The sequence below is a fragment of the Cimex lectularius genome, unplaced genomic scaffold (assembly GCF_000648675.2).
Source record: "Cimex lectularius strain Harlan isolate CLEC.00 unplaced genomic scaffold, Clec_2.1 scaffold56, whole genome shotgun sequence".
Classification (NCBI taxonomy): Eukaryota; Metazoa; Arthropoda; class Insecta; order Hemiptera; family Cimicidae; genus Cimex; species Cimex lectularius.
The window spans coordinates 422,092-643,628 of record NW_019394202.1 but is presented as its reverse complement, the minus strand read 5'-3'; the positions used below and the strand labels follow the sequence as shown (position 1 = coordinate 643,628).

The following is a 221,537-nucleotide window of genomic DNA, read 5'->3' as shown; positions in this document are numbered from 1 at the left end:
AACTTGCAAGCAGTTATTCAGAGCTGCTTCTTTGCCTTCCTATCCACTTCCTCATTCTCTGCCGTTCCGATGTGACATCACTCACTCAAGGCATGAATAATTTCTTGAAGAAGGGAAATATCATCGAGGACTCACTGGATTAATAAATATTTACCTCATCTGCAATAGAAGGAAAGGAACTTTAATTAGAGTTTGATATCATCACTAAAAATATTAAAAAGAAGTAGTCCTAAATGAGAGCCCTGCAGAACTCCCAAAGGGACCATTTCTTTCGATTAGTAGGATTTCACTTTTTAACTATTTGATATCTATATATATAATATATATAATTTATGAAATCATTTCACATGCTTACATATCCAACATGAAGTGGTGGTGTTTTTAAAGAATTACTCCTTTTTTCATGAATACTTCCACCAGTTTTTAATTTAAAAAAACTTTTGGACGAACACTCAGCCCGTCTTCAGTCTTTTATTGGAGGTCTTAACATTACTCCAATAGAAAGAAAAGTATAAGAAATAATTATTGGGTTAAATAAGAAGAAACTCGTACAGTCGTACTCCTGAATGGTCGTAATTGAAACAAACTGTACTCCTATCAACTTGGTGCTTGAGAGTAGAGTACCTTTAGGATAGTATATCATAACACGTAATTTCATGTTTAAATTATTTTATTCAATTTATCGCTCTGCTCTACCACAGCGATTACATTTAATTATTTGTTTATTTTACTGATTTTCCTGCCAACCATCTAACCCTATACTCCCCCAAAACAGAGCAATCAGATAAATAATTAAATGTTTTCAACTACCCTATTATTACACATACTACAAAGATAAAGTCGAGGTGATATTATAATTTTAAAAAGTTAAGCTCTAGAATCTAGCCCGTTATACGATGCTTGATAAATTGCATTTTGTACTTCAACAAGTAAGTTACTTTTTTCAATTCTGCCCACATAAGCACTTGTGTATATACATGTGACCTATGACTTCTCATGGCAAGCCAAGAAAACCTCCCATTTCGGTGACCCGGGGTCGTACCTTGGTCTTACCTGTACCACTGCTGAAGTTAGGCTCAAGGGGCTATCAACAAGTTCTTTTCAGCCTCCAACACATGCGGTTTTAACCTAAACACTCTATCATTTATTTTAAAAAAATGTTCCCTCTCACATCTTTCCCTCAAGTACCCCCTGGAGTACTGGATATTCCTCCATCAATCTTTATCATCCTTATGAACTTACAATATCTAGTCTAATTGAGGGTCGATGAGGTACTTCATATTCAACATCAACACTCTTGTACTACATACACATTCAAACATATAAATATTCTTTCGCAAAATAGTTAAAACACCACTAAATATACATATATATACTATATCAATAGTAATGATGGTAATATAAGGTCAATACATAAAACCAACTTAACAAACATGGTACTAAATTTAAAAAAAACTTACTGTGAACATCTTTTTAAAAGGATTGAACACCACACTCACTCCACCATTTATCATTTCTATTTATTTTGGACTGTTTGTATAATTTTAATATTGATTTTTTGGTACAACCCCATAGGTGAATACCATATGTCCACATTTAGGGCTTGTTTGTATATTTTATTTTGTAGAGTAAGGTTGGAGCCGTCCTATCAACCACTATAGTTGCCTATACCTTAAACCAATTTCTATCCTTTTTTGCTTCATGTGTTCTTACAATCTCAGCTTGGCATCTAATGACATTCCCAAATATTTAGCTGTATGGTATAATAGTTCCATTGATTGTGCAAGACAGAACATGGTCCTCTTTTTTGTTTGTTTATATGAACTAGTTATGCTGATTGATTCTACTTTTTTTTGTCCATTTGTTAATCTTATTACAAGCTTTTTGACAAAAACCAAAGTATTTTGGTTGAATGGTTGATGGTCAATGCTAGGCAATGAAATGACATTTATGGCAGCTAAAGAAGTTGCCTTGAATCCTGAAATTCAAATAACCTGTACACCAGCAACCAAAGTGGAAATGAAAATTACAAACTAACCCAGGTTATCAATGGCCATGTCTGTGGGTGAATATTTTTCAAGCTTTTGGATAAATATAAACACATGCTGCACCTGAGAGTCAGCCATTGCAGACATGAGATCATGTATTATACGACTGTCCTTTACATGAAACAACTTTATAGCTTAGTTTATTGTAATAGTAACTCCAACAAATGACAAGTGGCCATCATCACAACACATTCTAGTAAAAAAGTATATTACCGAGTTTAATAAATTCATTTTAAGTATACCATATTTGTGATGAAATATATTAGTGAAATAGATAGATGATAATAATTACTGTCATAAAAGTTCACTGCATGAACAATAACAATTAAAATTATTATGAAAACAAACAATGTAAATGTAAACAAATGAAATATTGAAATGTTCAATAATTAAAAAAGAAGTAGATAATTAAAACTCAGCAAAATTGAAATTTGTGTATTATAAAATTTAGTTCAGGGTAACAAAATTGTGAAAAAAAACCTCTTGTCCTATGTCTGGGGACACAGACAACCACCATCGTTTTGCCGACACACTCCAGTTCAGAACATCTTTCCAACAAGAGCATGAGGAGAAGGTCTTTAGAAGAATATGAACTGTAGTTAAGAAATTTAGCAAGAGGCTAAAGAGTGGCAAATTTTCCCCACACTGATAAATAAATAAATAAAAGATTAAATTACTTACCTGCAAAAAATTTTGTGTAATATCTTTTTTTATAAGAATATTTAACATCAAAATAGTGGGAATAATTTTGCCGTAGGGTATTAATATATGTAACTTTAAAAGTGGGAAATGGATCATAATATTCATAATATCTTCACAGATCCAAACTACATACAAAACGTTTTGAACTAAATTTCATACAGATATTTTCCAGGGATTATCACTACGAATAAATTACTTAATAATTAAACCACAATTCAGTTGTTTGGTCAAGTGAAAGATTATATTTATTTAGGTAAATATTTAATTTGAGGTAATGAGGTAAACTTTCTCAAACTGTACTCTTGAACTGTTTATTCATATTTACATTTAATTACATAAAATGTGCATACATGTTAAATTTAACAAAAGAAATTGTACATCACACTTTGGAGAAGGGTGGTTAAATTGTATAAGTCTTTGATCCAAGTATCATTATAAAAATAAAATCTGTATTCATTTCTTTAGAGTGCACATTTTCAAAAATTTCCAAAATCCCATTAAAAACAAAACAAAAAAGATACATTCCGGAGATTATGTTGTAAAGAATAATTCCAAACTTTAGATAATAAATAATGGTAACAATCTGTTCAAACAGGTAATAACAAACAAACATGATAAACAAGATGAGAAATAAAATATTTATCATGGAAAAAATGCTTGTTTTTAATTGTAACACCACTTATACAGGGTATTTTTCATCACAATATTTTTGGAATGCTTCCAAGTTCTTTCCACAAAGAATTTTACTACAATCTGAAAAAAACAAAAAAAACATAATAATAATAATTTATATTAGATTAGCAAAAATGACATAGAAATATGAACCTCTGAAAACATCTCTAAAATATGGATCTTCTGCAGGGAACAATACAGCTAGTTTACTAATTAATTCATCCAAATTATGATCTTTATGAAAATTCCTTATCACCATATCAAACTGAGCATAACTTTCTTCTTCTAAAGTATTTTTCATCTATAAAAAAATCAATGTTTTAAGTTTTAACAGTGTAGATTGCTAATCCTTAAAATCAAATTATATTTTGAATACTTTAGAAACGAAACAAGAGGAAAAAACATGAAATTAACTCCTGATAGTTGAAATAAACAAACAAAGATATTAAGGTGCCATAATTTATAAAGGATTTAAAAGACGGGCATAACTAGTACTGAATTGCATCACAAAATAATGTAACCATCTTCTTGCTAAAGCAAATCATCATTAGGCTTTAGTTTTCAGTACATCTCATTTTGTCCAAGTTAACAACTTTTTTTAAAACTCAAAATATGTTGACTTCTGTGCCAATGAAAGGCAATTTGTGGGAAGCTTTATTTTTATGCTTTCATTTGGGGAAAAAAAGCAGCTGAAAGAAACCATGCTCCATTCCATCAATTTCAGTTGTGAGTACTGGTTTAGACGGTTCAAAGTGATTTTGATATTGAGGATAAAGAACATGAAGGAATGCCAAAAACGTCTTAAAGATGCCGAATTGGAGGTATTATTGGCAGTAGTTTGATCACTTATCCTGTTCTTCTTACCCTCACTGCTTTAGTTTGTCAAGACTCGTATCGACATTTGGCTATTTTCAGTAATTGGTCAGTTAGTTTATTTAGTCGGCTGTTGTAAAAGTCCAAAGAAGTATAGATATTATGCAGTATATGTGGCAAACCAGGGTTTTGACATTCTGATCATACTATGACTGTAAATTTAAATCAGACATGAGTCAACAATGTTAAGCAGCTGACAAATTTTCAACATATCGATCACCCAACAGGACAGAACATTTAATTTACAACAATTATTCATTTTGTCAATGAACAGGTATTTATATAACATTTAGATAAATTATTAAAAATATTACCTCCAAAATGAAATTTTTTGCATAATTTATCTTTTTTACTTTTTCTTTTACAACAGGATCGCAGCTATCAGCTCGAATATCTCCAACCATGAGAGGCGCTACAGCGATCTTTCTTCGTTTTGCTGGCTGTTTGATTTCTCTATTAAATTCCCCAATTAAATGTAAACTTCTAGGGGTCTGTAATTTACGTGCATTTGCCTGAAAAATTGTTAAAACAATAACCTCATGAAAACTTAAAATATATTCTTCTTAAAAAGATTACCCATTATAGGCTAAAAGACGGGAAAAAAAACGGACACTTGTATATTGTTGTTTATGTCAAACTTTATGTATTTTTATCGTTATATTAATTGCTATATACTTGATTTAATGTAAACCAAATTAAACAAAATCAGAAATTCATGAGTTATATAAAAAAGTATTAACTATTATGGTTTCAAAGAAAATTCACTAAAACATCAGAAAAACATTAAGTGATAATAAACAAATTATTTTCTAGTTTTGCTTTTAATAATGCGCATTACCTCCTCTGGCCTCACAGAGGGCCTCAAGTCTCCTAGACTTTGAGTAAATAAGTAATTGGATTTCGTCTTGCGAAATAGAATCCCATTCTTCAACAAGAATATTTTGAAGCTGTTCAAAGCTTGTTTGAAGTGGTGGTCCATGTCTAACCCATCTCTTTATCATGTCCAATATGACACGAATTTGTCTCCGAGCGAATTACCACAGTTTCGAGAAGAACTTCCTCCTGCCAAAGAAGTTTGGTACGGGCATGGACGTTGATTCTATCCCATACCATGACTGTCTTTGAAAAAAGCTGTGACACATGTATAGCAAAGTGCTCTCCACGTCTTCCAGTAGTAGAGAACCTAATGAGAGACGTCTAAAGGCTAGGCTATTCGCACAAAGCCTTCTAATGACTGGTTTAGAGTTCACCCTATAACAATATTTTTAAAAACATGGAGCTTATCTCAAAGGATAAGCTAATCCCCTACCGCAGGCTCGGGCAGTGCGAGCTGAGCTACGAAAGGACAAGGAAGGACTCTCTCAATTTTGCTTGAAGGCACCTGCTCTTTTTCATGTAAATGGCAAGGAGAGTGCATGTGTTATAGATCACATATTTTTACTTTTATTTTTTCAAAATCTAAATACATTTATTTTTTTGAAGGCTTTGTTATAATTTATTTGGATCAGGTCCCAATTTTTGTCTTTTCCGTTTAATTTAATTGAGTTTGTGGCACAAATATTTTTTCTTATTTTTATTTTACACTCGCAAGGAAACGAATTTGCTTCGTGTGAAGGGGATTCACGCTAACACGTAATAACCCATACATTATGGAATGTTTGGACTCGACTACCTCTCAAGCAAGTCATTAAATAATAGTTTTATAGTGCAGTAAGGGCAATAAAATGATAGATGACTAGCCATTGTATATCACGGTCAACCACTACCTTCTCTTCAATCGAGACTGCCTGTGACCTTAAACCGCTGTAGACCATCATGGATGGTAGAGTGCGGCACACCCAGGACTTCGGCTATGTAAAATACAACATGTTTGTTGTTGGCCAAGGCAGTCTGTGTGCGATCTTTCTTACTTAAAACCATGCTTTTATGAAAAAAAATTTACAAAAATTTATTGTTTCATGAAAGAAAACAATTTAAAAAACTAATGAACTCTCTCAACAAGTTGGCTCTGGAAAGGATGAAACCGAACTGATTTTCTTTATTTTTAATCTAAAGAGTGTAAAAGGATAAACACTATAATGGTAGCCAACAAGTTATTAATATTCTATTTATGTTTTAAGTCAACTATTAATCTTACCTAGTTATTATGTTAAATAAACAAATAAATATAAGTGTCCGCTTTTTTGTCTTTGATCGATTATAGATATTAGAGTAAACATATTATGTATATTATTATGCAGATTTTACAATTAATTAAGGTTTTCAGTTGAGATAAAAAATTCAATGGCACGAGCGGGATACGAACCCACGATCTTCAGCTAGATACGCCGCTGCTCTACCACTTGAGTTATCGTGACCTCGATCCACTCGGACACCAACCTCCCATCACAACCACACCTTTTGATTTTTCCCTCCTTTTTGCCATTTTTCAAATGTAGTGTAATCAAATTGATTCTCACCGACAAATGAAATGGCCACGGAGAGCTTTAGTGAAGTATACTTCATTTTAAACTTATTAAATTCACAAGTTTCGTTGTCCGCTTGCGTGGGAGCGGGATCCCGCTTGTGCCATTGACTTTTTTATCTCAACTAAAAACCTTAATTAATTGTAAGATATTAATTGGACAAGCGGACCACGAAACTAGTGAATTTAATAAGTTTAAAATAAAGTATACTTCAATAAAGCTCTCCGTGGCCATTTCGTTTGTCGCCGAGAATCAAATTGATTACATGACATTTGAAAAATGGCAAAAAGGAGGGAAAATTCAAAAGGTGTGGTTGTGATGGGAGGTTGGTGTCCGAGTGGATCGAGGTCATGGTAGCTCAAGTGGTAGAGCAGCGGCGTATCAAGCCGAAGATCATGGGTTCGAATCGCGCTCTTGCCTTTGACTTTTTTATCTCAACTGAAAACCTTAATTAATTGTAACATATTAATTGGTCAAGCAGACCACGAAACTAGTGCATTTAATTACGCAGATTGTTTCTTATGAATTGTTTTTACATGGATGACTACAAAACTATCTACTGGTNAAACTTATGTACACACCCATACATTCTTGAATAAACCAGTTAATTTCTACTTCTTACTTCTGCATTATTGCAGTTATTCAGCTAATCCGAACAGGGCTTGGCCCCAATCAGTTAATACTATTTAGATTGTACTTACTTCTTGTAGTGGTAATGGATTTGACGAAGTGTTACTGCTGCTCTGTGTATAGCTAGTGTAAGGAGTAACATTAAACATTTGGCTTGTAGTTGGCTGGCATCTACGGTCCTTAAACATCATCATTAAAAAGAGTCAATACCTCTAGAAGATATCTTTCTTTAATACCAGTTGAATCCAAACAAGTTGTTGGGAGAAAAATGTCAGTTTGCAAAATATAATTTTTTTTCCAGTTAAATTTAAATGATATTAACAGATGAATGTTGTGGTCACTGCCAATTTTTCGCGACATTTTCACCCTTAAATTGTGAGGTCTGCATGGTGTTAACCCTTTCTTAATGTTTTAGTCCGTCAGGCAGAATTTAACTTGTCACCACCTTCAATTCTGAGTTTTAACTACACTGTTAAAAACTGAAGATGGCGAGATGTCAAAACAATGAGGATAGGCATATCAGAGATTAGACTTAACTACATAATTTTATTAGAAGATTATTTTTCAAAGTAGACATGTGTATATAACCTGATCCGGTATGTTTACATCACATGTGTGCATAAGTTTTTTAGGTTTTCAGAAAAAAAGCCAACATTCAAAATGTAAACGTAATTTTTAATCCAAAACATAATTTCCTTTGTTTTCTATAACATAAGAAGCAAAAAAGAAGAAAGAAAGGTTAAATCTTCAGAGTGTTTTTGTTGAAAAAACAGAATGGGCAAGGTATGGAGAGCATGTTGGAAGAGACACCTGCCATCATTGTATTATGCAGGGTGGGCGACCAAGACCTGAGGGGTTAAATGCCTGGGTAGAATTGTACCCCACCTGTCAGCATTTCTCGGCGATATTACTCTGAGTGCAGCTATGTGAGGCCTGACACTGTGAGGAACATTTTTCCTTCAACACTGACCCAAAACACTCTAGCATGGCACAGTATAGCTCGATTTACCATAGGGATCAGATCCTAATAAATTATTCCTCGAATATACCACCAACAGAGAATAGGGTCTTAAAAGGGAGGAATTCTGCTCTTGACGTCAACATGGATGTTTCACTTTTCTTGACTTCACACACTTTCACTTATTGTGCGATGTACCTGGGACTCTGATACAGTTAATTTGTCCTCATCCTCCAATGATACGTCGGTCTTAAGTTCATTAGACCTTCTACAACGAGGATTGTCTTTGATTCATCTCTCTCCATTACAAATACGTTGGAACCACTGTTCACTCACATATTCAGTTAATACGTTATCACCAAGAAATTCCACATAAATTTTGACAAGCATCCACCTCTCTATGCCCAAAATGAAACTCATATAGTAAACAATGTCTAAAATGTATTTCATGTATTTCCATGTCATAAGCCTCACAGTTTATTCTGAACTGGATTTTGGGATAAACTAGTCTTTTCTTAACAATCTCTTTTCCATCATAGAGCTAACGGGGTCAGGTAATAATGGATCACGTGTATAACAATGAAATTCAAAATTTGAAAAAATGAAAAAACTTATGTACACACCCATACATTCTTGAATAAACCAGTTAATTTCTACTTCTTACTTCTGCATTATTGCAGTTATTCAGCTAATCCGAACAGGGCTTGGCCTCAATCAGTTAATACTATTTAGATTGTACTTACTTCCTTGTAACGGCTTAAATCAGGATAATTGTGTTGACAAAAATAATTGCCAAAGCTTTGTGAGCAGCCGGGAATATTATTCTGTTGTATTTGAGTTTGGATTGTCGTCATCTAAAATTTTAACAAAATTGTCTTTAACAGGATTATTTTAAATAATTTCAATAGCATAATTTGCCCATACTTACCCGTGAAACGTTATGTTTAAAAAATTGTCTGACGATTCTTATAGAATCTCCGAAGGTATGTGCTGTGGATATTAACGGCACCATCCATTTTGATAAATTATTAATTATGTTTGGGCGAGTGAACTTAATATCGCATAATACGACAACTCCGAAATCGTTAATATGTCTGATTACCCGTCCTATAGCCTGATTAACAGCTCTGGTAGCTTCTAATTGATACCACATGTCTCCTGTCAATTCCTACATACAAAAATAATAAAGATTATTCACTTCTAAGATTAAAAAATGAACCAAGTTTTATAGAAAGTAACAAATATCTCTCATGAATTGTATTTATTACTAAGATATTTAAAGGGAAAGAGAAATTTTATACAAGAATGGTTACCAAGTCTACCAAATCAAGACAGTATACAACCTCAGTATATATTGCCTGACTTTATATGACCAACATGGTATGACTAAAAATATTGCTGTTTGATACATTTTTATCCTTAGGAGGAAATTTCACAACATAACAGTCCTTGTATATTGATTTATAAATTACGATTTCTTAGCACTGACGATTCTTTCTCTTATCTGAACTGTTGGATCCCTTTTGATATTTTCAGTTTGTGAATATTTTTCGTGAGAGACTTTGGTCAAATTCTTACTGTGATTGCTCTATTGGAGCTCAGATATTGTTTCTTTAATGTCACTTTTGGATCATACACTGGTGGATAAGGGAGTCCAAAAATAAAAACGGCACGCCCATAGTTATCACTAAAGTCCATTCCTTCTGCCAGTTTCCCACGGCATACGCCAATTAAAACAGCACCCTTTCCATTATTAACTGAACTTTTAAATTCTTCCATTAAAGAATTAAATGTTCCTTTACCAGCTTCCTCCACAAAAATAGGCTGAAATTGAAAAAAATAGTGTCAATACCTTGGATTTTTAGTGTTTTTATCATATATATTATTTTAATAGGTGAGCTGACCTTTGTAAGAACCAATCTTCCCCATAGGCCGGATGATTTCCAATTATCAACCGCTTTTTTTAGAGCTGAATATGATGGGAAAAAAACTAGGACACCATCGGGTATAATCCGCAAAAAGTTTTGTAGCGTTAGACCAATTGAAGTCCAATACTCTTGATTATCCCTAAAAAAATTTGTTCATTTACATTATAAGCAATTATTAGTAGATAAATAATATATTTACTCTTAATAATTTTTAATCTACAGTTTGTATTTCTATTGTAAGCCAGTCCCATGTTAGTATAAGATAGGAATAGTTGTTAAAATAAGTTTAAAATAGTTGAAAGGAATGTCAAACATATGTTATTAATAAGTTCATAGATCTGAAAGGCCATCCATCTGGTAAAGAGCAAAGAGAGGTTTCCTCCAACCTGGAAATCAAAGGAAGACTATAGAGTAATAGTCTTAGTCTAGTGTGGGAAGGTTGTCGCAGGCACAGTCCATACAGCTGTGGGACACCATAAACTATAAATGTGTGGTGATTAGTGACCGTTAATTGATAATTATTCAGAAGTTGAGAGATGCGGTCTGGTGTGATGTAAGTTTCAGAAAAACATTTTCTTTATCGTGCCAACGTTTCGATCTTTATTGAGATCATCTTCAGGGCCTGGGATTTACATTGTTTACATATAACAATTACATTTAGGATGTGGAAAAGTGAATTTATACAATGCAAAATATATTTTTTATATTCAATCGAAGTATTTCTACTCTCTCAAAGTGTTTATCTTCTGTGTAATTGTGCCATTCTCAACACGACACGCAAGAATGGCACAATTGCACAGAAGACAAACACTTTGAGTGAGTAGAAATACTTTGATTGAATATAAAAAATATATTTTGCATTGTATAAATTCACTTTTCCACATCCTAAATGTATTTGTTAAATGTAAACAATGTTTGTAAATCCCAGGCCCTGAAGATGATCTCAATAAAGATCGAAACGTTGGCACGATAAAGAAAATGTTTTTCTGAAACCTACATCACACCAACCGCATCTCACGACTTCTGAGTAATAAACTATAAATTTGGGGCCACATCAACTGGGTGGGCGTTCTACAATCTTCGCCGGATGTTCATAGATATGGAGTAGGAGGCTGCGTAATGGAAAATCGTACAATTAATTATGAGTTATTGCACAACGAACCCTTGGAAGAAGAAATTTGACCATCTGGCTCAGCTGTTTTTGCTTTTCCTTTCCTACCCTGCTCTGCTTGGGAAACCGGTATAAAAGGGGATGATGTGAAAAGGCAATCAACTTGACTACTCATCCCAGTCAAGTCGGGGGCTCAGTAAGATCAGTCAAGCAACCACACTCCATCTGGGACTCAGCCAGCAAGGACCAGCCATTGCGACAATGCAACAAGTGAAAGAGTTAACTGTCTGGGACCCAGGAAGCTGAAGGAAAAAGAACCTGGAAGACATGGAAGTTGGTATTAGTGAGAATCATTTGGGTAAAGTCGTCTTGTTAGCTCATCTCAGAGTTAGTGTTAAGTCTGACTTGCCATGATTGTTTGAATTTTTGTTTATTTTTATTTTTATTAAGACGAGCAAGTGTTATGATAAAATAAATGTTTACGAATGTACCTATCTGGTTTATTGTGTTTTGGAACCCTACCTTTCCCCTGCACAAAAAGTAGTTAAACGCATACGCTAAATGTTCTCTTATTATTTAGTTTAAGCACATAGAGCATCAGCATCCATTTACACTATATCAAATAATTTTGGGCAACATAATAAAAATTTGGTAGAAAGATTGTAATGAAAACACAATCACATGCATTTAATTGGGAGATAAAAATCTATCAAAACGAGATAATTATTTTTATATTTTGAAATGTAAAAACTTTTTTGCCAATCAACCCTTTGAAGAAATGTTGCAATGATCTCTTACAATTGCCTTGTCTGTACAGACTTATTTAATGACAAATGTTTTCTCCTTAATATAGAAAAACAGACAGTGTATTTTATAATAATGCTTCAAGTTCACAAAGGTCATGTGCCGATGTCTAGTTCCTCCTGGCAGAGCTGGCATGTTTCCGTCCCAGTTTTGCCCATCTTCTTTAGGTGGTAGTTAAGAGGGCAGTGGCCAGAAAGAGGGCCTATAATTCTCCTCAAATCCTGCCTGATTTATAATCTCTTAAGGTGGCCATTCGCGATCACTCCAAATGGAACCGCGCCAAGCCGTACAGCTCCATTTGGAGTGCCTGAAATTTGAGGGGGCATTCACGACCGCTCCACAGCCAGTCGCTCCGAACATCAACCAGTGAATTACCTTCTCAAAATGGATGACGATCTCTGTGCTACGCTTCTGTTTATTTATATATTAAAAACAAAAAATCGAAAAGGAAATGGTGTAAGAAGTGGCTCCTGAACAGAAGCCACAATACCCACATCAATTTGATGAAAGAACTTTCCCTTGAACCCGCTGATTGGAGGAACTATTTAAGGATGGATGAAACGTCTTATTTATTTATTATATTTAGTGTTCTATTGACGAAATTACTTCTTTCAATTAATTAATATTTTTTGTAAGATTTTGGTTGAAATGAAAAAGCTAGTGCCATGAGCGGGATCTGAATCCATGGCCTTCAGATAAATACGCCGCTGCTCTACCACTTGAGCTATCGTGACTTCGATCCTCTCCGACACCAAAAAATGGCAAAAAGAGGGAAAATTCGAAAGGTTGTAGGTTGAGATGGGGAGTTGGTGTCCGAGTGGATCGAACTATCGAAGTCATGATAGCTCAAGTGGTTAGAGCAGCGGCGTATTTAACCGAATGTCGTGAATTCGAATCCCCTCGACACTATTTTTTTCATTTCAACCAAAACTTTACAAAAAAAAATGTTTGTCTTATTTATATTTACTCCAGCTTGTTATCCCCTTGATTAGAAAACAAAAGACAGTTTTGAGAGAAATCATTACTACATGAAAGGTTGGCAACCACATTACGATTTCTCGCTACAGGGATGAACTACAAAGAATTTAAGTTCTCTACTACGATTTCTGATCAGCGTTAGGGGTTATCAATACCGCATCTCTCATTGCATTTGTATCATTTGTTTTGAAAACGTCGACCAACTGGTTGAGGACCAAATTTCTTTTATTTCTATCGTGGTAATCATTGTCCACCACTTTCCATAAACATGGTAAACTTTCATACAATTCAATCACTCAACAATAAAATCTCGATTGGATGTCATTACCAATAAAGAATAAATGTTTTTGACTTTTTGAGAATGTACGACGGAGATGTTTGCTCAGTGACAGAAAAACGGAGACTGCGCCAAAAAAAAACGCGGGTTTTCCGATTCACGACCAAGCCAGCGCTCCAATATTCCACCGTTCACGCCAGGTTTTCCCATTCACGAACACGCCATGCCATCATCGCACCGTAGATATTTGGAGTGGCGCGATGGAGTTTGGACCGGTTGAATATTCGGCACAGCCGGGCACGCCAGTTCAGTTTTGCCATTGACGTGGTTTTTGGAACGGCGTCGCTCCGTTTGGACTGCTAGGAGCGATCGTGAATGGCAACCTTTAGATTGCCTCACACCTAGAGTGTTTGTCCAGTGCTTGAGTTTTTCTTTCTCAAGCCATTTTTCCAGTTCCAACTTAAGCACACACTCCGGTGGACCAAGTTGTGGTTCTGGTCGCATGGGTGAGAGGGCTGCCCCTTTTTTTGCTAGTTGGTCAGCCTATTCATTTCCTTCTATACCTTCATATTTGGGAAACCACTTTTATGATAGTCTTTTTGTATTTTTCTAGAGCCAATAGGCAATTCAAGCACTCCCAGACAAGTTTGAAGTTGAAAGCATACTGGCCTGACTGTCTGAGAGTATGCAAATCTGTGCACCTTTCAAATTTTTCTTTGTTAACTCCCATGTACAGAAGTGTCTTGCATGGATCTCTGCTTGAAAATTGTTAGGATTAATCCAAGGGGCTTTGCTAGGGTTTAGTTTAGCCCTTTTACCTCTACATCTACACCCTTACCATATTCGATCCATCTGTGTTCCATCCCCTTCCTGAAACATGGGGCTACCTATCTTCCAAAGGTCTCTAATATCTATGATGAGAAAGGGTCCATCATAGTTGAGTTTTTACTCATTTTGTCAGGCATCTCATTTAGTTTAATTATCAACAAAATTGTTGTGATGACTCCTTAGATCTGACTATTTCCTTGTATCTCAGGAGTCTGTTTACACTATCAAAGCCGACTTTTGTACATAAATATGGGTGGAAGGTCGAGTGCAGTTTCCATTGCTATAGTAGGGCAGGTAAGCATTGCCCCTTTTATACTAAGACATTAAGAACTTTAAAAAGCAGATTATTAATCTTCAAATAAGATGCATTTTGAAAAAAATTATTATAAAAAATAATAAGATATCACCTGTTAGCATAGGAGCTGCGTAATTCAAAATTATTTGGTCCTTTCGTAAGCACAGAAACTGAGACCTAAATCGTTAAACATCTGTTTGTTAAATGAATTTAAACTTTGCTATTACTTAGCAAATATCAATATTTTAATTAATAATAAATAATTAATTTAGACATTGGCAATCATACTAACCTGACTCTCATCGATGACATGAGGTGATTCTAAAATAATTGCATTTTCCAACCCAAGCTCTTGCACTGTAGCAGATACTGGTGCAAGTGTCCCACTTGTTATTATTAGACTGTATACTCCAAGAGCAAGAAGGTTTTTAATACTACAAAAAATGATTGGACGTTAAAAAAAAATCTAATTAACAACAATAACCTCTAAAAAATAAAAAGTAAAACATATATACAAAGTTTTCTGATTAAAAATATGTATGAAAAGCAAAATAACTTTTTAACATTTAAAACAAATCTGTAAAATTCAGCAGATATTGAGACTTAAGTTGTGTTATCACTAAAATGAGCAAAGTTGACAGAAAATGGAACAGAATAAAATAGAAAGTGGTTGGTGAAAACACTGTCTGATAGTGACTGAAAGTATTTACTAATTAATTTTTATTATGCATCTAAATATTATTTCTGAAATACTGGACAAACAGTGTGAACAAATCCATGCAAAGAACTTAAAACTTTTTTTATATGAAGGTTCACAACAGCAGAGGTCTCTGTAGGGCAGCTGGATTCAAACCCAGGGCCTTTACTTGAGTTGTGAGCTCTGTGTCAATGCCTTAACCATTGCGACAGCCAACACTCCCTTTTTGGTTATTATATGCAGAAAATAACACGAAATATTTGTATGAGTATACAACATATGCAAATTACTTACGCAAAACCTGGATGAAAACACCAAAAATTAATTTTCTTTGCATTTGGATTTTTGACCTTAATTGTTGACCAGGAAGGTCGATCTGTCTCTTGGGGTTTCTCTCGCTCAATGTACGTCTTAAAATATTGAGTTTATTGTGAAACAAAAGTTATAAAAAAAGTTAATATTAAACAATTCAAATACCTTAAAATATAAATTAATATTATGTTCTTTCACTGAAAACAACAACTCCAATGTCTCAGCTATTTTTCTCAAGGCGTTTCCTCTATTAGAGGTACTTGCCTCTTTATATTGAAGGACTTCTTGTAGGGACTTAAGTAATGAAATGTAATAATTTGATGTTTCATAATTTATCTAGAATAAGACAGTAAAAATTATGACGTGAAATTTTAAAATAATTTTTTAAAACATTACCTGTGCCTTTGATAATAATGTGTACATGCAGCTACCAGGATATGTATTCTGAGATTCAATAGGTTTCAAAGGAAAAGAATCAAATTGCTCTTCCAAATTCAGCAAAGTCTGTTTTACATTACACAAGTCATCATTGGAATATTTTTTTTCAATAGGGATATCATTTCCTGAACTCTCCTCATATATGTCATTCATTTCCTGTTATGTATAAACAGCAAATATTATGTATAGTATAATCAATAAATGAAGAAATATTGAGCATACTTTTGTTAAATCTTCAAGAGCCACAGCTAAATCACTACTGGTTAATGTTATGGATGAAGATTCCTCACATACTTTATCTACATTATGACCTTCATCAAGAATGACAATAGTGCTCTAAAGAAAAAAAAATGTATGTAAGTACACATGTATCAAGAAGAAAAACAACATAACAAATGCATACATTTAGGTTAATATTTAGTTTATTTCTTATTTGAGGCTCCAACAGATAATTGTATGGCATAAAAATGATGTCTGCGTTTCCCTGAAGGTCTCTAGCTAAATAATATGGACAACATGATTTTTTCTTTCCAAATTTAATCAAATCTTCTATATCAACAACGCCATTTATTAGAGCTGGATCTTTAATAGCTGCATCCACTTGGTTGTTGTAGTGGCATGATTTTGCCTTCACGTGCATAGCACACAAAGCATTCTGTAAAAATGGACCGAATTAAACAAAACTAATAAAAATAATACTAATGTTTATTTAACAAAATAAAAAGGAATTTACACTAAGCAAAGTACATGAACATTAAACAGCATGGTAAATACCATCTGACGGAGATTGAAGCCACATATCTACTCAAACAAAATAAGAATGAAGAAATTGGAAAGAAAAAGGTAGAAAATTTTTAAGAATACATTAAAAAAATAATAACTTCTGATATATCCACATGAAAAAATGAAATTCCTTAATTAGTTCAAAATTGTCCTGTATGGGGAATCTAAATTCAGAGAGGACACACAGCCAAGGAATGAATCCTCCTTCTCCCTGAGGTTACACAGAGCATAGATTGAAAAACCAACTTAACTCATTGGCTGAAAGTTCAATATTATGGGCAAAAAAATAAATAAATAAAAAACTGAAAAACTGACTGATGAGCTGACTGCACTGACCACATACACGGATACACTATTCCCTATAACATTCATCTATCTTATGACATATGACAATTAACTGAGCACTCCACTTGTCCCAATCTTCCAAGTTAGAATCGAAATCACATGAGTATCTCTTCACCAAATTAATCAAGTGTTTGAAGCAAAATGTTTTTCTTTTAACAACTTCCAAGGTTAGAATTCAAGAAAAGCGTTGAGTAGGCAAATTTAGAATTTTAACACAATATCACATGATGGCCCAAGGTGAAAAGTCAAGGTCTCAATTGATAACTTTGATTTGGGGGCTAGCCAAAGCAACTTCTTAATAAATAAAAAGTATCCTGGCCAGGATCATACCAACGACCGATATTCCCATCACACGCTGATACAAACATCACAATTATAATTCAACGGTGATCAAAAGTTACAATAAAAAATAAAAATAATAAAAAAATATTTAACAAATGCAGAAACCCTCAACAATGAGCACCACAGCAGACAACTGATTGAGAAACAGCTTTAAAAAAATAATTTTTAGTGGAAGGAGAGACATTTCTATTGCTAATAAAGTCATTCTACAACTATTGATATCAAATTTAGCCATTGCTATTCTCTCTGTTAAATAACAAGTCATGGGCAAGATTGGTAGAGGGTTATACCCAGAATATTTGTACTGATTAACAAAAATTAAATAAAAGTACAATAAATCAATTGTTATTAATAAGCATATGTTTGCTCGTAACTATTACAACAATTAACTGTAAACATTTGTTGCCTACAACAACACTTTCCCAGAAGTTTCAGAAAAAACGAAAGATTGCCAGGTCTGGAAAGCTAAATCTTATCAATCAAAAGACACGAGGTGTTGGCAGGCAATAGCCACGGTGGCTGGCCAGCAAGGAAAAAACTACTGGAATAGGTGTTTCTCAAAAGACGTATAATTCTGAATAAGCTTGAAATAATAAAACTTTGATTAAATTTAATATTAAAAAAAAAAAAAATCATAAAATATACCTTAACAGAAAGAGAACTTTCTTTTGACACAACAGGATGGATGCACAGCTGATCCCGAGATCCTAAAATTGTGGCCTTAACATTTTTATAAGGTGTAGCTTGAAGTTCCTGCATTGCCTTTTGCAACTGAGAATGTGTTCGAGAGCAGTAAATAACTCTTTTCCTACAAGGTTGGGCTGAAATAAATCATCCATGTTAATAAACATAATGATATAATTGTTTTTAGTATTAGAAGTATCGACCACTTTCCACATTCACAAACATTCTGGATCAAGTGACCGACTCAGTCCTAACATTGCCAAGGACTGTTGTTAGGAATGAGTGGTCTTCAAGGAAGTTTGAGATCTGTAAAAACATAAATATGTCAGTCTGTAGACGTATTTAAGATTGTTTTGCCCTGATGATGACCTTAAATAGGTCAAAAGCTTGGCAATAACAATTCAATTTGCTTTATTCTTCAAGATCATGCCTTGATCCAGAGTGTTCATGATACAATTGAGTTCAGTAAAATCACAGTATTTAATGGAAATAATTTATTTACCTCCCCAAACTGTCACTAATGCTTCTTCAGGGTCATCAATATAATTAGGCTGCGATGGCATATTTGAGATAGAAGCTGTTTTCATGTTTTCATTTCTAACCCATGCTAAAGTACTGCACAACAAACTGGCGGTCTTCCCAGTACCTGTTGGGCTTTCTAAAACTGCATGTATGCCCTACAAATTATCTTATTTTAGGAAATAAATCTGAAACCGATATTATACTAATACTGAAAAAATGAAAGATAATTTTCTTGAATGGTTAAATGGTGAGATCTTAGGGCAAATACAATTATTAACCATAACACAATCATCATGGACTTGTATTTCATTATCATCAATCTCTTCTACAGTCAATCGATGTGAGGTTCCCTTCTTATACATCTATCTCCATCCTTCTCTATTCTTCATCAATAAGCTTCGGTTACTCCACGTTTACTTACTTCTTACACCATCCTCCAACGTCCTCCACGGACTGCCTCTACCTCTCTGTCCTTCAACCATGCCTCACTGACCATCTAGCCACCCTATCGGAGCCCATTAGTAGGAAATGCCCAAACCAACATAACCTTTTTTCTTTATGCTGGTTGTACTACTTATTGTAGTATTACATACCCTATCTTTTCTGGTTTTTCTCTTGACCTTTGATGTATCACATTTCAGTAGCCTGTAGCTGACTTATGTTTCTTACTTTTTGTCCAGGACTCCGATGGGTAAGTGAGTATTGGGTGAAACATAGACTTATATAGTGGAGACCTCCCTGTCGTTGAGGAAGCCCCGACTGCAGTGAACAACCTACTAGCAGCACTTATCCTCTCTCTCACCTCTATATCTACCAACCTGTTTACTCTCAGGTGCATTCCTGTACTCCTTAATATACCCAAATCTCTACCTTTTCCCCTCTTATCCTAACAACTTTCATAGCCCTGTGCGGCATTTTATTTGTACTAATTATGATTGTCTTTTCCTTGCTAATTGAATTATTAACCTTCTCCAACTCCATTTATAAAATGTTTAGACTATAAGGTCTCTGTCATTACTGACCGATACCAGCAGCTAACTTGGCAGCTTTCATATCTTTATCCTTCAGGATCACAAGACTGCACCCCTGACGGATTTCATTACTTTGTACTTCATATTAATTAAATTAACTACATCTTAAAAGTTGATTCAATATTGATCCATTATATAATTAAAAAGTTTAATGAATTACCTTTCTCAGAGCTTCAATCACCTTTTCCATAAAAGCTGTTTGAACTGGATATGGTTGAAATGGGAATTCCACATTGATATTTCCGATCTGAACTGGAATCATTTTCTATAGCAAAAAAAAAAAAAAAATAGTAATAATAAATAACATCAACACAACACACAATAATGACACATTTACACAGAAAACAAACACTTTGAATGAGTACAAATACTTGAGTCGATTGAGTCTAAAATTCATAGAATTGTATAAATTCATTTTTTCGCATCCTACATGTATTTGAATAAACGTTGGCATGATAAAGAAAATGTTTTTCTAAACCTACGTCACACCAGACCGCACCAGACAGCCTCCATATAATAATAAATTGAAACAAAAATCTCAACATTTCAATATTCGGATATAGGAACAAAAAATGTGCTTATAATGTATACATTTGCTGTGTAGTGTTTATATGAAATTAAAAATGAATGTTTCAATTGATATGACTTACTCTATAGAGGGAGGCGTGTAGCATGAAAACTTTATTGTGTTATTTTTATACCTGCTTTATTCAACACAATGACAACCAACAGCACACCTTCATAAAAGTATTTTTTACTGATTTACATTAATCAATTTCGGGGTGCTGCTATGAAACTGGGCATTTCTAAAGTCAAAACTTAATTAAATTTCATTGATTTATATCTTGTTAGCAGAACAGTAAATTCTTAGGGCTCTTGCACACTGCCTGGAAGGGCCGGATTGGCAAAGGTCGCACATATTAGGTTGCCTCCGGACAACCTAACCTTAGAAGAAGGGTTATCCTCACCCGATTAAGGATAGGCCATGCCAGGTTGACACATTTACTTTCGGAGAAATTTGCTCGGTGTGTCCTACTTAATCGAAGGATGTCATTCCTTGTCCCAAATACTGATATTTTTGTGTCCAGTAGTGAGTGTTGAGTGAATGTATTTATTGGTGTGAGTGTGTAATGAACAAGGGTTGATGGCAGAATATTGAATACCCCATTGAAACAAAATTAGGTTTGTTAAATGGTGATGGAGGAATACCGATGTAATCATATGTAAATAGGAAAGAATGTATATAAGAGTGAGTGAAAGTGTGAATGGGAGACGTTGGTGACTGAAATTACCCAGCTATTGATAGCCCCTGGAGCCCAACCCCGGTGGCTGTAGGGATAAGATCGGGGCTGACCCCTGGACTGTCAACACTCAGGGTGGTGATTCTCAAGGCCTACCAGTAATTTATTGTAAATGACAAAAGCTAGAATTTCCAGTGGACTATGAGAAGTGACAGGCTCAACTCTGTACATGTGTGCATATTTGAGCTTATGTAAATCTGTAATCAGTAATCAATATACTGCCTGCTAACAATGCGATGCAATATCGCAAAGCAAAGAGTGTCATTTTAGATGATTTTAGATGTAGATGATTAGGCGGGGTGTATTTTATACAGCACCCTTTAAGAGCTGTTGTATCCCCTGTTCTGTGCCTGTAGCACACCGGTGAGTCTATTTCATCAAGGATTTTGATTAGTAGGCCCAGTTTCAGTGGTTGAATTTCTTCTACGGTCACATTGTACATCCCAAAGCACTTCCTCCTATGGGCAAGTGCAAGTAGCAAGTAGTTAATAGTTGTGTCGGTGTCTCCTGAATCTTCTTTGCAGTCTGGGTTATACCAATCTTCTTTAAATGTCAATTTATTTGCAGTGTCCTATTAAGAATCCTGTTAGAACTCACAGTTTTTCCTGTTTCTTCTGATACATTCTATTACCTCTTTCCTTCCAAAATTCCAGAATAGGAGGTTGTTGGATTGTTTGTCCAATGAGAGAGTTCCATTGTTCCCTCATTTTCTTTTTATCCTTCTGTCTGGGGTACTCATTGATAGTTCCTACACCACAGAAGGGTTCGGGTCCTATCAGCAGTGTAGCAGCCCCTTTTCTTGTTGGGGTATCCACTTTCTTATTGCCTTCTACTTCCATATGTCTTGGAACCCAGCAGAGGCTGCCTTTGTTCTGCGAATGTAATATGTTTAATTTGTTTTTTCAGTTCAACACCATCTTTGAACTAATGATGTTTGAACTTAGTGCATTGAAGAGTGTTTGGTTATCTGACATTAGTCAATGACTTTAAATGGACCAGTTTGCAACCTGTTTACATTGTGGGCGGAGCTGAACGATGATGTACAATGAGCTTGCTGAACGCAAACTGTTTTCGGTTTTACACAATCTGGACAAGCTCTTTTTAATCTTTTCTCTACAAAATGGATATTAAAGCACTAATCCTTGATGACTTGGATCCCTAAATTCTCAAATTATATTTACACATACTTCGATTATGAAGAAATAAATGTATTTATTTTTACAAATAAAACTAATTTCTTACATATTGTGCTGTATATACTACCAATAAATTAGATCACAATAGGTCTACTCAGGTCGAGGTGCAGAAAGCCTTGTGGGCTGCCCTTTTTATCCTTATCAATAAATTAACAAATTGTTACCAATGATCTCTAGTAAATTTAATCTAGTAACGTGTCAATTGGAATATTTCAAATAAGACACGGATGTCCGTCGGTAGAAACGAGACGGGGCGAATGAACACCATGAAAATCGTTCTGCTTCATTCGAAATTGATGCAAAACCCACTTACTTCGTGAAGCCGGATGGACGGAAAATACAATTACGAGACGTTTGTTTCACGATGGAATGTCATTGGCGGTCAATTTACATCAAAATTTAAATTGTTAAATCCCACAACAACAACAAAAACGATCAACATTTAACAAGCAACCGCTACTGTCCGACATCAGAAAGTCATTTTGCCGCCACTTGAAAACAAGACATGCACGAGTTGAACCTTCTCGGAAGGTTGTAAAATTTGAATAGAGTGAAAAATGTTCAACTTTGAAAAAAGTTTTACATTTGGTTGGCCAAAATATATTTCAGTTCAAATTGATTTACAAAAATGAACATATAGAATCCGGGTAGGAAAAAGTTCAATTTAGACTAAAAAAGTGGAAAAGTTCATTTTCATTAGGGAAAAAGTACAGACTAGAAAAAAGTCTAATTTGATTGGAAAAAGTACATTTAAACTAAAAGACGGAGAAACCTTCAATTTCAATAGAAAAAGTTGAATTAGTCTTTTAAAAAATCTTTTTTTTTTTTTGTCGCGAGAGTACGAAATCACATTGGCCATGTATAGCAATTTTATTTTTTTTAAATAGTTCAAATAGACTTGAAAAACGTGGAAAAGATTATTAATTTTGTTGGGAAAAAGTTCAACTGATCTTGAAAAAATTTCCATTTGATATGGAAATAGTTTAGTTCCATTAAATTTAAATTTCAATCAATCTTGGAAAAGTTGAATTTGAATTGGAAAAAGGTAAATTTGGTGAGGGAACATCTAATTTGATTGAAAGAAGTTCAATTAAACTTGAAAAAAGTTAATAAGATCTGGGGGAAAGTTCAATTAGACTTTAAAAATGTGGAAAATTAATTTTGATTGGGAAGTTCAATTAATCTTGGAAAAAAAATCAATTTGGAATGGAAAAGGTTCAATTATACTAGAATAAAGTGGTAAAGTTCAATTTGTTTTGTAAAAAGTTTATTTAGATGTGAAAATAGTTCACTTTAAATTGAAAGAAAAGTTTAATTAGACTTGAATAAAATGGTAAAGTTCAATTTGTGGAAAACATTAATTTAGTTGAGAAATTCAATGAATATTTTAAAAAAAAGTAAATTTGGATAGTAAAAATTTCAATTAGATTTTTAAAAAAATTCAATATGATTCGGACAAAGTATATTTATTTCCTTTGTAGTTTTATCTAGCTTGTTTTCCCCTATTCTCGTTTTTTTCCCATTCTCTACTTCGTATTTTATCCCCTTGTCTGGTAGCTATGTTGAGACATTTGTCAGTTGATCGCACGTGACCGTCCTGGTCCGCTTTATCTCGCTGTATCTGGTTATCCGCTGAACGACGAAACGTGATCAACCGACAGAACGAAGCGAGAACGGGCGGACCCGGATGGCAAACGTTTAAATAAATCCTTCCGACTTTCGCTTTTTAAATTGTATCCCCTTCCCGGTCGGATCCTGGACGAAAAATGGCGGGCGGTCTACACTTTTTTCGTAAGTGTTGTGATTTGGCGTTACCTCCCCAGTGGTTACATGGGTCGAAGGTTATGTCACTCGTCTTATCAACTGGACTGTAAAAACTGCTCCAAAGTCGTGAATAGACAGATCTATTTTTAATTTAGTGATGTGATCCATCCGCATCTTTCCACTCCCTTTAACAATAAATGCCACGGAGAAAAACAATAATTAATGTCTAGTCCGATATTAGGCAGACCGATAAAATGGTATCTCTTCTGAAAAATCAGATATTTAAACACTTATCCAGGTAAAGTTGGTTTTTTAAAATTTTATTTAACTTTCCTCGTTTATCGCTCTTTATAGACTGACACGCTTTTCCCACCTGTAGACTCTGTGTAAACCCTAACAAGAAGTCAAATTTTGACACTTGACGTTCAAGAGCTTCCATTATTCTATTTATTTATTTATTTTAAAGGTAAAAGGGGGCTTTAAGCCCTCTTAAATATACATACATTAGAAATAAATTTAGCTTGACAAACATAGTCAAATAACAATAATAAGTTATCTTGAAATATACAAAACAATAATGACAATAATATATACTTTAAAATATTATTTATAATCGAATAATGAAACCACATTACGAAAGAAAAATGCAAAGAGAAAAAAGATAAAAGGAAATTGAAAAAAAAGAAAAGGAACAGGGAAGAAAAGGAAATAGTTTAAGTTGATTGTAAATACTCAGGCTGCATGTACCTGAAATAAGCCATTGAATAGTCTTAACACTGCAGTTCTGAAGGATTTTGCGATTGGATAAGGAATGAGGGAAAAAGTTGATATATATTGAGGACATTTATTTGATTTAATTGTACATATTATAAATAATAAATATATAAATATAAATTTCTCTTAAACCAATGAAGCTATTTAAAAAAATATGTATGTTTGTGTGTGTTTTAATATTTTTCAGTCTAGTTTCAAATTTTTACCTTTTTTGGAGAAAAATTATACAGGGTACCTCAGGCCCAGTTCAACTACAAAATTTCAAATACATGTACATCCTGACACATCATTTCAAAGGATTTTTTAATGCAAAAAACAGTGGTACAGTCGGATTTTAAATTGGTCAAAAAATGACAAAGATATGGCAGAAAGTAAAAAAAAAGTCTTTGGCTTGCTATTTATTAATCATGTTTAATGATCGATCTGCCTGCCCAGATGAAAAGATTTGCTCTTTTTAACCACCAGTGCTCAGAGCGATAGAGTCAGGGAGATTGATTGACAAGCAGTTTCTATCCTTTGCCGCAGTTCTTCAACTGGTTTGCTGGGTTATGATTGGCATAGACACTGCTTTTTAAATGGCCCCACCGAAAATTGTCAAGCGGAATAAAATTGGGTGACCAAAGAGGCCAACAGATTGGCCCATGTGGTGGCCTATCCTGGAAGTGACAATTGCAGGGCATTCATCTCAAGCTCTTTGTTGTTGTTGCAGAGGAACATAATTTAATAGTGTTGGTAAAACCTCCATCAAAAAATTGAGGAACTGAGGACCATTTAAATTATTTTTGTAGAAATAAGGCTCAATTAATTTAATTCTGAAAAGTCCACACTAAACGTTGATACTGTGAACCACTTGATGGTGATGAGAGTACAAAATTTTTTTTCCTCTGTTTTTCCTCTGTCCACGTTTGAAGATTCCAACCGTTTATATGCAATTAGAGGTGAATTTGGATTCATTAGTCCATAGGATGTATGGAGGAACGTTAGACGCCTGTCATAATCAGAGTCCCAAAGTCCCTGGATAAGATGAGAACACAGATTAAAATTGTAAATCCGGAGTACGTCTCTGATTTTATTTTTTTACAGTAAAACATTCAGCTCCTTGTCGAAATTATGCGGCTGGTTTCTTAGTGATGGTACAGCAACTGATCCGTATCTCCTCATATTTTGAGCAACACGAATTTTGTGGTTTACTCTGGGGCGATCAGGAAATTTATGGGAGTACATGACTGCATGACGCGCAATACCACCACTATCAATAAAGCAGTTGTAAATATCAACTCACTGTTGATTGGAAAAATGTGCTCTTCGGTTCATTTTGAATGGAATACTAAATGTAATGAATAGGCACTATTGTAAAATTTATTTATTTCGGGGAATTAAGATTTGCTCTCATAATGCGAGTTTCGACAAACAATGACAGATTGTAAGCAATAAAGGCAATTAATGTTTACTTCAGTGAAGAAGCAAATTATTGGAATTAACAACGAAACAAATGAAATGTGTTGTTTTTTTTCAAACTTTTTGCCATAACTTTGTCATTTTTTGACCAATTTAAAATCCAATTGCACCATAGTTTTCAACATAAACATCCTTTAAAATGTTGTGCCAGAATATGTAGGGTCTTATTACTATATTAAAACTCTAAGTTTATCAGTGCTTAGAATGTTAAGGTTGCTGATGACATTAATTTAGGAAGAAATATGACCCCTTGGTTTAAGATCATAATAGTATCTGATGTTGGAATGATAAGCAATCTGTAAGCGATGAGCAGATTGAGAGTCTAAGGAAAGAGAAAAAATAGCGCTACAGTAAGAGAATAAAGGAATTATTAGGGATTGAATAAGAACTAGTTTTCTGTGGAGTAAAAAAGCCAAGGCGTTGAAGAGAAAAAAGGCCAGAATGGTGTTGAAAATAATACACAGATATTTTAACTATACGATAAAAATTAATAGGGGAGCTGTAGATTATTATGTTTGTTGTTAGTATGTTATTTCAGGGGTTTTTTCTGTCTAAAAAGAGTGTTGCAAAAGTCAAAATACTTTTATCACAATCCCTTTCTGGTTTTCCATAGTTGCACATTGTATGTAGTTATACAATCAAGCCATGGATGGTTTATTTTTACATGATTTCACTCGCCCATTTATAGTGATGGTATAATATTTGATATTAGCTGAAATAAAATCTGGTATAAAAAATCTATGTTAATCTCGTAAATATTTGCCAATAATTGGATTGAACCCAGTTTATTCTAAGGTTTCACCGCCCAGGTGACTCTAAACAACAACTATTCAGCCTGATTTTTATTATTTTTCATGGGTGTAATTTGCAATTTTTATCAGTCTTTTGTAACACCCATAAATTATGTAAACTAGTTATTATTTTAGTTTTATTGCATCTGATCATGCTGGCCTCCTCTCGCTGGCTTTGTCATCTACACTGATGGATAAAATTAATGCACTACCCTTAAATTTTAATATATTTAGGTTTATTCATATTTTGCATACAAAAAATAGGGTTGGTTGTAAAATTAAGACATTTAAAAGAAAATGTTTATACCAAATTCTAAAAAAACAATATCCATCAATCTTATTGAGTAAAGAAAAAAAATTCATTCCTTGAAAAGATTTCTGATAAAATGGTGAAGAATTCTTTCCTATCCTCAAGAACAGCTGTTTCCAACTCTTCTAGGGTGTTAGGATCTTCCCCCTAAAGATAGGGTTTTGCCGTCATACTCATCGCTTAAGTTCGTCCCAAATGTGTTTGATTGGGTTTTAATTTGGGCTTCGAGCTGGACATACCAAGTACTCAATTCCAACCTCATTCAGGTAGTCATCCACAATACGTGCTCTATGTGGCCTTGCATTAGCAAGAATCTCACACCGATGTTGGGGACAAATAGCACTAACACCCGAGGTGGGTGATTTTTGAGACCCACCGGTAATTTATTATAAATTACAAAAGCTGGAATTGCCAGTGGACCGCAAGAAGTGATAGGTTACTCTGTACGCAGTATACATTAAGCAGATTTGACATTATATAAATCCAAATTCCAATATAATATTTATTATTATTTAATCAAACTGTAATGTATATAATATACAAATGTATAAGTGTTTAATAATAAACACTGTTCAAGTTTGTGTTTAATGATTTTCCATTTTATATTCATTTACTACATATTCCATATTTATTCAGATATCGTGAGATGTGGTCGGGTGTGATGTAGGTTTCAGAAAAGAAAATGTTTTTCTGAAACCTACATCACACCCGACCGCATCTCACGATATCTGAATAACTATCGATTAACGGTCACTAATCTCTACACATATTCCATATTGTACATTTGTATGATTATATATTTATAATAATAATCATATTAAATTATTGCACTATACATTAATAATAAACCTTAATAATTTTATTGTTTCAGATATACGAAAAATCTATCTCCAGACAAAATTAATCTTAGCACATTTAAAGGAGAAGGGGAACTCACGTGTTTGGAATTGGATGAAATAGTTTTAACAGATTTATTAGAGTTACCATCATGGGTTCGCCTAACTAGCGCTTGTTGCAACAAAGTTGAATTCAGGATACAATGGACACGTTTAAAATACGAACCAATACGATTTGTAAGCTGGTTTTTTGTGTTACTATAAAAATATTTTTTTAACTCTATAATGTGTTATCTTTCCTGCAGGCTTTGGATGAGGTTAGAGTAGAAATAGAAACATGTGAAGAACTAAGGTCACTTTCAGCCCAACAAGGGCTCTCTGCATATGCAGGAACAGAATATAGTTTTGCCAACAAAGTGGTCGATGGTATGACAATCTCCGTTAATGAAGTTAAAGTAACGTTCAAAACTCCTGCGTTTAATGCAGCAGTACAAGTAAGTCTAGACAGTTGAAATAACTGATATGAACACAATGTAAAATTTCGGTGTTTAGTTACAGATTATGAGGATATTAGTGGAGTCTAAATCACCAGACTGGAAAAAAGTAGAACTTACAAAAACAAGAAAGAAAGACAAAAGTAAAAAACACATTTTAATTTTTAAAACTATTGAGTGGCAGACACTTAGGCTTGAAGCAAATTCTACAAAAGAAAAAGGGCTGGATTCATTAAGGCTTTTTACTAATATGGCAAAATGCAGATTGACAATTAAGAAACGGACGTCAGGTAATTCACTTTACCATAATAATATTTACAATAGCACTCATAACTATGACTATTATAACTATTTAACTGAAATGTTTTTATTGGTGTATTTTGTTTTCCTTGTTGCAGATTGCTTTGTGATGGGGTGCAAACTGTTATTGATATTAGAAGAGTTTGTGTGGGTACTGACTGATTCTCAGCTTAAAGCTGTACTTCATTTTGTAGAGTCACTCTCAGGGTTAGTGCAAAAGGCAAATGAAATAACACGAATTAAAAAAGCTGCAAGAAAGTTAGAGGTAATAAGCACATATATCTTTCATGAGGTTAGAGTTTAGTTGGATACTTAGTTGTAGTTTTAATAAAAAATTATATTTTTTTATATATCACTTTATATTTATAGCAATATATAGTAACCAATAGCATTTTTTTACCATCATCCAGTCCTCCAGAAAGTTGTTATCCTTATTTTTGGAAGTCTGGAGATGGATGCTTTGTTAGTTTTTAACGTTTTTCCATCTAAGGCTATTGTCAAGAGCTCTGAAAAAATGGTAATCTGTTAGCGACGGGCCTGAAGAGTACAGAGGATGTGGTAAAGTTTCCCATCCTGGGTCCATTCAATTTTTCTTTATAATTGTTGTGATATGAGGGTGAGTGTTATTCTGAAGGAGAATGGGCCATTTAGTTTAACTAAACCTATTCCAAATTAAGTTCTGAATGACACCAATCCAGAATGGCACAGTATCTCTTGAGATGGTTTGACTTGGAAACAAAAATCTCATAGGGCATAATACCTATGGCAGTCATAAATAATGAATCAAATGATTAAGGAAATTTCCTTGGTACTTAATCGAATAAAGGATATGACTGCCTAAAATGATGGTACAGGACCCATTTTTCATCGCAAGTGATGATTCTCAAAAAATGTATGTTTTCGGGAGGGAAGCTAAGCAATAGGCTCTAGGTAAACAAACAATCTTATAGGTGTCTGGTACATTGTGTCGTGCTTTCTTACTTTTCCAATTTGATAAAGGAATTCCAGGCAGTTGAGCCAGAGATTTGGAATTAGGTTGTTATCTCTGGTTTAGTGGAGATCTAATTCAATTAGATTACAATTATTAGATTACCTCTTAGTTGTTACTTATCAATAATCTTTGATTGTGAAATTTTTGGTTTGAACACATCTAAGACTGGATTAGAGTTTAATAACATTTCCAAAAAGAGTAAAAATTGGTTGTTATTCTAAAAAAACCTATAAGGTTCAAACCAATAACAGAAACACTGAGGCCAAAACAAGATGAATTAAAAAAAGACCGGATTTTTGAAGGACCTACTACATTTTATATATATTGTGTATAGTATTTATTTATAACTACAGGCCAAAGTTTAGTAAAATGTTTATAACAAATATGAGCAAAAATGGAATGATAGACCAAACTGGATTGCATAACATAAAAACCTAGATAGTAAGGAAACATTGACAGCAGATCAAACACCTGTCATACAGATATAAATCGTGCTTCGTGCTCACATATTTTATCCATTATCCAGAAAATCAGTGAATTATGGATTCATAATTTACCCTAATACTAACCTAACTCTAACCCCAACCCTAACTAATCTAAACTAATTTATACTTAATCATAATTGTCATCATACCTCATCCCCAATCTACCTTTTGGAAAGAAAAAAATATATTTAAACTGAGAAGGCTGATCAATCACCAAAGAAAATATTAATCAACAGCGGGGTGCTTCATCGATGTTATATAGTCCTGATGAAGGCGATATATTCTGCCGAAAGCTCTACAAGAAAATAAATGTTGTTTCTGTCTTCCTGGCCTCATCCCCAATCTACCTTTTGGAAAGAAAAAAATATACTTAATCATAACACTAACCCTATCTAACCTAACCTAATTCGTCCTTTATAACCTAACTTTAACCCTACCCTAATTCATCCTTAACCCTAACACTAACCTAACTCAAATACTAGCTAGCCTTACCTAATCTAACTCTAACCTTAACTAGCCTAACCTAACTTGTCCTTAACCCAAATCATAGCCCCCACCTAACCTAACCTAATCTAACACATGCACATGAAAAGCATTTTCTGTTTTCTCTGACAATTAAATTAATTTAAGTCTAACTTTAAAAATGTTAAGATGTTGGTTAGCAGAAAATAGGATTTGTTAAGTTGGTAGTAAAACTATTTAAAAAAAACTTTTTCACTGTTGTGAATCAACAAGAATATTATTGATGATTTAACTTTCTTTATCCAGTTATAGTGTTTTTATTTTTTTCTCAATATTTTAGTTGCTTCCTGAATACCATGCCCAAGTTGCTCAACAAGAAAGAAGTGGTGATACAACAGAAAAGGAACAGTCTTTCGCTCTTTGCGATGTAGTTGAAACGTCATACCATTTATGGGCACAAAAAATTGATTTACATTTAGTTGATGATCCTGGAGGTAAGATAAATTACAATTGTTTTAGTTGAACCTCTGTACTTATTTCTTTTTCAGTTATTCTTTGTTTAATTCAAATTTATGTTTTTTTGATAAAAAAAATTCTTATTTCAATATTTAAATTTTTTATCACAGTTATTATGCATCAAATCTGATAGCTGTGTGCATATAATCTTTCTATCTACTTGTTTGTACTTAAACTCTAAAATAATTAATAAATTATTACAATAGGTTTCTAATTATGCTGTGGGTTCATAAGACTTCTAATGAACTAAATTTAACTTAAAAATAGAAGTTAAATAATAAAATATAGAAGAGTGACAAATAGTGATGTTTTCAGCTGGACGTTCTATTTACCCTTTACTTAAAAATGGGCATACACTGCGTTTACTCATTAACAATCTCCAAGTTGATTACTATCCATACCATTTAGCAGCTGCTGACAGGGCTCATTGGGCAAGGTAAATTTTTATTTATTCTCATTAAAAAATAAATCTGACAACTTTATTGGTGCCAAACAAGTAGATAATAATTGGGTTTTCTTTTCTTTTGAGATTTTGTTTTACAAGAAAGTATTTATTGATATACACTTTTCAAGTTTTGCATGTATTTTTGTTAATAGGTTAGGGAAATCTAAAATTGAAATCTATTAATTTTAAACCATCTTTAAATTAAATCCCATTTGTTTTAATTTTAAATGATTTTTCTGAAATTTTAGTATTACTAGGGCTTACAAGTATTTACTATATAGTTGTTGTACCATAATTATAATTAACTATTAAATTATTTTATTGGATACAATTCTTTTCCTTATATTTTCAATTGTAGGTACAATCAAGCAAGTTCCCCTCACGCTGAGTGGCTTTCAGCAGCTCAAAGTCAATTTAAAAATTCTCTCCTTCAGCTGATAGACCAAAGAGGAAGGAATCCTAGTTTTAGAGGATCGAATAGCAATGATGTGTGTAAGCATAAAATAGGCAAAAATGTTTTAATTATTAATTGTGTGGAACTTTGTAGGAAGATGAAGATAGAAAAAGTAGCGAATCTTCCCCAAGCCAAAATAATGTGAAAAAGTATGTTATTGCCAATTTGGCAAAAGTAATGACTTCATGCATTGTCCTTAGAGTGCAAGATTTTACAGTTTATGCTATTTTACCAAACAATAAACACTTACAAAAGGAATTTATTAAAGGTATATTAAACAATTAATATTCTTCTTTTATAGTTATTGTGCTGTATATACTAGTTATTCATAAATTATGCAAAATATTAATTTTAATAAGTTGTACTTGTAATCTTACCATCTATATTTTAACAAATTAGGACATTTGAATTTAATAATATAGTCAAATTACATTAGTTTTCAAAAAGCTAATACACCAATCACTTTCTATTTCTGCTCATGCTTTCATAACTTATAAACTGATAATAATTTCTTGAAATTAAAGGGCAGCACAGGAGAAGAGAGAGCCTAGCACAAGGTATAGGTGATTTTAATTAGTGATGCACGAATTTAAATTAACCAATTATAAAATAGTATTTTGGAATATTTGTGTGTTGTTTATTGGGTTGGAACATACAAACTGACTGTTATCTATGCTGTAATCTATGGATTTATGTACTTTTATTCTTCTTTTACAAGCACCAGTGCACACACACACACAGAGTAACTCACCCTATTTTTATTGCTTAAATGTAGAAAGATTGGGAATAATATGAGTCTCGTATAATGTTTTATATTTTTATGTTAAATTTTTATGAAAACAAGCAAGTAAACAAGCTAAATGTAAACAAAAGGTTGGATATTGTATGTTCCAATTTAAGTGTAGTCTAAGTTAGCTGTGTTTTTGGTAGCTGCTTATAACAGTAGTAGTAAAGATTGTGTTGAAGCTGAGTGTTGGTCGGCGAGTAGTTGAAATCATGAACTGGCATTGGGTCCTCTTCACTTGCGGGTTTGTTAAACTACTCAAACACTTTTCGGCATGGTGCCGTCATCAAAGTGTCTGTCACTTTGTCGAAGTGGGGCTTTTATGTCATTGGGTCAGTCAGTTGTCGCTAGGGGTGTTCGAGGTAGGGGGCATGGTCATGGTGTTCATAGGTTGATCGTTCTGTTGATTTATTATTTGTGCATTGTTAGTTTTTGTTGTATTGGTTTCGATGTTATTTTTTCTGAACATTTGTGTTTTTTATTATGTAGTGTTTTTAGTGGTATGAAAGTAGTGTGTGAAAGTGAGTATGTTTGTCATTTATAAGTTTTAAATTTGTAAATATTATTTGTTTGTATATCTCTAAGTTCTACAATGTGTTGTTTTGTGCATTGTGTATTAAAATGCTGTTTCTATTGTGTTCGGCTTGTGATTGTGATGTATTAAGTGTGTGGCATAATTTGATTTCCCTTCATTGTCTCTGAAGGATCTGAGATGTTCTTTGAATTGATCTCTTAATTTCCTTCCAGTCTATTCAATGCATCTGTCTCCACGATGATATGTGATGCTATAAACACCGTTATTGCCTAGCAGGTCGATTGTGTCTAAGTTTCTTTTAGTAGTTTACCTACTACTACCAAACTACTACTGTGTTATTATTGGTCCTTAGTGCTGTTTTTAGTCCGAGTTTGTTGAACAAGTCGTCTGTAGGCTTCTTTTCCTGTGTATGTGAATATTGTCCATGGTTGATGTTGTGTTTAGTTTATTTATTTATTTTTTTAGAACTAGAAACACTAACTTTTTCATCTCAACCAAGACCTTACATAAAAAGAATAATTAATTGAATTTCATATATTTAATTTATTGTAATTTTCATATTATTTAAAAAAGTACTTAAGAAACTTCTTAAATTCATCTTAAACTTAGCTTTACATGAATGATGTAATGATTTAACATTATTGTTCCCCTGGGGTTTTATTACAGAGAAGTTTAGCCATTTGCTCCTAATTTTCATTCCATTAAAGAACAATTAAGTTTTTCTTCTATTTTGTCTACATTAAATGTCTACCTTTGTGGACATTTAATTTAATTTTTGTCTACGATTTTGTTAAAAATCTGCACATGGATCTACCAACCTTTGAATGCATATATTTAAAGGTGACAATCCCAGGTCACTTCCTTAGCCGACCACGAGGATCTCTGGAGCTAACAAAAAGCCTATTTGACAAGTAAAAATTGAACAAATTTGTTGTTGGGCCAAGAGGAGGCCAAGGCCTCCGCATGCCAAATGTGAATCCATTGCCCTCAGGGAAGCTCTCATCCACGCTTTATTTCTGACATTTACTTTGGAATTGCCATTCCCTTTGTTACAGTGTATCAGGATAAGAATAAAAGCCATTTAAGAAGCTTAATAATATAACTGTAGAAAAGTACCCAACCCCCATATCCCGGGGGTCAAGCTGCCCAATGCATTTGGAGAGACCCCTCCCCCCGCCCACCAAACGAACCCCTGGGCCCATCTCAGAGACTCAACGTTAAAAGAGACACAGCTCAATATCAGTCTTCCAAGAAGGCATAAATCAATTTATACTCCTCTTCTATTCCAGACACAAGGAGACTCAGCATAGACTCCCTCAATGGTACAACCTACCAAAAAATGACTTTGTTTACATTCTTTGTACTCCGGGCAATCAAAGATTATGTTTAATTTCAATTAATTAAGGTTTTTAGTTGAGATAAAAAGTCAGTGTCATGAGCGGGATTCGATTCGAACCCACGATCTTCGGCTAGATAGCCGCTGCTCTACCACTTGAGCTATCGCTACCTCGATCCACTCGGACACTAACTTCCCATCTCAACCCCACCTTTTGAATTTTCCCTCCTTTTTGCCATTTTTTTGAAATGCAAATTTGCAAAATGGCAAAAAGGAGGGAAAATTCAAAAGGTGGGGTTGAGATGGGAAGTTAGTGTCCGAGTGGATCGAGGTCACGATAGCTCAAGTGGTAGAGCAGCGGCTATCTAGCCGAAGATCGTGGGTTCGAATCCCGCTCGTGACACTGACTTTTTTATCTCAACTAAAAACCTTAATTAATTGAAATACATTAATTGGTCAAGCGGACCACTAAAACTAGTGAATTATGTTTAATGTTCTCCGACTCATCACACATCTCACAATTCGCACAAGCTATAAGGTTTATTCTGTGCAAGTTTGTTTCACAGATGTAGTGATTCATTTGGATCCTTTTTTTTATTAATTAATGTAATAAAATTAATTGTTTTATTTTTAATATGCAAGGCACTTATTACATTGCTGCATGATATTTTATTATTATTTTCATTATTAGCCATTTAAAGGACTTGGACATTTGACAGACTCAGCAATAATTTTGACAGTGTGTTATTGACCATGCTGACCAAAAGGTCCATTGACAATGCTTTTTTGAATTTGAATTTATGGCACAGTTTATATTCAACTGCTGTCATGAGTTATTTTCCTAAATGTTTGTGCCAGTTTTCTTTTGTTCGTATGTATGACTATTATTTGTATAACCAGTGGGCTTCTCTAGCCCAGAAATCCTCATGCCCCTGGCAAAACTCCGGTGTTCGGGAGAATCTCTCGGACCTTTTAGTGCTTCCTTACAAAATAAACGAAGTTCATCGGGAAGAAGCTGTGATAAGGCGAAAAGCACAGAGAGGTTCTACTTGTATAAGGAACTTTTCAATGAACACCTACTGTCATATAAACCGAGCCTTTCTCAGGTCTAGGTAATAGGTAATAAGTCTAGGTAATATTAGAGATTCTTGTTGGCTATTCAAACTAAGAGGAGAATTGCTATATTTGAAATTCAAACCCTGGGTTTTGAATGATCCTCACAATGAAACTTGTCCACTTTGTAACAGCCACGCCAGGGAAGATGATATCACTTTTTGGGAGTCTGCTCTCTTCCCTCAGAATTGCGGGTATCTTACTTTGGAAAGACAGTCATCTCCAGAATTGAAATACTGGAATATCTTTCTAACCAAGTATCCCCTTTACCGCTAATTTCCTTTGCTCGGCACGCCTGGAGAGTGAGATACGAGAGGCTTTCAGATATGCAATAATTGTCATCCTTGTACATATACTTTTACTGCTTTGTTTTTTAGTACTCTATCAGTTCTCAAGAGGTAATTTGTACTTATATAATTATTTTTGTTTTATTATTTTTCTCATATTTCCATTTATTTTAATTCATACACCTGCTATATGTAAATTTTCTTTTAGAATTTCTTTTGTTTTAATATTTCTGTATTTGTAAGCTTTATTATGCAGTAAACTCAGCAGACGGCTACTAGCTATGCTTATTATACTTTGTATCAGTGTTTCTATTTTTTGTTTGTATCAATTCTAATAAAGTATTGTGTATTGTATTGTATGTCTATTATGTAATACTTATTATATTATGATTATAAGAATTATAAGTTATTATATATTATATTTTTCTAGGTGATAAAGAACGCAATATGCCTTCTGATGTAACAGTACATGCAGAATTTACTTATTATTATTATCCTGGAAACATTGCATTCCCTTGTAAGTATAGAACAGATGGATGTTTATTTTAACAAATAACTTTTTTAACTGAACTGTTCTTTATTACAGTACCAGTTCCCAAGTTTTATGTACAAATAAATCCTGTTATAATGAATTTCGATGTGAATACTATTCTTTGGTTGAATTCATTTGCTTTAAATCTTCATCAGTCATTACAAGAGATTAAACAAAACTCAACCAATAACTTGAATTATGTTGATGTTAAAATAGAAGCAATAATGCCTCGAGTAAGTATTATGTTTTCTATAGTCTTAAGATATATATTTAAATCAATTGAGAAAGGTGATAATGATTGATATAAAATACTGAATTGTCAAGGCCCCATATACATTTAGTTTATTTATCAGTTTGCATGAACGAAAATCTAGAAATTGAACAATTGACTGGACTAACCATGTGTAGACACAGTTCAGTTTGCCGTCCAGTTTCTCCAGTGTTTGCTACAGTTGTGTCAGTTTCCATGATGTAGCACTGGTATGTGGCTTATATGACACAACTCTTAAGGAGGAGAAAAATAAAAATCAGTGAAAAGAAAATTACAAAATTTTCCATTCCACTGACAGAAATGAATGATTACCTGAACGAACTGTCAGTTTATCAAAGGGAACTAAGGTCCCAGGGCTTATACTAGATACCACCAGTTATTTCCCTGGATAGAACTGTGCAGCTTTGTTTCACTTCAAATTAAAATTCAAGGGGGGGGCCTCGGTGGCCACAACGGTTTAGGCATTAACACGGCGCTCATCACTGTAAGGTAAAGGTCCCGGGTTTGATTCCAGCCGCCCTGCATTCGAATCCGACATACCTACAAATGGGCTTTTTTTTCAAAAACACCGGCACTTCGAGGGTTGATATAACCTCTACTGTTGCGAACCCTCGTTTAAAAAAAAAAATTTAAATTCATTGATTTGAGTGTTTAAATAACCCTAAATTTAACTGAAGAAATATCACATTTAAGTTAAGTATATGTATGTAAATTACTGACATGAAATTTTGTTGTTTACATATTAATTTTAACCCATAAGTACGGGCATCAGGTGCACTCAGTGCACCATTGGGCAAAACTTGCCTATGGTACTGGAGGGCCTGTCTGTACAGTTATCCTTTCAGTATGCTATTTGGATTGTGGTGGACAATTTCATAGATTTATCAACTTTTGCTGTGAATCAGTTTTTGTTGATTTTCAATTGGTGCACTTTGTAGGAAATCTTATATTTGGACAAAGAATTAAAAAATTTAAAAAGAATAGATATATAAAAATCAGGGTTTTATGAAAAAAGGGAAAGTTAGATCATGCATAAAGTGCACCAGCGCGCGGGCATATTTTAACCAACAAGATGCACATGTTAAAACACAATTTCTAAAGAACAAATAAAAATAAAAATACAATCTCTCCCTAACATTGACCCTAATATAATCCCTCCCTAACACTAACCCCAGCATTAACGTAACACCTCATGCAAACATTCCATCTCTAACTCTAACCCATCCCTAATCTAATCTAGCCTATCCCCAACCCTAACACCTAACCCAGCCTATCCTAGTCATTCCTAACCTAATGCATGTGCACTCTCTTGTAGCATGAAAAATTTGTATATGCAACCTTTTACAAGTATACTTTTAAATATACATTATATAAAAAAATAATACAGAATATATAAAAGATAATACCGAACATTGAAAATTAAGTACAATCAACTCTTGTTAATTTGAAACTTCAATATAATTCAAATTTATTGATAATAGAAACTTCCCAGCAGGTGACTTGGGTAAATTTAAACAATTCTGTGCATACACTCAGTAATACAAAATATTTTTTGTAACAGGGGGAGAGAGAGCATTCTATAAATTAAAATGGAGCCTCTTTATAATTTGAACTTTTTTCTTTCCATGTATAGTTTACTTCCTTGCACCCTAAAGTTCCCTTGAATTTTCTCTAGCTTTTTATGTTCGTCGGTCAGTGTTTTGTCAATGTATTCTTATCATTGGTCACTTTCGAAAATTATTTAAACAAAGGACTCCAAATCATATTGAAACAAAACTGCTTCATAATTTTTTTAAATAATGCATAACAATGTTCAAATTTACAGTTGATCTATTTACAGTTTTCATTATTTTTAACTATGTTTTATGTATGTACAATTTAAATTTGAACTTTTAAAAATACATATCAAATCTTAATAATTTGATTTTTTTGTTCCTCTTGATAATTGGAACAATTTGATAATTCGAATTATTTTTTTGGTCCCGTGGGTTTTTGAATTGTCAAGAGTTGACTTCATCTAGTAATTTTTTATTATTAAGTGAATTTACCTTTGGTCAGTGTTAAATATTAATATTAGTAATAATACATATATATATTTAGTAGTCATAATTGACAGTAATAATTATTTCAATTAATTATACTTTTTATCCAAGTTCTTAAATCAAAATCATGGAGAAAAATATTAAATCATGGAGATATAACCTAACCCTAACTCTGCCTGACCTAACCATTTTCAACCTAACCTAACTATTTCTAACCTAACCTAACCTACCCCATTCACTCCCTGGTAATGTGAAATTGATGTGAAAATGATTTCACAGTAATAAAATATATCTAAACCATGTTTTAATGATTTTATGAGTTTGTTTGCTAAACTCATGTTTAAGCAATAATGTTTATTTTAGCATGCGCTGAAGATTGAGAAATAGTAGTGTAACTTGAAATTATTGCACGAGTATCAAAGTGTGTTAATTGTATCTAGGCAAGTGCAAGAAGAGTTTTTTCTATTAGTTTTTATTACAGCAATCACCAATCCATTTTGAAAAGTAGATTATTGTACAAATACAATTTATTCTTGTACAATTTAGATAAGAACTTTTAAAAATGCATTATAACTCTTAATGTGTGTTTCTTAGTGACCTGTGGTTTCATAATTTGATTTTTTTTTTTTGAAAATTCAAATTATTTTTTGGCCCCTTGGGTTTTGAATTATTAAGAGTTGACTTCATCTAGTAATTTTTTATTATCAAGTGAATTTACCTTTATTCAGGGTTAAATATTAATATTAGCAATAATCCATAGATGTATTTAGTAGCCCTAATTGACATCACGACTTTCGGCTCAGTACGCCACTGCTCAACCACTTGTGTGACGATAGCTGAAATGGGGGGGGCGTATTGAGCCAAAGGTCGTGGGTTCGAATCCCGCTCATGACACGAGCTTTTTCATCTCATCCAAGATCTTTGAAAAAGTATAATTAATTGAAATAATTAGTGATAATTTATAAAGCGTGTATTCCTTCCAGGTAATTTTTGAGAGCAATGTTGAAATCCAGTGTGGACAACGTGATAGACCAAAAGCCCTTCACATTCAAGTCAGTAGGGCATTGATAAGCAATGTTAGAAGTTCTGATGGTTGTAGTCGAGCCGATTTGGCCAAATGTGTTAATGCATTGCAATTAGGTTCCTTATTCTTTGGTAATGAATTCCCAGTCAAAGAAGGTGATTTTGCTGTGATACCAGATAAATTTATCGACCATATCCAATGTATGTATTTGTCGATTGCATGCTCGTGTTTTGATATTTTGTGTAATAACCAAATTAACTTTATATTATCAGTTAAAGATAACATTCGTACACCTTTGGAGGAACTTCCCACGAACACAGTATCTGAGCTAGTCAGCTATTTCAGAAAAACGCTATTGTGGACAGAGTCTAGAGATGTTTGGTAAATATCTATTTTTGAAACACAGTAAAACATATGTAATTATTATTATTTGATTTTGTAATATTCTAATTTTAGGTGTATTAACTTCGAACCAATTTGGGGTGAATTTTATGGTGCAAGGGGTGTGGCTCATAATAAACCTGTGGCATTTATTGATTCTTTTCCATTAAAAATTTGGGTTTATCTTAAAACTGAAAGCAGTACAAGAAAAGATTTTTCAAAACCGGAACTATACGCACTAGCTTACATTTCCAATTTAGTTTCAGTCCAAATAAATCATTATCAACTATTATTTCTTTTACGGTTGGCTGATGATTTTGCTGAGGTAATACTTTTAAATAATTTGTTTAACTTCCTTTTATAAAAGTAATTTTGTTATTTTCATCAAGTTGTTGACTATTCTTGAAATGGATTCTCGACGGATTATGAAAAGAGGAAGTAGTGGAGTGGTAGTTGGTGCAGTTGTTCCTCAGCTTGAAGTCACTCTTGTTATGCCTTCTCAAACACCTGGCAAAGAGTCCTCAGGAGCAGATCTTGAATCTGTCATTCCTGATACCTCAAGCCTTGCAGATGACATTGTTACAAATCCAAGCATTCAGTGGAATGCAGTATTAACAACTGATTTGCAGGTAAACTTTGAATACTATTTCTACCTTTTTTTAAACTTGAAATACACGACATTGTATAGACTTTTTTTTAAATATCAGGATGGAGGAGTTTATAAACGAGAAAATACGGTACCAGCGATGTCTCCTCCAAGTAATCAGCTTTCTCTTGATGTGACACCAACCTTCTTGGAATCGAAACAATTAAATTCATTTATGGGGCTTTCTTCAATGAAGAAAGGGTTTACTAATTTTACAAATTTATTGGATTCTAAACTTAAGTTTTCACCAAATGATGCAAGTGATTCATTTTCAACTAGGTTAGTAATAGCAACGATTGATATTTGATGAGAATAAAGTATACTCTATAAGTTAGATAAAACAAACATTTCATCTTAATATTCTTAATTCCTTACGTTTATAGTAATAAATATAACAATTTATTGATAGTTGTATTAAAAATGAACAAAGTTATAGTAGTAGTGAACTTTAAAGCTAGAAAATTCTTGATCAACAGTACTAGGCCTAGTTTTACTAATATTAATATTGTTTTTAGATCTGATGGAACTTCTGATAGTGAAAACTATGTACTTAACGGCCAAGTTGATTCAATGTTCAATATAGATACTTGTGATGAACCTATAGAATATGGCAGTGAAGCACTCGAAGAGTTCGATGACCATTCTGGTGCTACAATTAGTGTTACAACTCCAAGTGAAAATCCATCAAATGCAAGTTCTTATAAAAGAAAAGATTTGGTTAGTATTTTCTTAATTATTGTACCCAGTAGACTCTTGTTATCCGTGGGGGATCTGTACCAAGCATCACCGTGGATGACGAGAACCATGGATAATAGGAAGTACCTCAAATTTTGGGCTTCAAAGCATTTTCTTCTACTGGCATACAAATCAGATATTTTTTATATTGCGTCTGCCTATCATTAATGCTATGTATACACTTATGTACACACGAAGACAGTATGACAAAGGTTGCAACATGTTAGGGTTTTTTCTGTGATTCACCTCATTCCCACTGTCTTCTAAAACGCAACACGATGAACGAAAGTGCGGATAAAAAGAGTCAACTGTATATCTATATATAGTCACTGTTAAACATTGTTAATGTAAGGGGGAAAAGTAATGCTTATTTTCAATAATAATAAAATTATTTTTTTAGATTTCTGTGGCCACATTTAAATTAGGCCAGGTAGAAATAATACAGCAGTCCCAAGGGCTCACATCCACCATTAAAGCTCAGGTATCAAACATTGCAATAGAAGAATGTCCAGCTATTCCATGGGATGAATTTCAGGTACTTTTATTAATTCAATATGCAATCTGAGGTATATATTAATATGCTAATGCTACATTCTAACATAATTCATTCAATTGGTCAAGCGGACCACGAAAACTAGTGAATTTAATAATTAATATGAGACTATTTTGAGAGCTTGTCTGTGTGCATTTATATATTATGGGATGTGTTTTCATGCATATACATTTTTACATTACATACACTGTATTTTTTGGACCAAGTTTATCTATAATTTTTGATAGTCAAGTTGGGAAACAAGGTAGGTTTTTTATTGACAATCTGGCTTCCAGCTTGCAGTTTCTTTTGCCAGGTTTGCCATGTGTAATTACTATTAAAAATAAATTTCTTTTTGGCAGAATAATGCTGAAGATTTGCAAAAATTATTACTTTATTCTCAATACATTCTGTCCTTGCTGTACTGATGTTGGAACATTTAAGTTTTGTTGTTTTATCATCTTTACTGCTTACTTTTAATTCACTATTCATATGTTCATAATAGTTTCATTGGTATTATTTTTAAATTAACAAAACAGGCCATTGCCAGCTTTTTTTAAATTATATTTCATTTGATCTCTTCCTTTTTTTAATTTACTCTGCTCTTTTCTTTCTTGTATGTTATGCTAAATGTTTCATTTTACCTACAAGTCATGTACAATATTTTCAGTTGTGAGTTATAGTTTTATATTATTTATTTTATTACTAGCCTTTTTTTTCTTCTTGCCACTCGTGCTAAAATTGTAACACAACAGGTTACATTTATAACTTGCTTACTGCTTCAGAAACAAGGCGTTTTGTATATCTATTAAATTGTAGCCGGATAATTATATCGTAACCGCATCCTCTGCATACTAAGTCTTTCAGCCCAGTATAAAGCCTCACTCTCGAACCAGAACATTTTAATGCTATATTTTAAATACACTTTATATTTTTTAGATTTATTCTTTAGAGATAAATTAATATAAAATTAATTTAATAAGTAGATATTAGAGATTCTGGCTCTGCTGTCTTGTATCCTCGATAAACAGGGGTTGTGGCTCTTTTATATTTTTCAAGCAGGTTGTTTAACCCTGCAGCAGACATGTAATTAGGACTAGTTAAATACTTATTTAAACAAATAACATCTCAATTCTTGTTGATTTGTCATCTATTGTCCAAAAATCTATTATTACTAAAACAGCTTTCAAAATTAGCAGACCGGAGCCATATAGTGTGCAAAAGAGCCATTATCTCATTTTTCTATGAAGTTGTTTATTTATACACTTTTGTTTTATTGACATCAGTATTGTTAGTAAAATGATCAGATCATCCAAGCATTGTCGAAGGACCTCCGAGATTTTTTCAGATTTGTTATACAAATTTTCAGACCTAAAAAGTTTTAAAAAAATTTACAAAAATCCAATAAAATTAAAATCATAGCTATAACCAAAGAAAGATTAAACTATGATCATCTAACCCAAAATAATTAAGATTAGTATACTTACATTAGGAGGCGCGAGAGGTACGCAGTTCTGAAGGCACAAGTTTTCTCTTTAACTGCTCTGTAGCGAATGAAATAAAGAAAACTAAAAAATGGCACTTGTTGCTCCCAGTTCATGAAAAAATAGAGAACAAATACTAGCCAATCGGAACAAAGATTCAAACTAAAAATACAACAAGAAAGAAATTGCAGCACACACCACTGATACGCACCTGCTAGAGGGTTAATATTGGAGTTGGAGTTTGAAATTTTATAGATATGTAATGACTGTTGGTAAAATTCAGTTGGACAGTCATGTCAATATATATATTTTTTTAATGCCTTATTGATGAAATATTTTTCTCATTTAACAAATGTCACATTACATACAAAGTTTCATGTTTTTTACTCACATGTCTTATTTTGTGTCATTGTTGTATTGTCTTATGTGTGTCAGGGTTTTCACTTATAATACATAGTTGGTTTTGTATTTGTAAAGTGTCTGTTCAGTGCAATTGAATACCTCCCTGAAGGGCCATGAACTTCTAGGTTAAGATTAGTATACTTTTTTAGTATAAATTAAAATTAGTATACTTTAGGTCATTTCAACTCCTAATGCTTACAAATGATAAACTAAATATACATCTTCCATCCCTTAGTACAAATCATTTGCTCCAGCAAGCTGAGGGATTACTTCATCCCTTCATATCCCTACTTAATAATATTCCATAATTGCTTCTCACACTGCTAATAAATGCATTCATGCATTCTTAAAAATCCATTTAATATTAAGAAGCTATATATAATAGAATGCCCACATTTAACAGGGAAATAATTATTGTATCAGATTGGCACTTGTTATATACTTAGCTTTGTATGCTACGCCCTACATGAGGAATATGTATGTGGGCACTGGCCCAAAAGTATGGCCTATTATGAGTTTTATGAGATGGATTTCTCTTCCTTGACTCAGATCCTTTGTGGGCCAACCACTAATTACACCTTTTGTCCAAAAACTCTGCCGATCCTGTTTAAGGATGCTGCCTTCTTTCCTTTATCCTTTTTTCTTGGCATTTTAAGTGGCTGAATTGCAGTGGCATGTCCAGAGGTTGGGATATCTCAATAGCTGTTTATTTCATATGTTGTTAATAAACATTGCCACTATTAAATTATCTTCATAACCAACACATTTAGTTCAACTAATGGAATTATTTTCATTTTTACCTGAGACACTGATTAACTGTAGCATTATTCATCCAATTGTTTAAATTAAAATTAGACCCTTTTATACCCAACTTTTTATTTAGTGTTGCAGGTAGGTAATCTAAATAAGGATCGATTCCCCCCCCCCAATCTGTATGTAGAATTATATCTCTCCTATTGTATTTTTCTAAACAATTTTTTAATTGAATGGTTTCTAATATGCTTCTGTGTCATATCACCTAATGAATAGAAAGCAGTTTGTTTAAAAAAATATATCAATTGGCTTAATGTGGTGGCATCAACTGCCACTGCTTATATATTGGGTAATATAAATTACTAATACTGCTAATGTATTTTAATGAAATGGTATTTGTTTACATTTTTTGACATACCAAATTGTTTTAATTAAACCAAATAATTTTAAACAAAAAATTAAATAATTTTCTATCGTTTTATACATTCATGGTAAAGTACTTGTCATCAATTCCATTTTTGCTCTTGTATAACTCTAATTATATTATGTACATAATAATTCAGTTTTATTGCTATTATTTACATGACATTTGTGTATTTTGTGTGTGACTTTATTCCCTTAAAAATACTTTGAACATGTTGCCTTTTTTTTATTTCATGTGTATTTGCTTGACATGATCAGGTTATATATTTCGACATAAAGCCTTATTTTAATTTTATATTTAATATTATTGCTGAATATTCAATTAGTTTTTTTTATTTTCTTACATTTACCATTATTATTTTTTGCCGTTCTTTTAATATGTTTTGTATGTTTTGCATGCACACTATTTATCTCTTTCTCTCTGTCACTGTGGCATCATATGGTGAATGTTATATTCAGAAAGAAGAAAAGGTACTACCTATATTTCATATTAAGCTTTCTGCTATGACTGCACCTCTGCTTACTGGCTTCATAGATTAGTTCATTAGTTATATTATAAGATTTTGACAATGTAAGATTGTTTCATTTTAAAACTTATAAAGTAAAATAATAACAAACATTAAAAAAAATATTGCGTTAACTGCTAACTGTAAATTTTCAGAATATTTAATATAGATGTTACAATCATTGTAGTTCTGAATATTGTTTATTAGCCGAATAGTAATCGCCTTAAGTTTTAAGTAATAAATTATATAAAGTTTGAAATTTCAATGGCATAAGTGGTTTAATATGTTTTTCTTTTCAAGTTTAAAATTTTATTTGAATTAAGTAGTTTCATGGAGCAAAAAGATAATGTTTATTTATGTTATTCATTTCAGTGGATTAAAACACACAATATAAATTTTAATGATGTGAAGGCACAGTGCTCAGCATATAAATTTTATATGTATTACTACACAAATACAATTGTATATTTACTTACTCAGAACTACATTTTTTTACTGCAAGTCATTGTTTATAAAATTGTGTACAATATTATTTAGAAAAGGTTGCATGGAGTATAATCATACGTAACAATTTGCATGCTTAAATAATATAACATGTAAAAGTATTAAATCATGGAGATGTAACCTAACTTAAACCTAATCCTACCTTTCCTGACCTGACCATTTCTAACAAAACCTAACCTAACCTAACTCTAACTCTGCCTAACCTAACCATTTCTAATCTAACCTAACCATTTCTAACCTAACTTAACTTAGTCCATGTTCACTTCCTGGTAATGTGAAATTGATGTGAAAATAAATATTCAATAAAAAAATTGTGTATTGTTGTTAATAAAAAAAATATATCTAAACCATGTTTTAATGATTTTATGAGTTTGTTTGCTAAACTCATGTTTAAGCAATAATGTTTATTTTAGCATGCGCTGAAGATTGAGAAATAGTAGTGTAACTTGAAATTATTGCACGAGTATCAAAGTGTGTTAATTGTATCTAGGCAAGTGCAAGAAGAGTTTTTTCTATTAGTTTTTATTACAACAATCACCAATCCTTTAAGGAAAAGAGAATTTTGTACAAATACTATTTATTCTTGTAAACATTGAGAAATTGCGACAAAATTAAATCATTCAAATTTTCTACCCATATTAAAAACCATTCGAAAAGTTAAAAATTATATAGTTTTTTAGTTAAGTTGTACAGTAAGTTAAAATCATGATATTTGTTTTTAACTCCCTTCATCCCTTTCTATAAATTATTTTCATTTAAAAAATGTTAAATTGAAATATGAAGACAACTTTTATTAGAAGTTATACTACTTACCAGCTTTTGTTATAATTTTAATTAACGAATTGAGATTGATATTTTAACATTACGTTTATATTAATGTTTGACATCAATTACATCTGTATTTTAACTGATAGATTAGTAACTTCTATCAGATTTACTTATTTGTTTCCTAAATGAGTAGACAAAAATTTTTAAGAAAGGCAATTCAAACAAAAGTAATTAGCACACAGAAAACTGCATCTCTCAAATGATGCGGCAAATGTTTGAAAATCGTCTATCATCAAATAATTTGTATTTATCAAACTTACTTGTATGAAGGAACATAGTTTATTTTGATTTGTCCTTTAATAGACTCAAAGCAAGTCCTTAAGTGGTAATTCGAATCAATGCAAAAAAAGCTAAGTAAATTAGAAATTAGTGAAAGAGAAAGAAAGAAAACCGGTGTCAGTTCCCATCCTATTCTTAGAACTTTTGGTTTACAATTGATTTCGTTGGAAGATCCTATTGGTAGTGTAAAACATACGCTTTGAGACATTGTTTAATATGTTATTAATGCTCAATGCAATATTTTTCTCTTGTGTTACACGTATATATTAAAATCCTGGACTTAATTGTATTCCATCTGAAGGTCTTCATACCTATGTAAATATCTTGGGTCTGTCCAGAGGAATTTTAGTTGTTCATTAGGCTTATAATGTTCATTAGTATAAAAGTAGTATCATTTTGAATTATTTTCAATTTAATTTGATTAACATATTATCTATTTGAGGTAATCATGTAAAATAAAACAGACCAAGAATAAACATGATATCAATTCTCAATTAATAATAATACGTTCTACCATTTAATACCGTTTTGATAATTCTGAAGCTGCAGTTTTCATAATTTTAGCATGTAGATTAATTTAAATATAGTATTGTGTGCTGATTGTAGGATCAACTGGAAATCCCTCATTCCTCAAAGCATGACATTAATGTTTTAAAACACATACAACATTAACTTAGAAATGATTTGGAGATATTGATAAGTTTAAAATGTAACGCAGTGGATCGCATGAAATATTCATAGGGTATTTAAAAAAAAAAGTTATTGTAAAAATTGTTGCTGTTAGATTTGTGTACACATTTGTGGGGAAGGTGAAATAATTTTGATTTGTTTATCTGGAAATTTAAAAAAAATTGCAAGCATGAAATGTTTTAATTTTTAATTGAATTTTTCTTTTCAAACTTTTCTATGCATTTTATTGAATTGTTTAATACTAGTGATTTATTTGTTGTCATTTTATAATTTCCAGCTAATCAAGTTACAATTATTTTACTTTTGCCTTACACGTAGTTTTATACTTCAATCTCTTATGAAATATAAACCTTTGACTCTTTTTCAACCGTAACATAGTTTTAACAATGGTGATATTAGTTCACATGTGAAGTTATTTGATGTTAAAGACAACTTATAACTAACTACAGTCATATTTATTTGTATACAAAGTTTTTCTTGTTTGACCTTACCCCTTTTTTGTTTTATTCTCAGAACAAGTTTAACACCAGATCTCGTGGATGGACTGAAGTGTGTGATAAACCTACTGTTAAACCAGGAGTCCGGATAAGAAAAGAGCACACGGTTCAGTATGGCGATTTGAATCTTTGGCCTACCCAAAAGATTAGTTCGTGGTTCAACGATTTGGTCACAGTCGCATTATCCGATATATGCATCACACTGAATGCTTCGACAGTTTCATCCATCGCAGAATTTTTTGAAGATGATATCGAATCGCCATCAATTCCAATCAAGGTAATTATTTTTAGTTTAGTTTTAGAAAAGAATAGAAACTAGGGGGTTCAGTTTTACGAAGATTTAAGGAAAATAAGTCCTGGGGTCCAAATGTTCCGCTTGAAGGTTAAAAAAGGATCATTTTGACTAGTCTTAGTGATTTCTTTGTTTAAGTATGAGGTTTTGAATGTAAAGTTACAATTAGTTGCCTAAGAGGTTGCCATTTTTTATGTTTACATATATGTATATTTCAGACAAAAAGAAATTCATATGTAACAACTCTATTGATGTGATTTGTGTGATCACATTTTACCCATACTTTTATCATTATTATTTGACTTTAAAATTTCATTTTTTCATTATTTAATCTTTATACTTAAATGGTGCTAAAATTAATTTGCCATGTCTTGGATTTAGATAAGCATGGAGAATATGGACTTAAATATTATTGAAGAGAAGAACTCGATGGCAGCAGGTGGAACACCTATAAACGTTTCAATATCACGTTTGCATATATCAAGAGATAAAGATAAAGTGATACTTATTGAGCCAACAATTGCTGAAAAGCCTAGTACATACACCCAAGAGATTTATGACCTGAAAAATGAAAATGAACAATTACGTCGCAGGCTTGCTGCTATGGAAAGGTTGAATGAAGAAAATCACCGTCTTAGAAAGTGTGAAGAAGAGTCTCATGAACTGAGGTATGATTTGTACAATTTCTCTATTAAGAAATTGTTTAAAGACAACAATTATACAACACAAATATTTGCATTGTGCTACGCTATCAGAGCTTTAATCTGTAACACTACAGGTGTAGGCCAACTCAATCCCAATTATTCAGTGTTTACTAATTTTTCAACACTCAATTGTATAAATGCATTTAAACAATGTTAATGGGTGGTGGTGAATTACATGATTATTTAATTAAACAGATGGAAAGTTAGTGGGCTTCAAATTTCTTCTTAATGGGACAAGTGTTCCATCAACTGTGCTTGGTTTACAAGATACATATAAACATTGGCTGTTTTTTCGCATGATTTGGTGTCTGGTGAATGCATATTATTTGAAATACTGAGTCTCACTTTTAAGAAATAAACAACTTACAAATGAGAAACAGAAGCTTGAGGAAAAACACCGTCATGATGACCTAGATATACTGCCTGATGTGGACATATGACTAGTGTGCAACCAAAAGCTATGAAATATTCTGTATGTTGGTGTTAGGGTCAATTGGAGATTTTTTAATAATATGTATGAATGTTATTTAGATTTTAATAAAAAGCTCACAGCCTAAGAATTATAGAATTATCTAGTTACAAACATTAGTTTCTCCAATTTTTATTTACATTTCATATATTCTTCATTGTTCAACATTTATTTGAAAAATATGAAAGTTTACTAACTGATAAATATTAAGTTGCTTTTACATATATACTACTGTTATATTAACAATAATCCATAACACTCATTTCTAAAAATTTTAGGTCATTTTTGCATAGTGCACAAGACCATCTTCAAGCTGTGCTTGAGGAGAATGAGAGGCTGTCTGAGATGTTGAGGAATTTTCAGAGGGGAGACAAGCAACAATCGTCAGGAAAAAGATAGCAGCAGTGCTGCTGCTTCAAGTGTTCTTGTACACACAAGAAAAACAGCTAGAAAGCAGAACATTAGAAGAAGTAGTATAAAATAGAACTAGTATGAAACCAATTTTGTTTATATTTAAAAAAAAATCGTGGAAAAAAGTAAAATTCTTTTGGTTCTTTTTATGTTTATTAAATATTGAGGGTACAATAGTTCGTAATTTTTCCCTTAAATTGAATTGTTTCTATCCTTCTTAAGCCCTGATTTACAATTTTACATGCTAATTTTTATCTTCTACAAATCATTCGACCATTTAGAGAAATTGCTGTAATATTTTCATACATATCATAATTACAATTTATATTATTTAATAAAAATCATAAGTGGAATAGCAATTATTAGGGGTTGTCTGTTCACCAGACAGAAAACAATTCTCTCCATAATGATTAAATTACACAAAACAGGATTTTCTATACGTATTTGATGTAGTAAAATTTTAATTTGCAAAACACAATATAATATACCTATACTATGAACCAACATAACTACTATCAAACCTCATGCTATATTATTATTGTTATTAGCTCTGTATGGTAGCAAAGTTTTTTCCCTATGTAAAAATATATATTTCTATATGTATAATTTGACTATATGTGAGAAATAGGGTAAAATTAGATGACTGGTGAAGATTTTTTTTTTGTGCTTTATCTTATATCCTTTAATTGCTATTGCACTAATAAAGAGTTGATTCTATACACTACATAAAATTTGAATTGGAAATGTATAAAAGATTTCCAAAATACAGAAATTGTGTCTTGGCGTTTTTCTTCTTCAAGTAATTTTGTGTTCCTAATTGCATTTTACATTCTTTTGTACATTATATATGGGAAAAAAGTGCTGTGCTTAGATATATATTGCTTATTGTTTTTCCAGTGTGATAAGTTGTGGTTTAAAAAGAAAAAAAAATGTTATTTTGTCTTCCATTGTGAATTATATAATAATTTTTCGTAAAAAGTAAATGCTAAATTGTATATATTTACTTTGAATAATAATACAGTTGATAATGAATGTTGGTTTGCGAATCAGTGAACTCATACTAAACTGGCATAGTGTTACTTATTATTATCATTACACCTTCTTCGGTGAGGAATGCGAGTGAAGACTGAATAAGTTACCCTATGCCGGTTTGGCATAAATAATAGTAAACAATTTATGTTTCTTAGTAGCAATAAATATGGCAGTATGAAATTATAGTAATTTCATTTTTAAATTATATCAATTAATTTAGTTTCTAATAACAATAAGTTTACTAATTAATTGATTTAATATTAAGTAATATTTTTCTTGAAATTATACCAAAAATACTTGACTGTATGGATCAGAGTTGTGGTCTTTTTGTTTTCATTGTTTATCCAATCTTTTTTCAGAGCTTTCAATAATTAGACCACATCCCTAAGCAATACATTCAAAAGATTAACTAAAGTCGGTCATCATTAAATCTACACATACCTGTAATGCCATATCAATATATTTCTAATTGAACAAATTTATACTATGCCCATACCTTAGTTTGTTTTCAATCAATAAATTTAAATCAGTAAAAGGTACTAATTTGCATTACCTTCTTCTAAGACTGAAAATATTTTATGGTAAATTTTATACTCACATCATTCAGTTGTTAATCGATAAATTAAGCATTTTACATTTATGACATTAAAAGTTAATTGATTATTATTTTAACGATCAATGTTTTGTTAAACTGTTTTCTTTGATTTTGCATTCCATTATGTGAGATTGACGATTTAAATAGCTGAAATGTCGGTAAAAACAACGTTGGTTGTATCTTATTTTTACTTTTTTAATACTGCATATTTGTAATGAAAACTTACTCTGTTTTAACATTGCAAGCTGTGGTTTATTTTATATTTACAGAGGTCAACCTCTTTATAGGGGCGTCAGTGGTTACAACAGTTAAGGCGATAACATAACACTAATCACTGTACAGTAAAGGTCCAAAGATTTAAAAAATCTAGTGGCCCTGCATTCTAACCTGGCATACTTACGAATGGGCTTTTCTCTTTTTCAAAAACACTGGCACCCCAAGGGTTCGTATTACCTCTTAACTTCATAACAGAAAAAGAAAAAAGAGGTTATCCTTTTTTTAAGCCTAAAATGTCTTAAAAATTTCTTAATTTATTTTTAGATAAAACTATAACAGTAATTATATTTTTTAACTTTTACCATTTGCACTTATATCATGTGTTATTAATTGTGAATATGCGATAGTTTTATTGTTGTAATTATATGAAATAACTGAAACATTTATAATATAGAAGATAATTCCATACTTCCTTGCACTTGATCAATTCCAAAATTTGACTTGAATCATTTTTCGTTATGTCTAATTCATTTCAAGATAATGTTATTTGTATTGTTTTTCACTTTGAAAATACGAATTGTTATGAATAAGGGAGTAATTAATAAGAGCGGTATAATAATGGTGATTGAATGATTTACTATAATTATTATTGTATATTATTATTACATTGTTTTTAATATTTTTATATGTTGAAAGGACATAAGAACCTGGTGTGTGTGTGTTTTTTTTAAATTTATGTTATACATTAATATAATCCTTTATTTAAATTATACTGGGAATTTAACAACAGAAAACTGAATTACATATCCATTTTTAAAGTGCCTTAATCAACTGGAGTACTCTCATTTCGCAATTTCATTATTATAACCTCAAAGTAAAATGGTTGTTTAGATTTTGTTAACCAGAGCAATTTCTCTATGTGGTAAAATTTAAACAAAAAAGTTTTCAATTTAGATTATTGTTTGCCTTTTCAAGAGATTTATTTGTTAATTTATGTCTTAATTTACAAATTTAATGGCTGTGCGAACTACGCCAAGCAATTTAGCTTTTAATTGTCTGTATAATTTATGAATTATATAAAGAAAGATCTATTTGCTTTTGTCTGGACGGTAAATTTGTAAAAAATCATATTAAATGGACTTTTCTATACCAAGAGAAAGTTACAGCAAATATAATATTTGTACGTCAATGATTGCCAGATCTGGCCTACCTAATTAAGGTTTAACTGTAAAATTGATATGATTCAATTTATTGTATAATAATTATATATGTCATGCTTTTTATGTATTTTAACTTTTACTGATGACGGAAAATTATATTTTATTTGTCTAGTCCGGTTGCTAGTAATTTTGAATGTACTCTCAATTAATATTTCAACATTAATATAATTGAAATAAACACCAAATATTTATAATTTTAAAAAAATCATTTTAAGGGAACAGTTGTATAAAGTAAACAGTATAATAATTATATATGATTTAAAATATGTAATATGTATATTACACATCAGATTTTAATTTTCAAATGCTGACAACTTTTCTTATAGTAAAACCTGTCTTTTCTATATAAAGGCATATGTTGCAACAAAGTGTTAACAATTGTGATTTATAAAAGCTGAATTTTACCTTTTTTATATATTAATTTTGTACTGTGTAATGTGAATTATTTTTTCATAATTTAACAATTTTAAAATATGAAAAAATACTTTTAGTGTTATGTGCTGCTGTAATTTAAAAATAGTACTATTTCATTACTTCAAAACTATTCAGTTTGTCTGATATAAATCCTTAGCGTGTACCAAAAAGTGTAGAATTAATTGTTGTGAAGTTTTTAGCAAATAGTGCGAATTAATTTGTACTTTAAAAGCTGATTTCTTCTTAATGTGACTACTCATTTTTTTCATCTGTTTTATCTAAATATTGATTTTAAGTCCAATTAGCTTAAACAATCATACATGTTATGTTTAAATTAAATTGTGATTGTATGTTGGTTGTACACCATGAAGACATTCCATACAAAGAAAAAAACGTTTACTATTTGTTATTCTTTGATTTATGCGAGATTACATGTATGTATTTTTTATGTACAGTTTTCTTAATACATTATTACTCAATTGTCAGTTGGTACTTTACTGATTTCAAATTATATTTAAACATTAGATTTCTCTGATTGTAGAATAATACGGGTCTAGTTATTGTATCATTTAAAAATGTTTATGAATTATACTACCTTGTTCCCTTTGTCTTTCATTGTACTGTAAGTAATTGGTATATAACTTGTTGCTTTATTTTTTTAATATACTGTGTCTGTCCAGTTGAACATTTTCTTTTATTCTGCTTCCATTCTTATTTTATTTTATTTATGCGTTTATTTGTTGTCTTTCCTTATCAAAACCAAGCCATTTCTAATGGTATAATAAGCTTAATTTTAACACCCCCAGAGGCAGTGAATTATGAGCCAAATTTCTCAGATGGTATGAAACAAAATCAAATATTATTCTTGAAAAACATATTAAAAACCTGTCAAAGATCTTTATCTTTACTGAAATCGTGGTAGGTATATAGAACTATTATGTGAAGTGTAAATGGTATGGTATGGTATGGTATGGTGGAAGGGATGCCGGGAAGCGGGGCTTGTGTTCCCCAGGCACTGCAGCCTTCTGGCTTATTGTACCTTCCCAGTTCCCTAGTTTAGTCAATAGACTCAATCCTTCTTCTCAAAAGTATCAGGTCATTGACTGTTATTGCTGCAATTTGGTTCCCTGAGTCTTTTTCGTACGTTAGGTTAAACCTCCATTGAGCTGTTGCTTCGCATTCAAAGATGATATGAGTGGCTGTTTCCTCCTCCTCATTACATAATCTGCAAATGGGGTCATCGCTGTATATACCCATATTGTGTAGATGTTTTCTCAGATACCAGTGACCGGTTAGTAGTCCCACCACTCCTTTGAGTTTTGCCCTCTCCAATTGCAGCAGTGTTTTTGCCAATTTTGGTGAGGGTTGTTTCAGCATAAGTTTACTATGTCTAGCACCGCTAGAGTTTATCCACTTCTATTTTTGTTTTGCTTGGATCCATTCTGCGATGGAGGATTCTATGTTTGTTTTTGTTATCCCAAGGATAGGTTCGGGGCCTATGTATGGTCTTGCAGATCCTCTTCTGGCCAGTTTGTCCGCCTCTTCGTTACCCAGAATTCCGTCTGTTCCTGGAGATTTGAATGGGCTAAAGTCAAAGCTAAGGTTAAAAACCTGTCAAAGATCTTTATCTTTACTGAAATCATGGTAGGTATATAGAACTATTATGTGAAGTGTAAATAGAAAAAGTTATACAAATTACAGATTGATGCACAACACGGGGCATTGCAAGTGACCAAGTAGTAAATGCCTCTTGTGTATACTATATTTTTGTATATTAAAAAAAGTTCATTACCTATCACAAAACTATTCATTCACCTCACTAGGGAGGAAATTGGGAAATCATTGGCATTTTAGGTTTCTTAAATGATTGTTGCGAAGGATTCATGATGAAAGGTATTGGGATGAGGGTCCTTAGTTTTATGGATTTCGTCCATATCAACTTTTTGCAATCAAGGACAAACAGGATTTCAAGGTTTGTGTAGATTTCGTTGGATATGAAGTAGGGGGCCTGGGCGATGGTTGAAGGATTTTGGACTGGATTGGCTTTGGAGGTTTAATCACTTGGTTGAACCACAATTTTGTTTTTATCAATTAGAATTGATAAAAGAATTAAATAACATCAATATACCCAACAACTGTATTTTAGTGTCATTTGACATTACTAATTTATTCACAAATATCCTACCGTCGCTACCAGCAAGCAGTTCCCCTCGTGGTAGTAACCAATGGAGTAGAAAAATAACATGTAACATTTGCCAATTGATAACAATAAATAAAACATAATAAAAAAGAGGGCACTTAGATATCAAGTGGTAGCCTTGAAAAAGATTTAAAATTAAATCGAACATCGTCCAAGATTTGAAGTTGTTTTCTTTATGCCAACAACCATCGACCGATAATCCCATCACCACCGATACAAACATCACATAAAACATACATACCTTATAATAATAAACATACCTTTTAATAAAAATTTATATATATATATTTATTTATTTATATTTTTTTGTTACTGTAAAATGTCTTTTTATATTGATTTTGATCTGTAAATATATAAATAAATGTATTCATGACTTATTTATGATTACCTATAATGCATAAAGTAAATGGAAATAATAATGAAGTACATTATATACTAAAAGTGAGAATAGTAATGTACAATTTAAGTTATTGCTGTAGAAAAGAGGGAAGGAAAACTGATGGGAAGAATTTGTCCCTCATAAGATTCGATTCCATGGGATCGACTCTTCGTGAGTCCAGGATTCGTTCAACAGTGACACTAGGGAAGGCAATCTTTAATTTATATATTGGAAAACCAATATGTTGAAAACTTTATTGTGAAAAATATATCGATATATTTAATTTAGGTACATTTCGACTATTTTCTAATATCCATATGAGCTAGCACAACTGGAAGAAAAGAACGATGTTAGTAACGGTAAAAATATCCTCATGGTCATGAATAATTATTTAATCCTTATTAAGTAGTAATAAAAAGATATAAAATAGATTAAGGTTATAAAAATTAAGGTTTTTTAGCCTTTCGAGCATGTTTTAGAATTAGCCACTTGTTTTCCTTTTTTCGGTGCTTTAAAATATTAACAAACATTTTTTTTACTTTTTCCCGGGGAAGGTGTCATCATAAAAACGTATTTGAAAATTGTGCGCAGAAACGGACCACGGTTTAGACACAATTAAAATTGTATTCGTATATCGATGCCTCATACCAGACGGCAGTCTCTAATCCAATTTGGCGCATTGACAGTAATATTTTTTTAATTATTTATCCAATAATAAATAAGAAAATATAAGAATAGTCAAGTTTTTGTAAATTAATTTTTTCGTAAATAAAAAAGAACGAATATATCGATATATTTCAAGTATTTACATAATACATCGATATATATGATATATCGATGCCATTCCTAACAGTGACAACAATTTCACTTTTATGCTCAGTACAATCGGAGCCGGCGTCCGGCTGGGTTCGAGTCTCGTCCGGCCTGTTGATGGCATTTCTCCATTCGTACGTTTCGGGTTGTCTTTCGTCCGAATCCTTGCCGACCGAACGCATCGCGTGGTTTAATTTATTCTAATGGGTTACGTCGGCAACGACGGGAAGAGCAACCCTTTCGTCTATCTCGACGTGAAAATCGGCCAGGAAGACAGTGAGTACACCGTTAGGTTATTATTACAAATTGTTTTTATTTTCTTACATTGAATTGCCGTCATCGAGTTTAGTGAAATTCGGTGGAAAGGTTCGTCAGAGAAGACACGAGCGAGTCTCTTCTCAGACGAAACCCATCGCTCAGTTACACCCCAACCCGGCTCTAACTCTTTCATACCGTCGAGATCCGTTCATCGATTGTTTATTTCAAAATAATAATGTCAATCGGAAGGAACAATAATAATAAGGTTGTTTGTATTATTATATTTGTGGTATTTCATGGAGACATAGATTTAGTACTCTGTCCTTTCCCGGTGTAACTGTCACAAAAAAATAAATAAAAAAATAACAATCCGATCGTTTATTTTCCAGTGCGCAAACGGAAAACTAAAATAAGGGCACGTAAACAAATGTAATAATACAATTTAATAGTATAAAGAATTGAATGATAATTGCATTGCATAACTGATAAGCATTAGTGGAGCCTTATCACGACAGAAAAATAAACAAATCAAATTGTCAAGCTCTGGTCACGATTGGCGTTTTCTATGTAAATTGTTAAAATGAGTTCAAATTGTTAACATTGCGTTAGAAAATTTGTACCCGTTTGACGTACTAACTAACAATGGGACGACCGGGTAGGTGTGTCCTTTGTAATTGTATTGTAAAGCACGTTGATCAGCAAAACTCTACAGCATATTCTCAACAAAATTCGAATTCATTAATTTTGAAACAGGATGGTTAGAGGATTAAGGTTAAAAAAGGCGGTCACAAGGCCTTTTGCACCTCGCCCTGAGTAGATCTATTGGGTTCCCATACTCACTGGCTAGCTTCAGGTCAGCTTCAACTTCCATAGTCTTGCTAGTGCTCTTTAGTTTAGGATCTTGCTTGCGGTTTTTCCTCTCCTAGTTGCAAGAACCTGCACCTACATAGACGTTCACAGAAACATAAAATGTGTTCTGCGGTCTCCTCTTCCTGGGGGTACCTGCACCTACATAGTCGTTCTCAGAAACGTAAAATGTGTTCTGCGGTTTCCTCCTCTTCCTGGCAATGTCTTGTTTCTCTTGTCTGTACTCCTATCTGGTGCATGTGTTTCTTAAGTGGCAATGCCATGTCAGGAGTCCAACCAGAATACTGGTTCGGGTGCGGTTGCCTTCCAGTAATTCCTTTGTTGCGGATGGCCCTTCTATGATTCTCTTCTCGTGCCTCATGCCTGCGGTATTGTTCCACCAGATTTTTGTCCTCATTAAGGATCCATTTTAAGATGTATCCTCTTTTGTGGCAGGTTGCTAAGCCACAGTAGGGTTCAGGACCTAGAGATTCCATGTTGGCTCCCTCTTTGGCCAACATGTCAACGTTTTCGTTGCTTCTATGCCTCGAGTGCCCAGGGACCCATGCCAGGGGTCGGGTAACTTACGACAAGGCTTCCATGCAGTTCCAAACACTCTTTGCCTTCACCTCGCATGAGGCTAGGGCCTTTATTGCTGCCTGAGTGTCAGAGAAGAGCTATCTTCCGGGAATTTATTCCTAGCCTTGTTATTTCTCTGGTGCAGTGGTCAAACGCTATGATTTCAGACTGGAAAACTGTAGCATATTTGCCTGGGTTTACCGTCAGTTCGGTCTTTTGACTCATCCCGAAAACTCCAGCTCCCGTAGGTTTTAGAGCCGTCAGTATACCAGTAGGAATTTGCCTAGCGGTGTTCCTTTGGCCCATTCTTCCGGTAATGGTATCAGTACCTTGTACTTTTTAGTAAAATTTTATTTTGGGAGTACTGGCATCGATGAAACAGTAGGGACCAAATATAATTCTGGTTGTACGAATTTATTTATATTGTACAAATTAAAATATTAATAAAATTATAAGTACAAAGTAAATTTAATTAAATGAGTATACATCGTTATTTATAGAATATATATTATTTTTAGTGTAATAATTTCATTGTTGGTTAACGTAAAAACAAAAATGTTCTACGACGCGAAATATTCTAATTTGGTATCATTTAAAAAGATAACTGAACAAAATACTGCTTTTTTGCATATTTTAGCAAACATTCTGTAAGCAAAGTAGATCAGAAATTGGTCAAAACTTGGATTTGACCTCATTGTCGTGATTCTAGCGTTTTAAAACCCTTAGATAAAGACTTTCGTGGAAATGTAAATTACATTTTTGACTGATAATTTCTACGACGTTCTGCCTGGCTCACATTCCTAGTGCAAGCTCAAAATTATTTTTCTCAAAAGCTAGTGCACCGATTTTCACTTAATTGGTTTTAAAGAAATTGTCAAGTGCGTTTAAACTGTATAAAACATTAAAATTGGACTATTATTTGTATTTAAAAATGCGAAGTTAATTTTTGACAAATAATTTTCTTATTTTGATTATTTTCTTATAGAAATCGTTTATGTATTTTTATTGTACTTACCTCGTTGAAAAGCTAAGTTCCTCTTCTATCAAATGGTCTGTTTGACGTTAAAATCATTGTAGCCGTTTTTGAATTATATCAATTAGATATTCCAAGAACAACTTCTTAAAAATTGGTAACAATTTAGGGTTCAAAAATTCAGTAAATTTAAATTAAATGTTAGTTTCAAATTGAAATATTAAGATAAAAAATTATTATTTTTGAAAAATTATCAAATTGAAATATTAAGATAAAAAATTATTATTTTTCATTGTTAGTTAACATAAAAAAAAAATTGTTCTACGACGCAGAATATTCTAATTTGGTATCATTTAAAAAGATAAATCAATATAAATAAGATTTATAAAAGATAATAAATAAACAAAATGCTGCTTTTTTTGGATATTTTAACAAGCAAAGTAGGTCAAAAAATGGCCAAAACTTGGATATGACCTCATTGACGTGATTATAGCGTCATAAAACCCTTAGATACTGGCTTTCCTAGAAATGTAAATTAATTTTTTGACTGATAATATCGACGACCTAATGCGTGACTGACATTCCTATTGCACGCTCTACAATTATTTTTCTCAAAAGCTAGTGCACCGATTTTCATGGTTGATAATTGGTTTTAAAGAAATAATCGGAAAAATTTAAGGGTACAAAATCGATAAATTTAACTTCAAACAAAAATTTATATTTAGGGGTATATAATGGTGCTAAAACGAAATTTCATATTAGTTTTAAGAAAATAAAAAAACTTTATGACCTAGTTTACTTGAAAACTGTTTTTTGAAATTTGTTGGTTATTGATAAACATCGACAGCTTTTACTATATTTTTATTAATCTACATAAAAAATGCTGTAAAATGATACACATATTCAAATTGTTGATTTGAGGAAGTAGAACGCGAAATAAAAGTATTAACAAAAAAGAAAATTTCAACTTTCAAAATTTTTTTGGCGAAATCAGGGCCTATTCACAAGAAGTGACGTATACGTGTCCGATATTTTGGAGTGTAAAATCACCAAAACAAGTTTGGTCCAAATCCGTGGCACGCCAACCTGGGGGCTGTTTTATAAAACAACCGTTTCAAGTTTACAATTCTACAGGTACAATACAAGTACCTGTAATGTGCAGTGTGAAAGTACAAGTGTTTCACCACAAAAGTTTACAATTGTAAAAAAAAGTTATTCTCCAGGTACTTACAGGTACAAGTACCTGTAATGTGCAGTGTGAAAGTACAAGTATTTCACCACAAACAGTTTACAGTTGTAAAAAAGTTACAATTCTACAGGTACAAGTAGCTGTAACGTGCAGTGTGAAAGTACAATTGTATCACCATAAAAAGTTTACAGTTGTAAAAAAATTACAATTCTACAAGTACCTGTAACGCGCAGTGTGAAAGAACAAAAGTGTTTCATCACAAAAAGTTTACAGTTGTAAAAAAATTACATTCTACAGGTTCTTACAGGAACAAGTGCTTATGATGTGCAGTGTGAAAGCACAGTGTTTCACGATAAAAAGTTTACAGTTGTAAAAATAATTACAATTCTACAAGTATCTGTAATGGGCAGTGTGAAAGTGCAATTGTTTGACCATAAAAAGTTTACAGTTTAAAAAAAAATACAATTTTGCATGAAAATGTTACAAGTGCCGGTGTCAAACCATGATATAACACTTGATAGGTTAGCATTGTTAAGGTACTCATGTAGTGTTGTCCTTTTGTCCCTGGCTTTTACAATGAGTGGGAGAAAAAATGAAACATTAACATCTATTTTAAAATCAAAAGCAGTATTGATGGGAGCATTTAGCAATATCAGAGTGGATAAAGTTAAAGCCTGGAAAGAAGTCCGTATTCTAGCGTTGTAGTTGGGGGTTGTGCCAGAAAATAAAGACTACTCATACACTCGGGATATTTTTTTGGCAGAACATTAGAAAACACACAATAGTAAGTTATCTCACTTAATTCTTTTTATCAATATGATTGTTTTATTTACTATTCATTGCAATATGATAATTGGCGGCATTGACTACAAACCATTGAGTTTCAAATTGAAAAAGATATTTTTAAAAACAAGATTCTAGCGATCAAGCACCCCCTATCCAGACCCGATTGACCTCTATGTTTATTTGCATTTCAAAAAATTATTACAATATGGAGGTATTGTTCAATTGTTGGCTAGTAATGCGTTCAATTAATTCAATTATTTCATGTTGTAAAAGAAGTTAAACAATCGCAAGAAAACCGGTAGTGCAGGAAGGGCTGATTGCAAGCTTACAGATATAAACAATTTGGTTTGTGATATAATTGTTTGTGATGTTAAAAGTTCTCCCGGTTTGCGAATCATGGGATGAACCATTAACATCAGATCACACACAAAATTTGGATGATGACATGGACGTGGCTAGACAAAAGGTCAATAGTAACAATAATGTTGCTACCTCCCGCTATAACAAAACGATATTGCACTCGTTCTAGCTAGCAAAGCTCGCATCAGTGGACAGGAAGTTGAGGAGGAATTGCATTTAATAAAAACTGAAACTTTCAGTAGAAATTAGGGAGCGTGAGAAATATTTAAAAGAATTGCAAACCTTACAACTAGAACAGGCATTGCTTTTGCCAAATTCGAGATTCACGTCACATCTGACAAAAGTGTATGATAATGAGGAGGCACAGGGAGGAGAGCAGTAGGACTTTCGGCAGCATCAACTGCCAATATCAGTATAATAATTATGTAACTTGAATCAGCTTGTTTGTCGAGTGAAGGTTAATATGACAAGCTGATGAAAGTTACATAATGCTGTTACATAGAATTTATTGTCAATAGTTCCACTAACTGCTCCCCTTAAAATTATTATTAATGCTTCTTGTTGTTTTGTTCTAGTTATTTTATACATTTTGTTTATTTACTATTTAAATTGTTTATAACCTCGTAAATATCGTTGTAAATTTCTAGCTTCAAAAATGAGCACACACTTGCAATTTATTAAAAAACTTAAAATGTAATGTCTGTAATGAAGAGTTGGTCAATATATATTATCCTTCCTTCCAAACTAATATGACCTACGCATTAATGGTCTGGGGCCACTAGTCATTCTAAGCTTACTTTTAAGAAGAAGAAGATTACCTATAGGGGACAAAACGGTGCCGACCGATGAGACCTTTAATGTTAAAAAGGAAATGAAGTTTTTAGGGATAATGTTGGACAAAACACTGAATTGGAAAAGACACATTGATCACGTGGGTAAGGAAGCAGAAAGATATCTAAACGTCCTTTAAATGATCACCCACAATAGCTGGGGGACGGACCCTTCTGTGGCGTTATTGTTTTTTAGAGAAACTATACGAGCAATAAAGGATTATGGTTGTTTCTCGTATGGCAACGCTGTAGTTTCACAACTCCAAAAATTGAATGTTAACCAACAATAAATGCATTCGTCAATGTTTGGGCTTCTTGAAATTAACACCTATCGACATTTTAATAACAGAATCTTCTGAACTCCCATTAGACTTGTAAAGGCAATATCTATCCGATAAGTTTAATTTAAAAATAATGGCTTTTGAATCCCAATTGTATACAAAATTAAGTCTAATGTGTACCAAAACATTTAAATATTGTGCAAGAAAATTTTTTCCCTTACTAGTGACTAATTTTCTCAACGTATGTGTTAAGGGGCAAAAGTGAAAAGCAGAAATAAGATTTATTATTAACTTTAATTGTACATCAATATTACAAGTTACATACACTTAAAGACCGGGCACACACTAATTCACTAGTCGTAACCATTCCAAACAATGGGGAGAGAATTGTATCAGCTGGTGTAACATCACCAACTTCAACACCCTCTCAGTCGAATCTCCATTATTTAATTAATTATCCTTTTAATTCCAAATTCTTCGCAACAAAAATCGTGTTTCTTCTTTGGAAGTCCTTTGGTCATTATATCTGCTGGCATGGCTCCTCTCGGTGGGCAGGTAGTCAATCTTATCTTCCCATCTTTAATGGCTTGTCGAATGTAGTGGTGTCTTATGTCGATGTGCTTCGTACGTGAATGGTAGATAGGATTTCTTGCTAATCGTATCGCACCTTGGCTATCACATTTTATAATGATTGGAGATACATTTTCCAACACGTTATTCAGGAGTGAATTGAAATGAGCAGCCTCCCTTACTGCCTCTGTCAATGACATGTATTCGGCCTCAACACTTGATAGTGCAACCGTCCGTTGCTTCCTGGCTTTACATGAAATCGCTGCTCCTCCTTATTTGAATATGAGTCCTGTGTATGACTTTCTATCAGTCAGTGAGTTGCCCCAGTCCGCGTCACAACATGCAATAGGTTTGCCAGTCTTCTTATAACTTAAACCAAAATCTAGTGTGCCTTTCAGGTAGCGTACACGCGCTTCGCGGCTTTCCAATGCTCCTCATTATAATAGTTATTGAATTGGTTGAGATAGTTCACCGTATAGGCTATATCAGGTCTTGTAGTGACAGCTATGTACACGAGGGATCCTATTGATGATTGAACTGGTAACGTCTTCTTCCGACGGCTTCTTCAATACATTGCAAACCTCTAAAGGTGTATTCAATTGTTTAGAGTATTTCATCCCATATTTGTTAAGGATGTCGAGCAGATATCGTTTTTTGATAGAAATATCTCTTTGAATTCTTTCCATGTTTAAATTCGATACTCAGACAGTAGTTGATGATTCCGTAGCCCTTCATCCTGAATTTGTTCATTAGGCTGGTCTTCATACTTTGCAACCATTCGTCATCAGTTGAGGCCGTAAATGTCGTCTATGTAAATGCCAACAAAAGAAAGTTCTTATTTTTCTTCTTGAAATAGAGACAAGGATCAGCATCTGTTGGTGTGAGTCGCAAATCTGTTAAATTGTTATCCAGTTTCTTGAACCATTGCCTGCCGGATTGTTTAAGTCCTTCTTCAAGCTGCACACCATCTTGAATTTGTTGAATCATCTTTTGAGTTCGTTTCTAATTACTTTGTCATCGGACTTTGTCAGGTCTTGTAATGAGTCCTTCAGGTCATTTGGTATTTCCATGACGAAATCTATGCCGGGGCGTTGACCGTACCCTTTCGTGACTAATCTTGCTTTTCTCACCTTAGTTTTTCCGTCCGGCGAACTTTTATTTCTTAGTACCATTCGACAGTTGATCACTTCTCGATCTTTGGGTCTGTCCCATATAGTACATGCCTTGTTTCAAATCAGGGATGTATACTCTTTAATTATAGCTTTTTTTCCAAGCCTATGATTCAGGGCCACTTATAGAATCTTTGTTATGCACTTCGCAGTTGTTGGCAACGTCGATCGGTTCTTCATTTTCTTCTCTGTCCTCTTTTTCTTCTTCGATGTTTTTATCTTCGTCTATCACTTCTGTTCCTTTTTCATTAACAATCGTTGTATATCCTTGCGTGGTCTTCCGGGCTTTCCAGTTCTTATGGTTTTTGGTTTTCCCCTTCCTCTCGTGTTTATTGATTCATTTGGTTCGATTTCTTTACTTTCCTGTTATGTATCTCTGATGTCAGTAATTAATGGTTTTACATTGTAAGGTGACAACAATAATATTTCCTTTGATGTCATTTGTTGTCGTTTGTTTCTTCATGTTCAACGATTGAATTGCTTCTAACTCGTTTAAGAATTTCAAGTCTCGTGTGATTCGGATTTTCCAGTCTTCAGTAGACCATACGCGATAGGCCTTACTTTCGTTCGAAAGCCTGTGAAGATGCATGGGTGAGATCGATGTTCAAACTTTGTTTTGTTTTGGTTTTTGTTCAAAAAGTATGCCTTGCATCCGAATTTTCCAAAATGAGGTACAGTAGTGCGCTTTCCAGTCCAAATTTTGCGAGGGTTTTCTCCATCTAAATTAGTTGGTCATCTGTTTCTGATGTAACAAGCTGAAGATATGGCTTCTGCTCAAAATTTTTCGGGTAGTCCAGAATCTATAAGCAAGCAACTTCTGGATATGTTCGATTAATACGTTCTGCGACGCCATTTTGTTGTGGTGTATTGGCAATGGTTAATCATCTTTTAATGCCGTATTACTTCAGAAAATCATTAAATTTGTTTGAGATATATTCTCCTCTATTGTCGGTTTGTAAACACCTTATTTTGCAACCTTTCTTGCTTTTCAATCATGTTCTTGTAGGTATTGAATGTCTCCAAAGTGTCACTCTTTTTCTTTATGAAATACACTTCAGTTCATCTGGAGGTATAATCCATGAGCGTAATACGTATTTTGTCAGCCACGGCTATGTTATTTACGTTAAAAATCGGAGATTAATGCTTTATTTTTATTATTTAGTAAAAGTAACTTTATACCCGTTATCAGTAATTTTTCAGACTGACATTAAGTTTGTACGCAGTTCAGGGACATAAGGTTTTGTTTGGGGCAAGAGTTTTATTGGATTTTCCGTCATTAATGTTTATTTTAACCTCTCCTTTACCTGTTACTTCGGTTAATAATCGATCAGCTAAGCATACGATTTCTTCTTTTGATTTTTCAATATAGGCAAAACTTTCAATTTCCGAACACATATGTGATGAACATCCGCTATCTAAACACCAACGATCTTTATTTGAGTTATCTTTAGCATACATGGATAACACTTGTTTAATCCAACTTCTTGATTTAATCAAACTTGGTTAGCTTTTGATGACGATCTACAATCGACTGCTTTATGGGCAAATCTTTGGAATTTATTAAATTTTTTATTGCTGTTGTTTGTGTTTATATTTCGTTTTGCGATCATAGCATTATTTTCACATTTTCCTTGATTATGTCTAGAGTTAGTTTCCTCGATTATTTTAATGCGTAATATATCAGGATCTGAAAGCTCACGAGATTCAATAGCACATCTTCAATTTTCATATTCGTCCGGAAGGCTGTATAAGGTACAAGGTGGCCAAAAGTTCTTTATTTATTTCTATTTCCATATCTTTTAGTTGGTATATGAAATCGAAAAAAATATTTACGTACTCTCTTATATTGTCTTTACTTTGCATTCCATTTAGGGCGAATTACTTTAGCAGACTAGCTTGACGAGCAGGCCCTTTCGATTGATAAATAGAAAGTAGGTTTTCCAACTCTCTAGAAGTTTTACATTCCTTAATTTGTTTAATTTCAGTTGTGCTTATAGATAAAATTATGTCTGACCTGGCTTTTCTGTCCATTTGTTCCCAAATTCCAGCTCGTTTTGGATCAGCTTGTTTTTCTTCTGTTCCGTCCACGTGTCCGTAAATCATTTTTAACCAGAATGGCTTCATTTGTATCTTCCAAGTGTCAAAATTGTCTCTCCTCAACGGGTCGATACATGTAGAGGTTAAGCATGTCATTTGCAACTTATCTTACTTCCTTTTCTTTTTCGCAAAACTAGAGAACTTCACACTTTGATCACTTTTTAAACATCTGGTCCCATAACCGATGTTAAGGGGCAAAAGTTAAAAGCAGAAATAAGATTTATTGTTAACTTTAATTGTACATCAATATTACAAGTTACATACACTTAAAGACCGGACACACACTAATTCACTAGTCGTAACTATTTCCAACAATGGGGACAGAATTGTATCAGCTGGTGTAACGTCACCAACTTCAACAGTATGTCAGGTCGCCAATACAATCGGACGTTCGGAAATATTGCCTATATTCCAAACGCAATATGCCTCTCTCTATGAGGAAATAGAAATTTTTTTCTTCAGATTATCAAGATGTGGATCAACATGTAGCAAACACCTTTTTCCGGGAAGAACGCAATGAGAAATGGCCAGGATACCATACGGTTTATACCGACGGCTCTAAAATGAATTTTGGTACTGGTTGTGCCTTCTACGATCAAATCAATAACTATGAGTGCTTGATAAAATTTCCCAGGGAGGAGCCGAACTGTACGCTATTTCAAACGTTCTCAGTTATCTTGGCCCAACTGCTAGTAAAAAATGCCAATTAATTAGTCTAAATTCCAAGTCAAGATTAAAACAAAGACATTTCATGGCCAAGGATAATTTTAAATAATTTTTAAAATTTTAAAGAAGGTACATTATCTTAAATTGAACAATAAGGTTATTAAATTCCCTTAGATCAGAGCTCATGCTGGTATCAAATTCAATAAAAAGGTGGACAAATTGGCAAAACAAGATATCTACAGAGGGAGTGATTCAGTGTTTGAAACACCATATACAGAATTTATAAACGCCTTTAAGGTACAACAAATCAAGAAATGGCAACAAAGGTACCAAATAACTAAGAAAGGGTTATTTTTTTTTACAAAACTTTCCAACCAAAATTAGCTGGTTCCAAAAAGTTACAATTAATAAAGAAATGGGCAAAACAATAAATAGGTTACATTCCAATCATGTGCTGCGCAAACAACTTTAGTTTATCTGCGAAAACTGCACTGCTATAGGATCAATGGAGCATATAATTACGATGTGCCCTAAATTCAGTAAAGAAAGAAAACTATTATTGGATTCCTTAGGTAAATACTTGGAACTCCCGTTCAATTACCAAACAACCAAACAATTCTTGCATCAAGAAACATTAATATATACCGGTTAATTTTCTCCTACTTAGAGTAAATTAAACATGTTTTAAAAAAAATACTAAAAATAAAACTAAAGTAAACAGATTTAAAAAAAATAATAACAATAAATGGATAAGTAAAGATTATAAATAACTTTTCTTTTTATGTAAGGTCTTGGTTGAAATGAAAAAGTTAGTATCACGAGCGGGATTCGAACCCACGACCTTCGGCTGAATACGCCCCTGCTCTAACCACTTGGGCTATCGTGACTTCGATCCTCTCGGACACCAGCTCGCCATCTGAACGTGCAACCTTTCGAATTTTCCCTCCTTTTTGCCATTTTTCAATGGTGGGGTGGTTGGTTCAATGGGAGGCCCGCTCGTGACACTAACTTTTCCATTTGAACCAAGACCTTACATAAAAAGAATAATTAATTGAAAGAAGTAATTTGGTTAATAGACAACTAAGCATAATGGATTATAAATAATTATTTTTAAAAAATAAATAGAAATCATAAGACAGCAACAGTTTTCAATATTAGTAAAAGTTTCATTTAAATACGATTTAAGCACAGCCGTAGGCGAGGAGATTTTTCCTCCTCCCATTTACTACACATTTAGCGGGCCATGATTGCAAAATTAATGTAAAAAAGCTTGTTTTCAATCAGCAGCGAAAATCCTTGAGAATTTAAGGAAATGTAAATTTTTTAGATTGCTGCAAATAATATTTTATGAGGTTTAAAATTTTAACACTACCTTGTTTGGGCATATTGAAGTGTGTGATGTATAGCTTAAAATTAAGATACACTCGTAAAGCCTCGTTCCCACGGCGTGAGGTATGACAAACATCTGACCAAGTTCGACAAACCCCACGCCGAATTAGGTATGTAGAAATCAGGTAAGAAATGGTCGGAAATTTAGGTAAATGTATTAAAAAATTTAAGATTAGAAGTGCTGATGAGATTACAATAATCGCACTAAATTTTCTTTAAAAATGTGACGTCTTCGAAGAATTAAAAAAAGTTCGAGCGGAATTAAAAAGTTTGGTGTAAAACTGACAAAATATTGGGGGGGGGGCAGAAAAGTTGAAGCTATGAAAATGGCTTGATTAAAATTAGGCAGCAAATGAGTAGTAATAGTGATAGAAAATTCAGTAAAATATTAGAATATCATGGTCAAGAATTAGAAAACGAAAAAGAAACAAGTTAATAAGACTAAATTTCTAAGATTAAATTTAAGATTCTGTGTAAAACTAACAAAGTATTGTGAAAAAGTCAAAGCTATGAAAATGAGTTGGTAAAGGAGTTAGGTAACAAATGAGTAGTGAATCGAAATGACTGGGATAAAAATTAAGACCAGTCTGTAAAATGAACATCATTGTAGTGTGGTATGCTCAAATAAAAAATTGAGAGATGGTGGGTCGAGGTTTCCAGGAACGATAGACAAAGATTTTATAATAAAATAGTCAAAGTGGGAGTGTAGAAAATTTAGTTAAATAAAATATTAAAAGTTTTGATAAGTCAAGTAATCACACTAACACCTATTAAAAGTGAGATTTAGATGAAGAGAGTTTAAATAAAATAAAAAGAAAGCTAGAGTCCAATAGAACAAAAAGATTCTTTGTGAAAATGACCGAGGAAAACGTCAAACGCTGTGAAAATGACTTAATAAAAAAGTTAGGTAACAAGAGAGTGATGAAAATCGATAGAATTGTCTGGTATCATTAATATTAAAGATTGAGAAATGGCTAGTCGAGGACAGCTAACAGCAAAAAAAGCTTGATTTAAAAAGTTGGATATTAAATAATTTACAAAATTGCACGTATTTTTATACGTGTGAAAAAAGAACCAAGAAAACAAAACATTTTGGGGTTATGATAAACAAAGATTTTATGATAAAATAGTCAAATTGTTGGCAATTTAAGTAAAAGTCTAAAAAAAGAAGATTGAAAGTGCTGATTAGAATGTGTGCTATCAATAGCACAAAATTGTAGAAAAATGTGATTCGTCTTGGAAGAATTAAAAAACAAGTTTGAACAGTAATCAAAAGGTTTGGTGTAAAACTCACAAAATGTTGGAAAAAAGTCAAATCGATGAAAATGATTTGATTAAAATTAGGTAACAAAAGAGTAGTGGATCAAAATGACTGTAATAAAAGTTAAGTAAGTCTGTAAAATTGGCAAAATTGTAGCCTGGTATCGCCAAAATAAGGAATGTGAGATAAATAGTCGAAGATGAGTAACAGAAGGAGAAATACTCGATTAAAATAATAAAAACAAGCTATACAAAACGAACCAAAAAAAGAAAAAGTTTCCAGTTACGATAGACAAATATTTTAGGATAAAATAGTCACAGTTGGATTGTAGAAACTTTAGGTAATTAAAATATTAAAAGTTCTGATAAGTCAAGTAATTACACTAAAACTCTTTTTGAAGTGAGATTCGTAGTTTAAAATATAAAATAAAACGAAAGATAGAATATAGTATGTATAACCAAAAAAAAAAAAAAAAGATGTAAAAATGAAAATATTATAAGATAAACATGAAAAGCTGTGAAAATGACGTAAAAACAAGTTAGGTAACAGAAGAGTGGTGAAGTTGACAGAATTGTAGTCTGGTATCATGAAAATCAAGAACTGAGAGATGAAAGAAAATACCTGGTTGGAATGGTACGAATGGGAACTATACCTCTATAATAGCCTCTGATACTCAACTCTGTCTTTCCACCTTTACGAAGCTTATGCGGGTTTACCCTGTTAATCAAACAGACGGAAAGGGGGACAAGGACAAGGAGCCGGACTTGTCAATGTCTAAACCCCACACTTACCTCGCTTCCTACCTCAATCCCAATCCAACCCCAGTTTAAGGTGTTATATGACCCCTGCCGATGCAAGGATGGTACAGAGGAAACTGTACCAATAATAGAACATCGAGGGTACCAGGTGACCCCCTTGATTCATCAACCTTACACCGGAGAGAGGGGTGCGGACCTTTAGATCCCTCATACTCGTAGGAATCATATGGATAAACAAAAGAAAAAAACGGGGAAACCTGCAAAGGAAGACCCCAAAAACCAACTTAGGAAAATTGAACAGGGCTCTGAACCCTCTACAACTTTAAACTAAGAATTAGAGGACAAAAAAATGTAATAAATCAAAAGATTAGGTGTCAAATTGAACTATTTGCGGAAAAAATCATTAAAATATCATACCTATGAGAGTGATATAACAGAAGAATTCCGTAAAAAGACATGCAAAAAAGGATCCTCAGAATAAGGACGAAGAGAACGGTTGTCGAAACAAACAAAATAAGAAATCTCTGTTTAAAAGTGTCGAATATGAAAAAATTGTATACAAAGTAAGAAAGAAAGACAGAAAAAAATCTCGTATAGGTAACAGAAGCCGGAGTAAAAACCAATTCGGTCAGAAGTTTTGGTGGATCGAAAAAAAAAACGAAAAAATTTGAGATAACACTAAGATTTTATGTAAAATTAACAAAATAGTAGAGAGATATCTTAATTATTAGAAACGTCATATATAAATATGCGCCAATAAAAAGAATCGAGATAAAATTACGAAGAGTCCGGCAATAAAAATACACAATCGCTGTGGAAGGCTTCAAAAATAAACTAATAAAAATCATGAGAGATGGTTAGTTAAACAAAGCTAGGTTTGCAAATAGTAGTTTAGAAACACCATAGTCAGTTTTTCAATTTGGAAAAAAAAATTATGATTCAAAGTTCTGGCTACTAAAACGGTAATTTCACCAACGTTTACAACTTTAGTATTGATCACATCTTATTGGAAATTTAACACAGTTTTCAATGGTATCAACAAATTTGTCCAAAACCTTTTAGTTTTGGAGTTATCATTGTTTATTTGAAGCAAGGTCGTGAAATCCTTAAAAAATCAGAAAAAAGTGGCATAACTCCGAAACTGTTGAGATTCGGACCATAGTTAATTTAGTACTTTTTGGTTCCATTTTGAATGTAGAATCTACTGACAGAGTTTGTAACACAAGTAGCCGAGAACACCCTGTATAATAACTGCATGCATTCGCGACAAAGGCAGAAAACTATATTTTAAAGAAGATTATGTAATCATGTTTTTCCTCGTCTCCTAGAGCCCATTGGCAAGACGTTCGGACAAGTATCTAGTATTTTGAGATCTAGTATCACCCAAAAACGTTTCATTGAAATCGTGATCTCCCGTCAAGTAGCCTCCCCTTGGAAGTATTTAACGGAAACATACCTTTACTAGCGAGTGGATTGTGGCTTACATTTATCCATGGTATGCTTTTCTGGTTAGCACAATCATTTTTTTTTTTTTACGTTTTACAAGAAAATAAAGCATGATGATCAAAGCACTAAGCACACAGTTCAAATGGCCACATTCGTTAAGCAGGGTTTTCATGATCTTTTTAATTACTCATTTCATTTTTTAAAAAAAAGCGCCTAAATAGTGTTTTAACGTATGATTTAAAATTTAAATAAAGTTTGTTTAAAACAGGCAGTTCAAATTATTAAAAAATATATTATTAATTCTTGCATTTAACCTTTATTGATTTTTAATTAAAAAAACGCATTTATTTTCCTTCTCAGTCTTGTAAAATATATGATTTAAATTTCAGTTACTAACTCGATTCATCCTTCACCAATGTTTAAATTGATTTCTCTTTTTTGTTTTTCCTTGTGCAACACTTCAGCGTGATTCTCGTAAAATTAATTGTTTCTGGTTAGACCAATTGGCCGATTGCAATTTAAATAGCTTTATTGCTTGTTCAAAAGTTGAAATTAACCTTGGGACATGAATAAAATGAAGATGGCATGTCTTTGAGTTTGTTTGAAAGAAAGTGTGTTATTCACTTTATAACTTGCTTATAATATAATTATATTAAATATAATAATAATGTGAGAAGTTTAGGGGCCGACAAACAGAAGAGGTCATCGCCGGGTTTTACTTCTTTTTTTGGACTTTCACACGTATTTTTCAACCTGCAGTCATTTGAGCGGCTCGATCTGTTGCTGACTCCCTGCTTGTCTATGTCGCCACACACTCACCCCAGAGTACTCGATATTCCTCGGGCGGGATTAAGCGACCCCCTTCCTTTCACGCTAATAAATTATATTCCTCCATTAAACTAACATAAACACAACATAGACAGAAAACAGAAACACACACAAACACTATTTACATTTAAAAATCTCTTGCCCTGAGGTACCGGAACAGTGATATGTGCTCACCGCCGTGCCCCAAGACTTCTATGTTAAATATAATAATTAAATTAGTAACGTTTTCTTTTACGTTAAGGTGGAAATTCGTCAGAGAATTTTCAATCATTCTACTATAAGTTGACATAAGTTTTATTGTAATTTGGTCATTATGGATCATTAGTCCAAAACTGATGATCGGTAACTACAGTGCAGATTCATCACCCCGCAGATGCCAAGGAGAAAGGTTTTACTATCAATGGAATCAATGGGCATTGTGAATAAATAGCATAACATAATAAAATAAATCGTGCTCTTGTTGGATGTGCATAACGACGAACCGGAGCGTCTCAGCAAACGGTGTTGTTTTCTGGGTACCCAGAAACATTGGTCTGGAGGATAATGAAAAGAAAGGCAGACGAGGCGGCTAAGGCCGGGAGATCCCAACCACCAGACTCAACCATTGCGAACCAGCACTCTGCTGCTAAAAATACAATAAAAAACCTGATTAAATAGTAGTGTCGTGGGCCGGATCGGCAGAGAAGCTTTCACGTATCAAGAGCACTGTCGATGGGTGGCCCTCGGAAGATCTGACTCGTAGAAGAGGAGTCATCCTCGTCCGATGAAGAATAGGCCAGGTTGACACGGACACTTATTTTTAGGCCAAAGCCCGCGTATGTGTCTGGCATCTAGAGAAAGGTTGCTCGATGATTCCCACCTAATTGGAAGGTGCAACTCCTTGACTCTGTATAAAGAGCGTGTATATAAGATATAAGAATCGTGCTTGAGCACGGCAATGAATATCTGGGTCTCCAGTTCCGATTTTTGTAGGAAACAGGGTTGTTTTATTGTATACAGTAATGATAGTTTTGTGTCCCTGGCGTGGGTTCAGAGAGAGACCACCCGCACGTTCTTTCATTTAGTGGTTATTTATCTCCAGGCCTTTTAAATATTCTTACCAGAGATGGCATTAACACTTCCTGACCTTTCAGTATAGAGTATAACCCATCCACACCTCGGGATTTATATGGGAGAAACCCCTTAATCGTCCACCTGATTTGTTCAGGCTTGGCTATGATAGCCGCTTCCTAGTCCTCTTTGGAGGGCCTGTATCACCAATTCTACTAACTAGTTTACTGTGCCTCTCCGGGTATTATCATTGAGCCTGGAAAATGTTTACCAATTAAAATTAAAATGGACAGTTTCTTCTGTTGACTCTGCAAAAGTTCCGTCCAGTCTTGGAATGAAACCTAATGTCCTCCAGTATCGTACTTGGTAAATACTCCATGGATTCTAGCTCAGTGGCTTTTCCAACCTCCTGACAGACTTTTTTATTTCCTTATTGTACTGGGTAAATGCTTGTTTATATGTGCCCCTAGTTTGGTAGAGCTTGGTTTTATTGAAGCGCCTTCCTCTCATTTTTTCAGGTTCTTGTTCCACCTGGTTTTTGTTCTGTTATTCCTTGTCTTTTCAAGGCAATTGCTTTCAAAAGCTGGCAGTAATCCATCTTTTACCTCCTGAACTACTAAATCAAGGTCCTTCCTAACCCTAATTTTTAGGTGAGTTGTAAGGAGCGGCCATGATCGAGACTCTCGTCATGATGGGGTAGGGTGTTGCATTTGACAGAGTAAAAGCAAGTGTTGAAACAGGATTTTGAGCTTTCACAACGCTGATGTCGAGGAAGCCTCGCTGTTGTTTTTGGGAAACCGAGATATTTTCTTGCAGCTATTTTTGAATTGAATAATCTCCAATCTAATCTGAATTATAATCTGACCCATTATACCGTGGGATAGGAAAACGAGCTATTAAAGGAACTTTAAGGATAGAAGATAAGGTGGTAAGAGATGAAAGTAACTTAATGGATAATCCGATAATAAACAAACCCACCACTGAATACCGTTAAATGCCGAAACGCGTCTGACAAACCAAAACGAGGATAAGCTGATAATCGGAAAAGACCCGCTACAAATTCAATATCTAGCAAGATTGGGAGAAAAAAATGCACTGGAGTCCGGATAATGCTATGTCCGTTTAATCCGCTGCACTTTAAACCCTTAAATTATGAAATCTGCGTTTTGATTCCCCTGTAGTTGATCGTTTCCGAACGTTTTAGTCTGTCAGACGTGTTTCGGCTTCTCGCCAATTTCAGTTTTTAATAATAATTTAGCTCCTACAGATCAAAACAACATGCATAGGCAGATCAAAATTATCATAAAGCGACCGAACTGTCAACCATTTTCCTGCTTTTTTCAAACTTCCTGCTTATTTTAGAAAGTAAACGTGTGTATACTACTTGATCCCGAAGTTTTTTTGTTCATTCCTTAACAAACCAGCAGATCAGTTTGGCTAGTTGCTCCTGCATTATTGCAGTTATACGACTTTTTCACAATTTTAGACTGTTTAAGAGGATACAGGAAGAAAAGTTTCAGGATTTGAAAAAGATTTCTTGACAGGTCACCGCAGAAGAATGGCCAACTGGCAAGAATCAGCTTCAGACTCTGCAAAGAAGCACAGACATATCAGATACACTATCAGACATGGGTACTCCTCTGAAACAAAAGAAAGATTTTTGTAAAGAAGCAGTAAAATCCATTGCTGATTTAAGCTATAGTTATAGTGGATGCAAGTTCTAACAAATTCTACAGAACTATCAAAGTACCTATGATATCTGTTATGCTGCAGTTATAGTGAATGCGAGTTCCAACAAATTCTACAGAACTATTGAAGTACCTAGAATATCTGTTATTATGATGATTATGATGTCATGATACAACCAATCAGTGAGGAAGCTCGTCTATATGGGGAAACAAGTTATGAATGCAGTGTCTACTGAATAGGCAGAAGCTGTGTTACAAGCTTTCATCATGATCAGAAGTCCCATGAGGTTATCGTTTCTTTCAAGGTAAACTTCTCTGTACAACATACATGTCCTCACCTCTAACCGATTTACCAATTTCAACACATTTCTAAATTGGAGTACTCTTTCATGATAACCTGTCGATGATCCTCTGTGCCAGCTTCGGGTAGCTGGTACGTCTGAAAATCTTAATAATTCTGCATCTTGCCCTTTATGAATGGGAGATTCGCTTTTTCTAATTTCGCCCTCAACTTCTTGGTATGGACTGAGGCATCTCTGAAACCCAAACAGAATCCCATCCTCCTTCCAGCCAGAATGATTCTTGTCTGATTCACAACCTTTTTTACCTCTGTAGTGTGAGGAACCATTAGTTCATTTGTTGTGTGATCTTTTTGGACTGCCTATCCTCACTGTGTCAAACAGACCACCACTGAAGATGGCGAGAAGCCAAATGCATCTAACATACACAATGATCGAAAACGACCAAACCACAAGTAATAACTTTAACATTGATGTGGTTGTTGTTCTGTGAGTCGTTGAACAAATAACTTTAATAACTAACTTTAGATGGAATAACAACCATCATTGGCTTACAATTCTGTTGGGAGACTTGCTGAAATTCAGATTCACACAAATTGTAGCAACTATGACAATTATGACCTATTTATTTAGATTCTGTCGGAACTTGCTTCCACCTAATTTGTCACCTGTAAGGACTGTACATATTGTAAGTAGAGAAGAATGGTGTAGATGTAAAAGTTGGGTTAATCTGACATTCTGCTTCCTATTAGAATTATTCTATGCCTACAACTTGACATTGATCGAGGAATTTGATTATTGATTATGATTTGATTAGGTCCAGTTTTAGTGGTTTTATTTCTTCTACGGTTACATTGTATATCCCAAAGCATTTCCTCCTGTGGATAAGTGTAGCACCATAGTATTTTTGTTATGCTTTGCTCTATGCTCTCTTGCAAAATCTGCATGTTTTGAGCATTTCCTCTAATGACTGACCATTCAGTCCGCAATGCCCCATTAGGAATCCTGTTTATTTGGAGTCTCTTTCTGCTTACTTTGATGCATTCTTTTATCTCTTTCTTTCCAAATCTCACAAGGTTTTTGGATTGTTTGTTACCAGTGAGTGAATTCCAGTTTCTTCATTTTCACCATGTCTTCTTTCTAAGATGCTCATTGATAGTGTACATTGTACCACAAATGAGTTCAGGGCCTACCTGCAGTGTAGCAGCCACTTTTCTTGCAAGGGCATCTGTTTCTTCGTTTTCCTCTTCTCCTGTTTATTCTCCAGGGACCCTGTACCCCCAAGTGTAACTTTGTTTAGTTTTGCAATTCAGCAAATATCCTTGAGCTAATGATGTTTGAGCTTGGCTCTCTAACATCAAATTTAATTACGTCTCTCAATTGAGTGGATACCAGCTTGAAAAATACTGGTGTACTTAACAAAGGACTACGAATATTTGGTTTTCAGTACATTCTTGCATCCTCCCTGATTGGATTTGATCAATGGATGTTGAATGGATTGGCAGAACCCCACCTGGTATGTCCAAAGTTGCCCCACTAAAATCTTCATAAGACAGATTTCGAAGTCTTCGTTAAGTTGTTATCCTCTTATGTCTTGTGAGGTCCATGTACGTCTGCTGTCTAGGTATAGTCCTAAGTATTTAACTTGAATGGAAATCGGTATCTCGGTAGAATGATGTGGATGGAAGCAGAATTGGTGAGAAGGAATACTTTTATGTGTGTCTAGAATTGGTGTTAACCGCTTGAAAAAGAATCTTGCAAGGATTTTGGATGTTGTAAAAAGGCTGATGGGTCTGTATGAGATTATCTGGTTGGGAGCTTTAGGAATGAGAATAACGATGGAATATACCTGGGTGCCAGACCCTATCAAAATACTGTGCTACATCTAGGAATGTACCCAAGCAATATTCTATCTCTAGAGCAGAGGAGATAGTGTCAACAACTCTGAAACCTAGTCAGATCGTGGAATGATGAGGACAAAAGCCTAATTTGTGAGAAGGAATGATTTTATGAGTATCCAGAATGGGTATTAACCGCTTTAAAAAGAATCTTGCAAGGATTTTGGATGTGGTAAAAAGGCTGATGGGTCTGTATGAGAATATCTGGTTGGGAGCTTTAGGAATGAGAATAACGATGGAATAAAATTAAATTAAAAATAACATTCTATCGTTATCGAACTAAATTTAAACACGAATGCATCACTTTAGAAGTTGAATTTAATATTTTCTTTTGAACAGAATAGCAATGTACTTTGTAAATAATTTTAAAAAATGTATATTTTAAAGAAGCATTAATGTTTAAAATTAGACATTTGATATATCTTTTTATTTAAGGCTTAACGTTAGTTTAAATAAAAGTAAATCTTATTTATAATATATACTTCTCTGAGTCCCTTAACCACCATCTCCGCTTTAGGCCTTATGTGTAATTTGTAAATGAACTTTAATTCCTTGCTATATTTTTTAAGAAACAGCCCACATTGTTTCTTTCTGAAAAAAAGAAAAGCACGAATCTCTACTAGTTACTATATCAGAAACATCAGATTATAATAGTGAATGTCCTGACATTGAAATGCCCAAGCAGCCCAGCATGTATTCTCAATTTATTGACACCCCACCCACATTCCCATAAAATCCTACTAGCATGAAGTTTCCTTTTTACAGCCATGTTCATAATTGATTCTCCATGGACTGCCATAACTGCATTCTTAAAGGATGTAGTGTGATATTTGTTCACTATCAACAGATTGGATAATTGCTTATCGTACATTTCCACTTATTTCTAGGCGATGAAAAATTCTATTACAAATTATCTAAAAAATGAGAATAACGATGGAATAAAATAAATAAATAGTAAAATTCCTTTTCTATCGAGCTAGAATTAATCATGAATGCATCAATTTAGAAATGGAATTTAATATTTTCGTTTGAGCAGAATAGCAACTCTTATATTACTTTTTAAATAATTAAAAAACGTATAATTAAAGCAGCATTATTTACTTTAGCTCACAAACCTGCCAACCACATATCCTCGTATAGACCTATCAGACTTCTTCTTTCAACACCCAAAATCCTTGAAAGATTCCTTGTAAAGCGCTTAATACCCATTCTGGATACTCATAAAATCATTCCTTCTCACAAATTTGTCCTCCAACGATCCGACTAGGTTTCAGAGTTGTTGACACTATCTCCTAGTGTATTGCTTGGGTGCATTCCTAGACGTAGCACAGTATTTTGATAGAATCTGGCACCCGGGAATGCTTTTCCCAACTATATGCAAGGTCTAATCCTAGTTTAGTAAGTCTCAAGGCCATCTCCTCTCCAGTTGACTGGTGGGATTATAAGGGTGGTTTCTATTGGATTAGGATTGGGCAACTCGATTGGGGTGAGAGAAGAGTTTATTGTGGAAAGTGGAAAATGTTTTGGGGATTATTTTTTGCACCAGAGGGGATTTTGTGGTCTTGTGAAGGGTGGAAGAAGTAGTAAAGAGCATTGATTATGATTCTGAGGACTGTATTGTAAGGACTGTCTTCTTTGGATGTTGGAAGGTTTAGCTAGCAGGACCCCACAGTTCTGGATTGGTTTTAGTATTGTTTTGTAGACTGTCAGTTTGTTTTTTGTTGAAAAGTTATATTTGTGTGACAGTAGTCTGTAGAGGTACTCCTACGTGAATAGGCCAATACTTGGTAGACTCTGAAGAATTTGAATGTTTAATTTTGAGTGCTGAGTTTTGCACTTAAACTTTCATACAATGTGTTTGACTCTGTTAATGGTTTTCTTGGAAAACGTAAGTTCTTTAATAAAGCACATAATTCTTCTAAGGGGTGTGGTAACAAGGTCTTCATCATTGCTCAGGAATAAATGGATAGAACTGCTAGCATGGCAGTTGGATGCTCTAACCCCTCGATTACTGTGGTCCCCTATGCAAAATATATCTGTATGTACTGAAAAAAACGAAAATGATTGGGCACAACTAAACATCCCCTGCAGCCTCCAAGAGGAAATCTCCAATGTAATCCTAATTCTACTGAACCTAGCCCGTCCCTAACCATAACCTTAAATTACCTAACCCTACCTAAGTTAACATAACTCCCAGCCTAGCCTAGTCCGTCCCTAATCATAGCATTAAATTACCTAACCCCACCTAAGTTAACATAACCTTACTAAACCTAGCCTAAACCAACCCAACCGATATACTCTCCCAAGGTAAAAAATAAATTTCTTGTTTTTTGCAACAAAAATATAGGAATAAAGCAAACATCAATTTTATCAAAATGAATTTTTTGTTTTTTAATTAAAAATTAGTTATATTTACAGGTTCATAAGTTAAGTGAGTTTTGAGTTTTAGTTGATTTTGTATTTAATATTGGCTAACATTGACTTATCATAATTGTCCATGTTGTATATTTTTTCTGATGCTGTTCAGGCTTACGTTTTTCAACTTTTTTCAAACTTTTCACTATAGTAACATATAAACATCAATAAACAAAATTTTAGCATATATCACTTAAAATGTTGTGCAAAGTTTTGAAAATCAATTCAAGCTGGCAATGATAGCCAATTGAACACACTCGCTAAGCGTTAAATAAGTTATTACCAAGGTGAAAAGAACTATTACCATTTATATAGAATTATTACATAGTGTCAGTTTGCTTTATGCAAATTATATTTAAAAAAAATATGATGTACAAATGCTGGTTGTATTTCCTTGTATAAACAAAGAGGGGTAGTTGATAGTTTGTACCGATGAAAATTATTATAAAAAATAGTTGAATATTGATATGATATTTAGCTTGAATATTACAAAAAGAGAAAAGTAAAATTGCTTTATATCAAGGTTGATTTAGCGTTAAGATTAATGGTTGATGTATTATTTTCTGATTTTATTTTATTAATATGTTACCTTTTTTTTTGGTGTATTTTAACGTCTCACTTTCTATCTATTTCAGTTGGAAGAGTTGTTATTGAACTATTCAAGGATATTGTTCCGAAAACAGTTGAAAACTTCAGATGTCTCTGTACAGGGGAAAAGGGGATTGGCATTTTAGGGAAGCCTCTCCACTACAAGGGTACCAAATTTCACAAAGGTAATTGCTTTGGCTTAATTTCATTGTACGAAATTAAAGTGATTCTTTGACTTAATTTCATTGAAAGAAATTTGCCAACAAATTAACTCAATAAATAATTCCAAATAATATGAAAATCGTTAGGGTGTTGTTTAATTTTTGATAATTGGAAAAATCAATTTGGATGGTTTGATTTTTTTCCAGCTATGCCTGCATTCATGATTCAAGGTGGGGATATAAGTGAAAATGGTTGTGGTGGAGAATCCATTTACGGTTTGACATTTGAAGATGAAAATTTCACCATTAAGGCAAGTACAGCTAAAATAAATATTCCATTTTAATGCATTCTTTAATTTTAGTTGATTTAATTATCTATATTCAGTGTATGTTGTGTTTTTGTATTTTTTTTTTTTTTTAGTTTTCTGGCTGTTTATTGTAGTCTGAATGAGGTGTATTAAAATAACATCCTTGATGAACTCTGGAAAAAAACAGTTAAACCCTCAGAGTTCATAGAGACAAATTGCTTTAAACAGTACCCTTACGATCCAATAATATTATTAATACGAGTATTAATATCATCGTTATTGATCATATTAACCAATATTTTGGTCTTGATCTTTGTTGATGATGTACATTGGAGGACAAAACTGTGTTCTCAATGTGAACGTACACTAAGTACATTTTTCTTCATTCATTCTTGTCCTCCACTTTTGCATCAGTCTTCAATAAGCAGTGTACTTGGATTTTGGTAGTAGCTTGGATTCGAGATAGAGTGCAAAATTACGGTTTCATCCACTTACGGTAATGGTAGTAGGTGGTAGTATTAGGTGTATAGGTAGATCAGCAGTGTATAAATTATATAAAGGATAGGACCGAGAATACTCCCTCATGGGAAGCCGGTTTGTATCTGTTGTTGCTGCAACCTTACTCTGATACAGTGGTTGGTTAGATAGGATTTCAGGATAAGGTAATATGAGTGAGTACTTAACTAAGGTAAGTAGTTAGTCCCAGTGGTACTATTTTTATTAGCTTGCCACTAATATAATTTATCGCAAACTGATGTTTTGTTTATTCCCTAGACATTATAGTATTTATTAAATTTTTAGCATGAACATGATGGCATGGTCAGTATGGCTAATTGCGGAAAACCGAACACAAACAGCTCACAATTTTTTATAACAACAGTACCATGTCCGCACTTGGATGGCAATAATGTAGTCTTTGGACGTGTTCGTTTCGGTTTGGGAGTAGTGAAGGAAGTTGGTAAAACTTCGACTGTCAATGAAGTTCCACAAGTGGTAAGTTAATTTTTTTTTAAATCAGGTGTATTCATAACCTTTGGTGTATTATTACACAAATTATTTTTGAGTCAGAAATAGATTTTTATTGAGTTCACTAATGGAAATTATGTAAATAATATGACTCTTGTGAATGTGAACAATAGTGCATTAAACGACTCTTAATTATGTTCCTGTATGAAGTGAATGGTAAGTTTACGATTCAAATTGAATGCTATTTGATATTCAAATTCTTTCAAATTATGTCATTAAATTGATTATATTTTATTCTTTGACCTGAAATAAAATACCAATGATTAGTTGATATAACGTCTACCGTTTCAAATTTCACACATTATTTCAATGATTATTTTTTATTATTTCCCAAGTTTTTGAAAGTAAAATTTATTACTTATAAAACTAGAATCCGTCCTTTCAGAGGGGGTCATACTCACCCGATTAGGAATAGGCTATGTGAGTTTGAGTGGGACACTTACTTTTGGGCCAAAGCCTGCCTATGTGTCCGGCATGCAGAGAAAAGTTGCTTGATGTGTTTCACCTAAGTGATGGATTTAATTCTTTGGTTCCATATAGAGAGGGCATAGGTATGTGAGTATTTTTGTCCCCTGTTCAGATTCTCGGAGGAAACTGGGTTGTTTTATTGTATATAGTTTTGTGCCCCTAGTGTGTGTGTGACGAAAGTGAATGTATTTATTGGCATAAGTGTGTAGTGTGAGAAGGGCAATATCAGAATATTGAATACCCCAGTCTCTCAGTTAGTTGTATAGTAGGTATAAAGGGTGATGGAAGAGTATTGAGTACTCACTCCTCCACCCTGAGTTAATGGTATGTAAATGTATTTAAGTGTGATGAGGTTGGATTTAGGAACTGATTGTATTGGGGGCTGAAATTACCTAGCTGTTAATAGCCTCTAGGGCTCAACCTCGGTGGCTGGATGGAAAAACCGAAGTCGTACCCCATACTGCCAACACCCAGGGTGGGTAATTCTTGAGGCCACGTAATTTATTGTAAATTACCAAACCGGCAGGATGTGAGGCTCAACACTGTACACATGTGTATGTACATGCATGTGAAGTTTGAGCTTATATAAATCTGTAATCAGTAATTATTTATGCCAAGGGACTTAAAACATTTCTTCTAATGAGCATTTCAATTTGGTTTATAATGTACAGCCCTGCGTAATAAGTGACTGTGGTGAACTTAATAATGATAACTGGGGAGTTAATGAACGTGATGGGACTGAAGATGTTTACCCACCGTTCCCTGAAGACTGGATACAACCAGAGAAGTTTGCAGAGGTAAATAGAATTTCTGTTTTAACAAATTTGTGAGATTTCTCTGTGTGGTCTGTTGGTTGTTAAACATGTTGGTCGTTATCGATCGTTTGGACTGCCTATCCTCACTGGGTTGGTCTGTCATCTTCAGACTAAACACTAAAATGAAGATAGGCAGTCCAAAATGTTCAATAGCGTCCAAATTATAAATAAATTTAAATGTATTAATGTAAGTTAATTTAAAAAAATTGCATTAATAGATTATCTTAGATTTTGGATATCATGGAAAGTTTACCATGACAGATTACAGGTAACAGATCAAAAATATAAATGTAAATGTAAAATGAACTAATGATTGGTTTTGGTTGATTTGGTTTGCCTGAAATTATTCTTGTCTTCAACAAATCTTTCAATGTTGTATGTAATATTCAATTCATTAGTTTCGTGGTCCGCTTGACCAATTAATATTAGCCAATTAATTAAGGTTTTCAGTTGAGATAAAAAAGTCAATGGCACGAGCGGGATTCGAACCCACGATCTTCGGCTTGATACACCGCTGCTGTACCACTTGATACACTTTCTCACAATAGCTCAAGTGGTAGAGCAGCAGCGTATCAAGCCAAAGATCGTGGATTCGAATCCCGCTCGTGCCATTGACTTTTTTATCTCAACTGAAAACCTTAATTAGTTGTATGTAATTGTATTACCTCTCTTTGTCATACCTGTTGTTTAAAAAAGAATGGGATATTATTTTTTAGAATGGAAGTATGGAAAATGTTATATGTAAAATTAAAGATTCTGGGAATAAATATTTCAAAGAGGAGAGTTTCATGCATGCATGTAGAAAATACAAAAAGGCTCTTCGATACATTGATTGGTAAGTAACACATTTTATAAATTTTAATTTGGTATTTAGTTGGATGTTAGTGTTCAAATGCATGGGAATTTAAATGTTTGCCAAGTAATTAACATGTAATTTGATGTTTAAAGACTTCGTTTATTATATAGACGTTATTGGCATTATTAACATGCAATATGAGTTGAAATAGTGAGCTATTTCAACCAAATATTGAACCACTGATCGCTAAACACCGGACATTTTAACATGCAATATAGATTTGGGATGTTTTAATTTGATATCGTATTGACTGTGAAAATGTAAAAAGACATACCAACCAATAAATACACAAAGTAATATGTAATGCTCTTTCCCTAATCTGAACTTCGGTACTCCAAACATTCCAGTAATCCAAATTGTAAAAAATTTAGAAATGAGAATGTTAAAGGAAACAAAATAAACATTATATGGGGAGGAAGGGAGATAGAGAGAAATAGAGACAGAGAGAAATAGAGAGAGAAAGAGAGTGAGTGAATGAGGGAGTGTGTAAGAGAGAAAAAGCAGATTTTGATTTTATCATTTTATTTTTACTCATAAAAGGACCTTTCTTACATTTAATGAGATACATTGAAATTATATCACGTTATGGTGTACATCATCTTCACAAATAATTGGTACAAATCAAAAGTAAAATTCTTTAAATAATTATGTCTTCTTAGTTAAGAATAAATATTTGAAGAATTTTGAATTGGCAATGGTAGCTCTCTAATTAAATTAAACTCGATCTTACAAAAGAGATAGATAGAGTGTGTGTGTGTGTGTGTGAGAGAGAGAGAGAGAGAGAGAGAGAGAGGAAGAGAGAGAAAGAGAGATAGAGAGAGAGAGAGATATGAAATCACTTAAGAAAACGTTAAATAATGTTTAGGGATGGTTAGGGTCAAATAATGTTAAATGTTAAAAAAACTGACAGTAGATATGTATTCTAATAGGTTTAATGTTTTGTGTAATGCAAAAATAATAAAGTGTGTTAATTTTTTTAATAGATATTTAAGCATTTTTTTAACACCTGTTTCCAATCTCCCCTGCAATGAATAGTTCAGATAATGAGAGTACTTCACTTTCGTTTTTACATTTTTTGTGCATTTTCAGGGCTGTGAATCAAGATGATCACTGTAAAACAAAGGAGTCTTTCATAGATCTAAAAACAGTTTGCATGCTCAATTCAGCAGCAGTATACTTAAAATTAAACGATCACAAAAAGGTTATCTCTTTCTGCAATGACGTAAGTTTTTATGTTTTAATTGGAAATTTAATTTAACCACCGGACAACTTCATATTAAACACTGATTTTATAGGCATTGATGATTGACAGAAAAAATACCAAAGCTCTGTTCAGAAGAGCACAGGCGAATAAATATTTGAAGAATTTTGAATTGGCAATGGTAGATCTCCAAACTGCACATAAGTACGAACCTCAGAACCTCGTTATTGCCACAGAGATAAAAGTGGTGAAAAAATTCATAATGGACTATAAGCAAACTGAAAAAGAAAGATGTACAAAAATGCTTAAAGTATAATCAGAAAATTGTATAATTCAAATTGATGTACAGAACCGTGTATAGATCAGTTTGCAAATAATTCATCAGAGTCTGGAGACTGAAAAATATTTTAATTTGAACGATTTGATAACTTGACTGACAGCAAACAATTTATTCGACTGTCAAGAGAGATAAACTATGTTATTAACGACTTATCGTTAATCCCTCAGGTATTTTCTTCATTTTGTGAAGGGAACAGAATATAATTTTTTTTCTTTGAAACCTTGAGAGCCTACTGGTTAGATAAATACCCAGGTTGAATCAATAGATCTAGGTAACACAACCCAGTCTATGCAAGGTTTCAGTTATTTTTTAATCCTCCATTACTACTAGGTTTGGGTTTCCTCAATCCTCATATTCTAAATATGGTACTGCCTGACTTAACCCTGCCTAGCTGACTTCTTTGCTTAAGAATTCTTCTTAAATAGTAAATAAATATATAAAACTAATATTTCGTATTGTACTTTGGCAAAATGTAAATACACTTACAATTTAATGAAACCAATTGCTAAATTCAAGATGTATTTATAACTTAATATGCTAAAAATAGGTAATAGGAAAGAAAATTGTGTCATTTTTGTTACAACAGTCTCCAAACTCTGTGCCTATGAGAAATTCCTTAGTGTTAATAAAATTTTAAAAATGTAGTAACTGCCATAATTTTTAAAAACTATGGCATACCAATAGTAGATATACTATTAAATGTTAATAAATACGTAAATATTTTATTCCAGTTCTAACTCAATGTTTGTATTTGGGTTAGATTTACAAGGGAATGACATCAATGAACAAGGATTTAGTGAATTAATTAAAAAAAAGTGTGTAACATATGTGCACACATATTATAGTGTCAAAAAAGACAAATTTTGAACTGCTTGAAGGATTTTTAAAACAAAAAATAATTTTATGAATATGAGATTGTTTAAATATATTTTATTGTCAACTCATGACCAATATGACAGAATTTAAATATACTATGTACATTGCTATACATAGGATAATAATAGAACATAATACTAAAAATTATCCTAGTGTGTATGTAAATATTGTGTTGTATGTTTAGTTAAAGTATGATGGGTAATATATAGACAATAGTGTAAAGATAGATAATAGTATAAACCACACGCTTTGGGACAAATCATTTTTCAAGTTGGTTTATTTTAATTTTTTAATTAATATTCGAAAGCTATGGTCGTGCAATCACCGAATTCAGTTAAACTTTTCTTGGTGATATTAGGTGGAAAGTTATAAAATTCGAGACCAAGTGTTCTTCCCAATGAACCTACAAGCTGAGAAATTTTGTTTTTAGTAATTTAATTTTTTTATTTTAAATATGGTTTCCTGCCGTGCATTAACTTTATCGTGTAAGGGAAGCCAACACTTCAACTGGAAACAATCAGTACGGACCTGGTAGCTCCCCAGTCTTACACCATTTATAAATATATCATGTGTTTACATCTTGCATTGTGTACCATATAGATGTGGATAAAACCGTGTAGAACAAAAACCATTTACAACAAATACACCACGGGAAAAATCCACATATTCTAGGGGTACTCTTGATGTCCCAACTAGCAGGAGCACACCGATCCACCACCCCAGATGGAAGCCCTGTTTTCTGCCTTTGTTGGGCATGTTTGAGGTTATTATATATTCATTTATTTTTTTTATGTATGTAGGATAATAAAGACTACCAAGAAAAGTAGGGAAAAAATGTTTTCTTGAAAAAATCATTTAGGTTAGTTTTAACATCCAATCTAAAGACCTCAAATGCGGATTTTTATATCAATAACTTTTGTTTTTATGTTATGTTCATAACTGTCATGCTGACAATCGTAGGAGATCCTCCAAATCCGTACAATATAAAGAACTTGTTTCTAATTATAACTTCTTTAATATGTCTGACAATATTAAAATTGCCTCTTTTCCTTTTGCTCATCTATTTTTAAAAATTATATATGAATTGTTCCCCTTAATTACAACCCTACAAAAGATAAGCACTCCAACCTATGTTCCAACAAACATGCTAGAGAAGACACATTTCATTTTTTTTCATAATGTCCAATTTTATATGGATTCAGAACAAGACATTTAAGTTCATCTACTTCTGTGTTTTGGTGACCCGGGGTCAGACCTTGGTCTAACTTGTACCACCGTCATGGTCATTTCAGCTCCTTCTGTTGTAACCTAAACACACTCACTCTACCACTCATTCTTAATTATTCTGATTTAAATACTTTTTGCTCAAGTAGAGTGATGGAGTACTAGATATTGCTCCATCACCCTTTATCACGCTATAAACAACTATACTTACAATACCTAGTCTAATTGATGAGGTACGTAATATTACACCATCAATATTTTTTGTACTAAATGCACATTCACACATATAAGTCTTACGAAACAGTTAAAGCATCTATCACCCAAGTTAGCATATATACAAAAGTAGGATTACCTGCGATAAACAAAATAGCTATATATATTTCCCCAGTTTCCTCCAGAAATGGGGAATAGGGGACCCAAAGATTTGCTTGTGTTGTGGTGGAGCACAATTCTTATAATGGGCGGCATTCGTACTATACTATGGAGCTAAGGAATCACACCTTTCAATCACATTGAACCTTTCATGCCAGGAACATACTTTGGCCCAAAAAGTAAGCGTCCGTGATTCAACCGAGTATGACTACTTCCTCAGTCAGGTTAGAATTCTTCTTCTGTGGTTTAGATTCCTCAGAGCTACTTACCAATCATGTTCTTGAAGCACAACAGCTTCTCAGGCGACCTAGACCTTTGACGCTTTTTTAACCATATTATTTATTGCTTGTAGTCAGATCATCGTTTTGTTTGTTGTCAAACGTCTGTTGAGACACTAATTGAGCGTAAATCTGTATTTCTCAAAAGTACTAAGTGATTAGCTAATCCAATTAAGTTAAGCCATTGTATAATAAAATAAATATAATAATATAAATAATTAATAAACAAAGTTAATAACATGATCCCTGAAGTAAACTTCAATTCTGTATAAAATACTAAATTTTATTTGTTTTGTTGAATACTTATTGCTCCTTCTCTGGCAGATAGTTGTAAACCATAACCATAGTGTGCTTTTTTATATTATAATTATATTGCAAAATATTATTCTTATATTCATCAAATAAAGTACCTTTTCATTCATTTGTTCATTTATACTTGGACAAAAAAGGTAGAAAACCATGTTTAAAAAAAAATTAAATTATATACTTTTTCTGGCTCCCCCATTGACAAGAATGCTCAGACATATATCTAATATTTTCCGACCTTCACCAAAAATAGTTTCATTGAAAACAGTGATCCCAGTCTGCCTTTGTAGGTTAACTATGAATTGTGTTGTATTATTTATGTAATTCATATTGCAATATCCATGTACGATACATATATCTACAAATAATTTGTAACCATATTTTAAGAAACGCTTAACTGCCATAATTTTAATAAATAACTTTAAAAAATATAAATCTTCGTGTCACTCTTGCTAAAAATAGTTAATTTATAATTATGATTTAACAGATATCGGTCCCAAAGCTTATCATTATAGTTTAAACTATGTATAAATATGATGCCTATTTTTTAATTTGATTGGATGTTATATCAATGGAGAAAAAACTGATGTATTCTGAATATTGATGAACAATTTAGAAATTTTATGATTCAAAATTTCTATTCATAACTATATCAACAAAAATTTGATTATTTTTAAAATATATTTTCATACTGGGCAGAATTTGTATATATTATATCAAGAGATATGGGATGAGATCTCAACAATTTGTCATGGAAAAATGATTAATTAAACCAAAATCAATAACTGTAAATACATAACACGTGGTACTAATGGCTTGTAATTTAAATTGTTTAAAAATGTAATTTATTGATAGTCAAAAGGCTTAAATATGCCATGAAGTCAACAGTTATGTGATCTATTGTAAATAAAGTTTCTGACATTTACATTAAAAAAAGAAAGGTATTAATAATTTTGTACCACCATATTATTTGTGTGATTGCATAGTCTAATTAAATTCAATTTATATCATAATTTATTTTTGTACAAGTTATTTGGCAGCGGTTGTAATATAAATTAATGAAGTGATATATTTGAGTGATTTTATTGAATAGCTTAAGTTAACAAATAGGTACACAATATGATTTATTTAAACTTAAAATTTCCATTGGATATTCCAGTATTTTTGACAAATGTAGTGAGGGTGCTACAATTTTATGTTATCTAATTGTTTTCTTCTTTTTTTTAATATTAAGTATATGACTGAAAATTGTACCTGTACATTTTTTTCTGATTTCTTCTTATCATTATTTTGTGTATATTTGGTTTGGAATTTGATGTGAATCTAAATATCAATTTTTATTTTATTAATTTTTGTTTTCTTTCTGTTCTTCTTTCACTGACTCCCACTTTATCCTAATTAGTATAATTTTGGCTGCTTAATTTTTTGTCAGTATGTCGCATTATGTTAGACTGCGAACAAAATATAACTACAGCCTGGCAATATAAGTTGTTACCATATCCATCTCTGTAAACCAATACAAAATCTGTGAGCATTGTGGAATTTATATTTTTGCAAAGTATTCCATTAAAAAAACAAAAACAAACAAATTCTTTTTCCCATCCCATAACCTCAATTAAGTTTTTATTTTATTGGATTGTTGTTCATGAAAAGAAAATTACAAAAGTGTAAAAAAAAAAAGAAAAAAGAAATGGTTCCAAAAGAGAAATAAACAGTCCCCCACAAACTTATAAAGGGATTAGACATTTAACCAAAATGCTTACACAATTTCTAGAGGATGGATAAAGAAACACTTTCATCTGCTTCAATTGGCCACTCCACTGATTACAAAAAAAAGATACAGCGATGAGACCAACTGTTTCTCCATATGACAAACTCATTGTGGCATTGAGGTTTTTGGATGATACTGGTGAATTTTCCCTTGGGTTTCGAGTATTTATTTCCAGGACTGAATACTGTTGCCGTTGTAACTTCTTGTGTTCTATATCTGCCTGTGTACCAATAGATGGTGCTGTTCCTAAAAGTGTTTTTCTCTCCCATTCTTTTTTGTTACCTACGTTTATTCGTAAGTTTTGATAAAATTCAAACATCCTGTCCATGTCGTCTCTTGAAGCCATGAATATTGGGTAGTCTTTCATTATGTTGTTGTAATCTCTCCATTATAGTTTTATTCCTGTTAGAGGTTTCTCTTTAATAATGGTTTTCTGTGCTGTCCTCATTATCATGTGGTATAGGGGGATTATTCCCAATATCTTCTCCATACCACCTGTTGGATATGTTCTCATCCTTCCTGCAGATGCATGCAAATCTCTGTATTTTTGTGAGTTTTCTTCGTTTTGTTATTTGTTCTGCTTTATTGGCTCGGGCTATGGCTCTGTATGTAAGAATAGGTCTTACCTTCATGGTGTACATCCTAAACAGGTTTTCCGGTCTGCATCCCCAGTTTTTTCCCACTATTCTTCTGCACACCATTAAAGCTCGTATCGCCTTCTTGGCTGATATGTTCCTTAAATGACAGTGTTTTATCTAGTGTGACACCCAGATATTTGGCCTGTGTTTTTTTAAAATTTCTATCACAGTATTATTGAGTGTTATCTGCTTCATGCGATTCAATTTTCTTTTCCGTGTAAAAAGACTAGTTGTTTTATTAGGGTTGATTCTTAAGCCAGAAGTTTTACACCATTCTTCTGCAATTTTTAGCCCTTCTTGGATTATGTCACAGAATTTTCTCCTGGCTTATCAGGACTTTGACATCCACACCTCTGCAAGTGGGTTATTTTACATTTTCTGATTTTTTGAGATTTCACAACCTTGCTTCAAATAAACAATGATAATTCCTAAACTAAAAGGTTTTCAACAAATCCGTTCGGACAATTGAAAAGTACGTTAAATTTCCAATAAGATGTGATCAACATTCAATTTTTTTTTTCAAAGTTGAAAAACACTAAGGTGTTTCTAAACTATTTCCAAACCTAGAGACTAGCCAATTTCAGAAAACGTACTCCATTTAATATCCTTTTTAGTGGTAACCCATTCAAAATTTCCTTAAGTTTTTTTGTTTGTTTTGTTAATTTCCACCTTCAACCACGTTTTTTTTTTCTTTTCCTTGATCAATTTCTTTATACTTGAAAAAGTAACTAAAAAAGAAATTACACCAATAAAAAGGATGTTAAATGGAGTATATTTTCTGAAATTTGGTGTCCCTATGTTTGTAAATAGTAGTTTAGAAACACCATAGTAAGTTTTTCAACTAAAAAAACAAACTATTTTTCAAAGTTCTGGCTACTAAACCGCTTATTTCACCTACGTTTACAAGTCTAGTATTTATCACATCTTATTTGACATTTAACGTAGTTTTCAATGGTATCGACAAATTTGTCCAAAACCTTTTAGTTTTGGAGTCACCACTGTTTATTTGAAGCAAGGCCGTGAAATCTTAAAAAAATCAGAAAAAGGGGAATAACTCTGAAGTTGTTGAGATTGGGACCATAGCTAATTAGGACTTTTTGGTTTCATTTTGAATGTACAATCTACTGGCAAAGTTTGTAACACGAGTAGCTGAACACCCTGTTCTAAGAGACAGAACCTCTGAGGCCCTCCTTGGACAGTGCTCTTGATACTTGAGTGTTTTTATCTGTCCTACCACCAAAGTTGGACTCCATAGGATATTAACAACTATGTCATTTCAGCCCCCAACACATGCAGTTTTTAATATAGATACACACACACTTACTTCCCCCCCCTTTTTTTTAATGAGGGTTCGCAACAGCAGATTTCATATAAACCCTCAGTGTGCCGGTGTTTTTTGAAAAGTATGTCTGGTCACTGTAAGTATGTCAGGTTTGAATGCAGGGCCGCTGGATTCGAACCTGGAACTTTACCGTACAGTGATGAGCGCCTTGTCAACGCCTAAACCATTGCGGCCATCAACGCCCTGCCATACTATTTATATCTAAGCAATCAAAGCGTCTATATGGTATAATAATACATTCAGCCGTATACACAAAATGGTATATCTATCAGTAATATATACAATAAAACAGCTGCTTTCTCTAAAAATTGGACAGACAAACCAAATACTTGCTGCCTTGCTCAAGCACAATTCTATTAGGTGGCATTCCTACAAGTTCTCTATGTGGAGCCAAAACTATTTCCAAACCTAGAGACCAGCAAATTTTGGAAAACGTACTCCATTTAATATCTTTTTCTTTATTTTCCACCTTAGCAATCCTTCAACCACGGTTGAACCTTGATCAATTTCTTCATCTTGGAAAAAAGTAATGAAAAAAGCAATTGCACCATTAAAAAGGATATTAAATGAAGTACTTTTTCTTAAATTTGCTGGTCTCTGGGTTTGGAAATATTTTAGAATCACCATAGTAAGTTTTCAACTCTTGAAAAATTTTTTTTTCAAAGTTCTCGTTACTAAAATGCTTATTTCACTAACGTTTACAAGTTTAATATCGATCACATCTTATTGGAAATTTAACGTACTTTTCAATGGTCTCAACGGATTTGTTCAAAACCTTTTAGTTTTGGAATTATCATTGTTTAATTGAAGCACGGTCGTGAAATCTTAAAAAATCAGAAAACGTGAAATAACTCCGAAACTGTTGAGATTCGGACCATAGTTATTTTTCAAGTTCTTAACACGAGTAGCCGTACACCCTGTATAAAAGACTGGATATGCACATAATACATACAAAAAAATGTGAAATTGAGATGGAAAAAAAAACGTTGCCAGACTGTGGAACAAGAGAAATAACAGTTGTTTGAGAAAGACGTCCTTTGCCTCTGGTGGTGACGTTTGTGAAACGTTTGACGTCCGAGTCTGGCTCAAACGTCAATTTTTGTATTCTAGCGGAGAAGGTAACGAGTTCCTCCCGATCGTCAATAATTTGTGTATGTTCAAATTCTAGAAGATTGGCATTTGAGTAAAAGGGGGCATTTTTATGATGTCCTTTTAGTCGTCAGTGAGCCGTTTTAGGGCCACGGCACTTAAACGTCGGACGAGGCGACAACAGACTGTCTCCTCTCAAATCTATGCGTAAGTGATAATTCGTCTCAATTAAGAAATTTTTTCTCAAAAAAATAAATAAATAAAAATTTAAAAAAATCTGGGAGACGAACTGTAAAAATTAATAACGGTTTTTATTTTTTTATAACTTTTAAGAAAAAATAAATAAAGACTGTCGAAAATAATAACCATAAGGTCCAGCAACTAGTGCAAAAACAGATGACAATTAGCTGTCACGTTCCATTAAAAAATAAATAAACTAAAATAAAAAGCACGGTTGTTCGAAAAAGTAAACTTTTTGAAAAATATAACGGTTTAATTTCTTCATATCCCTGAAATAATAGAGTAAGTAAATCTTTGAATACCTGTAATTCTTGGCATCAGTATAAATAAACCATAATAATTAAACCGAAAAGTAATTGCCTGTATTATTGCAGAACTGAATTTATTTTTGTATAAAATAATAATATTTTTATGTAGAAGAAGTTTCATCCTGATCCGATTAAGGATAGGCAATGCGTGGTTGACACACGGTCACTTTTGGAGGAAGGTTGTTCAAGTGTCGCCCTTAATTGAAAGGTGTCACTCCTTGGCTCTGTATAAAGGGCGTGTAGGAATGCCACCCGATATGGAAATTGTGTTTGAGTATATCAGCAATAATTTGGTTACCCTGTTCCGATTCTTGAAGGAAACGGAGTTATTTTATGTAAGGTCTTGGTTGAGATGAAAAATTAGTGTCATGAGCGGGATTTGAACCCACGACCTTCGGTTCAATTCGCCGCTGCTCTAACAACGTGAGCTGTTGTGACTTCGATCCACTCGGACACCAACTCCCCATCTCAACCTACAACTGTCTGACTTTTCCTTTTTTTTGCCATTTTTCAAATGTCGTGTAATCAGGATTCGATTCTCAGGGACTTATGAAGTGGCCGCGGGGAGCTGTTAGTTAAGTAATTACTTCTTTACTTATTATATATTAATCCATTTAAGTTTAGTGGTTTAATTGATCATATTAATTATTTGAATTACTTATTCCTTTTTTGTAAGGTCTTGGTTGACTTCGATCCACTCTGACACCAACTCCTCATCTCAATCAAGACCTTACATAAAAAGATTGATTAATTGAAATGTTTAATATGGTCAATTAGACCACTAAACATAAATGGGTTATTTTTTGTATTTTTTTGTATACACTGATGGACAAATTTAAAGCACCACTCAATTTACTTAGTTTAAAATTAAATCCATTGTTTTTGTACATTAGTTATAAGAAATTAGGGGCTATTTTAGTCAAAATAAATAGTAAATAATGCTTTATTTACTTTTGTACTGATTATTCCCATTTGCACAAAAAGTAGCTATTATTCTGCTACATATAAAGATCGCTTTCAGTTAATCTTTTTTCTTCATTGATATCATTTGATATTATTCTTATTCTTAAACCTTTTTAATTGCTCCAGTCAAGCATTTGAGTTGGTATGATAGTATCAGGGTTTAATATTTTTAGTGAAAGGATACTTAAGGATAAGGAACGAGGAGAATGAGTGTAAATCACTCTATAATAGGAAGGGTTCTTTGACGCTTCAGAGAAACAGGGTTTTGCAATAGAAGTCTAGGACAGGGTCGACCTAGGTGTACAGACGAGAGAGAAGATAGATTCATCTGTCATCATGCTCTACAAAACTGCAGCATTATGTGAAATGAGATAAGAAATCTGATAAGACAAGTCGATTTCCTCCAGGACTGTAAGAAGAAGGCTCAATGAAAATAACCTTAAGGCCCAGCACCCGCTCGTGGACCTCTTCTTTTCACAGCTCAGAAAATGGCTAGGCGCAAGGGAACATGTGAATTGGACATTGAAAGATTGGGGACGAGTTCACTTTACAGAAGGTCAGAGTTGGTCCGAAATCTTCAGATGGGCAATTTTAAATGGAGACGCTCGGGAGAAAGGTACGCCCTATGCTGCATGGTTCCACAATTGGCATTCCACGGTGAGTCATTGATGTTCTGGGGTGGCATTTCCTTGGACGCTTGCACTGAATTGGTTGTTGTGTGAGGAAGATCTCTAATTTTACAGAGGTACTTACAAGACATAATAAAAAAACATGTAGTACATTTGCCCCCACATTGGTGAGAGATTCTTGCTAATGCAGGATAATGTCAGGCCCCATAGAGCTTGAATTGTGGATGACTACCTGAATGAGATTGGAAATGTGTTTGTTGTGGCCAGCTCGAAGTCCAGATTTAAACCCAATTGAACACATTTGGGGTCAACTTAAGCGATGAGTATGATCGCAAAACCCAGGTCCTACCACCTTAGAAGAGTTGGAAACGGATGTTCTTGATGAATCGGAATGAATTCCTCAGGATTTTACCAGAAATCTTTTTCCAAGGAATACAAAGGTGTTAATAGATGTGTTCCTGCCAGAGGTGGAAATAATATGTGTTAAAGGGGACAAAAAAAATTTTGTTCACATTTTTTCTTTACTCAATTTTTTTAAGAATGAGTTAATAAACATTTTCTTTTTAAATGTCTTATTTTTACAATCAAATCTATTTTTGGTATGTAAAATACGAATAAACCTAAATGCATTAAAATTTAAGGATGGTGCATTAATTTTGTCCATCAGTGTGTATACAGGGTGTTCAGCTACTCGTGTTACAAACTTTGCCAGTAGATTCTACATTCAAAACAGAACCAAAAAGTCCTAATTTATTATGGACTGAGTCTCATCAGTTTCGGAGTGCTTCAATTCAATGATAATTCCAAAACTGAAAGGTTTTGGACAAATCCGTTGAGACAATTAAAAAGTACGTTAAATTTCCAATAAGATGTGATCAATATTAAACTTGTAAACGTTATTGAAATAAGCATTTTAGTAGCGGGTATTTTGAAAAATATATTTTTTTTTCAAGAGTTGAAAAACTTACTATGGTGATTCTAAACTATTTCCAAACCTAGAGACCAGGAAATTTCAAAAAATGTACTCCATTTAATATCCTTTTTAGTGGTGCAATTGCTTTTTAATGACTTTTTTCAAAGATAAGGAATTAATCAAGGAAAAGAAAAAAAACGTGGTTGAAGGATTGGTAAGGTGGAAAATTAAAAAAAAAGGATATTAAATGGAGTACGTTTTTTGAAGTTTAATGGTCTCTAGGTTTGGAAATAGTTTAGAATCACCATAGTAAGTTTTTCAACTTTAAAAAAAAATTTTTTTTTCAAAGATCTCGCTACTAAAGTGCTTATTTCACTAACATTTACAAGTTTAATATTGTTCACATCTTATTGGAAATTTAACATCCTTTTAATGGTATCAACAGATTTGTCCAAAACCTTTCAGTTGTGGAGTTATTGTTTATTTGAAATTTTTAAAAATCATTAAAAGTAAAATAACTCCGAAACTGTTGAGATTCGGACCATAGTTAATTAGGACTTTTTGATTCCATTTTGAATGTAGAATCTACTATCTATCTAACTGAGAGTCTATATGGTATAATAGTACACTACACATTCACGCAAATAAATACATTCAGTATTTATTATTGTATATCTATCAGTAATATATACAATAAAACAGCCCTGTTTTCTCTAAAAATTGGACAGACAAGCCAAATACTTGCTGCCTTGCTCAAGCACAATTCCATTAGGTGGCATTCCTACAAGTTCTCTATGTGGAGCCAAGGAATGGAACCCTTCAATCAACTGGGACACATCGAACAACTTTTCTCTGCATGCCTATTCTAAAAGTAAATGTCTGTATGTTAACCTCACGTGGCTTATTCTTATTCGGATGATGATGATGATCTGTCATCTATGAGTCAGATCCTCTTAGGGTCACCTATTGACAGTGCTCTTGATAAGTGAGAGCTTCTCTGCCAATCCAGCCCAAAGCAGATAATAGAGATAACAGATTTCAATACAATTTTCAATAGTATATAAAAATGAAAATATTCTGTAAGTAATAATGTAAATAATTTAAACGTGTGTACGTATTGTGTGAATTTTTACTTGTAATATTCAATTATTGGATTTCAGTTTGTGTTACCATCTTCAGTGGTTATCAACTCTCCTTTTTTTGTCCCAACTTGGCAAATTTTCAATTATTTTACATTGTACAAATAACACTTTAAGTTTGTTGTAATAACACACATGCCTCACAGGCCTGGAGAATGCGAGAAGTTGAAATGCATCTGACAGACCAGAACAGCCAACAGGCAGACCAAACTGATCATAAACAACCAAATTATAATTTCATTATTTGGTCGTTACTGATCATTTTGATCTATACGTCTATTGATCATTTAATCTATACGGTCATTTGATATACATTTGTGTACATGTATGTACAGAACTGAGTCTGTGACTTCACCCATTTGGTGTTTTAGTGGCCTGAAGTCAGACATTAGGCCTCCCCTAGATATTCCTCAATCACACTTTAACACATTTATAATATGTATATAAGTTAACTATAATTATAATTTAGATCGATGGGGTACTTGATATTCCTCCATTGACAGTAACCTCACTATCCACAGCAAGCACAGCATTCCTTTTATCAGTGAACTGATCCTTTCCCGATTCTAAAAGTTTCACGCCATCTTCTTGATCCATCCTAACCCTACTACCCTGCCACGTCGCCTTTAATCGATGATGGCCTCAAGACCTCGTTGCCCCTTAATCCCTCACACTGAGTGCTAGCATTGGCTGGCTTCTCATGGCATATGCCCTCTGGTGTGAAAAAGAAACATACTGTCATCACATTTGTAATATGTACAAATATGTATAGGCTACAAATATTAATTTTTAAAAAAGTGAGTGACAGAGTGAATGGGTTTGGATCTAAGAACTGCATGTGCTAGGTGCTACAATGATCTAGCTGTTGATAGCACCTGGAGCCCAACCTTGGCGGCTGGACAAATAACACAGACGTCTGACCCTGTTCTGCCAACACTCGAGGTGGGTAATTCTCAAGGCTTGCCAGTAACTTATTGTAAATTACAAAAGCTGGAATTGCTGGTAGACTGCAAAGAGTGACTCACAATTACATGTGTATGTATGTAATGCATTTATATCACCTGTCTTGGATGTAACCATGGCATTAGAAAAGAGTAGTGATTGAATCATTTTCGTTATTTATAAATATTAGAACAAACTATTAAAAAAACAAAAACATTTTCATTAGTATCATACTAAATCATTAGTAACGTTCTTGTTTTTTCAAAGATCATTGGACAATTACAATTGTAAGTAATAATTTAAAAGAATACTGATAATATTGTATAGAGATTACCATTAAGAAGACATTAAAAATTCTGAAACATTAATGTCCCTCATCGAATAAACAATATTTAATGTAATGATAATGAAATAGTGACATTTCCTTCAGTGGTATTCGCGATAACAAGTCATTTTGGTCTGCCTATCCTCACTGGGCGGGTGTGGGTAAACTGTCTGATAAAGACAGACCAGAATGACCAGTAACAACTAAATAATGAAATTATAGTTTGGTCGTTTACGATCATTTTGGTCCTTCACTTGCTGCGGACTCATTCAACTTCTCGCCTTCTCCAGAGGCGAGGCCTGTGTGCTATTACAACAAACTTAAAATGTTATTAATTTGTATAACGTAAAATAATTCCAAATTTTCAATTTTTGAAAAAAAAAGGTGCTTTAACACCGCTGAAGACGGTTACATGTGTCATAAAGGCTTGTATGCAAAACAATTTGGCTCCCCTGTTTTATTTTTTGGAAAAAACCGGTCTGTTTTATTGTAAACATACTTGGAAAAAAAGAGACTCGTATTTTGTTGTTTATTTCAAACTATATGTATGTACTTTTATTGTTACTTTAATTACAACATGTAATTAAAATTTAGCTGACAATTTATTTAATCACTAAATGATTTTCTGGCGTTTTGGTCAATTTTTTTCAAATCATCAGAATTAAAGATTTTTTTATTAAAAATCATGAAATAAGTATGTTGTAATTAATATAATGACAAAAATACGTATAGTTTGAAATAAACAACAAAATACAAGTGTCTGATTTTTTATCTTTGTTTCTAGTACTGATAAGTATCTCATTTTGTGTATATTGAGTCTGAATGTATTTATTAGCATGAATGAGTAGTGTGAGAGGAATATTGAGTACTGAGTGATTTGTGAGTGTGAGATGGTTTGGATTTAGAAAGTGAAAGTCTAGCTGTTGATAGCCCCTGAAGGACTGGACTCATTTACAAAGTCATTGTATTTTGCTTTTTACTACAAATCAAAAAATAGTTTAATCATCCTGGTCCATGATAAATGGAGACAGTTAAACTCAGGTTTATTCACTTCACAGACCTCAAGAAAATACCTCACAAGGATAGTATTTTTAATAAATAAAACTTCACTGCTTTTCTAATTTTAAATTTACCTGACAACAATAATTATTAATTATAATTCAACAATATTTAATTTATTAAAAGAAGAACTGAAAAAATGGTTTTGACTACATTATTGTGTTGTAGGCATCATCGCCCCCTTGTTTGAGTTTAAGGAATGCTATGCCTGAATATTTTTTGATGTCGTGTGAGCACTTGATTAAGTATGGCATGATAAAAAGATTAAAACCCCTTCAGGGAAAAAGCACTTTCAGGTAGTCACCCCTTGTGATTATAATTATAGTCTGGATGATGACCATCGTAACATAGACTGCTACACCGATGGATCACTTATCAAAGGAAGAGGGAGTGGTGCAGGAATCTACATACCAAAATTAGGAATCAGCAACTCCTCCCCTCTTGGCAATAACACCTCCGTTTTTCAGGCGGAAATCTGGGCCATCAATGTGTGTTGTAGAACACTTATGGAAAATAAAATTAAGGGAAAAGATATTAAAATCTTTTCTGACAGTCAGGCTAGTCTTAGGGCATTACAAAAAGATTTGTCAACGTCACGACTGGTGGAGGAAACTATAGATCTTATCAATAGGATCTCTTTCAGGTTTGAGAATAAGATGACCCTTATTTGGATACCAGCACACAAAGGACACCATGGCAATGAAAAGGCGGATGGCCTAGCCAAAGAAGGTTCTAATACTGCGTTTGTTGGGCCACAACCGGTATTACCTCACTCTATGAGCACAGCGAGGGAGAGTATCAATAGCTGGGGCATGAAACAATTCCTTATGGAGTGGAATTTATCCCCCGGACACAGGCAATCGAAAGTTTGTTAAGGCGATCAAACCAGCAGAATCGAAATGGCTATCTCAAGGAAGGGAATTAGGAGGCTGATAGGTATTCTGACGGGCCACTGCCCACTGAGAAGACACCTCTTTGTAATGGGTATCCTACCAGATCCCTTTTGCTGCTTCTGCGAAATAAAAGAAGAAACGGCAAGGCACTCCCTCGCAGAGTGTGATAGGTATGCTAGGTCTAGATTTGAAATCTTTGAAGGAGAGGACATCACCAAATCACTCCCCGAGATAAAATGGTCCAAAATCTTGGGGTTTGTGAACGAGTGCAAGAGGTTTATGCAGGACATGTGAGCCGACCAAGTCCTGGACCTTTTAGGGATGGGGTACGAGTCTACCCAGGCATTTAACCCCCCGGGTCTTGGTCGCCCACCCTGCATAATATATATACCTGATCCTTGAGCTATACCATGGAATAAAATACACAATACAAATTTCAGACCAACNATATAAGAACTGAAAAAATGGTTTTGACTACATTATTGTGTTGTAGGCATCATCGCCTCCTTGTTTGAGTTTAAGGAATGCTGTTCCTGAATATTTTTTGATGTCGTGTGAGCACTTGATAAAGTATGGCATGACTGCTATTTAAAAGCCCAAGGGCATCCATTCCGAAACCTACTATCTTATCCTAAAATCTCTTTCCAACAGATATTTTCATGCAAGAACTACGCACTCTCTCCTTTTCCTACTTCATACTGGTATTATCCTACATTTCCAATAGTAACATCTCACAGATGATATAACTATCACCCATTGAACGACCCCACATAAACTTTGAAACCTACATTTTTTGCTGGAGGAGTGGTACAAAAAGTTGAAGATTTAAGATATACTTTGACAAATCACACTATATTCTCTCTACATGAACATCATTCTTCCCTACGATGATACTGTACATTACCTTAGACTATTTCTGAACAGATGAATGATTTTGAACCCCCGTAGATTAAAAAGACCTAACAACAATTCTTACTACCTGCCAACATACAACTCATATATCATACTGTACTTAAGGGCATTAGAACTTTAGGGTTAAATGTTTAATGAAACCAGGCCTAACAATCCATGATTCTCTGAAAAATAGTCCATGTTTCTTTCCACTATCCACACCATCCTTTCATTCATGACCTGGCAAGAACCAGATTCTTAATATCAATGATTGGTGTCTTTTAATTATTAATTTAATTTTTAGATACAGTTTGGCTGTTTAGCAAAAATTGAAATGGGTGCTTATCAGAGTAGTCAATCAGAATGGAGCAAAAACAAGTATTTGCTTATGATGATAGATTCTAAATCGCAGATACCAAAAACAGATCCTTTTTGGGATGAACTCCTTTCCTACAATCCTAGAGTGACCTTAGAGTAAGTTCATACTTATTCAACATTTGTCATGATTTAATTGAACATCTCTAAAACTGGCTATTTTCCCTCCATTTAGAAATCATGGGAAAGATGTGTACAATTATTCATATGAACTTGCTAAAAAATGGAATACGACCAACAAGAATAACGAAAACGTTAGCGTTTTACTCCAGATTTTCTTAGAAAGTGCTGACAAATTACCTTACAACGAGGAAGCTGATTTTGATTCACAGTAAGTTTTTTTAAATTATTAATTATTATTGAAAGTGATCGATAAAATTGATAAATATTATATTTCAGTGAAGTCGATTGCTTACGGCCTTACAATGCATTGTTCATTCTAAGAGTGTTCTTACATTATGTTGTTCAAATGCACGAGACACTCATGTTGAAACAACTGACGCAAGTGCGAGCATCAGGTGAATTTTTTTCTTCACTTTTAAAATATATCATAAAAACGTATCATTCTAGCTTGACCAAAACTTATTATACCTGTATCAATTATAACAAATTTTGGATTTATTTTGGGACATAAAAACACAACTATCTTATGATTTTCCAACTTGTAAAATAAATGTTTAACTCCCCCCCCCAGCATTGGAATGTATTGGGTAATCCTAGAGAGAGAGGCCAGGGAAAAGAAGCAGCCTAGTTAAGTTAGAACAAGGTTGGTTATACATAAATGAGGGTTGGTTTCGTACAAGAAAATGTTAACCTAAAAATAAAATATATATTAAAAAAAAGAGAATAGAGAAAAAGTTGTAGAGTGTTGGTGGAAAGAAGAAGTGAATGAGAGAAGAACGTTGTCAGGACAACAACTGGAGACAAGTTGAGTCCGGCAGACTTGAGGAGATTGATTGGGAATTGGCGTAGGCATTTCATCGGATTTTCCTCCTTGTGTGCAGCTGATTACATCCTTGGTTCGAGTGGGTCCCAGAAGGGGATTTGTGGCTACCACAAGGAGAACGATTTTCCCACCATCTGAAGTGGATCAGGAGGCGAACAGTCCGCGAGGCCTGAGACAATGGAAGGAGAAAGAATGTTGGCAGTGCGTCAGGTTTTCCTCCTTCTGTGAAGCTGAAGACATCCAGGAGGAAAGAATCAAGAAAAATACTTGGAAGGGGATTTGGGGCTACAGTAATGTCAATTTTCCCACTGTCAGGACAAGGAAGAAGGCTCTAAAAAAAAACTCTCAAATGAACACCGAGCATGGCCACTGGAAGATGTTCTCTGTTTTTGGCTTGGACAAGGCTTTATACATTCTTTTTTCTGTTGTTAAATTTTTAAGCGGTTTTATAATTCTTTTTGTATATTTTGTTGGTTTACCACAGTCATTTATTTCATTAGTTATTAAGAGAATATGCTAATTTTTTCGTTAGTTCCTAAATGAAGTTATTTGATTTATTATGATTTGTGAGAATTTTATTGAACACAAAGCAAACCCTTGTGGGGGGGTATACAGGGGTTTAGGATAATTTGAGATAATTAAATTTTGGTTTTTCTCTCTTCCAGTGCTGGGGAGTTTTATTATTATTATTTTTAATTATCCATCTTCGTTTCTCTTTATTTTTGTAGTTCTATTTTTAACAAATAGAACAACTGGTGCCCAAGCTTATTTATTTCTTCATTTATGTTCCACAGATATATATTCATTTTTTTAATAATTTTTTCCCTCTCCGTCTCCACTGAGTGACAGGCGTATTATTGTCAGCAATTTTGGGCTGTAACAAACTGAAAGGCGGTTTTGATCATTTAAAACCATACAATATAATTTTAAGTTAATAAAATTCTTTGTAAATCTTTCAGCCTCTCCTCAGGAAGAGGACACTACAGAATTGATTGACGTGCTTTTACACATTGTTATAGATTTACCAGTAAGGTATGTTCAGTTGTTTTTCATCTGTACATAAATGGAAATTAAATCATTATATTAATTTTTTTTTTATTAACTATCTTGTCATTCAGGGAGAAAACATACCTACTTCATCTTGAGTGTATGAACATGCTGTTGGTTTTGTTGTCAACAGAATTTTATAGGAGAGGATGTACTATCGAAGTTTATGATATGATTTTTGAGCATAAAAGAGGTGATGAGCTGAGTAAAATATTACTCAAGAGGTTTACTCAACAACATAAAATGCCACACCCTGACAAATTATACTCTTCGTCAGGAGGAAGCATTATATTAGACATAGCAGGTATTTTTTGTGATGTACAAAGAATAAGAACTGATGACTGAACTCTACATGATAAAGCTTTAAATGGGTTTTAGCTGACATTATTGGATATTTTATGCCTCATGAAAATGAAGACGCACCTTTGGCCAGAACTGCTTTGCTATTACTCAACGTGCTCATCAATCACCAGGATGATTGGCAGGTGAATAGGTACAGCCTTTACCTCCATTCTCTTTCTGGTAAGAATATTTTGATATACCTCCCATATTTCCTCTCTTGTACTTTCCGTCGTTATATTGATTAAATTGTACAACGTTCTTTATGTTAATAATTGGTTATTTACATTTTAATGTTTAAGTTTAAACATTGATAGAATCAGCAAAAAAAGATTCTTTTCTTTTATAAATAAACGGGTGAGTAAAAAAAAATTGTATTAATGTATTCTAACTCATATTCTTCTAAGTGATTTGACAATCATTGGTTGGGTCGTTGTTCGTCAAAAATCTGACGGTATTGATGGTATTTTCTGGTAGTAGTCTCTCGCTTGGTGGCCACTTGTTTACTGAAATTCATACACATTTTTATTTATTTTACTTTTCATAATTTCCAGCTTTTTGTCTGTAATAAGCTTCTTCTTTTATTTTCAGATGGTTTGGAAGATATTTGTAAAACAATTTTTTCAGTTATGGACAAAGAGGAAACTAGTCTTTTGTTATATAATTTATTGGAAAGGAACAGTAGTTTTAAACCCCTTATGGTGGCACAAAATGACATTGAATCTTGGGTATTTTTATACAATGCGATTGCTCCTATCAGTTTGCATCAGTGATGATTCTTATTTATTTTTTTACAGATGCTGCCAATGTTACAAACTATTTATAAAGCTTCGGATGCAAGTGGCCACCATGTTTATATGTCGTTAATAATATTGCTGATTCTGAGTGAAGATAGGGAATTCAATAAAAAAATCCATACAACTGTAAGTGTATTGCTTTCTTACTTTTTCTATGAACAGAAATGAGATTGCAACAATGTTCCAGATGACAAAAAATGTAACCTGGTTTGTAGACCGCCATCTCGGTGAAATTTCATTGGGAGGCTTAACTATATTAGTGACAGCAAGGACTGTGCAATATAATTTACTGAAAATGAGAGTGAGCGGTTTTTAATTATTTGTAATTTTAAACTTTTTTAAAACGAGTGAAATTTTGCTTAGGACGAATACCTTCATTCCAACTGCCTTGCTGCTCTCTCCAATATGTCTTCCCATTTTTCCAACCTCCATCCTTACGTATGCCAAAGACTTGTCGGCCTGTTTGAAGTCCTGGCAAAAACATACAACCGGACCAAACATGAGGTAAAAAAAAAAAAATCGCTGGGTATAAAATTAAAATTAATAAAACCTTTTCTAGTTGCTACCCATAGAGAGAGCTCTTAGAATTATTTTGGAAGTCCTAAATTCTTGTCTCTCAAATCAATTGGCTTCTAATCCCAATTTGATATATACTTTGTTGTATAAAAAGGGTATTTTCGAGCCCTTCAGGAACAATCCTGCATTTAATGATATCATCAATAACCTTGATCAGGTATTTTATTATATTGTTTATTTTTTTAAGTCATGGGTTGTAAGTTCTTTTTGTAATAACCAAAAATAATAATTTCATTTTTAAGGTGTTGGAATATTTTACTTCAACGCTCGAAAAAACAAATGACCCCTGTAATGATGTAAATGTAGTTCTGAAGATAATTATCGAAGCGTCGGCCAAATGGCCATCCCATAGACTGCAAGTATGTGGTGTCTGTTGGTAGCCGTATTTATTCAATGCAAATTTACAAAATATTTTTCTCTCTATTTCAGAAATTTCCAGAACTAAGGTTCAGATACATTGAAGAAGATTCTACAGGGGAGTTTTTTATACCGTATGTGTGGAAATTAGTCTCGCAGTACTCGTATGTACACGGTACTATTAAAGACGACTGAAAAGATTATATAAACTTGGGAGAATGGTCATTCTTGTCACTGTGTATGTTTCTACAATGATGTGGGTTTTCAACTTTTGAAACCTGCTAGGAATACAATTTATTTTCCTAGCATTGTTATCCGTTTATTAAACTAATATAATAAATGTTTATATTTTATATAATATAAGTGAATATTAAATTATTTACCTTTTTAAATAAATTTTTATTATATGGTTGTGTTATTAAATAAGATTCAGGCCTGTCATACTGTTGTCTTGAAAGCAGTTGGGCTGATTACACAGGGGGCCTCTACTTTACTCAGGCAATGACTTCTTGAGCGTGTTATTGACTGTTCATTGCTCGTTTCCTTAAAAGTCTCTGGTGAAGTTCTAACACTCCTGGAGTCTTCTCTCCTAAAATTCTTCTTAGAAAGTACTCCCTGTATTGTAACAAGGGTAAGTCTCCCATGAGATGTGTGCATATCCTGCCAGCCTTCCACACCACTCCTGGAACCTGGTACATATGGCTATATCACCGTGACAAGCTCCCCTAGAATGTATTATTGAAACATCTTTATAAAACTCCTACCTTACCAATTGCCACCAAGCTGTCTCCCTTCCCAATGGCCTTACCTCCTCCTTCCTTCCTCTAAAATCTGGGGTGCCCCAAGGCTCTAGCATCTCTCCTATCCTTTTTTCCATTTATATCAGTGATCTGCCTGACTCCATCCAGTCCTGTAACTATCACCTATATGCTGATGACTCCCAAATACACATCCTTCCACCCTTCCGATCTTCACTCGGCCACTCTCAAGATCCAAAAAGACCTGAATTTCATCAACGAATGGGCCCATAAAAATTCCCTAGTCCTCACTCCGTCCAAATCCACCGCCATAATTATCGGGTCCAGGCAACTCCTCAATTCCCTCCCCAGCATCCTCTCATGCTAAATAACCATCCCATCCCCTTCTGCTCTTCGGTTAAAATCCTAGGAGTAGTCTGACCAAAACCTTTCCTGGCATTCTCACATTTCCCAAATTTCAGCCATTCCATTGCTTCCCTCAGCCTGTTTCGGCGGTCCTGGCTTCTCTTACCTTTCTCCACTCGCAAACTCCTTGTATCTTCCCTTCTTCGATTATAGCTGTTTGGCATACGGTGGTCTCTCGGAGGGGGAGAATGCGCGATTGAAGCGTATTATGAATTGTTGCGTAAGATTTGTGTACCCGGGTGTCGGGGTTCCTCGCTATTCCCCTCCTTCCGTGCACAGTATTTCCTAGGTTGCTTTCTTTTCCAGTCCATCCACACTCGTCGTCCTCTTTACATCATCCAATCCCTCCAATTCAACTCCTCACATCACACTCATAAGACCTGATCATCCCCATCGACCTTATCCTTCCGCAACATACAACCCATACCTTCGAAAGATCCTTTCTGATCCGAGCCCCTAAACTCTGGAACTCCCTTCCCCTTTCTATTCGTCACGCTGCCTCCTTTTCCTCCTTTAAATCCCACATGTATAATCACCTCCTCTCCTTCCAAGCAGAGACGTCATGTTAACATTTGTTATTTTTGTTTAATATTCTCGTAATTTTTTCTTCTGTCCTGCCTTATTGGTATACAGTGTGCCAAGATTTCTATCTTTTTTTTTTTTTACTTTTAACTTCATAGAAGGAACTTCCTTTGTTTATTTCATGTAAATTATTCTTAGGGGACACCAGACCCAGAATAAAGTTATTTTTCTTCTTCTTCTAAAACAGTAGCAGTTGCCCAGTTTCTAAGATAGATTTTGGAGGAGGTAGATCGCTGGAACTTCCTGCTGACGAACTTTTTGATGGGACTAAACCTCCGAACGTAGACTACCGACTCGGATCGCCAACTTGAACTTAGTACTTTGGAAACAGAACTGCATTGAATATAGAACCTCAACTCTTTAAGACTGTGTATCTGACTCACAATCTCTGGTACAGGCCAGTTTTATACCATGGCTCAGTCAAGAGCGGATCAGGTTGCAAAACTTGTATGGTGAGACCTCAGAAGACCTTGCTGACAAGGTTGGTTATAACCTTGGATGAAGCGGCAGTTTACGAAGGCATAGACCCTGAGCACTAGATGACTTGAGTGTGCTGCATGACAGTATAGAATATCAAAGGCAGAATGTTTATCATCTTGACAACCTTATGCAATTTGTGTATTGGAATGGAGCTGTATCGACTATCCTATTGCCTTACTGTAGTGTTTAAAAATTGATGAGAGAATGGTGATTGAGATGATTGATTTATATTCTGCCCAAAATTGACTGAAACGGTGTAGGTTTTTGATACCCCCTGATCTCTAACTTTTGGAGTACAAAGACAGTTGTCTCAGTCTTGTGATCAGCATCTAACTTAGGACTGCCAAGAACACTCGAAGCACTTCTCATGACTCAATGAAAAATCTAATGTTAGATAAAGTATTCTATTTTTTTTCTTGTATCGCGCTGATAAGCCAAGTTTAAAATCAGTCTGAGAAGACTGGAGTCTGTAGTCCCAAATTTCATCTATAGAAAGTACATGCTGCATTGTAGCTAGGATAGGTCTCCCATGAGATATGTACATATCCTGCCATCCTTCCACACCACTTCTGGATCCTGGGACATATGGCTATACAAGCCGAAAAGCTCCCCTTTAACGAGAGAGGGAGAGAAAGTGTGTGAATGAGACAGACATAGAATAAGAAAGAGAGACAGTGAATGTAAAGAGAGCCAGAGAAGAGATAGAAAAAAAAGAGAAAGAGAGAATGATAATAGGTTGACAGATAGATGGAGAAAATAAGAGAGAGTGCTCTCTCTCTCTCTCTCACTTCTCTGGCCTTCTTCACATTCACAATGTCTCATTCTCACTCTTTCTCTGTCTCTCTCTTTCTCTATCATCTATCTATCTTTCTCTTTTTTTCTAACTATACAGGGTGAATTGCTACTCGTGCTACAAACTTCTCCAGTAGATTCTTCACCCTAAAATGAACAAAAAAGTTCATATTGTCCATGGTCCGATTCTCAACCATTTCAGAGTAATTTCGCTTTTTATCGATTTTGAAAGATATCACGTCCTGGCGTCGGAAAATCGTGATATCTTTTAATCTAAACATTTCTCTTAAAATCTATAAGCACCGTTGAAATCCCCGTTAATTTTTAGAGAGAATCAAAATCATAATTCCATTGAAATTTTTTAATTTAATTTAATGCCCATTTAGTATGTAATGCTTAAGAAGTTTACAAACAGCTAGAAGGTCAAGGAAGAAAGACCCAAACGTTTTGCCACCTTCATCTTCTTATTGAAAAATTAACGGGGATTTCAACGGTGCTTATAGATTTTAAGAGAAATGTTTAGATTAAAAGATATCACGATTTTCCGACGCCAGGACGTGATATCTTTCAAAATCGATAAAAAGCGAAATTACTCTGAAATGGTTGAGAATCGGACCATGGTCAATATGAACTTTTTTGTTCATTTTAGGGTCAAGAATCTACTGGTGAAGTTTGTAGCACGAGTAGCAAGTCACTCTCAAACATTAGCAATCCTTGAACCACCATTTTTTCTCTTTTTGTCATCAACATCTTGGTCTCACAACCACTAAATAAGAAAATGACGAGTGCGTTGGAAGCGTTATTAAATCAGGTAGTTTTCCTCAAATTTGCTGCCTTCTGAGACTAAAATTAGAAACTCTGGATTACTTTATACACTTTCCGATTTACACAATTTTCCACTCTTTTTGTAGTTCTGGCTGAAATAAAACACAAAAAATTAGCCCAAACATTTTGCCACCGTCATCTTCTTATTGAAAAATTAACGGGAATTTCAACGGTGCTATTAGATTTTCAGAGAAATGTTTAGATTAAAAGATATCACGATTTTCCGACGCCAGGACGTGATATCTTTCAAAATCGATAAAAAGCGAAATTACTCTGAAATGGTTGAGAATCGGACCATGGACAATATGAACTTTTTTGTTCATTTTAGGGTGAAGAATCTACTGGAGAAGTTTGTAGCACGAGTAGCAATTCACCCTGTATATATCTTCTCTACCCATTTCGCATGTCTCTCTTTCTCTCTCTACATCTGTCTCTTTCCCTCTCTCTCTATCAACTGTCTATCGATCTCTCTTTCTCTTTTTTATCTCATCATTGTATCATTCACATGTTTCTCTTTCTCTCTCTATGTCTGTCTCTTTATCATCTATCTATCCATCTACCTTTTTGTTTCTTATCTAAATATCTCTTCTGTGGTTCACTTTATATTCACAAGTCTCTCTTTCTCTCCCTATGTCTTTCATTCTCTATCTATGATAGAGAGCTATTCTTAATGATCTTTAGATAAACAGATGCTGATTAACAATCGACTATGCTAACATTCAAAAATATTTATCATCACACCTCTCAACTAGATGAATTTTGTAGCCATTTTGGAGATTATGTCTCACCTTGTTTAGTTATGTCAAACAAGGCCTTCAAATGTTATAATTTGATCCTTACCTATCATCTTGGTCTATTATCCTCGCTGGGTTGCTCTGTCAAATTCACTTTGCCTTCTCTCAATATCTTCAGTGTTTAGTCTGAATATATCGGGTTGTCCGGAAAATAATGCAGGATTTTAAGTTTTCATTAAAAAAAATCTATATAAAATATTCTGTTTACGTTTACAGGATTACTCATTTGTATGAATGTCAACACTTATTAATCCTCTTCCAAATGATATTGTTTGTTTACCTCTGTAGCATTCCGCTACTTGGAAATAATTCAGTCATCCTTATAATGTCAAAGCGAGAATTTCGTACGATTTTCTTTTACGAGTTTAAACTCGGCCGAAGCGGAGCCCAAACGGCTAGAAACATTAACCAAGTCTGGGGCGAGGGTTGTGTTAATGAGTGCACTGTGCAAAGGTGGTTTAAAAAATTTCGGGAGGGAGATTTCAGCCTTGAAGATGAAGAAGGTCGTGGAAGGCCTTCCTCTCTTAATGATGATGTTCTGCGATCAGTGGTGGAAGAAAACCCCAAAACAACTGTTCGAGAACTTGCAGAGCAACTCAAAGTCAGTAAAACGACCGTCGCTGACCACCTCAAGGCGATTGGAAAAGTGAAAAAACTCGAAAATTGGGTTCCACACTCATTAAACGATCGCCAAAAAAATCAGCGCTTTGATGTTTGTGCATCACTTCTTTGTCGAAACAAAAATGACCCATTTCTGGCCAGAATTGTTACATGTGACGAAAAGTGGATTCTCTACGATAACACTAGACGTTCTGGACAGTGGCTCGACAAAGGAGAAGCTCCAATACATTTTCCAAAGCCCCCAACTCATCAAAAAAAGGTAATGGTTACGGTATGGTGGGCTTCATTTGGTTTAATACACTACAGCTTCTTAAATCCTGGCGAAACCATCAATGCTGAATCATACTGTAACCAAATTAATACCATGCATCAGAAATTGGCAGTAATGAAGCCCTCTTTGGTCAATCGGAAAGGGCCCATTTTGTTGCATGACAACGTTCGACCACATGTGTCACGTGTAACGTCACAAAAATTATTGGAGCTTGGCTATGAAACTTTGCCTCACCCACCCTACTCTCCGGACCTCTCGCCTACTGACTACCATTTTTTTAGACACCTGGACCACTACTTACAACACATAATATTCAAAAATCAAACGGAACTGGAAAATGCATTTATTGACTTTATCAATTCTAAAAATTCTGAATTCTACTCAGACGGAATTAATAAGTTACCAACACGTTGGGAGAAATGTATTGAGAGTATGGGAAATTATTTTGATTAAAGAACATTGCTTTAAAGTAACTAGTTTCTTTTTTTTTGTTTAATACCAAAATCCTGCATTATTTTCCGGACAACCCAATAGTAGATCCAACGCGGAAAATGACAAGATGCCTGAAATGGATGACTGAAAGGGAGGAAAACTCACAATTTAAAATTTTGTTTATACTACAAGGGGAGGAGGAAATTTCAAAAAGTAGACAATTTAAACTTCAGTAGCTCTAAAAAAGTTTGTATTGTTTTTATATGATTTTATGATGGAAGAAAATTATGACAACAGGCTACAAATATTTAAAATATTTGGAGATTGAAATGTAAACAAAACTCTTATAAATACTAATACTGACGAATTTATAAAAATACAAGATCACAGAAATAAACGATTATAAGAATGTTTTTTTGTGGGTTAAAAAAAGTTGTTTCTTCACAACATTTGAGCCAATTCAACTGGTGATGCCTTTTTACTTATGTACAGATTGTCTTTGATGTAATACCTTAACGGTTTTGTCATCCATTCGCCATAAATGGAGTTCAGACCGATTCTGGAACAATTGATTATGTCTTTGTTATCTACATCTAAATTGTTTTCGACCCATAAATTTGTCGAAATGCTTAAATCCTCTGTGTTCAACTTTTTGTCAATATCAAGCGCCATACACAATTTCGATGGGCCGTTACAAATTTCTCTAATGCACAGAGATCTGTGATCTTTTTTTAAATTGAAGCTGGATTTCTTTTTCACTTTTGCATTTACAGCCTTGTTGTCACGCATGTCGTTGATTCCATAAATAGGTTCTATTGCTCTGAGTAAAACGGCTGCACCTTCACCTGGAAAAAAACATAAAACAAAAATGTTACCAATTTCACTTTGTACCTAAAATTTCTTTCCTTCAAAAAATTTAACTGTTTATTATAAAAAAGGTGAACATAATTGGATTGCCTAATTAATTTGTACTTTTAAGAAACATGAATTTCGCTGAGTCTCTCAGCATGCAGTGCAGCAATCTGACTACAAGCAATAAAGAATATGGTAAAGAAAAGTGGCAGTATCAGCGGACTGGATTACCCAAGAAGCACTGGCATATTAAGAGAACAATAGGTGGCAAGAGGTCAATAGGTGGCCACCAGTTAATCTAATTCAAAGAGGAAAGATCATTCTAACCATTATTTTTTATTGGCCATACGAGGTTGAATCTCCTACTATTCTTTCTTATTTACATACCATTCCCACAATAGAGTGGTTGAGTACTCGATTTTCCTTCTCTGCCTTCTCACACTACACATTCATGCTAATAAATATATTCAATCTCTATCAGTACTACATACAATAAAACAGCCCTGTTTCCTACAAAAATCAGAATAGGGGGCCCCAAAATACTTGCTGTCGTGTTCAAGCGCAATTCTCATATTGGGTGGCATTCCTACACACACACACACACACACACTCTCTCTCTCTCTCTCTCTCTCTCTCTCTGAAGCCAAGGAGTGACACTTTTCAATTATATGGGACACTTTGAGCAATCTTTTATCTACATGCCAGACACATACATGGGCTTTGCCCCCAAAATAAGTTTTCATGGCCTTTTCTTAATTTGGTGAGAATAATTTATTTTCTTTGATGCCAAATGCAATAAAAAAAATTTTATCTAAAAAACATAAATGAATTAATGAAATAATACAATATCTGACTAGATCGGCAGCTTCTAAGCATCAAGAACATGAATGATAGGTTGCCTTCAAAGGATGTGAATCATTGAAGAAGTAACATCCTCACCCAATTAAGAATAGGCCATACAAGATTGACGCATGGGTATTTATTTTTGGGCCAAAACCTGTGTATCTGTATGGCAAGTACAGGAAGGTTGCACGATCTGTAATTGAAGGGTGTCCCTCAGCTCCATATAGAGAATGTGGAGGAATGCTACCCATTATGAAAAATGTGCTAGAGTAGAAAGCGAATCTTGGGGTTCCCTGTTGCAATTTTTAATGATATTGGGATGTTTTTGTAAATATATGCTTATTAATTGTATTTTTTTAAAATTATTTTATTTGTAGCCTATTAGAACATCACAAACGTTTTTTCACATGGTGTCAGCACAAACAATAATGCCAGCGCTGCACCTAGAGGCATGAGAAACTAGACAGCACTCAGTCAGGGAGGTCTCGAAGCCATCGTGGTTCTCGGAATGAGAATGTGTACAAATGAGAATGTGTACAGAGCACTCAGGTAGTAGGGTTGGGATGGATCGAGAAGTTGGTGTGGAACATTTATAATCAGGAACGGATAAGTTTGTAGACAAAACTGATCTTTGACGATTTGTCTGAGGACTTTTGATTAGTGGGATATTGGATGGCCTTGTGGAACTCTGCAATCCCACTCTATGTTCAAAGTGGTTGCAGTTAAGTGTTGTATGAGGTTAGTTTAATATTGAAACTATAAGTCTTTGTAGTTGTCCAAGTCTTGTGTTAAGTAGTTGTCTCTTAAGTCTTGTGAGGGGATCTGTCAGTTGCTGTCTAGGTATAGTCCTAAGTATTTGACTTGAGTGGAAGTTGGTATCTCCTTGGTGTTGATGTACAATGCAGGGAAGACTGTTTTTTTCAATGTGAACACCTGAGTATATTTTTCTTCGTTCTGTCTTATCCTCCACTTTTTGCACCATTTTTTGATAAGCTCAAGGTGTTCTTAGATGTTGGAGGTAGCTTGGATAGGATTTGAGTTGGAGGTCAAAACTGCAGTAGCATCCGTGTAGGTCGTGATGATATTTGGGTGTGTAGGTAGGTCAGCAGTATAAATGATATAAAAGGATGCTACCAAGAATGCTCCCTTGTGAGACGCGGGCATATATCTGTCTGACCTCTGAGAACTAGTTGCCATTATTGTAGTTAATGTTATTATTGGGTATATCAAATGTTTGGTGATAGATGTATGTGTTAACTGTTTTGTGAGAATGTGTTTATATGCGTGAATGTGTAATGTAAGAGTGTCGATGGCAGAATATTGAGTACCCTCCTCGACTCTCAATTAGGCTAGTTAATGTATGTTGTTTAGAATAGAATATCGAGTACTTCAACCTATTTGAGTGAATGGTATTTAAATAAAAATGAGTGAGAGTGTTCTAGGTTAAAAACTACTTTCCTAAAGGCTGGAATTATCACGTTCTGGATAGCCATTATTTTATAATATATATTTAGTGACTTTACTAATCAGGATACATGTACTTTTGCATTATTAAGTAAAGTAAAATAAAGCAATTCCTGTCATACATGAGGGCTTAACATCCAACTGCCCAAGGGTGTCAGGGGTCAGACCTCTCATATAGAAATATTAATTACAAACAATATTAATAAAAGAGTAATACAAGCAGGTAAAAACAACCATATACTGTCTTTTAAACTGATTTATCCTGAATTTTACAATTACCCTGACTAGATATGTTGAAACAGTGATACATGCCGTATGTAATGTAAACATAGGCAGTGCCCGGCTTCATAAACATAGGAGCATTGCGTTTTGTTTTCTTCCCTTTGTAAGAATGTGAAGCTTTGTCAAGACCGCCGATGTAAGCCTCTGTCTCAACTATAATGCCTTTCATTTCTTCTCCGCCCTCCTTCCTCCGCACGAGTACTTTCCCCAAGAGGAATTTGGCCAGTTCTGTTGCTGGTCTGTCATAGTCAGAAGTCGTCAGACGTCTTTCTCCATGCTTCAATTCATCTCTCGTACCTCCACAGGTGCATTTCATGACTTCATCAATATCATTGGCTGTAACCTATATAGAAACCCAATAATTGATCAGAAAAATTAAATAACTCCTTGTTATACATAATTTATATAATCATATTTTTTAAAGAGAGAAAACACTGCCATTGCCAGGGGACAACTAGTTTAAGTAACAACTTTTCAGGATTGCGATTTTAAAGGAGAATTATCAAATTGTTTTCAGGTGTTCTTCCCATCTCTACCTCACCTCTCGAATTTTCCCTCCTTTTTGCCATCCCGCTCGTGGCACTGACTTTTTATCTCGACCAATACCTTTCATAAATATTAATTAATTGAAAAATGTTAATTGTTGAATCGGACCACAAACTGTAATGTATTTATATAACCTACACTCATCAAGCCTATACATTGGAGTTACTATTCTTGTGGTGTCATATTGGTGTTGTGTTCAATAAATCACTGTCAAGCCTCGAGAATCACCCACCTTGGGTGTTGGCAGTCCGGGGTCAGACCTCGGTCTTATCCATCTAGCCACCGAGGTCAGGCTCTGATATCAACAGCTAGGTCATATCAGTCCCAAACACAATCAATTTCCAGATCCAAACCTATTCACCCTCGCATTCCAACTTAAATACATTCTTTCCGATCTACATACCATTCAGTCAGGGTCGTACATTATATTCCTCCATCACCTTACACATTTTACGTAACTAATCTAATTGAGGTTCAATGGGACAATATTCCTCCATCGTCCATCTCACACTATATATTCACCCTAATAAATACCTTCAGTCTCAATATACATAAAGAAACAAAAAATATATAAAGTATTATAATTAACAGTCCTGTTTTCTTTAAAAATCGGTACAGGGGCTCCAAATACTCGCAGCCGTGCTTTAGCACAATTCTCATATTGGTTGGCAATCCTACACAGTCCCTATATAGAGCCAAAAACTAGCACCCTTCAATCAAGTGAGGCATCGGACAACCTTTCTCTCCATGCCTATTTTAAAAGTAAGTGCCCATCAGTCAACCTCGCATAACCTATTCTTAATCTGGTGAGGATGACCCTTCTTCTACGACTCAGATACTCCGAGGGCCATCTGACGACAATGGTCTTGATACTTGAGAGCTTCTCTGGCATCCCACCGATGCTGCCACTTTCTTTTAATCATGTTTTTTAACGCATTTTTAGTGTCAGAGGGCTGGAAAGAAGTCTCGAAAAAAGCATTCTCATCGTCTCAGATAATCCTGGTCTTTGTATGAAAATGAAGCAATGAAATGTCCAGTATATATATCCATACTGGATATATACAGTATATGTCCGTACATATCTAGTATATGTCAGTAATTGGCTGACCGGGAGATAAGAGATGATCAACCTTTAAGTTTGTCACATCACAGAACTTAATGCAACTCTGTAACATCTAATTCCCTTTTAATAAATATCAATCAGAATAATAGGGAGATAAAAAATATTCAGGGATTATTACTATATTGAAAATATGAGTAGAAATAAGCAATTTGATTGTCATAGCTTCACCTTCAATTGAAATCAAGGAATTGCCTAAAATTGCAATTGTTTACTATCTTCACAACTAACAACACTAGCTTATAAATTACATTATTAACAAGCCCTGTGTATAGTAACGTTCTATTATACGATAAAAATTAAACATAATTATAAATTATATTGTTAAAAACAACATACTCGTTTGTTGCGGATTTTGAAAATTAGGATCTTGGCGTCCGAGGGAGGTTTCAATTTTCAAACTTTTGAATAAGGATTGAGGATTAAAATGTCGTTCCTGAATGAACGAGTGAACGATTCAGACAAAAGAACCGTCACAAATTTCTATTTCATACATGGCGAACAGTCAATATAACATTTATTAATTGTTTTGGATTGGTTTTATTTTTTATTGAACTTTACAGCGTTTAATTAAGGTTTTTAGTTGAGATGAAAACCTCAATTAATTGTCATGTATTAATTGGTCAAGCGGACCACGAAAGTAGTGAATTTACAGCGTTTTTTTACGTTTTCTTTATTATTATAAAAATGGAACAGTTTTGTGACAGTAGGTAAAGGGTAAACAGGATGAAAAAAAAAATTAAAGCTTCAATTCAAACTGAAAAATAATATTTATGACGCTGATTTTCAAGGATAAATGATGTTAATACACTGTTACGTTTATATAAGGCTTTTGAGCTGAAGAGGACACGTGGTGAGGTGTCGAAACGAAAAAAAACAATAACAAGCTGGTAGTAGTTTCAAAAAAATAAAATACAAATATCTCCTAATATTTATTGATACTCAGCAACAACAAAGAAGAAAGAATACGATTTAGTGTTCCTACAGGATATGCATCTAGCGACCTAATTTCAACTAAATGTCTTTATGAATAATTAGGACGTAGCTTATATCCTGAAGTATACACGCTATACATTTTTTTTTGCGTTGAGGGGAGCAATTAATCAATTTTATTATCTCAATGCACTTGGGAAATTAAAGCTTAGGGAGCAACTCAGACAACGTTCTAGGGATGTATGTAGATGGCTCTAAGACCGTGTATGGGAAATAAACCGACCTTTCATACTATGGCTCTTGAACACTGTGCCAAGAAGGCGTATTTTCAACAAAAGAATTGCTATCTACTCGTACTAAAGGCAACTCTCGGTAGTAAAGCCCAGAGCCGTTTGTGAATGAATCAAGGCTCTGTCAGACATTGGAGACTTCAAAAAAATTTCTCTTATCTTGGTACCAGGACATAGAAGGTAGAGGAGGACGATATATTGGCCAATGTGACACCTATCGGCCCTGAACTCTTTTGCAGTACCAAATTGTCAAACATGTAGATCCATCAGACAATGGGTTATGAATAAGTCCACCGTTCAATGAGGGTGCATTCCAAGATAAAGAGACATGCGAAAAAGTTCGTTAATGGACTAGAAACTAACGGCAGAACAATTAAACCTGGGCTACGTTAGAACTAGAATGACAGGACTGCAGAAACCCGGAGTCATATATAGGCTGATATAGCTAGGAAGAAGAAGAAACAGCGTAACATATCGTCTGTTTGTGAGAAGGCCTATGCAGGCTGAGGGGACACTTGGGAGAGGAAAAGCTCAGACCCGAAGGATATTCACGAGAATCTTTGACAAAGCTTTGGGGTCTGATAAAAAGCCGATTACTCTACATAATAATGGAGATTGAACAATCAACCAACATCAGTCGCGGTGCAGGCCGCCATAAAGAGGGCGACTTCTTTTAACCTTTAACGTTTAATCCATTGCACTTCACCCGTTGATAGTTGATAGTAATCAGAAAGGAGGTCGCGGGGCCATTTCCGCGTGATAAGCTTTATAGAATTGTAGGGATGGGATATTGGAGGATTAGCGGTTCCCCCACGTCCAAATAGTCTGTAATAGCAATATGTAGTCTGTAAGTTTGTTGTCGTCAATAGCTTGAATTGTCGTACTACATGCTTGTAGTGTTGCGTCTATTTAGGTCTTGTCATTTCGCCTTTGCTGATTCTATGCTATGCGCGAGTCTAGGTCGACCCCAAGGTAACGCCAGCAGATTTGGGGGTAGGAGCATTGCTGTAGTGAGAGGAAATTTCGTACCTGCTTTAATTTATCTTAAATTTCTATTGTCTACATCAATCTGCTTTACTTGTGATATGTCTCTGCAGATCTTCCGAAAAAACAGCAGGATCGGAGTCAGAGGGAACTGCTGTATAATGGGCAAATGTGCAAGGAGAGATCCCACAGTAGTTGGAGTAATCTGTTCCTTGTCGCACCGAAAGAACCACTCTGATAGATAAGTAGAGAGTATTTGGAAGGACACATATTTGTATGTTGGCACACGCTGTCAAAGGCTTGAACCATGTCTAGAGGATGGTGTTCGATTATTTCCATAGTGCGTTATATAGAACGAAGTTAGGTGTGAGTTGCATTTCCTCTACGGCTTTTCCAAGGCTTAACAGTTTGAAAAACATTTTGGTCCTTTTGCCTATTGCTTAGGCATTACTCGTTTGGGAACTGACCTTCATCTCGTCCACAATGATCTCATCCTCTAAATCATAAATTCTCCTTATAAAATGCGACTGTGTTTTTCCCCTCTCATTATTACAGCTCTGGAGAATGGGACTAAATTTTGCCTTGCTCTTCAGATTGGAGGCCGGCCAATAAGATTATAACTTTGGTTACAGATTCTGTTGTTTGATTATAATCCAACTTCCCCGAGGTGTTCCCAGACTGCTAAACATTTTCGTTACATGAGTTGTCTTCGTTCATAGGACTCATAAGTATTCTTTGTGTTTTCCATGGTTGGATAGGTCCATCGTTATCTTCGACGTTGTTTGAAGATCAGTTTGAAGACTTGAACGGACTGTAGAGAAGAATTTCTTTGTACATCTCTAGAAAGAAACTTCCCCTCGTGGACAGCCCGTTTAGCAAGATCCGTTCCTTATTCCTTAAGTTTCACACTAACCTCTCGATCCCCTACTCAAGCCCTGTCTACAGATTCCTTTTCCGAGAACCCGCATATCGCCTTAATCGATGATGTTTTAGAGATCTCCTTATCCCTCAATCCCTCACACTAGGTGCCAGCATTGATTGGTTTCTTATAGCATGTTCTCAGGGTACAGTGATGTTACCGGGTGAAAAAATGTTTTGTGATCATAATATGTATAGGCACAAATGTATTTGTAATATGTACTAATATGTATAGGCTACAAATAAAATAATGAAAAAAACGCTTAGTAGATTTGTCCTTATTTCTTGAGCTAATTGTAGTTTTCATTATTTAGTAATAGATAAGGAAACCTCGATATCCGTCCATGTTAGTGCTTTTCTGTACTTTTTCGTTGTCATTTCTGCTACTCTAAGAGCAAGGCTAATTGCAAGCATTTCAATCTGGTTGAGGGTGCAGTGAGAGTCCAATTTATGGTTATTGGTATACGCAGGATTGCTGTCTTTGATATATACTGCCAAAGCACATGTCTGTGCGTTTATTTATTTGAAGTGTTTAAGACTATTCCAAAATCAAAATCAAAGCTGTTTGGTAAACTGCTTTCAATTTCTGTCAACCGCATGAGAGTAAGTTCTTTAGAGGTCATTCGTCATTTTTAATGTGATGGAAAAACGTTGTAAATTTGCACAACCAACAGACAAAAGCCATTAAAAAGTTTGGCTTTGTTCATTATATTCCCGAATGGCCGTTTCTCAACCTAAAAAGCAAACTAGCCCAAGGCCTTAGTGACAATACACAAAAGTCACACCACAAGACTCAAATACAAATACACCGATATTCTTTAAGATATAGTTTTTATTCCCTACAATTAAAATTTTTGCGAGTTAATCGGATTAGTCATTTGCAATAAATAAATGGGTTTATTTTATCACCTTAACCCTTCATCTGTTTTATTTAATTTATTGTATACATACTTTATCTATCTGATAATAAACATTCAACGAATGTTTCATTATAAATTCGATTTTTGTTTATTCGTTCGAGTATCTCAAGGTTACTCGCGGTGCCTACTGGAGCGATGCGATAGGTGATTCATGCAGGCGATTTCTCATCGTCCAATACGAGTTTTATCGGCGCAATACTCTTTTGCCCATTGGAGAAAAGTGACAGGCGATACGATACATACCCTAGTACCTTTTTACTGTATAAAATAAACTGTTTACATTTGATGGATTATTCTTTTGTACGAATGTCAACACTTTTTAATCCTCTTCCAATCCAAAATGTTTGTTTACGTTATTTGGGAATAATTCAGTCTTTACGAAGATGTCAATGCGTTATTTTCGCGTAATTTCGTTTTACGGGTCAAACACGTTCTCCTTGAAGACAAAGATGCTCCCAAGAAGATTATGTTCTGTAAGCTTTGGTCGAGGAAAATCCCAGAGCAACCGTTCGAGAACTTGCAGAGAATCTTTCAATTAGCAAATCGGCGGTCGATGACGACCTTAAGGCAATTGGAAAGGTGAAAAAGCACGAGAGTTGGGTTCCTCATGCATTAAACGACCGCCAAAAAAATCATCGGTATGAAGTTTGCGCAACATTTCTTTGACGAAAGAAGAATTGTTACTTGGGATGAAAAGAGAATTCTCTACGTTAACAGCAGACGTTCTGGACATTGGCTCGACAAAGGAGAACCAGCACCACATTTTCCAAAGCCCAACTCATAAAAAAAAGGTTATAGTGACTCTTTGGTGTGCTTCATTTGGGCTGACTCTTCTTCTTGCTTCAGAACAAGCAGCTACTTGAATTCTGGCGAAACAATCCCGAAATGTATTGCTCTCACATTGAAGCAATGCATCAGAAATTGGCATTATTGAAGCCATCTTTGGTCAATCGGAAAAGGCCGATTCTGTTACACGATGATGCTCGGTTCCATGTCTCACATGTGACAACACGAAAACTGATCTTCGTTATGAAGTTTCTGCTTCACTCTCCCTATTCTCCAGACCTCTCGCCTACCGACTATCATTTTTTCACATACCTAGACAACGTAAAAGAATTATTGATCAAAAGCATTAGAAAATGCGTTTACAGGATTTGTTAACAACAAAGACTCAAAATTCTATTCAGAGGGTAGAGAGAAATTGCCATCTCGTTGGGAAAAGTGTATAGAGAGTGATGGAGTTATATTTTATAACCATTATATTAGATTATATAGGAGCCGGCCTCTTTACAACCTATGCACCGCTACCAGTATTGGTCTGTTGTGCATCACCATTTTTTTTTATCTAGAGCTCCTCGTTAAGATTAAGGCTTTTTACCAGACCCCAAACAAGGGTTCCCGTGTGTATCCTTCAGTCGCTGGCTTTTCCTCTCCTACGATTAGGAATCTCAGCCTATATATGCCCTCGCACCAACAGAGGACGTGTTCCGGTTTCTTTTTCTTCTCGGCAATATCTGCAAAGGATTATTTCTGCCACCCTGAGTCTATACATATGCCTTCGGAGTTTGCAGTGTCCAGTTAGCAGTCCAACTATTATTCTAGTCCTAGCAACGTTAGTTTCTGCGATGGTCCTTTGATAAACTTTTCGCGTGCCTCTATCCCGGGCTTGAGCGGAGGACTAAGGATTAATTCATTGTTTAAAACATCCGGGTTTTTGGGAGTTTGGTAAGCCACAAAAGGTTTCAAGGCTGATAGGTGTCCTCACTGAAATTTCCGCGGCCAATTTATCGGCCTCTCCGTTGTCCCTTTGTCCTTTGTGCCGTAACTCAGACAAGGGTAATTTTGTTATTTTCCTCAATGAGTGACACGGCTCTAATGCAGCTCCAAATGGCTCTGGACCGCAACTGCCTTCAGTGCCGCCGGCCTGTCCAAGTAGATGACTATTCTTCTATTGATAATCCTTTTTATCTCTCAGGCACAGTGTTCAATAGCCGTAGCTTCCTCTTGAACAACGGTGGCATATTGTCCAAGTCTAGACCTTGGTTTATTTCCATAAGTGCCATCTCTTGACCCATAATTAGGAATGGTTAGGGATTCCTAACGTTCGGTTAGGGATACGATAACGTTTTGGAGCTATCAGAACAACAGGATATGGTCGGCATTAACTGGGATCCCTTTCTTCCAGTCTGCTCTACAAGATATTTTGATTAGATATTTTTTTGTTGTCAAAACTGACTTTAGGGGTCTTGTATAATCATCATAAACCTGAAGAAACCAAAATAACCATTCGTTTTCGAGAAAAATGGGTGTCTACCTTTCAAAGCGACACCCATTTTTCTCGAAAACGAATGGTTATTTTGGTTTCTTCAGGTTTATGATGATTATTGTTATTAGTATATTGTTTGTGTTCATTTTGCTTTTTTTCTTGTTTCTTCGTTGTATGTACAGGCAAAAAATTCCACCCACTTGTAATATAACTTGATTTGTATATATTTTTATATATTAATCAAAGTTTCACGTTTTTTAACGTTTAATAATTGAGTCTGTCTAAAACAGCAAAAAAAGGTAAATTGCTAAGGATAATGAAAAAAAAGAGGGACAGATAAAATTAGTTTTAGATTTTTAATTAACGCTTCATTTTCTCGTATTTCCTCCTCTTGCCTTAATTATATCTCGAAGACGCCTCGGCATACTTTCTACCAGTCTGGAAATGTCTCTTTGCTGGAGGTTAGCCCATTCTTCACGAAGAGTACTTCCAAGATAGTGGAGTGTATCAGGAAGTGATGGACGTGCTCTTATTCGTCTTATGATGTTATCCCATAAATGTTCGATGGGGTTCAAGTCTGGAGAGCGGGCTGGCCAGGATAAGCCCCTGATGTTACGTTGTTGAAGGTACATTTTTACTATGCGAGCGACATGTGGACGGGTTCATGCTTAGAATAGGATTGTCGCTGATTTAATCGATGATAGGCAACACAGGATGTTCCAAAATTTCATCCACATAGCGAGTGGCCGTCAAAGATCCTCCACAAACAACAACCAACTCTGTGCGACTCTCTATTGAAATTCCCGTCCAGACCATCAATGATCTACGTTGAAAAGGTTGGCTTTGGGAAAAATTACAGGTTTCGTACCTTTCATTTCGCCTTCTCCACACTCTTTCACGCTCATCTGGAGATCGTAGAGCAAATCTACACTCATCTGTAAAAAAGTACAGCAGACCACTCGTCTAAAGACCAATGGGTGTATTCTCGAACAAATGCGAGCCGTGCAACTCTGTGTGTTCTGATCACTTCTGGTCGTCTTACAGGGCGAAAAGCCATCAGTCCATACTGATTTAATCTTCTTCGAGCAGAGCGTTCAGAAATTTGGACTCCTCGAACTTCCCGGGGCTGATGAATCCCTTGAATAACAGAAAGGTGCCGGTTTCGCAAAATTCTCAAAATCAAAAAAACTGTCATCCTGTGGTTCTGTTACCCTAGGGCGTCCAGAACGGGGCCTTCTTTGGTCGGACCCAGTTTCTCGAAAACGTCTAACGGCGCCTCGCAGAGTTTCGTAGAGAACTCCAATGGCAATAGCCGCATGCCTGATGGAACGTCCATCATCAATAAGTGCCACACCACACGCAACACCCTCAGCACTAAGCGGTATTTTTAAGTTTAAATATCGAAATTAAGAAAACAAAGGTGAAAACTAAACAGTTTATTACTTTAGAATTCAAATGAGACTTAATAAACGTTTTAAATTCCGTAAAAAGTAAATATTGAAAAATCCTTTATACTTTTTTTTAGATTAAGGATTAAGTGTGTTTACCTCTAATTGATATTACCAATTTAAAACATAGCATAATCAAATGTTTATTGGTAAAAACAATGAGACAAATTAAGGGCAGAATTTTCTTTTATAGAGAAAAAAAATCGATTGGGTGGAAGTTTTGCCTGTCATTGTATATGTTATATTCTATATTATTATTATTAACTTCTTTAGATTTAGGACTATAAGATGGTTTTTTAAACAATGCCAGGAGGTGCTCAGGATCAACATCTCAGACTTAATCAAATTGGAAATGTTATCTTAACGGGTCAACGGCCTTCACGCCTATCACGATTTTCCGTTTAGCGCGTCGTATGTAATGAGTGGTAAATAAAATTCTGTCGAAATTAAGTCGTTGTAAAGCCCTGGTGGAAAATGGTCGAGAAGATTAGGTGCGTTATCGGCGTCGGGCCGACTGCATTTGTGAGTTTGTCGTTTCTCCTTCTATCGTCCTCCTTCCCTCTCCTTTTAATTCTGACGTAAATACTTTTTAAAACGAGAATGACAACCAGAAGGCTGGCGTAGTGTTCAGTGAGTCGGCCGAGGCTGAGCCGTGAAGGTGAGATGGCCTTCTTCAGTTTTCTGCTAGTCGCGCCACTTCTCTTCTCCCTCGTACTGACCGAGACCGAGCCAGTCTTCCGTGAAAGTTTCGATCCGGACGCCGGTCCCGCCCTAGACGCCACCACCCATGTTAAGGTAAACGGAAGAATTTGTCTAAATTTCGGACATTTATCGTCTTCTCTTTTTTGTCCGAATCGTTTCGCTCTTTCCCACCTTGAAACTCGCGTTTGTTGATATGGCTCAAATGATAGAAATAATTGCTGTGGGCTACGTCTATTCACTTTTTGTAAAGAATGGTACTACTCACAAATTTGTTGTTAGCAACCGGTTTTCGAGCATTAAATACAAATCATCAGGTTGAAGAATTACAAACACGTCTCTCAAATTGCAGGAGAGGCTTGTTTGCAATTCACCAACCTGATGATCCTCATTAAATGCTCGCAATCCGGATGCTAACAACAATTTTGTGAGAAGAACCATCATTTACAAAAAGTGGCTCAATTGATTTATTCAATCACCATTAAAATTTGAGTTTCTTTCACATGTTTTAGTTCTATGAAAAATTATTTTAATCAATTGCAATTAACATAATTTTGTTTAATTTCAGCTCTCATTTTTAACCCTGCTTTACATTACGAAATTCAACGCATTTTTACATTTAAAAAAATCAAACGTCAAAAAAAGCCCCCTTAGATAACGCTTACTAAAAATAATCTATTGACATAAAATAAAACAAGAACGACTTTCTAATTGCCTCCAATTTTGCGCTCATTTAGTTCCTCTTGGCAATAAAGTTAAAAAAAAAAAAACAATACAACAGAAGATTAAAAAATAACGCTAGATGAAAGGAAAAATCAAATTTGACACGTCAAAACTTCAAAATCGACAGTAAAACTTTTTAATTTCAAGTTTATTTGACTTTTAGATCCAAGTTATTTATAACTATAAAGTTTATAAATCTACCTTGTAGTTTCAGTTGTGGGGAAGAAAATAAATCAAATTTTTTTAAGTATTCTGCTGTATATTAAAGCATAGGAATATTGCCACGTTTAATGATAATGATCATTGAAATAATGAGATTATTTGAATTTTATTTCTCACGATGGCGAAATGCTTTATAATCAAAGGGCAATTTTTTTTCTCTTCGAAATTGATTATTTTCGTACCACTTGTAAAGATAAGGTCACGAGTGTAACGGGTTTTACCGATGCCTGATGTATTATTGATAATAATCATCATTATATTCGTTCAGCAGCCGAGCCGAGTGAAAAAGAAACGTCGTGTTTTTAACAAAACCATCACGAAAGGGGATAGAAAGTGTTTTAATTGTCCTAAATCCAAATTAAAGCAGCTGTGCAAATATTAGAAATTGTACGTCTCATATCAAATGTTCAGTTCATCAGCAGGGGATTGCACAGAAAAGTGGCCGTCAAATTTGAAATGGATTCGCGGCTCAGTGGGTCGTGTCGACTAATGGACGAGTTGCTAGGCGTTCTGATCGCATACAAAACGGAACGTTACGCCAAAACCAGATAAGCAATGAACAAAAAATAGACTGGATCTCGAGACGGTTGGAAGCCAAAATTGCCATTAATCACAAGCCGACCATTTTCTCTTGTTCTCCCTTGAAAAAGAATGCCAATAGTTGCAGACTCGACATTCCACTCCAACTTTCTTCGTAAAAAGGGCCATCAGCAAAACTTTAAAAGGAATTACCGCAACAGAACTAGGATTCTGGTTGGACTCCTGACAGGGCATTTCCTGTCTTACTTGGAGTCTTGATCTTAATACCGCGCCTAGGTCCATGCCATTATGATGGTCATATAAACCCTCAGGGTGCCGGTGTTTTTGAAAGTAGGTTTTTATGTAGAGCTTTTAAAAAGCTCTTCCCGCATGGCCCTTCAGCAATGCTGGGTTGGCATATCGCCCGACCAGGTCTCAGCCGAAGCTACTCCTGTTCGATAGAGAAGGCAGCTCTATCGAAACCCCGAGTAGAGGCGCACCTTAGCAAAGGTACTTTTGACAGGCGGGTCGGCCCCGGTTTTTTATTTAACTGGAATACTAACTTTAGTTACTAGGTTTTTTTGGTGGCTCTGAGAAGAGCCGGTGTTGTTTAGTAGTTGAGACGATGAATCGAGTCCGGGACCGTGTATGTGTTCCGTTGGTTGTGGTCCGTGACTGAGAGAACCGTTGGCTGAGGTCCTGGGCCGTGAGTCGGTTGACTCTGTAGCGGTTGAAGGGACTCTGGTGCAGCAGGTAGCCGTGTGCAGCAGTTGGCCAGTAGCCAAATTGGCTCTGTTCAGAAGGCAAGTGCCCTTGTTGTCGTTGTCGGTGCTTCATTAGTGATTGGCGAGAGCTCGTCGAGTAGACGCGACTGACGGCGTTGACGAGAGTTCTTCGAGTAGACAAGTCTCAAGCCAATGGGGCAGTGCCTCTGCTTATACACGAAATGGCGCTACTCTTATTGGCTACATAGTGGAGGGCGATATCATTCCAGAACCGATGGTGACGCCCAGTGGGTACCGTTGTAAATGCCGGTGGCCACCACACTAACCATCTCTTAGAGAGTAAGCACTCTATACTACTCTCCAGGAGTCTCAGTACATACCACTACGAATCCAACCCAATAGCAAGCTTCGAGCCTGGAATTTGCATGCGTCTCGCCTATAGGCCTCGCATGCTGCAATGTGTTTTATCTAAACATAAATTTAAAATGAGACATGTAATTTCATGTAATGCCGTAAAGTGCACGGTGCATGGTGAAATAAAAATTAAAAAAAAAATCCCTATATCTATCCTCATTATCGAACACCCTACATTCCTTCAACATTCTTCCGCATATCCGAGAAGATTTCTCAAGGTCTCCATAGGAACACATGCAAAACGTGTGCCGTTAATTAAAATTAAATAAACATTTTATCGGATTTTAACACTACGCACGAATACCATATAAGCTTCAAAATATCATTTAAGAGTAAGTTGAGTTTTTGCGGTAAAAACATATTTCGGTCCTAAAAGTCTTCGTAGTTGTCAAAGTGCCGTAAGTAGAGGGATTCCAAGCCAGTCTGTTGTCTACGTGTAGTCCTAAGTATCTGGCTTCAGTGTAAGTCAGTAGTAAATAGCTCCTTGCGGTTGATGTACAGAGGGCAATTGTTTTTGTTAATAATTCATTTATAACCTGTACACATCAATACATGTACAAATATATTCGTACGTGGTTATTTTTCCATCGGGTACAACACTGTAGCTTGAGGGCATATGTTAAGATAAACTAGCCAACGGTATTCAAAAGACGGGTTAAGAGGCGAGGTCGTCTCGATTTGGAGACCATTGCCACACAATTTGGCGGTTTTTCAGGAAGGGAAAGTATGGAGATGTCTTGGGCAGTTGGGTTAGAAACTGCTTAGAGATCGGTGTGGAACCTATGGGAGCGGGGTCGGTAAGCACGTCGACACAAAGAATATTGAGGTTTTGACAATTGATCTGAAGATGGTTTTGGTTGGAAAGATTGGATGCGCTGGATATTGGACGGCTTGGCGGAACCCCACAGTTCCACTCCGTATGTCCCAAGTGGTCGCAGTAATGTCTTATATAGAGCTAGTTGAGTTACACGTTTCGATCCTAAAAGTCTTCGTAGTTGTTGTTCAAGTCTCGAAAAAGTCTTGTGTGTGGTTTCCACGTCAGTCTGCTTTCTAAGTATAGTATATGGAAGTCAATAGCTCCTTTTTGTCGAGATACAGTTGGAGGTTCCTTGGAAAGGATTTAGGTTAGAAGACAAAAAGTCTGTATCATTCGCCCACGAGGTAATGATGGTGTTGGGATGTATAGAAAAGTCAGCAGTATAAATGGTATACAGAATGGGACTGAGAAGGTCTAACAGCTGAGTACTAGTTGCCAACCTCATTCTAGAGCAGGGGTCAGTTAAATAAGATTTCAATGTAAGGTAATAAACAGTGGGAAGGAATTGTTTAAGTTTATAGAGGATGGGCATGGGTGTCACTTGATTTGAATGTTGTCGTCTGTTGTTTTGTGGTGTTCTGCCAAGAAACCTTATGATTCTAAGTTCCCTCCTGCTTCATCTGATGTATTAAGACCTCTTCCGTCTGTGCCCCTATGCTTCTTGGCTATCTGACATGCTATAAGCTGCTATATCCTCTGTTCAAATTGAATTCACTTTCGTTTGAAAGATGCGGTTTTGGGCTCATGGTTTTTGAAGACATATTTGATATTACACCATCAACTTACAAGAAGATTGTCTGTTTCCTTAAAATGAATTTTCCATCGTCCCCATTCTTTCAGTGACTTAGGAAGGAAGTTTGACGATTTGTCTGAGGACTTTCGATGGGAAAGAATGGATGCGCTGGATATTGGATGGCCCTCCGTATGTCCAAAGTGGTCGCAGAATGTATTCTATAAAATTAGTTGAGTTATGAGGGTAGAGTCCTTGTATTTGTCCAAGTCTTCTGTTAAGTTGATGTCTCGTAAGTCTTGTGTGGGATTTCCACGTCAGTCTGCTCTCTAAGTATCGAGTGGAAGTCAGCTGCTGTTTGTCGATCTACAGTGGATGGCAAAACTGTTTTTTCAATGTAAGTTTCCACTGGGCAGGGTTTTACATATTTTGTCTCGTCCTACACTTTTTGAACCAGTCGATAAAGCTGAAGGTGTTCTTGGATGTTGTAGGTTCCTCGAATAGGAGTCTTTGAGAACACATTGTCACACCTTATTTGAAACGACGGTAGGATTTTAGGATTACGTAATGAGTGGGTAGGGTTTGGGTTTAAAGAGGTTGCTTGGGTGCCAGACCCTGTCAAATGTTTGGGACGCAGCAGATCGCACCGAAGCAGGACTCGGTTGGAATGTTGGGGACGGAACCAGAATTGCTGAGAAGGAATGATTTTATGTAAAGCTATGAAATACCTGGGCAATTATTTATTTGCCTACTACTTAGTAGACCTTCGGAATATTTTTTGATTCGTCTTTGTTTTGTATGGGCAAGTCATCATCAATCAGTGTGCATTACATACTTAAATGGTACATACCAGCTGAAGAGAAAGAAATTCGTGTAAATGTTAAATGTAACTTATTATCTCTCTCATTTCTAGACACGGCTAAAATAAAACCATACAGGAAATCCGTGTAGATAACTAGTAACTTAAGATAATTGGATGATATAATCGAATTGAGATCAATTTTCCTAGAACCAAAGAAAGCTACCTCATAGGATAAAAACTTTAGATAGTGCTTTATTCGAAGCGATTTTCACTCATGCCTTATTTTGCTAGATATATTTTTTAAATAAATATTATTTGTGTCCTGTACATGAATATACAATTTACATTATTTTTGTTATAATATACCATGGACACTGAAATAACAATAGTCAGCACTGCACCCAGAGGACAGATGTTCGAGAAGAGGGTGTCTCTCTAGAATAGTTGAAATATTGGAGTGAAACTCAAGGAACGGATCATTGCTTTAAAGAAGGGAATGTTAAAGTCATTTTGAAAAAAGAGGTTGAAGGCATACCTAGTAAGGAGCTCGGATAATTTTTCTGAATACTTTTCATTGAAATGGTTGGATAGTTGGATACTTGATGTCTTGATGTCTTTACCCCACACATCCACTACTTATGTCAAAATGTATTGTTTTGTACAGTTTGTTCTTTTCAGTCATGTCTGATTTCTGTCCTATAAGTCTTCGTACGTTTCGAAGTCGTCTGTTTAGTTCTTATCGTTGGGTGCTGGGGATTCCTCGTCCGTAAGCTATCTTAAGTATTTAACCCGTGTAGACCTGGGTTGTTTATTAACGTAATTTTACCGGATCTGTCCTCGCTCAGTTTCATTTTCAACATTTTGAACTTTTCTTCCATGAGCTCAAGATGCTCCTAGATATTGGAAGTGGAAGTAGGATTGGAGATAAAATTGCGGTATTGTCGGTGTAGCTTGTGTTGGGTTGAATCGGCAGGTTTGTTGTATAAAAAGTATATAGGATTGTACCAAAATGCTTGAGGGAAGCCAGGATTGGCCTAAAGAACCTACGAAAGCCGATTAATGAAAAGAAATGGTTTTAAGTAAACCTAAGCGGTCGAGGGGTCAAACCACTTTACAATACTTTTTTCATAGTATTCTCAATTAAAAATCTATGGGCTGCCTTTAGCGTGACAAAAATTAGCGGACGCCGCCCAACCAAGTATGAGCCCGTGCATACAGGAACGCTACATGTTCATTGCCTGCTGCTTGGAAATCGGAAGCGTTGTTTACGCAATGGTTGGCAACTAGTGGGAACTAGACACTAGGGGGATAATGGGTTAAGAATAACCCGATTTAATGGGAATTCAAATATTCCAGGACAAAATCAAGAGAAAAAGTTCATTAAAGTTCACTAACCGCAGAACTATTAACTTCGGACGTGCTAGAACTAGGATGATGGTAATATAGCTGACTGGACACTGCAGACTCCAAAGGCATATAATATTAACTTGGAGCAGCAGAAACAAGCCTGTGGAGATATTGCCAAGAAGAAGAAACAGCGGATCATCCTCTGTACCGCTGCTGGCTGAAGAACTCCTGCTTGAAGAAAATTCTGGAAAAAACTCAGGGAGCCCTTAAGAAAGCTTTGAGTTTGTTAAAATAACGAAGGGCTCTTGGTAATAATACGCCATTGGCCGTTGTACGTAAGGTCGTAAATAGGCAGAGACTTAGTGGGAACATTAATTAACTACCGCGGGGGTCGGGGGCGGGTGCCTGCTCTTGGCGGCGGCGGGCGTGGCGACGGGATGTAGGGCGCGTTAGCCCTATCCCTTAGGGACGTGGACTTTTCCGTGTTATGTAGTTTTTGATGTACATGGTCTTTGTCCACGCCCTCTAGTGAGGGAAAAAAAAAACTTCTGCCCACTCCTTTCGGCGTCGTTCGTGGTGCCGGGGCGGTGCGCTCCGCCTCTATTCCGAGTTCCGGTTTTGCGCTGCTAGTATCACCATTCCACCAATACCAGGGTCATGGGTAATGGGGACTCCCCAAACCCAAAAAAAAAAAAAAAAAAAAAAAAAAAAAAAAAAAAAAATTAACTACCGGCAGTTACCTACCACAGCTTGGAGGTTCGGGCGTGTAGGTATGGACTGTTATTTCAATAGTAGAGAGGTTCGAAGGATTTATAGAAAAAAAATGTATAAATATATCGTGATGAGGAGTAAAGGCGTATTCAAAATGAGTAGCGTTGGGCTTGTCCGTTTATTCTGATCAATCAACTGTGATATTCTGATAGAATCATTCCAGCAACTTAAGAAAAGTTCATGGTTAAATGTGTAGACAAAATGATTAACCTTTTGCTTGTCACACAAAACACACACACACACACACACACACACACACACACGTAGGAAATGGGTGTATTTATTAAGGACAGGCATGATAAATCATTATTAAATATACAGAAAGATAATTAAAGCTTTATCGAATAAAACAAAGAAGGTGATGAAAAATCTTCTAATTGCAAGTTTTAGTAACCGAACGAATATTTGCGGACTTACGACTGTTTGTCTTGAACATGCTATTTTTTCCTTTTTAATTTCCTATCAAAATTTATGTAATTTATCTCATCTTCGGTACATAAAAACCTCAAATGATAAGTTTTTATCTTGTTCCAGTCATGGCCTTCGATTCGACTTCGGTCTGAATGAAGTATGTCTGGATTATGTTGCAATTACGGCCACTAAGGTTTGAGTCATTTTAGTTCAAATTCTCTTTTTCATCAACGATACAATTTACGATAATCGACTAAAGAGCAATACCAAAAGTTTGTGGTGGAGCAGCGGCTGACAGGCTCATAAATGGACAACATTCTGCAAGGATAGGCCATGTCATAGAACAATGCCCAAAACACCTGGTGGAACAATACCCCAGGCATAAGGCAGTCGAAGAGATTCATAAAAGGGCCACCCTCAAAATTTTCAAAGGAACTACTGGAAGGCAACCGTAACAGAACTAGGATTCTGGTTGGACTCCTGAGAGGGCACTGCCTAAGAAGGTGCCGCTGCACCTGATAGGAGTACTGACTGAAGAAACACCATTCGGATATTACCAGGAAGAAGAGGAGACCGCAGAACACGTATTATGTTTTTGTGCAGGTCTATGTAGGTGCAGATTCTTGTTAATAGTAGAGAAAAAGCAAGATCCTACACTAAGGAATCACTGGCAAGGCTTGGAGGTTGATTAACAGCCTGAAGCTGGCCAATGAGTTACAAAAAATCGAGGAGCACAATAGATCTACTCAGATCGAGTAGTTTGCCTCTTTTATCCTATCCTCTATTTTGTTTATTTGTACTAATTAATGGGCTTTCTGCTGATCTACATTTGTTCAATTGATAAAGGACAAAGTCGTTTTAATCTCGTGAGCCAAGTCATTAATGTTATTAATGACGAGTTTCCTTATTTCCTCCATCAATTGTTTTTTTAAGAAAATTGTCCAACTAGTTGTAAATATTTTATGTACTTTTACCTATTCTTAACTACAGCCTTTTTGTTTCTGTCTTTACTCCGCAATGCGAGTTTTACAATTATTAATGCATTGAAGGTGTGGTTTAAAATTTACAGACTAGTGTGTACACCACGCGCGTTCGTTTGTAATGAGACGTAGGTCGTTGTTTGAATGAATTCTTTAAAGCAAATGAGGTATGGCGAATGAGAAATCGAAATGATTATTGTAGTATCAAATGTTCATCAATCATTTCATGAGATGCACTTGAGATGATTTGAGTCGATGGTGGCTCTGCTTAACTGGTCTGCACAGACTCCCTCACCACGGATACTGCTGTCCGCAGTTAAGAATAGAAGGAACTGCCTCCAGCTGATGCTGTGTTAGCACTCTATATAAACCATGTTTTTCGTCCACCTCGCTCTCTTCAGTCTCCTCGGACGTTCTTCATTCGTCCAGTGAGTCTCAACACTTTCAGACTTTGCAATCTCATCTTGCACATTACAAAGTAAATAATTTTTAAAAGTTCTTAAATGTTCTCAACTTATAACTCGTGACAGGTCCTCCGTCGGCCCTCTTGTTGTGTCTTGTGGGAAAGAAATCATGAACTGGACTCGGCAAAACTACGGTTGTTGTCAGGGTACCAGGACCCATAGGTTAGAGGGTAGCGAAAAGGCCCGGACGCCAACTTCCGGAACCACCCTCTTCCGCAAAAATAAAATAAAAAAACACGATTAAAAGAAAATGGCAACAGAGAAGCTATCGCATATCATATCTCGATAGGTGGTCCTCGGAGGACCTGACTCCTAAAAGAAGGGTCATCCTCGCCCGGTTAAGAATAAATAGGCCAGGTTGAAACACGGTTGAAACATCAGTGTTGAAACACAAACAAAAATGAAAATGCATAAAAATGCAAAAATGCAGAGAAAGGTTGCTCAATGTGTCTCACCTAATTCAATAATTTCCATCATCCATCATCATCAACATCATCGACATTACTGGAACCAGGCCGGTGCACTGGCCTAGTCATCGCCCAACATCGCTGCATATCGCCTATAGATCTTCTAGTCTGAACAGCCCGCCACATGCTTTAATTCGCAGTACTACTACGCAGTGAGTTCATCCAATCCTATATTTTATTATTCTTATTTTACCTCAATTTGTCTCTATTCAATCGGAAATTCACATTTCCGTTGGTGCCAACACCCATAATTTTCTTTAAATTACATCTCCTATTCTCCTATCTTCGGTGGTGTTCGCCAGCAACCAAATAAATACAATTCCTTGGCTCAATATAGAGAGCTTGTAGGAATGCTACTCGATATGATGTTATTAATTAACTGCTAATTATAGTACTTAACAGATATATATATATATAATCTCAAGTTTATTTGTGTATATTGAGTTTGAATGCTTGTATTAGCGTGAATGTTTAGTGAGAGAGGTCCGATTGTCCCACGGTCCCTCAATTAGATTAGTCATACAAAATGTGTAGAGTGTGATAGAGGAACATCAAATGCCACACCGCCCTGAGTGAATGGTAAATAGGAAAGAACGTAGTTAAGAGTGAGTGAGAGGCTGAATTGGGTTGGATCTGGAGACTGATTGCGTTGGGGCTGAAATGACTTAGTTGATGATAGCCTCTGGAACCCAACCTTGGACGGATAAGACTCAGGCCTGACCCCGGACTATCAACACACGGGGTAGGTGATTCTGTGTGTGTGTGTGTGTGTGTGTGTGTGTGTGTGTGTGTGTGTGTGTGTGTGTGTGTGTGTGTGTGTGTGTGTGTGTGTTTGGTCGTAAGTTTCGTCTTAGCACGTGCAGCATTTTTTTTCTACTAAAATGCCTAAGCGACAAAGTGGAATAGTAATTTACTTATACAACTTTCTAACAATTATGTGACATGTAAAGTTAACCGGTAGCTATTTGAAGACTTCTTATCACCACTTAAGGCAGTTCCTATTACTTAAAGAATACCTTTTCGTTTTCAAGATTAGACGTTAAACGCTATTTTTTGTAAGTTGTGCCCAATTCTTACACATGAAACAAGATGGTAAACCGCCTTTTCTAGCATTGTTCACACTTTTTGCAGAATGAGAAAGATAAATCTATTGTCAAAATCAGGTCATGGTAATAAGCAACTTTATACATTATAAATTTAAGAAAATCAAACAACAAAAGTTTCTGCAAGCTTATTAAATAAAAGTTGACTATAAATGAAAAGTTAACTCGAGTTAGACAACAAATTATTTAAGTATATTTCTTATCATGGTGTTAAGTATCGCACCGTGTCTATAACAGGATCTCAGTGTGAAATCTGACTGACGTCTGAAACTCTTTGCAGTGTCAGACCGTACTGGAACGGTCTGGAGAAGCCATAAGTCACCTGGGACATCAATCGAATGTCCTCTTTCCTTTACATACCGAAAAACTTGGCGTTCTGCCGGCTCAAGAATTGGAAGGGGACGATGGACATTTTCACAAGGTTGGATCTGTGGGTACCACTCAGGAATAATGATGGGGTATGTAGATTCACTTTTTGTAAATGATGGTTCTACTCACAGATTTGTTGTTTACACGATCCGGATTTCAAGCATTTAACGCTCATCATCAGACGTGTTTGTAACTCCGTCAACCTGTTTATGAGCGTTTAATGCTTGAAATTCGAATCGTTGTAAACAACAAATCTGTGAGTAGAACTATCGTTTACAAAAAACGACTCAGGAATACTTTTCATCCAATGTAAGAACGGTCCTCAGGTCCTTTTCGGTAATCAATTTCTGCTTGGTCAAGCGGACCACGAAATTAGTGAATTTAATTCTGCTATTTCTTCAGCGTCCAAAGGGTACAATTCTTCGTTGGTGGGAAGGTGGACAATTCTCGGCCCAAGAGATCGACGAGAATGTTAGTAAACGCGCTTCTGATCGCTAAGAATTTAGTCGCAAGGCCGTTTCTCGCTATGCTCCCCACAGGGGAGGTGTGATCGGTTACAACGGAATCTTCAGAAGAGGTTTCGACAATTTCTTGGTCATTCTGGTCACAGGGGAACAATTTGCCATCGGGGGCTCAAAGGCTTCTCTACTGGTAAGAACCGTTTTTCAATTTTGAAAGCACATAGCCGTCACTCTTTCTGCTTTGTGGATCTCTGCGCGTGATGGCCAGACATCACTTAAGAATACCTGTTTTCCTCCTACTCCAATTCCCAAAGATACATACGCATGAAAGATCTTATAAATTAAATGCATTCAATTTTATTGGGCTGGTGCAAAAATAATGCAGGTTTTGAAAACGCAGTCAAAACTATTTTTCATTTTCATAAAATGAAGAAAATTTATTCGAAATATTTTTCCATCCATAATAAGCGCTTTTCTTCTGCTGACATAAACGTCTTTATTTCGGCTCACAATAAAGTCTCGGAAGGCGTTTTCGGCTTCACCTCGTTCTCTAAAAAATTTATCCCTCAAGAAGTGATCAAAATGTTTAAAAAATCGGAAGTCTGTTGGCGAAAGATTGGGTGAATATGGAGAGTGTGGTAAGGTTTCATATTCTAAGTCCTTACGTTTCCGTAGGATTGGCATTGTGACATATGGCCTGGCGTTATCGGCCTCTTACGGTTTGCCAATGCTGGACAGATGTTCCCATCTTTATTCATGGATGTTAAAGCCCATGAGGATCTTTAACGTCCGGACCTATCCCCGAGGGGACTTCCCAGTCACCTAGTGTTCTCAAAGAGAACACCAGGAAGATTTTACATCCATGGACTTGTCGCATTCCTTGGCTAGCGAGGTGGTGCAATGCTAACCAAGTTCAGAAGTGCCCTGAAAAGTGCCTCAAAAGGAGGGGAGAGAGAGATAGAGGGAGAGAGAGATGGAGGGAGAGAGAGAGAGGAGAGAGAGAGAGAGGAGAGAGAGAGAGAGAGAGAGAGAGAGAGAGAGAGAGAGAGAGAGAGAGAGAGAGAGAGAGAAACAATTATATAAACGAACAAACGCACTCACAAAATGAAAAATAAACACACATGCATGAAACTCAAACGAATAATTAACTAATGCATTTTTTTTTGTAATATTCTATTTAGTTATGTACGTACTATTCAGAAAGCTGGGAGAGCAACAATGGTTGTTGGCTCCCCTCAACATACACAAATGATAAATAATATTGTTTCTTATTGCATAATGTATATTTGTACAGATGGTAATAAACAAACATTAAAAAAAATTATATACAAAAAGGGGGAACTTGTGATGTAGTTTCTGGACTATTTACCACGACAAATCACAATCCCTTCGTATTTTAAAATACACGATGCCAAATCGTACAACAAAAATGTAATTTTGACATCTCAGAACACAAACGACGTTGACTATATTTATTTACACATAGATATTTATTTAGGTGTGTGAGCGTGTGTGTTATAGGTGAAATGTTGAACAGTCTTAGAAAAAGGCACCAGCCTCTTTAAACAGATGCTATTATTTACAAAGAAGAGATGAAAAGATAAATAAATAGATAGATAGTTAGATCTCACCTTTGGATTCCACCAGACAATACATCAACATTCTTTCTGTGTTAACAACCCCTTTTTATAATTATACGTTTGATCATGTGAAACATGTAAATGTATCATTTCGGACAGTATCGTTTCCCCTAAGAAAAATAAATCCCCAATTTATATATCACACTACTTGGTAAAAAGGGAAAAATCCGTTTTTCGCCTCGATACTTTCATACATACGTGTATTGTTAGATAACCCTCAAAAAGGACGAAGTCATAATATAAACAGGTTTGAGAATTTACATTTTCTATACAATCCACAATAAACGAAATTTACATAAGGTGACAGGTACAAGACTTTTTTTCCAGGAAAAATTGTCAAGGAAAACCTCAGAACTTACCACTACATCCGCAAGACATTATAAGACATTCAGCTCAGATTAGACTATCAATATAATAACAATAACAAAAAAGGACAATGATAGATAAAAACAGAAACAACTAATACATAAATTGCGGGCTCGTCTGAGAGGGTCTTGAGTGTCAAAAGCACGTCTATAGATGCCAACCTGAGCCTAGAAACGAGAAAATGTCCTTACCCAAGTAAGAATAGGCCATACGCGGTTGACACTCGAGCACCCGCTCCTCGTTCAAAGCCCGGCTCCTTAAGCCTTGCTCCTACGGTGTATGGCTTGACGAGTGTACTCACAAACTTACGAGTCCGTCGTAAACCGTCCGCATGGCGCGGAAAAGCTCGAGGCTTGGCTAATCTTCAGGGGCCACTAGTCACCCACAATGGATCTTCCACTTAAAACGTTCAGAACAAAGGTACAACTGTAACAAACTGTCAGGAACCATGACATCACATTACTACCATTAATCAAAAATTATTTAACCATGTCACATCTTTCTATGAGAGAGAAATTTACAAAAGGACGATCAGGTTGGTGTGTCACGGATTTGGACCAAACTTTATTTGGTGATTCTACACTAAAAAATATCGGACAGGTATCCGCCACTTCTTGTGAATTAGGCCCTGGTTTCGCAAAAAAGTTTTGAAAGTTGAAATTTTCCATTTTTTTATATACATTTTTATTTCGTCGTTCTACTTTCTCAAATCAACAATGTGAATATATCATTTTATATCATTTTTTATATAGATTGCAATAAAAATATATAGTTTTAAGCGCTATCAAAGTGTGTCAATAACCAAAAAAATTTCTAAAAACCATGTATTTTTCAAGTAAACTAGGTCATAATTTTTTTCGTGAAAGCAATATGAAATTTCGTTGTAGCATCTCTAGAGACCCATGAATATACATTTTTGAGAAGTCATAGGAATATCTGAATAAAACGTCTATGATTCAAAATCGGCTAAAGCGATTATAACATCAGATATACCATTTGAAAGAAGAGAAACGTTGATTTTTAACGACCTATGTACCATTAAAATAAATAAAATAATTCTACAAGGAAATACTCAATATAGGAAAATTATTTGTCAAAAATTAACCTCGTTTTTTAAATACAAATAATAGTCCGATTTTAAGTTTTATACAGTTATAAAATGCACTTGACAATTCCTTTAAAACGAATTATCAACGATGAAAATCGGTGCACGAGCTTTTGAGAAAAATAACGTTATCTTGCACTAGGAATGCCAGTCAGTCAAGAAAGGTTCGTCGAAATCGTCGTATCAGTCAAAAAATTAATTTATACCGAAAAATGGGTTAACATAACGACTGACCTTTTTAGTAGTGGAAGCAGTAACAAGAGAAGAACATGAGTACACATTGGGCAAAGTGTCATGTGAAACCTTAGGCTCAATTAAGAGAGGTACTGTGGAATATAACAACTTAATTAAAGGTATAGGCTGTGTTAAAGGGTTCGAATACAATAACGATAGATGAATCATCCTTCAAAATCCATCCACCTCTGAGAATTCACTGTTTAGTAAGAGACCAAGTAAAAAATTAATTAGATAAAATCATAGCAACAAAATACTCCCACTACTGAGCTTACTGCTTCGCCTGTGGTACTGGTGTGGAAAATATATCTCCAAGAAATTGCCTTGTCTTAACAGATATGTACGAAAATAAACGCAGGAGGCACTTTCCATTGCAAATAATGGAAAACGTGGCTGCTAAGTTGTATGGCTCAAAGTTCTATACAAAGTTAGACTGTGTTAAAGGTTTTTGACAAATTTCAATGTAACATCAAAGCACGAAATCCCTAACTTTTGCAACCCCTTGGGGGCGCTACCTGCTGTGTACCTTTTCGGATGAGCAGTGCTTAGTTCCAGCTTTCATGACATCAACATTGGCAGGAGTAAAAAACGGAAATAGCAATAGATGACATTGCATACAACGCCTATACGCCTAACATTGATAGGCAAAAAATTCCGCCCACTTCTAATATAACTTCATTTGTATATATTTTTATATATTAATCAAAGTTTCACGTTTTTTAAAGTTTAATAATTGAGTCTTTGTCTAAAACAGTAAAAAAAAGTAAATTGTTAAGGAAAATGAAAAATAAATTTAAAAAAAGACGGACAGATAAAATTAGTTTTAATTTTGTTTTAAATTTTTAATTAACATTTCAATTTCACGTATTTCCTCCTATTGCCTTAATGATATCTCGAAGACGCCTCGGCATACTTTCTACCAGTCTGGAAATGTCTCTTTGCTGGAGCTTAGCCCATTCTTCACGAAGAGTACTTCCAAGATCGTGGAGTGTATCAGGAAGTGATGGACGGGCTCTTATTCGTCTCATGATGTTATACCAAAATGTTCGATCGTGTTCAAGTCTGGAGAACGGGCCAGGCTAAGCCCCTGATGTTATGCTGTTGAACGTTTGTAGTATGCGAGACATATGGTCGGGCATTATCGTAGGCCTTCTATGGTAGGGCCCAGTTTCTGGAAAACGTCTTGCGGCGTCTCGCAGAGTTTCGTATGGAACTCCGAATTCAGTAGCCGCATACTTGAGGGCACGTCCATCATCAATAAGTGCCACACCACGCGCAACATCCTCAGCACTAAGTGGCATTTTTAAGTTTAAAAATTGAAATGAAGAAAACAAAGATGAAAACTAAACACTTTATTGCTTCAGAATTCAAATGAGACTGAATAAACATTTTAAATTCCAATAAACATGGAAAACTCCTTTTTCCTTGTTTTCGATTAAGGTATACGCGTGTTTACCTCTATTTGATATTTCCAATTTAAAACATAGTGTAAACAAATATTAATTGGTAAAAACAATAAGACAAATTAAGGGCAAAATTTTCTTTTATGGAGGAAATGAAAAAAAATCAACGGGCGGAATTTTTTGCCTGTCAGTGTGTTTTCCTCGACCAAAGCGGAATTAAAAAATTTGACAAAACAAATAACCAAGTAACTAAGCTGCAGACAGACAGGCTTGAAACTGAATATTTTTTTTCCAACGTGCAAAAAATGACATTTTTAGTGCATGTTATAGGCGAAAAGGGCCTTGAACCAGACCCTAACAGCAGCGAATATAGACCGTCTGAAAACTCCATCTAACATTAATGAATCGGAAAGATTCTTAGGTTTGGTCACTACATACCTCTCAAATACATTGAAATAAAAAAAAGTTGACCATTATAAAGTTATGCTTTTTTCTTCAAAATATTACCATCTGGCCATAATTAAATAAGTCCATGAAACGACGCTAGGTTCCATCCGATTTCATTGGCAATAGGAATTCCATCCGACAGTTTTGTGTGTGTGTATGTGTGTGTGTGTGTGTGTGTGTGTGTGTGTGTGTGTGTGTGCTACTTCGGCTTTAATTTCAAACACTTTATTGCTGGCAGAATTCCAAAACTTGGACTTCGTCCTAGTGCTTGAACTGTTTGATCTAAGCCTCATTACTTCACGATTCCTAGTCTGCCTTCGTTGTTCATCATGTCTTGATCCTTCGTAAACTTTGTCAAGAAAGAATGTGAATTTATTTTCAGGAAAATAAAAATATTTGGGTCAGTAAGCTTTTAACGTAATTGAGCCGTGAAAAAACAGTGTTTCCACTCTTCCTAAACTTGACTGATACTCTCGAACTTTCATCCATCAATCATAAAACTTCCTGTTGGAAAAAATTCATCCGTAAATCAATTGTGTTCTGTTACAAACAATTAAATTACTATAAAGATGCGTTAGATAAAAAATAGTTTTAAAAAAAGGAGTGTGGAACTTAGATAATGTCTAAAATCGTTCTAGGGAGCTAATATTGGTTCTTTCAGTTATATAAACACTCTAAACACACAATTTTTGATAAAAGTCGGTTGGAGTGCGAGTAATCCGAGACGTTGTCGTCGCATGATAATTTATCTTGTGCCTATTCACGGCAAATTGACAGATATCTTGATTGCACTCCCTCAAAGACTTATTTACGCCACTTTACTAATTAAAAGAGCAATGCCATTTTTTTGTAAAGACTATTCATTTGTAGGAATGAAAAAATTCAACTTCTTTTAGGTATCACGATCTCCCTGCCTTTGGATTCCACTGATAACAGTTTTATCCGGTCCCGGGTGATACGATAGATAGAAATTAAATTGAAAACAGTTTTGTTCCTGTTAGAATTAGTAAGTTTTCAGACAATACATAAGCATAAAAAAGAACTAATGATGTTATATAAAAAGCTTTGACAATTATTTATAATAAATAATAATTTTCTATTTTTAATTTTTTTCATCATGTATTCTTAAAACTTTTCTACCGTTTAGTTTTCAATTATATATTTCATTCTTATATTTTTTTGTTGGTGTAATGATGTAGCATTAACTTCCTCCAGACAGTATTTACCATGGTGTATAATGTTAATTTACTTTGTTTTGTATATATTTCTTTTTATTATTATTATTATTATATAATAAATAATAATTTTAATTTATAATAAATAATAAATATATATAATATAAAATGTATAAAATATATATATAGATAAATTCGAAGTCGTGGATAGCTCAAGTGGTTAGAACAGCGTCGTATTGAGCCGAAGGTCGTGGGTTCGAATCCTGCTCGTGACATTAACTTTTTCATCTCAACCAAGACCTTACATAAAAAGAATAATTAATTGAAATAATTGATATGGTCAATTATGATCATTAAACATATAATATAGATTAATATAATTATTTATAACGAACATCCAATCACTTATATAAATTATGATTATTCGGACATAGTGAGATGCGGTCTGGTGTGACGTAGGTTTTAGAAAAACACTTTCTTTATTGTGCGAACGTTCGAGCTTTATTGAGATCATCTTCAGGGCCTGGGATTTATAAACATTGTTTGAATTTTACAAATACATGTAGAATGTGGAAAAAAAATTATGAACTTATACAATGCTAGGAAATTTTAGATTAAAAAAAATAGATTTTATACAATGCTAGAAAATTTTAGATTTATTTTTTTAATCTAAAATTTCCTAGCATCGTGTAAATTCTTTTTTTTTAATCTAAAATTTTCTAGCATTGTAAATGCTAGAAAATTTTAGATTTATTTTTTTAATCTAAAATTTCCTAGCATCGTGTAAATTCTTTTTTTTTAATCTAAAATTTTCTAGCATTGTATAAATTCATTTTTTTTTCTCCACATCCTACATGTATTTGTAAAGTTCAAACAATGTTTGTAAATCCCAGGCCCTGAAGATGATTTCAATAAAGATCGAAACGTTGGCATGATAAAGAAAAATGTTTTTCTAAAACCTACGTCACACCAGACCGCATCTCCTTTTTTTCACAAAACACCGGCACCCTGAGGGTTATATGACCTCGGCTGTTGCGAACCCTCGTAAAAAAAAAAGATCTCGATCTCCGAATAATCATTGACTGACGGTCACTAAACACCACACATATATAAATTATATTGAAAAAACATTCTGTATGTTTAAAGAAATTTTAAATTCAGCCGATCGGTCTATTTGTTTTGTAAAAGTTCAAAATCCCACTTTCACTCAAGTCAAAAGCGTGTGAAGAATGTGCCCAGAGATCTTGGTGAAAGTGCAAAGCAGGTAGTTTTATGGTAGCAGGCTTAGACAAAAAAGGTATGATTAATTTATTGAGTTTATTATCTCCTATTACGAAGTGAGACATATTGAAAATAACAACATTTTGATGTTGTACAACCAAACCACCCACTCCAACACAAAATGGCGGCAGTAACAACGTCCCCAGACTTAAAACAATTCGACTTAACACCGAAAACTATTACAGAAAACAAATCACAAAACAAAACAACCATAAGGATACAAAACAAAGCATCATACAAAAATTATTAAAAAGGGAAAAGAAATGACGAAACACAGAACGACAAATGTTGAATATTCATGTACGCAGGAATAGATACGTTCAACCTAATAAAGAATAAAAACATCACTACCAATAATATCACAAGAAAACTATTAAAAAGATACATGGACACAACCCCCCTCCCTTAGGTAATAACGTTTGTAACGTGACGATAATTGTGAATACATTAGACAGACTGTAAGAAAATCAATTTAGAGAACATCCCAGATCATTCAGAGACAACAACGGGAAATACAAATTACGCCAATAGAAACATGCCATTAATACACAATGAACAAAAAGACGAAAACCTAACGAACTGGAGAACTTTGAAATATCGGAACAAATAACACTCAAAGATGGAAAACTTATAAATTCGCACATTACTCACTCACACTCACACACACACACCCGCGCGGGCGCGCAAACGTTTTAAAGAAGACACCATTGAAACAAACACAACAAAACAGCGAAGAAACTAACGTACAAAGGTGAAAATATACATACCTAACCGACATCAAACCGAACCACAGACCTCAAACATCTATAATGACCTACACAGATAACAAAAGAGACGGTTCCTCACTGAAGAAGGCGCAAGGCCGAAACGCGTTTGATTGGTGTGTAGATGGACCCAGTTCTGGTTCAACATACCAAGTACTACATACAATAAAAGAGTTTAAAGGACGTAGGATTTTTTATTGTATTTAGATCTGTTTATGTGTTTTGTGGTTCTGAGTTTTATGTGAGTGCGTGTATTTATTTATTAGAGTAGGTGAGGAGTAAATGATTCCTTCATTACTGGGAACTGCTGCTTCTGGAAAACCCTTGATTTTCCCAATGTTATTTCTCGAAAATTTGTTTCAAGCTCAAACTTCTCTCGTTTGTGCATTACCTATTCACATCATTCTCATTGATCAATTATTTACTCCACCAGTTTCATAGGTGAGGAGCTTATGGTAACATATAGCGTAACCATCGTCCCTCTGGAGTGTGTGTTTAGGGTCGATTGTGGAATAATTATGAAAGTACACCATGGACTCTTATTTAGATTAGCTTGTAACTATTGTGCGTAGGTCAATGGAAGAATATCGAGTACTCCATCGACTAATCAGAATGAGTGCAATTACATAAGTGTGATTGTATTTATCTGTGCTTCTGTATTATAGAAGTTAGTTTTAGTCTAAATTGGGGCGTCCCAAACTGTGGTCCGCCGATCCTAGTTAGTTTCATAGAAATTTCATTGCTGATAACTGGTCCTTCATTACTGGGAACTGCTGCTTCTGGAACACCCTTGATTTTCCCAATGCAGTTTCTCAAAAATGTGACGTTTGTGCACTACCTATTCACAGCATTCTCATTGATCAATTATTTACTCTAATATGGATCGGTGGCTGAAGTCAGGTTCTCCGAGGAAGTATGCAGTTTCTCATCACCTACACAGCCAGGAAAGCGCAGAATTGGAATTGATGAGCGCGGAAGGACAACCTTCCAATGATGGCATTACTGACTACAAGCCAAATGAGAACAGCCTTCAGATGAAGCACCTCATGGTGATGGACCACAATGTTAAATCGACCAACGTTTTCAATGATCAGAAATGCCAACGTATACTGTCGTGTTTATCAGATATTTTCATGAAAATGGATGAGCTGATGTTCTTTGAGCACTACTTACAAACAGCTAGAGAGACAATCCTGCAAGACCATGAATGGGTCAAACCGTTTTCAATTTCGACAAAGCCAACCAGTCTATCTTAAGTGAATGCGAATGTTTGATAGTTTTACTTCAGACTCCTCTTTGCACCTACTTTCTAGTCTCATTCTTACCCTAATTTTTGGCTCCGTGTAGAAAACAAAAAATTTCAGCCGCTCGTTGTGTTCTTCTTCCATTTGCCACAACTTATGCGAGACCGGATTTTCTATCGATACAGCCACCAAAACTAAATAACGAAGCTGTCTATATGCTGACCAGACATCCATCTCCAACTATAACAAATTAAACCCAACAAATCCCCAATGTGCAGTCTAAAACAACCTCACTCTTCCCATTAATTCATTAATCATTAATGTACAAATTATTACTTTTGAATTTGGCTCGAGTTTTACCTACCTATTGATTCCATTCTGTCCAATTTGATTTTTGTGTTCCGGATGTTGTAAATAATAACCTCCATCACTAATTAGAAATGAACTGGCTAATTTTTGAAACTTTAATTTACTGCATACTATAAGTATCTTATTTTAAATACTTGAATGAGAGTGGTCCGTCCTGAATTTTGTTCTGTGAGGGGGGTCCGCTGACTAAAAAGTTTAGGGAGCCCTGGGCTAGATTATAGTTTGCATGCTTTAGGGGATGATGGGAAGCGGCGATCTCCTGAGCGTCTGCCTCAAGGGGGATACTAACGACCCATCCGCAAAACGGGGTACGTGATCTCCGCTGAGATATAGACCCTAGAGTCAGCACACCGAGGAGTGAGAACCTTTCGCGGTGAAAGTACAAAGTCCAATAAAACACTTGTTTCTTCCTAAAATCTGAACTGGGGATTGAAATACTCACGCTCAAGCACATCTCATATCGGGTGGCGTTCCTACTCGCTCCCTATATGGAGCCAAGGAATCGAACAATTTTTCTCTCATACGCACTGTGACGTTATTTTATTGCCAATCTATTATTAATTTCTTCATTTATTCAGGCCAATGAAAACTCTTAGGATGTATTTGTTATTATTCAACAACGGAACAAGGTTGAACAAACAATCAGCAACATATTGGATATTTATGTTTAAAAATTGATGTTACTGTTATTAACATCCGTCGTTACATTGTTAAATAATTATTATTTATCAGCCAAAACATTCCATGACTATTCAGTAAAAAGAAAAGCACATACAACTAAGATGTAAGATGTTCGTAAGAAGTGTAATTATTAGTGAAAAGCATGACGAAGACATCATATTTGTTGTTGTTGTTAATAAACATATCAACCAAAATAGACAGTCTAAAGGCCGTCCGGACTCCACCGGTTCTCAAGTTCACTCAGTCCAGTAAATCGTGTTTCTCCCGTTTTCAGCGTTCTAATTATGAAACATCTCTTTTATTATTCAGAAATCGTGAGATACGGTCTGGTGTGATGTAGGTTTCAGAAAAACATTTTCTTTATCGTGCCAACGTTTCGATCTTTATTGAGATCATCTTCAGGGCCTGGGATTTACAAACATTGTTTACATTTAACAAATACATTTAGGATGTGGAAAAGTGAATTTATACAATGCAAAATATATTTTTTATATTCAATCAAAGTATTTCTACTCACTCAAAGTGTTTGTCTTCTGTGTAATTGTGCCATTCTTGCGTGTCGGTTGAGAGTTCTGAAACCTACATAACAACAGACCGCATCTCACGATTTCTGAATAATTATCGATTAACGGTCACTAATCACCACACATCTCTTTTATTTTTTTTCTTTAGATTCCAGGTGTGATTACTTCCCAGTACTTCGTTTCCCGTTTCGATCTTTCGGGATGAATTAGATTTTCACAATTTTTCAATGTCTTCTGGATACTCGTTTTTCCGAGAGGTCAAAATTATGATTGCCATTTCGTGAAGATAAAAAATGTTAGCATGAATGTAAGGTGTATTTCTTTAAATCCTATGTTCACAACATGGGGACACTGAAGCTTTTGACCGGTTGTGACCTACTCAAAATGGGGGAAAAAAGAAAAAAAAGAGTTGTTTTTACCCTTCCTTCCATCTTAAGACCACATTCTTCAAAAGGCGTGCAACATGGAAGAAGAATGAAACAACCATCTACAAAGTAGTTTAATACAATAAAAAATTTTATAGGGAGTACTTTTTAATTATTTAACGTTGCATTGACAATAAACTTCAAGTTTTATTTTGATTATTTTTGCTAATTCCCCTGATATTATTATATATTCAATTAGACTTTGGATTTAATAAATTAAAAATAACTACTGCTGTGTGGTCTGTTGAGTGATGAACCTGTAATTTGGTCATTACCTTTCATTTTGGTCTGCCTATCTTTCTATTAAAGCTGGCGAAAATCTGAAACGTGTCTGACAGACCAACATTGTGAGGATATGCAGACTAAAATGATCAATAAAGACCAAATTCAATTATTCAAGCATAAGATTTTTATGCAATGTTTTATCAATTAACTTTTTTTTGGTGAGTGTTTTCTCTTTAACCTAAATGCGAGATAGGTCGTATTCCATTATTTGGCAATATTTCCTGTTCTGTACCGAGTGTGTTACCTGGGCACTTCTACACTTAGTGAATCACAACTCATTTCTCTCCCTGATTCCTATTGTCGATCACTATAGCAATTCATTTTTACATGTTCTCACGCGTTCTTAACAATGATTTTTAATTTTATTTTCTTTTGATTGACAAAATGTAGTAATCCAAATTGTAAATTACTTGTATATATATATTTGTACGTGTATTTGTATTTATATAAGTTACGTGTGTTGACTAAACGAGAGTCTTTCTAAAAAGGACTTTATTAGTTAAACACACTTACAATTTGAGAAGAACCTTTCCTGTTCACGGATACGATTAATCTAAATCTGTCTTTCACAAGTGTAATGGAATAGGGAACAGTGAAGGGTCTTTTGCTTACATATGCTTACAATACATTCTTTGAATTTGTACAGGGGTAATATCATTTGCCGCTGAATTAATGGTTTTGTGCAGGCGTAACTNGTGTGCGTGTTACGTGTGTTGACTAATTGAAAGTCTTTTTTAAAAAACTTTATTAGATATAAACACAACTTTGAGATAGAACCTTTCCTATTCACGGATAAGATTAATTTGATTCTGTATTCACAAGTGGAATAGTGAACAGGGAAGGGAGTTTTGCTTATACATGCTTACAGTACATTCTTTGAATTTGTACAGGGGTAATATCATTTGTCATTGAATTAGTGGTTTTGTGCAGAGTAACTCCTCTACTCGGCAGTAATGCCCAGACAAAGCTCCCCGGGGGTGGCTGATTGATAGGGGTTGCAATGGCTAAGGGTTGTCTCCGCTGGCGATACCATGCGTAGACTCCATAAGATGAGGCTATGGCCGATAAACTAGTAGAATGGCATGGCCCATATGCTCATAGACGTTGAAATGTAGGATGTCTTGATGATGGGCGAAACACGGTTGAGTTTCAGCTCCTCGAATCCCAATTTTTTAATGTTAATTGAAAATTTTGGCTGTTGATTCTTGCTTAAAACGAGCTTAATGTTACTAATAAGTTTTGAATGCCCAGAGGTTTTGGAAGAGTGGTACAATTCTCTGTTCCTGTAGACCACTTTACTGCCGTTGATGTTCAGTAAAAATACGCCTTTTACTAGTTTTACTGTAGTCCCATCCTGGCGGCTTATGCTAATAGATTCTTTATGAGAAAATACAGCCAAATACTGGTTGAGCTCAAGTGAGGTGATTGTCGGTTACGACGAGTTCTGTGTATGCACAGTTCGATGGATCACCAGAAAGAAGTATGGCCTTGTGGCACAGGTTGTCCTTATGGCTGATTTGTTCGTATGAGAATATATATTTCAATTATGATAGAGGATATATAGATATTTAGTTTGTTAACAATTATTTATTTAAATTTATGATATCTAAATTATGAATATGCATTTTGTTTGAAGAAAATAGTTAACATTAGGTATAATTATTCAGATATCGTGATATGCGGTCGGGTGTGATGTATGTTTCAGAAAAACATTTTCTTTATCGTGCCAACGTTTCGATCTTTTATTGAGATCATCTTCAGAGCCTGGGATTTACAAACAATGTTTACATTTAACGAATACATTTTGGATTTGGAAAAGTGAATTTATACAATGCAAAATGTATATATTTTATATTCATACAAAGTATTTCTACTCACTCAAAGTGTTTGTCTTCTGTGTACTTTGTTTGAATATAAAATATATTTTGCATTGTATAAATTCACTTTTCCAAATCCTAAATGTATTTGTTAAATGTAAACATTGTTTCTAAATCCCAGGCCCTGAAGATGATCTCAATAAAAGATCGAAACGTTGGCACGATAAAGAAAATGTTTTTCTGAAACCTACATCACACCCGACCGCATCTCACGATATCTGAATAACTATCGATTAACGGTCACTAATCTCTACACATTAGGTATAATAATAATGAATTTAGATTCGTATTGCCTAGGTACTGATAGTAATTTGTAAAGATTATAGTCATTATTAGTGACCAAAGGTAGGCGTAATAAAAATATTATTTGCTCATGATGAACTTCGCAATTAACGTTTATGAAATCTTCAAATTCTAATATATTTTCTAATTTTGGTTCAAATGTAGTCTATTATTATAATATTTTGCGATTTCCTGAATTTCAGTTAATAATTCTTGAGAAGATATAATGCTGGGGTGAAGTTTTTGTAGCTTACAAAATATTATGGAGTTTTCTAAATCTTGTACAACATTCAGCAACATTTGATACATAAGTTGTAATTCAATAGTAAAATCTCTTAGTTTTTCTAGTTCGACAAAATCACTTAACTTATCGTTTAATGCTAAAATTTTAGTTTTTAATTCGATAGAGTTTTTATTTATTATTGACAATGTTTTGTTAAATTCCTCTATGATTTTTACATTAAATGAGTAGTGCGATTCTATCTGATTCTTAATGTTTTCTTGGTGTTTTCTTAAATGTTCTAACTTTTCACCGTTGAAAGCATCAAGATTACCAGTTAACATCTTTAAAATAGATCCTACACCATTAAATAAGCATTTTTCTTATTTTCTACAAAAACTATTTCTAACTTTTCTGCAATTACATTTTTTGTTTGATTAATTAATTTTAAAGTATTTACAATATGTCTTGATTTACTACTATTATCACTTACATAATCTACATTTTTACTATTTATCAAAATATTATTAGAGTAGACAATCTTCGATACATGGTTATAAAATTCTTCTAAATAATCTAATTGATTAAACAATTCCCTTAGTCTATAATAATGAATAAAAGTATGTTGAATCCTCCGGTTGTGGTCCAGAAGAGGAGTGGGAAGAACCTGGAATGTCGCGAGAATTTGTTAATTTTCTTGGTCTTGTAATGTTCGATATGTGTATTTTGTCTATTGTGTTGTGATGACTTGGGATGATTTCGGCAGTTTTTAGATTCTTATTTATGGATTTTATTTTCTCCTTTTTGTATTTATTCTTTGTTTTGCTTTGTTTTTACTTGACTTTCACAAAAACTTCGTTCGGTATATTTACGTCTGGTATTTTTATTCTGTTTTCGTTTCGTTTTTTGATATGTTCTTTATGCGCTAAAGAAGTTTCATTGATCGTTTTATATAACAAATCTATTTTCTTTTTATGATTACTGACATAGTTACTTAAAATTTGTTGTTCTAAATTGATTTTAAAAATAGATTCGTTCTGTAAATGTCCACTGATAATTTCAATAGGTTTTAATTTTGTTGCTGAGTGAAGCGAATGATTATATGCCAAAATACTATAATTTACATTGTTTTCTATATCTTCGTGCATGAATTCTTGTTGATTATTAAAAAGTCGAATATGCTCGATGATGGTGGAATGAAATCTTTCTATAGAGCCGATTTTTCCCCAGTGTTGTTTAAAATTGTTCGTGTTTACATGATCTAAACCTAATTTTTGTTTCTTTGTTGTTCCGTGCATGTTAAAATTATTATAAATTTTTGAACCAGTATGCCGCGATTTAATTTCGTAATCTTCTAGATTATTTACCACGAATGGTTGTGTTATTGTTAATTTAATTCTAGTATCCTTTGGGTTGTACATTTTACAAAATGCTTCATTATTTTTAATTTTTACTAAGCATTGCGGGATTTCTATTCCAGCTACGTTATGATAATTTAATACACCTTCTCCATCTTTAATGTTTTTTACTTTTATTTTTACAGTTTTTTCGCTTCTGGGCTCCAGAACGTAACTAGTCACCTGAGATCCAACCGGTGTACTCCCTGTTGGAGGCTTCTCTTGACTAGAACGCGTATCAAAATACAAAATAGGAATGTATTTTCCTTTAAAATAAAGTTTGTTAGAATTAAAATCTAACTGTATGTTTAATTTCTTAATGTTGTCTAATCCCAGAAGTAAATCAAACTTATGAAAATCAAACAAACAAAAAATTTATTTTATTTTTGTTATTTAAGATGGATAGTTCGGTACTATAACATTCCTTTGAAGTTCCATGTGAAGTAGTCACTTCGAAAGGATCCTTTTTTATATTTATTTAGAAATCGTGAGATGCTGTCTGGTGTGATGTAGATTTCAGAAAAACATTTTCTTTATCGTGCCACGTTTCGATCTTTCTTGAGATCATCTTCATGGCTCAATAAAGATCGCAACGTTGGCACGATAAAGAAAATGTTTTTCTGAAACCTACATCACACCAGACCGCATCTTACGATTTCTAAATAAATATCGATTAACGGTCACTAATCACCACACACTTTTTTATATTATTTTTACAGAATTCAAAACCGATAAATTTTCTTATAAACGAACGCGTGCTTCCCGTGTCAATTAATATTCTAGCTTTCGTCTCTGGATCTATAAAATATGGTAGTTCGTTGTCCGAAGATTGTAAGTTCATTATTTGAAATTTGTTCCTAATTGAGTAAGCCGTAAAAAATGATTCTGAGTGGATTCTATTTGACTATGTGGCTCCTGTTCCTGTGTTTCCATCTGAAACACATTCGGTTGTGGATGATTGTTCGTTTGATTACTATTTCTAGTAGAAATACTCATTGGTGTTGGTGTATAAGTGTTCTGTTTAGCAGAGTTTTGATTTTGTTTGTATTGATTTGGTGGTTTAAAAAAATTTGTTTTGGGGGAAGTTAGGTTTGAAATTCTTTGGAAAGTTATGAAGTGTCCCTTTATTAAATGGTGGACGAAATTTTTGCGACGTTTCTTTGTTGTTTCGCGCAAGTACTGAAAGTCGTTTAATACTAATTTTTCTATGTCCGTTAATGTCTGTGGGTTTCTGGTTGCTAAATTATTACGCAAGGGGTCTTTTAATGAACAGACGAAATTTGTAGCTATAATTTTTTTCTTGAAATTCTATCAAGTATGCTTTTTGTTCATCTGATCCCTTTTCCGTAAGTATTTTTGCTCTGAACGAGTCAAACTTTTCTTTTATTAAATTTAGAACTCAGAAAAAACTCTTTGATTAGAAACTGCTTCAACTCATCCCAGTTTGCAAATTGTATGTTCCTTAGGGCTTCGTTCGCTCTATCTGTTAATTTGTTTTTAATGTGTATGAAGGACATATATTTTTGTATGTTTGTTAAAGGAGGTGTTAGAGAAGATACAATGCTTTGTGCTTCTTCCACTTTTAATATAAATTGTGTCAGTGTTTTCGGATTGCCATCGAAGTTAGGGATGGCATCCAAAATGATTTTTAATTCGGCAAAATTGGCCATTTCAACAAGTTATAATTATACAATTATATTAAAATTATAATTTTAAGTTCAATTAGGTTATAACAATACCCAAAACGCTTAAAATTAAAAACAATAAATTTGTTATAAAATACATAAAATAATAACTAAACGAGAGTCTTTTTAAAAAGAACTTTATTAGTTAAACACACTTACAATTTGAGAAGAACCTTTCCTGTTCACGGATACGATTAACCTAAATCTGCCTTTCACAAGTGTAATGGAATAGGGAACAGTGAAGGGTCTTTTGCTTACATATGCTTACAATACATTCTTTGAATTTGTACAGGGGTAATATCATTTGCCGCTGAATTAATGGTTTTGTGCAGGCGTAACTTATATGTATCTATATATTTTTTGTGCAGTATCTGTAGTTACTAAATAAACTTAAAAAATATGCTTATTATTTCAACTTTTTGTTTTATTAATTTAAGGATTCAGTGGAGGAAGTCAGGAAGTTGGAGGGCCAATGGATTTTCCTTCAAGGTTTTGCGACTGCATTTTCCATGATAATTCTATCCGAAATTGGAGATAAAACTTTTTTCATCGCTGCAGTACTGGCTATGAAATATGCAAGACTGATTATCTTTATAGGAGCAATATCAGCATTGGCTTTGATGACAATACTGTCAGGTATTTATAAATTTACACTATCAAATTTGCCAAAATTAAAATGTGAGAGCTTATTAATTATGCACGAATAATGCAGAAGTCAGAACGGTGTGCATATTTGAAAGAAAACAAGTCAAGGTTACCAGTTGCTACTATCATATAAACATTTCTATCTAATTAGACGTAGTGTGAAACATTAATTGAATTCTGTGAAATGATAAACCTGTAGCTTGATCGTCTTTGATTGACTTAGTTTTCCTATGATCAGAGGTAATCAAGCTACAAATTAAATATAGATCATATCCTTTGGAAACAATAATATTTAAATGTTACACAAAAAAGCCTTAATTTATTGTAAAGTCTAAATCACTCTCTAAATCCTCTCAAAACTTAACACTTAAATACAGTTACTTTTTGAAATTGGCTATGCTTTATACTTTGTTCATTTCTTTAAGCGAAAAGGTACAAAAAGGGAATTTCAATATGCAGGGTGTCAGCTACTCCTGTTACAAACTTTGCCAGTAAATTATACATTCAAAATGGAACCAAAAAGTCCTAATTAACTATGGTATGAATCTCAACACTTTCAGAGTTATTCCTCTTTTTCTGGCTTTTTAAAATTTCACGACCTTCTTCAAATAAACAATAATAACTCCAAAACTAAATTTTTTTGGACAAATCCATAGAAAAACTACGTTAAATTTCCAATAGAATATGATCAATACTAAAGTTGTTAACATTGGTGAAATAAGCGTTTTAGTAGCCAGAACTGAAAAAAATTTTTTTTTTTCCAAGTTGAAAAACTTACGATGATGATTCCAAACTATATTTCCAAACCTAGAGAACAGCAAATTTCAGAAGACGTACTCCATTTAATATCCTTTTTAGTGGAGTAATTGCTTTTTTAATTGCTTTTTAAAGATGAAGTAATTGATGAAGGAAAGGAAAAAACTGTGGTTGACGGATTAGTAAGGTGGAAAGATTAATAATAATAAAAAATAAGAAACGTAAGGAAATTTTGAATGAATAAACAAAAAACGTTTTGGATCTTAAAACTCTTTTATTCCAGGGAATAATAATACAATAATCCTATAATCAAAGTTGTAGTCGTGTTGGTAAATAAGTAAACACTTGCACTATTTTGGTTTCGAACCCAAATTAAAAAATGTTTGATAAATTCATTCAAATTTTTGAAGCAAGGTCGTGAAATTTTAAAAAATCAGAAAAACTGGAATAACTCCGAAACTGATGAGATTCGGACCGTAGTTAATTAGGACTTTTTGGTTTCATTTTGAGTGTAGAATCTGCTGACAAAGTTAGTAACATGAGTAGCCGTATACCCTGTATATGTAGGTTGAGTTTGGGGAGTTGGTTTAGAGTAGTAATTAGTGAACTTAACATATAAACTTATTCTCTGTGTAGTGCTTTCCATGGCGTCTTTCTGACTGGCTTCTTCTTCAACTCCTTGTGGGAGAACAGTTATAGACTTGAGACTCAATATGGAATTTGTAACCCATCTCCCAAAGCACTACAAAGAGAATAAATGTATATGTCGTATGAGTACACTAATTACATCTCTATACTGATGAAATATTGAACAACAATGAGAGAAAAATGGGGAAAGTTTGGAAATTATTCTCAGTTAAACTAGATCACTTAATAAAGTAATTACCACAAGCTTATTGCTTTTTTCTGCTTGGTAAAAGCTATGAGCATTCTGGTACAATAATGAACATTTAACATTAATGTACAGATAAATACTGAGAATAAAAAGGAAATGCATTCCTACAATAGATATAACAAATTTTATACTTCAAAACAAATTATTTCAATGTTGTTCGATAATCCACATTTAACTTTAAAAGACATTAAATTTTCCTAATTAAAACATATATCACTTGATTTTTCAATCTTGATTTTTTTGAAAAATGAAACTAATACGAATAACGTTCTTTGTTAATGTAGCTTAAACAAAATTTGTATGACAGTTATTTAAATTTAAAAAAATTAACAGTTGCATTCGGATGGGTAGCAGCAATAGTCCCCCGTGTGTACACTCACTACATATCTGCTGCTTTGTTTGCAATTTTTGGTCTAAAAATGATAAGAGATGGATGGAAAATGTCATCGAATAGAGCAAAAGAAGATTTAGAAGCAATACAAACAAGGTTGCAGAAAAAACAAGAAAAGGTAAAAAAAGTCTTGTTTATGTTTGTCAATTGTAATACAACAAAATAATAGTACAATAATGTAAATAGATGTTACAATTTGCTAAATGAAGAGTAATTATTGGTAGAGTTTAACTATATATTTGTAATGGTAATTGCAACTAGATTTTTTTAAATAAAAGATTATTACAGGTGTTTTTTAATATCATGGAAATTTTTAAGAAGTAGAAAGATGTAAATGATGTTTGTAATGCATGAAAATGAAATAACTAAACAAGAAAAAATGGCTAGCTTAAAAAATAAAATGTATGGATTTTTTTTCCATGTAATATATACATGAAATCAGTGTGATGGTAACAATAACCATCATGAGAATGAACTGAAATGTGCATTAAAAATTATAATAGTTTTCTTCATTATTTGTATGTTAAGTATAATAAAATAGTAATTTACAGTATAATGTTTATTTGATTTTTTTGTACAGGTAAGATAGAATCAAATCAACATGCTCACATCAAATTCAAATAAGTATTGTTACCAATTATGAAATTTTACAACTTGGTTCATACCTGTCTTAGCTGGAGGGAACAGACAAAAAAAGAGAGGTGGAACTGTCATCTGTCCTTATGTTAGGGAAAGGATTGAAAAAATCAGATAGTTCGGTGCCAGATGAAGAGAATATTAAGGTTTTTACAAATTATTATTTTGTACAATATATTTCTGCAATTAGCATGTGACATCCATGATTGTAATTTTTGGGGGGGGATCCTGCTTTCATTATTTAACAAATGCTTCAGACATATTGAGATCTATTGTGTATGTTGTGCATATTACCTGAGGTCGGAGAAACTATCGCTGGATTATCAAAAACCCTCGAATAGTAAACTTTCTTTGCCTTCTCTTTTTCTTCCATTTCATTTCAAATAATTAAAATCCATCTTAATACATTTTAGGCAGGAAACTATCTAAAAAATAAATACAGAAATATTATTTGGAATCATGGTATACCCAGCTAGTTGTAATGTATAGATGAAAAATAACAAAAACAAAAAACAAACAGCTTGAAAATCTATTCCATGAAAATTTATTGTTTACAAAAGGACCCTCAGTAGTAATTGTAGAGGTATGTTACCTATTATGTTCTTATTCCTTGCTGTAGTAAGCTAACCTTCAATATTAGGATACCGTAATCCATTATCCAATCGCTTACAAATACCCAGTCGCTGACAGTCATTTAATTAAATATTACATATTTATCTCCGAATTTCATTAGAGTGAGCACTAAAATAGCTTGTACTAAAAATAAATATTAATTTTGATGTATGTGGTATATGGATCTTGGGTGTTACTGCGACTAATAAACATACTTGGTTTTATTTTATATATTTCATTACATTAATGCAGTTAAATCATTGCTAATATGAAATTTTCTGTTTACTATTTTGGGAAAATCAACAGCCTACTAATTTTTGTATTGTTCTTATGAAACCTTTAATATTAAAAAATAATTTTAATAAATCTTAAGATTTATTTTCCTGTCTGTTGTTTACCAATACTTTAAAAAGGAATTTCCATTTGAAAGTTTTTAACTTTTCAACATTATAATGATCATTAGTGATAAATATCAAACAAATTTATCCATTTAATTTTTAAATTTATTAAATTCACTAATTTCGTGGTCCGCTTGACCAATGAATATATTACAATTAATTAACGTTTTTAGTTGAGATAAAAAAGTCAATGGCACGAGCGGGATTCGAACCCAAGACCTTCGGCTGCTCTACCACTTGAGCTATCGTGACCTCGATCCACTCGGACACCCACCTCAACCCCACCTTTTGAATTTTCCCTCCTTTTTGCCATTTTTCAATGCCATTGACTTTTTTATCTCAACTAAAAACCTTAATTAATTGTTTTAAATTTATTTTAACAACATATTATGATGGGTCTCATTGCTTAACTACATTGCTTGGTTTGCTTCTACCTTCTTTAGATTTATCTCAAACAGTCGAAATCTGTTTAATAATTAACATTAATTATCTGTCTGTACTAAAAAGGTCACAGTATTTGCATGAAACAAATGCTTTATATTACTATAATTTTGATATGATGTTTTTGCAAGGTCACTAAAAATTCATTAAATGATTTTTTTTCTAATTCATCGAAGTTTGTCCTCAATCAACTTGTTTTCGATGTTTAAATATTTTTCACCCTCAAGGCTATTGAAATAAACAAGTTTCTGTTTAATAAACAAACTAGTTGTATATTCCCATTCAATAAAATATAAAATTTACAGTATCAAAATTCATAATTGATTGTGTTATGTAAATTAATGGGCAAACATGATAACAAATGGTCGTGGAATGGTGATGGTAATAGCTGTATAAAGATGATAACATAAATACTAATTAATTGTAGATAGATTTTACTAAATTTGCCTTGGCATTACAGTATAAAATAAAAAGTATATACCTGGTGTAAAAATGAATTTATTCAATATTCTTGTATGTAAACATTTCATTAATGGTGTTTTAGTAAATATTTTTTAGATAATGTAATTTAATGTTTTCCATTACTGCAATGCTAAAAAAACTAAAACACATGTGCAATTACTTGTTTTTAAAATAGTTGAAAACTGAAACTTTTAAATTTTTGTATACCAATTTTTATGATTTCAGAAATGCAAGTATATATTATTCAAAGCCTTCATTTTGTCCACTGAGCCGCGACGAAAGTACACATTTTAATGACAACCTGAAGTGGTCTTATTTATATCTACAGGCATTTATAATTATTAACTTTCTGAATGTTGGTCGAGTCTTTCTATTCTTATTTTTTCACCATATGCAAAACTTGAAAATTAAAGGTGTCAGATCTAGATCAGAGGCATTCGGTATCATACAATTAACAATTAATGGTTTGTGTCACTTCAAAAATACATAGACTAAACTTCTTATTCATACGCAAGCAATGAAATATATTTTTCTTTAAATTTTCAATTAATTTAATTACTTTTAGTTTTAAGTGTATAATGATTTACAGGTGTCGACCGATATCAACACTGTTGACGAAGAGACAATGGAGCCGGTTGAAAAAAAGCCTAAACATAAAACTATGTTCCTTGTACCTCAAGTCATATTACAAGCCTTTACTCTTACTTTTCTTGCAGAGTGGGGCGATCGTTCACAGTTGTCTACAGTTATTTTGGCATCTAGAGAGGTACAGTCGCAATAACTAATTATGCTTTATTACAATTCAGTTTATTTTGAAGTGTTTACAACTAATTTTGAAACAGAAAAAATAATGTTTGGCATTCATACGTGAAATTTACACTCAGTTCAAATATGTGCAAAATAAACACTGACAATGTTAACGTAAGTTTGTCATGTTCTACTTTATTTATTGACCATTGTGCTTTTCTGAGCCTTTCTCATATTTTTGTGATGTATGATTTATCCTTTCTTTGAGAAATCTAAGACCGAAATTAGTATTTTCAGTGGTATATTATTGTAAAAAACATTTTAATTTTCTATTAAGTGTTAAATTTATATGTAGCATAGAATAGCTTCCAACATCCTATAATATTTTTTTGCTTGGAACAGCAAGCAAAGATCATTCACAGGTATGAAAAAAAGTACTGCCACAAAGTCTTAATTCAATTTAAAAAAATTAAGAAATCAGGATTTGATCAGGATATACTAAAATTATAACATATTAAAACATTTATTATTATTATTATTAGTCTTTATTTAATTTATAATTTACAATACACACAAATACAGTTTTAAAATAAAAGACAGGCTCTTTGGTTATCTTAACCATCAAGAGAAGACTACAATTAATTAAAATTAAAGTGTACATCTATTTTGTTTCAATTATTAAACATGTACTTATTTAATATTTATTTACTAATAACTTTTAAAAAATTATGACAATCTTAACTGCATTGCATGCATTCAGCAATATTGCTCACCACAAGTAAAATGACTTAAGACGAAAAATTATAAAAACTGGATTATTTAATTTTTTTTTCTCAAGTATTCGAGTGTGTGATGCTGCAGGAAAAATGACACAACTGTAGGTGGACTCTCTCCCAGGCAGCAGTATGTGTCACTTTTGAATTGGTGGGAACGTACTGTCACCATTCACAAAAAGTGGCATATCTTTGTTCTGTCGAGCTTTAACGCATCGGTGCAAGTATTTATCACGAAAAGTGGCCTATTTCGAGTTATGTCAGTTTTCTCTTATTTAGTGAAGGATTTTATGCTCGTCTGGAGTCACATCTTTAGTTGTGTCACTGTAATTTATAACTTATTCAATTCACTAGTTTTGTGGTCCGCTTGACCAATTAATTGAAAAATGGCAAAAAGGAGGGAAAATTCAAAAGGTGTGGCTGAGATGGGAGGTTGATGTCTGAGTGGATCGAGGTCACGATAGCTCAAGTGGTAGAGCAACGGCGTATCAAGCCAAAGATCGTGGGTTCGAATCCCGCTCGTGCCATTGACTTTTTTATCTCAGATGAAAACCTTAATTAATTGTAGTAATTTATAACGTACTGTTGTTTATAATAACCGACACATCTTTTTAATATAATATTCCTGCGTGTCAAGGGATAAATAATCGAAACTTGGAGCATTGATACATTCATGATTTAGATTTTATTTGCATATTATATGTATTTGTTTTGTGTTTTACCTCTTGGAGAAACGAAAGACAATATTGATGGATCATGACAGTTTTTAATGCCAATAACCATAATGGCATTAACTTAATATATAAGCTACAAAAAGTTACTTCCAATGGTCTTTCCTGCAAAATTTTCTTTTGTTAAATCGTGTCACTTTTCTTGTGGATGTGCGATATGTTATGCAATGAAAACTAACCCTAAACTAGAAATGAAACAACAACTTACAATTAAAACAGTTTATTCAGTTGTTTGTCAGTTTACTGTGACATACGTTATTCCTTGCCATTTACATTTCCTTTTTGCTTAAAAAAAGTTGAGTTAAAGGTACTTCAAAAAATGGTGCACTGAATGGTGAATAAGATTGTATAAGACTGAACATAAATAAATAAAAACTACCGATTGCTATTCAAGTCAGATACTTAAGACTATGCCCTGTACCCAGACAGCAGACTGACACACGAGATTTACAAGACTTTGACAACTATGGACAATTTTTACGATTGAAATTTATTTTGACTATCAAAACTCAATTAATCCTATATAAGATATTACTGCAACTAACCACTCTTTCCAATCAAAAATGTTCAGACAAATTGCCAAATGAAATGACCCAATCCTGCTTCCAAAAGTTCCACATCAAACTTTTGATCCACCCGACTGCCAATGACCTCGAGATCTCCCTAAGATAAACTACCAGCCAATGCTCTCTCTCTCTTAACATACGTACTCCGGGGGTTGCCTTAGTGTCAGTATTGTGGCTAGCAGAAATATAACATGAAACCAATAACACACTTATTTGTAAAATGTATTTGATGTGTTTAGGTTACAAATAAATTTTAACTTTCTTTTTTTTTGTCTGCTTAATTAGAAGGCGCATAAACATTCTCACAACTTTATGAAGGCTATGTTTTAGCAATTGTGCCATAATCTGTACCATTTGTATTTATTTATTGCATCTTAAATAGATCATCTTTGTTTTGAAAATGCTAATGAATGTATCCTTAAATGCATAATTACATTGAATATACTATTGAATATAATGATTTAACTATCCTCATGGTCAACACATAAATTAGAAACCAGGAAAGAAAAAAGGAAATTTAAAATTCATTAAAACCTGATTGATCAGAGAACATTTTTATTTGTAAAATTTCTATAAATCTATGCTTATACGAAATGTTACTTTTTTTTGTAGAATATGTATGCTGTAACATTAGGGGCAATTTTAGGCCATTCCATTTGCACTGGTGTCGCAGTTGTAGGTGGACGTATGTTGGCACAAAAAATATCTACAAAAACAGGTAAATTATTTCTGTCACATATAATTTAAAATCATTCTAAACTTTATTTATTTATATACTAGCAGTTAATCCTTTATATGTTTGGTATAAAACACAAAATATTGCGCTTATATATAAATGTAAACATAAAAAATATAAATATGTATACAGAAATCCTTAGAAAACTATATACATTTGTATAAACTGATAGAATCTTATTAAAAATCTATAAAAATATAATAGAAAATTAGAAAAACTGTATTTCACAGTGAAATTAATGAGAAATATGTCTGTAGATGAAATTTGACACTTATTGAAATATTATTATTTTATAATTTATCAGTACATATTAACCGAACGATCTTTTGTTTGTAAGTAGGTAAGTAAGGTGGTGCTATGAAAATCAAGTAAAATAGATGAAGAGTGTGCTGTCCTTATTGAATAGGTAGTTTCCTTTGACATAAAGTATATGGAAGAGATGGGTAATGAAGGAAGAGGTACATCAATTTTCCAAGAGATGTTTAGGAGTTGGAAAAAGAAAATAAGATCTAGTATGAAACGTTGAGAATGTACAGAAGGAAGGTTCAGTATGTCACATTAGTCATCATACATTATATCTACGTAGCACAAGCCAATCCTTGAGCCTATAATATTTATCATTTTCCTTTGTACTTTATTTTTGCTGTAGTAATCGTAATTTGATACCCAAACTAAAGATTCCGACAAGGGTAGTGTACAAAAAAGTAGTTTCAGTTTAGTTTGGAAAATCTCTGTTCTGAAAAAAAAGCAATTTATGAGCCTTAATGCAAATACAATCAATAAGTAACTGTAAAGATAGATCATAACTAAAGGTAATCCTTAAGTCCTTAAGTTAAGTATTTCTTTCTTGGAGATGTATATTCATGAAATAAGGATGGGCGAGAAAATGTTTCCCTTTATAGCAGCTCAAAAGAGTCTGTTTATCAAAAACTTAAATTGCTCTGTAACAAAATGTTCATATTTGTGACAAACATGCAATATTTTTTTTTAAATTAAGTAAAAATTAACTTAGGTAGATATTTTTAAAAACTCACTATATTTATATTTTGTAATTTATTTATTTTATTTATTGTTTTTTTAATAAATGCCTCAGGTAATTAAATATTTTATAGGGTAATATCCACACTGCATTGACTTGGAAGAGGAAACCTTTGTCTATAATATAAATAATTTTTTTTTTGTTTTTAGTAATGCTGATTGGAGGGATTGTATTTTTGATATTTGCAATTTCTACATTAATTCTGGATCCAACATTTGCAGAAAAATGAGTACTCTTAACAGATTTGTTCACTCGCATCATTGTTATAACAACAAAAAGCTGTATTAAACAATAATCATCCTTAAATATTATTATCGAAATTTGTGAAAGTAAAACATTTTTTGACAGCATAATGATTTTTTTTAAATATATGTGTGTCTATATATATTATTGATACAATTTGAGACGTTTTATCAAATTATTCTGTTACTATCATCACACAAATATTTGATTACAATGTATTGTAATTACATTGTTTATAATTTAGAACAGAAATTTGTCATTACCAATCATATTAATTTGTTTGCATAAAAAGTTTACACCTTTTGGGCCTGCAAAAATCTGTAATTTTTTTAGATAAGACCTGTAAAATTTTTGAAATTATGATTATTTTTATGTGAAGTTAAAAAATAGATCAAGTAAAATATTTCTCAATATATAATTATTTAGGAACAAAGAAAAAGTAATATATATATATAGATTATTTTAAATTGTAATGATAATCTTTTCATTATATATCATTGTAAATTTGTACAAATTGTCTATTAATAAATTAAGCAAGGGCTCATTAAAATAGTTCATAACTTTTGTAACAACTAGTTTAAAATATTAGTTTTTTAAAGTCTTAAATCAACTATATAGTTTAAAAAAAAACTTTTTCTTGAATTTTATACAGTGAAATAAAATTCTGTTTTAAATAAGTGTGACGTATTATTTGAATTATATATTTTATACAGACAATTTATACTGTAAAATTTCACAATTCCTTGGCATTGTAATCAAACGTTGTTTTCTGAACAACATTCAAATGCTAGTCTTTATTATTAACATGAAACGAATTGTGCCTTTGGGCACTTCATTTAATAGTGATTTTATATTTTTTATATTATATGTGGACTGTTACTTATTGTTAGTTGTTTTTCAGAGCAATAACAATCATCTATTTTTAATGTGTTGCAGACCTACATAAATGCACAATACTTGTTCATAATGCATTTAAGTAATGATATTATCTAAACCCATTAGATGAAAGAAATAGATATTTGAGAGTGAATTTCCCACAAAAGATTTACTTTTGAACTATAAAACTTATCGGTGAACTATAAACAAAAAAAAGTTTTATTGCATAAAAAATATTATTTGCATTCCTTTATTTGATTTGTATTTATTGGAGCAGATTATAATTTAATCTGTTTAAAAAAAACTCATTCTTAGAACAAAAAATGACTTTGACCTTTACTGTTATCGTATGTCAGTTTGTATCTAATGTACGATGGATAAATAATTAGATAATTTATCTGTTTGTGGATGTACATATGTTTTAGCTTGAAAACATCTGTGATTGAAAATTTTTTAATACAATACTAACTTTTCAATAAATAAACAAAATAATAATAATTGCCGCAACACTACAAGGTTTTACATGACTAAAAATATTTTTGTATGAAATGTGCGTACAAAGATGATTATCCTTCTTAATAAGCCAATAATAAAATTATTTTTATAATTTTCATGGTAAAATTTATTTAAAACCCAATGTCAACAACTCTCTCTCACTCTCCCCCTCCCTCCATCTTCACCCTCTCTCTCTCACCCCCTCCCTCCCTCTTCACCCTCTCACTCCCCTCTCTTTCAATTAGAATGATGGAGTACTTGATATTCTCTATCACCATTTACACATATTATACAACTAACCTAACTGAGGGTCGATGAGGTACTATTCCGCCATCGACCCTCCCACATCACATATGCACGCTAATAAATACATTCACTCAATGCAAACTAGGAATACACAATTATTATTACTATATACAATAGAACAACCCTGTTTCCTCTGAACAGGGGACCCATACACTCGCTGTTATGCTCAAGCACAGTTCTTAAATTGGGTGGCATTCCTATGCGCTCTATATATGGATCCAATGAATCGCAATCTTCAATTAGGTTGGACACATCAAGCAACATGCTGGACTTGTGTGTGTACGAGAGCATTGGCCCAAAAGTAAGTGTCCATGTGTCAACCTTGCATGGCCTATTCTCAATCAGGTGAAGACGACCCTTCCTCTACCTCCAATAGCAGTGAAGATGGTGGTAATAGGTACCAACCAAGCATAAATGAATCAGAATAAATTTTCAATAACTTGTATTATAATTACATTTTGAAAATAATGTTTTGTCTACTTTTACACTGTTAAATTTTGACTTGCGTATTTTCTTATGTTAATTAAAACCATCTTTAATATTACCACTGTAAAATAAATTATGATATAATCAAAAGAATTCCAAACTTATTTATCTTCTTATAATTAATCATAATTTATCTTAATCTTCTTAAGTTATATTCTTCTCCATAACTAAAATGTTGGAAACATAAAATACATTTATGTTTTAGTGGTCAATTGACCAAGTTACTTCTTTCAAGTAATTATTCTTTTTATGTAAGGTTTTGGTTGAGATAAAATACATTTATAATATTTTAATTATTTTAAATACATTTTATATACTTTATCTATGTAAATCAAACAATATATGTAAATAAATAAATAAATTACTATTAAAGATCAGTTGCAGAAGGTAGAGATGTAGATTGAAAAGAACGATCGTTCACCGTTCTTTTTTTGAATCGTTCACTTGAACTAAAGCTCATTCATAACGCGGGACGGCTGGTGATAACAGTTATCAAAACATGCTTACTTCGGTGATTGGCGTTGAAAGTTGTTTTATTCGGAAATGGGGCTTTTTAGTTAATTAAAAGAAATTCTGACTTAGTCATGGAATCGTCCTACATCGAGTATGTTTGTCCTTTATTTTTGAATTAATTTCTTTCAAAAAGTATGGGCTTTTTGTTAATTTTTCTTTGTGAAATTGTAGCGAACAGCCCGAAAGGAAGAACTGCTGGTCATTTTTGGACGACGTATTTTTTACTTTACGAGACGAAGAAGCCCCGAGGGAAAGAAAATGCTTTCTGGCGGACAATTTACTGAGTACTGTATGTGATTCGTTGAGGAATATCGACACAACAGACAGCAATACCATCGTTCTAATTCAAAGTTAGTCACTCGATGGCGTGTCAATTTTCCCTGACAGGGTTTCTGTTGATATTTGCTTGCAGGAAGGGTCTCTAAGGCTTAGTACACATTGGGCGTTGAATCGCACGATCGATCGCATGTAAACGGTCGCTTGTGGTGAACACATCGAGCGCTTGGGCAAGAACACTTTTACGACAGAAGTCGAAGAAGTTGTTTGTCTATGATATCTCTATTTCCGCTATAAACTAAGTAGATCGCAACAAAAAACGTATTGGGTCTATTTTATTTTAAGAGATAGATTCACAAATAGTATGCTTGTTACTCTCTACCCAAAATTACGTTATTATGAACCAAAATTTTTAAATTATTTTAGAATGTCATTTAACTCTTGACCTTTTTTTGCACTTGATTAAGGGCGATATTTCATCAAGACCTCATTGTGTGAGAAAATCCATCCTGCCAGAAGAAAAACTCATCATAAAACATTGATAATGATGACATTGCAGAACAAGAACACACCAACTTTTAAAAATACATGAGACATTAGACAAGTTTAAAAAAGCTACGTAAGAACTTCCATATCATGCTGCAATGCTGAACTGCTCGACGGCTAAATCACAGGAATGTGAAGAATGTGGTGGTTGATGAGATATAGTTGACAGATATGAGGGAGCTGTAATAAATATAATAATCGCTATAATTTACGTTCCGCAATGCAGGTCTTTTTTCAATTACATCGATCAGGAGATGGTAAAATGCACATTGATCTGAACAGACCCATTAGTTACTTTGTGTCTCGACTCAGGCCGTGAAACGCGCGTAGTGAGGAGAATCTCAAATTGTGCGTTGGGCTTAATCACACATTATCATGTGTACGCCCTACTTTGAACTTCAGCATTTCACTAACGCGCATTAGAAAATGCTTCGTGTGTACTAGGCCTTAGTTTTTATCTGATGAAACTTATACTGGAAAGCTCAGGACACTCGGACTGTCATGGTGATTGGTCAATAACATGATTCTAGATATAGCGAACACTAAACCGAAAGTTCTATGGGGACTATAATTTTTCAGTGCAAGCTTAAAGCATGGGGACCACGGTGGTCAGCTTGTTAGTCTCTTGTAGACCCACGGTCATGGACTCAGTTTAAACTGTTAGATGTATCGATCACTTTTTAACTCATGAATAATCTGGATCTTAGTATGGTTTGGATGAAGAAACAATTTCATTCAACTAGCTTTAAACCTATTTTGAGGTCATCATCAGAGCAAAACAATCTTAATTATTTCTACACATTGTCATAATCAATTTTTAATATATGGTTTCAAATTTCTTTGAAAACTCAATCCCAACATTTCCAAGGAATGTGAATGTTGGTCCTAGTCCAGTTTTTCCTGCCTCATTCCTGGTGCTCACTGTAAGGTAATGGTCCAAAGGCTCTGAATTTAAACCCGACATACTTACTTTTTTTTAAATATTAGTTGAAATACTCTTGTTAAAAAATATATAATTTAATTGATTGGTTTATTAATACACTGATGGACAAATTTAATGCACCACTTATTTATTTAGTTTAAAATTGAATACATTATCTTTCTACATTAGGTACAGGCAATTAGAAGCTATAGTAGTCAAAGTAAACAGTAAATAATGCTTTGTTTGCTGTGTTCCTTCACTTACTGATTAATCCCATTTGAAAAAGGAAGCATTAAGCACTTCCATTCTGCTACCCCTAAGTTTGTTTTCAGTTAATGTTTTTACATTGTTGATTTCATTTGATATTATACTTCTTCTTAAACCTTGTTCAATGGCTCCAGTTAGGTATTTGAGTATGATGGTGTCAGGTTCATTATTGAGGAAGGATACAGCCAGCAAAGTGGAGGCTGAGTTCTACAATAGGAAGGGATTTACGGCACTTCAGAGAACCAATCAACCAGAGTTGGTAGATTTATTCAACATCAATCTCTACAAAAACGTAGCATTACACAAAATGAGATAAGAAATCTGATAATACAAGTCCGAAATGTTTAGATTTCCTCCAGGACTGTAAGAAAAAGGCTCAATGAAAATAATCTCAGGGCCCGTCGCCCGGCTTTTGGACCTCTTCTTGTCACAGCTCAGAAAGTGGCCAGGCTTGGGGCCTGGGAACATGTGAATTGGACTTTGGAAGATTGGGGACGATTTCTCTTTATAGATGAAGTGAGAGTTGACCTGAAATCTTCAGATGGGCATAATTTCACGTGGAGATGCTCAGGAGAAAGATACGCCCCGCCCCATCCTGTATGATTCCTCAGGTGGCATTCTATGGGTCATTGATGTTTGGGGTGGCATTTCCTTGTACGCCCGCACCGAATTGTGAGGAAGATCTATAACTTCACAGAGGTATTTACAAGACATAACAAAAAACATGCAGTGCTATTTGCCCTCCTCCACAATGGTGAGAGATTCTTGCTAATGCAGGGCGCCTGGCCCCATAGAGCACGTATTGTGGATGACTACCTGAATGAGGTTGAATTGAGTGCTTGTTGTTGAACCCAATTAAAAACATTTGGGACCAATAAACGATGAGTACGATGGGGAAATCCAAGTCCTAACAACCTAAAAGAGTTGCAAACGGCTATTTGTGATGAATGGGAAAGAATTCCTCAGGATTTTTCCAGAAATCTTTTCCAAGAAATGCACACACAGTCTTTAAACATTTTCTTCTTAAATGTCTTATTTCTTATTTTTACAACCAAACTATTTTTGGTATGCAAAATATGAATAAATCTAAATACATTAAAATTTAAGGTTGGTCCATTTATTTTGTCTGTCAGTGTATCAAATCTGAACAAGATATTTATTATTAATTTTTTATTTGATTTATTATATTATATATTTATTTTAGGTTTTTTAAAATGGCTTACTCAAAATGCCATTGAGTTGTTATGTGTAAAGAGTATATCGTTTTTGTATAAAAAGATAATCTGCTGTGTGTTGACGATATTTAATTGCTTGAATTCATTACCACATTTAGACTTGCAGGAAGTAGTACAATGTTTTGCAAAAATTATAAAAGGTAATTGAAATTCGTATTTGTAATGTAAGCTACATTTTTTAATCTATGATATTCTGTAGGTAAACTTGGAAAATGTTCTACCGTCATCGATGATGAATTCATTACTTTTCATATAAAAAGTGATCAGTATATTCCTAGCTACGTTACAAAGCGACAAGTTACCATTCAAATAAATCAACAAATTGATTTCTCAGCTGTTTTCTACTGTTTCCTAATGGCAAGTGATGCAGTTTTATTTTTTATAGATTAACAATAACAACTACTTTGTGTTTTTTTTATTACAGTTGATAGATCATAATTTCAATAAATTTATTCATTCCCATTCATATATAGTGTATCTCCTCCAGCTGGCAATAGATATAATGCAGCTATCGAGAGGTGTTGTTAATGAAAAAGCCAAACAATTAACTTGTAAATTATTTATTAAATTAAATAAACCAATCATTTATGAGGTATGTTTTTCTTACTAAAATATTGTTAACAATTAATCAATTTTAAAATTGTGCCAGGTATCTTAGCATGTAATACACATAATTTTTTTTTTTTTTTTTAAGGTCTGGCATAATATCAACTATTGCTTTTTGGAATTCAGCTCCGTGGTTCTAAATCAACATGAATTAAATAAAAATACACTTTGCCTAATGGCTGAAGCTGTGGATCATGCGATTCTAGTAGGATGTTCAGGAGTGAATGCTATAAACAAGGAAATGTTTTCATCTTTATTAAACCTCATTGCGCTGGTTTACAAATGTGAAAATATAGAAGAACAAGGTATTACCTAACATGATTTTTTTAAAATTACATAAAGGAGTCAAATCGCAACTTTTTGTTTGTTTTTAGTTAAACAAGAATGGACGAATCGATTACTCTCGTTGTTACAATTTACATCAGTAGAGACAACAGATATTAACGACATCAGTGCAATGATACACGTAGCTCAAAAATATGAGGTACAACAAAGACAAAAAATAATTGGGTTCTCTGGTTAATTTATTAGATGATAATTTTAATGAGTGTAATGAACAATCACGAAAAACATTGAATTATGAAAATGTAAACCTATCCGTAACTGTAACTTAATCTTAACTCCACCTAACCTGACTTAGCCCTAACCCTATCTAACCTAGCCCCCCCTAAACCTACCTATTGGTCCCTAACTCTAATCCAAATTCAAAATCTATCTAATCAACCTAACTTGTCCTAAATCCTAGATTAGATCAGAGAAGGAGTCGGCCCCTTTACAACCTGTACTCCATAACCAATTTTGTTCTATTGTGCATCTCCGTTTATGTCTAGAGCTCCTCATCTAGCTTAAGGCTTTTTACCAGATCCCAAGGCATTTTCAAGGATTCTGTGTGTATCCTTCAGGACTGGGCTTTTGCTCTCCCAGGAGTAGGAATCTAAGTCTACATAAGCTATATGTTATGACATATTTTACACAATCAGAGGGCATGTTCCGCTTTCTCGGCTTCTGGCTCATTTCTGCACCATTCCAAGTCTATATACATGCCTCCAGAGTCTACAGCCAATTAGAAGTTATTCTAAGTTTATAAGTAATTGTTATTCTAATCTTAACATGTTTTAAATTTAATAGTTCTGCCGTTAGTTTCTGTTATGGACTTTTCATGAACTATTTGTCTTGGGCTAAATTCTATTTGAACAGAGGACTTATTTTTAATCCATTATCTGATGAATCCATGTTTTTGGCAGTTTGGTATTCCACAAAAGGGATCATGGCCAGCAGGTGTCTTCGAACTTTCCTTGTGCTAATTTATTGGCATCTTTGTTGCCCCTATGCTCTGGTACCCAGACAAGAATAATTTTGTTGTTTTCCCATATGTCTGACAGGGCCCTAATGCAATCCTAAATGACTGGACTTTACTACCGATGTGGTAATTGCCCTAAGTACCGCTGCCCGAATATATGACTATTCTTCTGTTTACAATAATAACTCTAACCCTAAATAAATCATAACTCCACCTAACCTATCCTAATCTTAACCATACCTAACCAAATTCATTCTTAATCTAACCTAACTTGTTCTTAACCCTAATCTAACTCAACTCATGTACACTTCCCAGTAACACAAAATTGGTGACATGAAAATTTTCATGTAAATAAATTATGTATCCAGCCCAAAAACATAGCTATGTTAATACAAATGAATTGCAACTGCTGGATACAATGGAAGAGGGTTATACTTTTGCTCCATATAGATTGAGTATGAATGCCACTCACTTGATAATTGTAGTTTTCAATGTCTCGTGTTAAATATATTTTGTTTAATTAAAGGCACTAAATTATATTTTTAAATATGAATGTTATATAATAACTACCCCATTAGCACTTAATTATAGAAATGTGTGGTGTTTACTGACCCGTTAGTAGATGATTATTTGGAGATCGTGAGATGTTCTAGTGTGATGTAGGTTAGGTATTGTATAAATTCATTTTTTCCACATCCTACTTGTATTTGTATAATTTAAACAATATTTATAAATCCTAAATCCCTAAAATAAGGCCCTGAAGATGATCTCAATAAAGATCAAAACATTGGCACGATAAAGAAAAGTTTTTCTAAACCTATGTCATACCAGACCACATCTCACGATCTCCAAATAATCTTAATTATAGGGTTATTCTACTTTTAAGAACAATTTATTTTTATTAATAAATAAAGTTAATTGCAGATGTTTTACCCAGTCCTTGAAGAATGCATGTTACAAAACATCGAAAAGTTTATTACTCAACAAAATATTCATTCTGATTCCTTGTCTATACCTGCAGGAATATCAAAGTCAGTATTTTTTTATTATAATTTTTGCAAATCTTATTTAACATTATTTGTAAGAACTTTTTATTAAATGAAATTAATTTTTAGGTCTGATACAGCATTTGAAACAATTTGCGTTAATAAAATTAACCCAATGTGGGAAATTATATTAGAAAATTTGGAAGATATTATTGATGAAAGTGATTCTTCAACGAAACGAGACGACCATTTTAAGTTTGCTTTGAACGCAATAAGAACAGGATATCACCTCAAGTGTTTATTAGAATTGAAATACAAAACTGTGAAGATAGAATTCTTTAGTGAAGACGTTTTAGAAAATATTAAAAAAACTCCAGTCATTATCAAACAGGCATTGAGGGTATCGCCGAGTGTTGAAACATTTCAGGTTCTCATCAAATTACTCAGTGCAGTTCTAAAGATAGTCGGTGAGGACATTTGCCAATTAAGAGATGTGTACATGCTTTTTCTCACAGCTTGGCATAGCCCGATGCTTGGTAAATGTTTTCTTTTATCATCTACTTTATATTGTGTAAGTTTTTAAATTTTCTTTTGAAATCTTTTCAGGTTTGGAGGTAGATGAAGCTTGTGTGGAGGGGCTTTGCTATTTAACTTTAGTCTTGAAGGAAAACATTTACTCAAACTATACTCACATTGTTGTGAAATTTCTTTGCGGTATTGTGAGGGAAGCTGCACACCCAACACTGGTTGAAAAATCAATCAGTGCTTTAGTTATTTTTTTTCTGAGTTTTGAAGATAATTTCTTAAAAAATACCATTGCCAGGTCATTACATCACCTTATATTGTCTAACATCAATGTACTATTTCATAATGTCATGGGGAAATATTTATTGTGCATTTTGGCAAATAGATGCGTTGTGCAAAGGTAAGCCGACTCTTTGAGATATTGAATTCCATATAATACGATTCAAATAAATAATTGAAGTATGTTTTGTTTTAGACATGGGTTCTCACACAATTTATGCTGCTTAGATTGTGATTTGCAATCCAAACAGACATTTACTTACAACACTAAGCTTGTCCATTATGTCCACTACGCTAGTATGGAATTTTGTGATAGAATTTTTGGAATTAAAGAAGGCTTTCATACAAAAATGTGCTCTTTTATTTGCCATTATTCCAAACATACGCCTGTTTTAAAATCACCTGAAATCGTGGAAAAAATAATAAATGCTATATTGGAGCCAGAATTAAAAGATAGAATCGGCCTTATACAATACTTGTGGACTTTAATTTACAACGATGATCACTCGGTTAACATCGATGTCGTGAAAGTCATGTACAAATCAATTTGCAATAGAGCGGTTCAGCTTGATTCTTTGACAGCTGATCAAAGGGAAATTACAATTAGTGTCATTTTAAAATTTCATTTACAGATAGCAAGGTTTGTTTACAAATGCTTATTTCTTTATTTTTTTCATGCTTATTGGTTATTAATTTTTCAGCCTACCAGTTAAAGAACTTTTAATACCGACTATTAAGATTATTTTAGCATACTGTGTAGGTATGGAGTTTGATGAAGGTACATTGAAAAAATTATTAAATCCAGTATTAAAAATACACGAAATAGACATGGAGAAATTGTTAATTGAGCACGAAGAACAAATTGGCTTGGTAAATTATTATTTTTCTATATTGAACTTGTTGGAATTATATTTTTTTCTAATATAAAAGAAATCAACTTGGGTTTTCTAGTTTATTGCGGAACTCATTATATACAATTTGCACAGGGGCAAATATTGTATATGGAAAACTATTTACCAATTTTCCCGTATGTTCGGCCTTTTGCCTGAAAAAGCATTATTTTCATATATAACAAGATATATTTTAACGCACGTAATGTCTTGCTTTGAACCTGATCAGGTTAAATATGTTTACAATGAGATTGCAGAATATTTAGGCTTTACAATGCAACAACTGTTAACCAACTATTTCGAAGTCAGTAAAATGTAGGTTTACACAGATTATTACACTTTAACTCAATATTTCTTTGTTCTAAATAGGATATATTTTGCTGTATATATTTTATTGAAAATAAATATGTAGAAAAGAAAAAAAATATGTTAAATTTACTACTGAAGTTAGCTGACAACGACTTAAAGACACTAATATATTTTAGATATAATGTAAGTATTCCATCATTAGCATTTTATTTATTTTTATCATAAAAATGTACAATAAATAAAACAATACAAGAACTTATTATTAATCTTGTGTTTTTATTTTAGAAATTTATTTGTAAAGTAATTTTGAACTGCCAGAAACCAATATCTATTATCAGGTTCTTATTTAAAATATCTGATAGTGATCAGCATACAAAGGCCAAGGTAAATTATTAAGTTTAAAAGACAATTAAGAATCAATGATACATTTGTCCTTCTATTTATCATCTAACAAAGCTTAACTTTTCTAAGTCCATTTTTAAATAATAATGTTTATGCATTTAAATAAGGAGTATAACAATTGCAATGACTAACTTAATTTGACAAATCCTAAAATAAATACATTACATTTTCAGAATAATTTCTTGAAACAAAACATAGTTGGTTTACTCACAGCTATAGATTCAAAACTAACGTCTTCCAAGTCTTCAAAAGTCGTCGTAAAACGATGCTTGAAAACAATAGGGGCTTTTATCAAGATTTTAGGGTCAGAAGCAGTGACTAGTATTCGTATTAAACTTTTAAACACGCTGAGAACGGGAGTAAACCTTCATATAAATACATTTCCAAAACAGTGTCTCAAAATCTGGCTTTATTTCTGTTACAGGTACTATTATATTTACTTTTTACTTAGTATCTATTAACAAAGTTGTGTTGTGGTTCTAATGGTAAATATTTTCCCCACAGAAAAAAATTGAATCGTGGATATGTAACCTAACCCAACAATAACCCAAACTTAACTTAACCTAGCTTACCCCTCACCCTACATTAGACCCTACCAAATGTAATTCATCCCTAACCTTATTTAACCTAACTTGCTCCTCACCCTACTTGAACATTGGACCCTACCTAACTTAACATAACCTAACTTGTCCCTAACCCTTCCTAACCTAACTTAATCGTTAACCCTACCTTGAACAATAGAGCCTGCCTAACCTAACCCAACCTATGCGCACTTCCTTGTAAAAAATGCTGTGTATCCAACCTTTTAACATCTGTGATAAAATATTGTTATGTAACAACTGTAAACTTTGTGATTGTTTATTTGTGTTTTTGTAATAATTATCCTTGTATACCTTCCAATAATTTTGCTCATACACAGTATAAATTCACTGTTTTAAATATATGTTTCAGTGTGGACTTGTATAAAGCGGCTCCTTACCTTTCAACTATATTTTTACAATTGTTGCCATTGTATTCCCATTTCCCAACAGATATTAGAAATTTATTCTACTATTTGGTGGTTGAAAACAGCCAAGCTTGTGCCGAATATATTCCAGATTTGTATTTCGTTCCTGATGTACCGGATGATGTTATTATGCACACTGTTTGGAAAGCAATCAAATCTGTGTTTTCAAAGTAAATCTTTAGGATACATAAGGTACACTTTATGAGCGAGATGGGTAACATAGATAATCATCTTTCCCTCTAGAGACACGGATTACCAAGAACACATTCGCAGAACAATACAACATATGAATTATGACAATGTAGAAGCTAGAGCAGTTGGCTTGCGACACCTTCATCTACTTTTGCGAAATTATGCACCAATGCTGTATGATACAGCGTTAAAGAGTGAAACTCTCGATCCGATTTTTGAAGAGGTACTGTAAATTTTTAGACATTGCAATATTGTCTGTCATATTACACCAGAAATTCATAGTTTATTGAATTTGTTTTAATAGGTGTTAATTAATTTTAAATATATTTATATTAAAATCATTTATTTTCTTTCTGCCTTCTATTCATCTGTTGTATATAAATTGACAATTTCATACTGTATTTGTTTATTTAAAAAATTTTCTGGTTAATAAAGTATTTGCATTTCAGATAGTCTCTTGTGTGTTATCAAATGTTGATTATAGAAATACTGAAATAAAGATTGCTTGTGCTATGTGTTTAGGAGAATTGGGAGCTTTAGATCCAGCAAGATTCACGTTCAAATTTGAAAAAGGTCTGGCTTCTTTTTCCACAAATAATTTTTTGTATTATTTTTCCTTTTTGACATTTTATTCTAGCAAAGGAAAGAAACGACATATACGACGTAAGGAGTAAGCAGTTTGCTTCGCTCTGTATTGGCGTGATGGTCAGGGAATTGAATAAAATGGATAAAATTGATGATGTCAATGTTATTGTTAGCAGTATACAGGTAATACATTGGTCAATGGTAGTTTTTGAATTATTGAAATTATTATTAATAATCAAAGTTTTTATTTTCAGGAACTTTTAAAAATGTATTATAAACAGGGGGAAAAAGGCATTTTCACAAACTTTTCAGTAAATGAACAAGACGTCTTAGAGCCATTGCTCAAAACAAGATATATATTTAAACCTCCTCAGTTGAAGTTGCGACCATGCCACGATATAGTATTCGGGTAATTACTTATCTATTTCTATAAAATGAAATTGTTCTCAATGTATAATTTTAGGTCACATGTTGGCTTATCGCCTACTGTTTGGGCATTTAAATGGTGCTCAGAATTATTGACATTTGTACCAAATTCATTTGCAAAAGAAGTCTTTCTCAAGTGCCTTCCGTGTTTCGGTGTAGACTTGGAAATTGTTGAAACAGTATTACCTTATATTGTTTGTAAGTATTTCATGCTAATTTTTCCGTGTTGTAATTTATACATACTAATTTTTATTCTCTGCAGTGCATGTGATTTTATTTTCCACCATAACAAATGTTTTTTTGGTGGAGAAGGAAATGAAGTGTATATTACATTGGGATACTGACCGAGAGAGAACGCAAATACCTAAAAAATTATCATTGGTCAAGGAAAAAAAATCTGATGACGTCATTTCCATGTATTCAGATGAAAAGCATAACAAGTATCAAGCCATTATATTGGATTTAATAGATTTTCTATACAAAGCATATATTGATATTGAAGTTCATGATGCAAATCTGGGAGTCAACAAAGAAGTTCTTAAAATCTCTCATTTAAAATGTATGAAATTAGTTGTAAAATATAAATAAATTATAGAGATTTTTGATTGATTACAATAAAATTGTGTTTCAGTTCTACTGAAAAAGTTCTCGGCTACTGGATTGTCTTTGAAGTCTTATGTACAAAATGATTTTTGCCATTCCCTTTATCACTTTGAAAAAAGTTTTGAAGATTCTGACTATTCTAGTATGAACTTATTTCCACTGAGAGTAAGTAAAATTGGACACCACCTAGATTTATAAATAGCTTATTGTTTTGCATAACCATGAATATTTGTAGAAGAAAAATAACATAATTTGATTTTTTTTAACAGAATACATATGCAAAGCTTAATGATTTAGATGGATTGCTTGGCGTCATGAGGTGTGGTAAAAAAATTCCAACAATTGAAGAAAGGATGTTGAAACATGTAGTATCAGGAACAGTTCAGGTAAGAAAGTTAGCCAGATAATGAAGAATATATAATTTTTTAATATTTATTTATTACACATAAGGAACTGATTTATTGAAAAATTATATATTCTGAGGGTCATTTTTTGACGCACCATTGGAAAATCAATGTGGGTGCGTTTAAATCTGACTCGAGGCTTATTTCCTTTGATTAATACGTTAATAAAAGAAAGTGAGTCAATTTTCAGTGCACAATAGGAAAATCAATGTTGGTGCGTCTAATTATGACTCGGCACATTTTATTTTGTTAGTCTCCTACCAAAAAATAGGCGAGTCACTTTTTGACACACCATTCGTTAAAAATTAGTTTTAGTAGGTTGGAAGGAAAATAAACAAAACCAATATTATTAAAACATTCAAACACAATGTAAAATTTTTAATAAAATTCTTCACAAATTAATTTGATTAAGGTTTAAGAGTATTTTTTTCTGGCAAAGTAAATAAATGTAACAATCTCATTTTTTGCTACAAGACTAACAAAATAAAACGTGCTGAGTCATAATTAGACGCACCAATGTTGATTTTCCTTTGGTGCACTGAAAATTGACTCACTTCCTTTTTTTAATGTTAAAATCAAAAGAAATAGGCTTTGAGTCAGATTTAAAAGCACCCACGTTGATTTTCCAATGGTGCACCGAAAATTGATTCACTTTCTTTTATTAACGTATTAATCAAAGGAAATAAGCCTTGAGTCAGATTTAAACGCACCCACGTTGATTTTCCAGTGGTGCGTCAAAAAATGACACCCTGTATATTTAAGTTATAAATTTGACTCTTGCGGATGTAATTTATATATATATTAGATACATAAATAAAATAAGTAAAAGTACAAGCTTGTAATTTTTTTAATGCTTTTTAAGGATGCTGTTGGCGGTTATGAACATTTGGGAATGAAATATAATAGCACTCATTCGTATCGTGTGTTGATTCAATGTTATTTGTGCATCAATCAACCATTTATAGCACTAAGACTATCCAAAACTCTAATAAATGAAAGGTGAGATATAATAATAATTTACTGTAGACTCTCATTATCCACAGAGGATACATACCAAACATCACTGTGAATAGTAAGAACAGCAGATAATAGGAAACACCATGATTTCATGCTTTGAACCGTTTTCTTCTATTTGCATACCAATCAGACACTTTCTGTATACCGTGTGCCTATTGTCAATGTTATGTATGAACTTATGTACACATATTTTAGGTTGTTCCAATAAGAAAAATACAATACGGTAGTAATATGTAGTCAAATTTGGAAATAAAGGCCTCATTTGAAACACAAAAATAGTATCAGTCCGCTTTCATATTTGCAACCCAAAAAATACCAAATGTTGGACTTCTTCTAAAATAGCAGGTTGGATTTTTCTTTTCGACGCAAAACAGAAATTAATAAAATACCGGGCAATGCTAGAATTTTATTACAACAGAAATTTAAAAAAATCCTTGACAAAAATACCAGGTTGACTAAATTGGGGAAAACGGATGAAATTTTAAATGAAAACAGTATAATTATTGTACAAGAAATTGACCATCCAATTATGTTAAGTTCCTATTAGTATGTTGCTGACACCTCTGTCGACATAGCAAAGCCTGTTTCAAGGTATGCATATTTGATGAATAATAAACGCTGTTGTTTTTCAGAAACTAATCATGAAATCTATTATAATTCAGATCATGAACTTAATTAATCTTAATTATATATGTTGTATATTTTTGGTTTATTATTTATTTTATATAATATTTTCATGTATATAGTTTTTTGTGTGACTGAGATTTTTATGTATTATGTTCGTTCAAAATGAATATGTAATAGACCAAAGAGAAAAAATGTCTTCTTAAAAAAAGTTAATTATTAGCCAGGTCTGATATACATGCTGCATACTTTAATATTTTTAGTGGAAATTATATAATAACGTATATACATATAAATGCATATAATATTACATATTTGATATCTTATTAAGTGTTACTAATAAGTTCATATTATACGGCATATTTTGGATTTTAGAAAGGATCTTGGATTTTGGAAATCGTGAAATGCGGTCTGGTGTGACGTAAGTTTTAGAAAAACATTTTCTTTATCATGCCAACATTTCAACCTTTATTGGCTGGACTGGCACTCTCAACACGACACACAAGAATGACACATCTACATGGAAAATAAACACTTTGAGCATTGAAGATGATTTCAATAAAGACCGAAACGTTGGCACGATAAAGAAAATGTTTTTCTAAAACCTACATCACACCAGACAGCATTTCATGATTTCCAAATAATAAATAGAAAATCAATTTATTTGTAATTTGGACTATTACCAATTGTTTCGATCTGGTTTGGTACTGCCAAACTACAGGTTCCTCTCTCTGCATAAAGAAAGAAATACTGAAATTCCGCAAAAACAAAAAAAGATTGTGAAGTGGTGTGACCCCCTCGTTCACTACACCCACTTCATAGGACATCTAATTTCTTCTCTATGACTGACATAGATTAATTTACTTTTTTAGACTAAATTAGACCATGAGAGGACACAGTGGCCAATTGGGCTTTTGATTTTTCATAGATGTGGTTGTGGGTTTCCATTATTCTTATAATCTATTTGTAGTTCTAAGTAAGGGCAGATGAGATTTGAATCTGAGCCGCTTACAGTGATGAATTACCAAGTCAATGCCTTAACTATTGCCACCATTGGTCACTGGTGCCCTCTGAAAGACTTGAATGACATGAATTTGTTATCTATTAAATTGGTTGAATTTTAATTTTTTTTTTTTTTTAGTTTTTACATGGAACCAAGTTTATACAATGATCACATTGAGGTGTTGTGGAGTACTTCATCTTATGATCAATTAAACAAAGAATTAAATCAACTTGGTCCTGGAATTACAAATAGCTGGTGCTGGGGAATCGATTTGATAGGCGCATTTCAACATTTAAGGCAACTTTCTATAGAAAAGATGACTTCAAAAGTTAATTCTATGCAGTGTCATTTAATCGATTGCCTTGCGAAAATAAGCAACAAGAATGTTTTTAAGTATAGGCAAGGCTATTGGTATATTGTAAAGTAAGTCGTTATATTTTTAGGTATATTTTTATGTGTATTTTTTAAATTTATTTTCTCAATAGGCTTCATATCCTTAATGAGGTGACCAACTTTGCACATTTATTAAATACATCATGCAATGACGACTTCTCCGTCGTAAACTATAGCCAGTATTTTAGCCAGTTGGATTCTCGGTTCAACTTATTGCCATCTCACGGACTGTTCATACAAGATGTGCTGAAAGTTAGACAACAATGTATGATGGTTGCGCTGAATCTCAGCAAACAACATTTAGTATTAAATGGTGAACTTTTTCTAAAAGAATTGGGAAAAATGTGGATTCGAGCAGTGAAAATAGAAAGAAAGTAAGAAGTTTCAAACTATATTGTTAAATAGTGTTTCTTGTATCAATTACAATTTCATGCTTCATTATAAAACTTATTAACTGAGGTCACGATCATTAGCGTGTCTGATTCTTCTTTCATAATTTACATACATTATGCAATGTGTCCAAATTATTGTTTGAGAAAGTACTGTTAAGTGTTTTTTGACCCCTTGTCCATAACACATGACAGGTTTTTGGACATAAAATATGGCATAAATTATTTTTACTCGACTTTAAAATAAAACAAAAAGCGATGCTTAGTATTGCCAGTCAACCAAAACAAGTTTTACTCTAACAACTTTCTAAGTTGTTAAAATTCACATTTTTCAATATTTTCTTACTTTATATTTTGAATCAATAAGATATCAGTAAACCTTTCCTACTTGATATTTTTCCTACTTTGTCCTTCCTTATTTTCAAGTTTTAGTATGAATTTTTATTATTGTTTTCAGAAATGGAAGCCTGACAAATGCTTATTCAAACATAGGAATTGCCGAAATGTACTCGCCCCCAGATCTTTTCATTCAGAAAGCCAAATATTATAGAGCGAACAACGAAACGGATTCAGCTGTTTTTATTTTAAAACAAGGAATTCGACAGTGCTTAACGGACAAAAATAATTTAATACTCAGTGCTAGGGTAAGTTAATTTCACAATATTCAGTTTTTGGTTGATTTCAACTGAAATGTTCTTTCTTCTCATTTAACTATTTTTACACTACAATTTATAGGTCAATCCATGTTGTTTATTTTATCATTGGTTTCATAATTTCATCAGTATCGAAGTTTAAACTTGTGAGGTCTTATTGCGCACTGCCCACTCATCCCTTTGTGAAAAAGCTAGCAGGCGCTACCTGCCGTGGAGCGGCCTCTATCTCCTGAGTGGAGATTTCCCTTGGGTGTGAGCTACTGGCATAACCTAGACTTCTCTGGACCCAAACCAAAACATTGATGTCTCACCTTTATGAGGACTCAATCTTTGTGAGGCTCCCATTGGTCCTTCCAGGAGATACATCCTTTGCCAAGTAATGGCGCCCCAGTTCTGAGCTTCCCAGACCAGCCAGTCCATTGTTGTCCTCTTCAGATCAACGAAATTCCTTAAAGTTAAAGTATACAAAAAAATCAAACCTTCGCAACTTGTATTTTTTTAATAACCAGGGGGCTCATGTGTAAACGTGTTTCTTGAATTTATAATCAAACCTATTTTCTCAAAACTTTGTCCTTGTGACTTATTTATAGTTACAGCAAATGCTAGATGGACTGGGAATTGCAACTGTATCAAAACAAAGACCCTTTAGGTATCTATTCGTGTGTCTAAGTATATTTGAGGAGAGATTTTTATATTGCTCAGTGGTTCATAATAGGTTGAATAATTTATAAAACATCTTGCTATTTAACTTTCTGAAGCTCAGTGCATTGTTTCTACATCGTCAAGTATGCATATTTGACCAAAACTGTGTTCGTTGTTTTTAACACCTATAAGTCTTGTGTGCAGCTTTGATATTAGCTGCACCTAGAATCCATATGGAATATGGACCATTTTCTTTTATATCTGCATTTTGAGCATTGAACGACGGAAAAGCGAATAGATTATTATAAATTTGAATATTTTTCCAAAAATGTTTGTTTATCTCTTTGGATGCTTATAAAAGTCTTTAATTCATCGGGATAGGTATTGAGATCAGGTAAAACAATTTTACCCTTATAGCAACAACTTATACCCAATCGACAAATTGTCCAAAAAATTTGCAGCACGACACAAGAGCATATAACATCCGTATCTCCTACACCAAGACATTTGACATCGATTATAATATTGTCTTTTATCTCTCCCAAAAATGGCCTTTCTTTGTCTAATTATTTTTGTCTTTCATTCTGCAGATTATGCAATTTTCTTTATTGCGTTTGTTGGATGATTCTCTTAGGCCTTGATTGTTATCATTTGAAATTGCATTGAAAACTAACACATCATAGTGACCATGAAAGCCATCCCCCCCCATGTAAAGTAATAAAAAATCCCCCCCCCCAGTTTGGCCACTTTGGTTACCATTGATTTATATTAACTTGAAATATTCCTACTCACATTTAATGATCTTACCCTGAAGATCTGAGCCTAAAATGAAATATTATTTCCACTCAGAACCACATGGATATTTTTTAGCATTTCACCATCATCTACCCTACACTAATCAACTGATGATGATGAAATGCCAAAATGCATCGTACCAAAACAGTAAGGATAGCNAGCTCAAGTGGTAGAGCAGTGGCGTATCTAGCCGAAGATCGTAGGTTCGAATCCCGCTCGTGCCATTAGCTTTTTTTCATCTCAACTAAAAACCTTAATTAATCTTAAAAGAAATATTGATTTGAGGTGAGACGAAAAAGCACACTGAGGTGGGACCAAAGAACGCCAAGGAAAGAAACAAAGGGAGAAGAATGATTTTCAGTTTTAGAAACTTGGAAGGCAGTTAATAAAAGAAAAGACAATTTAATTAAAGGCACATTTAATTGTTGTGATCATAATTTTAGTATGAAATCTATAGAGGTTGAAGAATTTTGAAAGAATAAAGCTATTTTTCTTTCCACATTCCCTTTTTACACAGGTTCTCACATTAGGACACTCGTTTGGTTTATAAAAAACGGTCTATTATTTGTTTATTTGGATCTGTTAAGAAGGGAGATGTTTAATTGTTGTGGATGGGATTTTGATACTTTTTGATTTGGTAGGAACTGGAACTATTTTAGTTTCTAAATTGTGACTTAAATTTTAATGTAGTTTTGCTGTTTTTAATCATTTTGGTCTGTTGGATATTTTTTAGCATTTCACCATCATCTACCCTACACTAATCAACTGATGATGATGAAATGCCAAAATGCATCGTACCAAAACAGTAAGGATAGCCAGACCTGATTGATTAACCTCAAGAGGAAATTATTTGATTTTATATTTGGCCAAATTAGACAACCATTGCTATGGAATGGCCACTGAAATATGCAGGATTGTTTTGAATTGAATGAGTTGTTTTGTCCTAACATGTACAACATTTCAGAATAAAAATTACACTATACTACAAATATGTGAATTTATTGTTGTAGGCGAAGATGCTGATAGCTAAGTATGATGTTGAAAATATGAATGTTGATTTTAATAAAGGATACCAAAGTATATATGAAGCTGTAACTCTATGCAATCTTGAAGAAAATTTTGTTTATTTGGCACAATACTTATACAAGCAACACCTCTGTGAACGTTGTCCTGACAAAAGTTCAGAAACAAGGTATTTATTTGTGTACAAGTTACAATTACTAGTTAAACAAAGAAATCCATTGGATATCAACCCCTCTCTCACTATAGTCTTAACCTAACTTTTTCGAACTAACATTTTTTAAAACCAATGGTCCACTTCTTTAAGGGAAAATATTTCAAATATTCAGAGACATAAAAACTAGAGTAAAAGGCATTGTTTTAATAAAAACAAAAATTATAATATCCTTATTTGGAGATCATGAGCTGTGGTCTGGTCACGATCTCCAAATAAACATTAATTGACGGTCACTAAACACCACACATAATATCAGTTAATTTAAGGCTGGGCTCATACTGGAACTGACTACACTCAACTGCGACTATACAACTTACTCATCCGATGTGAGCACTCACATTGTCAGAACTTTTTCTCCATCAGTAGTAGTTATTCCGCATCCGGTTGGTTTGCATTTGATTTTTTTTTTTTTTTCAAATTTTAGGCTTATTTAGATATTTTAAAAGCAATTTCTTGAATTAAAAACTAATTTTTTTGTGTCCTTGGCTCTTCATGAAAAATCCTAACAACTTCACATTAAAAGTGAAGTAATGCCTCGCACCCTATGGGACCAAAAATATGTGAAAAGTGAGAATTCGCATGAAAATGGACGGACGATCTAAACACAAGTCCATACTCTCGTGTATTGTGCCATCTTGTTCATCAGAAATATTACATATAGTTGCGAGAAATGAACGGATCCAAAATAGTTTTGATTTTTACTGTAAACTGGTGTGAACGAGTTCTTCTAGCCCACAATGGAAGCATGGACTGTAAAGAAAAGCTCGTCCAGGAGAGGCTATATTTATGGGACCTCCGGGAAAATAAACAAAATTTTTTCGTTTGCCCTTTTTCAAGAATAGATATATAAAAATATAAGTAGTTTACATTGAGTTTTATAAGTTTTGTAAAAAGCTAATGTAAGCTTCAACACAATAAAAATTCTTTTCTTCTTAGAAGTGCCTTAGGTTGACTGTCAAACGCAAAAAATCCCAGCTTGCTGGGATCGAGTTACAAGTCAAAACAAAATGGAAGTATTAAGTTGGTTACAGTGTGAGAGGGCTTTTTAGATTGAGAATGTTTATGTAAAGTTGGATGTTTACGGACATTCCAGAATCTGATTTAGTCAGTTTCAGTGTGACAGCAGCATTATTTTAGAATTAAATGAATCTGCAGTCATAAGTTAAAGTCTTGTTACTGAATAATGGACCACCGTTTTGCTATACTAAAAAAGATCACAAGACTTTTCATATTTATAAAAACTGGAAAAAAACAGGAATTGTTTTTCTTTTCTTTTATAATTACTTTATGAAAGTTGCAATGTAAAAGTTATCTTTGATTTTCAGGGAGATGCAGTATAAAGCAGCATTAAACTTTAGCAAGTCATTGCTATTTGGATGCAAATTTATTTATCAATCTATGCCTTGTCTTTTAACCCTGTGGCTAGATTTTTCATCGAGAAGTACCAAAACCATCTCCATTCTAACTGATGAACATGTAGCACATAAAAAAAACATTGTAGACATGCTGGACCGATTTAGATTGCTTATGAGTATGCAAACAGCATTATTCTATATCATTTTACCAGATAACCAGAAAAGTTCATGCGGGTTTAATAATTGTCACAATTAAAATTAGTTTAGTTAATTAGTTATAAAAGTTTGGGTCCTGGGATTTGAAAAATAAATTCATTTTATTTTCCATCTGTTAGCGATTATCGAACTCCTGATTGCTCATAAGATTGTCCATTGCTAAGAAAAGATAAAAGTTAGATGGGGGAGAGTATGGAGGGTGTGATAGCTTCATTATCACTTCCTTTGTTTTTCTAACTGTATGAGGTCTCGCATTGTCCTGGCAAAAAATGACTCCTTTTCTGTTCATCAGAGCAAGTTGTTTTTGGCCTAGGGGAAGAGATACATATTGCAGTTGGTTTGAGTAGATTTCTACAATAATAGTCTGATCACGTGGCAAGAGTTCGTAATGGACAATGCCTGCCACACTCCACCAAACACAAAGTATCACCTTTGTTGGTGAATATTTGGTTTTTGCGCCAATGGGACAGGGACATTTGGTGTCAACCGATGATACCACCTCCTAGTGTTACTGTACTGGATCCATTTTTCATTGCATCTGGTGAACAAATTCTCTACTTTGTGCTGTGAAAACAATAAATGGCAAATTTTTAGATGCTGAAGCTTGTTATTGTCGGCAATCCATTTGCTCAGATTCCGCGTCTACCTACGTTGATGTAAGCTAGAGCGAGTGGCCCTTTGACAAGCTCTTGACATGTTTGGAATGAATCAAGTTCAAAGCTTCCCTCACTAAATGCAGAAGGCCTAACAGGCAGTGGTACATCTTCAATCCTCTCATTCCAAGAAGAAGAAGTAAACTTCTTGAACCGCTTTTGGGCAGACTCACTTATTGTTTCATCACCATTAGCAGTGCAAATTTTACAAGCTGCTTCGGCCGTCCTAGTACCTAGCTTAAATTCATACAATAAGGATGCACAAATTATGAGTTTTGTAGCCATAAGAAAGAAAATATTTTATAATTTACAGTGAACTATTCATGACATTTTTTCTTATGAACTGATGCATTATCCTTTTGGTATTATGTCCTAAGTAAGTAGAATGTTGATTAACTGTATTAAAACAATAACAAATGATGGACGGACTTTTCTGGTTACCAGGTAATTTAATTCGCTTTTATCCTTGTATAGATTTATAATAAATTAGTCTCAACTTGATTTGCACTATGGTTACATTTTTATCTACTTATTTTCAGCAAATAGTATAGTGTGTTTACCAACATATATGTTTATGACAGCATTCTCACAGATATTGTCACGAATTAATCATCCGTCAGTGCCGTGTTTTTCCATTTTGAAACAAATAATACTCAACATTCTTAAAGAATACCCTCAACAAGCAATATGGTCCTTTGTGGCAACAATTAAGGTTCATCAGTAGTTTATTTCAATTTGAACCAACAATTGTTTAACAATACTTTTGTTACTTTTACAGACTACTCATGAGCATCAAAAAAGACGTGTGACCGAAATACTTTCAAAATTAAAAAATAATAAAGCACTGGCCAAATTCATTCAAGGCTTTGTGGAATTTGTCAACTATTTAATCGATCTGTCAAACAAAAGGAGTTCGAACTATGTGAGTATTGTATCTTTTATGTGATCGACTAGCCTTTATTCAATAATGGTCATGTGGATTAGGGTTGTGGTCAGAAAAACAAATGTTGCTATTGTAACAACGCCGATCTTTTGACGATATATTTTGTCTTCTTCGTTGTCTATAGAGAACAATTTTAATTAATTTTACATCTATATAGACATCACAGATTCTTGACAGGAATTCAGAATTTTTTGGAGTTGATTAGATAGGACATATGTACAAAGATATAAGTGTATATTTTAATTACTTAAATGACAGGGAGCCAATTAAACAAAGCAATCTATAAAAATTTAAAAAATCAAAATACTAAATTGCTTTGACTAAATAAATGTAAATTTTTTTCTTTTTTACTTAGGATTACAGTGAAGAATTATTTACTATGATACATGTATTAATGTTTTCTACAACTTTTTATAAGTAGTTTTTTAAATGTAAAAATCTTCAGATGTGGCCTAAAATATTGATTTAGTTGATTGCAGTTGTAAACTTCATACTTTTTTTTGCACAATAATTATTAATAAGTGAAACATATAGCACAATTGTGTCATCTTCTCTGCATCACTGCAATGTTTCACAAATACCAGGTAACCAGAAAAGTTTGTGAAAAAGTGATTGTGTGAATTTAAGATGGGTACTATGGCGACCAAGGCAGCTCACAAATTATGCGTTTTGAAGCCACGGGAAAGAAAATATTTTCTAATTTACGTTGAACTGTTCGAGACGCTTTTTATTTATGAACTGATACATTATCCTCTTGGTATTAGTGTAGAATCATGATGTAAGCACCTACTCCTATGAATGTAGAATTGTTGATTAATGGTGTCAGCAGCATGGTAGGAAATTAAAAACCACACAAACCTGTTTGCTTACCTGGTAATATTAATGTCCGTACTTACTTTTGTGTTTGTAGACGCCGGCAATGAAGCTGCAGGCCCTTTCGCCTGATTTGCGCAAGTTCTTGAAGGAAAGACGTTTGCAAATAATGGTTCCTTCTCAACATCTAAGAAATATTGACATTCCAAATTACAAGTATTGTAAGTCAATCACCGGCAGGATGCAACACGACCCTTTCCCACAGTATGTATCTATCTACTGCAAATTAAATGGGTGGCTAAAATCTCAATTTTTAATTTCAACAGATTCTAAACACCCTTGGATTGCTTATTAAGTTATGCACAATTACAACAATGCAAATTTATTAATATACCTTAAGTTCATTCAGTTTTTTCTTCATTTCTGAAACTACTATTAAACACTATTACTAGTGTATGTCTATTAAAAGCACTAAATTTTTATATGCTATAACTAAAAGACCAGATTCCCGTGTGATTGCACCTTTTTATTGTTAACTCCAATTGCTATGAAACTATGACAGAAATTTTAATCATGGAAAAGATGCTCTTTTGACACTAACCTTATTTTGAATGAAATTGCACGTTTTGGCATTATTGCATGAAATTACATTTTTCTTATTTTTTGTTTATTATTTTTTATGAACGAAAACTCATAATTCATAATTTTTGTGGGTTAGTAGTATTGCGTAAGTAGTAAAAGAGTAAAATATTTCTTTATAATGGCTTCATCAAAGTTTTCAGTTTCTGATGCTTAGACTTTGCAAGAAATTGTTTTATGCACAACATCCGCTGATCCAATATGTTTCATCATTTGCGTATTTCAAACTTTTTATTTCTGTCTTTCGTCAGCTTGGGGGCAAAGCAGAACCCATTTAAAAAAATAATGCCTGAGTTCATAGTGCCACGTTCAAAAATGGCGGCTACAGGGTTACTTAACCAGAGAGAAATAAAAATTTATGGGGGTTGAATTACATTGAAAAAATTAATTTGCTGTATTTTTTCTTTTTCTAACGAGGGTTCACAACAGTAGAAGTATCAACCCTCGGGATGTCGGTATTTTTGAAAAAAAAAAAAAGCCCATTTGTAAGTATGTTAAGTCTGTAAATGCAGGACCGCTGAATTTAAACCTACAACCTTTACAGTGATAAGCACCGTGTCAATCAACGAGGCCCCCTCTATTTTATTGTTATTAATTTTTTACTACTTTTTTAAAATTATTGTATATAAACTGCTCAAAAATTAATAGCATTTTTATTTTATTTTTAAATTCCAGGTTTTCTAATTGCATTAAAATTTTGTTACAAAGTTTGGTGACGTATTTTTTTTATTCTTTATATAGATGGCTATATTATTTATATTGCGTAGTCTTCAACTGATTAATCTCAATTTATCAATGCTCTTTCATAAATACAGGTAGTTCTTGTAGATATGTGTAGCCAAAATTTTATAACTCTTTTAAATATTCTATTTCTACATATAAGAGATTAATTTTTTCTATTTAAAGTTGATTTTTCCATTCAAACAACCATTAAAAGAATATTAAGTTGGTTTTTCCATACTTGTTCTTTGGTGCATAGTTTATAAAATTTAATTGCATAGTTGTACATACTGGTTTCAAAAAATGAGTATAATCAATTGAGATGTATTAGAGAGAAGCAATGTTAAATGGGAGTTTTTTCCTTTATTGCACTTTTTTAAAGTTTTTGTTACATGTATTTGCATGTTTCGAGGTTTTATTGCACATTGTGAAGGTTTTTTACTGCACGAAAATCCAGTCTTTAGTTAAAACACAATAATGGATTTTAAATTGCATTGTTTATGGATAATGGATTGAAAATTGTTCAATACTAGACTATCTCTGAGCTTATTTGTGTATTTATTACACAGGATTGTATTATTTATTTTAAAGTTTTAATGATTATTATATTTTTCCCATGACCATCTTATGATTTTTTTTCTTCAAGATCACTGATATATTTCCAAGATGTGAAAGAAATTGTTAATGTTTTATTCTCTGTTCAAATGCCAAAGAAACTGACATTCATTGGTTCTGATGGAAACACTTATCCGATTCTATGCAAGCATATGGTAATTATTCTTTTTTAATTTTATTTCCATTATTTAAAGGTGAAGTAAGAAAAAGTACCGTTTCATCAGTTCAGATTAAATTTAGTTAGTTTTCAGCATCATTTAAAAGGGAGTTGTTTGATCTAAACATCTCACCCTGAAAGCCTCCACAGCAAATATGGCAAATAAACAGTTTGATAAAAATAAATAATTTTGTATGAATAAAAGTGAAATACAAAGTATTTGATGCTGTTTGCCGATTTTCACTTTTCTTATGTTTTAAAATATCTTCATTCTACTGTTGCACAGCAGGGAAACAGTCATTTATTGACAATAAATTATCTTGGTTATCTCCATGATGGAATATTTTTTGGAGCTATGCCCTAGGCCTAGGGTTTTCTATTTCTTAGGATAATATTTGATTTAAAAAAATATATCACAATGCGAATGAAACAAACTAATTTCTTCGTATTCATTCCTCCATTCACCAAACTTTCTGTAAAGAACGTCATTCCTCTACATTAATTGATTTTAATTAAGAGCTAACACTTATGACGTACGTTGGCTGATTAAGATTGAGATACTACATTTGAACTCAGCTTCATGCTGGGGAGGCTTTGCTCCTTCTGTAATTCCAGCTCCATTGAGACCAATTTTTTATGGAATGCTCAATCCTGGGGAGATACAAAATTCGTATTTATGTTGCTCTGTTATAATTAATGACCTCCTAATTAAATATCTACATGTTTCAACTGTTGTTTGATTGGTTAACATCATGCCTGGAGTTACTGATATTGTTTCAACAGTTCAACTACAAATTTTAATCGTGAGATATCGTCCTGTGGTCTGCAGAGTGATGAACTTGTAATTTGAACTTTATCAATCATTTATGTATGTTGATGAATATGATCAGTAAGGATCAAATTACCAGTTTTAATATCTGTCTGCTGTCCACTTTTCTTTTGTTCTCCGCATTCTCATTTTTTTCTGTTTATGCAACCAACAACTATACTGTTGAGTGTTGGTATATCTGTATCTCTGCTTAAGAGATTACTGATTTATTTAACCTCAAGTCTGCAGAGGCACGTTCAGAGTTGACCCTACCACTTCTTGCAGTGCACTGACAATTCCAGCTTTTATATTACAATCTATTGCTGGCAAGCTTGAAGAATCAGTACCCTTGGTTTGGCAGTCCAGGGTCAGACCTTGGTCTGGTGTGTCCAGCAGACGAAATTGGACACCAGGGGCTATCAACATCTAGTTTATTTCAGCCCAACGTAATCAGTTCCTAAAACCAAACCCATTTCCACTGTCCCTAACTTTTATATGGATTCTTTCCTATTTACATACCAATCACTCAATTAGAGAATGGTGGTGTACTTAGTATTCCTTAATGCCTATTCCTTAAAGGGTGCTTTACACCTATTATATAACTAACCTAATTGAGGGACAATGTGGTACTAAATATTCTGCCATCGGCCCTCTCACACTGCACACTCACTCTCAACACATGCTAGGAATACAAAACTATCATTACTACGTACAATAAAACCACCCTGCTTCCTCCAAGAATCGGAAGAGGGGACCAGACACGCTCAGCTGTGTTCAAGCACAATTCTCTTATTGAGAGGCATTCCTATATGCTCTCTATATGGAGCCAAGGAATGACAAGTGGGATACATCAACCAACTTTTCTCTTCATGCCAAACACGTACACAAGTTTTGGCCCAAAAGTACGAAACCTTTATAAAATTAGAAAACGGTCTTTTTTTTATTCACCCTTATATTATATTAATCCATATATATTTAGGGGCTGTTTAGCTTATATTATTATTTTATGTATCGGGTTGTCCGGAAAATAATGCAGGATTTTAAGTTTTCATTAAAAAAAATCTATATAAAATATTCTGTTTACGTTTACAGGATTACTCATTTGTATGAANATTAAAGAACATTGCTTTAAAGTAACTAGTTTCTTTTTTTTTGTTTAATACCAAAATCCTGCATTATTTTCCGGACAACCCAATATTATAAATTTTACACTATAGATATACATATTTTTTTAGGATGATTTGCGGTTGGATTCAAGAATAATGGAATTTAATTCCATTATCAATTTATATTTGCGCAGAGATTCAGCAGCACATGATAGAGGCTTGCTTATTAGAACTTACGTATGTATTTCAAATAATTTTTCTTTTTATTCCCAAATAATCTTCTTTAAATCCCCTGTAAATTTCAAGAAAGGGCCCTAATATGGTATACAGATGGATCAAAGATGGAACAGGGAGTAGATGTAGGGGCTAAATTGCACCCCTGAAGCACCTTGGACTAACGGCCAATGATTTTTCAAGCTGAAGTCCACGTGATACACTATGTGCACATTAGGTAATACAGAAAAATATGAAAGGTGCACAGATAAATATATACTCTCAGACAGCCAGGCAGCCATAAAAGCACTAAATGCCTATGCTTTTAACTCCAAACTTGTTTGGGAGGGCCTAAATTGTCTAATGGCTCTAGGAAAACACAACAAGATTATAAATCAAGACGGTTGGTTATTTATTGGAAATAAACACACCTTTTATTTTTACGTGCTATATTTCAGTTGCTAATGCATAAAAAATAAATAGTGTGTTTAGTTCCAATAAATAACTAACATTCTTGATTTAAAATATTGTTACAACCAAATTAAGTCAAAATTAAAAAAAAAAAAAAATGATTACTTTAAAGTGGGTTCTGGGGCATGAGGTATAAGAGGAAATGAATAGGCTGACCAACTAGCCAAAAAAGGGACAACCTTCTCACCCATGGGAGCAGAACCACAATTAAGTACTCCAGAGTATGTGCTAAAGTTGGAACTGGAAAAATAGATTGAGAAAGAAAAACTCAAACACTGGGCAAATACTCCAGGTATGAGGCAAGCGAAGAGATTTATAAACATCTCAAAACAGAAGGCGGAAAAACTCCTCTCTCTCAGCAGGCAGGATTTAAGAAAAATTATAGGACATTGCCCTCGTCACGTTAAGATGGAAACATCCTTTGTGAATGTAAAGCATTAGTCCATTTATGGTACAGCTACTTTGGTAGGACATTTCTCACACCCAAAGAGATCCACAAAGAGGCACCAAGGAAAGTTCTCAGTTTTATAAAGAATAGCAAACTTTCTAAGGTATGGCTATATACCTGTTTAGGTCACAGTGGAGAGAAGAATTGTAATCTGCATCAAACCCCCCCCCCAAAAAAAAAATCCTTAAAAAACATCTGTTATCTAATGTTAACACAATAAAATTTATTGTGTTAACATTAGATAACCACTTACTTGTGTGGATACAAAGTACGGTTGTCAATAAATCGGAGCAGTACAATCTGCAGTATCGTTGATCATTCTAATTTCTTTAATAATAATGAATGAGCTAATAGGATGATCAAACAGCGGGTAGCTCTCACATAACTTTTCACAATGTTATATACTTTGTTTTTAGAGTGTTGTTCCACTTAGTCGTGAGTGTGGTTTAATCGAGTGGCTACCAGATGTTACTCCTTTTAAACGAATTGTGATCCAGATGTACAAACAATTTAAAATTGAAATAATGACTTCTTCAGAAGTAAAAAGTTTAATGACAGGTAACTTATTTTGTTGTCGTATTTTATTTCTACAATGCTTCTTAATTTGTTTATGGTCTTTTAGCACCAACAGCACCGATAGAAAATAAATTAAAAATATTTGAACAAAGCCTTCTTGCTAAGCATCCTCCTATTCTGCACAAATGGTTTTTTCAAGCTTTTCCACGGCCAGATGCATGGTAATATTCGTATTTTCTCGTATGTTTAAATATAGATTTATTTTTTAATTAAATTTATAAAGTAATTAGACACTTAAGTTGAGTTTGATTTTGCTTGTGAGAAAACACATCATGACTTTGCATTTCTAGGTACTTAGCAAGAAAAAGCTATGTTAGAACACTTGCGGTAATGTCAATCGTCGGATACATTGTAGGACTAGGTGATAGACATGGAGAAAATATCCTTTTGGATACAACAACAGGTGAAGTGGTTCACGTGGATTTTAACTGTCTTTTCAATAAAGTAAGGACTCGAATGTATTTATGAAATTTTGTGTCTCTACTAATTCTGTATAATTTGTTTTTATTCAGGGAGAGCAGTTCCTTTATCCTGAAACAGTTCCATTTCGGCTTACCCATAACATGGTGAAAGCAATGGGCCCAACGGGAATGGAGGGTGTTTTCTTAAAATCCTGTGAAATAACTAACAAAGTCCTTAGGAGCAATACGGATCAACTGATATCTGTTATAAAGCCTTTTATGTATGACATTGATATGGCTCCCAAGTCCATTGGATCAGAAGGAATAGATTTCATCAATGAAGAGGTTCAAAATTCAATTTATTTTTTATACAGATACCATAAATTGTAAATCGGCCAAGATTTGTAATTGTATAAAAGTTAGGGACAAATTTTTAAATAATATCGTGGAATCAGTGGAATGCAGAAATTGTCAGCATGTTAGACTCAACTAATAGACCTCATGGTCATGGGTTCGATTCCCATCATCACTCATGGACTTTTCCTCACATTATCTTTCCCCCAAGAATAATTCGTATGATTTCTCTCTCTCTAGCTAAAATTGAAGGATAAGGCCAGGCCATTAAGTTAATCTCTCAAAGGTTCTGCATAAACTTGTCCATTCATAGTACATTCGAAAAGTTAGGAATGAGTATTTGATCGTTTAAAATTCTACACAATAAATTTACCGACTGTTGAAGTTGATGATGGCACCAGTTTGGGTTAAAGGTTGATCAGAAACAGCTATTGTAGTGATTTTGATCTATCACTATTAAAAGTAGCTTCAACGGAGAATAAAACTTTTCTGAAGTAATGTAATTGTCTTTTGCATCCTGGGTGCCCATCTGCAAAACTCTGCCCTTGTGCATTTATCTTCAGAAGACTGCTTGGTGAAGGGATAAAAACAAGATTGCTTAAGGAGCAATATACCAGTCATCCTCTGATATTTGTCCAACAATAATAATATTGGGGGCGTCGGTGGCCGCAAGGTTTAGTCGTTGACACGGCGCTCATCACTGTAAGGTAAAGGTCCCGGGTTCGAATCCAGCGGCCCTGCATTCGAACCCGACATACTTACAAATGGGCTTTTTTTCAAAAACACCGGCACCCTGAGGGTTTATATGACCTCTGCTGTTGCGAACCCTCGTTAAAAAATAATAATAATAATAATATTTATTATTATTGTAAACTTCATTTCACACAGATCGCAATCCTTTTGTAGCTTTCACTTCCCTATCGAATTTCCCTCCCTAGCAACCATCTGAGTGGGTGGTAGCTTCTGCATGGGTAGCATTTCAAGCAGCATCACAATTATTTCCTTTCCACTTGCCAACAATTCATACAGCATAGACTTTAGCTGAATAGTTAAGAGCTACAGCAATAAATGAAAAAAAAAAAAACTGTTCATTGCAAAGATTTTTAATTAACATTACTGAGAAGGGATAAGGATGTGTAATCTCAATCATCTCTAACCTTAATCCAATTTAAATTTAACCTGCCTAACTTGTCCCTAACCTTAGTCCTACCTAACCTAACCCTAACCCTACCTAGCTTTAGCAATCAGTTGAAAGTATTTTGTGGCAAGGATGATAGTTTCAGCACAGGCAGTATTTTTGATAGGACCAGGAAGCAGCATACGGTATATTACAAAGATTTTCAAACTTTATTGAGAAGGAACAGCAGCCAAATTTTGTTAATTTTATTCAGAATTATAATAAAAGAACAAAAAGCTTTTTTTTTTAATTAATACTCGCATATTTTCTCCACTCCACGTAAAAACATTGAATCACACATATGTAACCCATCCCTAACCTTAATTCTAGTTAATCTAACCTAACCCTCACTCTTCCTTGGACATGGCACCCTACCTAACCTGTCCTTAACCATAATCGTATCTAATTTAATCTAACCCAAACCCTACCTAGCTTTAGCAACCAGCTGAAAGTATTTTGTGGCTAGGATGTTAGTTTCTGTTGGTAGCATTTTTCATAAGACCTGGCAGTAGCATTGACTATTTCATCAGCAGAATAGTTAGGAGCCAAAGAAATAAAACAAAAATACTGTATATTGCAAAGATTTTCAAGTTTTACTGAGAAGGAACAGCAGCCAATTTTTGTTAATTCCCCAATTTGTTAATATTATTAACCTGTCCCTAACCTTATTCCTACCTAATCCAACCTAGCCCTACCTTGGACAAGTACCCTACTCAACCTAACCCATCCTAACTTTAATTCTAGTTAATCTAACCTAATGCTCACTCTGCCTTAGACCCTCCCTAACCTTAATCCTACCTAATTTAACTTAACCCAAATCCTGACTAACTTTAGTAACTAGTTGAGTTTTATGGCAAGGATGATATTTTTTTGCATGGGTAGCATTTTCGATAGGACCTGGCAGCAGCATTGACTATTTCATTAGCTGAATAGTTGGGAGCCGTAGCAATAAAAAAAAAACTTGTACATTCAAAAAAATTTCAAACATTGCTGAGAAGGAATAGTGGCAAATTTATTGTTAATTCTATTCAGAATTATAATAAAAGAACAAAAAACATTTTGAAAAAATTAATACTTGCATATTTTCTCTGCTTCACAGAAAAACACTGAATCACAGATATGTAACTTAATCCATCCTCCTACCTAATCTACCCTAACCCTACCTTTGACAAAGGACCCTTCCTAACCTAACCCATCCTTAACCTTCATCCTACCTAATTTAATCTAACCTGTCCCTAACCTCAATCCTACCTAATCTAACCTGACAATTCGTAACCCAACCTATATGCAATCCCCGGTAAATGGCCATGCAAAAACAAAAATTGCACCATATCCATGTTACTACGTAAGGTGAAAACATTTCTAGCCAATGCAAGGATTCAAGGCAACATGGAAAGGTAGGAAATACAAAACAATTTTCACACAGTAAATCCATTTTATAACCACGTGGCCAGATTTAGTATTAATCCTTAAATTCAAGTTTTCTTCTTGTTCTACCTTTAAGATTTTTTGACTAGTTTTAATATAAACAGCTAATTTAGCTAGTGGATAGAATAATAATAACATTGCCTGTAAGTCTACAACCACTAACTATTCTGCGACAGTCACGACTAAAACCCCTTAATATTGTTTAAGTAAGTAGGGAGAATCATCAAAATTAAATAAGAGAGGCTCTCTGCAGTTGATATGATAAGATTCTTTTAAGAAACATTTGATTTTCTAATTTGTTTGTGTTAATACAACATTCTTTCTTGCAGGCAAAGCAAAATATAATAAATGTACAAAAAAGACTGGCTGGTACTGTACGGACCAAAGCAGCGGCAAATGTTCCCGTGAAGCAAAGTAATCCGCTTTCTGTTGAAGGTCAAATAAGATATTTAGTGAACGAAGCGACAAGTCACACAAACCTTTGTCAAATGTATTGCGGCTGGGCTCCTTATTTATAAAAACAAATCTAATATTATTTTTTATTAAATTATTTAAAATTTGTAGTACTGTTTGTTTAACTATCTTTTTATGTAGAAATGCACATATAAAGCTTAGCTGTTTAAAAAAACACCTGTTCATCTTTAAAGTTTTGATAGGCATAGGAATGACCTACATACAACTGGTAAATTAGATGAGAACACCAATGGTTGGATTCCGTTTTTGTTGATTATTATTCAAGGTGTCAGTTATGGAAGAAAAAGAGATCATTAAAAAAAAAAATTCGTTATATTTGACATTGCATTCCTTGATGTTTGGTGCTTTTGGAGCCATATGACGATGAGTTTAAATAAATTGACTCCTCCAGAGGTTAGAAGCGGTCATGCACGAAGAAGTAAGTAAGCGATAAAGGCAACATCATGTTCCCGAAACAGCAGAGTTGAAATGAGACGAGCAGAGTATGTTTAAGATTGCTGACTTCTTTGTTCTTGTTTTCTAATAATAATTTCATTATTAAACTATCAATAAAGTATTATTGCAATTGTTTAAGTGTAGTTAATTGAAGACAGGTGAGTAGACCATGTCCAATTATGAGGATGACTTTGCTGGAATATAGGAGCATAAGTTTCACTAATACTTAGCAAACAGTTAGGTTATTATTTATATTTATAGAAATGGTGGAGTCATGGCAAAGAATGGGGAATATGAACTTGATCACAAATTTTTCTTTGTTTTTAAATTATTTATATCGGGCTGAAGGTTAACTAGAGTCAAGTAATACGCCTAGATTACTGTTTGATTATTCAGAAATTGTTAGATGTGAATAATCACCGACTAACGGTCACTAACCACCACACACAACTTACTGTTTGAGTTCCACCCACCATTTATTGGTCTTTGTTTGGTGAAAAATATAGATTCAGTCTTGTTTTCATTAAGTTTAATTTCCATTTTTGATAAAATGTAGTTATTGTTTGTTTCCCTTATTTCAATTTTTAGCAAGTGCTTCTGGCCTCCAATGTGTTGATAACAATGCTGCGTCATTAGCATAAAGTGCCAGGGAACATTTGTTTATTCTGTCTATTCGAGAGATAGTATTAAAGTATAAAAAAAAAACAAAAAACGGGCCACAGAATAGATCCTTGTGGAACCCCTGCTGCTACTTTATACAGGTTGCAAAGAGATAGACCTCATTCTAGCCTAAAAGACCAATCTTTTAGATACAAGCTTAGATACAATTGTACTATTTAAATTTGTACTCATTATCCAGAAAATCAAACCATTGTGTGCCACATGGTGACAAAGCCTTCTCCAGATCCAACAATGCCCATCCCTGTATATTTTTGCAAATTAAAGTTTTCAATCATAATATCTAATTGAAAGGATGTGCTCAGACCTGAACAAAACCCGAACTGTTTTTTTTTTTTTTTATTAGTTTCTTTTGGGCGATCTTTATAATCCAAGGGAAGTAACCTTGAATGTGCATGGCATTAAAAATACATGTAAGTAAATCAGCACTTTTAAGATTTTTTAGCATGGAATTGGAGATTCCATCCAGGAGTTAATAATCTCTTTCTTTTGGGATGGTCAAGTTACACTTGAAGCTGAGTAAGGGATTTTGTGATTGTGCATAGGAAATGTTTAGTGCCAGCATTAGCGAGTTTCTCATGGCATGTGTCTTCTGGGTGCATCACAGGTAATGTGCAAAGCACACAATTGATAAAAATCAGAAGAATGATAAAGAGAAACTGCAGATATATTGATAACTGTACTTTTCAAGAAAAGTAGCTACAGAAATGTACGTGGGAGTTGGGACTGCAGTGGCCAAGTGGATAGGGTGTGTGATTCGTATTTGCCACTATAGCGGTTCAGGCTTCAAATCCCGGCAGAACCCATGGCTTTTTAACTGAGAATAGTATGACAAATGTATTGTATAAAGTGGTCTGACCCCTCATCCTTGACACCCAACTGATAGTTGACATTAAGCCCTCCTGTATAACAGGTTGATATTTGAAACCTGAAAATGGGTTTGATTATTATTCATTGAAGTATTTTTCTTAATTTAAAAAACAAGCAAACGTGTTTTGTTAAATGTCAACAAAAATTTATTTTTATATAGACTTATGGTTTGTTAACAATCCAAAATTTCTTATAAAACTACAAAATATCTTATAGCTAATATAAATATAAATAAATATATCTATATAGTATAAAAAATAAATATTCGTCAACAAATTAAAAATCTAAGTACATATTTTATCAACAGTTTTTAGAAGAAAAATATCAATTATATTCCACATTCCGGCCTTCCCATAATGTAAATATTGGCATAAGAAATACCATATTGCATAGATTTATAGCTCTTAATTTGAATAAAAAATATAAAAAATTGGTCCAGACAACAGTCTCTTCAATCATCCTTTTCAATTAAAAGTAGTTAACAACTTTTTTCTTCCCAATAGAAAAATCAATATAATTAATTACTTACAATTTAATTGGACATTTACAACATTTTTGTGCAAATACGAAAATGAGGCCAATCCAAGTCCAGACTTATGATTAATTATTAGGGTTACATGAGTATTCTTCCATGTTTCATGTCTTATCACATAAATAAATGGTCTATTCACCACAATTTTAAATGAATTTACATTACGTTTATGCTAAGTACACAAAAATCTTGAGATTACAAAAAAAATAGTTTTTATACGGCAGTCTTCCACACTCATCCCAAATCCTTTCAAAATTATCAGTAAAAACAATTATTTAATTGTTCACTTTAAACAATTTGTTTTTATCAGTTTGTATATTCAATACAGTAATTATAAAATGATAATTACACTGGTGGGATGTCAAAACATAATACATACAGTTAACAACTAAACAGTAAGAGTAAAAAATACATAAGTACTGTTATACACGTTTTGTAAAATTATGTATATACATATTTAAGTTGTCTTATAGCTTTATACTGAATGACACCAACAATATAAAAAACTTCAATAAAAATTACATGAACTTAAAACCTACAAAACATTATATGACATGAAATTCAGTAGAACTTTCTTGTGAGCTTAAATTACAAATCACATAATTAAGTACATTCCAGTTAAAACTCCCAAGAGTCCATCCACTTCAGTCCATACATGGTACTGTTTTGTTCGTGAGAATAAGGACCGGACATTCCGTATGCCAGAGGTGAGAATTGATAAAAACTGGAAAAAACAAAAATCGGTACAATTATTATGACTTTTAATATTTTCAAGTTAGAAACAGTAAGTATAAAATTGTCTTTGTTTGTAAAATTCAAACATATTTTATTTAATCTTTTATAAAATGTATAATTCGTACCTATAATACGATGTAGCTAAGCACAACCCAAAAAGAGAATAGGATAATTTGGGACATTTTGACAGAAATGTTTGTCCTATTATTTCAATGATATAAGTAATTATAACCCCTGGAAAAGAAAATGTCAATAAGAAAGAGCATATATGGTGAAATTAAAGTCTGCATGTTTACATCTTCCACAAATTGTATTTACCAATGATAGCTAAAGATAACCCTCTTTTTTTCATAATACACTCAAAGATAAAACAAAAAATCTAGGAACTCGTATTTTGTTGTACCAGTATATATTTTGGGATTTCCACATCCCCTCATCCACGACAACTTTCCCGAGTCTGGAAGGATTTGAAAAGCTGTTCCATGTTTTTAAAAAACCTGACCACAGATTTCAAAATCAACTTTGGAAAAAGAGGATAAATCTACTATATATATTTATTTTTATTTTTTTATTTTTTTTTATTTCTATTTTTTTTTATCATTATATTAATACCAACATCTTCACTTTAATGTAAAGCAAATTAAATGAGATCAGAAATTCATGAATTTTAATAAAAAATATTTAATTATGATGGTTTGAAAGAAAATGATCCAAAACACCGGAAAAACATTTAATATTGATTTTTATTCTTTTGACAAAAAAGGGTAGGCTGCGAGTGCTGACCGGGCAGGACACCCAGGCCTCTCCCGTGCATAAGCTCCTTCTTACCTTCTTTTACTTAATCATGGATTGTTCCAGGTGTTCCATAAAAGTGTTCCATAAAAACCATCTACATGGCACGTAGGGCCTATGAACAAGTGCACATCTATCCCATAATCCAGAGCAACACTCACCCGATAGATCAAAAGTGTCCACCCGGCTAGCCCACATTGTCCACATGATCAAATATAACTATTTTCCTTCTTCAAATATAACTATATTCCTTCTTTATTAAAATTTGTTTAAATCTTTTTTTTTATAAAAGTGAAAATGGGATCCAGGTTTTCAATGTTCTTAATGACTAAAAATCAAGTTAACTAAGTGAGTGGTGGCACTTTATTTTTTACAAGTGCTAAGCCTAAATATACAAGTGAAAAACTTTCCCTGTCATCTCATGCTAAGAAACCAAGCACAGACTGAATCGTTGGCTGTATGTTAGAATACCATAGGCCCTTAGATTTATTTTCTTCCTTATATGCCTTTCGTCATTTTTTTCTCAGACTAGGTTTGCTATAAGAAGTGATATCCAACATTGAAATTTCTTCAAGATGACTTCCCAAAACTGCTGCCTCTTTTGCCAGTTAATTGACCTGATTGTTATACTTACCACAGTAGCCCTTTACCCAGACCAAGTGAATGATGACACGAGTCAAGATACTGTTTTAATGCTGTCCCGGCATTATTTTTAAATAAACATCGCCAGCATTGGTGATGAGCATTAAAATCCCCTCCTATCAGCATAAGGTTTGAAAATTGTCCCATAATTTCATACCAATTTAGGCCTTTGTCTTTAGTTTTCGGGCTTATATATCGAGACAATTGGGACAATTCCTTGGGAAGGGAGTTTATTTTTTATAGCCGGTCTTTGCTCAGTACAGGAAAATTCCCTACAATGGGTATTTTGAGTACTCTATATTTTGTTTAATCAATATGGCACAACCACCATATCCGTTCCTTTTGTCTAGGAAAATAAACAAATAAATACAATGGCCTTGACAAATGTACCAGGTATGAGGCAAGCTAACAGATTTAGAAATCTCTCAAAAAGGAAGGTGAAGGAACCCTCTCACAGGCAGTATTTGAGGAAAATTATAGGCCTCTATATCAGCCACTGCCCTAACTATCTGGAGAAAATGGGCAGAGCAGAGACAGAAACATGCTGATTCTGGCTATAATTTATAGGGGTTCCATAATAGATCTGCTTAGGGCACAGTGAAGGAAAGGACTGTCACAATTCTATATTAACAGCCCCAACCCTTAAAAAAATAAAAAATATAAAAAACAGAAGAGTCCCTTATTGGAGGTTAAATAAATAATTATGTAATTCAACACCACCCATTAACATTATTTAAACACATTTACATTTTTGAATGTTGAAAAATGAGTAAAAACAATAACTGAGATTGAGCTCAGTATTTAAGAAAGTATGTGTTTGAGAGACACAACTGTGACTAAGGGTTAAAATCAAAAAGTGTTAATTCAATTAGAAACTTACCTGACAACATTGTACTGTAGAGAAGTGCAGGAAAATAATGATGGAAATACAAAACTCTACCCATTGCCCAAAATGGTATGTAATGTAGAGCCCAACCAACAAAAAGCCATAAACAACTTCTAAGGACAATAGCGTCAGATTCTGAAAATTAAATAAATGCAAAGTCCAAAATTTTCTTCACCTTATAAAATTTCTATATACCTGGATTTAGCAAAACCCAACCATAACCACGCTGTTTAAGTATTGCGTTCAAAGAAAATAAACCGACAAAGGTGACAAGGAAAACAATATTGCCCCACCAAATAATAGGATTGCCGAGCAGGTATATTCTATAACCGTTACCAGAGAAGAATTGACCCTAAAACAAATAAAACATTAATAAGAAAATAATTTTACAAGATATTTAATATCAGCACTATTATAAGTTTATAATAATTTCTTTAACAAGCTGATTGAATAAAGTAGATCAATTTTCTTTAAACATTTTACCCTATANTGATTGGCCATTGCCAGGGTCTTGAAGTGACTTCTCCCTCTTTCGGTTTCAAGCCAGCATTTCCCTGAAGCATTACTGCATGAGATTCTAAGAATCTTTCAATAAAGCCAGATGCATAGACTTCAAAATTGACATTAGGCACTACAAAAAATTAAACAAAGGTTTTTCTGTAACATGAAGACACATAAAGTAGAAAAACTTACATAAGGCAAATGTATTTTCCTCAATGTTCCAAATTGCATAAGGATCCCTTAAATTGGGATTACAAGTTACTTCTTGCTGTTCATAAGCCCTACATGCAAAAAAACTTTACAATTACAAATTGTAAAAGTAGAAGATTAAGAATAAGAAATATTTACTTTGCTTCATGGAAAAACAACGAATCATGGATATGTAACCTAACCCTACTAACCTAACCTACCTAACTTAACCTAATCTGTCCCTAACCTTAATCCTACCTAATCTAACCTAACAATTTCTAACCGAACCCATGTGCAATCTCCAGTAAATGGTCATGCGAAAAAAATTGTGTATCTTGCCTGTATACAGCATTAACCCTACCTAACCTAACCTGTCCTTAACCATAACTTGTCTCCAATGCGAACCCTACCTAATCCACCCCCTAACCCTACCTCGCCTCAAACACTAACCCATTCCTAACTCAACCTAACTAGTCCCTAACAATAACCTACCTCTGACCAAACCTAACCTAACCAGTCCCTCACCTAATCCTACCTAACCCTATCTCCTCATCCCTAACACTAACCCTACCTAACCCATCCCTAACCTTAACCCTACCTAACCTAAACTAAAACATTCTTAACTAATAAAAAAATAATTTTACAGAATAATCAATTAGCACTATTATTAGTTTATAATTATTTCTTTAAAAAACTGACTGAATAAAGTAGATCAATTTTCTTTAAACATTTTACCCTATAGTTGATTGGTCATTGCCAGGGTCTTGAAGTGACTTCTCCCTCTTTCGGTTTCAAGCCTGCATTTCCCTGAATTGTTACTGCATGAAATTCTAAGAATCTTTCAATAAAGTTAATAATAAATATAACATAGACTTCAAAATTGACATCAGGCACTACAAAAAATTAAGTAACCTAACCTAACCATTCCCTAAGACTAACCCTACCTAAACTAACCTAACCAGCCACTAACACTAATCCTATCTAGCCTAATCTGAAACTCTAGTCTTTAAATATTTGCAAGGCTCCATTTTAAGAGCCCACTTCGGAATTTTTTGCACAATTTGCAAACTAAGAGATTTATTTTATTTTGAAGGCAAAACACCTGTTATAAAAATAGTAACAGTTTAGTAATATGTGGAGAAATACAAGAGAAATTACCGCACAGACATTTCTAGCTTCACATCAAATCTTCCATATACTGATTTATATTTGAGGCAACTGATTTTACATGGTTTGCAAATTCTTAAGCTAAAACAATCATTACACAGCTACACAAGAAAATTAACTGTTGCGGATTTTGGATTAAAATATTTTTAAACAGTTTCCAAAAATTACTTGCACTTATTAATGCTGTTGCATGTGCATTGTGGTATATCCCAACAATACCTTGTGCATTTTTATCATAGTAGTAAAGTTGAGAAAATACTATGCAATGTAAAGACTTCACTTGTTTCATTCTTCTGAGAAATCAATCAAAATAGAATTAACTCGTAATATCTGGTCCCTAATCCTAATCCTACCTTGGACTAAGAACTCTAATGTAACCTCCCCAGCCAAAATTACTACATGGCGCACCCTCCGGTAACGTAAAATTGATGACGCCAAAAAAATTTGTGTATCTAGCCCAAAACATATCCATGTTTAAAAAAATGAAAATAAAGCAAATAAGCAAGGCTATAAAATGAAATTACCATGTCGGCAGTTGTTTACCAGTTGTTGTCAGTACACACAAATTTAAATAATGGATCAGTTTAATTTTTGTTGTTACAGTAGTCAACACACCAGAAACTCCTCCACTTACAATTTGAACTTTCCACACATCATTAGGATCACCTATGCCATTCTTTAAAGAAAAAAATTGAATTAGTGGTAAATAATATAAACCAAATTACTATAAATACCATGGTCTTACTTCACCATAACCGGTGACTTGATAATGTTTTTTCATGATCGGAGCATGCTCTTTATGTGAATGTAGATTTCTCTTGGTTGGCACATGTTCCAATCTTATTAGATCTCCATGGCGAACAAATTCAATTTTGCTTGTGTTCGGCTCACGTTCAAATGGTTTGATGAGCCATTTATTATTTTCATCTTTGTGTGTATATGTGGTGACCTAATTACAATTTATTATTAATTGACGAGATCCAGCCACGAATTGTACACATCATCGCTTTTAAACTTGAACATTTGATTTATTTGCAGGTTATTTAAACAACTAATTATTAAAAGCTTCCTAAATAACAAAAAATGCTGTACCTGTTGTTGCCTTGCTCCAACTCCTTCAGGGTACAAGTGCCAATGGGAGTGTAAATAACCCCCACCAGTCCTTTTATTTTTCAGTGTAACAATGGCTCCATAAGCCACTTCTAAAACATAAATAAATTCTTAGTAACACACTTACTTGGAATTATTGATATTACAATATTAATTATATTCACAATTAAATAGTAATTTTTTTTTATTCTTCCAAAGGTAATTTTTAATACCTCTTGGCATACTAGCATTATGCAAAGAATTTCCTTCCAACTGAGCTTGAAATGCAGAGCTAAAAAATCCATCACCATTGCCACTACGAAGCAAAGCATGATTAAAAATAATTTTAAAAAATCATTACAGGAATTATTTCATGACATGATTTACCTTTTACTTAAAATTTGTAGATGAATATAGAAAAAACAAATGTACACTAATGCCGGTAATAGAATCAACCCAACAACTCTAGCAGTGAAATGTTTCAGTATATAAGTCTAGAAAAAATATCACGAGATATGTTTACAAACCATTTTATTGAACAATTTATAATAATAAAATATAAACAAATATGTTATGGCCATCTTCTGGAACGATGCACTAAATCCTTCCCCATATATGGATGCTGTTCCAGAATGACCACCTCTTCTAATCCCCCCCCCTCTTTCGAAGCTTGTTATAGGGTGTTAAGGGTATTTTTATTTATTTAAACAAGGGTATTTAAACTACAAGATTATATGAATGGTTTTAATAAAATGCCCATTTGACCCAATATTCAGGGTTCAAATGCAGGACCGCTGGATTCGAACCCGGCACCTTTACTCTAAAGTATACCGTTTGCGTGCGCCATTTCAATGTCTAAACTGTTGTGGCTACCGACGCTCCCAAGGGTATCTTTGGAATTGAATCATTGTCACAAACCTTTAGTATCATCGCTTTGTCAACCTTACTGTGAAGGTACTGTTTGTCAAGTTATTTGTACGATTTTTTGAAAAAATAAATTTTTTGCTATGCTATAATTTTTTTTCTGTATCACAGGACAGTCTGTACAAATCAGTGCCGTAATGTGTTAACAGAACCATTAGTTTAAAAAAATATATATAAACAATTAAAAAAAAAAGCAAAATTCATATAACAGTTGTGAATTTCCATACATATTATGAAATTAAACATATATGAAAGCCAATGAAAACAAGGTTTCAAACTAATGACGATAACATACTAAAAATAAAGCTTTCAAATTAATTTTTGCATGCCACACATGGTAATAAGACAAGCATTTTATTATTAACAAGGAAAAAAAAAACAATTTGCGACATAAATGCCAACAATGCCATATCACAATTAAAATGTTAGTCTTTAAGTTGTCCTTACCATTGAATGTTTTTGATTCCCAAAGATTTCCCAAAGCTGGGAAATGGTTAGTAAGCCACAAAGTATGACAACAAACACCCCGACAAATTTTGTGCTAACGGCACAGGCCAGCATAAAGCCAGTAAAACAAAGCCAAAACCACCAGTTTAATGTAAAAGACCTGAAAAACACAAAAAAATTAACATCAGTATTGCAGTTTATATAAATCAAGTGTAAAATTTTAATTTTGGTAAGTCAAGTACATTCTATTTTAACAGACCAATATGTCAACAACCATTGTCTTACAAAACCGCCCAAATTGTAAAATTTAAAAAGCAAATTATTCCATAATGACATGTAATATGCAATCTATCAATAAAACGTTATATTCTCTTTAAAAAAATCTCAGTGAAAATATTTTTTTTAAATTAATAAACAAAAATAATAAATGGTAAACATTTTCATATAACATGCATATTTCATTCTAATTGTGTTCATTACCATAAATGAGCATTGTAAAATTTAATCATTCCATATGTTGCACCCATAATGAAAAAAAGTAAAATTGGATCGAGCAATATGTATTGTGTAAGAGTCAATACTCCCACATCTGAAACAAAATTACAGCTTTATTACATACTTAAGTTATCAATTTAAATTTTTTGCTATCAAAATACAGTTCTATTTGCAGATTTTATGCTGTCATTGAATTTCTTACCACTTATGATTAAACTGGAACCCAAAATAGCTGAATTGAGGGACAACGAGAGTTCCCAAATAATCAAGAAAGAAAGTGGTGCAATACAAGCTCCAAGGAATGTACAAAACTGAAAAAAAAATCACAATATATTACAGTAAGGGGAATGCAGAGGCTAAATTAAGGCGTCTGACTTTTATTTATAAAGCTAGCTGTTCTAGGATTGAATCCTAGCATAGCACATAGCTTTTTAATTGTTCATACTATTTAAAGTACAATCACACCCCATTTAGCACGACCCCCACATAACATGAATTTGCTTCAACACTTTTTTTAAAAAGAAAATATTAATTATATTAACAATTGTATAAATATACATACAACTCATTATGTATACATATATATCATAGTAAGTGTAAATACATTTTGTATTTAGCAACTAAGGCACATTCAGCCAATTGATTCTTGAAATAAATTCATACAAGCAGTCAATGAAAGAATGGTGGAAATCATTTAACCAAGCCATTGATTGCCATGAAAAGCCATTGAAAATATTAATTTTTCATAGAACGAAGTTATGCAACATTTCATTATGATTGTTGAAGAAAAAAGTAAAAAAGGAAACCCTGCTTAGTGCGATTTCCATTTTATGGGAATCACCGAGGAATGTAATAATATGTTAAGCTAGGTATGACTGTACTACATGATGAGTAGACGTTAAGCCCTCATGTATGACAGGAATTACTTTACTTTGTATATTACACAATATTTTTCATAAATTATATTCACTAACCATTCGCATTCCTTCATATTTTACATTTTCATATTTGTCACCAGGCTTGTCAAATGGAAAACTGCCATCATAGCCAGTAAGGTAGCCAGATGCCGCAATTAACATCTATAAAACAGTAAAAAATGAAAAAAACAAAAACTATAGTATTATTATTATTTCAACAAGTATGGACCTTTCCAAGAGGTGGGTGAACATCAAAGAAAAAAGTCCTATTGATATACCAGCTTCCCATTTTTCCAAAATGTGTCTCATCCCAACTAAAACAATAGGTTTTTATTTATTCAAGCAATGTTTTGCATTTAAGAAAATTATGTGTTTTAAATAATAATCTCACTTACCAGACATGATCTGGTTCAGTGACTTTACAAAATCTTGTCGCAAAAGAAAGTGTAACAACAACTCCAAACGCCAGCCACCAATGTTTGTTTACCCTGGAAAATTATTGAGAAAATAAGATTAGCTTGAATCATTTCACAAGACGAGTCAAACATATGCATAACACACAGTACAAATTGTTAAATCTATAAAGGTGTTGTAAGATTTATTTGAAGTTTGATGGATGTCGAACGTGTAGTTTGGTCATTTCTGATCATCTTGGTTAAAACAAAGTTGCTCAAGAGAAAGCCAGACAGAGATTTAACGAAAAAATATATATATGTCATACAAGTTCAATAATTGCAAAGTAAAATGATTATCAATAGTTGATTAGCCTTGCCTAAATCAAGCCTGAAACTTTTGTTAACATGTCATTACCTTATTAAAATACAATAATGGTATTCTAGAAATATAGGGCATAAGTGAAGAAGTGATACACGTCCTGGTCCACTCCGCTATCATTATCCTGAATATTGTAGAAGTAGGCCTGAGAAAGTTTTTCCAACTGTATTCTCAAAAGCTATTCCTCTATAATTGGACACTGTATTTATACCTCCACTTTTATGGAGAGGGTAAATAATGAATTTTTTAATTTTAAAAGCATTTGTTGCACAACCCTTTTCAAAGATGCTGTTCTGAAAGTTCAGAAAATTTTTGCAAAAATGTTCTGTTGCATATTTATAAAATTCATAAGGGATCTGATCTCTTCCTGATGTCTTTAATGCTCTATTAGCCCAACATAGGTAAAGGGCTTGTCCAAAAATGCATTGCAAATAAACGATGATGATTATGAAATATAATAAATATAATATATGATATAAAAATATATCACCTCTCACTGTGGAAATTTTATTCTTAAAATTGTTCACTAGATTCCAGAAACCTTTCAAATCTTTAACCTGAACTTAAAACATAACTATTGGGTTGTCCGGAAAATAATGCAGGATTTTGGTATTAAACAAAAAAAAAGAAACTAGTTACTTTAAAGCAATGTTCTTTAANTGTTGACATTCATACAAATGAGTAATCCTGTAAACGTAAACAGAATATTTTATATAGATTTTTTTTAATGAAAACTTAAAATCCTGCATTATTTTCCGGACAACCCGATAGATCATGGTCAAAAAATTTACAAGCACATCATCTGTACTTGTTGATTTTGGAAGCCAAATTGCCTCATATTTAAAATATTATTTTCAAAAAGAAATTGTAATAACCTTTTTTTAATTGTTTCTATATGTACATCTGGTCAATAAATAAATTATAAATAGAAGTATCCACTATAATTAAAACATGCATTGTGAAAGAAGAATGCCAAATTGTGTGCTATTTCTTTTAAACAATGGATGTGAGAAAAAGCTTTCATATTTAGCAGTTTGCTTACAATGCATAAGTAAAAGGAAAGATGAGTATTTTCCTTTATTTAATGAGCCTTTCACACAAATGACTTTCTCGGCAAATAGAAATCATTTTGGTCGTTCAAATCCCTTATTACCACTGCATTATTCCAGGATAATGTTGCATGTTTAATTGCCTTCAGTTTCAACCTTATTAAAATTAGAAATTTGAACTGCAAGAAGCTCTGGACTGTAAAGAGATAAAGTGTCGGGGCTCTATGCGGATGATATAGCCCTGTCCACCAGGGAAAAATTCGAGGAAACTCTGTGACATAATCCAAGAAGGGCTAAAAATCAGAAAATAATAGTGTAAAACTGCTGGCTTAGGAATCCATAATAAAACAACCATAGTCACTTTTACACAGAAAAGGATATTGGACCACTTGAGGCAAATAACACTCAATAATACTGTGAAAGAAATTAAAAAAGGTCAAATATCTGGGCACTAAAAGCCCAGGCATTTAAGGAACATATCGGCTCCACCATCATGAAGGCGACACGAGCATTGAAAGTGTGCAGAAGAATAGCAGGAAAATCTGGGGATGCAGACCGGAAACCCTGCTTTGTTCATCAGTGTTTTGAAAACCAGTTCGTGCTCCCTTCAGTGAAGTTTGGAGGAGGCGGTGAAAAGGTCTGGGCTGGGATTTACGCTGGAAGACGAAATGGTATTGTTGAACCTCGCCACAACCCGTTATGTCCAAGAAATTATCGAGGAATACATCCCTCAAAATAGGGATCTCATTGGCACGGATTTTCGATTTCTGGATGTCAATGCCAGACCTCATAGAGGCAGAGTTGTTCATCAATGTTTCAAAAACCAGTTCGTGCTCCTTTTAGAGCAGTTTGGAGGAGGCAGTGTAATGGTTTGGGCTGGGATTTACACTGGAGGACGAAATGGTATTGTTGAACCTCGCCACAACCCGTTATGTCCAAGAAATTATAGAGGCATACATCCCTCAAAATAAGGGTCTCATTGGCTGGGATTTTCAATTTCTGGATGCCAATGCCAGACCTCATAGAGGCAGAGTTGTTCATCAATGTTTCAAAAACCAGTTTGTGCTCCCTTCAGTGCAGTTTGGAGGAGGCGGTGAAAAGGTCTGGGCTGGGATTTACACTGGAGGATGAACTGGTCTCTGTACTGTTAAAGGCAACCTCACCACAGTCCGTTATGTCCAAGAAATTATCGAGGAATACATCCCTCAAACCAGGGAGCCAACAATGGCATGGCTTTTCGATTCTGGATGACAATGGAGGCAGAGTTGTTCATCAATGCTGAGAAAACTTGAGAATTTCTCGCCTGCCCCTCCCCCATTGTCGCCAGACCTCAATCCCATTGAGCACATGTGGGATGCGTTGCAGTGAAGGCTTTTCGGTCACCGCAGCGTGACTTGCACTAACTGAGTGCAGCATTGCAACATCTTTGGAGTAAAATTCCTTATGAAATTAGTGACAACCTTATTAACAGTATGCCTAACAGGTGCACAGAGGTTTTAGATAACAGAGAACATTACACGCGGTATTAAGTGTTTAATAAATTTATTATGTCCAATAAACAAAATTATGAAATTAAAACCTTTTATTTTGTTATTTTTTCAAAATCCCTTAATTAAATTTTCCTTTAGTAAGAACATAATAATTTGTAATAAATTTTATTGCAATTTATAATAAAAATAAAATAATGCTAGGGAAAATAAATACTTCAACATTGACAATATCCCGATTCATTTTTGAGCAGTTTATTTGGCATGACAATTTAGTAATAAATTTGTATATTTTTTTATCAATCTTTTTTAGCAAGACACATTTTATGTATTATTTAATGAAAGGTTGTCATCTCACCCGCTGCCGGTTGTTGTCACTTTAGTCGAAGGCATAATTTAACTTGAATGTAAACCGTTTGTCAAATTGATCAAAAGTTCACTGCCGGCGGGGCTTTCACTGGCATAGCTTTGCCCTTTGTAGGCTTTTTCGACATTGGATCGTGAGCTTTACGCTAGGGAACTGGCGAAGTTAGAAAGGACGTCAACTTCTACTTTGTAGGTCAACAACGGTACATTTTCGAGCCCTGGAACCCGGTTGGCGATGATCGAGATTCGATTCTGACGGACTTCGAATGAAGAATCGTTCTTCGCTCGCCTGGGCTCGTGATCGAACCGCTCTTTGACTCACTTCCATTGAGCCAAATCTTCATCCCTGAAAGTCTGAAGTGAACCGATGATTCTTCGAGACTCCTCGATGTCTCACCTAGTCTGATTTCTGACGTCAAAGACGTGCTATGTCATAGAAAACTAATTTATTTTATTCCTTTAATTTAATTTAATTAAATAATAAAAATAATCCTCTGCCTGCGTTGATTGACAAATCTGTAGAATTGAGATGTTGGCATTGGTCCTACTGACTCTTGGCTAACTCCTGGCTGTACTAGTTCCCGTGACAGCTGCCTCGACCATGACAGCTCTTCTCCGACTGCATCTTCTCTATGCCGGCTTCTTCTTGACTGTCTCCTAACTCTTTTATGATAGTAGTTAAGGTAATAAGTCAGGGTGGAGGTGGGAGACCCGTCAAGCTTAGGAAACACTGTTATGATTCCTGATGACCTGATGCTCCTTTTTCTTCCCCAGCTTTCCGGGTGAATCTGGGTATTAGCTAATCCTAGGGGTTGAGCAATAAGGCACTTGTCAGCAACAGTAAATATTTCTGTGGCAATTGCCCAGAAACGACCCACATTTCCCAATCATAAATTCCTGTGTGGTGTTATTATTTCGCCAGCTTTGTTTAGCTGTGTCTGGGGGTCTTCGTGAAAGACTAAGTCGGCTCCCAGGATTAGAGGACACTTCCAACGGCCCAATCTTACACAATACGCTTTCCCATCAATCAGCCGAAATATTCTTTCTTCCCATCTTAATATTTACAATAAATTTTAACCCCTAAAAAAATTGTTTAAGATTCCTTTTGGGTCTATGAAGATACTTTAGAAAAGCTGTGGCTATAAATTAAATTATCTATTGGGTATATAACATGAAAGAAGGATATTGAGGAGCATTTTTCAAGAGTTAATTTTAAGCCCTGCAAGTTTTCTTGAAGAAGATTACAATCATCAACAGACTTAGTAATATGTTAGAAAGGAATCATTATTGAAGATATTAAACAATTGTGGAGCAAGGTGAACTCCGAAGCCGATATAACTAATAGTCATCATAGGTGAAAAAGGGTAGTAAAAGGAGAATAAATATCATTGATGTACATGGAAAATAAAAGAGGAACCAAGATGGACCCTTGTGGAACTCCAAAATTAATAAAACAAATTTACAACTTGTGAGTGACTGCTCATATAAGAAATATGTTCAAAAATTGCACAAGTGGCAGAGTTGAAAGTAAATTTTTGGCGAAGCTTGGTTATTAAGAGAGACTATGGTTTATTAATTAAAATGCATTTTAAAAATCAAGTAATACTAAAACAGTATATGCAAGGATATCTTTTGTTGCTCTTGCCACCTTCAATACCTCAAAGGAGAGCAAGAAGTTATTTTAAATTATGCCTCTAATACGATGGTGATGATAGAAGACTAGGAATGTGGGCTTCATATTCCCCAATGACTTTTCCTAGTTCTTTAGTTCAGTTAAGCTCAATCCTTCTTTTAAGTTGTAGCAGGCCGTTGACTGTCATTACTGCAATTCTTTTCCTCTAGTCACCTTGGTACTCCAGATTAAGTCTTTATTGAGCAGATGCTTCACATTCAAAGATTATACAGGTGGCTATTTTTTCCTCCTCATTGCAGAATACACCCATGTTTTGTAGGTGTTTTCTGCGATACCAGTGACTATCACTCTCCTGAGTTTTACCCTGCCTACAATTATATAATTATGTTTGCCAGTTTTGTTGGTGGCCCTTTAATCATAATGTTATTTGACATCTCTAGTGTTGGGCCACTCCTTTTGTTTTTTATGAACCCATTCTGATATGGGGGATTTTGTATTTATTCTTGTCATCCTAAGAATATGTTCAGGGCATATACATGAACTTGCAGATCCTGCTTTGGCTGATTTGTCCATTTCTCTGATATCATAGCAACACTTATATTTGTCTAAGCAAGAATTTTGTCTTGTATGCTCCTCAGTATCAATAAAGGGACAAGGCTGACTAAATAACACAGAGACACAGCAGAGGGTGAAATATCAAAATGAGTCTGACAGACCTAACAGCAAGGACAGGTGGACCGAAATGATAGGTAACAGACTACATAACCAGAAAGTCAGTCTAATTCTGGATGAACCAAGTTTCTTTGCTATGTTTAGTGACCTCACAAAAAAATAATTGAGTTGCCAAAAAACCTATATCACTAGGTATATCAATGATGATGGATGCTAGAAAGTGGGTTTTGTGTTCCCATTAGCAACTCTAGAGTTTAATAACTTCTCCTTTTGGGTCCATTCTAAGATGAAGGATTTTGTATCCGGTTTTGTCAATAGGTTCAGAGCCTATTCACAGTTTTTCAGATCCTTCTAGGGCCATTTTATCATCAGGTACATTTCCGAAGGTTTTGGAGATTTTAGATGCATTTCCTGAATAATTGTGATGTGACCATTTTACATGTTAATGACTGTTTGACCTTAGGAGGATATTGTTTTGTCAATATAACCTCTTTTAAGATTCAGCTTGAAAGACAGAGGTGTATTTCCTTAATGAGTTTGATTGTTCATATTGTGGGCTAGTACAAAAAAAAAAAAAAGCCTGTTCCTTTTAGTTTATTTGTTTTGGAGTTATCTGTATACCATACAATTGTACCTCAGGTCCTTCTGAATTCTTCTCTTCCTTTCTAGTCTGTTGAGAAGAATGTACTAGATTGAGGGCCTATGTACAGTCTTGCAGTTCCTTCTTGGGCCACTTTATCATCAGGTATATTTCTCAAGGTTTTGGAGACTTTAGATGCATTTCCTGAATAATTGTGATGTGACCATTTTACACGGTAATGTCTGTCTGAACTTGTACAATAAAAGCCTGATCCGGTTCGTTTATTTGTCTTGGAGTTATCTGTATACCATATCATTGTTCCTGATGATTTGCTTTGTAATCTGTTAAGGCTTTATAGGATGTTGAGGTACATCAATAGTCGATACTTTCCCGTGTCATGTTCAATGTTAATGGGTAGGTGACCCTCTCCGTAAATTTGATCAAAATCCAAATTTGCTTCAGTTTCCGTTAATTTATGAAGTTTCAAATGGATTTTTTTACAGAAGCATAATATTAGTAGTTTTTTGTAATGAAGTTTGCTCATCTAAAAAAGGAAGACCAAAAAACAGTGAAGCTCGTTGGGTTGAATGAACGAGACGACCTTGGAAACCCTAGGGATCCCGGAATTTAAATATAACTTTGAAGGTGGGATTCCATTGCTATTTTTGGCCAAAACCCAGGAATATGGTGAAAATCTGTAAATGTATTTATAGCGGGGGCGGGGAATCTACGGAGGATCTTGAGGAGGCAGGAAACGGGGAATGGTCTCTCCTGAGGGAAAACTTGCGGCCCGTCCCGTTTTCTTGAAATGCAGGAAAGAGAGAGCGAGCGAGAAAGAAAAAGGGGCGCAGTGTTGTCCCCTTCCCCCCCACAGGGGATCGCAAAATGGCCACCGCCAATTCGCGTCAACGTTAAAATTACGTCGGAACGGAGAGGGAAGTCGCGAGCGGAACTCAACGAGGTGCAGACGTTCCAGAAACCCCGTCGACACGGTGACAACCTTAAAACTCGGATCGCGCCTCTTTTGCACGTCGCGTTCGACAAACGTTCAACGAGAAGGAAAAACAACGTAAAAGTGGAGAGAAAAAGACAGAAGGCGGATTCTTGACGAGAACGTCTCTCTTTATTATTTTTTTTTGTTTTGTTATAATGCCCTTCACTTTTTCGCTCTGATCGCAGTAAAGTATTAACGAAATGGACGAATCAGGTAACCCCCGTTAAAATTAACCTTTTTGCTCATAATCGCCTTTATTTGGTAAATTTATATCCAAGTTATCACCTTTTTTTTTTTTACTTTCAATTTGTACTTTGTTTCATCCGGGCCGTGGCACATTCCTGGCCAGCCCGTTTTGTCGGCCGTCCTCTTTACAATCGGCCCTACCGTCGACTTTGAAATCGCATTAATGAGAATGACAACATATTTTTTAATTTATTTATTCAATTCCCCGTCCCTACCACGAAAGCGTTTCCTGTAAATTTTACAAAGAACATTTCAAAACATTTACAGGAACACATTTACAATCCCCCCTCTCTTAACATTTTTTTTACAATCCAAAAAGTTCGATAACTTCGTTGTCATTACGTCTAGAATTAAAACAAAAACATATTAGACTGTTATTTACAATTTAAGATCCAGAAAAACGTTTTATTTGCTATTTACAACTTAATAAACTTAACCTCTTGTCACGTTTCAAACCTCAATGCTATCGTTCATTTTATCTCTTGCACTGATACGAATTTGTCTTTCTTTAATAAACACTACAAACTTTAGAAAAGCCTTTAAAATTAAGTAATCTTGGAGTCTTAGTAGTGTCGGACAACGTATAATTATTAAAATGTTTAAACAGTTAATGTCATAGTTAATAATAAGGTTTTCAATATACACCTGTTGCAGTTTCATATTTTGAAAAGTTTGCCAAGTGACTATGGTATGGTAATGAGGATACAAGGAAGCGGGGTTTATGCTCCTCTCCAGGCACTGCAGCCTTTTGGCTTGTACCTTCCTAGTACCCTGTGCAATCTACTCAATCCTTCCTCTTAGAAGTACCAGGTCATTGACTGTTGCTGCTACGATTTCATTCCCTAGATATTTTCCGTATGTTACATTAAATCTCCATTGAGCCGTTGCTTCGCATTCGAAGATGATACGGGCGGCTCTTTCCTCCTCCTCATTGCATAATCTGCAGATGGAATCGTTGTTGTTTTGTGTGACCGGTTAACAGTCACCCTCCCCTCACCAATTGCAGCAGTGTGTTTACCAGTCTTGGTGAGGGTTGTTTCATCATGAGTTTACTGTGTCTAGCGCCGCTAGAGTTTATCAACCACTTCTCCTTTTGTTTTGTTTGGATCCATCCTGCGATGGAAGATTCTAGGATAGGTTCAGGGCCTATGCATGGTCTTACAGATCTTCCTCTGGCCATCCACATTTGAAGTTAATATCCTTCCTCCTCATTGCATAGTCTACAAATGGGGTTACCATTGAATATACCCCATGTTGTGTACATATTTTTTTAGATGCCAGTGACGCCTTAATAGTCCTATCACTCGTCTAGATTTAGCCCCCCCCCTTAATTTTATCAGTGAGTCTGCCAGTCTTGGTGAGGGTTATTAGCATAATCCTATTGTGTCTTGTTCCTTCTAGAGGTTTTTTTTTCTTTTCTTTTGGCAATAGCCTAAATAGCCATAGCCATGTCACTTATTATTACTATTATTTTAAGCCGTCTGACCCAAGCTATAACCACTACCTTACCCATGTAGTTGATTTTCTCCAATATTTCGAAGAGCAGATGATTGTCTGCTGCTACCGTCTTCCGATATTTTATCTTGAGCATTGAGCTTAGACTATCCGTTATAATCATTGATTTGTCATATGTTTTGGAGCTCAAGTAGCTGAGCGCATTCGAGATGGCATAGAGTTCAGCTGAAAAAATGCTA

The 221,537-nt window shown here is 33.9% G+C and overlaps 10 protein-coding genes and 1 long non-coding RNA gene across 20 annotated transcripts in view; 7 read left to right on the top strand and 4 right to left on the bottom strand.

Annotated features, from left to right (window-relative positions):
- Positions 1-3,032: 3,032 nt before the first annotated feature.
- LOC106666585 lies at positions 3,033-5,519 on the bottom strand. Its single transcript, XM_014393871.2, has 4 exons — positions 5,134-5,519; positions 4,610-4,807; positions 3,576-3,723; positions 3,033-3,503 (listed from the first exon to the last, which is right to left on the bottom strand). The coding sequence occupies exons 1-4, from the start codon at positions 5,272-5,274 to the stop codon at positions 3,430-3,432; spliced, it is 561 nt and encodes a 186-aa protein (XP_014249357.1). The 5' UTR covers positions 5,275-5,519; the 3' UTR covers positions 3,033-3,429.
- Positions 5,520-7,337: 1,818 nt separating this feature from the next.
- LOC106666641 (regulator of telomere elongation helicase 1 homolog) lies at positions 7,338-22,724 on the bottom strand. Of its 3 annotated transcripts, XM_024230131.1 has the most exons (16): positions 22,534-22,724; positions 19,884-19,988; positions 18,673-18,847; positions 18,132-18,307; positions 16,420-16,671; positions 16,239-16,352; positions 15,975-16,172; positions 15,744-15,914; positions 15,561-15,676; positions 14,862-15,003; positions 14,682-14,746; positions 10,253-10,415; positions 9,927-10,172; positions 9,277-9,516; positions 9,092-9,202; positions 7,338-7,569 (listed from the first exon to the last, which is right to left on the bottom strand). In XM_024230131.1, the coding sequence occupies exons 2-16, from the start codon at positions 19,983-19,985 to the stop codon at positions 7,447-7,449; spliced, it is 2,394 nt and encodes a 797-aa protein (XP_024085899.1). In that variant the 5' UTR covers positions 19,986-19,988; positions 22,534-22,724; the 3' UTR covers positions 7,338-7,446. The 3 variants fall into 3 exon arrangements, with proteins under 3 accessions (XP_024085899.1, XP_024085900.1, XP_024085901.1); XM_024230132.1 differs by lacking the exons at positions 18,132-18,307; positions 18,673-18,847; positions 19,884-19,988; positions 22,534-22,724 and adding exons at positions 16,750-16,817; positions 16,898-17,313; XM_024230133.1 differs by lacking the exons at positions 18,132-18,307; positions 18,673-18,847; positions 19,884-19,988; positions 22,534-22,724 and adding exons at positions 16,750-17,057; positions 17,136-17,313.
- Positions 22,725-24,038: 1,314 nt separating this feature from the next.
- Positions 24,039-54,922, top strand: LOC106666577 (UHRF1-binding protein 1-like). Of its 2 annotated transcripts, XM_024230112.1 has the most exons (22): positions 24,039-24,282; positions 28,189-28,390; positions 28,459-28,647; positions 28,706-28,937; positions 29,046-29,212; positions 31,226-31,379; positions 31,717-31,837; positions 32,205-32,334; positions 32,394-32,568; positions 32,825-32,857; positions 36,786-36,872; positions 36,942-37,120; positions 40,184-40,424; positions 40,497-40,605; positions 40,681-40,930; positions 40,995-41,234; positions 41,313-41,530; positions 41,767-41,968; positions 42,387-42,521; positions 48,901-49,161; positions 49,558-49,844; positions 50,628-54,922. In XM_024230112.1, exons 1-22 carry the CDS (start codon positions 24,239-24,241, stop codon positions 50,746-50,748), a joined length of 3,777 nt encoding a protein of 1,258 aa, XP_024085880.1. In that variant the 5' UTR covers positions 24,039-24,238; the 3' UTR covers positions 50,749-54,922. The 2 variants fall into 2 exon arrangements, with proteins under 2 accessions (XP_024085880.1, XP_024085881.1); XM_024230113.1 differs by lacking the exon at positions 32,825-32,857.
- A 2,766-nt stretch (positions 54,923-57,688) lies between these two features.
- On the top strand, positions 57,689-91,433 carry LOC106666623 (peptidyl-prolyl cis-trans isomerase D). Of its 2 annotated transcripts, none has more exons than XM_014393939.2 (8): positions 57,689-57,905; positions 81,901-82,038; positions 82,222-82,325; positions 83,124-83,315; positions 84,488-84,613; positions 85,348-85,466; positions 86,577-86,709; positions 86,783-91,433. In XM_014393939.2, the coding sequence occupies exons 1-8, from the start codon at positions 57,833-57,835 to the stop codon at positions 87,002-87,004; spliced, it is 1,107 nt and encodes a 368-aa protein (XP_014249425.1). In that variant the 5' UTR covers positions 57,689-57,832; the 3' UTR covers positions 87,005-91,433. The 2 variants fall into 2 exon arrangements, with proteins under 2 accessions (XP_014249425.1, XP_024085890.1); XM_024230122.1 differs by lacking the exon at positions 57,689-57,905 and adding an exon at positions 76,198-76,958.
- Positions 91,434-94,945: 3,512 nt separating this feature from the next.
- LOC106666655 (dymeclin) lies at positions 94,946-108,023 on the top strand. 3 transcript variants are annotated; one of them, XM_014393995.2, is made up of 14 exons: positions 94,946-95,131; positions 103,531-103,700; positions 103,777-103,932; positions 104,001-104,119; positions 105,507-105,579; positions 105,666-105,898; positions 105,973-106,116; positions 106,525-106,661; positions 106,731-106,856; positions 106,918-107,031; positions 107,094-107,234; positions 107,290-107,463; positions 107,549-107,665; positions 107,736-108,023. In XM_014393995.2, exons 2-14 carry the CDS (start codon positions 103,561-103,563, stop codon positions 107,856-107,858), a joined length of 1,797 nt encoding a protein of 598 aa, XP_014249481.1. In that variant the 5' UTR covers positions 94,946-95,131; positions 103,531-103,560; the 3' UTR covers positions 107,859-108,023. The 3 variants fall into 3 exon arrangements, with proteins under 3 accessions (XP_014249481.1, XP_024085906.1, XP_014249482.1); XM_024230138.1 differs by lacking the exon at positions 94,946-95,131 and adding an exon at positions 98,960-99,056; XM_014393996.2 differs by lacking the exon at positions 94,946-95,131 and adding an exon at positions 100,177-100,345.
- Positions 108,024-113,700: 5,677 nt separating this feature from the next.
- LOC106666661 (putative 3-methyladenine DNA glycosylase) lies at positions 113,701-119,123 on the bottom strand. Its single transcript, XM_014394006.2, has 3 exons — positions 119,070-119,123; positions 117,062-117,407; positions 113,701-114,468 (listed from the first exon to the last, which is right to left on the bottom strand). Exons 2-3 carry the CDS (start codon positions 117,378-117,380, stop codon positions 114,065-114,067), a joined length of 723 nt encoding a protein of 240 aa, XP_014249492.1. The 5' UTR covers positions 117,381-117,407; positions 119,070-119,123; the 3' UTR covers positions 113,701-114,064.
- Positions 119,124-127,092: 7,969 nt separating this feature from the next.
- On the top strand, positions 127,093-167,475 carry LOC106666603 (transmembrane protein 165-like). The gene is made up of 7 exons (XM_014393888.2): positions 127,093-127,284; positions 156,355-156,553; positions 158,547-158,722; positions 159,279-159,386; positions 161,743-161,919; positions 164,583-164,688; positions 165,895-167,475. Exons 1-7 carry the CDS (start codon positions 127,153-127,155, stop codon positions 165,972-165,974), a joined length of 978 nt encoding a protein of 325 aa, XP_014249374.1. The 5' UTR covers positions 127,093-127,152; the 3' UTR covers positions 165,975-167,475.
- Positions 159,393-161,617, top strand: LOC112128234. The gene is made up of 3 exons (XR_002910909.1): positions 159,393-159,580; positions 159,654-159,823; positions 161,379-161,617. It is a non-coding gene; the product is annotated as an uncharacterized LOC112128234 (long non-coding RNA).
- A 1,131-nt stretch (positions 167,476-168,606) lies between the features above and the next one.
- On the top strand, positions 168,607-200,835 carry LOC106666619 (serine/threonine-protein kinase atr-like). Of its 4 annotated transcripts, XM_024230109.1 has the most exons (41): positions 168,608-168,755; positions 168,836-169,014; positions 171,880-172,050; positions 172,110-172,267; positions 172,335-172,502; positions 172,605-172,821; positions 172,891-173,000; positions 174,741-174,847; positions 174,932-175,338; positions 175,409-175,727; positions 175,803-176,246; positions 176,308-176,476; positions 176,558-176,800; positions 176,866-176,988; positions 177,091-177,189; positions 177,381-177,631; positions 178,159-178,383; positions 178,457-178,628; positions 178,855-178,978; positions 179,043-179,173; positions 179,245-179,399; positions 179,454-179,614; positions 179,679-179,975; positions 180,048-180,184; positions 180,289-180,405; positions 181,286-181,422; positions 183,206-183,490; positions 183,553-183,834; positions 184,307-184,493; positions 186,950-187,131; positions 188,502-188,707; positions 189,940-190,112; positions 190,179-190,322; positions 191,254-191,420; positions 193,162-193,285; positions 195,331-195,438; positions 196,750-196,891; positions 196,956-197,070; positions 197,200-197,353; positions 197,422-197,655; positions 200,599-200,835. In XM_024230109.1, exons 1-41 carry the CDS (start codon positions 168,736-168,738, stop codon positions 200,785-200,787), a joined length of 7,533 nt encoding a protein of 2,510 aa, XP_024085877.1. In that variant the 5' UTR covers positions 168,608-168,735; the 3' UTR covers positions 200,788-200,835. The 4 variants fall into 4 exon arrangements, with proteins under 4 accessions (XP_024085879.1, XP_024085877.1, XP_024085878.1 ...); XM_024230110.1 differs by lacking the exons at positions 168,608-168,755; positions 168,836-169,014; positions 171,880-172,050 and having other exon boundaries at positions 172,189-172,267; positions 172,384-172,502; XM_024230111.1 differs by lacking the exons at positions 193,162-193,285; positions 195,331-195,438; positions 196,750-196,891; ... (2 more) ...; positions 197,422-197,655; positions 200,599-200,835 and adding an exon at positions 191,483-192,213 and having other exon boundaries at positions 168,607-168,755.
- Positions 200,836-202,991: 2,156 nt separating this feature from the next.
- LOC106666653 (protein O-mannosyl-transferase 2) lies at positions 202,992-216,004 on the bottom strand. Its single transcript, XM_024230140.1, is given in 18 exon segments — positions 202,992-203,982; positions 204,119-204,227; positions 206,308-206,448; positions 206,509-206,665; positions 206,790-206,944; positions 207,007-207,095; positions 208,695-208,846; positions 208,916-209,119; positions 209,263-209,372; positions 209,493-209,575; positions 209,647-209,753; positions 210,631-210,790; positions 211,111-211,219; positions 211,328-211,436; positions 212,100-212,204; positions 212,272-212,356; positions 212,438-212,530; positions 215,711-216,004. Coding segments are annotated over 18 exon segments (2,109 nt in total). The 5' UTR covers positions 215,746-216,004; the 3' UTR covers positions 202,992-203,876.
- Positions 216,005-219,476: 3,472 nt separating this feature from the next.
- Positions 219,477-221,537, top strand: part of LOC106666613 (atlastin-like) — a 25,219-nt gene continuing 23,158 nt past the window's right edge. The window contains exon 1 of the mRNA XM_014393913.2: positions 219,477-219,810. Within this exon, the coding sequence (XP_014249399.1) occupies positions 219,798-219,810 (13 nt within the window). The 5' untranslated portion in view covers positions 219,477-219,797. The remainder of the gene's footprint in view (positions 219,811-221,537) is intronic.

Coding starts and splice junctions, on each gene's coding strand:
- LOC106666585 (XM_014393871.2), bottom strand. CDS start 5,274: ATGGACCACCACTTCAAACAAGCTTTGAACAGCTTCAAAATATTCTTG. Junction 4,808..5,133: donor CCTCTGTGAGGCCAGAGGAG/GTAATGCGCATT, acceptor ACAATTTTTCAG/GCAAATGCACGTAAATTACA. Junction 3,504..3,575: donor TTTTAGAGATGTTTTCAGAG/GTTCATATTTCT, acceptor TGTTTTTTTCAG/ATTGTAGTAAAATTCTTTGT.
- LOC106666641 (XM_024230131.1), bottom strand. CDS start 19,985: ATGATTCCAGTTCAGATCGGAAATATCAATGTGGAATTCCCATTTCAA. Junction 15,915..15,974: donor CATTATTATCAAAGGCACAG/GTAATGTTTTAA, acceptor GTCTTATTCTAG/ATAAATTATGAAACATCAAA. Junction 10,173..10,252: donor GAAGATTGGTTCTTACAAAG/GTCAGCTCACCT, acceptor TTTCAATTTCAG/CCTATTTTTGTGGAGGAAGC.
- LOC106666577 (XM_024230112.1), top strand. CDS start 24,239: ATGGTATCTCTTCTGAAAAATCAGATATTTAAACACTTATCCAG. Junction 31,380..31,716: donor TTTAGTTGATGATCCTGGAG/GTAAGATAAATT, acceptor TGATGTTTTCAG/CTGGACGTTCTATTTACCCT. Junction 40,606..40,680: donor ACAGAGTCTAGAGATGTTTG/GTAAATATCTAT, acceptor TTCTAATTTTAG/GTGTATTAACTTCGAACCAA.
- LOC106666623 (XM_014393939.2), top strand. CDS start 57,833: ATGGGTTACGTCGGCAACGACGGGAAGAGCAACCCTTTCGTCTATCTC. Junction 57,906..81,900: donor GAAAATCGGCCAGGAAGACA/GTGAGTACACCG, acceptor TATCTATTTCAG/TTGGAAGAGTTGTTATTGAA. Junction 86,710..86,782: donor TTATCTCTTTCTGCAATGAC/GTAAGTTTTTAT, acceptor CTGATTTTATAG/GCATTGATGATTGACAGAAA.
- LOC106666655 (XM_014393995.2), top strand. CDS start 103,561: ATGGGTGCTTATCAGAGTAGTCAATCAGAATGGAGCAAAAACAAGTAT. Junction 106,117..106,524: donor TTACCTCCATTCTCTTTCTG/GTAAGAATATTT, acceptor TTTTATTTTCAG/ATGGTTTGGAAGATATTTGT. Junction 107,464..107,548: donor TCATCAATAACCTTGATCAG/GTATTTTATTAT, acceptor TTCATTTTTAAG/GTGTTGGAATATTTTACTTC.
- LOC106666661 (XM_014394006.2), bottom strand. CDS start 117,380: ATGAAATGCACCTGTGGAGGTACGAGAGATGAATTGAAGCATGGAGAA. Junction 114,469..117,061: donor TTTCAACATATCTAGTCAGG/GTAATTGTAAAA, acceptor GTTTTTTTCCAG/GTGAAGGTGCAGCCGTTTTA.
- LOC106666603 (XM_014393888.2), top strand. CDS start 127,153: ATGGCCTTCTTCAGTTTTCTGCTAGTCGCGCCACTTCTCTTCTCCCTC. Junction 158,723..159,278: donor TGCAGAAAAAACAAGAAAAG/GTAAAAAAAGTC, acceptor TACCTGTCTTAG/CTGGAGGGAACAGACAAAAA. Junction 161,920..164,582: donor TTATTTTGGCATCTAGAGAG/GTACAGTCGCAA, acceptor TTTTTTTTGTAG/AATATGTATGCTGTAACATT.
- LOC106666619 (XM_024230109.1), top strand. CDS start 168,736: ATGGAATCGTCCTACATCGA. Junction 175,728..175,802: donor AATAGATGCGTTGTGCAAAG/GTAAGCCGACTC, acceptor GTTTTGTTTTAG/ACATGGGTTCTCACACAATT. Junction 191,421..193,161: donor CAACACGACCCTTTCCCACA/GTATGTATCTAT, acceptor TTTTTCTTCAAG/ATCACTGATATATTTCCAAG.